The sequence below is a fragment of the Tenrec ecaudatus genome, chromosome 8 (assembly GCF_050624435.1).
Source record: "Tenrec ecaudatus isolate mTenEca1 chromosome 8, mTenEca1.hap1, whole genome shotgun sequence".
Taxonomy (NCBI): domain Eukaryota; kingdom Metazoa; phylum Chordata; class Mammalia; order Afrosoricida; family Tenrecidae; genus Tenrec; species Tenrec ecaudatus.
Window position 1 is genome coordinate 101,168,775 of NC_134537.1, and position 283,737 is coordinate 101,452,511.

Here is a 283,737-nt window from a genome sequence, read left to right on the forward strand (position 1 = left end):
CACAATCAGGTCTAGTACTCCCTCCCCCCTCCTGGATTTACTATTTCCTCTCCAATTCCTCTCCCCCTCCCCACTACCCGTCCTGATAAACCATTGCATCAGAAATTGTCTCTATGCACCCACTCCTCCTGGGCTTCATAAACTGGGAAACAATAAAAAACAAAATGAAACAGCAAATAATAATAATGTAAACATAAATATAAAGAGGAAGAAAGAAAAGACCACCAACAATATTTTCAAAGGGAGAGAAAAATGTCTGTGGTGGAACAAGTGAGAGATATTTGAGCCGAGAGCAAATTCAGGTTGGGTTAAGAGGGAGGTCAACTGAGTATCATACTATACAGTGGTTCGGTCCACCATAATCAGGATTATGGTAATCTGTCTGATGGTAAAGCTGTCTGAGTCCCTCGCCTATGGCTAGAGGGGGGCTGCCAGAGGCTTCCTCTAACCAGGCACTCTGCAGATGGGTTTTGGGCTCCCACTGTCCTCCATAGCCTTCTACAAATTGGGTGTTCTCATTTGAGCTCTGATGCTTTCCCCTTCATCATATTTGAATTTTGTCGTCTTTGGATCACACGGGCTGCTGTGCTTCTTCCATGTGGACTTCCTTGACGCCTCACTTAGATGGCTGCTTGTTTTAATACAAGGAGAGATAAAACCTTCTCTGTAGTCATTCCTCTCTCACTCTCCCATTGAATGGATTCTGACTTTTAGCAATGCTGGTGGTACAGTGGATTCAGGATTCGGCTGCTGAAGACAAGCGCTATAGTTCAAACCCACCAGCCAATCCTGGGGAGAAAGATGAGACTGTTTGATCCAATCAACACGAGCTGTCTCAGAAAGTATTACACAAGCATTTGTTGTACAAAAATGGTCAGCCCTTTACCTGAATCATCTAGACCTGGCCCTTCCCCTGTCTCACTGACTCCACAAGGCAAGCGTGTTTGCCATCCCAGTCTACAACTGGACCGTAGTCTTGCCCAAGCAAGTGAGCAGGTAGCTGAGGTATCAGGGCTTGGAGAAGCCAGATTACTATTTACCAAGTGCCCAGTTTGTGAATCATTGTGTGTGGACGTTTGTCACCACACCCCCAGAGTCTGAGGCAAAGGAGAAAGACCAGCTATTGCTGGTTCCTTTTTGTTCCTCTCTTGGGATAATGCATTATCCAGTGGGTGGTCTGGAGATTCCCACCCACCTGCCAGGGGAGGCTCACAGACTGAGCTGAGGAGCCCTGGGAGCATAGTGGGTTACCTGCTGGGCTGCTCAGTGAAAGGTCAGCAATCCACCCCACCGGCTGCTCCACACAGAGGGAAAGGTGAGGGTGTCTGAGCCTGTAAAAATATATCGTTTCAGAAACTCAGGTTCTACTCTAGCCTATAGGGTTGGAATGAACTCAGTGGCATGGGTAGGTCCAGGCTAAGATGGTTTACGAAGGCCTGGTGCTCTGTTTCCCAAAAGCAGCCGATGAAAGTCCTGTGGATGACAATGCTCAGATCAGCGATGGATCATGGGTCTGTTGTAGGACTGGGCAGAATTTATTGGATTCTCTTGTGCCTGGGATCACTGCGGGACCCACTGCCATACCTAGCAACAACCGCTGCCCAGAGACAAGGTTTGCCTTCTCGTTTCACAGTTGGGGGTGAGGAGGCTGTGGGAGGGGTGGTGGGCAATTGGTAGGCCATAAAAGACTCTCCCTCCTCCTCCCTCTCAGCCCCCTGCATGGCCTTCTAAGATCACTTACTGGGGAAAAGCCCACCTGAACACAAATCTGTGTTCCTTAAACCAGTGTCGGGCAACCCAGTAAACAAGGTAAACACAGACTTATTTGTGCTGTAGTGACCAAATTCACATTTTTCCATAACATCAAAGATTCTCTCTCGATCTCATAGCACCTTCCTACAGAATCAAAGCCTTTTTTCAAATACACAATCTCTGACAGGGACTGAGGAGCCCTAGTGGTATAGTAGGTGTGTTAGTCTGGGTACTTTAGAGAAACAAATCCACAGAAAGTCATGTATAAGAGAGAGTTTTATATAAAGGTTAAGTGTGCATCAAAAAACATCCCAACCCAGTGCTGCCCAAGCCTACAAGTCCAACATTAACCCAATTACCCATATGTCCAACACCAATCCACAAAGTCCTCCTCCATCTCACTAAACACACACAATGATGCTGACTGCAGGAGGAAAGCCGAGTCAATGAATGTGTAAACATCTCAGTGCTAGCAGGGGTCTCCACACGGCTGCTCCAGCACCCAGGGCTGCATCGGAGTATGTCCATGTGGCTTCTCCTCAGGGTTGTCTTGCAGGAAGTGAGCCTTGCCAGCTAAAGCAGGGAACTGTTAAGGCAGCTGCACCCTGGTCCGACCATTAGAAAGCAAGAGATCTGAGAACTCGAAAGGCAAGGCCACTGAGCCATTTATCCCTCCATCCTTCAATGAACCCCGCATGTGTTTTATCAGCCAGATTGGCACAATAAACTAACTACCTCAGTAGGGTACATTGGGTTGCTAACCCCAATGTTAGCAGTTCAAACCCACCAGCTGCTCCCGAGAGAGAGAAATGAGGCTGTGTACTCCCATGAAGATTTACAGCCTCCGAAACCCAAAGGTGCAGTTCTACTCTGTCCCCTGGGGTCGCTATGAGTTGGAATTGACTTGAAGGCAGTGAGTTTGGTTTTGGCTTTGGTAGTGACAGAGTACATAGGAAGTAAGGTAAGCATGGACTGACTTGTGCTTACTTACTAATCTGAACAACAAAGATGTGGTGAAAATCATGTGAAACTTCACTACAGTTTAGCAGGTGAGCATAAGCAAGCCAGTATTTAACATTAAAAATACCCCTCGAGCCAAACTCATTGGCTTCACTTCGAAGTTGACTCCCAGTGACCCTATAGGACATAGCAGAACTGCCCTCATAGGTTTTGGAGACTGTAACCCTTTAGGGGAGTAGAAAGTCTCATCTTTACACCTCTGCTCTCAAAGCACAGCTCAGGGTCCTGTGTGCCTAGCCTGCTGTGGGTAGAAAGGCCCAGGACGGATAATTCCTAGGCTGGGAGTCAGTGCTCTGTTTTGCTCTTGGAGAAAAACAGCTTTTCCTGTTAAACCTGCCAGGCACCTTGTCCTGTGTGCTCAGAGCTGCCTGAAACTCTTCCTCTTCCAGTCAGAGTGAGAGGCAGGGCAGCGTGGGAAGCAGGCTGTGGGAGGTGTTCACAAACACCCCCAGCATTCAGCAGCCTGCAGGGCTCAAGACAGACACTGGCAGAGAGGAGAGGGCAGGTGGGGGAGAGAGGGTCCCCAGTGGGCCATGGATGACGGCCTGTGTATTCCCCAGCCCAGACTGTGGGTCTGTAAACCTGGGAGACCACGGGCTCTTACCTGTGGGCGTGAATGAGCCAGGAGGGACAATGTGCTAAGTAGAATGCTACTCACAGTCACTCCGTTGGGTTTCCAAGACGAACTCTTTATGGGAGCAGACAGTCAGAGGACGACAGAAAAACAGGGAAGGAATTTAGAGGGCAATGAGCCAGCTCTGATCCATACGCTGTGTGTGCTCCAGGCTTCTTTGTGCTCTATTGTCCAATGACTGCTTCCACCAAGTCTGCCGTGCTTGGGCTGAATCCCGGCAGCCCAGGCCTAGGATGCCCACAAGGAGCTGGGTTTCTCTCTCTCCTGTAGTGAGACAGCCCTGCCCTCCCCCACCCTCTCACCTCTAGTCTCTCTGTGTAACAGAAACCCAAACACATGAGATCACACGGTGCTAATCATGTCTCCTTCCTCTCATGCCCCTCCTCTCTCCTGTCCTCTCATCCTTTCCATGCTTCATTTCAGACAGCCTGCCATGCCGTGTCATTCCTTGCTCTATTTCTTGTGAGAGCCACACTCAATACCAGTTGGGGAGGAGAGGAGACCAGAGCTGAAAAATCGAATCCTGCTGTCAGTTTTGACCGAAACTTTGATGTTTGCCCAGCTGGGACATAGCAGCAGCCAACGAGGAAATGGACAAGAGGAAATGGTCTTCATCTCTTACCGTTGCTGTGACAAAAAAATGACCTTAAGTTGGTTCCTTTAAGTAACAGAGAAGCTTCATTTCTCACAACTCAGGAGGCTGTGAAGGCAGGTACCAAGGAGTCGGTCCTGACTCAGAGACCCTGTGTACAAGAGAACAAAACCCCGCCCAGTCCTGTGCCATCTCCTGATGGGTCTTATGTTTGAGCCTATTGTCTGGTCACTGTGTCAGTCCGTCTTCCTGGGGCCTCTTCTTTGTCACTCTCCCTCTCCTGCACCATGCATGATGCTCTTTTCCAGGGACTGGTCATTCCTGGTAACATGGCCAAAGTCTTGCCATCCTTATCGCTAAGGAGCATTCTGGCTGTACTTCGTCTAAGGCAGTTTTTGTTGTTCTTTTGGCAGTCCATGGTATTTTTAATATTCTTCACCAGCACCATAATCCAAATGCATCGATTCTTCCTTGGTCTGCCTTATTCAATGTCTAACTTTCACACGCGTCTGAGGCGATTGAAATTACCATGACTTGGGCCAGGCACCCTTTAGTCTTCAAAGTAATGACATTCTTGCTTTTCAGCACTTCAAAGATGTTTGTGCAGCAGATTCACCCAATGCAACGCACCATTTGACCTTGTGACTGCTGCTTCCATGAGCATTGATTGTGACTACAAGCAAAACAAAAACCTTGACAACTTCATTCTTTTCTCCATTTGTCATGATTGGTCCAGTGGTGAGGATTTTTTGTTTTCTTTCCATTGAGTTGTGATCTATCCTGAAGGCCGCAATCCTTGATGTTCATCAGCAAGCGCTTCAAGTCCTCCTCACTGTCAGCCAGCAAGGTTGTGTCACCCGGTTAATGAGCCTTCCTCCAATCTGATGCTACAGTCTTCTTCATATAAACCAACTTCTCTGATTATCTGCTACATTCTTCTTCATATAAACCAACTTCTCTGATTATTTGCTCGGTTAGCAGTCTGAATTCAGGGCACAAGATGGGTAATCTTATTTTCTGGCAAGGGTCCTTTGGATATTTGGGGGTCATACTGGCAAACAATTAATTCACCCCTAAGTGTATATGGTCACTATGAGTTGGCATCGATTTGATGGCAGTGAGATTTTTTATTTTTTGAATGTGTTGCCAAAAGTGGTTATGAGATGGGATGCTAGCAGCAAGGTCGGAAGCTTGAAACTACCAGCCACTCCTTGGAAGAAAGATGAGGCTTTGAACTCGGAAACTCACAGGGGCAGTACCCTGTCCTATCGGGTCACCAAGAGTCAGAATTAACTCGATGACAGCAAGCCAATGTAATGGCTGGAACTGTTTCTCTCCGGTGAGGTGTACGATGATGATTTTGAATGCCCACAAACTGGACATTCTCTACCCCTGCTCTAGGGGTAAGGCTTTCCCTCTCTCTGTGGCTATGAGGGTAAACCCTTTTCTCAGCATTTCTCCTTTCCTTGGCAATCTTCAAATGGTAATTGCCTATCTCTGTGTCTATGTAGCTCCTCATTAAGTGATTACGTTTAGGACACACACTCAAGTGACATGACATCATTAACGCAGCCAAGGAAACCTTTCCAGACAGGATGACGTCCACAGATAGATGGCTCAGGATTCCAGCACACACTTCTGGGGAACACAATTCAATCACATACAAACGTACGCCGTGTTTAAGTTAGCGTCGGGTTAGACACCAAGGATGAGGAAGGGACAGGGCAGACTGGGTTGGAGGCAGGTAGCCCCCCGTGAACTGAGTGATAGTACCTGTGATCTGCCATGATGCTGACCGCTGGACTATGACTCTCAACTATTGCTCTCAACTTGCCTCACAGCCGACACTCAAAACCAGTTGTGTCGCTGCTCAAAGTCTTCTGAAGGCTTGGTCTAACTCGTTGCCTGATGCTCATGAGCTGCAGGATCTGAGTGCACATCTCTATAACCCAGTGTTCCCCTAAAGTAGCCTACACTCAGTGATGACTGAGTACTTGTTCCCAGGCGGCATAGTGGGTTAAGTGTCGGACTACTAACGGAAAGGTCAGAGATTCAAGCCCAGTGGTTCAGAGCCCATGGGCGCACCCATAAATATTTGTAGTCCTGGACACCCTAAAGCATAGTTTTACTGTGTCCTATCGGCTTGAGTTGGAGCTGACCCAATGGCAGGAGTTGAACCCCTACATATTCCATGAACTCTCTCGCTTCCATGCCTTTCCTTAGACTGGTCTTTTCTCTTCCCCTGAAATGCTCTTGCTCTATCGTCTCTTCTTTGCCTGGTAAGCCTTCACTCCATTTTGTCATATATGCGCACTTGTGTGCAACATTTGCCGTGCCAACCATTTTTATGTGTGCAATTGACACTAACGATAGTCGCCATGTTCTATAACCGTCACCATAGTCTGCTCCCATTTCCCCCATCATCCTTAATATAAACACAGTGCCCCTTAAGCCATTTCATTTTTCCACTCACCCTGGGAGACTATCAACTTTATGATCGTTTTCTTTTTATGCATGTATTTGCCCATTCTATGTATTTTATGTAAGTGTGATCATACAATATTTGACCTCTGTGGCTGAAGTACTCAGCCTAAAGTTTTCGATGCCCATCAGAAACGTATCAGAACTTCTTTCCTCTTTATGTCTGAACATTATTCCATTGTATGTGTACACTACATAGCTTAAATCTTTTTGTATCTCTTTTATGACCTAGCTCAATGTCATTTCCTTCATAAAAATCTGCCCCTTAGAACAATCGCTCTCTCCTCAAAACACCAAACCATTTTAGTTACATAGGACTTTTGCTTCCTTTATAGCAGTTAGCATGGAGGGCCTGGGTACTCAGCCTCATTAAGCTTGGTGCCCTTCAGCCCATGCCGGTCATTGTCGTTGCTAGGTGCTGTTCAGTAGGTTCGATTCATAGCAGCCCTGTGTGCCATAGAAGGCGACACTGCCAAGTGCTGAGCCATCTTCACCACTGTTGTGATGCTGGAGACCATCATTGTAGCCACCGTGTCAATCCATCTCCTTGACAGGCTTGCTCTTTTCCCCTGTCCCTCGACTTTACCAAAACAGATGCCCCTTTTCAGGGACTGGTCTCTCCTGACAACATGGCCACACTATGTGAGACCGAGTCTTGCCATCTTCATTTCTTTTCTTTTCTTTTTTTTTGCAGCCTGTGGTGGATCGATTTATTTATTTATTTATATTGTAATCATTTTATTGGGGGCTCATATAGCTCTTATCACAATACATGCATCCATCCATGGTGTCAAGCACATTTGTACATTTGTTGCTATCATCATTCTCAAAACATTTCCTTTCTACTTGAGCCCTTGGTATCAGCTCCTCATTTTTAGTCCCCTCCCTCCCCCAACCATCCTCATTTCTAAGGAGCATTCTAGATGCCCTTTTTTCATACCAGATTTGTTTGAATACCTAGGACGGTGTCATTTCTGAATAAATCTATGGAACTGGATTTATTCAACCATGAGGTTGAATGGCATCAATGGAACTTGAAACTCAGAAGCTCAACTCACTGTCATTGATTTGATTCTGACTCACAGTAACCCTACAGGACAGGGTAGAACTGCACCTGTGGGTTTCTGAGGCTGTACGTGTTCATTGGAGTACACCGCCTCATTTTCCTTCTGTGGATTGGCTAGTGGTTTTGAATTGCCAACCTTTGGTTAGCAGTTCAATATGTAACGCCTTATGCCACAAGGCTCATCAATGGAGCTTGAAGAGGGAAAAATAGTGCCCAAACAATAAAGTTCTGTTTGATTTTCCTGCCTCCTACACTTCTTCCGTTCTTCCTCTTTTTCTGCCGTTGAGTCAGAGGGAGAGCAGAACTGTCCCACTGAGCTTCCACGACAATAAATCTTTATGGAAACAAACTTCCTCATCTTTCTGCCTGGGAGTGGTTGGTGGGTTTGAACCACCAACCTTGCAATTAGCAACCCCACACTTAACCCACTATGTCACCAGGGCTCCTCTTCTTGACACCATTAAATATTTACAAGATGTTGAAAGGACCTTTCCTACACAGCAGTCGCCCTTGTTTGCAAACCTGAGGCATACTGTCTGCCCTCCAATGTTTATTTATTTATTAAAATTTTTTTTTACCCTCCAATGTTTTACATGATAAAGGAAACACTGCATGAGTCTATTCATGACTAGCTACAACAACCCATAAACTCCAGTAGCCATTCCTGAGTACATGTGTTCCCAGGTTTCTGCTGGGGCAGAGCTGCAGCTTCTAAGCCATAGGCGGCTCTTTCAGTCCGTACATGTGACTCGGAAGTAAAATGGACAAAATGTATAGGCTATCATTCAGATCATGGTGATTTCATTTGTTTGTAAACATATTTACAACTCTTGAATGATTTTTAAACTGTTGTGAGGGGCAAGATGGGTTCTTCTCTCTCAAAAATGTGCCCACCCCTGCGTGAGAGTATCATATAACGATGCCACTATATGTATGGCCCTCCTCTCAAAGGGGCTACAGGAAGTCAGTCCTTGGAAAAGTTTGAGTGAATCCTTGAAGAGGGTAGGACTTGGCAAGGACAGCCACAGGGACAACAGAGTTTGTAAAGGCCTAAAGGTGAGATCAACTGGGCTATAGGTTTGTTTGTTTGGGAGATAGAGGGGAGAGAGATAGGGTGGAGCTAAAATAGGAATTCCCTGAATGTTGTTAAGGCTGAGGCTGGTGCAGGTGGTGGTGAGGTAGCATTGCAGGATCCCCAGCAGGGTAGTGAAGCATTCATTGATTGGAGGAAGGAGAGCTTGGAAGTCAGCTGGGAGAATAAGAGCACTCCAAGGCTGGGATTCCAGGAATGTTGGAGAAGAAGCAAAGGTTGCAGTAGAAACATTGGATTGGGACCAGGAGAGCTGGCTTCCAGCTCTGGCCCCAAATCACCAAGATCTTGAATGAGTCACTAGGATTTTCCTGAACTGCAAAACCTAAAAGCCTTCTATGTGACCTTCCCAATCTGACAACTGACAGTTGAAATTTGAGCAAGGGCATTGGGAGAAGAGGAAAGAGGGGACTCAATCTAATGAGCATTTAGATTCTCATTAGATTGAGTTCCCTCTTTAGAACAAGAAAGTGATGAACCCAAGCCAGGAAATCAAGAGGAGGGAGTACAGGGCCCCAGGCAGGGAGAAATGGGGAACTGGCGGAGAACCTCTGGTTCAAAGATTGGTGTGGCAAGTCTATTTCAGTTCCCCCTTTCTTCCCTTTGCATCACCTTATTTGAGGAGGGCAGGGCCACATAGGACACTCCCACTCAGACCACATCTTCTGAAGGGCCGGTGGCAGCGGATGGCTTCTGACCTTCCCCTTTCGAGGATCATTCTTCTGTTTCCCCATCCACCTCGCACCACTCTGCCCCACCCTTCCTCCTGAGCACAGGGCTAGGGCAGAAGGCAAGAGAGCAGTGGCAGTTTAGAGAACTCTACATGTCGCACGCCCTGTGCTGAGAGCTACGATGTATCACTATCATTATCTTTATAATCATTCAAGGAGGCCATTGTTATCTCATTTAAAAATCATTTCATTTGGGGCTCACACAGCTCTTATCACAATCCATGCATCCATCCACTGTGTCAAGCACATTTGTACATTTGTTGCCATCATTTTCTTTCTACTTGAGTCCTTGGTATCAGCGTCTCATTTTTGTTCCCTTACTCACCAGCCCCCCTCCCTCACAAATCCTTGATAATTGATAGATTTTTTTTTCATGTCTCACACTGAGCGCTATCTGCCTTCACCCATTTTCTGTTGTTCAACACCCCTGAGGAGGGGGTTCTATGTAGATCATTATGATTGGTTCCCCTTTTCTCCCCCTACGTTCCTCTTCCCCTCCTGGTATTGCTACTCTGATTATTGGTCTTGAAGGATTTATCTGTCCTGGATTCCCTGTTTTTCCAGCTCTTCTCTGTACCAGTGTACATGCTCTGGTCTAGCAGGATATTTAAGGTAGAATTGGGGTCATGATGGTCAAGCGGGGAGTGGGGGGGAGCATTAAAGAACTAAAGGAAAGTTGCATGTTTCATCGGTGCTATTCCACACCCTGACTGACTCATCTCCTCCCTGAGACCTTTCTGTAAGGGATGTCCAATTGTCTATAGATGGGCTTAGGGTCTCTAGATAAGATAGGCGGGATAAACAATCTGGAGGAACAAACAACAGGACCATGGATCCAGGGACACATGGGAAAAGTGGGGGGTGAGGGTGGGCAGGGAAGGAAGTGGGTGTTAAACCCAAGGACAAGGGAACAACCAGTGATCTAAAATCAATGGCAAGTAGGGCATAGGATGCCTGGTGGGGCTTGATCAAGGACAGTGTAACAGAGAGGAATTACTGAAACCCAAATGAAGGCTGAGCATGATAGTAGGACAAGAGGAAAGTAAAAGGAAATAGAGTGCTCGCTTCAGCAGCACATATACTAAAATTGGAACGATACAGAGATTAACATGGCCCCTGCGCAAGGATGACACGCAAATTCGTGAAGCGTTCCATATTTAAAAAAAAAAAAGAAATAGAAGAAAGAACTAGGAGGCAAATGGGCATTTATAGAGGTCTAAATACAGACATGCACATATGTAAATTATATTTATATATAAGGATAGGGAAATAGGTGTATGTACATATATTTATATGATAAGTATTAAGGCAGATGGACCCTGGGCCTCTACTCAAGTACTCCCTCCATGCAAGAACACTTTGTTCAGATAACCTGACATTCCGTGATGCTCAGCTTCCCCACACAAAGACAGAAGACAGAATGGGTACATAAGCAAATATGAAGAAAGCTGATGGTGCCCGGCTATCATAAGATAGAGCGTCTGGGATCTTAAAGCCTTGAAGATAAACAAGCGGCCATCTAAATGAAAACAAAATTCCACATGGAAGAAGCACACCAGCCTGTGTGATCATGAGGAGTGATGGGAACAGGTAGCAGGCATCAAAGATGCAGAGCAAAAAATCCTATCAACGTGATATGTGCGGAGAGGAGACCAAAGCCCCTCTGTAGACAGTTGTTATCTCACTTAAACGAAGACGCTGTGACGGCGACTAATTACCATGCCCACGCTACCAAATGGGGTGGCGAAGTGAGGATGGGAAATTAGGTCGGACTCCAAATCATTGCAGCGCAAGCGTCCGTCGCTCACCTCCGGCCTCCCAGATCCCAATTCTGAAGTCCCCTGCCGCCCTCTCGCCGCGCCCCGCCCGACCCAGCGGCCCCGCCTCGGGCGCCCCGACGCCCGCGCGCCCGGTGAGGCGGGGGCGGGGCCGGCCGCGGCAGGTGGGGCGGGCCGGGGGCGGGGCGTGCCGGGAGCGGCGGCCCCGGCGGGGGCGTGGCCGGAAGCCTTAAAGTGGCCTGTGCGGCGGGGCGGGCCGTTGAGGCGGCGGCCGGCGGCGTTCTCCTCGCACCCGAGCGGACCGCGCCGCCCTCGCCATGTCCCTGGCGGCCTCGGCGGGCCGGGGGCCGGGGGCCGTGTGGTCCCCCACCCACGTGCAGGTGACGGTGTTGCAGGCACGGGGCCTGCGCGCCAAGGGTCCCGGCGGCACGAGCGACGCGTACGCGGTGATCCAGGTGGGCAAGGAGAAGTACGCCACCTCGGTGTCGGAGCGCAGCCTGGGCGCTCCCGTGTGGCGGGAGGAAGCCACCTTCGAGCTGCCGCCGCTGCTGTCGCCCGGCGCTGCCCCCGCCGCCGCCACCCTGCAGCTCACCGTGCTGCACCGCGCGCTGCTCGGCCTCGACAAGTTCCTGGGCCGCGCCGAGGTGGACCTGCGGGAGCTGCACCGGGACCAGGGCCGCCGCAAGACCCAGTGAGTGCCGCGCGGTGCAGCTGGGACAATGGGGGGAGGCGGGGTCCTCGGCGCTGGGGCCCTTTTAGGAGAGTACGGGGCGCTGTTGTGTTTCTAGGGGCGCAGGGCGAGAGCCCTGGGAGGGCGCCCTTTCACCTGCCTCACCTCCCTGCCCCTCCTCGCTCCGCGGCGTCTCTCGGCTTTCCCCAGCGTGGGAGCTTTCTCAAAGTCACATCTCTGGTCGCTACTAAACTCCTAGCACAAAGTAAACACTTAATTTTTGTTGAGGAATTGAATCGACGTGTGAGCATCGTGTACGCGACGCACTCCTTAGCCTATGTAGAAAGTCCTCTGGGTGCTTCACTGGCCTGGGCGCTTTGAGGGGAGACAGGATGTGCCAGGCGATGGGAATTGACTTCCACTGACACCTGGCCTTCCAGGGGGACAGAGTAGAGGCATTATTGTGCGGGTAGCAGTCGCCTCGCCCCCCCGCGGGGTTGGGGAGGAGAATTTGCCCTTCCAAAAAGAGTGTTAGACACACTTTGATCTTTCCTTCACGACTGAAAAAACATTCACCTGTTCGCCCCAGCCTCACCGCAGTAAGGATTTCCCGGTGATGGTGATGGCTGCAGCCAGGGTCAGCCCTTGGCCAAGAGGAAGTAGGCATTGTTGCTTTTTGGAGTGTGTCCGGCTCCTCTTTGGGGGGCTTACTGGTGATGGACAGCTGCTCTCTTGAATGTCCCTAGTCAAAGGATCTGTGTCGGCATTTGCCTCCCACACAGAATGCTGGGCAAAACCCAGTCCTCGCCAACGTGTGTCTACTTTGTTCTCATCCACAGGTGCGTGGAGAGCGGCGCTGACCCCAGTGGCCTCGTCTAGTATTCCCAAAGCTAGCCTTGCTGCACTCAGTTGGGTCACTCCCTCTCTTGAACCTTAAAAATAGAAACCAAGCGTGTTACTGTGTAAATCTATAGTTTACGAAGGACATTGATTCAATTTGTGTGACTTATGGGAAGGGGGCCTTCAAAAAGGTGGTGGAAACCTGAAATTAAAAATAAGAGTTCCCCCACAAACTTTTTGGAGCTCTCTCTTATAGACACCCAGGTTTCACCTTTCCCTTGAGAGAAAGAGAGAGCCGAAAGCTGGAAGGTTTGAAGTTACCAGGCCCCCTATTCTGTAAGGTGGGTCCAGTTTCAACATGCATGCTTAAAAATGCAACAACATATCTGCTAAAGTTGAAGGGACATTTCTGAACTGAAATCAGATAAAAAACCGAGAGCCTTGATGGGAGGCTGGATGAGGTATCACTTGGCATCAGTTTACAAGCCATAAGGTGAGCAGTATCTTCATTCAAGAGAGGCTGAAGCAATACTAATTTTCCATCTGATTAAGTGACATTGGGAACCTGGTGTTGGCTTCCTTTTCAATTTCAGCTGGGTGCTGTGGACCGTCCTTTGTCTTGTCCTGCCCCCAGGATGTGTGGATATTCATTCCATTACCGCCATCTGTTTCTTCTGTGAACATTTTATCCGCTGGAAAGCTGAATTGGATCTCCCAGCCAGAGATGGGGATTCCAGATTCCTGGGTCTGGTGCCAACCTTGGGCCTGACTCATTGTTGGGCTTCAGACAGCTTGTTCCCCAAGCACCCAAGTTTCCCTATTTGTAAATGGAGCTTGTTGCCAGCCTTAATTGATGTTTATAAGATGGCTCTGGATTAAAGGGACCAGTGTGTAGACTCAAAAGGTTCTGTGACTACTTAGCAAGAAATGAGAACCTTTGTAAGCTCCCCTTTTCTGGAAGGGTTCTGGCTTTGCATCTTCAATTTTCTCATTCTCTCCAATCTTTGGTAGTTACTCCAGTCTGTTATAAGAGCTAACTACAACGTAGGACATGGACTGACTTATGGAAAGTTGGTGCTTCCTTGATGCTTTTTGATAACTGCAAACCGTTTTTTCTTTGCCCCTTCACCAGTAGGCCAAACTCTATTTCTATTTCAAATTCTAAGCTTTCTATTCACCACTTCTTGGCACTTCCAAAGAGCTGGGACAAACCTGCTGCCCTGGATGCCTGAGATAGCTGAGATTCGGAGCATGTGATATGCAGCCTTTCTCTCAGAGCAGCACCAGCCAGGCGGAAGTTCAACAAAAAGAAACTGGTTGGGCTAGAAAAGTCATTTGAACTAGTTATTAATGGTTTGACTCCACCTTAGACAGTTAAAATAAGAAACAAAAGCTCAATTCTTGGTTTCGCACACACATGTTTTAATCTCTAGAAAATAAGAATTGCTGTTACAAAGACTGGCTTTTGTCAGAAGCTGAAACCCAAGAGCTAACTTTTAATATTTCTTTTTGCCCGCTTGATAAGCTCCTATCTGCCATACTTACTTGGATCAAGAGGCTATGCTTTGTATCATGATTCATGAAATCGTGGACCTCAGATTCATTGTGATGACACATACCCTTAGAACAAGATGCTGGTATTTTACAGGATATAGCTAGTTAATACAGATAGGTCCTTGAGTTAGAAGGAATTGGAATGGATTGGTTCTGCATTTATATATATTTTAAAAGACCTAGGCTAATGGGAATCAGCCTAAACTCACTGCCATCAGGTTGATGCTGACGAATAGCAACCCTGTAGGACAGGGTAGAGCTGCCCTGTGAGTTTCTGACACTATCACACTTTACAGGAGTAGAAAGCCCTGTCTTTCACCCGAGGAGTGGTTGGTGATTTTGAACAGCCGACCTTTTGGATCATAGCCCAATGTATAACCACGGGGCTACCATATGAGAGGTAAAATCAGGTGACCAACATGTAGGCATCTCTGTTCCGCTCACTAGGCTGTAGTTCCCTCAGAGCAATAAAATATGGGAAAATAATCATTACAGGCAGATTAAAACAAGTATTTGAATGGAAACTGAGTATTATAAATCTTTTAGATAATGAGTTATGGAGGGTTGTTTTTCTGTAATTATCAAAGATTCGTGAGATAATCTGCATGAGAAAGGAGTTGGAATATTATAAAGGTTAGCTATTTTGAAGGGTAGTGCTGAAATTTGTTGCCAAAGAAAATGTGGGCTATTGAAAGGAATCAAGGGCTGAAAAATTCAACACTCACTGCCACCAGGTGGATTTGGACTCATAGCAATCCTGTAGGTCAGAACAGAACTGCCCCTGGGGATTTCCAAGCAAGGCAGATATTTTTTTCTGGGAGAGCTGGGTGTAGAGAAATATATAGATAAGCACAGAGATCTGTGGTTCACCAATTGCAATCAATTGGTAGCTGTGCTTAAGCTTCAAAGCACATATAGGGTTTTGTAACAGTGGAAAATCCGAGCACTGTTGTTACTGGTTACATTTTTCTTTTCTTGGAATTCCCCTTAAAGAGTACGTTGGGCCTTCCTGGAAACCCTCCTACCGCTCACCGTGTCACCGTCCTCTACCACTCTAGTGTAGGAAACTGATCTGGTGTTGGTTCTGGGCTAAACAACCCTAGCTTGTACTCGGAGGAGCCCAGTGATGTCATGGGTTATGTGTTGGGCTAGTTGCAAGGTCAACAGTTTGGAACCATCGGCAGCTTCTCTACGGAAATTTGAGGCTTTCTCTGTCTGAAGATTTGCAGTCTCAGAAACCCACAGGGCCAGTTCTGCTCTGTCCTCCAGGCTTGCTGTGAGCCGGAACTGGTGCCATGGCAGTGAGTTTTGTGCACCCTACGTGGTGTAGCAGTGGAGTGGCATGACTAAGAAAGGGGAAGGTCCCCCACAGTCTCAGCGTGGGTGATCCGAAAATTGTGCCCTGGTGTTTGTTTCATGGTATTATTATTGGTAAGACAGCAGGGGCAGAGTTCTGCTTTTTTCCCTTCTCATTCTCTTTCAAGTCCATTGATTGTTCATTAAGGTTTTACAATCCCTCCTTGTATGCCAGAAGGAGTGCTGGTGGTCTTCAGTAAGTACTGGACTGCTCCCTGCAAGGTGGGCCATTTAAACCCAGCGTGGGAGAAGGATGAGGCTGTCTGCTCTCAGGAAGATTTGCCGCCTTGGGAACCCGAAGAAGCAGTTCTACTCTGTCCTGTAGGGTCACCATGAGCTGGAATTGAGTTGGTGGCAGTGAGTTATTCGCTAGTGTGTATCCATTGTAAACAATGGTGAGCACAACAAGCATGATCCCTGCTCTCAGGAAGCTCAGCCTTGTACAGGAGAGCTAGACATTAAACAAATGAACCTATAAACAAATGAGCATATATTGTGATAGGGGTATCATGGAGAAACAGCAGGAAGGATATGATTTAAGTAAAGAAGGAGACAGGCCTGAAGAATACAGAGGGCATTTTCTCCTGACGAGTGGAAGAGGGGGACTGGCGGAAGGAAAGCCATACCTGGGAAGCTAGAGTGGTCTAGAAAGAGACTGGAGAGGAAGGCAGAGCAGAGGGAGGCCTTCCAGGCGTGGCCAAGCAGAGGAATGGCGTGATCCCTTTTGTCAGCGACCACTGTGGTATGGGGCGGACGATGGACCTGAGCAGGCCAAGCCAAGCACAGGTGGGAGCCTGTGGCAATCTGGTGGCTCCATGACACAGTGCTTGGCTGCTCGCTGGTTCAGACCCACCCGGCAGCTCCATAGGAGGCGTGGCGATGTGTTTCTGTAAAGATGAAACCAAATCGAGCTTGGCCATGGAGTCGATGCTAATTCATAGCGGCTCTTTAGGGCAGAGTAGAGCTGCTGCTCTGGATTTCCGAGATTAACTCTGTATAGGAGTTAAAGCCTCCTCCCTCTCCCAGGGAGCGCCTGGTACTTTGGAACTGGCGCATGGAGCAGGGCTCCTCCCTGGGAAACACTGCGGGACAGTTCTACTCTCTCTCACGGGCACACGATGAGTTGAAATCGTCTAAGCTGCGTCCAGTGATGACCGTGGCTTGGTCTAGGGTGGTGCCTGTGCAGATGGACAGAAGTGGGTGGGCTTCAGACATATATTTTGGATGTTCAGTTGGCTGATTTGTGCCGGATTGGATGTAGGGGAGGGGGCAGTGGGAGGAAAGGATGGAAACAAGCAAACAAAATCAGCAGAGCTCCGTGTTGAAAGTGAACCAGGAAGTGGTGCCTGCTTTCTTTTCCCATTGTCACTGTGATACTAGAGTGAGGTCACCCTTACAAAGACAGATGTGGGCAGTGACACCAGCCAGCCGAGTCTTCTGTCGGAGCAGGAAATGCCATTGAAACCAGGGTGTGTATGTGTGTGTATTTACAGCCTTGGTACAGGTCACGTCTTTGTTTTGTGATATGATAGCTGTTGTGATTGCAAGGTGTGCATGAACACAGCTATGAGGTCAGTGCGCTGCTTAAGAGAAGGACCAAGTGTGTGTGTGTGTGTGTTTATGACATTAAGAACAACCCATCAATGCAAACCAGCACTCCGAGACAGGTGAAGGAAACACCCAAACATTTTTCACATCAAGAAGATAAGTGTAATATTGTTGAGAATGAGGGGAGCCAGAGCAGAGAGCCCAAACCCATCTGTAAACAACAGGACATCCCCTCGCAGAAGGGTCACAAGGAAGGGTTAAATCAACCAGGGCACAGTATCGCACTGATGAAACACACAATATTTCTTGCATAAACTTCCTTCTGGTTACAAAAATGCCTATTGTATTTTGACAGCTACCACCAAAGGGAAGGTTTTTATAAGTAGTGTCTGGTGTGTGATTTCAATTGTAGTTATTAACTAAAAAAAAGTTATAATTATATTAAAAGTACTAATACACGTGCTTATTAAAATACCATCAACTCCAACACATATTTGTTGACATCATTCTTCCCCTTAACTATAATCTTAGATATAAAATTAAAACATTATCGTTCCAACTGCCATATGTCCTAGAACATCAAGCTTCCTGCCCTGTGCTTTTGAAGGGACAGTGATTTGACCTTCTCTTCATGTCAGAGCAGTGCTTGGGAGGCCCTTAGTTCGGGGTCTCTTACAAATCCCAGCCCTCAGGACTTATGAATAACAACAGAATGAACACCCAGGTACTTGCATGTCAGCAACCCGAAGATTATCTCGATCTTGGATCAATTTGGCTAATAGGTCTTGTCCCCTCATTCTCCCCAACAGAAGTGGGTGGGCTTCAGACATTTTTTGGATGTTCAGTTGGCTGATTTGTGACGGATTGGATGTAGGGGAGGGGGCAGTGGGAGGAAAGGATGGAAACAAGCAAACAAAATCAGCAGAGCTCTGTGTTGAAAGTGAACCAGGAAGTGGTGCCTGCTTTCTTTTCCCATTGTCACTGTGATACTAGAGTGAGGTCACCCTTACAGATGTGGGCAGTGACACCAGCCAGCTAAAGTGCCTTGGATCAGACCTCATGCCCAGCTACTGGACACAGATTCTGACTCTTAGAGATGCTACAGGACAGGTAGAACTGCCCCAGTGGATTTTTAAGATTGTAACTTTTGGGGAGTAGAAAGCCTCATCTTTCTTTAGCAGATCTGCTGATGGTTTCGAAGTGCTGACCTGGTAGTTAGCAGCCCAATGCTTAACTGCTATGCCACCAGGGCTTCGAAACAGGCACTTGGCAAAGGTCTCTGAGTGAGCAAGAAAGGGGTGCAGATCCCATCGCTCAGGGCTGCAGTAATTTGAGTTGGACTTGGGGAAGCCCGTTGATTCTTACGTGTAGCCCAGGACCAGGACTGGCCCAAGTCTGAGGTACAAGCTGCCGTGTTCAGCCTCCCAGTCTCCCCGTTCTGAAGATGGTTTTTCCTTGTCAGCTCAGTCCTTTTTCTAAACACCTCTGGGAGCAGGGTCCCTTCCCCAGCTTGGTAGCTAATGATGTCTTTGGCAAAGGAGCCAGGTTTATCCGCTAATGAAATGAGAAATTCCTTCCCTGCAGGGAGAAGGCTATGGATAATCTGTTAGAAATCCAGGGCTTTAGTCTCCAGGGTGCCCCTGGGGGACACATTGAGGAATGTGCCCTCAGAGAGGGGAAAGGCCGCTGTGATTAAGTGTCTTTCCCTGAATGCTGGCACCTGCATGGGTAGAGTGGAGGCATTTAAAAGAATTCTCCGGAAAACATTTCTAGAGGAGAGTGACAGCCACACACTCCACTTCTTAAAGATTTTTTGAAGGGCGTGGCTAACCTCCAGGTAGAACAGTTAAGGCCCCAGAAATCCCTGTGTGATAAAGAAGGGGGGTCCTGTGGGAAGGGTGCTCAGCAGGCCATGCCCCGAGATGGTGTGTCTGTGCCAGGAACCCGTTCAGTGATTCAGGGGTGTCTGTGCCTGGAACCCGTTCAGTGATTGCGACCGAAGTTCTCCGTGACAAACGAACGCTTCCTCCTTACCAAGCCTTTGGATTGAGGCCATTGCCGTGGGTTTGGGGTGAGTCCTTGAGACTTAGCCCGGAGACCAAGGAGAGTTCACCCACCAAGCACTCTCCCAGCCCACGGGGCGGGACACGTTTATGGGCTAGGGAGTAGACTGGACATTCTTTGATGTCTGTCGTGCTGCAGTGTGTCTGTCTGTCATTCTCTCTTGTTTTGACAAGGGACAGTGATCTTCCTGTGCAGGTAATTTTCCATCCCTACAGCCTCTTGCCTGGGAAACAGTGACGGGAAGGTGCGCGTGGCTGCCAGGAACACCGTGAGACTTGGTATACATGCAGCATCAGTGGCATTTACACCGGGCAAAGGGCGGGGTACCTAATCTGAGGGTAGACTGTTTCCATCTGTGGCCCTCTGAGCTCTGTTCAAGTGTTGTAGAAAGTACTCAGAGGATGGCGGCAGGAGTGGTAGATTTAGCATTTTTCTTACTCTCTGAGAATTGTAAAGTACTGATGGTTGGCATTTCCTTTAGCCCAAGCTTGAAGGAGGGTGGTATCTCTTGCCATTTAGAACAGCGTATCGTATCTTGAACAGCATGCGCTTCAGTAAATTAGGCCGCCTTGGCACACTACCGAGATACTTGGGGAGCCCTCTCCTTCTGTGTAAACACTGATGGGTTCTAGCTGAGGATCATTACAAGAACGTTTTTTTGTTTTTTTTCCAATTCGTGTCTTTCAAGTTTTGAGAACCACCGTCTCGTGATCTCGTGGGCACATAACTGATGTTCGGTATACATTTTGCTCTGAGTTGGCATCAACTTGATGGCAGTGTGTTTGGTTTGGGCCCATACACACTTTGCAGAATACCATTTAGCTGTTTCAAATGAGTGGTGAAAATGCCTACCGTGCACACATATAACGCAGGGATGCATAATGTGTTACAGGTTAATTTGTGTGGATTCTGGTAGTAATGATAGCCGACACTTGCCACGACACTTGCCACGTGCTCACTGGGTGCTGGTTTCTAAGCACTTTACATACTTTACATAAGCCATTGATCTGTTTCAGAGGAGACTCCTGAGCCACAGGGGGATGACTGGCACCAAGTCTCTTAGCTAGTCCTTGTTAAATGTTAGGAGTGTTCTGCCCAGGAAAAGACTATAAGGAAATGCACGCACAAAAATAATGCCTAGATTAGCATGCATTTGAGTGATCCCCCACTCCCCAACATTTTTAATAACTGTTTTATTACTTTCCTATGGAATTTCTAGAAGATCAAATAATGTACTAAGGAATTTATTCCGTGTTATAGTGACCCTACAGGCTGAAGTAGAACTGCCCCTTTGGGTTTACAAGGCTGTAACTTTTTAAAAACAGTTTTTTCGGCACTTAATCCACATCACACAATTCAATAGTTTAATCATATCAAGGAGAATTGTACAATCATTATCACAATCAATTTAAGAACATTTTCTCCTCCCCCCCATGATTAAATCGCCTTTAAAATGAGTTGTGTAATCACCTTCCGTTCTAGTGCTCCCTCCCCCCCATATTTATTGTTTACTCCTGAAATCCCCTCTCCCTCCCCACCTCCCCCCACTCCCCCTGCATCCCCTTGCATCAGTTATTATCTCTGTGTGTCCACTCCTGAGCTTCACAAACTGGTAAACCCAACAGAAACAACAAAGAACAAAAATGAAATGAAGTGGTAAGAATAAAACAATAGTAATATAAAGATAAAAATATAAGCTTTGAGTAAGAAAAAAAAGACCACCATCAATATTTTAAAAGCTAGGGTAGAAGTTTTGTCATGGAGCAAGCAAGAGATCCCCTAGAACATAATCAGGATTACAGAGATCTGTGATCATAAGCCTGTACCTTTTCCTGTGGCTGGAGGGGATCTGCCAGTGGCTTAATCTAACTAGATACTCACAGATGGGTTTGGGGCTCCCGCTGCCCTCCACAGCCTTCTATAAATTGGGTGTTCACAATTTTAGCTCTGATACTTTGCCCTTTGTCATATTTGAATTTTGTAATTGTCATCTTTGGATTACACAAGCTGGTGTGCTTCTCTGTGGGCTTAGTTGACTCCTGGCTTAGATGGCTGCTTGTTTGAATCCAAGCTTTTAAGACCCAGGCACTATTCCGATTGGTAGCCGGACACCATCTGCTTTCTTCAGCACACTTTGCTGTAGCGCCCTTATCTTCAGTGATCATTCTCTGTAGGTGAGTATCAAGCAGGACCATGTTATCAGAACTAACTATTCTTGGATTGGGGCCAGAGTTCACTGGGGGCCCAGAATCCATCTGCTTGTCCCTGGGAGCTGCATGACTCGGGTTTACTGTGGCCGTCCAGGCTGTAAATCTTTACGAGAGCAGAAAGCTTCATCTGTCTCCCTTGGAGCAGCAGGGGCGGGTTCAAACTACAAACCTTGTGGTTTGTAGCCCAACGTGTAATCGACTAAACTACTGAGCTCCTTAGCAAATAATAAAGATCCCAAACCATTTTAACCTGCTTTTTCTGTGTTTCTGTTATGTTTCTTTCCCTGGCTCTCAGGGGTGACCCTGGTGGGACTGTAAATAAAAATCCTTCCAGTGCAGTGACAATGGCTGTGTTCAGGGTTAAAAAAGAAGGAAAGAAAAGCTGTTTGCTGCTCTGATGATTTATCAGATCTTTTAAGGAAAGCACAGTGAGCAGAGTGGTAGTTCTAGGAAGACGAGACGGGTTGGTTGGCAATTCTGTATTCAAAATTAGGTAATGAGGAACTCGTTCAATAACAAAACTTGTTAAACGGCGTAGCTTCTGCTGGGTGCACGCCCCGGCTTTCAACAGGTCCCGTGTGCTGTACCTTGCTTTCAGGCCACCAGGACAAGACCCTATAGAATGACCCTTTTCAGACGCTTCCTGGGCGTTCTCAGCTGCTAACCAAATGATTACTAGCCTTGTTCGTAATCCCGTAGGGAAAACAACTGGTGAACTACCTTTTAAAAATTCCTTCACCTGCGAAACCTCGCGTGTGTCTTCAGGTCCAAACACGACATTGGTCCTGCTCTGCCCTTCCTGCTTCTTTCCTCCCTGGAGGACACAGTCCCCGGTGTCATGCTGGGTTATGGTGAGGTGACTGATGCTGCAAGTCAGGGTTGGCATTTTGAACAGGAAGCAGGCAGTGATGCCATGCCGGACCCTTAGTCAGCGACCCCTGCAGCTGACCACCAGGACATCTCTCACCGGGGCCGATGGCCCTCCTCCTACAGCCTCCTGTGCGGAAGGCATCCCGTTGCCATCATGAGGACTCTGTGTGTGCCAGGGTGGGACTGGCCCTCTGGCTTCCCAAGAGCTGATTTTTCAGAAGCAGATGGCCAGCCTGTCTTCGGAGAGGTCTTTGGGTGGACTCCTTAAAAAACCAAACTCAATGGATGTGTGGATTGTTATAAGGGCTGTAAAAGGCCCCAATAAAATGATTTATTAAAATTTTTAAAAGGGGCATGGGGAGGAGACTAGCCAGTCAGGGTGCAGTGTAACAACAACGAAACATACAACTTTCCTCTAGTTCTTAAATGCTTCCTCACCCCCACTACCATGATCCCAATTCTACCTTACAAATCTGTCTAGACCAGAGCATGTACACTGGTACAGATAGCAACCAGAAACACAGGGAATCCAGGACAGATGACTCCTTCAGGACCAGTGGTGAGAGTGGTGATACCGGGAGGGTGGGGTGGAAAGAGGGAACCGATTATAGGGATCTATATAACCTCCTCTCTGGGGGACAGACAACAGAAAAGTGGGTGAAGGGAGACCTTGGGCAGTGTAAGACATGACAAGGTAATTTCTAAATTATCAAGGATTCCTGAGGAAGAAGGGAGCAGGGAGGGAGGGAGGGGGAAAATGAGGAGATGATACCAAGGGCTTAAGTGGAGAGTAAATGTTTTGAGAATGATGAGGAAACAAATGTACAAATGTGCTCGACACAATTGATATATGTATGCATTGTGATAAGAGTTGTATGAGCCCCTAATAAAATGATTTTTAAAAAATTTTAACCAGAATCACTGCCATTGAGTTGATGCTGACTCACAGAGACCCTATAGGACATGGTAGAACAACCCCAGTGAGTTTCCAAGACTGATTCTCATGGGAGTAGAAAGCCCTCTTTCTCCCTCGGAGCGCCTGGTGGTTTCAAACTGCTCACCTTGCAGTGAACAGCTCGGTGTGTAACCTCTCCCTCACCAGGGCTCCCTCTGCACTGGAAAGGATGTAGTATTCATTTTGTCCAAGTTCTTCCAGTCTCCTGAGAGTTCAAATTGGCCAAGAACCTCATTTCTTAAATATCCTTATTTGTGAAGAAACTATGTATGAGTTAGCTTCCAAAAGTGCATAGAAAGGGGGGATTTAAAAATCATGTCATTTTCCCATGGACTGTTTGAAGACCACTTAGATTTTAGCAGTAGTTTCTTTTTATGTTAAATTATATCCCCATGCTTCAAAGTTAAGGAAGAAGAGGCTACAGTTGACCCAGTCTTACAAATCCTTCATGATGCTTGCTGAGGGTAACCATTTCAGGGCAGGATCTGGCCTCTTTGTACTTCCTGTGTTTGGCAGGTGGTAGTTACTGGAAAATACTCTAAAAAACAAGAGGAAAATACTCTGCCGCTCTGAAGCCATCATTTCTCTGTCTGCCTTCTGGAATGCTTTCAAAGCAAACCACGTCTGCTTCAGCTGCAGAAAGATTACAGATTGGTTTTGAGACATAGCAGTCAGCCCTTCACAAGCACAGCCCTGCCTGTCTGCGGGGACGCACACCAGACTTGTCATTTTCCAGCAGCAGGAGCCACACTGCTCAGCCCAGGCCACATTCCAGCGAAGTGCCCACGAGGCTAGCTTTCCGTGTCTGAGGAACGGCACCCTCGGAGGCACACTGGCAGGGTTGCATGGCCTTAGCCATTTCCACGATGACTGAGGACTAAGAAACGTTGACAGGGCGGGTCCAGGCACGAGGCCCCCAGGCTGGTCACTTGGAAAGACAGCTTTGTGACCTGCAACCTGCTCCTGCACGTTTCTTCCCTACCTCTAGCAAGTCCATCTGTGTCAAAAACACCCGCCACCTCCTGTTGGTTCCGATTTAGCACTCTCTCTAGGACAGAGCACAACTGCACCATTGAGTTTCCAAGGCCGCGCTCTTGGTGGAAGCATGCTGTCCCGTTTCTCCTCCAGAGTGGCTGGTGGCTCCACCCCACAACCTTTCATTTAGCATCCGTGTGCTTAGTGCACTGTGTCACCAGGCCTCCACTCGCTTTTCCCCCCAATTGTTAATTGAGTGAAGATTTTCAGAGCAGAACAGTTTTCCACTTAGAGGTTCATACACATTTTGTTTCATGTCCTTGGTTGCAGGCTCCACAATGAAGTGGCTTAATTCACTTCCTGTGTTTCCTGTTTCCAAGCTCTCTCCTTTCCCAACCTTCTGAACTTTATCTTTGGGTAAATGCTTCCTTTTTTTAAATCTCAAATGGTTGATTATTCTAAGTCACTTTGCTATTCCCTTAATGGACCTGCCTTTTGTTTGGCTTACAATTGAGCCATGGGGTGGGTTCATTTCCGGACCTCAAGGGTAACTAAGGGCTATAGCCTAGGAGTTTCACCAGTCTCTAACCAGTGCGGTTTACATTCTTCTCCCACTCTAACTGCACCCCGTTCCTTTCAGGGCAGTTGGTAGTGGCAGCCAGGCACCATCTGGTTCTCCTCGTGTCCGGTTGGGATCCATTGGACAAGTTGCTCCCATGCCTTTGATTGTCTTCATTGTCTTCTCCTCCGGGCGCTTTAGGTCACTGAATCGCAGGCAAGCTTTTAACACCCCAGTTGCTGCTCACCAAATGTTTTTGTGGGCTGTTCCCTCAAGGTCCTCTCATTCTCGTCTGCTCAGTTGTATTTCTTTTAAGATGCCCTTTTGAAAAGTTAAATGACATCTGAGATATTTTTAGTTCTTGCCTGGACTATGGCCAGAACGAACAGATGGATAGGCTCTTTGGAGAATGCACATTTTTGCTGGTGTGTGCCCGGGTCACCCCTGGGAGGAGGCTGAGGCACAGTTTCAGGAGCAGGAAAGGTGAACTGCATTCTACACATTACATGAGTCCTGTTTTTACCCCGCGTTTATATCTGGCCATTGACTTCTGAAAATGTAGGCTTCCTATTCCTTTCTTCATATTCGGAAATTGTTTTGGTTTGAAGGGCTGCATTTTAACTGGTGATTTGCTCATGTATGGAATCATTTAATTTTGTAATAAACTGAAGCTTTTTTTGTTTTTTTCCCAAGTGTATTGGGGTTATGACTTTCTTTCTGTGCTCTGCCCTTTGGACCAGGAAGCCGGGCCCAGCCCTGATTCCTGAGGTAGCTCAGGCTTCCTGGGCCGCCCTGGAAGGTCATGTAGAACACAGGCCCGTCCTGCCATTACCGACAGTGGGGCCTGGGCTGGTCCTCTTTGAACTAATTCCAGGTGGTACAGGAATTAAGTGAACTAAAACAAGTGCCCGGGAACACTTGAAATCGAACAGATGCTTGCACGCTAAACCTCTAGAAGCGACCGGTTCTGGGTTTCTCAGGGTGAGCCCTGGCACCTCTCCTGGTTGTTATCAACCTAGGCCCATGTCACATATCCCTTGCTTCAGCAGTTTTGGAATTTAACGATAAGGAGAGTGTGATAATAGAGGACGCAGTTCCTGACCGTCCCCCAGGCGAACACTTGCGTGAGTGCATACCTGCCTGCAGGCCCGCCTGTGGTTAGTCTCGGCCACCTGGTGCTTAGTCTTTAGGTTAGCACAGGTGCTTGTGAAAATAAGCCGCAAGAACAGTTGGTGCAGTTTCTGTTCACACCTCCGAGTGGGGTGGAAGTTTCCAAAACAAATTCCACTTTGGTGCCCAGGGATTGGATTGTGAACATCAGGCAGTAATAGGCCCCCGGGGAGTGCTCTGGGGCTGGCTGCAGCTTCCCTCCATATGGACACCCTTTGGCACTGACTTGGGAAGCCAAGCCTGGTCCCAGGCACTGTTAGTGGCCTTGTTTGAGTCTTGTTGGCATAGTGGTTACAAATAGGGCTGCCAACTGCAGGGTCAGCAGTTCGAAACCACCAGCCATTCCACAGGAGAAAGACGGGGCTTTTATTCTCATCAAGAGTCACAGCCTTGGAAACTCACAGGAGGAGCTTTACCCTGTCCTATTGGGGGTGGAGGGAGTGTGGGTGTCTTTGAGTTGGAATTGTTGATGGCAATGAGCTTTTTTATTTTCAGAGTGGCTTCTCATCCCTGGCGGGGTGGTGTAGCGGAAGCAGCTGTGTAGACCAGCTGATGGGGTAGCCCCGGGCTGACCTTCCCACCCTGGAACAGGACAGCCGCGAGAGGTATAAGTGTGCGGGAAGCACTTTCCCCTCCTGCGGTGACCCAAGGCTGCTGTAGTCACCTGAGCCTTGGCATTCTGCTTTCAGCCACTTCCCCTTTTCAGGTGCCTACAATTGGTATTTACAAAAACTTTTCATCGCCTAGGCTACTGTTCAGCACATGACTGTAAGAAGAGAAAAATACAAATAATCCTCTCAACAGCAGAGGGACAGATATGCAAACGAGTCCAGACTGGGTCCTGGAAACTATATTGGATGGACATTAAGTGGGGAGAGAGGTAGGGGATGACGTTGTCCATAAGGAAACATCCCCCCCCCCCAAAAAATAAAAATGAAAGACAGCATCCAACTCATCTTCCCCCTCCAGCTAAAGATTGTGGTTTTGAGAACCATAAGTGATGTTTCCTACAGGTTTAAAATGGGTGTTTATTTCACAGTATCAGGTTGTGGGTGTACTGCGTTAATCCAGTTTGAGATCTTGATGGCCTTGCATACTGGGTTTATGTAATCTTGAGATTGACTGCTGGCGAGCTCTGTGGTTTCCTCCTTTCTGCTTTTATCTTGAGACATTTCCATTAGAAGCTTAAACTTAGCCCCCAGATGAATGTATCTCTCTGTTGCAAAAGATGACCGCTGGAAGGACAGTTGGGTAAGAAGATAGAGCGTGCGGGGAGGAGAGAGAACGTGAGCTCTGGAGGGGCCAAGCTGATTGAGAATCTTGGCTGTGCTCCTCAGACCATGCTACAAATTACCTACCTTCGAATACGACCTTCAGTTTCTTCATCTCTGAAGCAGGTAGACTATCCACTTCACCATTTTTATGAGACTTAAATGAGGATGTCTTAAGGGTGTCCAGAGCCACTCACACTTACTGCCATCGAGCCGATGCTGACTCCTAGTGACACTAGGGACGGCGTAGAAGGCCCCTGTGAGTGTGCACGACTAGCTGTTTATGGGAGAGAAAGCCCTGTCTTTCTCCTGCAACCCCATGTATAGCGGACGCCTTCTGCCCCTTTTCTGTACATGTAGAATAAGCTAAGATCATGGGGGCAGTGATCAAGAAGACTATGTACTCAAGGGAAAGAGGAAGATTTGGACAAAATCATTTCCTTAAAGTCCACATCCCTCAGCTCTTAACTAGGTGACTGGCAGGGACTCTGGAAAGCAGGTTTTCCGTTTGTGAGGCTCTGTGGGCTCTGTCTGTCTGTCTGTCCTGTCGTCGTGCTGCTGTTACTCGGGCGCACATTCTTGCAGTTTCCCAAAGGCATCAGATTCCCAATAGAAAATGTATGCCAGAGACGAACCCTGTTTTCTTCAAGTGCCTGGCATGTAGTGGGTACTCAAATAAAAAGATTTGCATCTTGGAAGTCATTTCTCCATCTGCCCCCTGGAGTGTTTTAAAGGAAAAGCAGGTTGCTCCCACTGCAGAAAGAGGTTCGAGACCGCAGTTAGCACTTACCTGGTCTAAAGCAAGCAGCGGCAATAATGCCATTTGCCACACCTTGAAGTAGCTTGCCAAATGGTCGAATGAAATACTTAAGCTTAAGCTCTCCCTCTCGCTCTCTTTCTCCCCTGATTGCTAAGCTAGGGAAGAATGCCTTCTTTCCCCATCTTTCTGTCTCTTAAATGTTCCTCTTACATATTTCATTGCTTCTAGAAGGGACCATACTGTAATACAAGCTCTTGATGTCTCAGCTTTTTTCTTTTTTTTCTCTCCAACCTGGGCAATATCTCAGCTTTTATGTATGGATTTGCACATTATTTTCTTGGTTTTGTGTGATCTTTGAATTTCTACTATTGAAGAAAAACACAGATCTTTGCAGAATATAGTTTTTATTAATTTTTTTGAGACCTAACTTTACTGAAACCAGATTATAGGTAATTTTGTAGTAAGTACATCAGACCAGATCTTTGATGTCTGGGTGTCTTCTCAAAACCTCTGTCTTCATCCCCGACCCCACCCCTGTAAAAACAGAGCAGGTGGGAATCCAGGACAGATGACTCCTTTAGGACCAGTGGTGAGAGTGGTGATGCCTGGAGGGTGGAGAGAGTGTGGGGTACAAAGGGGGAACTCATTATAAGAATCTACGTATAGCCTCCTCCCTGGGGGATGGACAGCAGAGAAAAAGGCGGGGAGAGACGTCAGTATAATGTATGACAAAATAATAGTTTATGAATGATGAAGGGGTCATGAGGTGGGGGAGTGGGGAGGGAGGGGGAAATGAGCAGCAGATATTAAGGGCTCAAGTAGAAGGCAAATGTTTTGAGAATGATGATGGCAACAAATGTACATGTGTTTTTGACACAATGGATGGATGTATGGATTGTGATAAGAATTGTACGAGCCCCCAATAAAATGATTTTTAAAAAATAGAGCAGTTTGCAAATAAAGTTGGTAGTGGCAGAGAAGAGAGTCCAGCTGGGGTTGCAGGTAATTTGTGAAAAAGGTTTTAATGCATCCATATTTACCATTATTCATTTCAGACTCTTCAGTTCAAAGATCACCTCTCAAGCTTTTTCCTTTTCACTTTGCAGGTGGTATGCGTTGAAATCCAAACCGGGAAAAAAGGAGAAGGAGCGAGGAGAAATTGAGGTTGATATCCAATTTATGAGAAACAACATGACCGCTAGCATGTTTGACCTTTCCATGAAAGATAAGTCTCGGAACCCATTTGGGAAACTGAAGGACAAGATCAAGGGGAAGAGTAAGGACGGTGCCTCAGATTCCGCCTCCGCCATCGTGCCCAGCCTGACGCCCTCGGTTGACAGCGATGATGAGTCCTCCACAAAAGACAAGAAGAAGAAATCCAAGATCAAGACCCTGTTTTCTAAGTCCAATCTGCATAAAACACCGCTCTCCCAGTCCATGTCCGTCCTGCCTACTTCCAAGTCAGACAAAGTGCTGCTGCGTCCTGGAGACTTTGAGTCCCGGTGGGACGACGATGACAATGAGGACTGTGAGTTTCTGCTCTTCCGACAGGGTCTTCCTTCCTTCACTTTGCCTACCTTGCTGTGGGAAGAAACAAGTGCATTTGTGTGTGTGTGTGTGTGTGTGTGTGTGTGTGTACACGCATGCCCACCGCAAGGGTGTCCATGGACACATAAAATACACACTTTAAGAGCAAGATTTAATTCCACTCTTAGTTACTAAAATGATGAAGGTGGTGGGCTATCGTAATCTTGGGAAGGAAGCCCTGCCTATCTTCTAAGCCCTCTGTTTCTAAGAGAGTTTACTTTATAAAAATAGTCTCTGACTTAACTGCCTCCATAAGCTACGGGCTCCTTTGTCATGAGACCATAAGAAGTGGTTGGTGCCCCATGAACCCTTTCTGTCCGTTTCAATCTTGAGTTGAATCAATGAATTTTGATCAAAATGGTAGAACTATACTCTCCCAATTATCATGACCCCAATTCTACCTTGCGGACCTGGTTATACCAGAGGATGTACAGCGGTGCAGTAGGGATCTGGAAGCACATGGAATCTAGGACGGATGAACCCCTCAACACCAGCGGTGGGAGTGGCAACACCAGGAGGGAAGGGGGTGTAGAAAGGGAGAACCGATCTTGGAGATCTATGTGTAACCTCCTCTCTGGGAGATGGGCAGTGGGGAGGTGGGTGAGGGGAGACGCCGGGCAGTGTAAGATAAGATAAAATAATTATTTATAAAATATTAAGGGACCAGGGGGAAGAGGGGAGCGGGGAGGGAGGGGGAAGGGGGGGGAAAGGGAAACCGAGCTGATTCCAGGAACCCAAGTGGAAGGCGAATTTTGAGAATGACAAGTACAACGAATGTATAAGGGTGCTTTGCTCAACTAATGTATGTATGGATTGTGATAAGAGTTGTATGAGCCCCAATAAAAAGATTTATTAAATAAAAAAAGTAGAAATGTAGAAGTTGCTGAATGGGTGTATATATGACACCCCCGACAGCACCCCTCAAAAAGAGGCCTGGTTCTATAACTAAGATGTATTACTGGCCTTTGAAGTTAACAGAAAGCGCTTCCGGTATTTATTGAATTCCCATCATATGTTAAGGGTCCTCAGTGGTGCTATGGGGGTAAGTATGGGGCTGCTAATTGCAAGGTTGGAGGTTCAAACCCATCAGCGTGTCCATGGGAAAGAGATGAGGCTATCTGTTCCATGAAGATTTATGGTTTCAGAAATGCTGTGGGGTATTCCTACTCTGCCCTATACGATCACTGTAAGTTGGAATCTACTGTATGGCAGTGGGCTTTTTTCTTACCGTGTGCTTTAGCCCTCAAAGGATATCTACCAAGAGTGCCGTCCTTCTTGGTTGTTTAATGCGGGCTTTCTCACCTGCGGCTCCAGGGGCATTTGGGCGGAATGAGTCTTTGGTACAGTGGGCTGTGCAGTGCAGTGTTGGATGTGTAACCGCCTCCCTGACCCTCACCCACTAGATGCCAGTAGCACTTTACTGGGGTGGCCAGATATTGACAAGTTAGCTCTCCACGGCCAGATGTTAACCGTTTGACTTCTTATGCCCTTTGATTTTCTGTTCTTCTCCCCGTAGTGATGACTCACAAGAGAACAGCAAGTGCAGACCCCAAGCAGCTGACCCAGATCAGCTTCACCCTGCCCAGAAAGGAAGGCCTCTCCTTCCTTGGTGGCCTTCGGTCCAAGAACGATACTCTTTCCCGCTCTAATGTCTGTATCAACGGGAACCATGTTTACCTGGAGCAGCCTGAATCCAAGAGCGAGACTAAGGACAGCACCCCATCCTCTTCCCCATCCCCCCAGGCCTTCGGGAGAAAGCATTTGTTTTCCTCCTCAGAAAACCTGTCTCCTCGTTCCTGGAAGGAGTCTGGGGAAGCAGGTGGAGCGGCTTCTGACCGGCAGTCCTCTGAGTCATCCACAAAAGACTCTTTAAAGTCCATGTCTCTACCATCCTACCGACCGCTGGCCAGTGGTGATGTGCAGGGCAACACAGCAGCGGGGAACGCAGAGGCTGCCAAAGAAACCAAGGAGAGCAAGAAGCAGGAAAGCAAGAAGCCCTCTCTGCTCTCTCTGGTGACGGGAAAGAAGGATGTGGCCAAGGGCAGTGAAGCCGAGAGCCCTCCCCTCAAGGGGAAGGAAGGCATGCTCCTGGAGAGCCACACAAGGGAGGACAGGCCAGAGCCTGTCAGAGACGTGGCGAAAAAATCCGAGAAACATCCTCCAGCCGCTGTCTCTGAACGGAGTAGATCACTGAACCCCTTTGAAGACATGCAGCTCACAGAACCAGAAGCTAAGCCAGAGCCCACACCTGACCCCGCACCCCCCGTCCCTGCGCCACGGGCCCCGCAGACCAAGGCCGTCAAACCTCGGTGAGTCCTGGCTCTTCTCCTGCAGGGCCTTCCACCTCATTTCCCAGCCCAAAGCTGCTAGCCCAGCAGGCATGACCTGGCCATCTCAGCCCTACAAGTAGAGCCCCGGGCAAGGTCTTGCCATGGTTGGTAGCAGGATCTGAGGGCTGCCGACCAAGGGTGCTAGGTTTGGGTTGTGATTCGTGCAGAATGTGTGCTTATTGGGCTCTTGTTGCAAACCTCCCTGTGCGGCAAACACCGCCTCTTCGCTTTGCTCACTGGCGCATGGGTGTGCTTGGATGAGTGGCCCGTGGCCCACTCCTGAGTGTGTTGTCCAAGTTCTCTGTGTGCTTACCCTGCCTCCTATGAGGAGAAGCCCAAGCAAGGCCTGAGGACCTTCTGCTTTGGGGCATGACTCACATTCATACCGACGAGCTCTCTGTGGCCTGGGGTGTGAAAGACTTATCCACCCACCCACCCTTTTTTTTTTTTTGGCGATTCTGCTTACTTTGATCACACACACACACACACACACACACTTCAGAACTACCATGCCTTTTCGGCTGTGATAGACACATTATCTTCTGCTTTGAACTTTCCCGATGTGCTCTGCCCTGTGCTCCTCGAAGGCTAGGGCTTCGCGTTTATCACCAAGAGGAGGCAGGCTGTGACTTTACTGGATTTCCCCGTTTCTGTTGCAACAGACCTCCCTCCGTGTGGCAGACGTGCTGGGCGGTACAAGTGTCCCTGTTGTGGGTCAAGGACTGGTGCTCCTTCCTTAGTTTCTTAAGGCTCTGTCCCAAATGTGAATGCGTTCCTTCTCCCCTCGCGAACGGCTAGAGTTTAATTTGTCTTTTGGGCTCTCGCGATGCATCTGCAACTGACCAGCAGATTTTATTTTGTCCTTTTTACAGACTGGAAGTGTCTCCAGAGGCTCAACCCAAAGCCAGGCTTCTGCCTCCCCCTGACTCACTTATCTTTTTCTCTGATCTCTCTGCTGGCTCTGGTCAGACCCTCCTCCCTTCTGAACTGGGGCTTGATTCAGAGCCGCAGTCCTCTGAAAGCTCTCCTGTCTCCTCCTCTTCCTCATCTCCCGTGGTAGCACCCCTCTCCACATCTACTCCTATTGACAGCCGGCCTCACGCAGACAAGGGCCAGGCCAGTTCTGAAGAACCATCTTCGCCTCCTAAGCCAGAGCTGCAAAAGGAGCCTGTGCCTGAAGTCCCAAATCCTGTGAGACCGCTTTTCCCACAGCCTGGCACTCCAGCACATCCAGGGGCAGAAGACAGTGCTGAGGAGAAGACCGCTGCACGAGACCCCAAGCACACCAGCACCGAGGAACCCCAGAACTCTCCCCCGCTGCAGCCTGACATGGAGCCGCAAGAAGAGGGGCTTCAGAGGTCGTCCCCCCCGAAGGAAGGCTACCCCCATTCCTCCGACGAGCCCCGAGTGTGCCCACTCATCCCTGCAGTCAGAAGTGGCAGAATTGGACGCTCAGCAGAAACACCCTGGGTCGGGGAGAAGGGAAACTGGGATGCTGCCGCTCAGTCTAGATCTTTGGTGGGGAACACAGTTAGAGGGGGTCAGGTGGCTACTGCGGTTCAAGAAGCGGCACCCCCTCTTCCAATGGTGGGCTTGGTCCCCCCAGTTGACCCGGTGACACAGAATCGTGAAGTGGGGGGTCTGCATGCCGGCAAAGACCAGAGGAAAGTCAAGAAGCGGGTATCTTTTTCTGAGCAGCTCTTAGCGGAAGAGGAGGCGGAGCAGTCCCCTGGACAGGCTGACGAGGGCAGCGGGAACCCCCAGGAGCTTCCCGGGGAAGGGGCTGCCACTGGCAGGGTGCAAATCAGGGAGCCCCCCGAGTCTCCCCACAGAGGAGAGCCAGAGTGGGAGGCTGACGCTGAAGACAAGCTGCTGAGCTGTGCAGCGCTGGCTCCCATGGCAGATACAGGGGCGACTTTCCCGGCGGGCCCCCAAGGTGACGCCAGTGGCTCCAAGAAAGACACTGCACTCCTCGGGGCAGAGGGAGATGACAAGGATTCCCTGGTGGACGAGCAATGTCAGAGCAGAGCCAGTGACCACGAAGGCCTATTGTCTGACCCCCTGAGTGATCTGGAGTCGGCTGCAGACGCCAGCTCCCCAGTCATGGCCGACCTGAACCTAACCCTGCCTTCCATTCCCGAAGTGACATCGGATGACGAAAGGGTGGAAGACCCCGTGGAAGTTGTCAGAGAGATAGCAAGGCCAGCCGCTTGGGAGGGAGGAGCTTCCTCCTTGAGCGTGTTTCTCCCCTCTCCCGAGAACAAAGGGGGACCGAGTGGCAGCAGGGGAGCCGGCCCCGGGCCTGCAGTGCCTGCAGAGAGCCTGCATGATCTCAGGCCGAAAGCACCCACGGCACCTGTCACAGCTTCTTCACAGCAGACCGCAGCTTTAGGAATTCACAAAGGACAGCTGGGCAAGAGCTTGAGCGTGGATAAACAGCTGCCAGGTGGTGGCAGCGGTGGCAGCAACAGTGAGGAAGAAGATGGGAGGCTAGGCCAGCCTCCTGGTGAGCCCCTGGACCGCCCTGTTTGCAGCCCCCCCTGTCCTGAGCCCTCTCCTGCCGCACACTCTTTCCCCAGCTCTCCACATGCCCACACGCACCACACACGTACCGCAGAATCTCAAAACAAAGCACCAGCAGAGGGCTCCGCTGCTAAGGTGGACCGTTCTGGCAAGAGGAAGCCGCTTCTTCAGGCCTGGGTCTCGCCCTCAGAGACACATCCAGTCTCAGCTCAGCCAGGCACTGGAACCTGGGCAGCCAAGCACAGGTGAGAGATGGGCACGATTGATTGTCTTCTTCCATGGGAGCCATGTTTCTCCCCTAGCTTTTTACCTGCCTGGCTTCTGGCTTTCTAACTGCACACATGTTCCCATGTTGGAGCCCGTCTGTTTTGCTAGCAGGGCCGATTTTGAAAGGACTGTTCCCGCGCGACACCCCTGAGTTGGTAGCAAGAATGCAGTCGTCGTCTTCAGAGAGCGTTCGGGACTTGTTCTGCAGTCAGATACCGTGGCTAGTATATTCATGGTCTCAGAAACCAACTGAGAGCTCAAGGGGCAGACGCTGGCAGCACGGAACTCCCAAAGCAGAGCCGGGGTCAGGCTGACATGTTTGTTTAGAGGTCTTCCCTCCTGAGGACCACGGGCCCTGCGGGGGCTTCCACTGTGGAGTTCTAGGTTAGCGTTACCTCCCAAAGTAGGAGACTTCCCGTTCATGTTCTCCCGAGGGCCGTGCAAGATAAAGGTCTTGTGAGAACATCTAGGTCCCTGCCCACAGGTGTGCTTTGCCAGCTTGTCTGTGGCTGCCTGGTTGTGACTTCTTTCGTTCCACAGGAGTGTGTGTAGCCACTGGGGCGTGTTGGACCAGAGATGCGAGCAGAGCTGCTCGCGGGTCGTGCTTCTTGTCCTGCGGGCTGCCTTCTTTCAGGTACACTGTTTTTCTCTTGTCACTGTGGAGCGGCCTAAGAGTCCCTGTTCTTCTCTGTAGACTTCATCCTGTGAAGCCAATGAACACAACAGCCACGAAGGTTGCTAACTCCAGTTTGGGAACTGCCACCATCATCAGTGAGAACTTGATCAATGACGCCACGATGAAGGTATGGCTCCTCTTAGAAGTTGGCATATAGTATGGTAGCTAGGAATCGACCCCCGAACACCTTCTAGAGTCACCACTACGCACAGCTGCTGGGCAGCAGGTCATGCCAGACCTAGTTTAAAATCGTACTTATGGTGCACTCTGGATACCCCTGGGAAGCCTCTAGGTTTTCTATTCGGTAGTTACTCTCTCCCTAGTCGTTACAACTCTTTCCAAATCATTTCAAACTCACCAAAAAATTGCCAGTGTAGTACAAAGAACTCCTGTGTGCCCTTCACCTTGATTCACTGGTTGGTAACATTTCACTGCATCTACTTCAACATTCCCTCCCTCGCTCTGTCTCCCTTTCTTGCTATGTATATGGATACATGTATCCATGTCTTAAAGATAATGACATGTTTTGAGATCAGGAAGTCTAACATTAACATGATGTGTTGTTTTATTTTTTTAATCGGCATTTCAGTTATTCCGGTTGTCCTAATAGTGTCTTGCTTCGTTTAAGTGTGTTTGTTTTCAGTCCCCCAGTCCAAGCCACTGTCACTCACTGCATTGAGCTGGCTTGGGCCGTGGGTTGTGGAGGCGCCGCTTTGTCGGTCAGACACTGAGGGCAGGGATCCAGAGGAAGAGCTGCTCCAGGGGCTTCTCCTGCCTGTGGCCTTTCAGAAACAATTCACCCAGCCTGGCTTCCAAGGTGCCTCTGTGTGGACTCGACCTGCCAGCCTCTGGGCTAGCCGAGCCCCTCATGGTTTCCGTGCCCAGCGTGCCCCGCGCCCCCGTGTTGCTGCTGCATGCTGTCCGCTGCCTCCATCCTCAGGGCCCTGTAGCACGCGGTAGAAGTGCCTGCCCCACAGACTTTGCTGGATGGGATTCTTCTGGGTGGCAGATCGCCACGTCCTTTCTCCTGCGGAGGGGCTGGTGAGGTCAGACTACAGTCAGCAGCTGGGCACTGAACCACTGCACCCCCACGGCTCCTCCTCGGCCCTTTACTGCCCTTTCTTCAGGAAAGGACTGACTGGCCATCTGTCTCCTAGGACAGCGACTCTGCAGAATGTGGACTTCGCTGTTGTTCTGTAGACATCCCCTCAGTCTGGGCTTGTCCGGTGTTTCTTCGTGAGGGCGCGCAGGGAATAGTCATTCTTGACAGGCGTTAGCTATGCAAATGCCTTTCCATTGTCGGCATGTCACTTAAGGGGCCCTGGTCTGGTTTTGTCCTGAGTGTTGGTAGTGCCATTCACCCTGATGACTTAGTTTAGGTGGTACCTGCCAGCTTCTCTCCGTTTACAACTAATAAGTAATTTGTGGCGGAAGAACTTGGGACTCTCGCTTCTTGGCCTCTTGGCCAAGGTCCAGTGTAGAATCTGGTACAGTGGAGATCCTGGTCCCTCCAGACGCACAGTGTCCGGTGACCAGTGCGGTGGTTACACAGTGACCCCGTTCAAGGACTCGGGGTCTCTCTCTTTCACTTAACAGTGTATCGAGCTTTTTCCCCTCTTTGTGACTCTTTTGGAATGGATGTGCCCCTATGTACTTCTTATTGGATAAGGAGCTTTGGTGCGGCTGTAACTGAAATACACGTCAGCTAACCAAGGAGGAAGAGGAGGCCGTCCGCCGTGTCAGTACTTACAGACTCGCTGGAAGTGGGTTGGGGTTGATTTGGGGCATTGAGGAGGGTTCTGTTTGCCCTGTGCATCCAGTTACAGTCGATGGTCAACAATTTCTCGCCTGGGACTTTTTTTTCCCTCTTCCTTTAGATTGCTTCATTAAAACTCGATTGCCAGGAAGAGTATTATTGGATTAGAGAGTTTCATCTCTCAAAAACATGAGCTAACGGTGAAAAAATCCTCCCCATAAAAGCAAATCCAGTCCCTAGATTATAGCTCTTGTGGTTTCTTCTTTGGAATGTGTCCTCATCCTTCCCTGTTGGTCCTCCAACCAGAAGGACCGCGAACACTGCCTGCTTGCAACCCCCTGGTCTCCCCTGACTCATCGTCACACAGAAAAGAATGATGTGCTGTGCTCGCTTCTAGTATCTGTGCAGCACAGATACTAGAAAAGAAGGATGTACTGAGGATTTGGTGACCTTGAAGTTTGGTAAGAATGGTGTTGTATCTCAGATTGGTGGAGAGGAACTTCTGGGGACTGTATCTACAAGCAACCTTCGGCTTTCAGTAATTGTGGATATTTACATTCCGCTGGAGCTAATTGGTACTGACACAAGTTGGCGTCCTCTTGCCCTTCCTTCTCTTTGGTGCTTACTTCCCAAAGCCAGCAGCTCTAGCCCGCTCCGAGCACTGGCTCTGCCTTAGGCCCAGTCCATAAACTGTGCTCTAAACCCGCCAGCTCAGCTTGGCCAGCTCTGTACTGTTGCAGGTGAAAAAGACAGGGACCATTTGCCTTCCTGGAGTTGATAATATTTACCAGGAAATTAGGCAAAAGAACAATACAAAGATAACATAAACGGCAGTAATGATAAAAACCAGGATCATTCAGTAGCTTCCCACTCCTTTTTCCTGGGAATGCAGCTTGGCTCCAAAGTGAGGCAAACACCTAGCTTTGGGGAAGTTTGCAGACCCTTGGCTCCAGTTTTATTTACCCTTCAAAATGCATTGAATCTGGTGCTTTTGTTCTGGCCCCGCTAGGGACAGATTGGGGCCCTACAGGACAGAGTAGAACTATCTCACAGGGTTTCCAAGACGAATCTTTCTGGAAGCAGGCGGCCACATCTTTCTCCCATGGCGCGAGTAGCTGGTAGGTTTGAACCCCCAGCTCTTTGGCTGCCTCCGGAACACTTACCCACTGCACTCTCCCCAAGGCACCTTCAGCAGGGAGACACACTTGCTTTCAGACAAAGGCAACTGCTGATTGGTTACTTCTGCCCATCAGCAGCAAAGCGATCTGTCCTGGACCACGCCTAGTAAATATTCTGGAGACTCTGATACTGGCCTACCAGGTAGACACTTGGTAACAACGCAGAAGTCAATATTTACTTTAAAGCAAAACAAAGCACCATTCTTTAGGATGTTGCAAAGTGCCAGAGGTTTCAGGGAAATGGAATTGCAAAAGCAAAGTTATGAGACATCAGCTGGGTCACGACCACAGTGGCTCCACCCCCTTTATTGTTGTTTCAGGGGCTCCACCCTTTCGAGATGACGTATAACTAGGAGGATATTATTTACTCAGGTGGCTTTAGCATTTCCCTTTAAAAATAGTGCATCCCAGGACCTCTAAGAACCATTGTAGGTGTATGGAAAGTGTTGGGACACATATTTGAATGTATCTCATTATCATTATACTATGTAAAACATCCAGTGTAAGAGCCTGGTGCAGGAAATGCATGATAGTAGGCCCCATTGTTTTCTGCATTAGCAGGTATCCTCTTCACAGCTGCTCCCTTTCTGTAAGGCTGGATTGTTTTGTAATTTTTAAAAACCAATACATAAGCAGGATTTTTAAATTTTTTCTATACTTACATACATATGTATCATGACACACACCCCCCCCCACCACCACCACTTGGAGAACAGAATGCACATTCAGTAATACAGGAGTGTTTTATGCTGGTTGTCTAGAGAAACAAAACTAGGACACTGCCATAGCTGGATAAGAAAGGACTTTATCGCAAGTAGTGACTGCACACAGGTAGCAAAGGCACCCAGTCCAAATGAAGCCCCCGGAACTGCAGGCGGATGCCGCAGAAAGGTGAAGCGCGCAGCAGCGAGATGGAGATGCGGTCTTGTGGTTCCGAGTTCCCAGTGTCTCTCTCATAAAGGCACACCCTCAAGGAAGCGTCCTCAAGGCTGAGTGCTGATTGAAAGGTTGGGCTCCAGCCCTACATCTTCCTCTAGGTACAAGTTGACACAGTCGAACCAATCACACATAGCTATTCGACAGCTTGTATAAAGCCCCTTCAGTGTGCATGCCTTTTCAATTCTAAGCACTCATCCTAAGGAAACTTTAGAGATGTGGGCAAAGATTTAAGACCTTCCTGCATTTTAATTGAAAACAACCTAAATATTCAGCAATAGAAGATGGAATTTTAAGCAGCCACTAGGGGGATAAAAACCCACACAATTTTGCTAAAATTCAGTGATGAGAAAATTCATAAATAAGTTTAAAATAAACCCCGAACTCGCTGGGTTTTTTTGATACGATGCTGGAGCTTTAAAACATCAACAAACTCGGGAAAAGTAAGAGCCCTAACCATGTGTCAGAATTTGTAGGCAATGATGGTCCCCCCATCTGTAGCTGAGATTGTCCTATGGTGAGCACATGTATCTTTTGTGTTTTCAAAAGAGAAATCCTATTCGGGAGTGGAAATCTATTTTAATTCATGCATCTTGGTTTAGGTCAGATGCCGCACACTCAGTGACGTCCGCCCTGTTGGCTTGCGTAATCGCTTGCCTGTGGGTCTCCTGAAGCTCTGCAGCCTCTCATCCAGGGAGCAAACCTGGCATTGTCCCCGGATGCTGCCAGGGCCTAAGGTCGCTGCCCCCGGGAGCCCTGCCAGGTCTCCTGTCTTGCTGTCAGCCTCTTTGTTTTTCTGTTTCACAAACTCCCTTGCTGAATCTCTCTCATTTTTCAAAGAGATAAAATCCTTAATTGTCAGAGAGAGAGCCCCAACCCTCTTGAGGACGGTCTTGGCTGTTGTGCACAGACTGCTGTTTTCCTTGATATGAAATGTAAACATGCCACTTTGGGGGTCAGTGTTGCCAGAAGTTCTCTGTGAATGTGTGCTTTCAGTGAGCTGAGGGGGTGGGGGAAGGGTTAAGGGAGCAGCCACTTTTCAAAAAGCTGCCTCGTACTATTAATGTGTAGTGTGCATTTCTGAGCTTTGCCTCCCAGCCAGGGTTCCACATCAGGGATGTCTCCCCTGGGTTCTGGGGTAGTGTAGGGTCCTGCCATGCTGCCACCAGAGAGTGAGTCAACTCCCTTCTCTATTTGATGGCTGCTTGTTTGTGGATGCCGCTTTCTTGTCCTTCCTGTGATCAGGCCTCAGAATTCTGTCTCACGACAGACAGTGTAAGACACGAGTAACAACAAGAACATAGAACTGATCAAGGATTTGGGAGGATGGGGGAGAGAGGGGCAAAAAGAGAAACTGATACCAAGGGCGCAAGTAGAAAGAATCTGTTTTGGAAACGTTGATGGCAACATAGGTTCAAGTGTGCTCAATACAATTGAATGATGGATTGCTCTAAGACTTGTAAAAGGCAACACCCCCCCCAGTAAAATGATTAATTTTTAAAAAGTGTTTTGAGGTTGCTCCCTGACTTTGCACTTGTACATTTGTAGACTCTTGAGCCACAGATCTCAGGGTGGGGGCTGGGTTCTGCGGGGAGGGGACAGCCCTGGGGACTGTCCCGCTCTGTCTTTGGGGACGCTGTGAGTTGGCATCTCCTGGATGGCAATGTGTGGGTGGGTGGAGGCAGCAGACTGGGTACAGCATGTTACTTTTTATTCAATCCTTATCTTGTATTGCCTCGTGGCTTGGGCCTGGTCAGATTGCAGTTGGACTTCAGTTGGCTCGGATAATAAATGCCGGCAAAGTGCAAGTAGCCCTGAGGAGAGTGCGTGCGCTTTGACTGGGAGGGGAACATTGCACTCAGCCGTTGCACGGGCTGCCGGGACTACCCAGAGGGTGCGCCATCGAAGTGAGTGTGGACACTGTGTGGCGGCGTTTTTCACTAGTACGCAGTGAGTGCAGGTGGGGTCCCTGAGTGGCCACTTCTCTCTAATCACGGAATTCTCAGAGATCCTGGGCTAGAGGCCCCCTGGGGCTGCAAGGAAAGAGCTCACCTGTCTGGCTGGGTCCGCTTGCTCATGGTGCTCATCTCTCAGAGCCGCACTGACCCTTGGCCCTGCGGGGTGTTCACAGAGGCACCAGTATCTCTTTGGAGTGGTCAGTGCTCCACAGCTAGATGTCTTCAATCCTGAGCCCAGAGCCCAGTCCAGGCAGCCACCACATGGGAGCTGAGTACGGCTAGAACCCCCTCACCCAGGGTGGTTCTTGCACTTGGCAGACTTGGCTATGAACCTGAAAGGTTAATGGTCAGTCCCACCCAGAGGCTCCTCGGAAGAAAGGCCTGGTGATCTATTCCTGGAAAATGGGCCATGAAGAGCTTTATGGAAAACACACAAAAATCTTTATGGAGCACAGTTTTGCTCTGACACACAGACCCCATTGTAACTGGTGAGATGAAAACACAACAGAAAGCGGAGGGTGCAACAGGGAACTTTAGGGACCAACAAAGCCCAGACTCTCCATCCTCGGGCTCTTTACGAAAGTGGGCCACTCCTGGTACCAACCGAAACCGAAAGCGCAGATGACTAATGCCATTTTCCTTTTTTGTACCTAGTGTGTTCAAGTGTTTATAAACTTCTATTGCGATTTAGGTGGCCGGTTACAGAGCAGGCGCTCAGTCTCACATTCAACAATTGATACCCATTTCACTTCAACTCATGTTTCAATCCCTGCATTGTACTATTACTTATCCCGCTGACTTCCCGAATTCCGTCCTGCTCCTCAACTAGCCCTCTGCCTTTGGGCGTCAATGCTGCCTGCTTTGATCTTAAGTGGTGGGTTTTTCTAACGGGAAGGTGAGGTCCATGGTCTGGGAGATCGAACCAGGTCCTCTCCCCACCGGAAGCCTGGGTTAGGCTCTGAGGATTTTGCATTCTGGTCCACATTTCCTTCCCACTCAATTCCGGACCTTCAAATTCGACCCTTTTCAGAGCAGTTGACGATTTGTGTTTCTCTTAAATCTTTGGTTTCTCTATTGACGTCCTAATTTTCTCTTCCCGTTTCCCCTCTCCAAAGAAATACAACCCCTCGGACCCTGCTTCCGCGTATGTGCAGCTGACCCACGATGAGCTGATCCAGCTCGTGCTCAAACAGAAGGAGACCATCAGCAAGAGGGAGTTCCAGGTCCGAGAGCTGGAAGACTACATTGACAACCTGCTGGTCAGGGTCATGGAAGAGACCCCCAACATCCTCCGCATCCCAGCTCAGGTCGGCAAAAAGGCAGGGAAGATGTGAGCCGCCTGAATAAAACACGGAAGCGTTTCTTGTGAGTGTGTCTCCACCTGCGCTCAAGGTCAAGAATTCCGGGTGCCTGCTCGCCAGCAAATAGGCTTCCCGGTCAGAGTGGAATCTACCGAGTGAAGCCTGGTTGATTCTCACAGTGACTCTCTTGCTGTACCTCCCCAGGGCTCTCTCTTGAATACCACTGTGCCTTTAACCATGCTACAGGGAGTTGATGCCCACCAGATACATGGCCGTGCTAGGCTATAAATAGTTCATGCCCACCAGATACATGGCCGTGCCAGCTAATCCTGGGCCAGCGATTCAGATGGCACAGGAGGTACTGATGTATTTTCACTCGGGGTTTTCTTTCGCTGAGACGGGGCGGGGGTGTAAAGTGACTGTCCTCCAGCCACCAACACTGAGGATGAACCGGGAGGGAGCCTGTTGGTGCTGTTACACGCACTCTCCTGACGTGTGAGTGCTTCGGCTGTGACTGCCGGGCTACAGAGGCTACATTTTGATATCACACGAACCTACGGGCTTTTCACACCTGGCTCGTGGCTTTTTGTTTGTTTTTGGCCCGAGCAGAGGAGTTTCTGGAAAGCCTGTGTGTGTGTGCCTTTCAGATTTTAAGCAAGTTGCCTTTCCAAAACTCCAGCTTTCGCTAAACCCTGGCTTTACACTAAACTGGGGGCCATGGCCCTCCCCCAGAGCCGGGGCGCTCAGACAAGGGAATGGAGTGTCCTTTCCCTCACGTAGGCGAAGTTGGTCTAAGTGTCCCCTGTGGAGATAGCACGGTTCCTGCTTCCCGTCTCCCAGGGCTTGGCTCCTCTAGGCACTCACGTAAACAATTCTGTCAGGTATGGGTAACTCCTTTGGCCATTTCCCCGTGTCTCTCGTTGGCCCCTTGATTTCCTTAGGATCTTCCAGAGGGGGTGGGGGGGAGACAAGCCCGTGTCGCAATGCCTCCCCTTGGTTGTCAGGGGGTGTGGTGTGTCAGGCCCTGAAGGGCTTGAGCCAGGTCTGCATGGCTGTCCTCTGGACACTGGTCAGCCCTGCTGGAACTGACGTCCATGACGTCCAGGACACAGGAAGGAAGCGGTGGGGGGCTGACAAGATGTGGACGCAGGTAGAAAGCAGATGTCTCGGCCTTCTGACTGCTGCTGCTTTTCCCTCATGAACAGACTCGCAGACATCTTTGCTATGAAACTGTGAAGAGCAAGAGGTTGAGACTTGGTTTTGCCCGGCTCTTTTGAAAACAAACAAACAAACAAACAACGAAATTGGTGTATCCCTCCCCCCTTTTATGGGGGCTGGGGTGGGGGAGACACCCGCCTCCTTAGATAATAACCCCAGTTGCGGTTTCCCAGCTAAGCTCATTGTTCGTAACCTAGCAGGGGAATCAGAATGCTTCCACACTGGTTCATTTTTCTCTCCTGGCTGTGATAGAACCTCATCCGATCTTGACATCTGCCCCGAGGGGAGAAGATCAGAGGTCAAGGGTGGCTGGGATGCTGAAGCTCAGCATAGAGGAGAGGGGGAGGCTGGGTAGGGGGTAGGCTTCAAGATGGCGTTTGCTGACATATTGGAGCACTTTAATCTGAAGGATAATATTGTAAAATTGATTAGCTTTTCATTATCTACAACCATTTTATTTAATACTCTCCTACAGTGCTAGGGGCTACTGTGGGCTTCTTAGATGGCCTATATTTTTATAGTGCTATGAAATATATATGCATCGCTTTCATGAAAATTTTGTATTCACGTGAATTCTGAACACGTGCATGTATATATTCTGTATTGCTTTAAAAAAAAAAACAAAAAACAAAACTTGATATAAATGTATTTTTACTGTGAGATCCCCAAGTGCCCTAGGGGGCAGCTGTACCGTGAGCCGCATGGAGACCTGCGTTGTTAATGCGCGGTGGTAGGGCTTGGAGGTGTCTGCTGCTGGACCCTGGGTATGTCATTTGGTCCAAGTTTGAGAGGGACGTCCCCGGGCAGGGGAGTGAATTCCTGTGTTCTGGAAATGCCACTTGGGAACTCTGGAGAATGAAGGACAACTGAGTAGCAGGACCTCTAGTTCCAACCACTGCGCGGAGAAACAGGCTGTGGGCAGCCTTCCTGTGCCTGCCTCACTGCGGAGAGCGCCAGGGGCCACTCAGTTAACCAGCGTCCCTGAAGACCTGACTTTGAGGAGGAGTTCAGGAAAAGGCAGAGCAGCTGCCCTGAGCCCACAGCTGTGGGGGTGGGGGTGGACCACTGCAGCACTGGTGACCGGTTGTCCCCGCCGGCCTGGGGTCTAGGAGAGCCACCTTCTGCCTCGAGCCACCATGGATGCCCGCAACAGGGGCGGGGGGAGGCGCATGCGCTGCAGGAGCTCCTTCCAGGAAGACCAATCCATACAGACACCCGATTCAGTACCAAGCACCAATGTGCTCTGTGACTTTGTTGCAGGCCAGCCTTTGCCCACTTGTTTGTCACCGCGTCCCTGGACCTTGTGACTGGTGCCCCGGTCCATCCCTGTGTGAGCCGCACTAGGGGAACAGTGGGCCATGCTGGCCGGGCGGCAGGATGAGGCATGAAGGAGATACATGCAGGCAGCTGCCAGCGTCGCTAACAGGAATATAAAAGGGCACAAAGCGGGGAGGGTCCGTGACACGAAGCCACTTGTGTCTTGAAGGCTAGGGACAATGTTACATTTTTGCAGCGCCTCCCTTCCCCTCCCTGGATCCCCTCTCCCAACCACCCTTTGGTTTCCCCATTTTTTAGCACAGCTCATTAATGACCCCTCTCAGCTGGAAGACCCAGGTCGAAAGTCTAACCTCCTAGTACCCACATCAAAGTCAGCTCTGTGGTTTCTGACTCCCTGCTATGTGAGCCAGCAAACAGCCCATCACCCCAACAGAAGGATCCCCTAGTGTTTGGGGATTATAGAATTGCCCATTTCTGGCTTTGTTACTTTGTGAACTTTGGATTTCTTGCATTTTGTTTTTAAGCAGTAACCTAAACTTTCCTAAGAACACTAAATAAAATGGTACATAACTACCTTTCAAAAATGTGTATCTGGCGTTTAGTATGGGTGCAATAGAAATTCCTGCTTCAGCCCTGGAAATGCTGCTTGGGAACTCCGGGTTTTCCCACCCCTTTCTCTGCAGAGGAGGAGACATCTGTGATCCCATCACCCTGGCATGTCCCTCAACCGCACCGGAAGGACCCAGGCTTTCCCAGCCATCCTTTGAGCTTGTGCCCCTGGTGGGCAGAGCGGGGCCTTTCCTCTCCCTCTGGCTGAGCTCAGGAGCCACAGGGCCTCCCACCACCACTCCTCACCACCACTTGCCAGAGGATGGAGTCTTGACTTGTGATTCTAATTGGTTTTAGATCTACTCCAGGCCTGCAACCAGGTCTCTGGTCATCTACTTAGTCTGCTCAATTCTGAGTGGAGGGCTATACAAGGAGTCTCCCGAGCCACCTTGCCCAGACTGCCTTCCTCACAGCGAGGGGTATGCCTGCCCCACAAGTCCAGACCAGGGGCAAGGGCTCCGCCTTCTTAGGGGAGGAGGGGGTAAGCCGGCTTCTTTCTTAGAAACAGCCACACTATAGAAGGACCAAGGCAGGTGGTGCGGGGGGCGGGGGGAGCTCCAGGAGAGGGGTGTCGGACCTCCCTGAAAGCAGCCCTGGTTTGGGTTGGAAAGGACCCCGTCAGTGTCACTGGTGAGGCACCATGTCATCGTATGAAAAAGTTCTCAATAAAACAGCCACCTCCAGGCTTGGGAGGGAGTGGGGAAGATAACTTCTGAGGAAGAAAAAGTAAATTATGCAAGTGACCGGCTTTTCCCTTCAAGATTGTTTCCCTTGCTTTGGAAGTTCTCAAGATTCAGTTTCTAGTGGCAACTGCCACCCAGCTTTGCCCTGTTCTGTCCTGGTGACCCCTCACACAATAGTATCCTGCCTCATCCTGCACCACCGTGATCCATTGGCTGACTTTCAGAAGTGGGTCATCAGGCCTGCCTTGTCTTAAGGAGTCATCCTGGCATCACTCACAGGTAGGGGGTAGCTATGAACGAAGTCCCTTGGCCAGAAATTGAACTCTGAGTCTGCCAACATGAAGGCAAGAATTCTACCCCACTTGATTCCTAAGGAGCCCTTGTGGTGTAGTGGTTATGCGTTGAGCTGCTAACCCCAAGGTGGGCAGTTCAAAACCACCAGCTACTGTGAGGGAGAAAGATGAGACTTTCTACCCCCCATAAAGAGTGACAGGCTTGGAAGCCCAAAGGGGCGGTTCTACCCTCCTACAGGGTCGCTATGTGTCAGAATTGACTGATGACTATGTTGTCATTCCTACCACTGCCATCAAACCCAGCCCTCGGGAACAGACAACGGCATCTTTAAACCCAGTCTGAGAGGGGCTGCCCACTTCTGAGTTTTCTCAGCTCAGCTGCTAATAAGAAGTTAGAGACCACCACCCAAACCAAAGCCATACAGGAAATGATTTTAGGGAATATGAACAACTGATTTCTGAGCAGAAGGATGGGAAACTCCAGAGGTCCGGGGCCTTGGTGTGCCCCTCGCCTGCCTGCCAGGTGGCCTTGGAGTCTTGTCCTGGCTGGTGCACAGGTCCCCTCCTAGGTCATCTCGGTGAGCAGTAGACCCTGCCCTCCACTCCCCAGTCTGTGCAGTCTAGGTTTTTCTAGTATTATATGTGTTTATTCTTAGACCAGGAAAAGCAGAATTTCTCCACCTTCAAGAGGCAACCAGCATTATTCATGTTTATCCTGTTCTCCCCATCCTACAAAAGGATATGCTTTAAAACAAAGACCGGGTCGCCCAGGACTTGCTGCCTTGTATGTTTCCCTTTCAATCGTCTTCAGGCTTGGAAGCCGAAAGGGACGGTTCTACCCTCCTACGGGCAGTGGTTTTGAGTGCGCCCCTATGGGACACCCTCAGCTACCTCGGGGGAGAAGGGGGTCTTGGAAAAGCTGAGGTCCGTGGTGCGGTTCCTGCCCTCACCACAACCAGACTGTTGGCAGGATCTGAAGCACAGCCCCGGCCACGCTGGGAACACAGTCCCTGAATCAATGCCCCCCTTCCTTAGGCTTCTCTGCAGGTGCCTTCTTGGGGCTGTCCGTCCTGGGGAGGCAGCAGGTACCCACCTCAGGCGCAAACCTGGCAGACCTAGCTGTGTTTGCCAGCACATCCCAGAGCTGCCTTAGGGAGGGTGTCCTTCCTCTCAGCCTTGCTGTTTTGTGATATTTCACACCAAGCTGGTGTTAGGAGTCCTGGGTGCCGTCGTCTTGCGGACACTGAGCCAGTCCCGAACAGAATGGAGAGAAGGCAGAGAGGGCAAAAGCCTTACCTATCAGGTGCTCAAGGTGCCCCAGTGGCACAGGGGCTTAAGCATCAGGCTGCTATTCTGGAGATCGGTATTTCAAACCTACCCACTGCTCCTCGGGAGGAAGATGCGGCTGGCTGCTTCTATAAAGATGGACAGCCTCAGAAACCTTAGAGAGCAGTTCGATTCCTTCCTATAGGGTCACTCACTGAGTCGGAATCAACCTGAGGGCAGTGGGTTTGGGTTTTTATATGAGGAGCTCCCTTCAGGTTAAATAAACCTTGACTACAAAAATAAGGTCCACTTATTGGGGTGGCATGGTTACGAGTTGGGCCGCTAACTGCAAAGTCAGCAGTTCAAAACCACCCGTGGAGCTGGGTATGACAGAGGAAGGGCGCTGGAAGGCCTGGTTGGGCTCCACGGTCCCGGCTTCACCGTGCGTGCTCGGAAAAGCTGCAGCGGTGGAGAGGAAGCCCAGCCAGGAAGGTTCCCAGCCCTGAGCCAATGCCAAGCTCACTGCCCTGATAGGAGCTGTACTCAGGACTCAGAGTGAAACTGGTTTAGGGTCACAGGCTCAGTAAACTGAGCCGAGCTGAGTGCAGGAATGAGGCCGAATTAAGGACATGGAGGACAGTCCTCCCCTCAGGGCTTGCTCTAGATTCGCTGACCCTGCCTCTGCAGACTGCCGTCCCATTTGGAGCACCTGACAGGCAGTCTTCTCTGGGTGCCAGCCCACCGGGTCCCCCCACCCCTGTGCCTCCCAGCCTGTCCGCCCAAGACACTTCTGAGGGATTTGAGTGAGGACTGAGCCCACCACACACACACCCCCTCCCCACTCCACCCCACACTCCCACCCGGCCACGGTATCTCCTTGTTAGCCTAACAAATGAAAACCGTTTTTATTTCTAGGCACAGGGACGGGGGCACACAGTCCTGTCCTTCCGCACCGTCCAGAAGCACGGTGTGTCCCAGCAGGAGCGCCCGCTTCCCCTCCGGCAGAGTGGGCGCCCTCCTCCCGGGGCTCCTGCCGGTCCCCGCGCCCGCCTCCGTCTCCTCCGAGACCCGAGGACCCTGTGAGGACCCTGTCCAGCCGCTCGCCACCTGCGGGGGTCGAACGACCCTTTCACGGGGCGAGACCATGGAAACACGTATTTCCGATGGCCCTAGGACCCGAGACAGAGACACCTCCTCTCTCCGTCTCCGGTCTCTGGGCGCCCCCGCCCGCCCACGTGCAGATGCATCCACAACCCGCCTGAAGACGGTACCTATGCCGCACCGTGCTTCAAGACAAAACTGCATTTATGTGTCATTAGAAATAAACACGTCACAATATAGAATAACATACTGTTTTTGTGATTAATCACTATGCTTTAATGATGTTCCATTTGTAACAATGAAAATACATGGGGGGGGGGGCGGAGAAGGGAGGGAATCAATCACAATGATTGACACCTAGCTACACACCCATCTCCAGGGGGAAAGAACAGAAAACACCGCATGGGGGGAGGGAAGAGGGAAAAATGAGGAGCTGATACCAAGGGCTCACTAGAAAGTAAATGTCTGCAACTGAATGAAGGCAACATATGTGCAAACATGCCTGATGCCATCAGTGGATTGTAGGGATTGTAACGAGATGTAAGAGTCCCCAGTAAGATAATTTTTAAAATGCAGCCTGCATATTATTTACATTACGATTCATAACAGTAGCAAAATTACAGTGATGAAGCAGCAATGACAATAATTCTATGGTGGGGGTCCCCACAGCACGAGGAACAATATTAAAGGGTAGGCTATGAGGAGATCATGCCCTGGTGGCTGGAAGAGTGACTCGCTTCTCTACCACTGATGGTTGCTAGTTAAAAGAACATAAAACCTTCTTCCATGTTACAATGAGTATTATTGGAGAAAGTGTAAGCTCAAGGCTTTTGCCATGGAGATATTGGTGGATGGCTCTGTAACAAAATCACTAAAAGAAAAAAAAATGGTTCTCAACTCACAGCCATCGATTCTGACTCGTAGCAACCCTGTAAGACAGGGCCGAACTGGCCCTGCGAGTTTCTGAGACTGTGACTGCATAGGGAGTAGAGAGGCCCGTCTTCCGCCTGTGAGGCAGGTGGTGGTTTCAGTCTGCTGACAGTTATCAGCCCAACCAAGAGCTGCACAAACCCGGAAAAGAGAGAGGTCTGAAATTGTTCAGTGGAACCATTAAGGAGCCACTCCCAATGCTGATTACAGTCCTTTTGGGGACACATTGCCCTCCACTCAGGATGTCTGGTTGCTAAGTGCTTTAAAATTGATGGACGGCTCAAAAATAGAGGCATGCACACACACACACACACACACACACACCACACACAAGTATGTCCTACTATCTGCCTGCTGGGCAACAAGAGAGAAATGCCACCTCATTCGGGACGTGATGGGGCAATCTAAGGGAGGGGCCTCAGGAGCCGAAACCTAGCACCTGGTGCTGTGCCGAAGCCCCTGTGGTGTGGGATTACAGTGGGTAGATCAAAGGTTAGGAAATGGATTTTGGGGGATTAATGTTTCTTGGTTCAGGAGTTTGGGCAGGAAGAAAGGAGGGGTAGTGTGATCCAGCCCTGTGTGTTGATGCTAAGTACCATCAAGTTGATCCCAAGGCACTGCTTTGGGGTGCAAGATGGAGCCTCCTCTCTAAAGGAGTAGGCTTCTCCCATGTTGAGATGGCAGTCTCTGGGCAGGGATGGTGCCCCTCCGTCTGAGAAGCAAGAGAACCAAGGGGAGGGAAAGGGGACTGAGACACTGTGTAAAAAGATTTCTGTCTTGTCACTGCTTTCTTTCGGAACGGTCAAGACTGCCTTCTGAAGGTGCCAGTCTTTAAACTATTCTTGTCGATATTCTAGAAGACATCGTGCTTGGAGAGGGTCAGTGAGACAGAGGCATGCCCTCAATAAGACAGATTGACACGGTGGGTGGCTGCAACATGGGCTCAAATGCAGCAGTGAAGATGCGGACAGGGCAGGACTGGACCACGTTTTGTTCTGTTGTATGTAATGGTGCTAAGAGTCCAAACCAACTCGAGGGCACTTAACCACCATCACAATCGATTGAAGTTCCACAACTCTCCATGAACGTCTGCTGACTGTCCCGTGGGGCTGGTGTGGAAGCTTGGGTCAACTGTCGGGGCCCAGCTGCAGGAGGATGAGGGAGGAGAGGCTTCGGAGCAGCTGTGAGCAGAAAGGACTTGTGAAGCTTTTTCCAAATTTTGGGGAAAGTGACATGTGATGCTTGTATTCTAAAGAAAATGAGGCATTTTTTGGTCAGAGATGATCACTGTTGTCTAGGGAATTCGCAATTCCATTGCTTCTGACTCTCCAAAGAGCTGACATCGGCCTGCCTGATCGGATTCGTTCTTTTTGAGCCTTGGGTCCTCTATTGGAGGAGCTACAGGGACTTGGTACTAGGGCCATCTAGTCACCTAGGTACTTGGTCTGCTCCTCTCTTCAGACTGGTAAGCACGGTTTATCTTTTTGAGGTTTTTTCCTCCCTCTTCTAGCTCTAGGTTTCATAATGGTGCATTGGTATCCTAACGAAGCCAGAAGAAACCTGTATCTTCAAGGGAGCATGCCTATTTGTTAATGGGCTGACAAAACACACTTCATTCTAGGGAGGAGCTGTCCACGTGCATTTACTCTTCTCAACGCAAAGTGCTGACCTCATTCTCCAACACCCCCCCCCCCCCCCCCCCGTTCCCAAATGCAAGGTTGAAAGTGAGGCCATGATAGCTTCCAAACTCGGTTTATGCCTGGGGCTTATCTGAAAATCTCCATTGTCGGCCTGAGAAACACAAATTCTCCACAAACACTTCCAGCCCTTGCTATGATTACTCCCACCTGCATCTGTGAATGCACCATAGACAGGCCTTTGTGCAGTAAAAAGCGTGGGGGCCGCCTCTGGCCTCCCTGTTGCCATAAGCCTCCACTCTCCACCCTTCTTTACCTGTCCTGACACTAATCTTCCTCGCACGTTACTCTACTTCTATGGTGGGCTCAGTAACTCTTTGCAATGACCACACAAAACTCAGGTCGTACTTGCACTTAAGACGGCTTGTTAAGGAAGTGAACAGATTACCACAAGATCAGTAAAAAGTAGTCTATAGTCACTGGTCCACAGCAATGCCTCTCCTCAGCCTGCAGCCAAGTTTCTCTTTGGGCCTTAGCTTCTCAGCCATGCAGTCCCCTAGCTTCCGTCTCTGTGGGCCAGGATGCCAGCCTATCTGATGCTCTGTCTCACAGTTCCACAGTCTTGGGCCCAAAGAGGAGAAAGTACCTTCTAGTCTTGGTGATGCCCCCCTGAGTCTCTGTGCCAGTCACTGCTACATCTGGTCTTGGAAGCCTCCGCCCCTTCAGACAGAGATCTTAGAGGTTGCCCTTCCAATGGTCCTCATATTTCCGTGTCTCAGGTGACTCTTACACACAAAGGAATGGCTTTGGATAGAGGTGAGCTTTTTGTTTTTCAGCCAACCACACGCCCAAAGAAAACGACGGATGCTGTTTTAAGTCACAGTCTCTAGTAGTTTTACAGATGCGCCCCCAGAAAGCAAAGGGTGTGATTTGGTTCACACCCTCTACGGAGGTCAAGACTTAACCCAAGCTTAATTCTGTAACACAGAACTCCCTCCAGAATGAGACCACAGCCATAAAGCACAGAGTCTGCAATGATATTATGTGTAGTACATATAACCGTAAGGGATTAAGACAAGAAGGGCTGTATTAACTGACTATCTCTCACTTGGCTTGTCATTGTCATTTAACTGAACCTTTTTATATTCTAGACACAACTAAAACAAAATTCCAAGCTTTAAGAGATTTTAAACGAGCATAAGTAAGATGTATTTACTTGCAAGAAGTACATTTCCTTTTTGGTGACTTTTAAGATATGACACCCCAGATTCTCATTTGTAAGCTTGGTTTTGTGATTCATGTTATTCTATTCATTTCTGTGATGACATAGCGAGGGACACAGTTTTGCTCAATTGTTTGATAGATCCTATTACAAGTCAGGAACTTTGGGGCCAGAATCAAATGTTGAGCCTCTTAAAGCTCGACTTTAAAAATACCTGCATTTGCTTGGACTCTGCAGTGTACCAAAAGGCCTCAATGCCTCCGCTCTCAGGGTGTTTTAATTAAACTCCCTTACTCTGAAGTTGACAAAAAGAGGTCTCAAAGAGGGGAAATAACCTGCTTGGGCAGGAAGCCCTGGGAAATTGGACACGTTTTCTTGCTCTCTTGTTACAATACCTTTGACATCCTTTCTACTGTCTATCATTCCCTGGCAATGGGAAACCAAGAATCTCCTATTTATGACCCTGGCGCTTTGTAAAGGAGGGTTGTTCAGGGCTTAGAATTTCTTGTCTGTTCTATTCGTCTGTAGAAAGTAAAAATTCACTTCCCAGCGATCCCTCCTTCGAAACAAACTATGGAAAGCCAGCGAACCCCGCGACACGGCGCAACCTCGGAACCTCCTCTCCGAGCGAAGGTTTCCGCACGGGTCAGCGGGGGAGCGGCCGGAAGTGACGCACCACCGCGGCGGGTGGGGCTTCACTCCTACCGGAAGAGGCAAGTGCAGGCCTTCGGCAGGTCCTCTCCATCTTGTTGCGTCGTCGGTGCCTCGGAGTCGGGGCCCCTGCGCGCCGGCGGGTCCCCAGGTCGGCCCCGGCAGGCTGCACGATGCCGGGAGGACGCCGCTGCCCCGACTGCAGCTCCGCGGCGCTCGTGGAGGACTCGCACTACTCGCAGAGCCAGCTGGTGTGCTCCGACTGCGGCTGCGTGGTCACCGAGGGCTTCCTCACCACCACCTTCGCAGACGAGGGCAACCTCCGAGGTACCCACCCGTGCGCTCGGAGGCGGGCAGCCGGGTGACTCGAAGGGTCGGTGCTTTTTAATCGCCCTGTTGCCTGCGCGCGCACCGAACCCTGCGAGAAAACAGCGCAGAGTAAACGGATCAACGGCCGGAGGCCCGGATGGCGCTTGGCCCTTCGCGTTCGGCCGGCACGTCATACCGAATCCGGACTACGTAGTAGGCCCGATTTAAGTGCTGGGTGGGTGCACCTTGCCTGCGCTGTGTCTGGTGAAGGCCTATGGGTTAAGTCGTTTGTAGCACTAATTGGCATCCTCCCCACCCCCATCCGCCGCGCGCGCAAATTCCTGCCCACGGCAGCCCTCAAAATCTGCAGCCAGGAAAATGGCCGGAGTTATAGGCCCCGAAAAGGCGACCGGAAAGTTTGAACCGTTGATCTGTTTTAGTGCTGGGCCCTAAAGGCTAAGTAGACTATTTGATGCCCCTTGCCTTTACAGAGGTAGCATACACCCGAAGCACCGGAGAAAATGAGCAAGTTAGCCGCAGCCAGCAACGAGGTAAGAGTTGTGACCAGTGTCTTTAAAGGACCTTAATGGACAAGTCCCTCGGCTGGCTTTTCCAGTTTGCCGCATTCCTGGGTTGGAGGGGGGGGGGGGTTGAATGCTGTGGAGCCAATACCAGCTCCTAACAACCTCACCTGACACTAGAACTTCCTCATACGGGTTTCAAGGCAGTAACCGGTTTAGAATGATACAGGTTGCTGTATCGTTCTCATGCAGAGCCACTGGCAGGGCTGACCAGTGCACCAACAGGGCTCCTGGGTGTTGAGCAGAGTAGAGAAGAATGGTATTTGGAAATGAAGGATGGGAGAGGATGGTTCTTAGGGGCAGCGATTCAGAATATGATTGGAGTCTGCTCAAGGGTATGTTTGAGGCACCTTCGAGAAGCCTGGATAAAACTGGTCTGGCCCTGATGAATCAGGCCTCCGAAAAGGGTGGGTTCAAATGTGATTTCTTTGCATAAATGTCATTGTGTCTTTGGGGGTGGGTAGGGGTGGGGGGAGAGACCACTGTCACTACTGTCATTGTGGATAGGTACATTATTTGTGACTGGCATCTGAGGCCACATTAGCAGAACTTTTTGGAAGCTGCACAGTTGCTCCTTTGACCTGCCCCACCCCCTACCTGCCCCTAACCAAAGCTCTGGGCTTTCTTAGGCCTTCGCCGAGTGAGAGACCTCTGTCGAGTTTTGCAGTTGCCATCGACATTCGAGGACACTGCAGTTGCTTACTACCAAAAAGCATACCGCCACCCTGGCATCCGGGCTGCCAGGCTGCAAAAGAAGGAGGTGTTGGTGGGCTGCTGTGTCTTGATCACCTGCCGGCAGCATAACTGGCCCCTAACCATGGGAACCCTTTGCACCATGATCTATGCCGACTTGGATGTGTTTTCTGGCGCCTACATGCAGATAGTGAAGCTTCTGGGCCTGGATGTGCCATCTCTGTGCTTGGCGGAGCTGGTGAAGACATACTGTAGCAGGTACCTGCTGAGTTGGGAATCACAGGGTTGGGATGGCAAGGGATTGGTGCCTGTTTTGTTTCTCTGACCATTGGCTGCATTTTTTTTCTCCTTTGTGTAAACCAAAGCCTAGCTAAAAGGATGCAGGAGAGAAACACTTCTTATTTGTATTGTCCAGTACTAATAAGTTCAGCCCCATTTTATATTTGTGATGTTATAGTAGGTGGCCTGATGGTCTGGTGGTTGCGTACTTGGCTGTTAGCTGACAGGTAGGTGATTGGACTCAGCAGCCTCTCCTCGGGAGGAAGATGAGGCGGTCTGCTTCAGAAACCCCGTGGGGCAGTTCTACTCTGTCCTGCTGGCTTGCTGTGAGGATCGTCATTGGTGTCAAAAGTGTTCAGTTTGAAGCTTGGTTTCTTACTAGCTAATGACTGTGGGCACGTTTTTCCCCCTAACTCTAAATTGTGGGTTCAGCTGTTCAAAACCAACAGGTGCTCCATGGGAGAAAGATATGGCTACTCCTGTAGTTACTGAACCCACAGGGACAGTTTGCTTCTGTCCTGTGGAGGGTCCTGGGAGGCAGAATTGCCTCGATGGCAGTGAGTCTGGTTTGGAATTGTAAATGGAGTTGAGAGAGGTAGTGGTGTGAATTGAGAGCATTTGTGAAGCTCTCAGAGTAATGGCTACCAGGGGGTGTTAATAGCTGCTAGCTGCTTTCTGTATTCCCTCTCCCTTCACCTAAGAAGCAGAAGGCTAGCCTGGTGGAAACTTGCTGCTCAGCAAGCTTGTGTGTTCTTGAGGGAAGAGCCTCTCCATCTTGAGTGCACTGTGTTTCCTTGGAAAAGAAATCCTTTCTGAGACCTGCCCTCATTTTGGTCGTTTCAGCTTCAAACTGTTCCAGCCCACCCCGTGTATGCCAGCCAAGTTTGTGGAAGACAAAGAGAGGATGCTGTCGCGAACATTGCAGTTAGTGGAGCTGGCGAATGACACGTGGCTGGTGACTGGGCGACACCCTTTGCCAGTCATTACTGCAGCTGCTTTCCTGGCCTGGCAGTCCCTACACCCATCAGGACGTCTGGCGTGTTCCCTTGCCCGGTTTTGTCAAGTGGCAAATGTGGATCTGCCCTACCCTGCTTCTGCCCGCCTGCAGGAGATGCTGGCTGTGCTGCTGAGGATGGCTGAGCAGTTAGTCTGGTTGCGGATCCTGAAACTCAACAAACGCTCTGTGGTGAAGCACATTGAGGACCTTCTGCAGCATCGCCACACTCTGATCCACAAGGCCTTTCTGGATGGAACAGGAGAGAGGGAGGCCCAAGCGAGGGGGTTGCAGCCAAGGATGGAAGAGGAGGTGGGGGGTAGTTCCTTAGGTTTGCCTCTCGGGAAGCGCCCAGCTGGTCCTGGCATTCTCCTCCCTCCTTGCATGCTGAAGCCCCCAAAGCAGCCCCGTCTCCCACCCACTGTTCGCACAGTCACTGGAGATGAGGATATTTCTGATAGTGAGATAGAGCAGTATCTGCGCAGCCCTGAGGAAGTTGAGGACTTTCAGAGAGCCCAAGCTGCTGGACTGGCCACCAAGGATGCTCCTAACCAGCCCTGATGCATACCCCACATGGGCTCTTCATCCCATTCTGACAGCAGCTTGATCATGGGTCCAATCGTTTCTAGATAAATCCATTATTTCTTGGGTTTTGTTTGTTTTAGTTATTTCTTGTGTGAAGGAACCCAGAGCGGCTGTAGGGAGTGACCGTGGGTACTCCCATGGTGGCCAAAAGCCACCTTGATGTCCGAGAGCAAGTTACATACATTCATTTGCAGGGGGGTGACTTTGTTCTTACACCACTGGGAAAGTATTAGGTGCGCTTCTGCTCCCACTTTGAATTAGACACGCTGCCGCCTCTGCAGGCCTGATGGGCTCCCTGCTATTGGCAGAACCTAGGGCATGCCCAGTGGTAGCACCCCTCATGAGCAGGCACAGTGTCCGTTCACAGGTGTTGGTCTTTGTGTGTGTGGTGGTGTGAGATACCTCATAATAAAAGAATCCTTGGTGTACTTTGGTTCTAGCTCCAAAGGTTTTGCAAAATTTTAATATATTAAAACAAGAGGCATCTGCTAGAAAACATTCCATTGTATAAAACCCGAGTTTTTAAAAACGTGTTTTCTTTGGCACTTTTCAGTCCCTCCCTCCCCTTTCCCCAGCATATTGCAAAAAGCTCTCCAGTGCTACGGCATTGGCAGGGTATGTAAACAGCAGCCAGCATATGTGGAAGAATAATACAAAGCTTTTTCTTTCCCCTAATGTCTGTGCAGCAAGCATAAATAACAGGATCCATGCTAAGAAGTGTGGGCTCCCCTCCTCTTCCCTGTGCTCTCTTACCTTATGATTTGTGCTGTGGCAGCCTTGAGCCTGGGAGGGGGCCTGGGCCAGGCCTGATCTGTTCAGGCCCAAGGTTCCCTCCACCTGCATTTGCCCTGTGACAAAAGGCACTGCGGTGCTTGCTTACAGGTGCTGGTGCTGCTAAGTGGAAGGCACAAGGACCCAGATGAGTTCAGGGGTTCCAGGCGCTACTTTGCAGTTTGACTTGGGTTGTGAGTCGGGAAACCAGTTTGATGTTTTGGGGGTTTCACTGGTTCTAAAGATTGTGTTATTGGGCACGATTCTTCCATGTGGCCTCAATGAGGCAGGGGCACATGGTTCCTCAATTCCTTGGGTCTGGTAATGGACATTGTTGCTGCCAATAACCACCTGCAGCCATTCACCAGAGCCCCTCTTCAGACCATGTTCACTACCATACACACGGAGGCCATGACTACAGTCTACCCCAGAGCCAAGGACCAGCACCCTCTACTTCCTGCAGATCAACAACTGGCAGTTTTAAGTCAAAGCTTTGCCCTAAAGTGTGCCTCTGAGCCCTGTGTAGGTTTGTGTGCTGCTCAGAATGTTTTTTTTCATCCCTTCCCACAACCTCACCCCTGGATAATTTCTGATGCTGTCTTGCCCCACCCTCCCTTGCATAGTTAACCTGAAAAGCAGCACCTTGTTACCACCCCCTATTCTTGTCACCTGGCTCATCACTAGGCTGGCCCCTTCCTTAGCCAAAACCTGGGTGGGTAGAGGCCCCAGGTCTAGGAAGGCAGTGAATGAGCAGAGAAGGCAGTTCGCAGACTCCTACTGGGGTATCCTGATGAGGCTGCTGGCGGCCATTGAGGGTGGGTGGGTGGGTGGTGGAGTACCTATGGAGGAGCCCACCTGGGCTGCGCAGCCCTTCTACCCTGGTTGTGGATAACTACGGGCTCTGTGAGGGCTTTCTCCCCAACACCAATGGGCACCAATACGGCGACCAGGATTAGCCAGGGCCGGACGGAAATGTATGATCACACACACGTCCAGCGATTGTCGCTACCCCGAGGGATTACCCTCTTGGGAAGTGGTAGCTTCTTGCCTCCAGGACTAGGGCAGGTGCGCTCACCCGCCCCGCCCCTCAAATTTGTTTGAGAGACACCTTAGAGGGGCTCGAGGCCAGAAGCCCAAGGCCAGCTTGCTCTCCAGTGTCCATCCCCATCCTAGACGGTGGTCTCGCTCTTCCAGAGGCCCGTCTTCATGCAGCCGCCGCCGGTGGCCTCCGCGCCCGTCATGCTGAGGTCGTCGTACTTGCCCACCTTAGGGACGCCGTTCAGACTGGCCGCGTTGAGCGGGTAGGAGCGGCGCTTGCTCTCCTTCTCCAGCGCCCCGCCGCCCTTGAGGCTGTCGCGGCTGGTGCAGCGCCGCTGGCCCGGCCGGCCCGCCTCGGGGAGCGGCGGGGCGCTGGTGTCGCTGCCCTCGGACGGCGTGAGCGTGGGCTCGCCCTCGTGCTGGCGCCCGGCGCCGGGGCTGTTGCGGCTGCTGCCCGGGTAGCTGTCGGACGGGCTGTGGTGCAGGCTGCCGCTCTCGCTGCTCAGCAGCTCCGAGGCCGCCGCGGCCGCCGCGCCCCCGCGCAGGGCCTTCAGCCGGTTCTTGCCGCCCGCTTCCCCCGCACGGTGTCCCTTGGCCCGACTCTTGTGCACTCGGCGCCCGTGGGGCAAGTTGTTGGCGTGGCGCGGCGCCAGGCTGCCCCGCGGGCCCGTGGGCTCCGGCTCCCCTTCCCCGCGGGGCGCCGCCGCGGCCTCGGCCCCCTGGCTCTGGGCCAGCTGCAGGTTGGTGAGCTTGCAGGGGCCCGGGCCCGGGCCCGGCGCGCGGCCGCTGCTGGCGCTCGGGGACGACTGCAGGGAGGCGGCGCCCTCCGCGAACCCTGGGCTCCCGTCCGCGGGGGCGGCGCCGGTGGCCGCGGGCGGCCGGGTCGCCGCGGCCGAGGCCGGCGGGCAGCAGGTGCGCCAGGAGGCCCGGACGTCCCTGCGCCTGGCGCAGTGGTGGGTGAAGACGAAGAGGCCCAGCGCCGAGGCGGCCAGCCCGTACAGACAGCTGCACACCACGCGCGGCAGCCAGCGCTGGGACACGGCCAGGGCGCCGCAGGCCCACATGGCCAGGTATAGGAAGTGCGTGGTCACCAGCGCCCCCAGCTGGGCTCCAGGAGAATAGAGGCCGTCACCGCTCTCCGGGGGCCCGGGCGTGGCCACCCCGGAGCTCCCCGCAGCCAGGAGGGACCCGGAGTCGCTCAGCAGGGGGCCGCTGCTCCTAAGCCTGGTGGAGGCCCTCAGCTCCTCCCCCGGCTCCAGAGAGACCCTGCTGTTGCGCCCCTTTGGACTCTGGGCCAGAGGGCCCCGTAAGCGCAGCCCCGCACACAAGAAGTAGATCCAGGTGACCAGCAGAATCAAAGCCACGGGGATGTAGAAGGCTCCGAGGCTTGGACGCCACACCAGCCAGCAGCTGAGGGAAGACAGAGGCAGCGGGGAAGCGGGGGGACCCGTCAGGCCAGAGTGGTGGAGGAGGCCGCGAGGACAGGTGAACAGAGAGCATGCGTGGGCGTGGTTTGGGGACTAGAAGTATCCGGTGCCCAGTGGGCTGGTTTAGAGGCAGGCAGGGCGGGAGGGTGTGCTCACTACGGGCTGCGGTCCTGGTAGTTGTGGATGTTGACGGCCGCTGTGATGCCGCAGATAATGAGTGGAATCCCGCCAGCAATCAGATAGAACCTGGGGGGGGGGGGGGAAGAACCAGCTGCTCAGAACCCTGGGACCTTCCAGCCCATCCAGTTGAAATCCTCTCAGATTTTGCCAGGGACGCAGGTCTGGTTGGTTCCTAGTAGCTCCAGCTAAGCTTGTTCCAATGCACAGAAGTCTGTCTCAGATGTCCTTTCTTGCCCTAACCAGTACAGGAGTGGCCCTTGGGAGTTACTGTCTCCCCCAGTGTTGGCAGGGCTGCAAAAGCCCTAAGATGAATCCCCTTTGTGAGCCAGCTCAGGCCTTGCTACGGCTTTCCTTAGAGAGAGAGAGAGATCTTCCAGAGCCCTTAGAAACACCAGGCACCCTGCCTCCCCCACCCCCTGCCCCTCGCCCCTGGGGCCCTCTCCCACTGCATGACTGGCAGGTGGACGTGGGTACCGGAGCATGGGCCGAGGAGCCGGCAGGGCAGAGTCCCCTTCTGGTGGAGGCGGCGCCCTCCAGGTGAGCTCCTTGTGCAGGACCCGGGCCTTCACCCCCATCCAGAGCAGTGTGGACAGTGAAGAGTAGTGCAGAGTGATGCCCACCTGGGGGGTGGAGGTACTGTGGTAAGGGACCATCCCAGAGCAAGCCTTTTCCACATCTCCTGTTTCTGGTCCCCAACTCCATACTTCTTTACTCAGCCCAGCCCGCTAAGCAGCCACCCTCAGGCTCTGACCCTTCCGCCCCCAACCCTCTCCACCCCCTGCCATGGGCTATCGGGCTAATCCCTGACCTCTCCACTGCTACCCACCAAACTCCACTTGAAGTCCCATCTCCTATTCCCTCTGACCCCCACCCAGGCCGGTCACACAGTAACAGAGCTGGGGCAATTAGCATAGCCTCCTCCTTCCTGCATAGCTGCCTAAGCTGATACTAATGATCACTAATGGGCACTAATCATCACTAATTGGGGAGCTGGAGCCGCCACCACTGCCCCTCCCCCACTGAAGCCCCTTTTGCTTACCGCCTGGCAGACCACCTGGTAGTTGGTGAGTGTGATGCCCCCCGCAAAGACGGCAGAGGTCATGGCCATGTGGAAGCAGAGGTTCAGCAGCATGTGCCAGCCTTTCCGGGAGACATGGATGGAGCTGCCCCAGAAACAGTCATTTGTTAATGCTGCGCACCTGATCCACAGTCAGGTCCACGGGGTCTCCAGGCCAGTGGGAGAACCAAAGGCCAGAGGCAGGGGTAGGGAAGAGAACAGAGGAGGTGGTGTGTGTGTGTGTGGGTTGTTAACCCCCAAAATATGGTTCCCAACCCCAGAACCTTCAGAGACCAGAGCCTGAGAAAATCATGCAGACCCACCTGAGAAAGAAACATGAGCCAAAGCTTAGCGAGACTCACTGCCTGCCCACCGGAGCCCACCCTTCCTGCAGGAGCGCCCACCTGTGGTTGAGGATGTAGGTGATGATGGTGGAGAAGAGGCAGAGCAGTAGCAGGGCTGTGCAGGGGTACACAACAGGATGCAGCCCTGCACCAGAGCCCCCGACCTCCCGCGGGAAGGCACTCAGCTCCTGGGAAGGGCGGGAGAGGAAGTGAGATTAGGAAGCCAGGAGGAGAGCCTGCCCCACAGAGACCTCACTAGCCCCCCTGGCCAGTTTTCCTTTCCCAAACCGTTCCACAAGGAAGCCTACATTGGGGTGCCCCCTCTCAGAAGATGTCTGAGGTCGTCTTGACAACTCACTGTCTCAGGTTAGATTTGTGAACAGTCTCACTTGGTCTGAGCAATCAGAAAGAAGAGAATGAGGGCTCTGTCATGAAGACGGCTGAGTCCTGCAAAGTTCCTGGGAAGGCTGTGCGGGCCATGTGATGAGGATGGGAGACCCAGTGAGTGTGGAGGGATAGAAAGTGTCCAATACCCGCCCCCCCCCATGGCCCCCCTGCTTTAAGGATCTGCCTCTCAGAAAGTGCAGGGTTTGAAGTCCCAGATCCACCTCTCCTGATGTGGGAGTGGAGGCAGGATCTCCCTGTCTCCTGCAAGGCAGAGATGTGGCGGGGCCCAGGGAAGCAGCCCTCAACCTGTCCTGATCGCAATGGGGCTGGATCTGGCTGCTGGCTTTCCTTTCTTTCTCAGGTGATCCCTGTACCTGTCCCCACCTCCTCTGCCCTCCCTTTTGCCTTGCCCTCTGCCTCTGCTTCACTTCACCCACCATGAGCACAGCCACATTGCCCAAGTGCTGGCAGCGCAGGTAGCTGACGTTGGGCTGGCTGGAACGCAGCTGGCAGCCCTCGGAGCTCCAGCCACCAGCTCCCCCGGGCCCTTCCGAACTCCATGACGCTGCCAAGGGTTTGGCCCCCTCAGCCCAGTGCCGTAGGGAAACTGCCACTGGCTCTGTCAGGTTTCCCACTCCACAGCCACCTACAGGGGAGAGGGACATTGAGACACACACCCAACCTGGCAGCGAGGTGGACCCAGGCAGGACTAAGATGCCATGGGCAGAGTCTGTGCACACCTGCTGGGGGCAGGGCACTGAGACAGGCCCATGGGATATGGCTGGGAGCAAGAGAAGGGCCAGGCTCAAAATTCATTGTTGCTGGGGAGACACCATGGGTGAAAACAAATGAGGGGCTTAGGAAAGTTTGTGACAAATTTTCATTATCTCAATTCCATTCCCCCCCCCCAAACTTTTATGATGGGGTGTGTGTGGTCGACTTCTAAGTGATAAATGATTGGTGCCAAATGAGTCGAGAAGACAGGACTTTGGGATTGGGGTGCCCAGTGAGAATGTCCCCCAGAAAGGAGAAACTATTCACAAGCTCAGTCTTAGTCCAGCATGAGAGGGATTATGGGCACTGGCTCAGAGAGATGGGGAGGAGGATCCCAAGTAAGGGAGACAAATTCCGTACCGGGGCTTCCAGGTGCCTGTGCCTGGCATGTGGGACACATACTCCCTACACCACTTCCTCCCCTGACATTGCTGCTCACGAGAAGCTTTGACTAGCTCTCTGGCAACTCTTCCTTAGCCTGCGGGGCTCCTTGGGAACCCTGTGCCACAGGCCCTCTTTAGGTTAGACCAGTCCCAGTGGGACTCCAAAGTGCTGGGCTTGGTCACAGAAGCTTCACGTCTAACTTGCTCCCATTGCCAAAGAACTGCATGTTGCTGAGCTGCACTGGGCACGGGACATGTCCAGCTTCCACACAGGGCCTGGCAAGGGGGGCGTGTCTCTGGAAGGATCCAGTGGACTGCAAACATATATACCTACACTCTGTCCTGGAGCCTGGGACATAGTGGTTACTTGTTAGGCTGGTTCAAAGCCACCAGCTGCTGCTTGGAAGAAAGGGCTCTTAACTCCTGCAAAGAGTTGCAGTCTCAGGAACCCACAGGGGAATTCTACCCCGTCCTGTAGGGTCAGTGAATGAGGTCAGTGAGTTTGAGATCCTGGGTTCTAGGACCAGGAGATGAACCCACTGTATACTGTAAAGATTCACAGCCTTTAGAGATGGTAGAGAGAGAAATATATATGTATATTTTATACATATAAATATATTCTTATGTGTTGGGGCAGGGTTAGCATATATTTCCTGAAAGGCCTTAGGAGCCTTGACACCCCAGTAGCCCCACCTAGCATCCAGGTCATTTTCCCAAAGGACACACAGAGCTCAGGATCCGGATCAAAGGCACCAGGGATCTTTGGGCGAGTGGTTGATTCCGGGGATGGGGAAGGAGGAGTGCATGCCTAGAGCATCTTGTGGTGCCAGGAAATCCTCAGAGCAGGATGGTGTGCGTTATCAGAGCCAGCTCTGAATGGCCAAAGCCAGGACCACGTGAGACCAAGTTGAGAAGTAATTGTGGATAGATCTAAATAAATGGCACTGCACATGTCCTCTGTAGGTGAAGGACCGCTGGGGGTGCTGTGGTTAAGTGCTTGCCGGCTAGCTGGAGGGTTGGGGGGGGGCGGGGGGGTTGTCCCTGCCAGCTGCTGCACGGAGACGGCTCTGGCATCTGATTTGTAACCGTGCTAGCTTTGGAGGAACACAGCCCCCAGGCCTACGCTCTGTGTCCTGCTTTGGTGAGGACTGGCTGGGGTCCTCACGAAAAGTTCACGAGCAGCATTGAAAGTGTAGCCTGTGGTCTCTCCAGGTCCAAAGAAGAGTGCAGCCCATCAAAGAGACAAGGGGACAGTGATTCCCCCCGTGGCCTACCGATCCCTACCGCGGCCTACCAATGATCCCCCCCCCCCCCGCCGCGGTCCCCCAATGGCTGTGAGAACCTCAGCCTTCAGGACGACCCCGAGAGCAGAGGGACACACTGCTGTCTGGAAACCACTCTCAAAGGGAACGCAGCAGAGGGGAGATGGTGGGGATAAAAATTCAAAATCCCCCAAAAGGCCAGGCTTACTGGTCAGACAAGAGACTGGTGGAAGCGCGGAGCCTATGGGCCTCAGTCCCGCTTCAGGACTGAATTCACCCCTGAACTCAATTCCAGCTCAGTCATCGACTGCGGGGCACAAACACACCAGGGACGTTTGCACTCCTTAGAAGACTTGACCTTTTGAGACCAAAAGGGCAGTGTTTGCCCAAGGACGACATTCGGAAAGGCTAGGAAGAGAAAAGAATGGGAGCAAGAAACACAGGAAGGAAGCGGGGAGGTGACAGTGCATTGTGGGGACTGCATTCAAGGAGATGAAATAAAAGTGTGTGTGAACTGTGCCGAGTGGAAAACCGACTTACTCTATAAGCCTTCTTCCAACTCAGAAGAAAAAGTGAAAAATCAAACCAAAAAAAGATCTGCAGGCTTGGAAACCCAGTGGGGAAATTCTGCTCTGTCCCACAGGGCTGCCGTTAGTCAAGATGGATTCAGTGACAATGCGTTTGGTTGTGATTAGCCTGGTAACCGGTCTGGGACAAGACATTGTGAGTTAGATGGAGCGTGGGTGATGGGGTAGCTGCGTATGGGTGCAGGTGCGTCTGCCCTGTTTCCTATATGTCAGGTGGTGAGGCGCAGGTGAATGCCTCCTCCCTGCCCAGCATGGCTTTCCAGGGCCCTTGGTAACCTTCACAATGTGGGCCGTCCTTCTAGGTCCATCCAGGGCAGTCCCACCTTTGGCCACAGAGGCCAGAGCCTTTTTGGAACATACCTTGCCTGGGTTGCCGGTTCAGAAGCCTCTTATAGCATCTGTAAGGCTGCCCTGGGTGATTATTTCATTGCTCAGTGGTCAGCTCTGCGGGGAGCAGGGGTCACATGCTGTATTTCTTTAATTCATTACAGCACCAAACACCAGGCTGGGTTTCCCTCAGGCCCCCAGAATCACGGTGCTGGTGAATTGACCCTGTGTATCAAAATCCACTGCCATGGAGTCGATGCTGAGAGCGAACTTCTAGGACAGGACAGGACAGAAGCAGCCCTGCGAGTTCCCGAGACTATCGCTCTTGGTGAGTCTTTCTCCCCAGGGGCCGTGTCTAGCGGGGTAGAATTGTGCTTCGTGGGGGCTTTACACAACTGACTTATGTGCATGCAGGGAGAACAGGAAGGGAGATGGTATGTTTGGGAGGCAGTGAGTCAAAGGTGTGTGCTTAGCACCCTCTTGAAATGTAACAAATCTGGAATGTCAAATCGACTGGCTTTGACCTTCTGACCACATCCCTGCTGGGCCCACACCCACACCACCTTGGGAAATGGTAAGGGCACCCATCTCCACTGCTAACTCCACCAGGACAGCAGGGCCTGCGGTGGTGAAGGAAGGGCAGGGGGAAGGGGCACAGGGCAGAGTCTTGGGCGAGGGGAGATGCTGGGTGGTAGAGGGAGGGAGTCCAGCCCCTTACTGGTTCCGGCAAAGATGACGGGGGTGGCCACGCCGCGCCTCTTGCCAGACCCAGCAGCTCCGGGGCGGGAGGTGTTACTGTGGCTGCGGAAGAGGCGGCCGTTGCGGAAGACGAGCAGTTGCAGGGTGCAGTCTGGGGGCGTCGGGGGCGCCAGGGCAGCCGGAAGGGATGAGAACAGACTTGGGGGCAGCTGGATGGAGGCCAGGGCCACGCTGTTCTGGGGGGACATCAGAGTTCCTCAGAGACACCCAGGAACCCTTAGGTCTCTGATGTCTTCCTGTCCCCGCCTTTCCCCACCCCGTGTCCCGCTTATCTGAATCCTGCTTCCTCTACACCACCAGGCATGCGGACTGGGCACCTCCCCTGGGAGCCCCACACCTCCTCCCCCAGTGCCCACCTTGATGTGGAAGGAGGACAGGGAGACGTTGGGCCTCCCGGTGGTGCAGCGGAAGCGGAGATGCTGGTCAGCCAGGGGCTCTGGCTCAGGCGGGGGATTCTGGCCAGGGCTGCCCAGCCGGGCTGCGGGTGCCCCCAGCTCCCTCCTCTGGAAGGCCGTGCAGGTCAGGCCCACGTAGCTGTGTGGCTTGATGAGGTAGGCCTCCAGTGCCACATTCCTTGAGTTCTAGGGACAAGAGCTTGTCACCCCCTATCTCAGTGAGAGATAGGACAGCCCTCTTGGTCTCCTCCTGAGATGGTGCATTCCCTGCCAGCATGTCTGTTCAGGTGGTATCCCCTCCCCTTTGTGTCTCACTGCCCAGGGCAGCCCTGTGTCTGCCGCAGGGCCTTACTACCTTCTGCTGCCCCCTCCCTCAGTATGTTCCCTCGCCCTGTCATTGATCCTGCTTCCCTAGGAGCCCGGGCTAGTGTCTGTGGCCAACTAAGCTCCCAAGCAGGGATCTCTCTTACCTGCTTATCTCCTGAGGGAGAGGGCACACTACATCTTGTTTGTAGGAGGTGCCGACTACCCGTGCCCACCGAACGTGTCCCACTCTTCTCACGGAACAAAAGACTCGACAAGCCCCTCAACCGCAAGGGCTGCCTGCCTGCCCTCTCACGAGCCTTCCTCTGATCCCGTGCCCCCTCTTGGCCATCGCTCTTATTTCTTTCCCTCAGGCTTTCCCTTCAACAAAGGAGCCCTGTGGACACAATGGTCAAGCTCTTGGCTGCCAGCCAAAATGCCCAGGCTCAAACCCAGCAGCAAGCCGCTGGGAGGAAAGATGTGGCGATCTGTCCCAGTAAGGACTGCAGCCTGGGGAGCAGTGCAGGGCGGTGCTGCTCTGTCTCTCAGGGCTGCCGCGACGAGTCGACCAGCATGCCCTCAGCTCCATTCCTCACCACAGAGTTGTCTGCAGCTCCCCGGTGGCACAGAGCCCCTCTCCTTGGCTCTGCCGCAGATAACTGAAAAGCTGATCATGCACGACTCAGGGTCTAGAGTGTACCGTCCTGCTTGGGCTCATGGCAGGGCATACTGGGAGGGAGGCCTTGACCACATAGAGAGGGCAGTGTTTCCTTCTCCTGGATGGCGAGGGCTGGCTCTGCTGGGCTCTGCGTTCCCTCCCAGGGTTACGCCTCTCAGAGCTACCTCCCACCAGGACCCAGGTTACCACAGAGATGTGCTGAGCATGGGGGCTGAGCACGGCCCCCCCAATGCGCTCCAGGGCGCTCACGATGCCGCTGCAGGCCTTGTCCTCGCGCTGGGCCAGCCACAGCAGGTGCTCGTCCACCAGCATCAGGTTGCTGGCCATGTCCACCATCACCTCCACCAGCTGAGAGGGACAAGGGAGCCACTGACGCAGCGGCAGGGTCTGCGACCCCGGGGTCTGGGCACGAGGAAGCTCGGTCAGGTCACGCGGCACTTTCTAGTGAGACCTCACCTCTTTGATCTGGTCCACGTAACCCAAGAACTTCTGGATCATCTGAGCCACATAGACTACATCCATCATGTCCGAGAAGCTGGCGGCCTCGGCCGTGTACACACGCAGCTGGTGGGCCAGGGTCAGCGCGTTGGAGGCGTTGATAGGCATCTGGGGGTGGGGAGGAGAGTACGGGTGTCATCGCCCCCAGCACCATCTCTAGGAAGCCTCTCTCCTGCGGGCTGCAGCCCTGGGTGGCAGTGCCTGGGGGAGGGGATGGCACCACCAGCTGGGGTGACTCAGTGTCCAGGGCACATATAAGACAGGGAGCACTTGGTACACAACTGTAGGCTGCCCAAGCTGGCACCACTGGTCCAAGGACAGCGGGCTGCCTACTTCACCCACAGCCCCGCCCATAGTTTGCCCTTGACACGAGGTTAAGAAGCCTGGGGTTGGGGGGATATCGGATGGAGAGGCCAGATTCACCATGCTTTGCGTGTATGGCTTTGTAGGATCTGAGCCCCCTGCAGTGTTTGGGAGTGTGTGTGTGAGTGGTTGGGGGGGCAGAGAGAAGCTGGAGGAAAACACCCAGAGATGAAGTGCGGTGCCCTCCCCCTGGGGGCACCCGGGAGCCGTGCAGAAGCCTGGCAACTGGAGGTCAGCAGCTTCTTCCTTCCTGGCCCTGCCCCCCCTCCCCCCCCCCCGCTGGGCTCTTCCGCTCCTCCCTCCTCACCAGCACGAAGGTGTAGAGCACCCGGGTGATGTCGTTGGTATACAGGCAGTGCGAGTAGTCCCCGGGCTCCCAGCGGCCAGCCCGGTCACACCGGCGGGAGGCTCGGGTCCCAGGGGCGCCCCCGCTCAGGGGCACCGAGGTGAAGGGGTACTGCAGGCAGGACTGGTAGGCTGTGATGCCAGCCAGAGTTCGAGGCCACCTGGGGGCAGAATCCGGGAGGAGGGAGCAGATGACCCAGGAGCCTGTGGTGCCAGACCCCCTTGTGTCAAGGAGAGCGGGGCTGGGGGGGGGGGAGCTTGGGGGCGGGTCTGAGCGCCACTTCTAATTATGTCTGTTCGGACAGTTACGCTGTCATTGGTCGGTGGTGGTATGAGGGCTAGATTCAAGTCACTTAACCTCTCTGGGCCTTGCTGTCTTGGGAGGGAGAATAAACGCTTGCCCCACTGAACTTAAAGAGCCACAGGGACACTCGTGCGGGGGAGCTTTTGACGAGTGCAAGGTACCAGTATAAACAGTGTGCGGAACAGAGAGCTTTTCTACAGAAAGAAGCTGCCGCAGGACTCGGCTGATGGGCAGGAGAGGTGGGGGACCTGTTGCAGGTGGTCTCGGATGCAGCAGTAAGGGGGCTGCTGTGGGCAGCACTGAGGACAGAGAGAGGGGTGGGTGTGGGGCTCTGGGGAAGCCCTCTGCAGAGCAGACCCAAACCTGAAGTCCCCGCGGTTGTTGGCGACACGCTCTGCGGGGCAGTAGGAGGCCGAGGTCTCCAGAACCACTATCTCCACCTTCTTGCTGGCGTTGCCCTGGGCGGTGGCCACGGCACACTCCCATTCCCCCGAGGCCCACACGCCGATGTGAGACAGGGTCAGCTCGCTGGGGACGGAGAGGCAGATCGGTGAGGCCCCCTCAGGTCCAGCCCCCTCACCCTCCCTGAGAACCCCCAGAGGCCCAGGGCCAGCCCACTGTCAGGGGTCCCCGCTCTGGGGCAGGCTGGCTCCTAGCTTCCAGGTCCTGGGTGGCGGTGGTTAGATTGAGGGAGGGGTACAGATACGTGCTCTTTTATTGTGATTATGAAACTTGTTTTCTGCACTCGAATGACCCTGTCTTTCTTTTGGAGGTGAAGGAAGCCCGGTGGTACCATAGCTAGATGCTTGGGTGGACACCCCACCATGCCTGGTGGTTGGAATTTATAGGCACTCTGCCCTGGGAGAGACGACCGTCTGGGAAACCCTATGGGGCAGGCCTACTCTGTCCCCCATTGTTGTTATGAGTCCATTTTGATTTGATGGACCTGATGGAGCCCTGGTGGGGTCGTGTTACATGTTGAGTTGCAACCCACATGGTGGGCAGTTCAAAACCACCAGCCACTCTGAGGAGGAATGACAGGCTTTCAACTCCTGCAGACAGTTACAGTCTCGGAAAGCAGCAGGGGGGTCGCTATGAGGCAGCACAGACTTGATGGCAGTGAGTTGGGTGTTATTTTTAATGGCGATAGGTGTGGCTTTTTGTTTTTGTTTTGGAATGATGACAACATCATGAAGAGCATACCTCTCCTGCAGCTATCGCAAAGGTGAAATCTGATCACAGAGGTGAGCCCCATTATGTGCATGGTAAAACCCCCTAACCAAACCCCCTGCCACCCAGTCGATTCCCTCTCACAGGGGTCCTATAAGGCGGAGTAGAACTGCCCTGGGGGTGCTGAGGCTGTAAATCCTACTGGAGCAGAAAGCCTCATCTTTCTCCTGAGGAGCAGCTTGTGGGCCTTGAACCACAGACTTGTGGGTTAGCAGTCCAACACTTACCTGACAGCGCCGCCAGGGCTCCTTGGACAATGTGAAAGCACTAGAGCAGTATCACGTAGGATCGTTCCCCCCACCCTCCAGAACTTTCTATTCTCTGTCAGACCATTGATGACTCCGTGCTGGACTCTCATAAACATGCATCCACATGAACACGTGTCCAGGGGCACGCGTGGGCACAGCTCCTTTGGTGGGTGGGTGATGGGTGCTGTGGCCTGGGAAGGCAGCAGGGTCTGTACCTGGTGATGAAGGTGCAGTCGTGGACGAGGCTCTCCCCCAGGAGGACACCCGCCTGCTCGTCACCTTCCACGGGGTCCCGGTTGTGGTACCAGTGGATGCGCGTGTCGTTGCCCAGGTAGCTGGCAGAGCACTGGAAGGGCAGCCGGTCCCCCTGGAACACCACTTGGCGCAAGGATGGGATCAGGTGGTGTGTGTGCAGCTCCAGTGCGCCCTCTGCCCAGGAGAAATGGAGCAGTGAGACTGGGGTGCTATCCATGCCAGTGAGGAGCCAGGGGGCAGGGGCTGGTCCCTTTTCCCTCCATCCTGCAGCAGCCAGGAGAAGGGAAGGAGTCTCCAGAAGTGAGAGGGAGGAGAGGAGCCCGGGTGGGGTGGGGGGTGGTGTTTGACCAAAGGAAGAAATTGTTCCTTCTACAGCAGGCGTGGCACCCCAAGAGGTGGGACCTGATAGGGACATTAGCAAGGAGGACCAAGAGGAGTTCAGAAGAACTGGCCGGGTCGCAGTGAAACCTGAGGGGGAGACGCTGCCCTGGAGAGTACAGGCCGGCCGGCCAGGAACACTGGAGGCCAAGGCAGTGCTGGCTTGCCCACAGGGAAGGTAAGCACGGGCTTCATGTGCTTCCTTACTAGTCTACATTGGACAACTTTCAATTTTTCCCCATCACATCAAAGATTCTGCTTCTAACCTGGCTGGCATCGACTCTGTCCCAACCCCACAACACCTTCCTGCAGACCCCACGCCAATCTTCAAAGTTCCAGGCCTGGACAGGGACGGTAAGCATGGGCTTACTTGTGCTTACTTACCAATCTGTAGTAAGTAGCCAGAGATGTGGTGAGCACCATATGAAACTGTTCACTACAAATGAGCAAGTAAGCACAGATAAGTCCGCGCTTCCCTTGCTTATTGGGTAGCCCACCCGGGCTGAGTACATCGTGAGCAGGTGGGGCTGTGGGCTGCAGGGAGAGGCGGGATTTCCTGTCCTGTTGTCTGGAAGGAGGCAGCGCTCGCTCACCGCAGCGGAGCTGTGCCTCCCGGAGGCCGCCCAGGGCTTGGGCGTGCAGGGCCCTGGGGTAGGAGCAGAGTGTGCGCCCCGACAGCTGCAGGGAGTGATTCCGGGCCCAGGACAGGAGCCAGCGCAGGCGGCAATCACAGGTCAGAAACTCGGTGCCAAAGTCCCTGCAGAGGGCCGTGGGGTAGAGCAGAGCAGGTGTGGGCCCTGGAGAGGGGGCGAACGCAGGGGCTGGGCCGGACAGGGCTAACCTGGGTGCGTGTGCCCTTCCCCCACACCCACCCAGCAGCTGTGGGAAGTTAAAGATGGCATCTTTTCAGACCCTGTCTGTTCTGCCTACTCCCATGGGTGGCCAGATGCCTGCGTGCTCCCTGCTGGGCTAAGAACGGGCCAAAGGGCTGAGCCTTGGACTGGGAAAGATACTCACACAATCTTGAGGGCTGGCAGCTCGTCAAAGACCCCTGGCTGTAGATGGGAGAAGATGTTCCCTGATATGTTCCTGCGGGCGGCCAGGAGCAGAGAGGCAGGCTCTTAGGTCAGACAGGAGAGGAGTGGAGGGGGAGACCTGCACGGGTTTGTGCTCCCTTCTTCCGCCCAAGCCCCCCTTCCTTCGAGGTGAGCCCCCTCCCCTCACTCACAGTCGGAGAAGCCTGGGGAGGCCTTGGAAGGTCTCAGAAGTAAGGCAGCCAATCCGGTTGTTGGAGAGGTCTCTAGAGAGAGACAACCTCAGCAAGTCGGCCACAGGGTGACATGTGGCCCTGCCTGGGCGAGGGACACGCAGGGGGCTGGGGCTTGTGAGGCAAGTTGGGTGCAGAAAGAGATGGGGCAGGGCGGGTGCTCTCCTCCCACCCCAGCCAGCATCCAACTTGGGAAGGAGAGGTGGGGTGTGAATATTGGCTGCTGGCTCCTGGGATGGGGGGTAGGGGTGGGGGTGGAGGGGTCTGTCTCCAGGGATGCCAGGAGGGGCTGGGGAAAGGCAGTGAGGGGTCAGACTGGCCACTCACAAGCGCTTCAGCTCCCCCAGGCCCAGGAAGGCCCCCGGCTCCACCTTGCTGATGACGTTGTTCCTCAGGTCTCTGCAGGAGGCACAGAAGGGAGCCTGCACACCTGTCCTCTCCTCTCAGCAGGCACACTGTGCCTGGGAGGCAGGCCTTCTCATGGCCACCAGGAACAGTGGTGTCTGTGTTTAGGACTCAGAACTTAATCTCCTTCCGCCTCTCTTCTCTCCTCTGCACTGGATGGGAGATGGGATAGGAACCCTCCTCTCAGATAAGAAGGTCCCTACGTGTTGAGAACGGTTTGTACTCTGCCTCTGACCAAAAGGTTGGTGGTTCGAACCCATCCACTGACACTGGGGAAGGAAACGCCTGGCCCCTTGCTTCCATAAAGATTGCAGCCAAGGCTACCACACAGAGCAGCTCTGGAACGCAGCCGGCCACAAGAATGCTTCCGACAGGTCTCCTCAGCCTCCCTGAGGACCAGAAAGGGGGACTGGTGGGTCAGAGAAAAGTGAGAGAGGAAGTGGGCACCAGATGCTGGGATGGAAGGGCCTTGGGGTGGAAGTAAGGAGTGGAGTGGGCCCTGAACCAGGAGCCAGAAGGTCCTTTTTCCCCGTGTCCTTCCCCTCTGCGCTGCCTGAGTCGCTCACAGGGCTGCTGTGAGCCTCGCTTGGAAAATAAGTGTGTCCATCTCTGGTGAATTGCAATTCACAGGTAACCTCTTTGAAAGCAGGCTGGCCACGGGGCAGCCTTTTAACAGCCACTGATCCCTGCACATGTTTCCATTTGACAAATAAGGAAAGCCGGCTCAGCTTGAGAGCCGAGTGGACTCTGTTTCCATTTGACAAATAAGGAAAGCCGGCTCGGCTTGAGAGCCGAGTGGACTCTGACCTGGCTCCCTCTTCCTGGGCAGGGCTGTAAATCACCTGGTTCAAGCCCCTTGTTCTTCAGACAGACCCAGGGAGGGTGAAGGCTTGTTTAACATCCTAGCATCCGCAGGCCCACCTTTCTCCCTAGGGTCTCCCTGGAGCCCAGAGTGCTGAGGGATGTGAGGCTCCGGCTGCTCAATGAAGTGGCCTCTCTTTAGGGCTGCAGGAGCAGAGCCACATCCCCCACCCCCTCCAGGGCCCAGTGTAGACAAGTCCTTGTCCTCAGGCAACTCCTGTCTCTTCACCTGCCAAGCTACCAGGGCCCACACCTGCAGGGGCAGTGCTGAAGGGACAGCTCCACCCACTGGGGACCTACTAGGGCCCCAACCAATACCTGAGCCCCAGCCAGCTCTCCCTCCAGGTTGTGAGGCAAGAAGCACCTCTGACCAAGCGCTGAAGGGGCCCCCCTCACCCGCTATGCTGATGACCTGAAGAATCACTTGTTCCCTAACTCAAGGGCAACCTAGGGTTAGGACTTGCTCCCCGTCCTCCCAGCTCGCACCCCAGTGCCAGGAGGTTACCAGGGAGTCAGGGGGTGGGGGTGGAGAGGGGAGATTCTTGGAATAACCAACATGCCCAAAGGATCTGAGGCCCCTGTTGGGAAATTGACAGATTTGTTCCGCATCCCCACCCAGTCCAGACTCTGCTATGCCTGGCAAAGCCTCAGGGACCTCTTGGGATGCGGGATTACAGGCAGGAGGGAGTTAACAGAGCAAGCTGGCTCCCTGCTGTGGGGAGAGGAAGTGGGTGTCCGGGTTGGGGAGGTGCTGTCTCCACAGGAGGCCTGTTTGCACATAGCTTCAGTCCGGGGCCATAAACACATACAGAGAGAGAAAGAGAGAGAGACCTTGCTCAGGCTTGCCCAGGGCCAACAGTCCTCTTAGCTCCCTCTCCTCCCAAGGACTACTACTCTCCCCACCTCTGAATCTTCTTTTGCAGAAAGGGGGAGCCTCCAGGAAGGCCAGCTTTCCAGGGAAGGGATGGCATCAGACCCAGGCATCCTGGGAGGTACCCGGCGCTGTTACATGCCCAGAGCGTGTGGGCCAGTCTGCAGACCCCAGAAGCACACTCATTACATGCAGAATACAGACAGGACACAGGACAAGGGTCTTGCCTGCTCAGGGTAGTGCTTCCTGTCAGTCACCTCCCCCTTGGCTAACCAGACCCTGTCTACACTGCCCCACCCCCGTGCTGGTCTAGCAAGTGCCCCCTGGCCCCTGTTGGGGTCTGGCCATTCTCAGGACTCTGCCTCCCACCCCCATGCGGGGGACGGACAGACGGCAGAAGGAAACACATTCCTCATTGTGTCACTTCCCTTCATGGGCTGCCAAGGGGCCGAGGCCGCAGCCCCCCACCCCTTCCCTCTCCGCTCACTTGTGTTTATTCTCATTTCCTCCCCATCCCCCTCTCGAGCCCCCACCCCGCCTGCCCCACTGATGCTTTGCAGATGGAAGCAAGGAGGCTGTTGGGCCCAGCCCCTCTCCCTCCCTGCCCTCCATTTCCTGCAGCCTGAAGCCAGGCGGGGCCGCTGTGCCTCTGAGAGGCATTTTCTCCATGGTTCACACCCAGAGTGGCTTCAGAGGTGCCCTGCGCATCGCCCTGCCCTCAGGAGCCAAGCTGCTTGCCGGTCCCAGCCAGACCTGGGTCATCTCCTGAGGCAGCTGACCTCGGAGGGAGGCTGCTTCCTGGGCTGAGCAGCCCAGTGGCATCCTGACTTTTGGCAAGTGATATCTCCTGGTCCTTCACGGAAAGGAAGGCAGTTTTTAGCTGCACCCTGCTTAGCCATGAGAGGAAATGCTCCCATGGAATTTGAATATTGTCTAGACTGGGAAAGCCCTCACAGATAGGGGGTTGAGTCCTTGAGTGCCAGAGTCGGTTCAGAGTCACAGCAAACCCTTGAACAACTGACGGGACATGAGACACGGCCACTCCTGCACCATCCTCACACACATCACCACGTTTGAGCCACTGATCGACCATCTGTTCCACGACCCAAGGCAGAGTCGGCATGTCACAGGTTGTTAACGAGTCTTCCTCCAGTCCGGATGTCCTGCTCTTTTTAGGCAGTCCAGCTTCATGGATTATCTATGGAATGAGTAAGGATGGTGAAAGGATCCAGCCCCGACGCACACCTTTCCTGACCTTAAACCAGGCCGCACCCCTTCTTTCTGCTTGAATGATGGCCTCACAGCCTCTACACAGATTCCACACGAGCACAAAGAACTGTTCCGGAATGCTCATTCTTTGAAATGTTATCCGTAACTTGTGATGATCTAGACAGTTGGATGCTTTTGCATACTCTGAAACACAGGTAAACATTTTTGCAGTAAAGACACATCCAAGGTCAGCAGTGGGCATGTCCCCTTCTGGATCCAGTTTGAATTTATGTCCAATCCTCTTGATAGCCTGTTGGATCACCAAATATGGATCTGTTCCAGTTGGTTGGCCAGATAAGTACCTTTTCAATTTCTTAGTTTCCAGTGGTAATGCATCCGTTTCTAGAGCCTTGTCTTGCTCCACAGCCCTCAGGGCCACTTGGAGTTCTTTGTGTGTGTGTGGTGGTGGTGGTGCCGGTTTGGGGGGGGGGGGGAGTTGCATGAATTTAGTTCCAGCATTAAAAGGGGTCTAACTAGGCATTAAGAAATTAACTTTTTATTGTGAATTAGGCGAAGGTTTATGAAGCACATCATCAATTGTACAGTCCACATTTTGGTTCAAGTCATCCATTACAATCTCCTCAATATTCCATCACTCGTCTCTCTCCTTTGTTACATGTTTCCGTACCGCTGCTGTCTGAACTTGGGTAAATACTGTCCTTTTGATGGTAAATGATTGATGATTCTAATGTGAGGCTGACTGCAGTCCCAGGGTTGAAGATGACACAGGGCTGTAGCCTGAGGTTCTCCCCAGTCTCTGTCTGACCAGTACGCCTGGTCTCTGGGATGGTGAGCTCTGTTCCACACGTCCTTCCCACTCTACCCAGGACCTCCAGGGTGATCCCATTGAGAGCAGTGAGCAGCGGTTCTGGTCTCGGCATGTGGAGCCGGATGTCCGTGTGCTCCATTAACCCATTGATCAGTGGTTTCCATATGCCTCTGAATTTTCCTCACTCTATCTCCTTTGGACGGGGAGAGACTAATAGTTCACCTGAGATAGCCACGGACAAGTTCTAAAGACCCCAGTAGGATGGCAAACATTGTCTTTTTGAACTATGATACACCAATTGACTTCAGTGCCCCTCAAAATTGTGGTCCTGACAACTTGGACTTTTTTCTTCCTTCATTGCATACATTCTTAATCACATGCCACCTCTGGAAATGGTTGGACACAGCCCGATTCTTCTTGGTACAATGAATCGGTACATCTCTTTGGCATTCTTTGGATGCTCCTACCTTGTTTAACATTTTTCTAACAGAATCCTTCAATAGTACAACTCAAAGCTTGAACATTTTCTTCAATTCCTGCAGCTTAAGAAATGCCGGCCGTGCTCTCATCTTTCGCTTTCCTAACCCCAGGCCCCTGCGTTCTTCGTAAGGCTTTAATTTCCATCACTCCTTCCAGTCACGCTAGCTGCTCTGCGGTCAGAGCAAGTTTCGGCATCTCCTCTGCCATCCATTTTCTCCTCTCCTTTCGCCAAGGAACCCTGGTGGCATAGTGGTTACACGATGGGCTGCAGTCCACAAGGTCCACAGCTCGAACCCACCAGTCCCTCCTCAGGAGAAAGGTGGGGTTTCCTACTCCTGTGAGTGGTTACAGTCTTGGAAACCCACAGGGACAGTTCTTCCCTGTCCTATGGGGTAGTGATGAGTTGGCATCGACTTCATGGCAGTGAGTTTGGTTTGGCCTTTGGTTTGCTTTCTTCATCTAGTGTATCCTTGACATCATCTAGCAACTCATCTGGTCTGAGGTCATTAGTGTTCACGTTTATTCTTGATATGGTCTCTAAATGCCGGTGGGATAGATTCTATGTTGTACTTTGTTTCTTACAGACTTGTTTTAATTTTCTTCAGGTTCAACTTGAACTTATATATAGGAGCAGCTGATGGTCTATTCCATAGTTGGCTGTTGACCCTGTTCTGTTTCCCAATTAGCACATCCTTTTGAAAATATGAAGGCGCCATGGTGGTCGTGTGATTATGCATTGGGCTGCAATCTGAAAGGTCAGCAGTTCAAAACCACCAGCTGCCCTATGGGCAAAAGACGAGGCTTTCTATTCCCATAAAGAGTTATAGTCTCAGCCCCAAATAAAATGGTTTTAAAAGAAAAAAGAAGTTAATTAGTAAAAGTTCAATATATTTTATGTTATAAAAATAATATAAGATGACCGTAAAAAAAAATTAAAGTCTTGGAAACTCCCAGGGGCCATTCTGCCCTGCCCTATAGAGTCGCCCGCCGTGAGTTTGTTTTGTTTTGGAAGATATACGGAGGCTATGGCTGCTTGTCTTAGAAAAATGCCCCGCACCCAGAGGGTCCGTGAACCCAAGGTGAGAAGCTGCAGTACAGACTCTCCAACCTGACCCTTCCTTCCCTCTGAGGTGAAGGCGCATAAGTGAAAGCAGTCTGGGGGGTGGGGGGTGGACACAAGGGCGCTGCCCTCCCTCTGTCCCCACAGAGCCTGTTTTGGGAACCTGGTGAGAGTGCAGGGTGGGGGTGGAGCCCCTCATAAGCAACCCAACAGGCCCCCCTCCCCCGGGGCTCCCCTCCTCCCAGCCCCACTCCATGACAATCTGGTGGGCCATGAGAAACTGGCAGGTGGTGGGAGTTCCCGAGAGCCAGGCTCTTGCCTTTCATATCGGGGCGCCCTGCGTCCTTCTCTGAAGAAACCCAGGAAGCTGCGTGCCTAGGCTCGTGTCAGGGCCGTGCCACAGTGAGCCCAGCACCCAGCTGGACCTCACAGCGATCTCAAGCGTTTGTGCTGGACGACAGCACCAGGAGAGTGAACAAAGACAACCTACCCAGTGACACAAAGCCCGAGAGGGCTTGAAGTCGTTCGGGGAAGCTGTGTAACGCCTTTGTTCCACACATTGCTTGAAGTCCCCTTGTCCACCCTAGAGAACGGTGTCCAGTAAGAAGCCGTCGTTGATGGTTCAGAGCAGCATGACTTCCTATAGCTAAAAGTCGAAGCAGCCCAAATGGCCATGAGCTGATGAGTGGGTAATCAAAATGGGCGATACTCCTGCCAACTGGCTATTATTTGGCCTCAAACAAGAATAAAGTGCTGAACTTTGCGACGGCATGGACGAACCTCAGAAACGACATGTGCAGTGAAAGATCCAGGTACCCTAAACGACAGATTGCACGTACCATTTATATGAAATACTCAGAATAAGCAAATCCGGAGAGACAGAAGTAAATTCGTGGTTGCTTAGGGCTGGGAGTGGGACAGAGGGATGGGGGGGAGTAACTGCTAATAAGCTAAATTTTCTTGTTGGGATGGTAAAAACGAATGTTCTAAAATTAGATTATGGCGATGGTTGCACAACTCGGTAAATCTACTGAAACCCACTGAATTGTACGCTTTAAGTGGGTAAGCCTTATGGTATGTAAATTATATTCAATAAAACTGTTTTAAAAAGAGTGGCTATCTGAGATGTAAGACAGCATGTGCCAGTGGGAGAGGGAGTTTTTGTATGTGTGTTTGAGAGAGACTGTGTGTGTGTGTGGGGAAGGGGGGTGTTTGGGGAAGAGGGTGTGTATGTGACAGTTTGTATGTGAGTGTGTGTGTGTATGTGAGGGTGAGAGAGGGACTGTGTGTGTCTGTGAGAGGGGGTGTTTGGGGAAGAGGGTATGCATGTGACAGTGTGTGTGTGTGTGTGTGTGTGTGAGAGAGAGAGAGAGAGCGCGTTTGTGTCACCGTGTTCTGATAGGGTGGGGTGACACAAAGTTGGCTGTCTCTGGCCCCCACAGACCTCCCTGCTTGTGGGTTTCAGGACCAAATGATAGGTTCTCAAGCCACAGAGCTGCTTTCCCTGGGCCCTCCAGGACCTTCCAGGGTTCACTAGAAAGTGGGGGCTGACTGAGAACCGGGCCAGAACACCACCCACCGCAGGTAGAGAAATGTTGGTGGCTGGGGGAGAGGGAGAGAGAGGTTCTGGCCGCAAGGGGAAAGCCCAGGGGAGGCCGAGCCTCCCTCTCCACCCTGCATGCCTCTTGTCTAGGACATCATCTGAACTCCAGCTGGCTGTCACCACGCCCATGCCAACTCAGGGGGCAGGGCAACTCCTCCTCACGGGAGGAGGAAGCCTCCCCTTGCTCCCAGATGGCATCCAACAGGTATTTACTGAGCACCTACACTGTACCTGACTGACACGGGGCCACACTGGCTGGTTCTATCAGCCTCCCTTCCCGGGGCCCTCAGCTGCGGGAGGCTTCTCGGCCACATTCCTCCTGAGTGTTGGAGGAGATGGAAGGAGGGGAGGGACGCAGCCCAGGGGCCCCGCCTCCAGATTAATGGAAACCACCTGGCCCTAGTGCCTACTCCACCCTAGGCCCCCACTTTGCCATCATTCCCAAGGGCATCTGCTTCTAATGAGTGCCCGGTACCCGCTGCATACCAGCCCCCGGGGCTCATTAATCTCATTAGGCAATGACAAATCATCCTGGGGCTGACCAGGTTCCCCTCCCCCAGCCTTTGCCTAGGCTATCCCACAGGGGGTGGGGGACCTCTACGCAGCAGATCCACATTCTCCCCTGCATGCTGAGCCAGGCGCTCTCTGCCTCTAGGAGGGGCTGCCCACCCTGCAGTCTGCTCCACCCCTTTCCAGCAGGGTCGGGGTGTTTGGAGTCCTGCTGAAGTCCCCTCTATGTGTGCAGTGGCATGGTGGACAGAGATGTGAGCAGGCCTACAGGGCCCAGAAGAATGAGGCCTTGAGCATTTTCAGCCCTTACATCTGGACGGACAACTGCCCGAGATGAGGCAACTCTTTGCCAATAAAGGGCAGCCAGGTGAACATCTTGGAGCGAGGGATGATTGCCCTTTGCTGAAAGCCCATGCCATCCCTCTGGCTCTCCATAGATGAGCTCATTCGGTCTCAGAACAGCCTGATTCCCCTTTTCAGGTGAGATACCTGAGGCTCGGTGAGGCACCCAGAAGGCCAACAGGGCTAAGTCAGGATGCAAAGCCAGGTCTCTTTGGACTCGAGCTCCTGGGCTCTTTCTTCCCAGCCCTGTCCTAACGGGAGTCTTTCTTCTGGGCAGAAGCAGGCTGTGCCATGCCAAGGGCGATGGGATACATGGGGGACAGTGGGGGGAGGAACGTGGTGGGGGCACTCTGAGACATGGTGCCACCTTGTCTGGGCCTTGCTGTGCACTCCCTTCTTTGGGTTAGCCGTGAACTAGATCAGATTTTCCAGCCCCCCTTCCTATGAGGCTGACCGAGCATCACCAAGTGTGTGCCTGCTCCAGGCCCTTCAGGAGCACGGCTGAGGCACTGCCCACTTGGCATCCACTCTGAGCGCCCCACCCCCGCCCCACCCCCATGCCCTAGTAGAAGTGCGTGTCCACCATTTTGCCCACCCTGCTGACCCCTCAGGACCCCCACACTGCAAAATGAGGACCCCGCAGACCCACTTCCCACCCTGGGTCAGTCAGTCCGCCCCTCCGTAGACACATTTGCACTGTACCAATTCTGAGAGGCCAAGGGAAGCAATGCAGGCTTCCTCCTGGAGCCCCCTACTCCAGACACACACGCACACACACACGAAGCCCTATCATTGCCCTTAATAGGGTAGGCCCCAACCCTCCCACGGGATTTGCTGCTTGTAGATCGTGGGATGTTAAGCTGCCATGGCCTCAGCTGCCCAAGTCTAGACATCTGATTCTGAGGAGACAGAGAGATCAGTGTTTCCTGAGCACCAACTACATGCCAGGCCGCGGCGTCTTATTTGGGATGAATAGACCCACAGTCTAAGGGTCATCTGGTCCACTGGCTCCCAACCCTCATGAGCCTGAGAACTGCCTGCATACCTTGTGAAAAAATTCCCGGGTGACCCAGGAACGACAGGACTTCAGAGCCCTCCAGCTGGGAGAGTGGTGAGCAGCCGCGTGGGACACCCTGTGCTCCTCCATACACAGGTGCCATCTCTGGCCAGCACAGCCCATGCCTCTGCCCTGCAGGTCTCCCCACCTTTGCAAGGCCACTCCCCATCTTTCTGGTTCTTGGTTTGCCTTCTCACAAGGCACACATCAAGGGCCATAGAATGCTAAATCTGAAGGCACCTTACAAATCCTCCACTTCACCTTCCTCCTGTTACAGATAGGGAGACAGAGGCCCCAGACCTGGGCACCTGGCCCTGGAATTTTACACGGCACATTCGATCCACAAGCAACAGGGTCTCCCCAGATGGTCCCATGCCATCAACCACGTCCTTCACTGCCCACCATTGTTCTCATTCATTGTCTGCTTGGGACACTTCCAGTTCTGTGGGGTTTGAAGGGCTGTGTTTGCGAAGTCGTTCCCTGAGCTTTCTTCCAAGGCACCTCTGGCTGAACTCAAATCCCTAACCTTTGGGTTAGGAGCCAGGCTGGCTAGCTGTTGGCACGGCCCAGCGATTCCCATCTCCAATTACTCTGATTGTTCTCCCAGCTTTGTCTGACGAGGAGTTGTGGGAAGGCAGCGCAGCGGTGGAAGCACTCGGCTTTCGACCCCACCAGCCGTTTGATGGGAAAAGTGATAGTTGGCATCCGTGAAGACTCAGTCTCAGGAAGCCCAGGGAGCAGTTAGCTCTGTCCTACAGGGTAGCAATGGGTTGGGGTCCGGGAGTACCGTGGGTCTGGTGGCAGCTATGGGGTCTCCCGTCACTCTCTGTGCTCGGGATGTAGCTGCTGTGGGGGTATGGTGGGGAGAGGAGCCGCTTCGAGATATTCGTGAGGGTCCGAAAGCTGGCTGGCTTGTGGCTGAGGAAGGAAGCAAGGAGGGCAGAGCCAGTAGGCCTTTGACAGATGGCAGCAAGTGGGTGCAGATGAGAAGGTGTTGGTGAGGTCCCCAGAGACTGGCCGCAGCCCACATGAAAGCAGGGAGAGCAACTGCGGGCGGTGACTGGGCCTCAGGGGCCAGGAAAGGCAGCTGTGGTTTGTCTTCCTTCAAAACAGCCCTGGAAGGAAGGAGCGCCTGGTTTTCTGCGGCTCCACACCCCACCAAGCCTGGGATCGAGCCCCGAATGCTGCCCTGCTCCTGGTAGGGGAAATCGGCCTCCCTACTTCTTCAAGTTTATGGTGGTGGAATAATTTGGCAAAAGATAGTGAGAATAGAATCAGTGTTTCGACATGATACATGTAGAAATGGCTGCATTATGGTATGGTGTATATTTTCACCACACACACCAAGCCAAACAAAACAAATGCTTCCCTATTTCTTGGCACTGGATGGACTTCTAAATAGCAGCTTGGAGGTGGCCCTTGTCTTCATTGAGGACCAGCTTCCAAGTAGCCAGTGAGAGGAAGCTGGTCACAGTGCGTGTCCAGCAGACCCAGAGCCCCTGGCTGCTGCACCCCAGAGACAGAGCAGCTCCTCTGCCCCACCTCTTGTTCCTTTGTCCTCCCCCGACTAAGCCAGTGAGGCCACCAAGCTCCCGTCATCATCCCAGAGGTCTGGGTGAGAAGATTTTCCTTCCACAGCTCTATGGGTATAACACAGGTCGCCTCATGAGATGGTTGAGAAGGCCAAAGAGCATGGAAAACGGATAATGCTTCCCTACTCCTCGAATGGGCCAGCCTGGAAACTTCCCGGCCGACTTCATAGTAATGCACCCACAGCATCGTGACAGGATGCTCTTGCTGGCCTCTACTGGCCATGAACTTCTGGCTCCTAAGAGCAGGTTTCACACCTTAGTCAAGTGCATTATTGAAATGAGTTTTTTGGGGGCCAAATGGCACTGGGGGCAGAGTGGGGGAGCAGTGGATCATAATTAGGGGCGGTTGGGATTGCTCATCAAGAAGTGAGTAGAGATGGGAAAGGGGTAGGGCCTGGGGGAGAGAGCGAGCATCAGACTCCTACGAGATAGGAAGCCTAGGCCTCTGTGGAGGGACAGAGCCTGGAAGCTAGTCCTAGAGGATGCAATCGGAGCTGGGAGCTTAGGGGTTGCCTTGCCCAGGGCCTGTGCACCCCGCCCTAGCCCTCTGTGCACAGGGCACTCTGGAGGAGAGCTGGGTGGCTGGGGGTTCCGTGTGCCCTTCACTGCCCAACACCACCAGGAGTTTCTCCTCCCTTACCTACCACACACTGGCCTCCACCCGACCTGGGGGCTCCCAAGGAGAAGACCCTTGAAGGCTGGCCAGGTGCTAGCACTTCCAAGTCCAAAAAGCTACTCTGTGCTGAGCCCCACGGAGACCTGGTGGGGAGACTTGGACTTGGTGGCTTTCCCCACCCGCAGGCCCCTCCTTTGGGCTCACACAGCTCTTTCATGTGGGCGCCCAGCTGGAAGGAGAAGAAAGCTCCAGCACAGCTAATTGCTCATTAAAGCGAGTTAATGAGCTGCCATTAGCCCCTTCCCTGCCTAAACCCTGCTTCAGCTCAGCTTAGCTGATGAAGGGTTGGTCTGGATGTCTGTCTGTGTGAGATCTCTCAGCCACCAGGGCTCCTCTTCATCCCGGATTGACCTTTCACCCAGGACGCCATCTCCCCACCTGCCTGAGTACTTACAACTTCTCCAGCTGCCACAGTCCCAGGAAGGATCCATTGCGGAGCCCTGTGATCTTGTTGTTGCTCAAGAGCCTGGAGGGATGGGGAGAACACAGGCCGGAGAAGGTGCCGTTATTCAAGGAGCCAGGCTCTTCCCAAGTGCCACCCTGCAGGCCAGGGAGTTGGGCGCTGTGTAAGAGGTGCCCCTGTCTGCTCCAGGAGATGGTAGGGAGGAGCCACAGAGCAGTCTAGGCAGACAGGTCACCTGCCTCAGTTTCCCCCAGCCTAGCTCTGAGCTGAGTAGGGAGTGAAATTGTGATGCTCCCTTTCTACCTGGGAACCACAGCGAAGACCCCACAGGGACCCCTTTATTCCCCCGCCCCAGCTCTGTCCTTGTACAGGCCCCCAGGCCTCTCCCAGAAAGTAGCAGAGAAGACAGATCTCTGGAGGGTGTGGTTGTGAGGTGCATTGGAGCTGGTTCCGGCCCATAGTGGCCTTCTACGCAGCAGAAGGAAACACTGGCTGGTCCTGCCTGGCCCTGCACCGTCCTCACAACTGTCCCTTCGCCTGAGCCCATTCTGGAAACACGGTGTCATTCCATCTCGGGCAGGGCCTTCTTTCTGACTGCCCCTCCACTTTCCCAGGCGCGTGTCCTTCTCCAGGGTGCTGGGGCACAGAGGTGGACACATCATTGGCTGAACTGCGTCAGGGCTCTGGCCGCAGATGGTACTGAAAGGCCTGCAGGTCTAGGGGCAGGTGGGAGGAGCTGCCCTTCTTTGGGGTCTCCATACTTTCTCCTTGGAGCCGAGGGCTTCGCTGGAAGGTGACCCCACATAGCTCCCCCAAGCCCCCAACTTAGTGGGCTACATCAGATCTTTGCTTCCTCAAGCCTGTCTACAGCTTTGGCAAGAAGCTGGTTGAACCTCGGCTCCCTCCCAGTTCTGTTGATTGATTTGTCTGTCTTTCAGGTAGGAGGGAAGAGGCCTCAAACCGACTAAGCCTCTCTGCCCACCCACTCAGCCTTTCGAGGTCCAACTCCCTGCTGGGAGGAGGGGAGGTCCAACCCCAAGGGGCTCATATCTCCAGTTAATTGCTTAGTCAAAGGCTTTAATGATTTTTTCAGTCCGAGCTGCCTGCCCTGAGCAGAGCAAAGGACTTCCCATCTTTTCTTGGCTTTGATGGGAGAATTGAGCTGGGAAGACCAGAAGTGCAGGCCCCTGGCCTGGCCCAGCCTGAGAAGAAGCTATGCAAAAGAGACCAGCCCCACCCCGCAATTCCACTCCGAAGCATGGTCCCCAAAGAGCTCAAAGTGGGCACTCAAACAGATACTTGTACACTGATGTTCATAACAGCCCTGCTCACGATGGGCCACGGACGGAGAGAAACCCAGTGTCCACCCAGAGATGAACAAATGGATACACAAGACGCAGAACGGAGACTGTATACAAGGGACTTCTCCTAGGCCACACAGAGAAATGAACTCCGGTTGCATGTTACAATTTGAATGAACGTTGAAAACATGAGGGTGCGTGAACTATGTCCGTCACAGAAGGACAAATTACTGTGTGCTCTCAATGATACAAATCACCTAGACGAGCGTGCCTAGAGACCCTTGGTTAGTAGTTACCAGGAGTGGAAGGCGGGAGCTAGGGGAGAGAATGTTTCAGCAGTGCCTTGTTCCTGTTTGGGCAGATGGAAACTATTGGGAGTGACTAGTCTTAGTGGGTGCCCAATATGGTGAATGGATTGGTGTTACTGAAGTGCACATTAAATGGAGTTAAAATGGCAAAATGTGTTACCACAAGAAGGGAAAAAAGACCTGTGCCAAGGCTTCCAGGGAGTGGGTGGGGCACCACCAAGACAGGCAGTAGGAGCACCAGGGATGCCAGACCTTCCAGCTCCTCCATCTTCAACACTCTTCAAGAGTCTTGTGGGAAACAGAGGGACCAGGATGGAGGCTGGAGTGGAAGGGGGACTCGGACTCTGGGTCAATGGGAAGAGGTAGAGACTTCACCTCCTTCCTCCCTTTCTCCCCCATTCAGTTAGACTCTTTCCTGTCCACTTTTCCTGCCTCTACCTAATGATCCCTTCAACAGTGGTATTTCACAGCGGGGCCGTGAGGGATTCAATGTGAGTGAGGGATTCAATGTGAGTTTCTATCATGCTACACACACACACACACACACACACACACACACACACATTTTCTTGAATCTCAACTATGTATCAGAGTCATCGTTGTAAAGGAGCAAGCTGCCACAGTGGTTAAACACACGACTGCGGCAGCTTGAACCCACCCGCGGGCCTGTGGCAGAAAGATGTGGCAGTGTGCTCACGTCAAAGACTGGAGACTCCGTGGGGCGGCTCTCTTTTGTCCCGTGGGCCACTGTGAGTCAGAATCCGTTCAATGGCAATGGGGTTTGTTTTTTAGTCACTGAGAAAAAGTAGAACCTTCATGAACTTGCTTATTCTCATTTTATGGCTTGAGGTGATTTTGTTTCACGGTATAAATGGCAAATCACCATCTTGTCAGCTTTTCGGGCCTGTAAAGCCTGTGATGGGCTGGGAAGACCACCTCAATGGCAATGACCTCTCAGTGATGTGTAGTACTTGACTTTAAGTTGACGTCCACTTTGTTCCGACCCCCATTTCATTCCATTCATCTCACATGGAGTTTGAGGCTTGGAGGCGGCTTTCGGAAGTCTGAGAAGGAGAGAAGACCTCCCCTCCCCCCAGTAGCCCTTGGATGGCCAGAGAGTATTCTCACATTGTAAGAGGAAGAAGGGGGGGTACTTGAACCCTCACTATCCAAGGGTCTCTCTCGGGAACTGATCTATCATGGGGGTTAGAAAAGGCTGGAAATGCTGATAAGGTAGGTGGGGTCCATTAGAGAAAAGACAGGGGTGTGGCCAGAGAAGAATGGGGCCCAGATTATCATAGCCCCGTTTATGAAGAGAGGAGGCTCAGAACATTAATTCGCAGGCTTAACTAATGTATGGACCCATGTCAGTGGATGAAGAAAGCAGTATCTTATTTTCTAGAAATAGGCCTGAAGTACAATATAGTCATATAATGAAATAATAATAATAAATATACTGAAACCATGATATGTGCCAAGACCTGGAAGAATATTAGTTGTTGTTTTTGTTGTTGTTTTTCTTTAATCATTTTATTAGGGGCTCACACAACTCTTATCACAACCCATACATACATCAATTGTGTAAAGCTCATTTGTACATTCATTGTCCTCATCATTCTCAAAACATTTGCTCTCCACTTAAGCACCTGGCATCAGTTCCTCATTTCCCCCTCCCTCCCCGCTCCCCCTCCCTCATGAGCCCTTGATAATTTATAAATTATTATTTTGTCATATCTTGCCCTGTCCAAGGTCTCCCTTCACCCACGTTTCTGTTGTCCGTCCCCAGGGAGGAGGTCACATGTAGATACTTGTAATCGGTTCCCCCTTTCCAACCCACCTTCCGTCTACACTCCCAGTATCGCCACTCACACCACTGGTGCTGAAGGGATCATCTGCCCTGGATTCCTTGTGTTTTCAGTTCCCATCTGTACCAGTGTACATCCTCTGGTCTAGCCAGATTTGTAAGATAGAATTGGGATCATGATTGTTGGCGGGGGAGGAAGCACTTAGGATCTAGAGGAAAGTTGTATGTTTCATTGTTGCTACATTGCACCTCGACTGGCTCATGACCCTTCCATAAGGGGATGTTCAATAGCTTACATATGGGCTTTGGGTCTCCACTCTGCACTCCCCCTCATTCACAAGGATATAATATTTTTGTTCTGATGATGCCTGATACCTGATCCCTTTGACACCTTGTGATCACACAGGCTGGTGTGCTTTTTCCATGTAGACTTTGTTGCTTCTGAAGGCTTGTTTACCTTCAAGCCTTTAAGACCCCAGATGCTATATCTCTTGATAGCCGGGCACCATCAGCTTTCTTCACCACATTTGCTTATGCAACCGCTTTGTCTTCAGTGATTGTGTAGGGAAGGTGAGCATCATGAAATGCCAGTTTAATAGAACAAATATTCTTGCATTGAGGGAGTACTTAAGTGGAGGCCCAATGTCCATTTGCTACCTTAATACTAAATCTATACATATATGCACATAGATCCATTTCCCCATCCTCATATATAAATATATTTACATATGTACATGCCTTTATTTAGACCTCTATAAATTCCCTGCTCATTAGTTCTTAATGAAAGCACTGAAGAAAAATGTCTGACCTCGGTTTGCAATATTTAAGGATTTGGGGGCAAAATAATGGAGCCCTGGTTGTATCTTGGTTGCATGTTGGGCTGATAACTTCAACAACAGCAGTTCAAAATCACCATCTGCTCCTCAGGAGAAAGAGGAGGCTTTCTACTCCTACCAGGAAAGACAGCCTCAGAGACTCACGGGGGGTCTACTCTGTCTTACAGGGTTGCTGTAATTTGGAAATGACTTGCTGGCAGTGAGTTTTTCCTTTTCTCCTTTTTATTTTTTAATGGGCAAAATATTAAATGATGCATGAAGCATAAAAAGAAGACAGCAGGAACATACAGACTCACTTTTCCAAAAGGAACTGGTCAACGTTATAGCATATGATCAAGAATGGATGGTATTGAAGGAAGAAAGCCCAGCTTTCCAGAAACTGATGGGAGACCAAGGGAAATGTTCTGGAAGCACTCACTTGTCTATGCCACGGTGATCCGACAGAATGCAGAACTGATCAAATAACACCAGTGTTACATGAAGGAAGATTATGCCAATGGTCATTTAAAAGTGGTGGCAGCAGTCCATCGACAAAGGGAGTGCCAGAAATCCAGAAGGATTTAGGAGAGAACTTAGAACAAGGGATATCATTGCTGACATTAGATGGGTCTATTTGAAAGCAGAAAATATCAGAAAGATGTTTACTTGTGTTCCAATGGCTATGCAAAGGCGTTTGCCTCTGTGGATTATAAAAAATTATGTTTAACATAGTGAAGCATGGGAATCACAGGATACTTAATTGTGCTCCTGAGGAAGCTGTACTTAAATAAGGGAAAGCTGCGTGGTTTAAATCCAGGGAAAGTCTGTGTCAGCGGGGTTGTCTCCGTTGACCACACTGATTCAGTCTGCATCTTGAACAAAGAATCCAAGAAGCTGGTATGCAGATGACCAACAGCCTGCGCTATGCAGATGAGACAAACTGGCTTGCTGCAAGTGAGGAGGACTTGAACTACTTACCTGTGAAGATCAAAAACTCCAGGCTTCAGTGGGGGTGGCTTCTCAACAAAAAACAAAACTCTCCCCAAATGGATCCGTAGACAACAATCAACAGAGAACATATTGAAATTGTCTAGGACTCCATTTTACTTGAATCCATAATCAACAACTAAGAAAGTAGCAGTCAAGAACTCAAAACAAGAGGAGGGGGGAGGGGAGTGAGGAGCTGATAACATTAATGACATGTAACCCCACTCGATGGGATCGACAGCAGAATTGTATGTGAATCGATTTATTGGATTGTGTAAGATGTGGCAAACAGACAAACAAAACAAAACTATTATAGAAAAACAGAATCAAAGACTAAGGGTTCCAGGGGGGTGGGGGAGGGAAGGGGTCCAGGAGAGCCGATCTCAAGGAGTTCAAGGAGAAAGAGAATGTTTTGAAACTGATGGTGGCAGCAATTGTACAATATGAGCCCCCAACAAAATGATTAAAATAAACTAAATCAAACAAGGTACTACACCAGGAAAATCTACTGAAAAAAAGTCATTTAAAAACAAAAAGTGATCTTGAGGACTCAGGTGCTGCTGACCCAACCATGGTGTTGTCAGTGGCCTCGTGTGCAGGTGAGAGCTGCACCAGGGACAAAGAAGACAGAGAAAGGAGTGATGCATTTCAGTGGTCGTGCTGGTGGGGAGTATTGATTACACGGACAACACTGTTTCGGAAGAAGTACAGCCAGAATGTTTGTGGGAGTTACATAATCTGGTGTCAATTTGGAACTGGAGAGGATGAAGAGTGAAAGGGTGGAGTCTAGTCTGTCAATTGGGTCATAGCCAATGAGGCCTCTGTGTGGGCGTGGCCTTCTCCTGAGAATTCTGGGAACGCCTGTAATTTCCTCCATGGAGGCAGGAGATACACTCTGTCTTGGCTCACAGAGACACTTAGAGACGCTTTACTGACAAGACACATGGCACTACGCCCTGGGAGCTGGAGAAGCCACATGACCTTCCCTGATGTAACCAGGCCTCTGGAGCTGGAGAAGCCATGTAGAGACTCTGTCAGCGCTGAGATGCTTACACCACTGGATCCATAAGACTTTCTACCCACTGGCCTGTGATGGTCCTGCATTCAGTGTCATTGCATGTGTTTCATGAGTCTGAAAAGGACTTTATAGATTGGTATCAGACATATGGGCTAATATCAGACTTATGGGCTTGGAGTGGACTGGGTTGGAATGCTTCAATTACTCTTTAAGTAAAACTTTCTTATACACATATGCGTTTCTATGGATTTGTTTCTCTAGTCTACCCAGACTAACACAATGTTCTTTAGAAGCCAGGATAGCAAGACTTTATCTCATGCGCTTTGGACATATCACTAACAAGGATCAGTCCCTGGAAAAGGACCATCCTTCTCGGTCAAGTAGAGGGTCAGTGAGCCAGAGGAAGACCCTCACAAGATGGGTTGAGTCAGTGACTTGCAGCAGTGACTCCGAGGGTGGCCCAAGACCAGGCAGTGTGCCATTCTGTTGTGTATTGGGTCACTATTAAATCAGCCCCGACTCGATCGCATCTAACAGCAGCAACAGCATAGCTGAGGACGTCAGTTGGAGAGACATCCACTAGAAACAAAAATATTACGTCATGAAAGTATCTGAAAAACAAGTTTATATAAAAAAACTTCCATCGTTGAACTACAGAGAAAGTTTTAAAAGGCTCCTAATTCCCAAGTCAGAGAAATTGAAACCTGGGATCCCAGCATGCTGCCCAAAGAGGTCCAGGGGTAGTGCTGGGTGCTTATGCCCTCGTCCCCAGTCTCTAATCGGGACTCCTGTCACCTCAGTCACTTACTCCAGGTGTTTCAAATCAGCGCTGCCCAATAGGAATACGTGGGCCACACATGTAATTTAACATTTTCTAGTCGCCATATTTTTAAAAAGTAAAATAATAAATAAATTTAACAATATACTTAATCCAATATATCCAAAAACACTATCATTTCTTCTTTTTCTTTCAAATGCTACCCATTTCAACACATATTCAACATATAAAAATTGAAAAATCTTTTTTTTTGCACTAAGGCACCCTGGTGGCATAGTGGTTACTCATTGGCTGCTAACTGCAAGGCCAGTGGTTTGAGACCACGAGTTGTTCTGTGGGAGACAGATGGGCTTCCACTTCCATCAAGAGTGACAATCTTGGAAACCACAGGGGCAGTTCCACCCAGTCCTACAGGGCCACCAGGAGTCAGCATCAACTCCATAGCAGTGAGTTCAGTTTGGGCAGTCTTTGAAATCCGGTTTGTATTTTACTCTTCTGAAGCCTAAAAACAAGCCTGTTACCAGGGAGCTGACTCAGACTTAGGGCAACCGCCATCGAGTCAATTCGGTCTCCAAGACTGTACAGCTTTACAGGAGCAGACAGTTTCATCCTTCTCCTCAGGAGTGGGTTTGAACCTCTGACCTTTCTGCTAGCAGTCAACACCTGACCCACAGAGCCAGCAGGGCTCCCTCACGGCAACCTTACTGTGGTCTTCACCTAATCTGGTGTCAAGTTAAGGATTAAGAGTGTAGTGGTGGAGTCTAGGCTGTCAGTCTGGAGATAGCCAATGAGACTTCTGTGTAGGCATGGTCTTCTCCTGAGAATTCTGGGAAATCTGGGACTTCCTTCTTGGGAAGCAGAAGACGCTTCTCTCTCTCTCTCTCTCTCTCTCTGCTACTCCCTGGGAGACATTGCAGAAGACACGCCACATGGACGCCACCAGACCTCGGAAGCCAGAGAAGTCACAGAGAGACCCCTGCCAGTGCTGAGATGCTTACAACGCCACTGGGCCCAAAGACTTTCTACCCACTGGCCTGTGATCGTCCTGCATTTGCCTTCATTGCATGTGTTTCGAGAGTCTGAAGAGGACTTTATAGATTGATATTGGACAAATGAGCTATTATCAGACTTAGGGACTTGATTTGGACTAGGCTGGTATGTTTTCTCCATGTTCAATTGCTCTTGTATATAAAACTGTCTTATACACATAAGCATCTTGATGAATTTGTTTTTCTAGTCTGCCCAGACTAACACACCTACCAAGCCATGGCCAGCAAGTAGAGTCCAATTTAGGGGGACCCTACATAGGCAACCCTAGCACATTTCAAATGGGGTCAGCGGGTTAGGAGGGCTCAGCAGCCACGGGTGACCCACAGCTGCCATAGCTGATGGGGCAGCTTTAGCCCTTATTCAGTTTCCTTCTAGCCAGCACATCCTCAGAAGTAAGTCTAGACTGCTTGAGAGATACTGAGACAATGAGTGAATGAGAGAGTGAGTGAGTGAGTGAGTGAGTGAGTGAGTGAGTGAGTGAGTGAGTGTGTGTGTGTGTGTGTGTGTGTGTGAGAGAGAGAGAGAGAGAGAGAGAGAGAGAGAGAGAGAGAGAGAGAGAGAGACATCAGGGGACTGGCCTCTGAACAGGCAGGCCAGAACCTCTGGTTCAGAACAATGTCTTTCTTGGTTTGGCTTTGTATCCAGCTTCCAGCCACGCCCCCTCCCCTCTGCCCTGAGCGCAGACCCCATAGAGGCCAGGACCTGTCTGAAGGCAGCCTCTATGTGTGTGCTGTGGAGGGGAGGACAGGGCACCGTGCGGGTCGGCCGAAGCCCACATTTCCGGCTTGCTAGCCTGGTGCAAACTCCAGCCTTGGTAGACGTGTGCCTGATATAGAGGACACGTCCCTGACCCCCCACCCTCCAGCCCACTCACAAAAGTATGGCCACCAGGCAGCTAGGTTTTTATCCCTCTCCTGACATGGGTCCCTTTCAGGAGAACACATTTCCAGTTCTTATTTTTTAATTAAAAATAATTTTATTATTTATTATAAGAGTTATTATGATAAGAATAGTGATACAACTCTTATCACAATCCATACATACATCAACTGTGTCAAGCACATTTGTACATTCATTGCCCTCATCATTCTCAAAACATTTGCTCTCCACCTAAGCCTCTGGCATCAGCTCCTCATTTTTTCCTCTCCCTCCTCGCTCCCACTTCCCTCACATTTCCAGTTCTTAGAGAGACTTTGGGCTGATAGTTATGTGACTCAAGTCCTCAATACCTGAAATTCAACCTTTTGGCTTTGCCTATGTGAATAGCTTTGAGGAAACGTACTTTAGACAGGGATTGGTCACAGATGGCTTTGCTGTGTTTGTTGGTTCGGGTTTTCCTGACGTGCTCTTGGTGGGGCTGGTTGGGGAGGGCCATGATTGGGGCGGAAAGTGCTTGGTTCCTCCCCCCTACATCCCCTTATGAGCAGGTAGGAAGCTTGCAGTTACAGGCTGCTAATGAGCTGGATAAACACACACACTCCGTCTTTCTAACCCAATGGGAAGAAAAATGTTCCCACTGACTCGAGGCTGTCTCGTGGGAGGAAAGCAGACAGGGCAGGGCAGCCACAAAAACGGAGCTGAGGAGGGAAACAGGCCCCAGCAGTTGTAGCCAGTCATGGATGCAGTGCCAGCTCTGGCTCTCTCTAACCCCAAACCCGCCAGACAGACACCACCTCAGCCTGCACCATCCTCTCGCCCGCTGGACAACCTCGGGGTCACCAGGTGGGCTTTCTTCTCAACCACACCAACCCTGCTCGGGTCCAGAATTTTGGGCGGCTTGCTCCCCTCCTCCCACTGGAGGAGTCTTCCTGCCTGTGCGACTGCAAGAGGGGCCAGTCCCTGGGGTCCCTTGTTCTCTAGAGTCTGAAATCTGGCCAAGGAGAAGGGGCATGCCGAGTCCATTCCAGAACTCTCCCCCGAGTGGGGTCCTATTTTAGGGTAAGAAGCAGGCAGTTACCACTAATGAGGCTCGAGGCCAAGGGAACGAGTGGCTGGCGTCTACAGAGAGGCCCTGTGGCCTCTGGGCAGCCGCAGGAACTTACCAGATACCACCCCGCCATCAAAGATGACCCTGTAGTAGTCACGTGGGCACCAGCCTGTGGGGCAAGGAGAAGCCAGCATATGCCTGAACCAAACGGTTCTCACACTGGCAGGAAGAAGCATACATGTTCGACCATTGCCTATTGCCCACCTATGTGTACACACACACACACACACACACACACACACACACACTCACACTCACAGATTCAAGTGCCCCAGCATCCCATCTGCTCAGGATCTTGGACCCTCAGGGAAGTCAGGAGGTCCCTGGACTCTCTGGTTTAGGAAGGTCTGTCTCCAGCCCTGTTTTGGGCAACTGAGAAGTGACTTAGGGAGACAACGGATGGTGAGGGGAAGGGTTATGCTGAAACCCACTAAAGGCTTGAAGCTCTTAACCAACCATCCAACCAAACCACCCCCAACACACACAATCCTGAATGGAGCTCCCAGCCCAGCCTGGTGAGAGCCCACCAGCATTTCCAGGGCCCACAAGGCACCTGAAATCTGGAACAGTAAAATTTACTAATGCATACTTATTCATATAAAGATTAAATTAATAGCTACCAAATGTCATGCTACGTTAATTCATCCAGCACCTCCGTTGTCACAGAGTGGATTCCGGCTCACAGTGACCCTGTGTGGGAGTCCCCAAATTGGGAATCTTTGTTGGCGTCAACAGCTCTTGGGTGGTGGGTTTGAAACCCCAGTCTTTCCAGGTGAGCCGGCCAACGGCCTCCCTGACAGTGCCAGCCGGCCTCCTGGGATTAGCAGCGATTCTACTTCGTGAAGAACATGAGTGCGTTTTAGGATATGAGTGCGGTTGCTATGACTCTAACCAGTCCAGTCCAGTGATCAGGGCTGCGGCCTTTTGGAAGCAGATCACCAGGCCTTACTTCTGAGGAACCTCTGGGTGAGTTTGCATCCCCAACCACGTGGTAAGTAGTCCAGTGCTCAACTCTTTGCTCAACTCAGGGACTCTGTCGTTGTCAAGTAGAGTCCAGCACCTGACAGTTCCCGAGTTTCCGAGGCTGTGACCTTTCATAAGCAGACCGTCAGCCTGTCCTTCGAGCTGCCCTTAGGGATACATCAATAATAGAGCCAAACTCACCACTATCGGGCCGGTCCCGTCTCAAGGTGGCCCTGGAGGGCAGGGCCGAGCTGCCCCTGTGGGTGTTGAGACGGTAACCCTTTACAGGAAGGAGTTGAACGTCCCGTCTTTCCCAGCAATAGTCCAATGTGTGACCGCACCAGCCAACCTCGTGGTGAGTGTTTGACCATCTGCTCCACCGCTGGGCTCCTGAGAAGATAAATGGCCTCCAAACTCGAGAATGGGGCCTTGCTGGGACACACCCCCCCCAGGCTGAAGGCTGCTGTTCCGTGACTTCCCCTCACTTCAAAGCTTCTCTCCTGTCCACTCATTAGGCCTGGGTTCAGGAAACCTCAGTGTGGAAGAGGGCATGCCTGTGTTTCCCTAAGGAGCCCTGGTCTGCTATTGCAAAGTCCACAGTTCAAAACCACCATCTGCTCCAAGGGAGATAGATGGGGCTTTCTTCTCCCATACAGAGTTCGTCTCAGGCAACCACAGGGGCAGTTCCTCCCTGTCCTCGAGGGCAGCTAGGAGCCCGAGTCTACGCCATGGCCGTGGGCTTGGATTTGGGATTTCCCTGTGGCTTCTCCTTGAACACCTCCTGGTTCTAAAAGGAAGCCCAGAGATGAGCTTCTTTGCTAGGCTGTGGAGGCTTACATCCTAGGATGGCCCCTGAATTCAACCCTGAAGCTGGACTGTCCAGGCAGGGCCTGAGGTCAAGGCCAAGAAGGAAAACAGCCGGTGGTGGTCTGCTATGGGGCTAGGGCAGATGGTGGGCACTAGCTGGTGCTGAGTATCTACAGAAGAATCTCAAGTAAGGCCAGTGGTGGTCAGGGGACAGAGAATCCACAGTGGAGAGCAGGGTGTCTTAAGTCAAGGGGCAGATTCCCCCTCCCTCCCCACTCTCCCCATCAGCCCTGGAAGCCGACTCCTGACACCCAGGACAGTACACCTTCCTGTTCTGCCTCACCTGACTCCATAGGAGAGTCTTTCCAGAACCCCTGTTACACAGGGGTCACCTAGCTCTGAGCTGCTGGTGGCTGAGGAGAGAGCAGAAACACTCGGAAGAGCGCTTTAGGGATCACAAGATCTCTCTGATTTCACCTCCTGGGTTGGTACAATGACTAAGCGCACCTGTGCTTGTTAGGCCGTGTTTTGGGGAGGTCCCTATTCACACTGGCGGCAGGTGTCACCTTGACTGGGGAAATGGATGAATGGAATAGGAGTGGTTTCTCAGACTGTGAAGAGGACTTGGATCTGCCTTGCCTGCTGAGAGCTGTGTTGTCTAGGGAGGGCTCTGTCCTGTGGGGCTGAGAGTGGGCCAGCCATACTTGCAGGGTCAGTCTGTCCCCGGCATGTCCAGCACCATGTATGCTTCCATTTGGGCTCTCGGAGCAGAATCTCCATAAGCAGAGTGGGCAGGTGAAGCCAACTGGGGGCTCTTGGGGCCTGGGGCAAGGGTATTGTTAGAACTCAGAGGGACTGGTTAGCAAGCCTCTAGGAGGCATGTCAGTCCCACATCCTAGTGTACCTCTCATTTTCTAAGGGATGGATCCTGCTGTGAATGTTGCCTCAGCAGGCTTCACACCTGCAAAATGGCAAGCATGACGCATGAAGGGAGTCTAGTAGTGGTTGGCTGACCAGGAGCTGTATGGTCTTCGGGAGGTCAGGACCCCTTCCCCAACCCCCACCTCTGCTTCCTTCTCAGTAAGGAGGGGCTGGCGTGGAGACTCCCTCCCCCTTCTTTTTCATGGCCTTTCCCAAGAAGTGACTATAGTCTAGTGAAGCCAGAAGTCATAGTTTCTGCCCCTACACACCAGTCCCAGCAAGGCAAGGAGCCCTTGGGGCCCGGTGAGGGGCTGGGGGTGGGGGGTGGGGGAGGCAGGGACCTTCCTTCCCTTTCCAGCTGGGAGATGTCGTCCTTCCAGTTGGGGGTGGGAGCTGCCTCCTGAAGCTGCACTCCCCCATCCTCAGTGACAGATGGGCTCCCCTGCCCCTCACCTGGCCCCATCCATCTTGCACACTCCCTTGCTCCCCCATCCTGACCTTCCCTGGGTGTGTGTGTGTGTGTGTGTGTGTGTGTGTGTGTGTGTGTGTGTAGGGGGCGGGGAGGAACACTGAAGGCAGGCCTGGGGAGACGGGTCCAGGGAGACTGGCCAAGTCAGCTACACTCTACCATTTCTCTCCTCCCCTCCCCCTTTCCTGCCCTCTCGACCCAGTCCTAAAAGCTGAGGAATGTTCTGGAGTTTGGGAAGGATGGGGGCCCATGAGAGGGAGGAAGGGGAGGAGGCAGCTCCGTCCTGTCGTCTCTGAGCTCCAAATAGAACAGAGCGAGCGGCTGGGCTGGGGAGTGAAAATAAACAGCCCCTCTGAGCAGCCCCTTCTTAGAAGTTACCGGATCTTCCCCCAACTCCGCAGCCTAGAGTGCCCCCCCCCCCCCAGCTTTCTGTTAGGGCTCAGGGCAGTCTCCTGCCTGCCTGGGGAATGAAGAGAAGCAGGGGCCTGTTCAGGCTACGTGGCATTTGGGGTCTCGATGCCCCTCGCTGGGTTGGGGTGAGAGCATCAGTGAGTAGGGCAGAGATCAACTTGGGCCTTTTTCTCTCTCAGAAAAGGGTTCTGATCCCAAAGTGTCCCACATGGGATAAGCTTAGAAATACTTTCTTTTTAAACACAGGACCCCATGAGGTACTGGTTCAAATGACACTGGCCTGCCTGTGCCTGCTGGGGACTTTTTCAGACTTTGCCTCTCTCTCCCTGGACCCCCTAATGAGACATGGTGATCTGTTGTGGCCAGCCAGCAGAGAAAGACTTCCTTGGGGGGTTCAGGAATGGCTGAACTCACACACACACAAACACACACACACTCTCTCTCTCTCTGAATTTAAAAATGTTGAGGTCTGGATCCACTTGGCAGTGAATGATATGTGCCTTCTTTTAGAGCCAAGGGAGTCCTGGTAGAGTAGCTGGCTACATTGTGGGGCTGCTGAGAGTAAGGTTGGCAGTTCAAACCCACCAGCTATCCGAGGGAGGAAGATGAGGCTTTGTGCCCTCAGAAAAATGTACAGTCTAAGACACCTGAGTGGGCAGTTCCTCAGCCACACTTGAGAGGGAATCCACAGGGTGCTCTTTTGAGTTTTCTTTTAGGGAGAGAGCTCAGCAGGGTGGCATTTCCAGTCTTCAGTGCAGTGAGGACTCACCCAATGAGCCTAGGAGGGCTCTGTGCTCTCTGCTCAGCCTGTGCCCTGAGACAGGCCCGGGGACCCACTACTCTACACACTCCTAAGCCCTACGCCCTACAGGTAGGGAGCTCCCAAGCCCCCCCAAGAAGGAACTAACTAAATCCTACCCCCTAAGCCTGAGCAGCTAGCCTCCAGCTCCTCCAGGAGGGGGGCAGGAGGGCACAGGGATGTCAGGGAGGCAGTGGGTTTCTTCTGAACTTCCTCATGCTCCACCTCCCTCAGGTCAGAAGGGGTCTGGGAGTCCACCCACATGGGGATGCCTTGCCCTGCATGGCGGGTGGGTCAGGGTGCTTGTCCAAGTCCCCAGCCTCTTTCCTCCTTTCTTTCCCGCTTTCTCTTGACCAGTTCTCCCCCTCCCCCTCCTCTCCCTCACAAAAGCTCTCTGTGCACAGCCACTTCCTCTGGCTGCTGTCTCTGAGCCCAGACATTATGAGAACCATATGGGGGAGAGAGGGTGGACTAGGAGGGGGTGGGGGCAGCCAGTGTGGGCCCGCCCCTTCAGCCAGCATCTCTCCACTCTCCTCAGGCCATGTGTATGGTGGTTGGCCCACTTTGTCCAAACTCCCCTGATTGGGCCCTGGTGGCTGGGGTGTGGGGCACTGGGGTGAGAAGCCAAGCTAGAACTTTAAGTCCAGTCCAGAAACAGGAGGGAGATCTGTGGTTCAAGGACCACTTCCCTGAGGCTGAAAGGCAGCACGGGTGGGTGGGGTAGGGTTGGGGGGAGGGGTGCAGATGAAGGGGCCTCCTGCTCCCTCCTGCCCATGCCTGACCTCCCATGTTCCTGAGGACCGCCAAATGCATAGCCAGAGAACCCAGCCAGCTGAAAGCGCATCTGTGACCCACAGCCCATTCTCCCCCAATGCAGGCAGTGAATGTGGCGGGCACCCCCCTGAGATGCTGGTAGCTGGGCAATTGGAGAGATCAGTCCCATGCCCACCCCCCTCTCTAACCAGCCTCGTAATGGTTCCTAATCCAAAGGGCCTGGGGCATGCTGGGAAGGAACCAGGTTTTTAACAGCAGCTTCCATGTGCACTGGGCCCCATGTCCAGCCAGGTGAAGGGCAAGTCCCTTGCACGGGAGGTGTGAGGAGAGAACCCAGCGAGCTCTGTGACTTGCAGTCAGGCAGCCTCAGTTTACTCAGCTGGAGGGCTTGCAAAACTTGGGTTTGCTGATCACTGAGGTGAAGCCATTCTAGGAATTTATGAGCCTGGTGTGTCCGTCCGGGCTGCTCAGATAACCTGGGAGGTCCTGGGAACAGATTTCCTCCTGGAGTTATTTAGTATCAGCCCTTTCCTGGAATTTACCCCGGGTCCCCTCCCCTCATTCTAGCTCCCAGAGCAGAGAACCAGAGGGCAGCAGGCCCCTTAGCGGCTGCCCTGGGGTGAGTGGAGGCACCCACTCACCTACCCAGGGGCCTTTCCCCTTCAGAGAGCCCATCATGGGCCCTGCTCTGTGGGCACATTGGAGACTGAGCTGCCCTGGCCACCTCAGCACAGATTGGGTTGTAAGACCTGGGGCGAGGGGGTGGGGGATAGGGGGTGGAGGTGGTTTGGGACAGATGGGAAGAAGCCAGGAGTTCTGTTTTTCTGGAAAACGGCAAATGAAAGAAACCAGGCAAGGGTGGAGAGTGTATGTAGTCTACAAACCCAGCGGTCAGAGGTTGAGGGAACAGGGTGGAGTGGACCGGTGGGGGGGGGGGTGGTTCAGTGAGGTACGCACACAGGAGGGTTCAAGGAATTGCCCCGCGAGAGCTCCTTCCAGACAGAGACCTGATCCCATTGAGTATGAGTATGGTCTTTTCCTGACAGATTCTCAGCCTTCAGGGGCTGGGAATCTCAGGGCCTGCAGTGGGGGTGGGGGTGGTGGTGGGATTGCCAGAAGGACATAGGGACCTGGTAGCCCATTCTCACTCACTGCTATCAAGTCCATGCCGACTCAGCAACCTTATCGGACAGGGCAGAACTGCCCCTGTGGGTTTCTGAGACAGTTGCTGTTTATGGGAGTAGAAAGCCTCCTCTCCCCCACCCCCCACCCCCGGAGCTGCCTGGTGATTTCCACCTTTTGACCTGGATCCCAGCCCAGTGTGTAACTCCCACTCTAGAGCCCGGAAAAAAGCAGGCCCCTCAGTGGGAATGTGGGGATGGAAAAGGGTAGAGCCATCCTGCACAAATCTACCGGCACAAAGTGACAAACTGAACAGTGATAAGCCGAATTTGTGCTTAAAAACTGAAGTGAGGAGAGTAAGCTGGGGCGGGGGACAGTTGGGGAGGGGAAGGCTGAACATTTTGTGTTCTTCTCTTCTGGCTGGGCTGCCAGCTCAGGCGGCAGCCCCTTCTGCGGCCCCTCGCCCTCAGGAAGCTGGTCAAGCAGGGGTAGGTGTGCCAGAGGGACGGGGCCCTGAGAGCGAAGCCCTTGACCTGCTGGCCCTGAAGAGATCTTTGAGATCTGTTGGTGCACTTTGGAGTCTAAGAAATATGCCTCCAGCTGGGCGGTCAGCGACAGCTCAGGCTGATAGGGAGGTGGACTTCCAGGAGCTTCCTGCTGTACCTTGTAGGGATGGATGCCAGGCTTGGGGAGTGGGGTGGGGTAGGGTGCTGTTCCTTTAGAACAGTGGTCCTCAACCTGTGGTCTATGACCCCTTTGGGAGTCAAACGACCCTTTCACAGGGGTCGTACAATTCATAAGAGTGGCAAAATTATAGTTATGAAGTAGCAACAAAAATAATTTCATGGGGGTAAAAAATTAAAAAATAATTTTATGGTTGGGGGGTCACCACAGCATGAGGAACTGTATGAAAGGGTCGCGGCATCAGGAAGATGCCTCATGTCAGCTGGGCCAGTGACTGGGGAGGACAGGGGGACCTTTTTAGGGTGAGCTGGGAGCTACATGTGCCACCATCCTGTCACAACCCATTCTCACCCACAGTTGGCCCCACTCGCTCCTTGGAATGGCCTGGATAGGAATTAGCCATGGCTGGAAAGCATTAGTTGCCAAATCATTCTAAGATGTACTGCAAAACCACCTTCCATCCCCCCTCACCCTCCCTTCCTTCACAATGTTAAGATTCCCTAATCCCAACACACAGATGTACAGAAAGCTTACCGCATCTGGGGGAGCATCGTACGCGAGTGAGAACAGTCACAGGGCACGCACACACGAACGCACACGCGTACACACAGCCCTCTCGGAGCCTGAGAACCACGGTGCAGTTGGGACTCAGACAGCCACTACCCCAGTTCTGCCCGACAGCGAGCATTTTTCTCCTCCAGAACTGAGTGGGCTGGGGAATGCCCATGCCTGCCTGGGCTGCTCGCACCAGTTGATACTGCAAGGGCCCTGGAATGAGCAGCTACAGACGCCTTCCCAATCTTCCCAGGCCATTTCTCTCCCTACTCTACAGCGAGGCAGGAGAGAGCAGATAAGACCGCCCCCACTCCCCCTCCCCGAAGGCAAACATGCAAACCTACACACACATTCAGCTGGGGAAAATGCAGGCCAGGCCCGCCAGAGTCAGAGGCTGACCATTCGCGTCCTGTCAGGAAGCGGGCCGCCCGTGAACTCACCCAACCAGAGGCGTTACTGTATTGTTCTGGACACAATCGGATAGCTATGCGCCAGCTCCGGCTCTGGGGGCACCGGCTCTGGGGGCACCGGGCAGTGGAGAAAGGTTGCCGCTAGGGTCAGGAGGACAGGGAAGGGGATGTTGTGGGTCGGCAGGATCCAGCTTGGGAGCGGAAGGGAGGGCTGCTAGGCCAGGACCCTCACTTCACAGTGTGTGCAGAGCTCTGAACACGTGGTTAGCTCAGGGCACACTGCTGCCCTGCCCAGGGGGGCTTGATTCCTGTTTCGGTTTGGGGACTTCAGGGCCTCAGTGAGGAGGCTTGTGGTCAGGTGATGGCCCAGCCACAGCAAGGCTGGACTACAGTAAGGCCCTGACAGGACAGGGAATCTCCATCGGCCTTAGAAGGAGGCCTGGAGGCATGCTGGGCCCTCAAATCCAGGTTTTTTTTCTTCACCATTCTTGCACAAAGTCAACTGAGAACCGTCCACAGCTTGTTTCAGGCCAGAGCTCACTTTGCCAATGAGCCTGTTGGACATGTCTCCGACTCCCTAAAGGAACCTAGGGATCCAACAACAAGCATGTGTGTGCATCCCTGACCCCTCCCAGGGTCAGGTGGGGCACCCCCAACTGGACGACCTCCACCTTCAGCGGGTCCTAGGAAGGCTTCAGCTTCAGCGGTGGTCAAGATCTGTTTCTTTCCCCTGTCCCCTTCCTACCCCAGCTCCGCCCCGAAGCCCACAACAATCGCTGGGGATGGGGACCTGGTGGGGCGTGGGCATCCTGGCGGCCGCATGCCTTCCACCTCACCTGTGCAGGTGAGGGGCTCCCACATCCTGACTCCTTCGGAGGAAGTCTTCTTCCACACCCCACCAGTCTACTCTCCCCAGCTCCCCCAAACCTCCCATGTGGGCGCCTGCACTCAGGGCTGTCCCGGTCGTCGTCCCCTGTTCCCTGCCCTCCCCCTCCGCCCCCCATCTCCCGCGCGCCCAGCGGCCGCAGAGGGTACTCACAGCGTAACGGTGCCGTTCGGCAGGAGGCCAGGTTCTGGGGGCTCCGGGAGGTCCCCGCCGCCACACACCACCCTCCTGCGCGCGAGGCTGGGGGCGCCACTACTGAGCCCTTTGGGTCGCTCCCCGGAGCACTTGCAGCTGAGGATGGGGACCGGGCAACCCGGAGCGCCCCGGCCCGCGGGCGCCAGAAGCAGGGGCAGGAGCCACGGCAGCAGCAGGCGCGCGGGCGCCCCCAGCATCCTGCGTCTCCCCGCGCCCATCAGCCCATCGCCCCACGGGCACCGACAGCGCTGGGGCCGGAGGGACCCGGGCGTGCGGGCGCGAGCTCAGTGGGGTCCCGGGGTGCCCGAGCACGGGGCGGGGGGCCCTGGGCGGAGGCAAGCCCTGGGGTCCCCGCCGCCGCGCCCCGGGGGCATGTCCGGCGAGTGCCCGGGGCGGGGAGCACTGGGATGGGGCTGTCAGCGCAGCCCCGGCCGTCCCCAGGCGCGCGGCCCGAGTCGCGACTCGCTGCTGCCGGGCCGCCGCGCGTCCTCGGCTCGCTCCGAGCCGCGCAGGGACCTAGCGGACGGGGCCGGGCTCCTGCCGCCGCCGCCGCTCCGTGCCATGGATGGAGGCGGCTCGGGCTCGCCTCTCCCGCCGCCGTCAGCCCCCGCCCGCCCCGGACGAGGGAGCCTCCCCTCGCCGCCCAGTCCATCCGCGAGGCCCTAGCGCCTCCCGATACGCCGCCGGGCTCCAAGCGGGAGCCCGCCAGTCCCCTGAACCCCATCTGAGCCTAACCGCCAGCTCCCTCCTGACCCCCTTTCCCTGGTCGGGCATTCCTCTCTCCGACCCATCTCAGACCTCTAGCCCAACCGCCTTCACCTTTCCCCAAATCCCACCTTGCTCCTCTGACTGGTCCCTAACCCTAGGGACCTGGCTTTCCTGGACCTGCGGGCCTAGCCGGAGGTGCCTTCACGCTTCAGGGTGAACTTGGATCACTGCTCTTGGCTTGCGGAGACTCCACCTGCTTGGCCCCTAGAAGGACGCGCCGGTCTGCAAGCCTTGCCCCGGCCCTCAAACTGGGAGTGAGCGCACCGCAGGCGGATGCAGCCAGGGACCAAGGGGTCAGCAGATCCTCCTCCACTTCGGGTGACCTTGCCCAGCAGGGTGTGCTTGTCATTCCGTCAAAGAGGGGTCAGAGGCCAAGGCAATCATGGCTAGATCTGGCCTCCCACCTTGTCCACATCCGTGTGCAGGCGTATGCTTGTGAAAGCGAGAGGGGGGCCAGCCGAGATCTGTGCCGCTGCCGCCATGGGGGAGAGCACTGTACTGTGTCAGGAGGCCCCCCTTTTGTAGAATCAGCTCGCTCTCTTCTCAGCTGCCTGGTCCACAACCCTAGCCTAACACTCTAATGCAGGTAATGTCTGGGCTCTCGGAGGGCTCTGCCTGCCTGCCTGCCGGCAGGGTGCATGAATGTAAATTGTAGCCTGGGGAGGGATGAGTGAGGGGGATTAGAGGGAGGATAGAGACACTAGTTGCTTTCAGGCAGCCCCATGGGATTGCTAAGGCTGTGACTACTAGCTGCACCTCCTCCCAGGGGGCTCCAGCTGCCCACCTTTGGTCAGTAGAGCACGTACCCATTTAGGTCACTCGGGAAACTCGCTTGTTAAAGACAGAGAGGACTGGAGGCTTTGGACTGGGCTTGACCCTGGCAGGTGGGGAGCAAGATGAAAATTGCTCATGGGATTTGAAGGGATTGTAATGCCCATTAAAGTTAAGGAGCCGGGTGGCACAGTGGCTAGACATGCAGCTGCTAATGGAAAGGGTGCAGTATGGCGCCTACGCACTGGCCCTATGGGCGAAAAGGCCTGGGATTCTGTTTCTATATGGTCCAGGGGCTGTCTGAGACACAAGGAAAAGAGAAGGGAGTCCCAGCCCAGCGCATTTGCTCCTCAGTGTCTCAGCAGAGACTGGCCTTTCTGCCAGCTGACAGCCTTTGCTGCTGAAGGAGGGCGCTGCCAGGGTGGCAGTCCTCTGTCCTTTATGGGACCACCATGGTCCCGCAGGTGGCCACCCCTTTTCCTCTGATGGCAGTGTTTTCAGCCCAGTCCCCTGCCCCACTCTGCAGAGAAGTAGCCTCTCTCCCTTGCCTGGTGGTGACAGACAGTGGGCCCAGACACTGGCCCCTTCACTTTCCTTCCCTAGCTCCAGGGGTCTCTCCCAGTTGCAGGCTCTGGTTCCTTGAACTTCCCAAGATAAATAAATAGTGATTGCAAACGGAGGGAGGGAGAGAGCCAGAACGGACTCCCTCGGCAGGGGCCCGAGGCACGTTTGCTAGCAGGCTGGCGGCTGAGATTACATTCCTCTGGAAAGCTCCGAGCAAGGGAGCAGTCCTCGAGCAGCGAGCAGCGAGCAGAGGAGTCTCATGCTGAAGGCACAGCTCTGCCTGCCAGCCCCGGGTTCACCGGCTGGGATCACTCCACTTCCCAGAGAGACCAAGCCTTTAGCCTGGGTCACACAGCTTCACTTGCTGAAGGAAGTGTAGACACTGCAGGTCTAGAAAGAAATTCCATGGTATTACCTAATCGGTGGGGAACCCTGATAGTGGAATGGCTTATGTGTCACTTTGATGTGGCAGTCATCTCCCCGAAAGATTTACCACCTCAGAATCCCTGGGGAGCCGTTTTCCTCTGTCCTACAGGATTCCTGAGTCTGGCTCAGCTCCAGGAAGTTGGTTTGGGTTGGGTTTACTCAGTCTGATGCCAGATGACCTTTAATGAAGCTAATGTTTCCCCTCAGGTGGGAATGCATGATTGATAGATATGCTTGGTGGAGGCGTTTAGAGCACTCTGTCACTGCGTGTGGCTGCCATGCTCACCAGCAGGTCGTGGGACAGAGGTTTCAGTCCCATTGTATAGCTCTGGATGAGGAAGCCACATTTCAGAGGAGAGGTCTCTCTCTCTCTCTCTCTCTCTCTCTCTCTCTCTCTCTCTCTCTCTCTCTCTCTCTCTCTCTCTCTCTCTCTCTCTCTCTGTCTCTCCTCCTTCCAAGCCCTTACAGAGGAAGCTTCCTGATCTTCTGCCCTGGGAGCACTGGAAGTGGGGAGAGGGGAGAGAGAGAGTGAATGAGTTACCTAGGTGCTGGGAATCCGAAAGCTGGTTTGAGATAGTGAAATGACTCAATTGTTCCTGCCCTGGGCCCTTGAGCTATATGGACTGACAAGCATAGGCTGATACTGGGAGATAAGCTCTTTATGGACTTGGGGATGAGCAAGCACTGTGATAGAAGATGCTGATTTAATTCTGACTGGAACAACGGAGAAAATGAGGCTTTCCACCCCTGTAAAGTTATATCGTTCTCCTGAGCAGCAGTGGTTGGTGGACTCCAATCACTGCTATGTGCTACCTAGACTCCTTCCCCGCATCCGCCTCCTTCTGATTTTTAAATTTTCCTTATGCCATAGTTAACTGATGGCATTTAACTCTTGTACTAGATTGTAAAGTCTCAGCAAAGGATGCTTTGTTACTTGACTTATTCCTGTGATTCCCAGCCTGCTACAGAGTCCACTCGAAAGACATTTATGTAATGCATGTGGCCAAATGTTAACGGAGCTTCATCATTTCTTTCAACAAGATTTAGCGAGCATCCACTGGGGGCCCAAAACTGTTCCAGGCATGGGAGAAATCGCAGGACCAAAAGAAAGTCTGGAGCTTCTATATAGCAGAGGGAGCCAGACAACATACAAACAATAAGTATTCACACTATGGTCAGTGGGGCTAAGATTAGTGAAGCAAGATTATGGAGGGTGAGGGATAGTGACCAGGAAAGCACCTCTCCCCCCAGGTCCTTGGAAAAGAGTGCGGAATGTGGCAGAGGAAAGGTTTTAGGGGACAGAGCATCCCTTGCCTAAGGAGCAGCAGCAAGGAGGGAGAGGGCTTGGGTATTTAGGGACAAAGAATGAGGCTCATATGGTTGCAGTGGAGTGAATAAGAGGGGGAGAAATGGGTGGGTGCTGAATCACTGTGCTCTTTGACCTCTTGACCAGGTCGCGTAGGGTCTTGAAGATCCTGGGAAGGACTTAAGATTTTACTCAGATCAAGAAGAGAAGTCATGAGAAGGTGTGGACAGAGGAATCTAGGATGTGCGTGTATCTGATGGGGCAGGCGGGGAAGCAGGAAGAGAGCCGAGCCAGAGGCCAGGGCAAGCATCCTGTCTAGGAGGTTTGGCGTCCTGGACTAAGGAATGAAGGGGGGAAAGTGGTAAAGAGAGGTTAGATCTGGCATGTTTTAAAAGTAGAGGTACCCGGTTTGGGTAGGAGAGAAACGTGTCAAGATGGACCCTTGGTGAGTTCCAGAAAGAAGAAAATGTCTTGAAACTGACTGTGGTAGCAACTATACCATACTGCTTGATGTGATTGAACTGTGGAATGTTATGATAGCTGTAAGAGCTCCCCATAAAATGATTTAACACGATAACGCCGAAATTTTTAATTTCAGGAAAAAATTTGTTTTTGCTTTTATTCTTTACTTTCATAGTTACCAATATATAACAACCAAAATATATTTTAAAAATATAAAATTTGCAATGCTTTTTAAATGTAACCAAATTGTCAGATTCACCCATGGATATATAATACAAGAATAAAAATGCACCTTCATTCCTATATTATTTTTCATCTTATTTTATTATTAAATAAAAAAACAAAAAAACCCTTATTTTATTTATAAAATATAATACAAAATTTATTTGTTTATAATTTTAGTGTGAAATTGAACAAAACAATTTTTTTCTTTTGTGATACAAAGATGAACTTTGCATTTGCTGCAGGAAAATAACTGGTGCATTCTTGCAATGCACATTTTTGCATCTTCCTCTGTGACCTCAGGGTAATGGTGAAGACCATCCAAACGGGCATCTCTTCCAGGGATACTTTTGGTGGCAGGACCTCTTTTCTTTTATTAGCAAACTCAATGTCAGTAAAGCGAGTAGAATGTCTGCCTCTTTTTGTTGGTCTATTACTTTTTCCTTCAAGAAGAAGAGCTTCGATGATGCTCATTTTAAACTCTTGCAGACTTTGGGAATTTGTGAATTATCATTGAAGTGAATCTTGGACTTTATATCTTCCCATCTATCTCTACTTATCACTTCTGATACAATAGGACAGTTTAGTTTGCTCTTCCAATATAAACGTGAATTTGAGAGCTTCACCATCGACATAGCAAGCAGTATACCCCAGAATTGCTCAAGTTCTTGGCTACTCAGTGCAACAAGTTTATTAGTATTTTGCGGGATTGCATAAATATTTGATTGTTCGACAATATTAGTAATGATATCCTTCGAGAAAAAAAATGTCTAAAATATTCAACAGGACATTTTACTACCCCAGAAGAATCTATTTGTCCTAACCATTCAGGCATGGGTCTAGTTGTACCTTCTCCAGAAATGTGCCGCCAAAGAGAAATTCTTTGATTTCTTGATGTAGATGGCTTCAAACTTGGAGTTATTGGAACTGATTCTTCAACTTCAACAATTGAAGTTTCTAACTCATCTTCTCTAGTATTATTACTAACTATGAGGTCTTCTAATTCATCCAAATCAGAATAATTGGGCATATATTCATTTCTTATCATGGGAAAATAAATATTGTTATCAAAATAGTTCGAATAGCAATATAATTAAAATTTATATTGTAAAATCAAAAATTTAAAATATAATATACATTTTATTTACCAATTTCATCCATGTTAGCATCTAGTTCCTTGTCTGAGTCTGTACCACTTCCATCTAGGTCATAAATTTGTTGTTTTCCATAAAACAAATCACAATCCATGTTGTAATTTTTGTCATAGTCGATTTAAAAGACAAACATAATGAGTTAGTTACATTTTGAAAAAGCAGAAATAGGGTGAATAAGCAAATGTGGTGAAGAAAGCTGATGGTGCCCGGCTATCAAAAGATATAGCATCTTGGGTCTTAATGGCTTGAAGATAAACAAATGGCCATCCAGTTCAGAAGCAGCAAAGCCCACATGGAAGAAGCACACCAGCCTGTGTGATCACAGGTGCCGAAGGGACCAGTTATCAGGCATCAAAGAACAAAAAATCATATCATTGTGTACTCACCTCCCTGATACGGTCGCTGAAGACTAATGGGTACATAAGCAAATGTGGTGAAAAAAGCTGATGGTGTCTGGCTATCAAAAGATATAGCATCTGGGGTCTTAAAGGCTTGAAGGTAAACAAGCGGCCATCTAGCTCAGAAGCAACAAAGCCCACATGGAAGAAGCACACCAGCCTGCATAATCATGAGGTGTCAAAGAGATGAGATATCAGGCTTCATCAGAACAAAAAAAATCAGTGTGGAGTGGAGACCCAGAGCCCTTTTGTAGGCCACTGGACATCCCCTTACAGAAGGGTCTCGGGGAGGAGACGAGCCAGTCAGGGTGTAGTGTAGCAACGATGAAACATACAACTTTCCTCTAGTTTCTAAATGCTTCCTCCCCTCCTCCCCCCCCCCCCACTGTCATGATCCCAATTCTACCTTACAAATCTGGCCAGACCAGAGGATGTACACTGGTACAGATAGGAACTGGAAACACAGGGAGTCCAGGCGGATGATCCCTTCAGGGCCAGGGGTGAGAGTGGCGATACTGGGAGAGTAGAAGGAGAGTGGGCTGGAAAGGGCGAACTGATTACAAGGATCTACATGTAACCTCTTCCCTGGGGGATAGAAACTGGGTAAAGGGAGACGTCGGACAAAAAAGTGGGTGAAGGGAGACGTCGGACAGGGAAAGATATGTCAAAATAATAATTTATAAATTATCAAGGGTTCATGAGGGAGGGGGAATGGGGAGGGAGGGGGAAAATGAGGAGTTGATGCCAGGGGCTTAGGTGGAGAGCAAATGTTTTGAGAATGATGGGGGCAATGAATGTACAAATGTGCTTTACACAATTGATGTATGTATGGATTGTGATAAGAGTTGTATGAGCCCCTAATAAAACGATAAAAAAGAAAAAGCGGAAATATATGATAAATACAATGTTTTTTTATGAGTATTATACCGTTGACATAAAAGCTAGTTTTATGAACATATACAAAAAATATCAACATTAAAACATCAGTAGATTGAAATTATTGTAAAATGCACTGAACGCAAATGACTACTTAACCTCAAACGCATAATCGGTCAAAACAGGTGCCACTAGTCAAGCATTTTGCACTAAAATGTGTGACTAGTGGTGTGCATCTGTACTGAGAAAGTGGCGATGATTTTGTTGACATCTTCATTGGTCCAAAAGCTTTATAACTTCAGTACCAGATACGTTTTAATGAAATGTTATGAAAACATCATGCTCAGTGTTATAGGGTTAAAGAAAAGAGATGGCCCCATTGCAGTTTAGTTGACACTGTGAGAAAAAAAAATGGAACTGCCATTTCCTGAGAAGACCCAGGGAGGATGAGGTTTGGGAAGGCAACCAGGAGTTTGGCCAGTCACTCTGCTGGGTCTGGGTATGCAGCGATTTGAGTCGTGGCCCTTGTTCTCATGGGGCGTGTAGCCAGGAGGGAAGGCAAGCATTGAACACATGAGCACACGTAACTCTATAATGCATATGTGGTGAGTTCTATGGAGGGAAAAGGCCATTAGACAGAATCATGGGATAGATCAAAACCCCAAACCAAACTCACTGCCATTCAGGTAAGTTCGCCTCCTAGGTGCCTAGTTTCCACTGAGGGGTCAGGAAAGGCCTCGCTGAGGAGACCAGAGGGCTAATTAGGAATGAGTCCCAAGAGGAGATGGGGTGGTGCTTGTGGTCAATTCTCACCTTCTGTGAAGGAGGTCCTGCTAAAGCACTTCAAGAGCAGCCACCGCTGTCTGTCCCTGAGGCTTGAGTGTTGCTATGATGCTCCATAGGCTTCTGTGGCGTTTCCAGGCTAAGACGGACTAGGAAGAAAGGCCTGGAGATCTCCTGCTGAAAACTAGCCAAGGAAATCCTATGGATCACCACAGTCTGGTGTTGCAGTTCACAGAGTTGCCATGAGTTAGAGGCTGGGTCAGCAGTCACTGACGACAGCAACATCATGGGTGGCTGCTCTTCCCTTACAGCTGAGGACACTGGGACTCAAGTAGCTTGGGCTGGGTCACTCAGTGGGAAAGCTGGGTCCCCCGCTCTCCTGATACCATGTCCCCTGCTACTTGCCACTGCTGTGTATGGATGTGAACAGAGGTCAATGTGTTCTCCTCTTTGTTTTTAGGAAATGGACTGTTTGGGTTTTGGTATCTGGTTTCTGAAAATAATCCAAGCAACGATGATGCACTGTCTTTCTAAAATCAATCAATCAATCAATCAATCAATCAATCAATCAATCAATCAATCAATCATGGTGATTATGGGCTGAGCTGCAAACCGCAAGGTTGGCAGTTTGAAACCACCAGCTGCTCTGAGGGAGGAAGACAGGGTTTCTGCTCCCTTGAAGAGTGACAGTCTCAGAGACTCACAGGGACAGTTCTACCTGCCCTATTAGGTCACTAGGAGTTGGTATTGGCTTGATGGCAGGGAGTTTGAGGTTCTGAGTCTTTCTAAAATATCCAGGCATGTTGGGGTTGCAGACGCCCCACACCTGTGAAACTGATTTCAGAAAGGGGTGGGGCATGATGCCAAGGTGCACAGCCACTGATTGGATCAGCCATCATTATGCATTAAACCTCCAGTCATGCATATTCATTGAGGCCCTTGATCTCCGTGTGTGGGAGCCAATACGGTATGTCACTAGGGACAATAGAACCTCCTCTAGACCTCATCTCAAGTACGTCTTCCTCCGTAAGCTTTCTGAAAGTGGAAACTATAAATATAGGTAATATTGGTTTTGTGTGCTATGGAGTCTGTTCCAACCCATGGGGACCTATGGGACAGGGTAGAACTGCCCTGTGGGATTCCAAGGCCGTAAACTTGATACAGGTCTTTTCTGTTATGAAGCCATTGCTGGCTTGGAACAGCCTAAGATTCAGTTAGCATCTAAGGACTAACCCATTGTGCCAACCATGGCTCCCTAAACCTGAAGTTTGCGGTCGTCCCAAGGGTGCTGGGCCAGCCAGGTGGAGGCTGATGAGAGTAAGGGCTGAGTTCTCCCTTTGCAAGGCATGCAGCAGGAAATCTGAGAGTGAGGCAGACACCAAACGTTCATCCAGAGCTAAGCCTACTTCTAGTCTTTGCCACTAGTAAAAAAAAAAGATTTTAAAATCAAAAGAATCCGTGCATATGCTTAAAAAATGAAATTTTGTGCACGAGTGTATAATACAAAACAACAGTCCCTCCCCACCCCTCTGCACCCCTACCCACCCAGCTCCCCAGAGGTGGAACTGCTGCTGTGAGTTCCTTTCTGCTCTTTGTTGAAGCAGCCACTAAACACACTGAACATGGCCTCCCGCCCTGAGAGCTGTTTTGTGGGATAGGGGTTTCTAAACCCAGTTTTCAGGAGCTCCCTAAGAGGGCCAGGCAGCTTTCGGAGCTGGGGCTGGCCATTGATTTCCAAGCCAGATTCTTGAGGTCACTGGTCCTCTCTCTCAGCACCTCTGCCTCTTCTCCATGGGCCACTCCACCTGACTGGGAGCGAGTGGAAAGCCCCTCCAGCCAGGCCAGAGTCCATTCACCATCCTCATGAACCCACAGCTCAGGCGGATTAGCAGCCTGCCACATTGGACTTTTCCTTGAATTTACTGGACAGGGCCCCTTTGCCTGGGACTCTGATCCCCTTGGGCAGCTGTTTTCCTGGTAACTACTCTGGTGGTGTTGTGGTTACACATTGGGCCGTGATCTGAGTGGTTAGCAGTTCAAAATCATCTGCAGCTACACAGGAGAAAGACAGGGCTTTCTACTTCCATCACTTGATAGAGGTGGGTTTGGTCTTTGATTTTAACTGGTCCATGGGGTGCAGGGGGTTTGCTTCTCCCCCTTTCTTCGCTCTGTCTCTTGCCCACTCCTGTTCTTTCTGTCTCCTCCTCATAACCTCCTCTGGCATCAAGGTGCTGTGCTCAGTTTTCAATGTGAAGGCCATGCTCTTTACAGGCAGGCTGTGGGGCTCTTCAAAAATCTGAAGGGAAAATGGAATTACAAAGTAATGGACAATGTCCCCCCGCATGTGGAAGCCCCTGGTATCTCCTAAGGCTTGTGGTGGTAGAGGGGAGGCTGAGAGAAAGGTGGTAAAAGGAGCCCTCTCTTGGGGCCCTGTGGCCGGGGACTGGCCGGGGCCGAGGGGCGTCATGCTAGAATCATGGGGTCCTGCAGGGTATGTGAGCTAGAACATTTTGTTTGGTTTCCCTCTCCGTTACCTTTGCTGTTTGTAAGCCTCGCTCTTCCGTTCAGTCTTGTTTAAAGCTCCGGGAAGCTGAAGGTAAGACTTGCGTGTCCATGTTTGGGCGTGCATGTGAACGGTCCGCAGGGCTTTGCAGTTCCCGGTTCACCTCGTTCTGTCAGCTGTAATCAGGAAGACACTCAAGCCAGGGGGGTCCTCAAACTGTTTAAACAGGGGGCCAGTTCACTGTCCCTCAGACCCGTCAGAGGGCCGGACTATAGTTTAAAAAAAACCCAACTATGAACAAATTCCTATGCACACTGCACATATCTTATTTTGAAGTAAAAAAACCAAACGGGGCAAAAACACCCAGCGGGCTGGATAAATGTCCTCAGAGGGCTGCATGTGGCCCGCGGGCCGTAGTTTGAGGGCGCCTGGTCCAAGGAGCTGCGTGCTGCGGAACTGTGGCCTGCTTGTCCCGCTCTTCCTGCACACCAGCTTCCAAGTTCTGCAGCTGCATGGTCGCACCTCCTCTTCACAGCAAGGCCATCGGGCAGTTGCTCTTCATGTGCTTTTATTTTTACAGATAAAGGAAATGGAGGTTGCTAAGATGGTTTCGTTCTCAGGCCCAAGGTCATTCGGGTGCTGCGGAACGGATTTGGGGTTCCAATCCAGACAGCTCTGAGTCTGGATCCTACATGCTTTACTTGGAGCAGCCGCTGTGTATGTGCGTGTGCGTGCGCGTACGCACGTGTGCAAAGGCGCGCACGCTGGAATCGTGGAGTCCTGCGGGCTGTGTGAGCGAGACATCTCACCTTGGTTTCACTCTGGGTTGCTGCTGCTGTTTTTAAGCCTCGGGCTTCAGTTAAGCCTTGTTTAAGGCTACGGGAAGCTGAAGGCAGCGCTTGCGGTCCATGCTTGGGTCTCACGGGGTCCGTGCTACGGCAGCCAGCACGCGCAGACGTTCCCTCTGGCAGTCCATCTCTAAGATGTCAGAGTGACTGCATCGTGTCCTTCGGATGACTGGGTTCCGACGTGGATGCAGCGAAAGCCCTATTGCCTGGTCCCCAGCTCCTGCCCCAGCCTCTGGGCATTGGCTCAGAAGGTCAAAGAGGACATGGGCCGCACAGAGTGCCCGGGCCCCACTGGCGAGCAGGGAGGGCAAACGCACCACTCTGGGGGCACATACTCAGTCTCCAGTCTCCCTGAGTGGCCCGGAGGGGCTCACACAGAGCCGCCAGTGAGGATGTGTCCAGAGAGGGAAAGGAGGTGGCATTCAGAGAGACCTGCGACCTTCTGTAAAGGCAGGTGCTGTGAAGAGAACCACGGGGCAGAGAGAACCATCTCTTGGCCCGTGTCCCACGAAGAGGCTGCTGGGGAGACTGAGCTCAGGCCCCAAGGTCCCCGGGTCTTCCCAGTAACCTGGCTGCTGACCGCATCCAGGGGGCTGGTCAGAAGAGAAAAGTGGGAAGAGCAGCAGGGAAAGATCAGAGGGAAAGAGGAAGAGAGGGAAGAGAAAGGGAGACAGACAGTTGGGTCCATGCAGGGTCTCGCTGATGGGGGCCCTCCTTTTCGTCCCTCCCCAGTGCATGGCTTGTTACCCTGTGGCTAGTCGCAGGAGGCAAGGATGGCCAGGCTGAGCCTTTCTGCCCGCAGGTGTTACAGGGCTGGCATGAGTTCCAGGCCACAAAAAGTGGCTCGCTCTGCATGGAGGTGTCCGTGGGGAGCCCTTGGGGATCAGCAGCTGGTGATCATCACCGCCCCCCTCCCCCCCCCCACACACATTCTCATTCTCTCTCTCCCTCCCTCCCTCCCTCCCAGAGCGGCCCAGCTGAGGGCTGTTGGCAGAGGTTGCCTCATGCAAAGCTTTGGCTTTATCTTCCTCACACATTGAAACCATCAGGCCCGAGGCTGCCTCACTGTCTGTAAGTTAGAGACCAGTCTCAGAACACTGTGCCTTCATCTAAAGCAGGCCAGTCCCTCGCTGGGCTCGCCCTGCTGGAGCAGGGAAGGGGGCAGGGAGGCAGGGAGACTGCCCTGACACATCGTGCTCCCTGGGAGCCCAGCTCAGGAACCTTGCCCCTTCCTTCCCCCCTTTTGGTTCCTCCTCTGAGCTGTCTTCCAGGCCGCCTTCCACTCAGGTCCGCTGACTGCACCCTGACCCCAAGAGAACATTAGTTGGTGCTGCAGAAACTGGGACTGCTGGGAGCCCCCACAGCACCGAGTTGTTCCATCCAAGCAGCGTGCACTCTCCGGTGCCTCATGTTCTGGGGAGGCCAAATCAAAGGCAAACCCTGAATTCCTCTTGCTCACGGCCAATAAAAACCTTGCTGCAGCGCCGGCTTCCTCTGCTGAAATCAGATCTCCTAGTAATAAACAAGTCCGAAAGGCAGGGAGGGGAAGCCTCTAGCTTCTTTCTTCTGATTAGTTTTTCTTCCCTGGAAAAATAAAACGTTCTCCCCTGAAACCGAACAGAGAGACCTGCTGCCCTCTCTGGCCCTGCAACACCGCCCCCCACCCCTCCAATCTGCTAGAATTCAGCCCTCTCTGCTCCTGCAGGCTGGGTGGGGCCTGGGGCCTGAATACTGGACTGCTGAACTCCAAGGCCGGGCCACCAATAAATAAATAGGTCTTTGCTGCCAGGGGAGCTCACTGCCAGCTTAGGAGGCAGAGTGGGGTTTTCTCCCAGCTCTGGGGGCTGGAGGTGGTCAGAATGGGGAAGTGGAGTCAGGACACACTGGGGCCCTTTGTTCTCATGCAGTCCGTCTAGTCCGTCCGGTGTACCGTGGAGCTGTAAAAAGCCCGCATCATAGGTTTTGGTGTTGAGGCCACAACTCAGAAAGCCATACAAGGCAGGTCTGGAGATACCAAGGGCTGGAAGGGCAGAAGGATTTGGAGCTGTGCTTCCAGGCCTGGCCTGGTCCTTGCTCATCAACCTCTTCCCGCCCTTCCTTGGGTCCCAGGATAAACTTTTCCCCACACATGGCCTGCTGTGAGGGAGTGCCCGCCCCTGCCCCTGGCCGGCTGACATCTCTCCTCTTCTCCACTGCCCACCCCCTTCCCCAAATAGGTTTTTAAGTGACTTTGCTGTCAGAAGATGGTATTCTGTTTGTTTTTCCTTATGACACTATCTCTCTGGAGAGTTTCTGGCCAGAAGAATTATGTCGAGGCTGCAGATTGCTGGAGAATTGTGCCTAATGGGGAACAGACAGACAAGACACCTTTCAAGTCCAGCCAAGTCCCCCCACCCCCACCTCCTCTTTCTCTCTCCCCCACTTCTCATCTTCCCTTTTTGGCTTCAAAGTTGGCCCTGGTTCGTGCTTGTTTCTTCGATGCATCTGGTGAAGAAGGTCACACATTGATTCTATTTCGGAGACTGACAGCTGGGTCAAGCTTAGCTCTTCCTGAGGACTGGGCGGGGTGCGCGCCTGCAGGGACTGTGTCCAACTCTCCTGGCGTGCATGTGCGCGCAGCAGTCCACGAAAGGTGCTCTAGCACGCACAGGGCGGCCCCTGCTCCTTGGTGAGCTCAGAACTCAGGAACTTGAGCTTGTTAAAATGTACTTTAAATTCAAGAACAGTACCATCAATGCTCTCCAGCCAGCTCATCTGTGCTGAGCTCTCAGGTTGCTTGGTACCTCGATATGATTAAATGGGAGGAGCAAGGCTAAGAGCCCTCTCATTTGTAAATGGAGATCCTACATGACACATGACTTAGGAGCCCTGGTGGCGTGGTGGCTTATACATCGGACTGCTACCCCCAAGGTGAGTTCAAAACCACCAATCCTCTCCGCAAGAGAAAGATGAGGTTTTCTACTCCCATAACTGTGTAAGATATGACAAAATAATAATCTTTTATAAATCATCAAGGGTTCATGAGGGAGGAAGGGGGGGGGGAAAGAGGCCCTGATACCAAGGGCTCGAGTAGAAAGCAAATGTTTTCGGAATGATGATGGCAACAAGTGTACAAATGTGCTCGACACAATGGATGATGTATGGATTGTGATGAGTTGTACGAGTCAGAGCGACAGTCTCGTGAACCACCCTGAGCGAGAGGGTCACTATGAGCTGACATCCATTCAGTGGCAGTGGGTGAGTGAAAGGGTGCAAATCGGTTAAGCACTCGGTTGACTTAAAGGTTGGTGGTTTGAATTCACCCAGATACCCCTTGGGAAAAACATCTGGAGATGTGCTTTCAAAAGGACACAGCCATGAAAACTCTCTGGGAGAGAGTTTTGACTAGGAGACACACGAGTCACCATGTGTTGGAATCAACTGGTTTATCTAGTAAAAAGCTGCCTGAGCAGAGTCATAGGACATACTGTTGATGCAAGCTTGCTGGGAGAGAAAGCCCCTTTCTTATCTGGGCCAGCTGAGGGAAGGGAAAATTAGTAAAACATGTGGGTGGATGCTTTGGATTCTTCTGCCCCAAATGATGAGGCTGATGTAATAGCATTCAACTGATTTCATGGTAAAGACGGCCACCGTGCGTACCCAGAGCACACAGACGACATCCCACTGTGTGAGCTCTTCAGGAACGGCACAGCGAGTCCTGCTCCACAGCTTTGGTAGAAAGTGCAAAGCCGCTGCTTTTCTGAAGGCCGGCACAGAGGACTGACCCCCATGTCCTACAATGGCCCGTTCTCCCTCACTCTTTCCAAACAGGGATGCGTTGCCCGTCTGGCAGTCAGTCAGGGGGGCTTACGTTCCCACACTGACTCCCCCAGTGGCTTTCACTCTGGAGGAGTGTGAGTGCACGTGTGGAAATGGGACAGCTGGAGTGCAGGGAGGCCGGGAAGGCTGAGTCCACTCATTGCTGGACTTGATTCTGTCCTTCCTTCTCACTCCCACTGCTTGTGACTTCCAAGTTTGTCTTGCATTCAGATGTGTTGATTCTCAACTATCACAATAAACTTAAAAAAAAAAAAGAATTCTTATGGTACGTGAAGTTCTCTTAAGTGAAAGTTACAATTTTCAGAATGTGCTGCATATCAATGATGAAAGCCCGAGTTGAGAGAAGATACAGATCGGTGTGGTCACCAAGCTCTGGAGCAGGTAAATAATCGTGTATTTATCCCGGGCTGGGCCTCCAGCTTCCTTTGACTTCAGACAAGAAGGGTTCTGGCCCTCCCGTGGGCTTCAGTGCCCCAACCACTAAGGGGTCCTGCTCTACGGTCTGATAGGGAGGCTCGAAGAGCTTCCCAAGATGACAAACCTGGATGAATTACTGGGAAGCCTGCCGAGGCTGGTACCGGAGCAGATAAGAGCCCAGTGCCCGAGGGGTTCATCACAGACGATGTGGGGTCTGGCGCAGGGGAGCAATGCTGCCTGGTTCTGGAAACTTGCTATGGGATGTTCTTGCTGTCTTGATAAAAGGCATCCCCCCACCCCTCGCCCACTGGCCTGCTGCCACCCTGTCCCTGCCTCCCAAACCCACCCTAAACCAAGTAAGTTGTCAATTCCTTTGGGAGCACACTGGCAGGCCTTCTTTCTGATAGTACCCAGCATTTAACTGCTTGCATCGCACAGGAAGTGCGTAGCTCAGCCTGCTGCCGAGGTTAAGCAGTATGAGTCATTCCATGTTCCTGCTGAAAAGGTCTGGCCTGCTGGGCCAGCACACTCATTTCTCTCCCCATCGGAATGTGACTCAGGTTTCCCCAGCTCGGCCTCCTCTCTCTGGTTCTCGATCGCCAAGCCTGAGAAAGCTTTATAGTTCGACACACTCCCCCTCTGCAGCCACCTCAGAACCCTTAGCCAAGTTAGCTGAGAGGGCTGTGCCCAAGCGCCAGATGTATCCCAGGAGGAGGCCCAACCTCCCCCACCGCCCCCTCCCTCCTCCACCTTCCTAATGCCGCCACCCTTTCTTGCATACAGTTCCTCATGTGGTGGTGACCCCAAACATAAAATTATTTCCGTTGCTACTTAATAACAGTAATTTTGCTACTCTTATGAACCGGGAGGCCCCTGTGAAAGGGTTGTTCGACCCCCAAGGGATCGCAACCCACAGGTCCAAAACCGCGATGTGAAGGGACAGGAAGCAACCAAAGGAACGCCTTCCAGGCGCCGCGGACGGGGTCCCGGGCTAACCAATGTCGCCATCTAGAGGCATCTTAAAGGAGCTCCTCTCTGAAAGAGGTAACCTGACTTCTGTAACGGTTTCATTTTCATGCTCTTAGAAGTCCACATCTTGGTGTTTGGCTGCACCTGAGACCCCTTTAGGAAGATCTCAAGGCAAGTTGGCAGGCTGCCCCTCGTGGCACACTCACTCACTACACCAGATCATAAAAAAAATTAAAACAAAAATTGCTTTGCTAATTGGCACAGATGGAATAATTCAAAAGCATATTTTTACTTCATGAGTCAAATACCACACTACAGCTTTAAAACACTACAGGAATCACAAGGGTATGTTTTACAAAATTACATTCAGCAGCAGCAGCAGCATGTTCTGAAAGTCCTTTCAAAGCTAGAGACAGGCTTACAGATGCATGAGGAAAAGCAGTCATTTAGAAAATTCAACCCCCACCCCCACCCCCGGAGTCATCTGGCCCAGCTGAGTGTGCTTTCTGGTCATTGAAGGTCTTGCTACTTTCTTGACAATCAAAACTTGCATATTCTGGCTTACCAAGTAGTGGAGAAGCGGTCAACATGGCTGGTGCTTGCTCCTCAGGGATAGGAACCCAAAGGTAGGCCTCTCTGAAATGAGACCCGGGGCTCCCATTTCTGGGGAACAGTAAGTTTCTCGGGTTTGTTGATGATACAGAATCACCACAGGATCATGGTGGAGAAGAAATCATGCTATTAAATTCCCGTGACTGCAGATGTTAGGGCAAACGAGCAGTCTTGCCTCTTCAAGTCCTTGTGGATACCCCTTGTGATGCTCCATGTCAGTACCACCAGGTGGGCAATGACAAGCGCTTAGCAACCACCAACTGGAGCCATTCCCCGAGGCCCCGATGCTGCCAGAGCTAGATTCTCAAACTCGCTGCCGGCACCACTGGCAGACATGGCCTGCTCCGGAGCCGCAGAGGTGACCTCACCAGCAGGTGCGGTGTGAAGCTGGTGACTAGGAGGGGTGGTGGCAAATGGGACCCCCTCTGATTACAGGCATCAGTAATGACCTTGTAAGCTGGAAAAGGCATGTATGACTGGTGCTCCTGGGCAGGATTCCAGGTTACACACGTTCTGCAGAAAGGTCTGGACATCTCGAACCCAATCCAAGCTGCTGCTTGAAGCGAGCGCCCACATACGAGGTTAACCACAGACGACTTCCATCAACACCAGCAGTCTTGGTGCGCTCTGCCCAGGCCTGTAAGGAGACCACGGTGCTGCTCTACCATGGGGCGTATCAAGTTGAAAATCTAAGTGGGTGCACAGGTTAGTCTGTCTGGGCAGAGCCCACAGGTGGTGCCTGGGTTCAGTGTTCCGGAGCCACCTCAACTGGGGCCTTCAGGTCCACTGTGGATCTGTCCAAAGCAGGTTTCTTTGAGTAGTCCCGTTCTCCGAAAATGGTGCTGCCAATTCGGACATTTGTGGACCCCACCTCAATCTGTGGTAAGGAAGAGAAAGCACTGAGAACACCGTCGAGAATGATGAGCTGCAGCAGATGCTGAAGCGGCACCCTTGAGGGGCCTTGGGGAAGAACAATGATGATGTGGCTGATGACTACCGGGCAGGGTGGCTCCTTCGGGACACACTTCCACTTGGGGTGCTTAAGCAGGAAGGACTGCTTTGGTGTCCAGTGACTGGAAGACTCCTGGCAGTTGGCCAGGTGGGAACCAGGGATGTCAGCTGCCTGGCAGTGCGTGGAACAGCGATGGCTCACAGCCTCATGCTTTCCTGACTTGTATAACTAGCTGGGGATAGGATCCAATTTCATTTCGCTTCTAAAAGCAAAGTATGTTTACGTTGTATAAAATATACAGAGAATTTTCCAGGAATGCAACTACAGCATAAACAGAGGGACGTTTATACACTCTGCTTCTGGAACTTTATCAAATTACTCACAGTTCCAGAGAATCACCTAACGGGGTTGCCAACACAGCACACCCCGTCACTCTGCATCCCCAGCTGAGGCGCAGGAGTCAGCATCTGACGGCTTCGTTATGACTGTCACGCAGCCATGCCCAAGCAGCCCCAAAATGCCTTTACTGAGGAGCCCGACTGCAGAGGCCCCCACCCCCGCAGCCCCCGGGCCTGCTCCTGCGGTGGGTTCTGACCGCCCCGGCCACTCACCGCGTGCTGGAAGTCCACAGACATGCCCATGCTCAGCTCCACCTGGTCGGCGGGGAGGCTCAGCTTTTCGCACAGTGTCTTCCGGAGGGACACCAGCACCTGCCAGGAGAGACACGGGGACACGTCCTTGTCTGCTCGAAGTGTGGCCGAGAGTGGCTGAATCGAACATCTCTGACAAAGGCTTTCTTCCCCATGGGTTTCAGGCCTGTCATATTTGCCCGAAGTTACTAAAGGGCTTTGAGGAAATGCTTCCCTTTTTGAGAAAGCTGTCAATCACTGGAGAGGGAAAAGGGCTAATTTTCTCTAGGGTGGTATTCTAGTACGGTTCGAATGGAGCTGAGAAAGGTCTGTGGGCTTTGGGAACCTGTGCTGCCCCCTTCCTCATGGGCAACCTTCAGAAGAGGGGCATTCTGACAGGCGACATCTCGGAGGTCTTTGAAGTTTACACTGCAGCAAGCCCAGCAGTCTCTTACAAACAGGCCTCTTTAGCCTGCGAACAATCGGCCCTGCCGCGCCTCCTGGGCAACCGGCCCCTCAGTACCTGGAAGTCTGGGTTTGGTCCTTGACTAAGATCATGCCCAAAGCTTCCGATGGTCATCAGCCCCACAAATTCCAGACTGGGGCACTTGGCGTTGATGTGTTCCACCACAGCGATCGTCTCTGAAGGCGGGAGGCCATGTTTACCTTCGCAAAGGCAAGGAGAAGAGACACACAGCAGACGTTTTCACCTGCCAGAGGCTGCGTTTTCACTCCTTAGGGCAGCGGAACCCCCCACCATAGCACCCCTTAAATGAACATTTACTCAAACTCTAAAGAATAACTTCCTATGTGGGATCTTTTTCTGTATAGCTTCCATTCACATCAGTTTTTGATTAGAACAAATTATAGCGGATTATCAAGATATGATGTCACACACATGGGATCTGCAGTTCAGTTACCTAGAGTGATAATGCCATGCAGCTAGAATCTGGGTGCTGACATTTGCCACAATGTGTGGGACAGTGCAGAACTTAATATGGCCCTTCTGGCCATAGGCTTCCATCGTGCGATGTGCTGTAAATCCTAGCCTCTATCTTGGTGCAGTATGCTCCCCCTTTGGAACGAGTCAGTTCTCTAAGCAAAGAGGTAGGATGGAGGTTAGAGTGGGTGTACCCTGAGTCCCCACCCTTAGGTTCCTGCTGGTACAGTTGCCAGCCAATGCTGGTGGAGGCACTGGCAAGTTCTCCGTTGCTCTGAAGCCTGCACCTGCTTGGTTGGCCCCTGCAGCCAAGCGAGTCAGGAAATCCTCTAGACTGACTCCTGGCCCTATGGATTTGCAACTTGCCAGCCTCCACGAGCCTGCGAGTCATTTCCTGGATGGTTCTTGAGTTGTGTGAGGCGTTGTAACCTTCAGGTGGGAGGAGCAGCTGATGTTAGAGATGCTGGGTGAGGCACAGCAGCTTGGTGGCTTGAACCTCTGCCTCCTAGGAACCAGCCCTGTGCTGACCCTCCTGAGAGAGATTATTCATGCACAGTGGTAAATATTAAACTGCACCCCATACTCATGTGCCAGGCACGTGGACCCAGTAGTCTGGTCTTTTCACTTCCAACAACAATGGGCACATCCATGCACTTCCAACACTCTACAGATGAGGAACCGGAGGCACAGGGAGGCTAGGTGTCTTTTATAAGGCCACACAAGTAAGGACTGTGGAACTGGGATCTGAGCATCAGGGCCTCTCTGGAAAAGATGCCAAGTCTGTTCCCTCTTCCTAGGATATGGTGGATACTGGTACTGTGATGCTAAGCAAATGACTGCCCTGTCAGTACACAGCCAACAGGTGACAGGTTCTATGCAAGCACCTTACCTGCAATGCCACATTCAGTCCTCACAATACCCTTTCAGATTGGCACTCTACGACAGATACATTGCCAGCCAAGGAAATTAATGTACAGAGAGGTTAAGTAGCTTGTCCAAGGTCACAAACCAGGAAAGTGGTGGAGCCCAGACTCAAGGCCTGTCTGATTTCAAAGTACATTCTGTTATACTGTTAACAGAAGCCCTATCCAGAAATTAATCAGCTGTACTCAATGATTTCTCTTTAGTCTGCCTTGATGTAACACTAATTCATTACCCCTGAGCACCAATAACGAGAGCAGCCATACCAGGAGGAGAAAGGGGAGGTGGGGAGAGGGGGAGCCAATCACAATGACCTACCTACAACTCCCTCCCAGGGGGATGGGCAACAGAAAAGTGGGTGAAGGGAGACATCGGTCACTGTAAGACTTGAAAAAACAAATTTATAAGCTATCAAGGGTTCATGAGGGAGGGAAAGAAAATGTGAGAAGCTGATACCAAGGACTCAAGTAGAAAGAAAATGTTTTGAACATGATGATGGCAACAAATGTACAAATGTGCTTGACACAATGGATGGATGTATGGATTGTGATGAGTTGTATGAGCCCCCAATAAAATGATTTTAAAAGATACTAAATCATTTTTAAAATTTTATTTTGTTGAGAATATACTTGGCAAAACACATACTCTTTAGCAACATTTATTATATTTGATTTGCACAAAAAATGTCACACTCCTTTTCCAAGAGTTGTTCCTCCCCGGCTAACACAAACTCACGTCCTTCTTAAGGTTTCCATCTAATCTTGCAGTGGCTGCTGTCAGTCTGATCCTACGCATAGTTCTTTAAAGAACATGGTGTTCAGCAGGTAGTTGTTTAGAGTTAAGCTAATCTGTTGTTGGCTTTTAGTAAGACTTCAAGGGATATTTTGTTTCAGAGAAATAGTTTCAGGGGCTCATCTAAGTTTCATGGCTACAGAAAATCTAGCGTTCATGAGAATCTAAAATTCTGCTCTGCATTCCTGGCCTGCCCTCCTGCCCCGGTCAGAATTCTTCTGCAGAATCTTTGATCAATGGTAGCCAGGCACCATCTAGTTCTACTGGTCTCATGGCAAAGGAGGCAGCTAGCTATTTATAGAAGGTGATTAGGCACACACTCAACATATTCCTGCTAGTCCTGACTTTCTTGCTCTGTGGCTCCAGATGAACAGAGACCAATTGTGTCTTGGCAGCTGCTTGCAAGCTTTTAGGACCCGAGGCACTATGTGACAAAGCAGCACATAGAACAGAAACACCAAACGGTGTCTCATGAACTAAAACACTGTCTAAGATCTGACAAGTATTATACGTATAACTTTGCAATCCCTTTTAGGAGGGATGGTGACTTTTAGGAATTTCCAGGTCAAAGTCACTTATCTTATCCACGATGGGCTTGCTGTACAAGAAAGCTTCAACAAGTGTATGGGAAAATCTTCCTATCATTTAATTCTAATTCTAATTCCCTACAAACTCTCTGAAGGCTTCTCACATGTACAATGAAGGCTGTGTGGGCTGGCAGCACGTGCTATCTAGATCACATAAAGAGCTCACCCGAGGGGGACCGGCCAGCCAGGGAAGGAAACCCCTTGAAACCCTTCCACCGAAGTCTGGTTACTTACTCTCCTCTCCGCTGGTGTTGACCTGCACCATAACCTTCAGCTTTTCTGGAGAACCCTTTTTCTGCCAGGAGCTGTTCACTTTGTCTGCCAGCTTCGCCGAATCCACGGTCTCCAGCATGAAGAGATGGGGGACGGCTGTAAGGAGGCGGCGGCAAGGTAAGATGCAGTGACGACTGTGCAGGAAACCTTCCCTGCCAGAGGGGGAGTCACTTCCCAGCAAGAGCAAAAGACAGTCCACCCCAGTTCTGCTGAGAAGAGGAGTGTTTGCAGCACGTTACACTGTCAGGCCAGCCTCGTCTAGTGAGGACAGATGACGAGAAAGGAAACACGGGCAACCAGAGGCAGGCTGCTGCACATGCATCCAAGGTGAGCTCGCCTAGCTTCAGGCAGCTACCTACTGGGGAATTCCTCAGGGTCGGACGGAGCCGGAGGGCACCCTGCGGTAAGCAGCTCAAGATGTGGAATAGGCACCCAAGAGAAGCTGAGGGCGGCCCTCGTGTGAGTGCACTGTGTTCTTAACTCGCCCCAGGATGGGCGTGTTTCTATTCAACAAGGATACAGAGGGACCCAAATCAAACCAGGCCGGCTGGATTTGATTCTGACTTACAGTGACCCTGCAGGACAGGGTCCCTAGGGTGTCTGAGGCTGCAACTTTCTCCTGTGGAGCAGCTGGTTTGAAATGCTGACTTTGCAGGTAGTAACTGACTGTAACCCACTCCCAGCCGACCTCGGCCAAGACCTAGACCATTTACCAGAGCTTCCATGTGTCAGACATTTGAAATCCACCAGACAATGTGTGTTGATTATTTATATGTAATATCATTTTTCTTCAAAGTTCAAGAAGCACCATTACCTTTTAGATAAAGGGGAAACTGAAATTCAGAGAAGACTAGTTTTAAAACTTCTTACGATTAACAGGCTGTGATGTGAACAAAGTTGCCTTGATTCCATGCTCTTAAAACTGAATTCGAGCTCAGGCTACGTTGCTAAAAACAAACCCAATGACAGAGATTATAAAGGGGATGCATACTTGTGGGAAAAAAAGGATGTGCAGTAAAAAGAGCCTGGCCCTACAGATCTGTTTTAGAATCTCTTGATCCATCAACACACACACACACACACACATACACACACACACACACACCCCACCCCACCCTGGTTTTTCATTACTGTTTTGTTTTCTGTTAACTCATGTATCAGATCACATTCACACCATGTTTACTTTCTTCCAGTTAGCAATCAATACAGAGTGACTTTCCAGATGAGAACCCAAGATCCACTAGTACTATTCCCCCGCCCCCTTACAACTATAGGATCCACAGAACGGATGACCACAATTAAGGAACTTAAAGATTCCTCCTAATGGACATTGTTTATTTTTAAATATGAAAGCAATGCCTAGACATAGATATCTGTACACGGTACACATATCTCTGCTGCACAGAGCCCAGGGTTGTAACTAGTATGCTTTCACTGTGAAAAGTACATAACAAAGTACTGGACATGCCAACATTCTTCACAGGTGCATTTCAGTGACGCTAAGTTATTTTCACCATGTGCTTCCCCAACCACCATTATTGGTTGCTAATGTTTTCCAGCACTCTTAAAAAGCTTGGTGTCCCCGAAAGCAATGGGTCTCCTTCCCCCGGCTGCAGGGGTAGCTACTGGCCCACTCTGGTAACACTAATAAAGTGTGCTCTGTAGACCCTTGTCTGTCCAGTGTTTCACATACTTGGGATCATATACGATTTGTCCTGTTGTGACTGACCTGTTTCACTCAGAATGTTTTCAAGGCTCATCCATGCTGTGGAATGTATCAGGACTTCATTTCTAATGTACATCTTAACATATTTCATCACTGATGGGCATTGTTATGGATTGAACTGATTGTGTCCCTATAAATAAATGCTTCGAATCCTAATCTCTAGCAGTTATAATCCCAGCTCGGAATGAATCTGCTGGCATTGCTATGCTAATGAGGCAGGATTAATGTATCCTGTACTTTGAGGCGGTATTTCAAGATCTGAAAGAGATTAAACAAGCAGGCAGAGCTGGTGGAAGAGAAATGCTAACCCACATGAAGACTGCCCAGGACAGAAGCTCCCTCAGCAAGACCCTTCCTCCAGAGCTGACACAGAGAAAGGCTTAGCCAGCTCCCTAAATTCTGACTTCCATCTCCAACTGTGAGAGACTCCATCTCTAGTTGTCAAAGCCACCCACCTGTGGTCTTTCAGATACAGCGAGGGAACCCACAGACACTTAGGTTACGCCCAGCTTCCGGCTTTCGCAAAGGGCTGCAGGCAGCGGCCCGTGTACAAGTATCTCTGTGCTCTCGTTCTCAATGCTTTTGAGAATATACCTAATAAAGGAGTTGCTGGATAATATGACAATTCTACGTTTAACTTTTTTGAGAAACGGGCAGTAAAATTCATAAGCTACACTGACTTAGTCTGTGTAATCTAGCTATAATGATTCAAAACAGAAGCAAACAAAAACAAGACAAAGGACACAAATGACCAACCTCAGGAGAGCTGACATCCCTACAGATTCACAGTTATTAAAAAGAAGATGATGTTACAATGAACTTAGATGAAATGGGCAAAGGCCTTGTCTCTGTCATCAAGTACTTTTTTCTATGGCTCTTATTTTATTTATTTAAAGGGAAATAGGAGAAAAATGTTACTTTCACAAGTTGAAAATTTTTACAGGATCTCATTCTCCACAATATGTTTGAAAAATCACCAAATAATTGTGAGTACAAGATAGGCAAGGTATACAGGTACATGCGAGAGGACTTCAGAAAACTTAGGGGAACATTCCATTTTCACCAACTCTCTGAAACTGCCTCATTTAACACAGGTAATTGGAGTTCAGGGCATTGGTCTGAGGTCTTCTCTTTTTGTTAAGAACTAAGACAATTTTTCCAAAAGGAACTAAACTGAACCGTGTGCATGTTAAAAACGATCCTGTCACAAAAGGAGTACACAAGGAATGAAACCATGCAGCAGTTTGTCCTTACGTCCTGATTTCTGTCTTACCCATCAGTTTGTTGACGTTTTGTTTCTGCAGGTGGCCAATGAAGTGCCATTTGATCTCTGGACACGAAGACAGAATCTGAGGGAAAGAAGCAGCTACTGGTATGTCTGACTCAGGCTCTGCTGGTCATTCTTGCACATTCTCCTCTGGCCTTTCATCTCTATGCTGCTTCTTAAACACAATGAAAAATTATCCTATCTTCGGGGAGCCTCCTAATGATGGTGAAAGGATGCTTGAGAAAAACCTTACTGTTTCTGATCTTTTGTCCCCGTGTCCCCCTCCCCCCACCTAACCTCCAATACCACCCATTACATACGACCGGAAGTCAAAAGCACCTAAGATTATAGCCCATACCAAATGGACGACTTCTAAAATGCCACCAATAAGAGAGAAAACTCTAAGGCGCAGGGCCCCATTCTGATGTGGCCTACAGTTCCCTTTTCCGAAAACAAACAAACAAACAAACAAACAAACCAAAAAACAACGCAAAAAATTCCGTGTCCCCCTGGTAAAGCTTGTGTCCATACCTAATTCAGGATAAAGTATAAGTGTCTACTTTTACAGCCCCCTGTGGATTCCCCAGCCCCCCTCCCCTTATACTCATTGTGGGAAACCCTGTTATAAGGTCCGAACAAGGAATGAAAATCTAGATGAGAAAAACTAAGGGCTCAAAGTTAAAGTAAACATTTCTCTCTTCAGGTCCCACTAACACGGGTGTAACTTTCAACTGAAGAGCCAACATTCCACATACACTGAAGAAGCCAGACGCCCACTTACTTTAGGATTCGATGCTTTTTCTAGCAGTTCTTGAACCTGAGAGGTCAAAACAGAACATATCAGAAGCATGGCAATCATTAACTCTTTCAAAGGCACGTTGGCAAAGGGCTCTTACATAGTTCTCCCCAAAAGTGCGCTGGCCGTGGCTGTAAGCCTCGATCACCATGTCTGCAGGCTTGGTTTTGCTGACGGCCACGAGCCGGGGCTGGATGGCTGGGAGATCCTGCCAAGAAGGAAAGAGTCACATGAAGGGATTTTTGAGAATATTATCTCGCTATGTCTGGTACAACAGATCGGCCTAGAGCTCATCTTGGTATTTGGTAAGATTAATTTTTCTGATGTTGTCAAGGTCAGTTGATCAAATATCTTCCACATGCATGGCATGCCAGTCATTTAGTTCCACATCTAGTAAAAGACATTTCTCTGAGCAGAGCTGAGCGGCTAGGTGAAAGCAGCATTTCCGTAAAGTACAGTATCATAAGAAGTGCGCCTGCATCACCCGGCTCCCCCAGGCCTGCGTCACTGGGACTGGGGTGCAAGAGAGAATCTCTATTTTAGCCCTTTTGTGACCTATGGGACATGTTAGTAGCAGACTGGTATCCTACTCTTACTACGTACTGCCATCTGGTGGGGCCTGTATAACTGTGGACATCTGAAGAAACTGGCCTCATCAGCCAACCCTAGCCCCAGTGACTCGCTCGGGACATACATGTCCTAACTGTATCAAAACCAGTACCCAAACCAAATCCAGCCCAGGGCTGCAGAGTGAAGTTCAACTCCTAAGCACTCTGCAGTGCAGAGGAGGGCTGCCCCGAGGGTCTAAGGCTGTGAACCTCTATGGAGCCGCCCTGCCACGTTCTTCTCCAAGCAGCAGTTGGCGGGATGGGCAACCTTTTGATTCACAGCCAAGCGCTTTAACCACTGCACCACTGACTCCCAGCTCCTATTTCATTCCAAATGCTCTGTTACTGAAAACCGTTTCAATGACAATAATCAAAGTAGAACATAATTTGGTCTTGAAAGGGCTCTCAACCTTCCAAAAGCAGCGACCCTTTCATACAGTTCCTCATGTTGTGGTGACCCCCAACCATAACATTATTTTCATTGCTATCTCATAACTGTCATTTTGCCACTGTTATGAATAGTCATGCAAATATCTGATATGCTGGATGTATTTTCATTGTTACTAATTGAACATAATTAAAACATAGTGTACTCAAGTACTCCCTCAATGCAAGAATACTATGTTCTATTAAAGTGGTATTCCATGATGCTCACCTTCCCAACACAATCACTGAAGACAAAGTGGGTGCATACGCAAATGTGGCAAAGAAAGCTGATGGTGCCTGGCTATTAAAAGATACAGCATTTAGGGTCTTAAAGACTTGAAGGTAAACAAGTGGCCATCTAGCTCAGAAGCAATAAAGCCCACATGGAAGAAGCACACCAGCCTGTGTGATCATGAGGTGTCAAGGGGCCAAGGAATCAGGCATGAAAGAACAAAAAATCATATTGTGAATGAGGGGGAGTGGAGTGTGGACCCAAAGCACATCTGTAGGCAACTGGAAGGCAACCCTTATGGAAGGGTTGCGGGGAGGAGATGAATCAGTCAGAGTGCACTGTAGCAACAATTAAACATACAACTTTCCTTTAGTTCCTAAATGCTTCCTCCCCACACCCCCACTATCATGATCCCAATTCTACCTTACAAATCTGGCTAGAACAGAGCATGTACACTGGTACAGATAGGAACTGGAAACACAGGGAACCCAGGACGGATGATCTCTTCAGGACCAGTGGTGAGAGTGGCAATATATGGGAGGGTGGGATAGAAAGGGGGAACTGATTACAGGGATCTACATATAACCTCCTCCCTGGGGGATGGACAATAGGAAAATGAGTGAAGGGAGCCGTTGGACATTGTAAGATATGACAAAATAATAATTTGTAAATTATCAAGGGTTGATGAAGGAGTGGGGAGTGAGGGGGAAAATGAGAAACTGATGCCAGGAGCTTACGTGGAGAGCAAATGTTTTGAGCATGATGCAACGAATGCAAAAATGTGCTTTACACGATTGATGTATGTATGGATTGTGATGAGTTGTATGAGCCCCCAATAAAATGATTTAAAAAATTTAAAGCACAGTGATTCATCACAAAACAATATGTAATTATATATTTTGAAATACTTATTTCTAATGACAAATGAATGAAATTTTGTCTTGAAGCATGGTGTAGCATGGGTAACAGTCTTCATGCCAGGTACTCGTTTGTGGGTGTATCTGCATGTGGGCGGACCCGTCTGGATATGGATAGAGGAGCAGTGTCTCGGTTCCTAAGACCATCGGAAATAAGTGTTTTCCGATGGTCTTAGGTGACCCCTTAAAAGGGTTGTTAGACCCCCAAAGGGGTCGAGACCCACAGGTTGAGAACTGCTGCTCTAGATGATCCTCTTGGCTGCCTACTAGGGTTGAAGGTTAAGAATCACTTCAGTAAGAGACGGCGCTCTGACTAGTGCGACCACTAGTTTCGGAAACCTATTCTGTGACGGACCATGTCTCAGTGTGGCTCCTTGTGCGTTTAACTCACTAAAATTTAAATGTGTGTGGGGAGAGAGAAAAGAACCTTCTGTTACTTACGTCCAAGTGCTCAGAAGAGGAATACATTCTCTCTCAGCATATTAAACTGCACCCTACGAGAGTCAGAATTCAGACTGCCTTGTTTTCCTGGGTCTTGCTGGTTTGAGACCTATGACAGGGCACAGCCATAACACTTTATTGCTCTCCTACTTAAAAATAATTTTATTGGGGGCTGTACAACTCTTTTTTTTAACAGTTTCTTTTTAAAAAAAATCATTTTATTAGGGGCTCATACAACTCCTATTAAAATCCATACATGCATCTATTGTGTAAAGCACATTTGTAAATTCATTGCCCTCATCATTCTCAAACCATTTGCTCTTCACCCAAGCCCCTGGCATCAGGTCCTCATTTTTTCCCTCCCTGCCCTCCCTTTCATGAACCCTTGATAATTTATAAATTATTATTTTGTCATATCTTGCTCTGTCCCATGTCTCCCTCCCCTCACTTTTCTGTTGTATGTCCCCCAGGGAGGAGGTCCCATGTAGATCCTTGAAATCGGTTCCCCCTTTCCAACCCACCCTCCCTATGCCCTTCCAGTATTGCCACTCACACCACTGGTCCTGAGAGGATCATCCGCCCTGGATTCCCTGTGTTTCCAGTTCCCATCTGTACCAGTGTACCTCCTCTGGTCTAGTCAGACTTGCAAGGTAGTATTCAGATCATGACGGGGGGAGGGAGGGGGTGAAGGAAGCTTTTAGGAACCAGAGGAAAGTTGTATTTTTCATCGTTGCTACTTTGCACCCTGTCTCGTCTCCTCCCCAATACCCTTCTGTAAGAAGATGTCCAGTGGCCTACAAATGGGCTTTGGGTCTCCACTCTTCACTTCCCCGCTTTTGTTCTGATGATGCCTGATACCTGATCCTTTGACACCTTGTGACCGCACAGGCTGGTGTGCTTCTTCCATGTGGGCTTTGTTGCTTCTGAGCTAAATGGCCGCTTGTTTACCTGCAAGCCTTTAAGACCCTAGACGCTGTATCTTTTGATAGCCAGGCACCATCAGCTTTCTTTGCCACATTTGCTTATGCATCTATTTGTCTTCAGCAATCTTATCATGGAGATGAGCATGCAATGTAATAATATTTTGCTCTTTGGTGCCTGATAACTGATCCCTTCAGCACCTCGTGGTCACACAGGCAGGTGTGCTTTTTCCATGTGGGCTTTATTGCTTCTGAGCCAGATGACCGCTTATTTACCCTCAAGCCTTTAAGACCCCAGATGCTAACTCTTTTGATAAGCGGGCACCATCAACTTTCTTCACATTTAGTTGTTCACCCACTTTGTCTTCAGCGATTGTGTCGGGAAGGTGAGCATCATAGAATGTCAATGTAATAGAAAAAAGTGTTCTTGCATTGAGGGAGTACTTGAGTGGAGGTCCAATGTCCCTCTGCTACCTTAATACTAACTTTATAAATATATGCACATAGATCTATTTCCCCATCCTCGTGTATAAATATATTTGCATATGTACATGTCTATCTAGACCTCTATAAATGCCCTCTGCCTCCAAACTCTTTCCTCTATTTCCTTTGACTTTTCTCCTGTCCCACTATCATGCTCAGTCCCCACCAGGATTTCAGAAATTCCTCTTAGTTACATTACCCTAGGTCATGCCCAACAAGGCCTCCCACACTCTCCTCACCACCGATTTGGATCGCTTGTTGTTCCCTTGTCCCTGGGTTTATTAACACTACTACCTTTCCTCCCACCTCCCCATCTCCCATGTCCCCACGGAACTATCGGTCCCATTGTTTTCTCCTCCAATTGTTCATCCAGCCTATCTTATTTAGACAGACCTGCGGAGATAATAATATGCACAAAAACAAGACAAAGCATAACCAAGCAACAATATACAACAAAACAATGACAAAAACAAAACACAACAAGAAAGAAAAGCTTGTAGTTAGTTCAAGGATTGTTTGTTGGCCTTTAGGAGTGTTTTCCAGTCCAGTCTGTTGGGGCACCACACCCTGGCCCCAAAGTACACCTTCAGCATTTCCTGGGGACCTTGCCGCTCCATTCCCTTGCTGTTGTTGCACCCCCATAATGTTTTGCCTCGGTGTGGCGGGATCCGATCGGGTGCAATTCCCTTACCGAGTCTCCGGTATTGTCGCCTGTAGGGCTATGGGTCAGTGAGGGATGTCATGTCTCATAGTGGGGCCAGCCATGTTGTCCTCTCTGTGGACTGGCTGCTCTAATCAGGAACATCATCCTCATGGCCTGGTGGACCAGGCTGTGCTCCACTCTCTCCTTCTCCCCCTTCATCTGCTCCCATGTGCTCCGATCAGATATGTCTCTCTTCCAGAGCTGTAGATTTAGTGCGGTCCTTTGAAACAAATTCTTCTGTGGTGGGGGGAAGGTGTCCCCTTAGTAGTTGGGGTTGGGGCCGGCCCCCGGGAGCTCCTACAAGTCTTATCACAATCCATACATATATCCATTGTGTCATTTATTGTTCTCTTAAACTGAAAGAACTGAAGAAAAACTTCACGTTGAAAGCTGCCAAATTGAAAGATTCTATGGGCAAAATATTGAATGCAGGAAGCATCAAATGAAGATGGAAAGAACACAGTCAATGTTCCAAAAAGAACTGATCAAAAGCCAATGATGCTGAAGGAAGAAGTTCAAGGTGCACTGAAAGCATTTGCTGGAACACCAAGTGAAACGTTTCCTCAAGTTGTGAAGCCTTACTAGTTGTCCATGCCAGAAAATGAAGAAGACTGCTACTACCCGTTCCAAAGAAAGGAGACCCAACAGAATGCTCAACCCCATAGAACACTGTCATTGATGTCACATGCAAGTAAAATTTTGTTGAAGATCATCTAGCAATGGTTGCAGTAGTACATTGACAGGGAGCTGCCAGAGGTTCAGGTTGGATTCAGAGCAGGACATAGAATAGCATTGCTGATTCTCGTGGCTCAAAGCAGAGAATCCCAGAAAGATGTTTCCTAGTGTCTCATGGACTATGCCATGGCATTTGACTGTGTGGATCATAACAAACTATGGGTAGTCTTGAGAAGAATGGGAATTCCGGACCACTTCATTGTGCTCATGTGGAACTTGTACATGGATCAAGAAGCAGCTGCGCACACAGAACAAGAGAATATGGTTTAAGGTCAGGAAAGGTGTGAGCTAGGGTTGTAGGCTCTCACTGTACCTATTCAATCTGTATGTTGAGCAAATCATCACAGAAGCCGGATTACAGAATAATACAACATCAAGGTTGGAGGAAGGCTTATTAACCTGAGATATTCAGATGACACAACCTGGCTTGCTGAAAGTGAGGACTTTGAGGTACTTGCTGATGAAGATCAAGAATTTCAGCCTTCAGTGTGGATTACAACTCAATGTATTGAAAACCAAAGTCCTCACAACTGGACCAGTAGCAAACACATGATAAACAGAGAAAAGGTTGAAGTTGTCAAAAATTTGTCTTGCTTGGATCCACTATCAATGCTCATGGAAGCAGCAGTCAAGCGATCACAAGACGAGTTGTATTCGGTCAATCTGCTGCACAAGACCTCTTTAGAGTGTTGAAAAGCAAGGATGTTACCGCCTGACCCAAGCCAGTGTTTTCAACTGCCTCAGAGGTAAGCGAAGGCTGGCCAGTGAAGAAGGAAGACTGAAGAAGAATCGGAATTGTGGTGCTGGTGAAGGATTTGGAAAGCACCATGGGTTTCTAAAAGGGCACCTCTGTCTTAGAAGAAGTAAGGCCAGAGTGCGTGATCCTGAGAGGCAAGGATGGCGAGACTTCATCTTATATGCTTCGGGCATGCTGTCAGACCAGTCTCTAGTGAGGGCATCGTGCTTGGTAAAGCGGAGGGGCAGCGAAAAGAGGAAGGTCCTTAAGAAAATGGCGAGACACGAGGCCGCCACAATGAGCTCAAGCATAAGGCTAGTGCAGGGCTGTGCAGTGTTTCATTCGGTTGTGCACAGGGTTGGAACGGACTTGATAGCAAGCACCTACCACTAGACTTGCTTCCTTCTTAGCTCTTGGCTGGCGAGGGCTCATGAATCATTAAACACAGAGGGAGAAAAAAAAAATCCCTTCTACTACCCCAGTAGCAGACGAGAAGGATGTGCTCTTAAAACCCAAAGGCCGGGGGCTGCTTCCAGCGGCAGGAGGGGGCGAAAAAAACAAAACAAAAACCCAAAGGCCTACCAACTTAAGACCCATGCTGCTGCTGAATCTGCCTCAGGGACTGAAGACCTTGACCTCTTGGGCATCTTGTAATATCCACCAGCCAAACATCATCCACTGAGGCTGAGGGCATTAAGAGGGAGTGCACTGATTTGGTCTCTTTTGGTACCTCAGCTTCAAACAGCTTAGAAGTTGTGTACAAAGTGTTCTCTTGCTTATTGTACAATGCAACCGAGAAAAGCTGGCGCAATGGAGCTAAAAGAACAGGAGAGAATTCCACATCAGGCATTCCCATCAACTAATAGGCACTTCAAAGCCTATAGACCATCATGGAAAAAGTAGCAAGCAGCTTACTATCAGGATACAAAATACATACCATTGTGTTACACATACATTTCACCATAAACTCATAGCCCCTCCTGCAATTCTCAGCCACGCTCAGTCCTGAAGCAAGGACATAACCCATCTGTGGAGTGGGTGGCCACACATCTTGGTTTGCTGCCAACAGTACTGCTTAACCTCCCTGGCGGTCTAATTATGTCAGTAATTTTGTACCCAAAGAGGTACATTGTTTTGCATAAAATTTGTTGTTTTATAGTGTAGTCCTGTAATTCTTTTTTGTTGTTGTTGTTGTTGCCTTTTCATTTTATTCTTACCCGCCACTCCCGGCCTGTAATTCTTAAGAAATTACTCATTTTAATCCCTCTAGTAGACATTCCAGGTATGATAAACTTCAACTTCCCTGGCGGTCTCATTATGTCAGTAATTTTGTTAAGGGACTTCTCTGCAGTATAATACCCAGTGTGGCTCGGGTTTACAGTTTCTGACAGTTACCATTTACCCTGAGCCACACTCGGGATTACCGCCAGGGAGGTTAAGGTCCTGGTGTAATTATTAAACACTGTCCCCATTCACGCAAAAGTTGCCTACTTAGGGTAACTATATAATGTATTGTCTAATCTGTGAATCAAGAACCAGTGGTAGAACTGAATCACGACTGGAAAAGTGCTGACTTGTGACTAGGGCCTCCTTGGGCCACAGCATAAGGCTAGGGTCCCCTGGCCGTCTGCTGCAACCAAGTCACAGAGGCAACACGAGAAGAGCTGCATAGTCTTCCTGTACACGGGCCCCCTGCGCCCACACTGCAAGGAAGGGTGCGCTGCAGTCCCGAAGGCGTCAGGTAGCTGACGGGTGCGAATGACAACATTAATACCAGAAGAGAGGGCACTGTGAGCCAGAGTTAAGTGATTTGTTCAAGGTGACAGTTAAGGAGGGGCCAAGGAAGGAGGAGGATACGGGTCTTCTGCCTCCAGGGCAGCAGTCTGAGTTTGGACACCACTGATGCTTGATGGGAGGAAAAACACCTTTTCCTGCTCCGTTCAGACTTCACACCGTCCAGCTTAAACTTGCACGGAGGAGGGTATTTCCAAGAGGAGGGAAAAAGATATGGGGGGCGGGTTGGGGATATCTTTCCTTAAACGGAGGGGTTGGGATGTCCCCCAGGGCTTACTGCTCCAGAGTGCAGCCCCCCAAGTCCAGCCAATCCGCTGGCTCCCCGGCACGCTCACTGCTGCTGTCGGCGCGTCCACCGGCACACGTGACTTCGGGCGGCCGGCGTCCTGGCCGGCCACTGCACGCGGCCGCCCAGCCGGTCCACTCCGAGCCTTGGCACACGGCCGAGCCGCCTGCAGACAGTCATTTCCCGCAGGTGGCGGTCCTTTCTGCATGGCAGAGGCCCTGCGAGGGCACCGAGGGCACCCCGAGGCTGGCTTGGGGGGCGGTGCAGCCCCCCCACCAACGCCGTGGCGTCGTCCGGGTCCCGCCCCTCGGGGGGACCCCCCTGCGTCACTGTGACGGCCCACTCCCACGCAGGGGTCCCCCTCCTCACGGCGGCCGCCCACCGCCCGACGCGGACCCCGTCCTCACCCGCGGCCGACGCGCCACCGCTTGCTGCACGCGATCATTCACCGTCCGCAGCGCGAACCCCACGCCCAGCTCGGCCGACATGCCGCCCGCGCGCCACATCCCCCGGGACCGGCTCCCAGGCCCCGGCGCGCGGCCCTCCCAGCCGGCCACCAACTTCCGGTCCCGCCCACGCCACCGTATAGCCCAATCACCGCCCACCACCCACGCGCCTCACCCAATCGACACCCGGAATTGTGGGGCGACCAGGGAGGCGCGGCCGCGCGGCCCCGCCCCCTGCCGGCGACCATCTCGCACCTCCCGGAACCCCGCCGGCCGCCTCCGTGCCGGGGATTTCTTGGAGCAAACTGCCTTCCTTGTTCGGGGTTCTGCTCGCTTTCAAAATGGCTTTCCACGGATGCAGTGGAGATTTCGGTACCGGAGGGACCAGGGTGGGAAGCGTCGAGAGTAGAGACTGTGTCCAGTAGTCACATGACTGTGGCCGCAGGTGTGCAGTGCTGCCTGACGTGCAATTGCGCAACACTATGGAATGCTATGCGTATGAACACGCATGAAATGGCTTTGAAAAAAAAAAGATGTCAAACTCAACTGGAAAACAAGGCGTGCTTCAAATGTAGGGTTATTTTAATGTTGCCTTCCTTTGATCCAGTGCTATCCAATAGAAGCACGTGAACCACATAAATGAGAGTCTTCTAGTAATTGTTTTGTTTCGTATTTGAGCTTAAATTCTTTGTTACCTATTTTGCAAAAGGCTTTGATAAACAGTGCACACCTAAAATCCATGTAGAGACTCCGTATGGATTCCCAAACCCAGTCGCTGTTAGTGCGTAGATGCCCACTCAGTGACCGTGTAGGACAGGGCACCTTTCCGAGAGGGTAACTCTTGATGGGAGTAGAAAGCCTCATTTTCCTCTTGGAGTAGGTGGTGGTTTCGAACTGCTGGCTTCATGGTTAAGCAGCTCTATGAATAACCACCTCCGCACCCCATGGATTAAGCCTCCTTAGGTGGCGCCAGGGTTACCCACAGGGCTGCTAATCACAAACTCTGCAGTCCAAAACCTCCAGGATGGAGGAAGAAGAGGTGGGGGTGGGATGGCTTTCTACTCCCATAAACAGTGACAGTTTTGGAAACTCACAGGGGCAGTTCGACCCTGCCCTATTGGGTTGCTATAGTTGGTCATCGACTGGATGACAGTGAGTTGTTTCTCTTAATTCCTTCTGACCTTGAATCAGGGTTGTAAACAGTATTGCCCTCAGGTAGAAGGCCCTGGGAAGTAGATTACCTCCATAGCCCTGAGCAGCCCAGGGAGAAGCAGCCTCCCTGAGGGACTTGCTGGGATGTGTCCTTTTTGGGGACTGCTATTCAAGGGCCCCCTGCAAGGAGTCAAGCCTAGGCTGCCTTGACTGGAAGCACCTGGACTGATTTTGTAGGCTCTTCTAAGGTATGTTTATGTTTCCCAATCTTTGTCCCACTCCCACTTCTGTCATCCCACATGTAACTGTGACATATTCATCTGCCACCAATCATGCTTTTGTGAGTTTCCCTTGCCCTTCCAGGCCCTTTTTAAGTCTCCAAGTCTCAGCAGATCCTTGGGTACCAGTAAGACCTTATGCGCGTGATCTCCCTCATTTGGATAATGTATCTTAGCCCTTGTCTTTGTACTGTTTTAAACTTAATAAATTACACCTGAGATTTGGGGCCCTCTCTGTGCCCTAAAACATTTAAAAGAGGTGAAAATGTAATACCGCTTTAATTAACCCAATAGAACCAAAATAACATTTCGATAGGTAATGAGTAGAAAATTAAAAAAAATAATTTTATTGGGGGCTCATATAACTCTTTTTTCTTGCTCGATAAGCATTTTATTGACTCTATCTGGATGAGAGAGTTATCTCAGTATCCAAATGGTTCATCAGATTAGAAATCCTAGGTTGTCCCAGAGGCAGGGGACTGGTTGAAAAAGTTAAATTATGGATCAGTATCCGAACCAATATGACAGCCTACACTCCTAGAGACTAAATGAAGAAGAGTGCATACATTAGCCAAGAGAAATGGAAGCTGAGTGTAGTAAGAGGGAAGGAGCCCTAATGGCTCTGTCAGATAAGCACTGGACTGCTAACTGCAAGGTTAGTAGTTCAAACCTACCAGCTATTTCAAGACAGAAAGATGAGGCTTTCTTCTCCAAGAATCGACTCTGTGGCTGCAGCTTTTGGGTGGGATGGGACATAAAGAGGAAGGATAATATATTCTTATGTCTCAGGCACAGTGTTAGGCACTAATCCATATCTCTCCTGCTCATACAAATCTTTACCATCCATCCATCCATCCATCCATCCATCCATTGATCCATTGTGTCAAGCACATTTGTACATTTGTTGCCCTCATCATTCTCAAAACATTTGCTTTCTGCTTGAGCCCTTGGTATCAGCTCATTTTTTCTCCTCCTCACTCCCCCCTCCCTCATGAACCCTTGATAATTTATAAGTTATTATTTTGTCAAAAAATTTAATGTGACTAGTTCACCTTCTTTTTGAATTGTACTTAGTCTCTGAAATCTGGTTGTGTTTCATTTACTCACTGCCATCGAGTAGTATCCAACTCAGACTGTACATCTTTATGGGAGCAAGACAGTCTCACCTGTCTCTTTTGGAGGCTGGTGGTTTGGCCTGTCCCTACCCCACCCCCACCCCCCCGCCGACCCCAAGTTCAGCAGCCCGACCCCTAACTCACAGCACGACCAGAGCCTTTTGCGCTTACAGTATGCCTCCATTTGACCGCCTCCTGTTTCCAGTGGTCAGAGGCCGACTGTGGCCGGTGCTGCCTTATCTGAGAGCACAGTCCAATTCTCGATACTCCCCTATGTGTCCATGTGGCAATAGGAAGGCCATAAACTTGCTAAGACAAGCAATATAAAAGCTGGCACTTTGCCCCCCAACAGTTTTATTGGCACATAATTTACATATAATCGAATAGTTCACTCGCTTAATCATATCAAGGGGAATTGTGCAACCCCCACCACATCTCTCTTAGAGCATTCCCCCTCCCCACCACGGGTGAACCGCCTTTACAATGAGCTGTGCAATCTCGATCAGTTCTAGCGGTCCCTCCCGCTCCCGCCATCCTGATTCTCTCCTGACATGAAATAGCAGCTGCTCTGAGCCCAGGTGGAAAGATGGGCTGCTTGCCACAAGGCTAGCTGTCCCCAACCCCTAAGGGCAGCGATTCGACACCCCACCTGCTCTGTGGGAGAGAGAAGAGGCATCTACGCCTGGAAAGTGTGACCATCTCAGAAGGGTTGCTGTGAGTCAGAATCCACTTGCTGTCAGTGAGTTTGGTTTTGCAGTTACAGTTGTATTGAGGTATGGCCATGTAAGAACTCACACTCATAGCAGAGATTTAAAAAAAAAATTTAATTAGGGGCTCATACAACTCTTATCACAATCCATACATATACATACATCAATTGTATAAAGCACATCCGCACATTCTTTGTTCTAATCATTTTCAAAGCATTTGCTCTCCACTTAAGCCCTTTGTATCAGGTCCTCTTTTTCCCCCCTCCCTCCCCGCTCCCCTCTCCCTCATGAGCCCTTGATAATTTTAGATGATTATTTTGTCATATCTTGCCCTATCCGGCGTCTCCCTTCACCCCCTTCTCTGTTGTCCGTCCCCCAGGGAGGAGGTCACATGTAGATCCTTGTAATCAGTTCCCCCTTTCCAACACACTTACCCTCTACTCTCCTAGTATCACTCCTCATGCCCTTGGTCCTGAAGGTATCATCCACCCTGGATTCCCTGTGCCTCCATCTCCTATATGCACCAGTGTACAACCTCTGCTCTATCTAGTCTTGCAAGGTAGAATTCGGATCATGGTAGTTGGCGGGGAGGAAGCGTCCAAGATCTGGGGGAAAGCTGTATTCTTCATCAGTGCTATATCGGACCCTGGCTGACTCAACTCCTCCCCTAGACCCCTCTGTGAGGGGATCTCCAGTGGCTGACAAATGGGCTTTGGGTTTCCACTCTGCACTTTCCCCTTCATTCACTATGGTATTTTTTTTTTTTTTTGGATGATGCCTTATACCTGATCCCTTTGGCACCTCGTGATCGCACAGGCTGGTGTGCTTCTTCCATGTGGGCTTTATTGCTTCTGAGCTAGATGGCCGCTTGTTCACCTTCAAGCCTTTAAGACCCCAGACACATCTCTTTTGATAGCCGGCACCATCCGCTTTCTTCGCCACATTTGCTTATGCACCTGTTTGTCCTCAGCGATCCTATCATGGAGGTGTGCAGCCAATGATATGATTTTTTGTTCTTTGATGCCTGATAACTGATCCCTTCGGGACCATGTGATCACACAGGCTGGTGTGTTCTTCCATGTGGGCTTTGTTGCTTCTGAGCTAGATGGCCGCTTGTTTATCTTCAAGCCTTTAAGACCCCAGACACTATCTCTTTTGATAGCCGGGCACCATCAGCTTTTTTCACCACATTTACTTGTTCACCTGCTTTGGCTTCAGCAGTTGTGTCAGGAGGGTGAGCATCGTAGAGTGCCAATTTAATAGAAGAAAGTATTCGTGCATTGAGTGAGTGCTTGAGTAGAGGCCCAAGGTCCTTCCATAGCAGAGATTTACTGACGGTTCCAAACCGCCCCATCGGGGACACATCGGGCCTCACAGAGTGAAATCAAACAGTCCGTGGGGGTGGTGCGCGCCACAGAGGCGTGTTTATGAGGTAACGTCAAGAACAGACGACCCCACCTTCTGATTGAAGCTTGCAAGAGCAGGGTAGTGCAGGGGAGGAAATGTGCGAGAGGAGCTTTATCGTCTCTGACTGGGAACATGGATGTGGGCTACATGGCTCATTTAAAGGCGCGACTCATGGAGGGGTGTGGACAGACTCGTCTTAAGGAAATTATCTCGCAGGATTTCCAGACTGCTGCGGAGAGTGCCTCTGATGAGGGCACACTGTTTGCCGGTTTCAAGGGAAGTAAGCAAATGATGAGCTGCAGTTGGACTGCTACGCACAAGGCCCCGCTTCCAACCCGCCAGCTGCACGGGAGAAGGAAGGGCCACTCTGCCCTCACGAAGGTTCACGGCCTCACGCCCCGTGCGGGCGATCACAGCTTGGAACGGACTGGAGGACAGTCGGTCTGGTGTTTTGGGACCATACCAAGTGCATGCTGCATGGCTGAGGATCTTCTGAAAAGCAGGAATGTGTGCCTCAGGCTTGTATCCTTCCAGTCTTCTCCATCAGTCTGTATGAGGAGCAGCTCATCCAAGGAGCTGGGTGATAAGCAGCATGTAGCGTTAGGAGAGGAGTGGAGAAGACTCATTCACAACCTGCAGTAGGCACATGGCACACTTGTGCTTGCTGAAAGAGGACTGGAAACGAGGAAGAGCAAAGCCGGCCCCTCAACAGAAATAAAACAAACATCCTCACAACTGACCCAAGCATGATAAAACGGAGAGCATATTGAAGTTGTTGAAGATTTCATTTTATCTGGAGTCTCAGTAAACGCCCACACACGCAGTAATCAAGGTGTCACAAGATGCACAGCATCGGATAACTCCGCTGCAAAAGAACAGAAAGGTGTCGCCTTGAAGACTAAGGCGCGCCTGATCCAAGCCATGTCCTGTTTAATCCTCTGGTAATCACGGGAAGGCTGAACACTGAATAAGGACAGCTGGAGAATTGGTGCCTTTGAATTATGGTGGTGGCAAGAGACTGCCAGAGGAGCAAGCAGATCAGCCAGGATAGTCCTCGGGAGAGAGGAGGGTGAGACTTCGTTTCACGTTCTTTAGACATGCTACCGGGAGGACTTGACCCCTGGAAGGTCATCATGCTTGGTAAAGCGAAGTGTTGGTGCAGGAGGAAGAACCTCAAGGAGGTGGGTTGGCATGGTGGAGTCAACAATGGGCTGACTGTGAGGATGGTGCAGGACCAGGCAGTGTTCCATTCTGTTGCATATACTCGCTGCCATCTTGCTGAGGTCGACTCAGGGTGACCCTGTAGGACAGGGTGGAACTGCCCCTGTGGGTTTCTGAGACTGTAACTCTTGACAGGAGTAGAAAGCCTCATCTTTCTCCCAAGGAGCCACTGTTGGTTCCAAACGGCTGCCAGCAGCCCAATGCTTAACTACTATGCCACCAGGGCCCCTTCTGTTGTCAGTCAGAGCTGACTGCCCTACCTAACCACAACATCAATGAAAATCTTACACATTCGATTTAATGAGTGGAAATTATCACACAGGAGAGAGAAGGCTAATGCTTGTTCTCTAGGTGAACGTATCTTGAGGGTGACTGGACTGCTTAGAACCTTCTGGAACAATGGGGAAATATTTTCTCTTTCCTCACATCTTCCCAGACCCTAGGAATTGAGATGGCATGTCACATAACTCTGCCCTGTAAAAATAATTTAAACATCAGTAGGGCCCTTGTCACAATAAATAAGCTAAAACTAAACTCACTGCCGCTGAGTTGGTTCTGACTCATGACAGCCCTGTCAGAGGAGAACTGCCCTTGTGGGTTTCTGAGACGGAAACTCTTTCCAGGAGTAGAAAGCCTCTTCTTTCTCCTGTAGAGCAGAGCACCTGGTGGTTCCGAACTGCTGACCTCGAGGTCATAACCACTACTGGTAATTTACCACAGTATGCTAAACTGGGTTGTCTATAAACTAGGCTTACCGAAGATGTAAGGATTGCATTGTTCAAATTGAAATTCTCTGGACTCGATATATTTCTCTTGTTGTGAGATGTCATGTTGGTTCTGAGTCATAGGGCCTCTGGGTACAAAAGAATGAAACCCTGCCTGGTCCCGTGCCATCCCCACAATGATTGCCCTTTGAGCCATTGTGGAAATTGCTGTGCCAATCCATCTCAGGAGGGTCTCCCTCGACTGGACCCAGTTTCTCATAACACGTCTAAAGTATGAGAGACAGCGTCTCACCAGCCTCAGTTCGAAGAAGTATTCTGGTTGTACTTCTTCCAAGACATGTGGGCTTGTTCCTCTCGCATTCTGTGGTGTGTGTAATAGCTTTTGCCAACACCAAAATCCAGGGCTGTCAATTGTGTGGTCTTCCTTATTCAGTGTACAGCTTTCACGGGCCTATGAGGTGACTGAAAATACCATGACTTGCGTCAGGTGCATCTTAGTCTTCAGGGTGACATCTTTGCTCCTTAACGCTTTGATTGTGGATCCAAGTAAAATGAAATCCTTCACAGCTTCGGGATTCTCTTCTTCATCATGATTGGTACAGTGATGAGGATCTTTGCGTTTCTGTGTTTGAGGTGTAACCCAGGTTGAAGGCTGTCGTCTTTGAGCTTCACTGTGTGAAGTCCTCTTCGCTCGCAGCGAGGTCGCGTCCTCCACACGTGGCAGGTTATTAAGGAGGTCTCCTCCCTCCAGTCCTCGTGCTGCCTTCTTCACGTGGTCCAGCTTCTTGGCTGAGACTGACTCAGCATACAGATTGAATAAGAATCACGAATGGACACTACCCTGTGGCACAGAGTTTCTGGGTTTTAATGAATACAGCATCTCCTTGCTCTGTTCGAATGATTGCCTCTTGCTCCATGTACAAGCATGAGCACAGCTCAACACGTTACATTCCTACCAAAGTGACGGAAATATAATAAGAACCACCGTAACGCTTCCTAGCGTGAGCATGATAGACGTTCGGCAGTAGGTCATTCCTACAAAATGGGTAGAGTGGTGATGGAGCAAAAGGGACTATGGTGAGAGAGATCACGGTGAAGGGATGTGTGGAGGAAGGGCGGGGTGAACAACACAAAATATTAAATGGCAGGGTACTTGGACAACATTTTAAAGACTACCTACCTCATAGAACTAGGGACTATTTATCCTCGGGTGATTGGTCATTATGACATGTAGTAGTATCTTCCTTGAGGTACAAGAGCCTCTTCTTCCTCCCTCCAGAATATGTATGGTATGCGTGTGGTTCTCAAAAAACAAGTGGAAGAGTGATTTCAACTTTCCAGTCCTGCTGAAAAACCAAACCCAAGCAAAAACCCACTGGAGTGCTCCATTCAAAGCAAGTGTGCTCAACGGATGTGGGTAACATCCGGGCTCGCCCCCCCAAACCTGTCACTCCATCGGAGACTTATCCATTCAGGGAGCATTGGATGCGGTTTCGCTCTGTAACGGTACCCCGAGGGAGGAGATGAGTACAGAATTTAGCGAGGAATCTAGCCTTGTTCTCTATAGACAGTTACACAGTGCAGACGGCAGTGGGCACCGCATGATACACACAGGATGCCCAGACCTCAGGAAAGATCACTGTGGCTGGGGGACCAGGGCGGGCATCTTTTAGGGGCAGCACTTGAGGTGGCCCCTGAAGGATGGCCGTGGCGACAGGATCCTGTTCTCAGCGATAGCTATTAAATAGCGATAGTTCTCAGCGACAGTTGGGGTTCTTCTCCCTAACTACTTGGGTTCCAGGTCCTCATCTTTACAGAGTTTGAACTTCATTTCCAAGAAGGCCTGCAGGTCTCACATTCGATGTCTTTTGAAACTGGAATTAGAGGCAAAAAGATCAGGGTGACCCAAGTTCCATTTTCTGATTTCATTACTTCTTAGTTGTGTTTATGGGTGAATTTTTCACTTTCTGTTTTTTGCTCTTAATTTTCTTTTCTAGTTTTTTCTCTCCATCTTCCTGGGACAATAACAATCCAGTTTACCCTTTTATCCTCCCTTTACCTAAGCCTTGAAAAGTGCAAGTACAAAATCACCTATTACTAGTAATTGTCTTTAAATTGCTTCAATAATATGCAAGGACAAAGGGGAACCAAGAAGGATTAAAAAGCCAAATACCCCAAGAAATAGGTTTCATAAACAGTCAGGACCTGGCATATGCATTCACCAGAAATGCCATCAAGCTTTTACAATACCTACCTCTGAATTATGAGGAGAGAGGGGTTTTAAAATTGCTTCCGCCTGATCCGACTATGATTCTTTTGGGCCGGTGAAAAAGGATAAAATAATAGAAAATGACTGTTGCCTGGTTACTTGGCTCAGAGAAATGGAGAAATAAAGCCATGTCCCAGTTTAAATGATTTCAGGTGGAGCAGCCGTGACAGCGATCACTCAGCAAACACACTGGCACCTTTGGTTTTGAAATGTCCATATGGGTTCTAGACCCTAGACCTGGGGAGGACCTTTAGGGATCACGTGATCTCTCCTACAGCAAGAACGGCATTTAAACCAGCCGAACAGCAGAGCTTCCCCAATGTCCGACGACATTGATTTATTTATGACAATGATTTATTCTCTAATTGTAGATAAATGTCTTCCCCAAATTAAATTTTAGCCAGTCTTAAAGCTATCCTTTGAAATACTCTATCCTCTTCTTTGTTCCCAGAGGAGCTAGAGTACAGCTGACCGTCACACACTTGTTAGAATTCCTTTGTGGGGTCCACCCCTGAGTTTTATTTGTCTTTTGAGTTTGATTTTTAAGCTATTTTCTTTTGGGTTTCAATTTTTTGCTTTCACTCCAGCCTCATCCAAAGGCTTTTAAAACAGGAACCCAGGACTGGACAGTACCTTTCAATAGGCTCGATCCATGCCCACAGGGCTGCAGCCTGTTTACGCGCGCTCTGTCTGGAGAGGTATGCAGTCTCTGCTGCGCTGTAAAGCTACGCCCTGTGGCTCTGCCGTCACCTTTCTGCACTCTTACTCTGTTTGCTTACATCCTTTAGGCGTTTCACTTAACGGTGCCCACTTCATAGCTGTGGTTTTTCTATTTTCCCAGTTGATTGAAGATGTAACTTTTGTATTGGTTCCCGGAGAGAACGGGAGTGAAGTGGGGGAGGGAGGGAGGGGGAGCTGAAAGCGTTGAGGACTGTGAGCCCCACTCGAGGGTGCGGATGCATACACTGAGGGTGCGCGCTGTGCCATAAATAAACAAGGGCTCCTGGGAGTGGGCAGAGGGTGGGGAGAACGGACGAGATATCGGGGAGCTGAGCCCAAGAAGAATGAAAATGTTTGGAAACTGACTGTGGAAGCAATTGTACAATACTGCTTGTTGTGATTGAACTATGGAATGTTACATCTGTAAGAGCTCCCAATAAAATAACAAAACTTAAAAAAAAAAGGACAGTTACTTTTGAACTCTGATACATGCGAGGCTTCGTGCTAGACCCTTGTCACGCACTGTTTCCTTGGGCCCACACAGCCCATTTTACTGACGAAGCAGGCTTGGAGCGGGTGAAGCATTCCTTCAAGGCCGCACAGTTAGACGGTGGCACGGCAGGGATTTGAACCTTGCACTCCTCACCTGTCTGCATCATTGTAAGGCCCTCTTATTTGCACAGCAGCCTCTCAAACTAATTCAGAAGTTTGAAATCACCAGGAAAAATGCTGAGAAAGGGCTGGCCATGGTTGCCAGATTTAGCCAATAAAAATCCAGGACACCCATTTAAACTTGAATTTCAGATAAGCAATAGCCTTTTTCGAGTAAGCATGTCATCTGTAGTATTTGGGGCGGGCCTGGAGGGCCAGAGACAAAGAGGTGGAGCATCCAGGAGATGGATTAGCCCAGTGGCTGCAACAGTGGGCTCAAACCGAATGACTGTGGGGGTGGCATGCTTGTTCCGTGGTTCACAGGGTCTCTGTGAGTTGGAAGTGATTCCATTGGCCCCTAACAGCCCTACCACATACACTGAGTACCACTCATAGTTTAGCTGGTCTGCAAATTTCACAGGCATCTTAGATTTTATCTGGTAACCCTAGGCTGGGTTTTTTTTTTTTAATTCAGGACAGAGACTGGGGTCTTTAATCCCACTGATATCAATGGGATTGATATCAAAGTGAGTTTTGGGTCAATTGAACATCACCGTACTCTTTGGAGTAGAACCGCACAGGTGCATGGATTCTTTAAAATGATCTTTATAACATCTACCAACAATTATGCTATGTTCGCAAATTAGTTGCTCATTGTTACTCTGTTATTAATGGGGAAAGGTTTTCATCTGCACCACTTTTTAGGTAGCCTTGATTTAGATTACTATCATATATCCTAATATTGGCTGTCGCTAACTTTCACTTTAGTACAAAAATAAGCACAGAGACTCATTAAGCAAGAGTGAAAGTAACACTAAGAAATCAATTCACATGAGATCTTTGCTGGTGTCCAAAACCACCCCTCCAGGTATCAACACACGGCGATGACTCTTGAGTATCATTTATAGACGGACTAATCAAACACGAATCATCTCTCAGGTCGGGGTGGGGTGTTGATGGCAGTCATTAAGCCCTCGGGGCTCTGTGAAGCCCGTACAAAAGCAGGAAGGGCAGGGAATGGCAAGACTAACAGAAAGAAACAACAGGCACAGTGAGTACACTTCTGTCCGTTGGTTCTAAGAGTCAGTGGCTACGTTCATAGGCAGAGCAGCCACGAGCCAAGCTGGAGTTTACCCTAAGTAAAACGAAATACACAACTCAGGCTGCGCAGTATGATCATCTTTAGTTCACTGCTTACTCTCGATACATGGTAAAGCGATCGCGATGGAAGGATACAGACTCACAGAAATGACTACAGATCATTTAGAAAAATTTCTTTTAATCAATATAATGCTAAGATGCTTTCAGTGACTGTCTACCCTCCACCTCCCATCCCGCAACAGCTTAATAAGATCACTGGATTCCTCAAACTCTGTTGTCCTGGAGTCATATAAAACCATTAACAAGCTTTGGCTTCCTTGCAAGCATGTGGCCCTCATATTTAAAAAGTGATTAAAAACAGTACTGGAGATACATTGCTCTGTAGAGTTTAGTTAATGAGAAACATTTAACCAAGGTGATATTTCCTTGGAAAATCCTACAAAAATGAGATTTTAAAAACAGTTCTTTATTTGCCAGGAGTAACTTCCATTTATAAATAGCAGCCATGACTTCAGGGCCCACAGGATGGCAGGTTGTCACAGTTTACATGTTAAGAATTCAAATGTTTTCAGATTAGATTTTCTAGCAAGTGTTAAAATAAAATAAACCCAACAAAAAGCAAAGGCAAACAGAGGAGTTAGTTACCTCATGCTAAAGAAATACTAAATTCCATGATTTCATACTCTCGGGCAGGGACAGAAGAAAGACAACCACTGGGTTTAAGACAGTGGGCACAATTATGGTTTGCTTGAAGACGTGACGGTGACAGTGACGGTGATGCAGCAGGAGTTTACTCTGTGGAGGTTCTTATGTGGTCGAAGTGTATCTAGGACAAAGGACAAGCTATCTCAGGTGTGAGGACTGGCTAGATAGTCAAGTCAAGGACCTGAGCCAGGCGTGCAGTGACTGAGGGGGAGCGAGCCCTGCTCCCGCTCCTACCACTGTGCTGGCGCTTTCTGAGGTCCAGGCAGCAAGAGCTCACAGTCATGTAAGCCAGGGAGGCTGGACCGGAAGGGAGGAAACGAGTGGGTCTTAGGCATGGATATGCTGCACTGGTCTTGGGAGATGGGCCACCTCCTGCAAGAACTCCAGAGCACCTTGGAATCTGTCACTCCTCAGACTTTTGACGCCTGCACTAAATGTGACCAGGACCAGTGGGCTGAGAGTTCCCAGTTCCAGGAATTGCAATGGAGAGAAGGGCAGTTTGGGGAGTGAGCAGTGTACCTTCCTAGGTTAGGTGGATGAGCTTGGCACTCCGTAGGAGCACGCTTGCCCAAGAAGAGTCCATTCCATGCGCCAGAAATCTGGGTACAGGACCAAATATGAGGTGGGGATCTGCGACAGAAAGTGTCACTTGTAGTACCCACGCGGAGCGTGTCAGGAGGCAGCTAACAACCAGGCAGCGTTGGAAGCCAGAGTTTGTCGTGGACAGTAGCAATATGCTTGCAAGTCAGCCTCACACTAATGCAGGTCACAACTCAAGGGCCAGATCAGCTCCCTCCACTTCAGCATAGAAAGACTCGTCTTTCCTCCCCACCCCAAACCTCCCCGTGCGGCTCAAATTTTCCCCAGTAGTCCGGACAAACAGACATTTTAGACTGATTCTGATGCAAACATCTCAACCCAGGGACTTGGGGGCACGAACCAGGAGTCGCATTACTGTCGCTAGAGATGCAGCCCTCACTGCGACCCCTGTGGGGCTTCCTAGAGCCCTGGGTTAAACATGAGATGCTCCTTAGGGAGGTCAGGGAAGTCGTCTAACTCCCAGAACGAGCCCCAGGCATAAGGTGAGCAAGTCTCTTCCAAACAAGCTATCTATCGGGGCTCTTCAAGGTTGAATCCCTATGACAACTAGAAGACACTAGAGCTCAAGGTACCGACATAATCGGCCAAGCAGGTCAGATCACCAGGTAAAGCCCTTTCCCATCAGCCGCTGTGCAGACACTCAGCGTTTGTGCGCATCTTCTTGATGCCGACTGGCACTAGCAAACAGACTGAGAGGGAAGACACGTCACGGAGCAGAGGAATATCTTCCAGAGGAATTGTGTGGTGGTGCCCCAACACTGACTCTGGAGACCGAGCCAGAAACCAGCATCGTCTGAAAGCCCTGGCGTGAGAACAGTAGTGTAGAGGAAGCCTTGCAAAACCCGGCACCAGTTCTTCCTTTCTAGGGTTTGAGGAGCTAGCCCTAAGATACGTTGACCGTGGACGGGACGGACACAGATGGCAGGCCAGTCCAACGTTCTCCGCAGCTCTCCTGGCAGACATACACGCACGTGTTTGCTCAGTGGCTGCGCCTCACCCACAAACACCTTCCACTGTGGGCGGGGGTGAGGACACTGGACCACGTTTTCCCACAGAGGGGAAATCAAGTCACCTGCGGGCACAGCCTACAGTTCCTCCACTCCCGAGAGAGCCTCCCTATGGAAACCAGCTTCTAAGGGTCACCATGAGTGCGTGGAGCGCCAAGGTCACAGCTACGGTTAATAAGTCTCATCAGGAGTTACCTAACCTGCTCACTGGAATGAAATCCCACGTCCTCAATTGCCCACCCTCCCCGTACCAGGGAGGGGAGCAGAGTTCAGTCAGTCAGTCCCTTTCTTTTTTCCCACCACTGTCCCTTGAAGAGAGTCAAAGAAGGTAGTGTGGGAGGGAGGGGGGGTCTTGTGGTTCATTGTTCAAAAATAAAGGTGTTTTCAAGTGTCATCCGAGGTGTACAAAAACATTTCAGTTGCCCTCCGTGGCTGCCTCCCCAGCCTCCTCCTCTAAGCCAAGATCCAGCTTGTCAGCCAGCCCCTCCAACTGCTTGCCCAGGCCGCCTGCAGAGTCTACAAACATGTCCGGGATGTCTTTGCCAAAGTAAATCTTGCTGTTGGAAGCAATCGCCTTGTACTTCATCAGCTGCAGATATTCAGGGGTCAACTTCAGCTGTGGCAAATAAAGAAATACAGAGAGCTCACGGGGAGCCAGCATCAAGCAAACTTTGGGTGGCCCCCTTCAGACGCCACAGGGAGAGGGTCTCTGTCAGAGCCACCGAGCGCTCACCTCGTCCCAGCCTCACGGGGGCGTGAGAGCGGAGCTACCGCCTCTCTGAGAGGGTGGCTTCAGCCCTAAGAGTTTTCGGTTTCTGTGTTCACAAAAATAAAACTGCGATCAAGGTGCTGCTTGGGCAAAGAGAGGTGGTACCTGTGCCAGCAGTCACAGACACCCATCAGTCGGGCCACTCCCACCCACTGGGCACCCTTAAGCAATATTATCTGGGCCTTTGAACTGGTTCAGTCATGGCCCTGACCATGTCAAACTCGGGTGGTCCAGAACACGCCGCAACGGGAACAGTGACAGGGCAAAGCCCTGCTGTGGGCCACGGCGTGCTGACGGGGCGGTGGGGAGGGACACGCACTCCGGTAGCCAGGTCGGCCGCCAACTTTGCGTTGAGCACGCTGTTTCCACGAGTGGTCCAGGGAAGAGGCTGTTATGCAGCCCTTTAATAGGGGGCCACACGGCGAGCGGGGCTGCAGGCCCGGGTTCTCTCCTTCCAGTTAGTATTCTGGTTTACCCACATTTTAAAAACCTGGGTCCATTCCAGCGTGGCTTCTGTGGTCACGACGGAACAGCACTGTATAACCCCAGCCCGAACACCCCTTCCCTTCAGCAGGCAGGCCTGAGCCTTTACCTTGTTGGCCTCGGCTATTTTCATCGCAGTGTAGCATTCGGCATCGGCCCTGGCCTTCTCCCGGGCCAGAAAGGCGGCGTCTGGGGGGACAGAGAAAGCAAGGGAGCCCGGGAAGTGCTCTGCAGGGAGTGTATGTGTGTGGAGGGCATGCTTGGTCTCCAGATAGCCTTTGTAACCTTGAGGAGCCCCCACTCCAGGGTTTGGGGTTTCCTCATCAATGGAACTGAGGGGGGGGGGGCAGGAAACAACAACAACAAAAACCCAACCCTTCCCCTGTCTGCTAACTGTGAGCCTCAACCAGGCCTAAAAAGGGTGTGGGGAGCATCTCCCCCACTGCGGACTAGTGCGCAGCAAGTCTGCGGCCGTGCCCCACACATACACTTTGACAACACTATTTAAAGCAAAGCAAGACGACAAAACGAAATGAAACAAAGCCAAGCAAAGCACAGCACTCTTGGCCCACCAGCCTGCTGCTTTTACCGGAGCTTTGGGACGCAAACGGTAGGACAAGGCTGTCTTGACCTCTCCAGTTCCCGGCTCCCCACAGCGCAGTCCTCCATGTTCCGGCTAATGTTACACAGCCAAGTGCGAGAGACCCTAAACCAAAAAGCTGACTCCCTGCCATGGGTCAGGCTGACTTGACTCAGGACTGGGGAGAACTTGCCTGGTGGGGTGGGAGGAGGATGGGGGTTCCCCGACTGCAAAGCTTTACCGAGTAGACAGCTCCATCTTTTTTTCTCCCGTGGATTGGCAGATGGTTTTGAACTGCTGACCTTGCAGTTAGCAGCCCGTAACTACTATGCCGCCAGGGCTCCTGCAGGGAGGCCCTAACTATGGCCAGGGGTCACAGATAAGCAAACAGAAATGGGGCAGTCCCCCTCCATCGGCTTCCCTTTTATTTCCACTAATGCAAAGTTCCTAACCAACAGTGGGGCCCTGGTGTAACTGACAGAGAACTACACGCACTGGGCCAGACCAAATCCCGCCTGCGGGAAAGTCTACCCCCTCCTCCCCCGTGTACGCCATCTGCTCAGAAACTAGCTTTCCGCCCAGCGGAGACATTTTTGATATTTCCTTCTTTGCCTTGGGAATGTGGCCAGTCTCACTCATGGGAGTAACATTTGTAGAAACAAGTCTGGGAAGAAAGAGCTACCCCTGGGGGGGGGGGGTTCTCATGCGGGTCCCTCCCCATGATCCTGGGACTGAGGGAGAGGGAGTGTGGCCAACAGTCTGGCTGGGGCGTTCTGTCACGCAGCTGACTCAATCGGCCTGACCACCTGGTGACTCGGATTTGAAGGAAACAGAAACATGCCAATGGGCCCCAAGCTCTCCAATGAGGAGCTGATGACCTTTGAAACCCTCACCGGCTCCTAATGACTATACACCCACTCCTCACTGCACTCCACTTCTACAAAGTTCACCCCTCTGCCTGCCGTCACCCACCACCTGTTGGGCCCGCCTTCCCCACCACTTCTTGTCCCCCCAGTGGAAGCCACAGGGGTGGAGAGTAGTGGTGTGTGGGTAGTTGCCTACCACCCACCCCATCCTGGGTAGGACCCTGTTCATCCTCCTCCAACCCACCCTACTTGCCCTTTGTCCCCAGTCTTATCCAGTACCCTCTCTTTGCCCCTTTTTACCCCACCAACTTCCCCAGACCCTTGCCAGGCCTCTCCTTGGCTCCCCGTGACATGGGGTCACCCCCGCTGGTTGGACACAGACATTGTGGACGAGCAGGAGAGGGCAGCCCATGGCCCATCACCCACCACTCCTCGTGTGCCTGCATGGTCTGCGGGCTGCTGGTCTGGCTGCCACATGGGGGGTGGCACATGGAGGCTGCCCTGAGTCCGCTGTGAACCACTGGAGGCGCCTGGCGATGTTTTCCTAAGTTGTCACACGTGAAACGTGGGGTAAGGAGACAGTCCATAGCAAGCAAGAGGGGCACTGGAACCTGGCCCTTTGGAGCTGGGCCCCAGGTCCCGTGCTGTCTTGGAGTTTACTGGCATGGGAGCCACGTCAAGGGAGAGGTGGGTGCTGAGAACGAGGGGCAGGCTACAGAAGCAGCACGGTATTCCGAAAAGCAGACAATGCTTCCCAGGCTAGACATCTACCTGGACTAAGAGAGAAGATGACGATGTCAAAAACATGCCGTCTGATGGGGCGGGGTAGGCATGAGGAGGAGAGGGCTGCTGCTGTGGCCCAGCTCCTCAGTTTACGTCCAGTGCACTGGGGCCAAGGCTGGACGGACTATGAGCACCCAGGCAGCCGGGCCCAGCGGGCTTGCGTCCTCTCGTGCCTAACAAAATACCTTGCGCAGAATGGCTGGCACACAATTAGCATTTGTGGAATGAAATGGAAGCGCTCTCAAGTGGAACACCGATGCTAGGCTGGCCCAGACTTTCTCAGAACGCAAGTCTACACAGAGGGGACAAGGGCTGTTTCCAAAGGAAGCCTAACATTCTAGAACACACTAAAGGGCCGCGGACACAATGCTCCCATCAATCACTGCAGAAACGGACACATTCATTCCACTTCAGCTCACCTTCAATTTCTGAAATCTTCTTTTCAGTCTCCTTCTCCATCACCTTCTGCCCATAAGTGATTTCTGCCACTTGAGCCACTTTTTCTGCCTCTGCATAAAGGAGGCGGAGAAAAGACTGAGAGCCTGGGTATCTTGCGTTTGACGTAACTTCATCTTTCCCCCAGTGAGTCCCCGATGCAAGCAACAGTAGGTAAGCTCAGACGGACGGCAGCCTGGACAGCACACATGGGCAGACATGGAACACACCAGCACAGACAGAGACCAGGGCGCGAGGGAGGAGAGGCCTTCAGCCTCGCAGAAGGCAGAGAGTAAGCTTACCCTATCTCTCTGCTAAGCCACAAGGCAGGGAATTTCTCCTAAAGACTCTGATAAGGAATAAAGTTTTCTCTAAGAAGGTTGTGGGACTCACATGCAGTGTTTGGGGGGGGGGGGCGCGGATCCTGGGCAGTACATAAACATTGACAGCAGTTCCGGGGGGTGGGGGGATGGCCTGGCCACCTGCTTCTATCAGTACTGTGAGGACTACAGCGAAGACAATCTCTCGTGGTCATCATGGGTCCAAGTTGACTTGGGGGCATGTGTTGGGGGTACTGAGTTTGGGCCTGCTACTTCACTTGAGGAAGCAGTCAGGCTCCTGGTTGCAAGGCGGGGCTGTGTCGGGGCGAAGAACACAGGTTCTTCAGGGAGCTTTTCTGGATGTGAACCCACCCCAGCCCTATCTGCTTGCCATCTGACCACTGACAGGTTACCTAACCTCTCAATGTGGTGCACTGATGCCCTCTTACGGCAAACGAGGCTGAGTATTGTAACTACCTCACGTGGTGGCTGAGTCGAGTTCCTTTATAGCTTGGGTGCTAAGAAAGACTCAGTCGGGGCTCAGGAAGTGTTAACCATTATTATAAGTGAAGAATCAACAGAACCATTCCTTTCCCGCTATGTGACAACTCTAAACTTGGGCTCCTGGCTCTGCCCCAACCAGGTCAGCTTTCTTCTTGGAGTGTGAGCAGGCTGGGGAGGACCGAGTGGCTGTGCCTGGCCTTCCTTGCATCCCCCCTAAACCCCACCCCAGCCCTGCTGCCCGAGGAGAGGAACCACAGAACCACATTCAGACCAATGAGGGCCTTCTTCCGCTCTGTCTCGGCTTCCTTCTCCACCACCTTCTGTTTCTGGGCTGCAATGAGCAGCTTTGTCTTCTCGCTTTCCCTGAGGGGAAAAGGGTGCCGCGTGAGACCGCCAGGCACACACTCCTGCAGGACCCCCACGGTTCCCGGAGAAATCAAACCCAGCTGCCCAGGAGAGGCAAGCGGCCATGCCCGCCTCTCTTCTGGAAGGCTGCTCAACGTCCCAGGCAAAGGCTGATCTGTTGCGGGCATTCACATGGCTTTTCTCCACCCCGGAATAACCCACGCGTGGGAAATAAAGCATAATTTACTGTAGTGACATACACCTGCCCGTCCACTCATCCTCTTCTTGCGCCTATCTCTGCCTCTGCCATGAGCCATTAAACACAAACAAGGCCCGCCGGCCCCTTTTAGAGCATCGCTGCTCTCCACCTGCGTCTCCCGCGGTCCTCAATCACAACGAGGGCCCCCAGGCGGCTGGCCTGGTGTGCCCATCCATTTCAGAGCGCAATAGGCTGTAGCAAATCCTCCAGAAAGGGGATGCGAGCCCGGCACAGCTTTGGTGGCCTCTGGGATGGGGTGGGGGATCTGAGCGGGTGGGCAAACTTACATCAGCTCGTAGTTTCTGCGGATCGCCTCCGGTATGTTGGGCTTTGTCACCCGCACGGCCTGGAGGAGGGTACAGAGAACATGGGGTGGGCAGGTGAGGGGGTGAGGGGACGAAAGCGGCTCCCACTGGTCGGTGACGTCCTGCACGAGAGGGGCATCTGTGCCAGAGGGGTTCGGTGTCATCAGGGACCTCGCCCGGGTGGCAATGCTTACTTGGATGACAAGCCCAGGAGCCATGGAGGTTAGGTCCTGCTGCAAAGCTAGTTTGAGATTTTCATCAATCTGATCTGGAATCAGGGAGGACACAGAAAAAGGAGCAGTTACACTTTCCAGGGGTAGAGAGCAGGCTAGAGTGCAGCTCAGGGAGGAGTGTGGACAGGCAACAGGTCTCTCCAGAGTGGAGGGCTGGTCGCCGCGCGGGACGCTCGGCGCCCTGACAGACATTCGGAGGGGCAGGCCCCTGCGTTCCTCTACGTACGCAGGCTCGGAGTGGGAAGATCCTTGTCCTGGAGCCTCAGGATAAAGACACCCTTGTTATTTTAAAAAAGCAATCGCAACTCTGCCCTGTAGAGGACCTGAGCTTTCAAATAATAACAGTTCCCGCACATTTCCAGGGTTGGGTCGCATCTAGACGACAGCAGCTAAAGAAAGGGAAGCTGCCAGTCTTCAGGGGAGGAGGAAGGAGGAATCGCTGTGCTAGGTGTTTTGAAAAGAGCCGAGCACACGGAATCTAGTAATTTTAGAAGCTTCTGAAAGAAAAACAGACTCTGACGTCGAAAGCCCCAAGGAAGATTGTTTCCATTAGGAATGTCACCAAACAACACAAGGAGAAAATTAAAATTTACAGCGCTGGAAGCAAGCCCAACTCTTTTGATGTGCGATTTGCTTTGGTCCTGATTCCTCTGTCTGGAATTCACATGCGAGCTGGTGCAGAGACAAGTGTAGAGGCAACCTAGCTGGTGGCCATTCCCCTTCTGGCTGTGACCCAAAACACAGAACCTGGCTGCCTTCTCGGAACAGTCCTTCTCAGGGATGTAGCGCCCCCGTCTTGTCCCCTGGAGGCCCAAACACTCTCAATCACATACTGGCAAGGCGCTGAGGAAGGCACCAGGCCACCAACCTGGGACTTTCCAATCCAGCTGCCATTGACTTTAAGTGGGCGTTCTTGGTCACCTATGCCCAACTGAGTGCCTCCGGGGGATGGCAGATCTGACTCTTTCCCATACTAGATGCCTACACTGAGGCCCACAGAGCTAAATACGGAACTTCTTTAATGACTGTGGTTTGTTAGGATTTAAAACTGAATTTCCTCCAACTTTCATGTTAGTAAGCCAGGCATTTTGATGTTTCTACTGACTGGATTCTGATGACTTCTGTATCTTAAATATAAAGCAAATGGCTGCTTAATCAGCTAAGCTCATTAGACATGTCTACAAGTTCTCCTACTTACTAGAAGAAACGCTCCCACTTGGGTCCTCTTTATGAAGATTCCTAGGGGAAATTCCTGCGCAGCCCTAACAGGAAGAACCATTGTTATTTGGACGGTGCCAGGCTGCCACTGCTGGATGTTTTCTTTCTTTTTTTTTTTTTAAAACAAGCTCTCGCCAGTTTTATTAAAGAAAAATATTGCAGGATTTATTTTTCACCAGTCTGTTCTGGCCTGCTTCTAATGATCTCAGAATCACCGGGGTCAATGATGGCCAGCGTGCACACCGTCATACTTGCTGCACGCCGTGCCCAACTCAATGTTGTGGCCACTGGAGTGATGGGCATCGGTTTTGGCCAACATGGTGCAGTACTCGATTTCTGATTTCCTCCAGGCCGGGCAGTTGTTGGCCAGGATGACCAGTTTGGCTTTGCCTTGCCTGATCACCTTCCGCGTCTGCTTGTAGTCCAGCACGTACTTCCCACTTTTCATAACGAGTTGGAGCCTCGAGTTGATGGACTCCAGCGACTTTTTCGTCTTCTTTGCGGCCACCATCTTCCAGTCTTAGGTGCGGGACGGTCCCCAACCAAGAACAGCCACCAAGATGGCCGGGAAGGGAGAAAGGGTGCTGGGTGTTTTCTACAGAAGATTCCTGACCAAAGGGGGATGGAAATATAGGCCATCATTTCACATTCTCATGGAATCCAGCCTCTCTGGAGCCACGCAGGTGATTGAACTGCTGGGACCACTGCCCTAAGGCAATCTTTGAACCTCACACCAAACTCTGAAGTAAGTGCATGGGGTTGGTCCTGATTCGCAGCAACCCTATGCAGCGGGACACAACTCCCGGCTCTGCCCAGCCTCCAAAGTGTTGCAGCCGCCATGTCATTCCGTCTCTGAGGGCCTTCTCGGGTTTTTTGCTGCTCAAACAATAGTTTAGGGAGTCGGCCTTGAGCATCATGCTCTTTCACGCTCCACCTGCAGGGGATCAGAACCCTGGTGGCACAACGTCAGCAGTTTGAAACCACCAGTCACTTACTGGGAGAGAGACAGGGCTGTCTACTCCCCAGAGTTAGAGCCAGGGCAGTTCTACTCTGTCTTGAACACTTGTCGTGAGGTGGCACCACCAACTCGATGGCAGTGAACTTGATTTTTGAGTTTTAGATGGAATCGAACTGACAGTAGCAACTCGGATGGAAAAGGGTCTATACTTCAAAGGGTGTCACCAGGGTCGCTGAACTGCACACAGAGAAATCCGGTGCGTGCTTTTGCTGCGCATAGTTTCAACCACAATTAAAACACAGGAAACCAGTTGTAATTTTGGTTGAGAGCTTCATGTCCTTTTAACGTTGGCTATTATAAAACTTCTAACAGCAAGTTTAAACAGAACAATTTAGGACAAAAAGCGGCGTGTCAGCTGACTGGCATGTTTCCTTCCAGTGCCGCGGTCAGGCTGTAAAGGGCGGGGGCGGGGGTGGGGGGTTGCACAGAGCCTGTGGATCCTTTTGGTTCCACGGGTTCTACTACTTATTTAGAAATTTTATTTATTACTTATTTATCTTATTTTATTTCTTAAAGATGCTCCTACTCATCTTTACCGAGCAGCAAGTCCTTGTCCCAGGCTGGAATGAACGGTGAGCCACACTGCTCTCACCCCCGCGCCTTCTTTCCGCAGGGGGAGGGCAGAAGAATACAGCAGCGAGCACTGGGAGACAGAGGCTCCAGCCCCAGCCCTGCCACCAACTCATGCAAACCACGCTTTCTCGATGGCCTTGGTCCCCTGGCCGAGGAGGCGGGGCTGGGCCACCCCTGAGGGGCTCCTAGAAGGAAACTACATCAACGACAGTGGAGACACATTTCCACTCCAGTCCTCGACTTGGACCACTGTCCTCCGGGCCCAGTTTGACCAAAGAGCCCACCGCTCTAACGCATCTCCTGCCCTGGGCATGCACATCTCCTAGGCATTCCCTTTGCGCCCGTGCCGGAGCGCAGGGTCCTTTCGTAAGTGACCATCCTGCAATATGCCTCCTACCCCACAGCTCAGGAGTCGGGAAAGTGGCGACACAGAGCCTGGGGTGGTCAGAAAGGACGTTCTCACCAAACAGCTCAATGTAGACCTCTTGAAGGGTGTGAACACTGCAGAACTGGTTGAGCTCGTGGTGGATCTTGTTGAAGATGAGGGCCTTGTCATAGTCGGCGGTGTAGTTCTTCACGATGTCATACACTGGGAGGGAAGGAGAGACGTCGGAATCAGAGGAGCCAGACAGGATGATCCCCTTCCTGGGGACTGCCGGGAGAGGGTAAGCTGGAAAGCGTTACCTGCGTTCGGGACTAGGAAGTTTACCACTTCGATTCTGTCAAAGTAGATCATCACACCACCGCTAGGGGAGAGAGAACGGACAAGCGAATCATGAAAAGGCGGTGGATGACGAGCCTGGCACCACGTACCCGCCCTGGCAGGAAAGCGCTCAGGGGAGTTAGATGGCAATGGCAATTTCCAAAGTGGAAGCGCTTCAGAGCTCAAAAGGAGAACACGAGGCCCTGAGAAATCACACCTCTTGAAAACATCTCCACAGAGGAAAAGGGAGACCTTGGGAATGGCAGTCAGAAGGGACACATAATGCCTTTTCACGAAGGCGATCAGCTGTGGGGAAAGCAAACAGGAAGACCGGAAGGCAGGTGGGTAGTGGTTCCTAGAATCTAAAAGCTGTGGGCGTTCATGACCTCATTTCCCACTTAGTTTTCAATACTACCTTCCACCCAAGTTTTCATCATATAGAAAAAGGTCAAAGATACATATATAAAACCTAGGACACTGTATTCAACAATAATTGACATTTTGCCCGACTTTTGGTCTACCTTTGCTTTGCCGAACTTATCTCAGTAAGTGGCAGTTCTCTTATTGCACACCATGATACGTTAGCGGACGTCACTTAATGATAATGACGTTCTCCTGCTTACCCACGCCGTTCTCAAATGGCAGAACATCAACACGTTATTAGCATCATCTCATATGCAATTCAACTTAGAGCCCCAGCTGTTCCCACTTCTCTTCTCTTTTGAACCCAACCCAGCCCAGGCACATCAAGTCAGTTCCCACTCAGAGCACCCTGTGTGGGGGTTCCCAGCCTGTCGATCTTCCTGGGAGCTGACAGTCTCATCTCGCGCCCAAGGGCTGGGCAGCAGCCCAGTGCTACTCCTCAAAGCGCCACCTTGAGACCAGGTTCGTCATTGTTGCTAAGTCTCTTCGTCCACAAAATTCTTTCGAATGCAAATCTGGCATAGCAAGTCTCGTAATTTGAGAACACTACAATTACTTTTCTAAAGCATTGTTGTCACGTCCTTTATCTGTTTCAAACCTTTAATGGATCTGCACTCCCCAGAGTGGCGAGTCCATGTTTGTATGATGGTGTCCAAGGCCCTCCTGCTATTTTCTCTACCGTATGCCACCACTGAGTTGAGTGAGCCTATAGGGAACTAGAGGGCAGGGGATTTGAGAAGACAACCAAGAAGCATTGCCTTCCTTCCTCAAGGTCTCTTAGTGTAGCCAGGCAAATGTCCCCTCCGACTTATTGGTCTTGGTTCCTTACCTAGTCCCACAAGGTACATTCTTCACCTCATCTGTCTGGAGTGTGGTCTGGAAAGAGAGGAGGTACACAATACTATAAAGCAGGCAGCCAGGAACAGTCACATTCTCTTCCAGAACTCCAGATGGCCTTGTCCTTCAACACCTTTGGGGGCTGGGCTTAGGAACTCTACTTGGGTCCATGTCTGGGAACCACTGAGCTGGGCCTTTAGTGGGAAAAACAAACAAACCCTCTACTAGGATTCCTAAGAGCTGTGTTTGCGTTCCCTCTCCCTTGTGTTGCCCCTCAGTGCCCCTCTCTGCCTTGTTGGTGAGACTCCTGTGAGACGATACCACTGAAAGCACTTTGCAGATGGCCGTCGTTGCTGGGAGCCATGGGGTCCATTCTGACTCACAGCAACCTCCGGGACAGGACAGGAGTGAGCATGAGATGGGGCTGGTGTCTTCTTTACAGTAGCAGATTGCCAGGCCTTTCCCACAGACCATTGGCTGGGTTAGACCTGTCAACCTTTTGGTGAACAGCTGACCTCTTAACCTCTGGGTCACCATGCTCCCATTTGAAGACCATGAAGTACAGTAAATGGCAAGGGAAACATACAAAGAAAATATGAATGAGCCCAGGATTCTTTTCCTGGGTCAGTTTCAAAGCCATCTTCTAACTCTTCTTGTTCCTCTGGCTGAACACGCAGGAATTGCTTCAAAGACAGCTACTCTCACTTAGCCAGCCTTCAGATCTGTCAGAATGGAGTCTACCTCTATTTTAGATGTCATTTTCCTCAGCAAGTTCAACTCCCTGCTCCCCACAGCCCTGAAGTTTAAATAAAAACCACACAAACTACCAGGGAAGACTTCCATTTATCATGGGAGCATAGGGTTTCAAATGCCTCCTTCCTTCTGCCCCTTCTCCCCACACTCTCCCTCCCTACAATTCAGAACACAGCCTTCTCCGGTTCTGTGGTGACGCGAACAGCTGGCCAAGGCAATGGCCCCATTCTAGTACTTAGCAAAAGTAAAGTTCCAAAGTAAATGGAACCTCCTTATTTAAAAATGAATAATAATGCAAACAACAACAACAAATCTACCTTGGAATCGCTCCTGGGATTTTAGGCACGCATGACTCGGCAATTCCTAATCATGCATTAGTTAGCACCGAGAGTCTGCAGTCAGCCAAGCCAAGAAAATGTACCTGCACAGACTTATATGAGGTGATGAAGGGGAGCATGAGATGGAAGCCAGGGCCGCTGGTGGAAGTCAGCAGGGCGCCACCTCTGCAGGGGAGACACAGGCTGTTAGCAAGGAGGCTCTCTTGGCTGCTTAAACCAGCAATACCATTTGACCCACAGATCTTCAGCCCCATAAACATTTAATATACAGTGGCATGTGGCAGAACGATATCTACAGATCCCTTATCTGTTTCTCATTGCTACCCGAATGTTCTAGGGAGCCTGATGGTACAACATAAAACCATTCGTGCTTTTGCAAGGGTTAACTAGGCATCCAGGCGAAATGGAACACAGAGCGAAGAACCACTGGCTATACTCAGCCTAGGAGAGGCAGTCTGGTTTACTTTGTCATACCCACCCAACTTTGGGTAATTCAGTAGGGCAATTAAGTGCAGTAATGTCAGTATCAATTAACTAAACCAATGTTGGAATCCAGTGGCCTGAGAAGCCAAAGAATAGTTGTACTACTCTCTATAAGTCATTAATTTTTTAAAGGTGACTGCAGGGTTTCCTTTCTAAAAAAGTTGTACTTAAATGAAGAATGAAATTAAAGCTTTTTTGTGTGTGGCTTATGTCAGCAGATGGAGATGGGGAAATATTGGCAATACAGAAGTAGACAATGCAGGATACATGTAAGGAGTGCACCCAGTGGTGTCACCTGGAAAGGTTCTCTCTGGTCACGGTGAATTTTTTTGTAAAAGCAGTTTCGCTTGAACTTTGTTTATTTGTGATGGCCAATTTAAGAGAATTATAAGATTTTGTCTCCTGCTCTGGAAAAATGCTGCAGAAACCGTTGTGATGTTGAACACAGCTTACAAGGACAGTGCTATGGGAAAAACTCAAATGTCTGAGTGGTTTTCTTGTTTCAAAAAAGGTGAAATGTCGATTGACGACTATCTTGTTCTGGGAGTCCGTCAATTTCCTAAATGTATAAAATGTCGAATTGTAGTGCATTTAGAGTTTGTTCCACCAGGTCAGACTTAATCAAGCTTTCTATTTAGAGATTCTGAAAAGATTCCAAACAGTGTGGGACAAAAAAGGCCTGGTTTGTGGCAGGCGGGGGACTGATTTTGCCACCACGACAACACACCTGTTCATGCAGCCATCCCAGTGTGCCAGTTTTCGTTTTTGGCAAAAAACAAGATGCCTCTCTTGCCCCATGCACTTTACTCATCTGACCTTGCTCGGTGTGACTTGTTTCTGAGAAAGCAGAGAGACATCAAAGGACAGCAATTTGATGACGTACAAGAAGTGATGAAAAAAATGAAGAGTTGCCAGCCATCCAAACCATGAGCTTGAAAAATGTTTCCAAGAATGGAATTGTAGATTTGACAAATGTATTAAGTGTAATGGAGAGTACTTTGCGGGTGAAAAGGTTGTTTTGTAATTATATATATATATGGGGAGATTCAGTGTTTTTTGGGTGTATACCCTCATATATTTTCCTCTCCTAGTCACTGGCAAGAAAACTTTAATCAGCAAACCTCTTTCTTCAACAAAATACAAACACAGATATTCAGTAGAATTTGCCAGACAGTGACTAGGAAAGACAGCCATCTAACAGGAAGTGAAGCCATCGACCTGCCTGTCTTACCTGTAATACACCCCGATGTGCCCCTCTTCTATCTTGTGCACGGCCGAGAAGAGAGAAGAGCATAAGAAACCGGCGGCCACAGCCACAACTGCTCCCAATTGAGCCATCAGTGACCTTTGCTCCTGGGGAAGAGGAGGGAACTTATGTGTGGGCTGAGATTCAAAGTGGTCCATACCCGACCCTGTGGTCGGCCACCATTCCCATTCCTTAACCAGAGGACTATATTCCACGTCTCTCTGAAGAGGCGCTGCCTCCAGCATGCGTCCTGCCCGCGAGAACCAGTGCCAAGTGGGCCGCGCTCAGCACACAGCCTGCTCTTCGGGTGGACACCAGCGTGCTGCAGATGGAGCCGCCCAGGCTAGCATAGGGGAGAGGCCGCTGCGCGACATTGGGCCAAATTACACAGGATGTCAAAAGTTGTGGCTGTGTCATTCTGGTCGGAGCCAACCGATCCGAACTGCCTGCCATTTCAAAGACAGCCATTATTTCCTCCTTCAGCTGCTGGCGTGACAGACAGCAGGCCAGCAGAGTGGCAAGGTAGGATTCTTGGGCCTTTCCTTCGCCTTCCCAGTGTTTCGGCCTTCAGCGGGATAAGGCTCCCAATGAGCCTGGAGCCACACTCCCTCCCATATATACTCGACTGGCACGTGGCACCTGACAGGTCCCCAAACTCCTGGTTAAAGAAGAAAAGGGGGACGGGGGCGGGGGGAGGATTCTCTTGTTTAATGGACTCTGGGCTCCCGGATCCAGCCGGGTCGTGAAAGAGTTAGCAGCTAGAAGCACGTTTCCGGAACAATGAAAGATCTGGAAAACTCGACGGGCACGGGCAGCCAAGTGCCCTGGCAGGTGAGCCTGCGAGCACTTGCGCAGGCCCCTGGTTGCGCGGCGCTGGGTTTACCGTAGCGGTCCCGGCCGCGTCCTTGGGCAAACGCTCCCCTCCCCCAAGTCTTCCCGGGGTCGCCCGCACCACGTCAAGCCCCGGCCATCCCCGCGCTCTTCCGAGAGGCTCGCGGGCCCCTCGCGCGCTGGATCGGGCCTGGGCACAAAGTGCATCTCTGCAGTCCCGCCGGCACGCTAACCGGGAAGGAACAGCGGAAAGGAGGAAGGCGCTGGGCCCAGAGCCCCTAAAGACCGTAGATGAGCCCCAGGTCGGGGGCAGCAAGTAGGCCCTGGGCGCGCAGTAGGAAGGGGCGGGGGCGGCGTACCCGGCTGTCCCTCCAGGCGCTCCGTACTCGCTCGAACCCCCGTGCAACCGCAGAAAACCGCCACACCCCTCCGCACACCACTTCCTTCCGGGCCCGTCGCTCCGATGACGCCATCACTTCACGCGAGAGGGCCCCGCCCCCTGCCTCGCCCCCTACTTGCCCCGCCCCGCCCCGCCCACCGGGCTCCCGGTGGTCAGTGTTCACGGACGGCCACCAGGGGGCGCCCGCACCCCGGCCCGGGCAGTTCCGGGGCTTCTGCCAAAGCTTTGAGCGGTAGGACGCGCGGGGGGAGGAGGGCGGAGCGAGCCCGCGGGCCGACGCGCGAGACCAGGGGTGTTGGGTCCGCACGCGTGGGTGTTGCTCCCTGAGATTTTGACTTCGGAGAGTTCTCCGGGTTCCGTTCCACCTAAGGACAAGCCTGCTTTTCGGGGACTTGCCGCAAAGGGCCCTTTGTCTCCCCCCTCCCCTGTCTCCCTGCCCCCCCCTAGCTAAAAGAAACGCTGTTTAATGTATGCACCTTACGTTGCCGATCAACCGTTTCTGTTTCGAATAAGCCCTTTATGTTTTACGAAGAGCTTTGGGTTCTTTGACCCTCAAAAGCCCACCTGGTGGCACAGCGGATTAAGCGTTGGCGGGCTAACCCCCGAGGTCGGTGGTTCTGCGGAAGAAAGATGAGGCGGTCTGCTCGCCTAAATCAACCTTTAGGGCAGTTCTAGCCTGTCATGTGGCTGACTTTGAGTGGGAATTGATCCCAGGACAGTGGCAGGCACATTCCCTTTTCTTTAGCATTTCCTGTGCTTATGAAGATAAAGTGGAGCAGGACCAGAATCTGGACTGCAGGTCTTCAGTCTCAACAAGGCCCTGCTAAAGGCGTGATCCCCGCCCTTCCCTGTTCAGTAAACATCACATAGGAGCACTTGGACCGCAGCTAGAAAGCGAGTTCATTTCGCAAGAGAAGGCTGGGTCCCATCATCATCGCTGCCTCAGTGAATGAGTTTTTCTGGGGAGGAGGCAAACTGGTGGTGGTGGCAGGCAGATTTAAAGACCAGTTACCATCAAGCCAATTCTAGTCACGCTGCTCCAGGCCCGCCTTGCAAGCAGATCACCAGCCCTTTCAAGGCACCTTTGAGTGGACTGGAAGCCCCAACCTTTTGGTTATCTGCCAAGTGTGTTAAGCATTCCCAGCACCCCCAACTCCTAGGCACATTAAGGCCCAGCGGAAGGAACCTGTAAGGTTGGCAGGAATCGTGGCTGTTGGAATTGACCCATTTTCTCCCGGAGTTTGCTCTGGGGGAACTTGTGTTGGAGCATTATATGAATAAGTAATCCTACAAGTCACCCAGATGGTGTCGTCTGTACCTGCCTCCTTCACCGCTGCCTTTTCCACTCTCCTTTCGACACCCTTCGTGTCCCTGCTAAACATACAGTTCACAGTCTATTACCTAGCCACCCTAGCAAACCCTATTCGAATTCGAGAGCTTTTTCTATTATCTAGCTAATTGGTATGCTTAGGAGCCCTGGTGGCATAGTGGTTGCATGTTGGGCTGTGAACCTCAAGGTCAGCAGTTCGAAGCCACTAGCTGCCCTCAGGAGAAAGACAGGACTTTTTACTCCCTTAAAGAGTTAAATCAAAACCAAGGTTAATATCATCAAGCCAATGGTGATGCATAGTGACCTTATTGGACAGTAGAATTGCCCCTGTGGGTTTCCAGGGCTGTAACCCTTTTTACTGGGAGTGCTTACAGATATTATAACAATTCATACTTCAGTTAGATAAAGCTTAATTGTACAATTGCTGTCTCCATCAGCTTCAACACATTTTCTTTCTTCTTGAACTCTTTGATATCAGCTCCCTTTGTCCCCTCCCTCCCGCACCCTACCCTTCAGGAAGCCTTACTGTTATATATTATTATTATCATTATTTTTGCTGTATCTTATACCATCCAATGTATCTGTTTACCCACAACTGTTATTCGTTCCTCTTGAGCCCACTCGAGTTATACAGTCATCTTTGCTTTCAGTTCCCCTTCCCCTCTTTCTTCCCCTCTCTCCCTGAACCCTCAGGGAATCATTACTCCCATTACTCTCTCTGAAGCGTTTATCTATCTTGGGTTTCATGCACTAAGCTATCTTAATTATACACACGAACATGCACAGGTCTAACAAGATTAATGAGGTAAAACTAAGACCATAATAGCAGGGGGAGGAAATATTAAAGAACTAGAGGACAGTGATGTGTTTCATCAGTGCTGTGCTGCACCCTGGATACATCATCCCTTCTCTGTGGCCCTGTGAAGGACCGTCCAGATATCTTATAGGTGGGTTTTGGGTCCCCACTTTGTCTATGCTCCTTCACCTCAGTTTGATTGCTTGTTTTTGAACTTCTGATACCTATTCCTGTCAACCTCATGATCACACAGCTGGTGTGTTTCTTCCATGTGGGCTTTGTTGCTTCCCTGCTAGATGGTCACTTGTTTAATCTCAGACCTTTAAGACCTCAGATGCTATGTCATTTACTTTTTATTTAAAAAAATAATTTGATTGGGGGTTTGCACAACTCTTATCACAATCCATACATCCATCCATTGTGTCAAGCACATTTGTACATATGTTGCCATCATTCTCAAAACATTTTCTTTCTATTTGAGCCCTTAGTATCAGCTCCTCATTTTCCCCCCTCCCTTCCCCACCCTTCCTCCTTCACAGACCCTTGATAATTTATAAATTATTATTATTTTTTTAATGTCTTACACTGTCCGGTGTTTCCCATCATCCACTTTTCTGTTGGCTGTCCCCCAGGGAATGGGTTATATGTAGATCGTTGTGATTTGTTCCACCTTTCCTTACCCCCCTGGGGTACTCTCTACTATCATTATTGGTCGTCTGTCCTGGATTCCCTGTGTTTCAGCTCCTATCTGTACCAGTGTACATCTTCTGGTCTAGCCTGATTTGTAAGGTTGAATTGGGATCATGATAGTGGGGGAGAGGGGAGGAAGCATTTAGGAACTAGAGGAAAGTTGTATGTTTCATTGTTGCTACACTGCACCCTGACTGGCTCATCTCCTCCCTGTGACCCTTCTGTAAGGGGATGTCCAGTTGCCTACAGATGGGCTTTGGGACCCCACTCTTCACTCCCCCTTATTCAAAATGATACGATTTTTTTGTTCTTTGATGCCAGATACTTAATCCTATCAACACCTTGTGATCACACAGGCTGGTGTGCTTCTTCCCTGTGGGCTTTGTTGCTTCTGAGCTAGATGGCCGCTTGTTTACCTTCAAGCCTTTAAGACCCCAGATGCTATATCTTTCGTTAGCTGGGCATCATCAGCTTTCTTCCCCACATTTGCTTATGCACCTGCTTTGTCTTCAGCAATCGTGTTGGGAAGGTTAGCATCACAGAATGCCTGTTTAATAGAACAAAGTGTTTTTGCATTGAAGGAGTACTTGAGTAGAGGCCCAATGTCCATCTGTTGCCTTAATAGTAAACCTATAAATATATGCACATAGGTCTATTTACCCATCATCATCATATATATATATATATATTTACATTTGCACATGTCTTTATTTAGACTTCTATAAATGCCTTTTAAATAATTTTATTGGGGGTATAAATGCCCTTTGCTTCCTAGTTCCTTCCTCTATTTCCTTTTAATTTCCTCTCGTCCCACTATCATGCTTAGCCTTCATTTGGGTTTCAGTAATTCCTCTCAGTTACATTGCCCTTGATCAAGCCCTGCCAGGCCTCCTACATCCTCCTTGCCATCAATTTTGGATCACTTGTTGTTCCCTTGTCCTTGGGGTTGTTACCACGCCCCCCTTCCCCTCTCCCATATCCATTGTTTTCTCCTCCAGATTGTATATCCCACCTATCTTAGCTAGATAGACCTGCAGCGATAATAATATGCACAAAAAAAAACAAGACAGAGCAAAACAAAGCAACAAGAGATAGCCGGGCACCATCAGCTTTCTTCACTACATTTGCTTATGTACCCATTTTGTCTTCAGCGATTGTGTTGGGAAGGTATCATACATTGCCACATTATTAGAACCAACCATTCTTGTACCGAGATAAGATTTAAGTAGAGGCCCAAAGTTCCAAGGCTGTAATTCTTACAGCCTTGGGAAGTCTCTCATCTCTGTAAACAGTTACAGTGTCAGAAACTCACAGGGGTAGTCACTATGAGTTGCCATCAACTTCATAGCAGTGAGTCTGGTTGGTTTGGGTATTCTTAATGGATGTTTAAGTAGTTGAATGAATAAGAGAAATGGGAACTTTGGGATTTGTCAACACAAGGAGTGCCACATACCCGGCAGCATAAAGGTACAGTTTAAGAATTTTCTGACTACTAAGCTTTGGAATGAACGTTGAGAGGAAGCACTGGGGCTTTGTTTTCTGAGGCTTTTCTAGGGCCTGAGTTGACTCAGGGTGGCCCTGCCGAGAGGCAGGGAGTATATGTGTGTCTCTGGATGTTGAGCTAATGCCCCCTTCTTACGAGACCTGTGATACCAAGCAGCTAAATCTATGGTGATTAGTGTAACAGAAATGTTCAGAAATTCCCTTTCTAAAAGCTTGCAGTGTAAACTAGTGGTTAAGTACAGGGACTATGAAACCAGGGTGCTTGGGACAAAAATGAATCTATCTGCGTGTCCATTTCTTCATCTGTGAAAGGGATGACCTAAAGTGACAAAACTGGTAAACAGCAAAGATGGAAGTCAAATGATCCCTAGTTGATTTATTTTCCATTGAAAACAGATTCAGCTCAAACACACATGTGCCACATTTGTTTTCCCTGGAACTTTTCAGGAATGTAGCGCCAAGCAACACCAAACACAGTGCCCTCGAGTCGACTCTGACTCACAGCATCCCCATAAAGTGGCTCCATCGGCTTTCCGAGGCAGTAACTCTTTAATGGAGCAGAAAGCCTCATCTTTCTCCCAAGGAGCCACTGGTAGGCTTGAACCACTTACCTTACGGTTAGCACCCCAATGTGTAACCCTTCATACCACCAGAGTTCTTTTGGAATCTAGACTAGTGCTAGGAAATCGGGAAACTTCAAATTGGGCCAGCGGATTTTGCAGTGGTAGGTTGAAGCCAGGCGAAACATCCTCCCATCCAGTCACCTCATCTCTTTCTCCGGATTGTCATTTTGGTTTTCTTATCAGGCTAATTGTTCGAGAGTCACCCCAGAGAGGGGAGCGACCCCTTCCTTCATAGTCACAGCCCTTTTTATTAGCACCCAGGTGACCCCCAAAGGAACCAGACACCTTTAAGGCTCTTGGGCATCAGTCAGTTCTTCATAGCACAAGAGTGAACGTTGCTGGGGGGGGGAAAGTTTTTGAGTTTCCCTCTTTCTACTTTGGGTCCTAAAGGAGGCGGAGCGGGGTGGAAGAGGTCACTTTCAGGTCATCTGGTCCCAGAAAGATACCAGTGAGCTGGGGGAAAGCGTGAAGAGCTTCGTCCGTAACTAACAGGATGCCGACTTCCCCGCCTACTTTGATGGCAAACCTGGCTTGCACGGAAGGATAGATGCTTGAGGCAGTGGCTGTTCCTTTCAGGAAGTTAGGCAAAGGGACTAGAGAAGACTCATGGGGGAAAAAGAAGAAGAAACCAGTTGAAGTCAGTTGGAAGCCATGTGAAGGTCATTTAAAAAAAATCATTTTATTGGGGGCTGGTACAACTCTTATCACCATCCATCCATCCATCCATTGTGTCAAGTACATTTGTACATGTGTTGCCATCATCATTCTCAAAACATTTGCTTTCTACTTGAGCCCTTGGCATCAGCTCCTCATTTTTCCCCCTCCTTCCCGGCTCCCCCCTCCCTCTCGAATCCTTGATCATTTATAAGTGATGATTTTGTCATGTCTTACACTGTCCGACGTCTCCCTCATGCGAAGGTCATTTTGCGATTCGATTTTTCTTACAGCTTTGTTGAGGCATACTTGCCGTGTCGTACACTGCACGTAGAGTGCCTCATTTATTCAGCTCAGGCGGATGCATATGCCTGGGAACGAACTTCACCACCAGGGAAGCACATCCTCCTGGTGCCCCTGTGACCGCCCCTATTCTGATACGAACTCTCAGCCTGCTCTCTCCTCGGAGCACTTGGCATTTGTGGAGTCTTATATAAATGGAATGGAATTCAGCAGGACAAGGGGGCTCCAAAAAGTTCGTAGAAAATTTCCATTATTGTTTCATTCATTTTTCCACACCCCGTCGAAGGCCCCGCGTGTGCTCTCTGCCTCTCTCCAGTTTCTCGCCATCGATGCAGTATAAGCCCCTGCCCTCACCTGATCTGTCTCCTTCCTTAGAAAAGATGAAAAAAAAAAGTCTAGGGTTACTGTCTTTATTTCCTTACTTTCCGTCTCCTTGTTTTTCATCCGCATCTCCAGTCCCTTTCTTTCTACACTTGGTAACATTGACCTGCGAGTGTTAGGCCTCCCCTCAGTCTCCCCAATGACGCTGTGCTTTCTGGCTTTCCTGTTTGTCTGGACATTTCCTAGTCTCCACCACCAGCTCCCCCGCAAAGGTCCCTCAGAGCTCCGCCCGGGACCTGCCCGTCTCCTGCCTCTACCTTGGATATTTGGAGAGGTTCTTGAGTTCTTCGTGTCGTGTAATCAAGTGGTCACTGGTGAGTCTCCCCAATCCATTATCGACAGGCATGGGCTACAGGCCAAAATACTTAGCATCTAGTGCTATGGGTGGCTTTACAACCAGACATTTATTTCCTCACAAATTTGTAGGCTAGAAGTCTAAGTCAGGGATGGGCCACGCCAACCCCTTTCCGTGTGGGTAGTTCCAGTTGCTCCTCTGTTTGTAGGCAATCCTCACATGGCGTCTATCTGCTCTTTTTAACATTCAGAATTGATTAGATTCAGAACCCACCCGCTTTGGGGATGATCTAGTTAACATAGTAAAGAAAACCCTATGTCCGGGTAGCATCGCATCCGTGAGTATGCACAGGGTAGGATTCTAACATATATCTTGGGGACAAGGACACAATTTAATCCAGGACAAAGCCCATCCTTTTGGATGGGGCCAACTCAATCCTGTCTAAAACTCAACTGGAACCCCTGAAGCCTTCTCTTCCCATTGGAGACATCACATCACTCAGCCTCGAACTCAGCCATTCTCAACCCTTTGGGGTTGAACGACCCTTTCACAGGGGTCGCCCGATTCAGCACTAGCAAAATGACAGTGAAGAAGTAGCAGCGAACATAATTTTATGTTGGGGGGTCCCCACCACAGAGGAGCTGCCTAAAAGGGTCGCGGCATTCAGAAGGTTGAGGACCACTGCTCTATCAGCTTCTGCCACATCCATTTAGTCAAGAAGTTGTAATTATTCACTGATTCTGTGCAAATGCCTGTATTCCTTCTCACTTGGGTTATAACAATGGAATATTATTGATCTCCTTGCTCCACCCTTAAACCACTCCGTCATCCTCCCTGGATGCCTTTGTGTGCATTTTCTGCTTAAAAACCCAATCATAGTTTCCTGACAGGAAAAGAAAAAAAAATCTGACATTGCTGATGTCAGATGGATCTTGGCAGAAGACAGCGAATAAGAGAAAGATGGCTACCTGTGTTTTATTGACTATTCAAAGGCCCTCCACAGCGTGGATCACAATAATCTATGGATAACATTGTGAGGACTAGGAATTCCATTGCACATAGACCACGAGGCAGCCGTTCAAACAGAACCAAGGGGACACCGTGTGGCTTCAAATTCACTGAAGGCACGTGTCAGGGTTTGTCCTTTCCCCATGCTTCTGTGTCTCCATACTAAGCGACGAACCACAGAAGCTGGATTGTATGAAGAACACAGGGCCAGGATGGGAGGAAACGGTGTGACCAATCTGCAACATGCAGATCACAACCTTGCTTTCTGGAGGGAGAACTTATTGCTACAGATCAGAGAGGCCAGGCTTCAATGTGGATTACATCTCCACACAAAGACAATGGAAATCTTTGTGAGCTGTGAGCACGACCACAGCCATTTTGATTTTGAGTCAACTGGGTTTTATAAGTCATGTTTGCTGGGTGTTTTCTATAGTTTATCATCGTACGCTTGAACTGCTTCCTCTCGAGAGTGTGGCATGTTCATTACTACTTGCTTCCCGCCTGGGGTCCTGTCGACCCTTCCGTTTCTCCAGCCATTGCCTTAGATTGATAAGGGGCAGTCATCTGGAAGGGGAATGTCCAGATAATGAATTATAGGATTCCTTTTATGTATCCTTAGGTATCGTGGATTGTTGTGACCTGTCATGTAGCCTAAGAATTATAGTCCAGCTGTAATTAATACATGATTAATATTTCTAGCAAAATTAGTGTAAATGTTGTTAGGAATTGACGTGAGTCGAGCACCCAGTAAACAGCTTATGTCGCTGTTGGATACACCACTAGTCTAAAAACCAAACTCACTGCCATCAAGTCGATGCCAACTCATATCTACCTTCTAGGACAGGGTAGAACTGCCCCCGCCCCTGTGAGTTTCTGAGACGGCAACTCTTAATGGGAGTAGAAAGCTCCATCCTTCTCCTGTAGAAGGGCTGGTGGTTTCGAACTGCTGACTCTGCAGTTATCACTCTCACTTGGAACCCCTACAGCAGCAGGGCTCCTCCATTAGCCCAGCTTCCTAATGCCCCACTTGGAGGCATTAATTGGGCTCAGTTGCTCCAGGGCACAAACCTGATAATTGGGGTAACATCTTCACAACCGGATCAATAAGCAATGCACGAGAAACAGAAGACTGACTTTGCCAAGTGTTTCGTTTGACCTGGATCCCCAGTCGTTGCCCACGGAAGCGGCAGCCAGGAAGCCAGAGGGCGCGTACACTGCACAACGCTGCTGCCAAAGATGGCTTTCAAAGTGTTAAAAGCGAAGGTGTCCCCTTGAGCACTAAGACGTGCCTGACCCAAGCCATTGCATTTCCAGTCATCTCCAATGCATTGGACGGTGGGTCAGTGAATAAGGACGATTGAAGAAGAGTTGATGCCTTTGAGCGATGGTGTTGCTAAGGTTAACAGCCAGGATGCTCCGTGTCAGGGAGGCTGATGCAATTTCGCCTCATGTACTTTGAGCACATCGTCAGGAGGGGACAGTCCCTGGCATAGGACATCATGTGCCTTAAGGGTCAAAAAAAAAAAAAAAAGGAAGCACCTCAAAGAGATAGATTGACACAGTGTCTGCAGCCACAGGCTCGACCTTGGAACTGACTGTGAGGGATACAGGGCGGCCAGGGCTTCCCCAGGTGTACTGAGTTCCTCTGAGTCAGACTGACGATGGCACCAGACAGCCACACAGAAGTCCACATCTCTTTGCTTGTGATGTGAGATCTTTAATGAAGTGATCCTCTACAATCTACCTGCAGCCTTTATGATACTGGTTTGTGTGTGTGTGTGTGTGTGTGTGTTTACTAGACTCTTATTCATCCTTCAAGACCCTTCTAAATGCTTCCTCTCTGTCTCCACAATGTACTGAGTATTTTTCTTACATAGTACCCAGGGACTCCTATTGGAAAGGTGGAAAAAGGAGGCGGAAGACTGTCTAAAAGCAAGAAGACACGCTTTTCCAGCATGTGACAGATGTGTCGCTGCGGTTCTGTGTGCGCTCCAAGAGCTGGAAGTAGAAGGTAGACTGCTCCTATGGGTGCAGAGAGAGAGAAACAGAATCCAGGAGCGGTTCTGGAGCAAGATGGGAGATGGGGTGTTGCTAGGTGGAGAAGAAAGAAACTGGGGTCCTGGAGCAACGAGGAGGATAAAAACCATTGGCTATGGCCAATGGGGGTAGGAGGCAGGGTGGAAACATTTATGTCCGCATTTGAAATATAGATCTCAGTTCATCCTCCTGAGCCGAATTCTAAAGAGGAGAATCACTTATTCTTCTGAAGAGGAGAGCTGGAGAGAGGCCGGGCTATAAATCTTAACGGGGAGGACTTTGGATACCACTTAGGAACCAGGCCTGAAGCACCCCTAATGTGTGTCAGTCCACATTGTAGAGTTCTTAAGTAAGTGTGCAGGGTGCGGGGGATGAAAGATGGCAGGTATTTGATTTAAAAAGCCTGCACAGATTTAATGTCCTGATAAAATGTATTAAATCTTTTAAGGTTTTAATGAATCTAATATGTGTTTCATAAATCAGGAGCTCTGCTAAGCCGTCTCCTGGTTTAATAAGAGTAAACTCGGAAATTGCTCTGAGCAGAAGCAAAATACATTTATATCACATTGAAAAGTAATAGATTTTTAAGCTGAGGGGGTCTTTCTGGGCCTTTTAAGCTGTTTGCTTATTACATTGCTCCAACTCCTTCAGATATTAAACCACAGGCAAACACGTGCTTAACTGTATCAAGATGTGCACAAGCACAAAGGTAAATATTTTTTGTAGGAGAGCAGAAAACAAAGCCAGCATCCCCCTTACTCCCACATGGAGCCTCAGCTTAGTTTCTGTCTGAAGAACTGGCGTTGGCCAGGGTGAACCAAGGTGGCTGGTTACAAAGCACCATTAACTCTTCTTAAAATCTCTTTCTGAAACTCTCAAGCCCCGCCATCTTCACCCCCTCAACACATTTGCTGGCTTGAAGGGGCAAATGTGCGAAACGCTTCTTGAATGTTATAGCTGCTTTGGAATGGCTTGTTAAGGTTCCTGGTCAGACAGCCCAGAGCCAGCATGCAGATGCTTCTTCCTGGTGGGAAACCCAAAGGGCTGGGCTGTTGTCTCTGCTCTCTTCCTTTAGGACCTGCCCAGTCCCTCTGGTCAACCTCCAGGGGGGTAAAAATCCACAGGACATAGGGATACATTTTGGGGGTGGGGTGTGTGCACAGGTCTAGCAGATGGGCTCTCTGAGTGGGCTGAGGCTCTGAAAGTTCTGGTCCTCAGCGTCCTTTGTGGACAGGGTAAGGTTCTGGGGTGAGTTGGTGACTTGAGGAGTTCTGGGGGGAGGTGGAAGTGATGGAGGAATGGAAGGGGGCTGGGCCTTGAACATTCCTCTGCACAAAAGCTGGCAGGCCTTGTGAGCTCTGCAGGGGAGGGAGTGGGGCCCCATAAAGCTCTGTGTGGAGAAGCCTGTCCAACCTCATTAGCTGTCACGGGCAACAATACTGATCTGGCAATAAAGGCGATTCCAAACCTGTTGGTCATTAATCACCCGCCTGACAGTTGCGAATGGAAGTGGAAAAACCTCTCCCCTGTACCCCAGCCCTCCTCCCCTGGCCCAGCTCCGGGGTCTCCAGTTACCTCCGCTCTACACGTCTGTGGTTCGTGGCTGTGCCCTCGCTGCTGCTTGGATTTTCAGAGCGCTGTTTTTCCGCGTGGAAAAGGCACAGTGCTGGCTGGAGTCTGGCCCGCAGTGACCGCCCAGAGCGGCTCTGGGAAGGAGGCGCCCCCAAGAGGTTGCACCGAGGCTTTGGCCCCTCAGGGATCTAGGGCTGGGTCTTGGCAAGCCTGTGGAATGGGGGAAGTTTGCCTTCAGTTCAGCCTCCTCTCTCCACACCCTCCCCCTCATTCCCTGGCACACCTCCCTCTCCCTCCCCCAGGCACTAAGTGCCAACATCCTTCCCTTTAAGTTCCTTTTTCTCTGTCCTTACACTCCCACCCTCTACTCCCAAATAAGTCCATCTTGCTCTCGGGACGGCCTGTCCCCTCAATCCTGTCCATCTGACTCCAAACATACACTTGGTTTCCTTTCCCAAAGGTGTGTAGTTTTGGCCACATCCCTGAGAGTGGCCTTTGGTGAACAGGTGGGTGACAGTGAGATTTGACGTGTGGGAGGTGTGGACAAGGGGCGTGCTAGGAGAAGAGGTCTGCTGTACACAGATGCGCCGAGATCAACTCTCAGCAAACGTGGTTTGGTCGTGTGCTCTCTGAGTTTTGTACCTAGAGAAAGGAGAAGTGTCTGGACCCGGCTAGGCGGAGCCTCACACACAGGGCCCTTGATGCCTCTTGATGCTCTTGAGAGACAGGAGGAGCCCCTGCTCCGCTGAGAGAGACGTGGAGAAGGGAGCATGATGGGGAAGAGCCGGCCCTTCTGAAACAGTAACCTGAATACAATTACAGGTACCTTGGGGGCTCGTGGCGTGGGCAGGCACAAGAGAGTGAGCGGAGTTGTGGCAACCTGGGAAGGGGAGAAAGAGCCATCTACATTTTCAGGTGATGTACAATCATCCTCTAATCCCCGGACGTTTCTGCAGTCGCTGGGGGCAGAGCGAGTGTTGGCTGATCAGGGGTAGAATTATTACCTTCCACGTGGGAGATCTGGATGTGATTTTGGTCAGAGTATCTCATCTGTCAGCACTCACCTGTTAGTCGATGCTTGGGTGGGGCCCTGATGCCCAACAGGTTTCAGCAGAGCTTCCAGACCAAGAAGGGCTAGAAAGCAGTCCTGGTCACGGAGATAGCATGGACTGGGCATCATCTCTCTCCATTGTGTGTGGGGCCACCCGGAGGTGAGTTCCATGCAACCAACAGTCACCACTACGTGCCCACATTAGGTGCTGCGCCCCCAGCCCCCCACGGCTTCTTTGGCTTCGTGCTATTCACCAGGGTAGGCAGCAAAGGGCAAGAGGCAAATCCCCACAGCTGATCCTCCCAGGATACGCTGAGTGGGACAGCCCCGATGACAAACTGATTACGGCAAACTGGAAAAGGAGGACAAACGCAAATATATTTTTTAAAGCCCAAGTTCCTTTATCTGTCCATTTCTGCTCACCTTTCGTTCATGTCTTCTGATGCGGAGTGCTTGTAACCGGATACCCATTGGCACCAGCCAGGCACTTGTAAGAAACCGTTACGGTCGGGTCACACTTCTTTACACGTGACCCTTGGACAGCATGGGTGTGAACAGTGGTCATCTCTGTGCCTCACACAGCATTTTAAACCGACACTCCCAGCAATCGTTGCCCACAGGGGCAGCAGGAAAGCAAAACAAGCACAGATGAGCGGCGTCTGCACAGTTCGAGCCCGTGTTGTTCAAGAGTCAACTGTAAATGCCATGCAGATTTGGGGACGTCGGTGGCCCTAACCTCCACCTGTTCAAGGGCCAGCTGTTAGATCCTGGCACGATTGGTCTGGGAAGGGACCGCCACATCGAGCACCTTTGGAACCTCTCGCCAGGTGAGGCAAACGTGCCGCTAGCGCCAAGAGTCAAATGGCGTCATCTATTTGACACATCCCCTCAACTCACACCATGGTATCTTTGCATTTGCGGTCTCCCTTGCCTGAAGTGCCCTGGTATATCCTATTAACTGATCAACAGGTGCCACCTATATCAAGGGTGTGTTAGCCTGGGTTGACTAGAGAAGCAAATTCAATTCAACCCTCATGCATATGTGAGAGAGCTGTATGTCAAAGAGCAATTGGATGTCAAGAAAAACATCCCAGCCCCATCCAGATCAAGTCCATGCGACCGATATTAGTCCATGAATTCCTCTGAAGACTCACGCAGCACGTGCAGTGATGCTGAACGCAGGAAAAGCATGGGCCGGTGGGTAGATCGAAGGGCAGTGGATGCAGCTCCAGGGCCCTGGCTGCCATCAGCGTGGCTCCACGTGGCTTGTCAACAGGAGTGTCAAGCAGAGAGAGAGAGTGCATCCCGCTCCAGTGGGGAAGAGAGGGACAGGCTGGAATCTACCTCTTCATTCCTTTATCAAGTTGACGTGAAGGTGTGTAACTTCCACAAGGTGCATTACTTGCACCGTGCATGGCATCTATCAAGAGAGAGCAGCAGCAAAGATGCAGCTCCTCGTCTCAAAGAGCCTGTAAATCTAGCTGGGGAAAAAGCTCTCTCTCCACACTTAAAGTCTAAATGGCCTGGGACCAACAATCAGTTTTCCAGAAGCTCAGCAGAGGGAGAAATCACTGAGGGCTAGAGAAATCAAAGAAAGCTGTATGGGGGAAAGGGCTCGGGCTCATGAGCATGGCGAATGGGCAAGTGGGGAGAAAGCAGAGAATTTCAGGCCAAGGAAGCGTAGCAAACAAAGCTGGAATGAGTGGGGCCATCTGCTAGGACGAGGAGAAGATTTGCTTTCCAAGAGACAGTCCAAGCCCCCCTTTCCTCTTTCAGCTTACACTAACCTCTCCCTGGGTTCCTACAGCATTTATGGTCAACTCCACTTAGTCATGGATAATTGCATATTTAGATTTTATGTCAGCTCCTACCGCAATGAAAGTGTGGGGGTGGAGTCTAACCTATCAATTAGATCACAGCTTGTTGATACCTCTTTAGGGGTGTGTTCTTTTTCTGAGAGAGCTACTGGGACCCTCTCTTCCTCTCTTGCCTTTACCTTCCTCCTTCCTTAGATTCAGTGTCTGCCTCCAGGGATGGCCCCATTGGGAGCTGTCGGCACCCTGCCATGCTCCACTGAACTTGGATCCACACAGCTCCGCACCCACCAGCCTGTGATCTCCCTGCTTCCCTCTTCACTGTTCTGCAGCTACATGAGTCTGAAGGGGGTTCCGGCTAGTATCGGACTCATGCACTTGAGCTGCACTGGGCTGGCATCCATCCTTGAGATAAAATTATTTCTCGATATAAAGTTGGTTCTTAGACATAGATGGGTGTCACTGGTTTTGTTTCTGGAGACAACCCAGCCTAACCCACCAACATATATGGATTGAGAGCCAGCTATGTGCCAGTCCAGGCTTTGGGGATTCAGTGAAACACCAAGATACCGGCCTTCCCGAGCTTTGAGTCTAGTAGACATTTACAGACAACAGTCAATGCTCTCAAAAAAATTATAGATTCTGCTTGGAGGTTGTAAACCTGCTGCTGTTGAGATGATTCCCACTCACCATGGCCCTCTTGGACAGAGTAGAGCTGCCTCGTAAGGTTTCTGAGGTTGTAGATCTGTATGGGATCAGTGTCATCTTTGTCCCTAGGAGTGGCTAGTGGATTCAAACTGCTGACCTTTACAGTAGCAGTCTGATGCCTAATTGACCACACCACCAGGCTCTTTAGATGGTTGTAAATACTGTGGAAAAAAAGAAGAGGAGGCTCAGGGGAGTATGAATACGTGAGTGTGCTCACTATGTCTCCCTGTTATTAAGTGAAAGGTATTAAGTGGGAGGCATTATTATTCATTTGAAGAAAGAATTAATATAGGTCTCAAATAGAAGGTCAGGCTACGTCTCATAGAGAATAGGAGAACGGATCCAAGACTTGAAGGCAGTGAGAGTGTCGGTCAAGTGTACATCAGCTGAACAGTTACAGGGACCAGCTGGAGCAAAGGCCTTTCGTGGAGCATGCCTGGTGGATTGGAGGAATGGCCAGGCTGTGTGGCTGGCTGGAGGACAGTGATGGGAGAGGAGGGTGGAAAGGTCATAGCAGGGAGGCAGATCATGTAAGGTCTTCAAAGCCCTTCTGTGGACGTGAACCTCTATTCCAAATGAGGTGGGGGCCTTTCAGGGAGGGTCTGGAGCAGGATCTGATTTATGTTTCTACAAAAAGGTCCCTTGAGATTCTGGGTTGAAAAGAGATGATGGGACAGGGAGGGCAAAGGTGGCAGCAAGAACCTCCATGAGACGGGTGTTTGCAGGTAGAACCGAACATAGGCAACGAAGTCCTCAAAGCATCCACCTGGGAAAGGTGCACATCCCCCTGTGCTCATGACGAGCTTTTTTTAAATTTTTATTTTAACAATTTATTGGGGCTGATACATTTCTTTTCACAGTTCATACATATACATACATCAATTGTATAAAGCACATCTGTACAGTCTTTGCCCTAATCATTTTTTTCTCTTTTCTTCTTTTACATTTTATTAGGGACTCAAACAACTCTTACCACAATCCATACATATACATACATCAATTGTATAAAGCACATCCATACATTCCCTGCCCCAATCATTCTCAAGGCATTTGCTCTCCACTTAAGCCCCTTGCATCAGGTCCTCTTTTTTTTCCCCCCTCCCTCCCCATTCCCCCCTCCCTCATATGCCCTTGGTAATTTATACATCGTTATTTTGTCATATCTTGCCCTATCTGGAGTCTCCCTTCCCCCCTTCTCTGCTGTCCCTCTCCCAGGGAAGAGGTCACATGTGGATCCTTGTAATCAGTTCCCCCTTTCCAATCCACTCACCCTCCACTCTCCCAGCATCGTCCCTCACACCCTTGGTCCTGAAGGTATCATCCACCCTGGATTCCCTGTACCTCCAACCCTCATATGTACCAGTGTACAGCCTCTGTCCTATCCAGCCCTGCAAGGTAGAATTCGGATCATGGTAGTTGGGGGGAGGAAGCATCCAGGATCTGGGGGAAAGCTGTGTTCTTCATCGATACTACCTCACACCCTAATTAACCCATCTCCTCTCCTAAACCCCTCTATGAGGGGATCTCCATTGGCCGACACTTGGGCCTTGGGTCTCCACTCTGCACTTCCCCCTTCATTTAATATGATATATATATACATATATACACATACATATATACATATACACATATATACACATACATACACACATATCTTTTTTTTTTTTTTTGCATGATGCCTTATACCTGGTCCCTTGGGCACCTCGTGATCGCACTGGCCGGTGTGCTTCTTCCATGTGGGCTTATTTGCTTCTGAGCTAGATGGCCGCTTGTTCACCCTCAAGCCTTTAAGACCCCAGACACTATCTCTTTTGATAGCCGGGCACCATCAGCTTTCTTCACCACATTTGCTTATGCACCCATTTGTCTTCAGCGATCCTATCATGGAGGTATGCAGTCAATGATATGATTTTTTGTTCTTTGATGCCTGGTAACTGATCCCTTTGGGACCACTCGATCACACAGGCTGGTGTGTTCTTCCATGTGGACTTTGTTGCTTCTGAGCTAGATGGCCGCTTGTTTAGCTTCAAGCCTTTAAGACCCCAGTCACTATCTCTTTTGATAGCCGGGCACCATCAGCTTTCTTCACCACATTTACTTGTTCACCCACTTTGGCTCCAGCCGTTGTGTTGGGAGAGTGAGCATCATAGAGTTCCAATTTAATAAAAGAAGGTATTCATGCATTGAGGGAGTGTTTGAGTAGAGGCCCAAGACAAGCTTCTTTAAGAGACACACCCTTGACTGAAGAAACCGGATCACTCAGCTTATTCCCTTGGCTTGGCTTCCAGAGACACCCATACTAATTCCCAGCCCCCGTCCACTCATAACGGTTTGTCATTGTCCATAAAGAACGTGGCGGGCTTTGACGATGGGTTTAAAAGACCCAAAAGTTCCGAGTTTGGAGCAAGGCACCATTATTAGAAGAAGTGCAAATCCGTCCACACTGGCCGTTTGAGTGGGACGAGACTTTGAAATCTAAATCCTGCCACACACAAAAAGAGAATCCTGTTCTTCTGTATCCACCTTATGACTGAGCGGGGGCGTGGCACTCAGCACACATCCTCCTCAGTCTGTACTTGGGGAATGCAGTTAAGCCTCGGGCATGTTGGTATGTGCCAATTTGCTAGGCAGTATTAAAAATGCCATTTGAATTTCCCAATCTTACTACTTTTGAGGGGCAAACTATTTTTATTTTTTCTCAAGAGGAGTGAGACCTGTGTATTTAAAAGCAGGCCTTTTATTATCCCCTCAGGCGAAGCGAAGGTGACCACTTTTCTTAAAAAGTTCATGGAAATGAATGCGCTGCCAGGAGAGGCATCAGACTGTCGCCCAGTAAACAATCCTGTTGAGTGGCTTCTGTGACCATCAGTCACTAGGGGAGGACACGAAAGAAATAGGAACCTCCATCTTTGCCCTCACGCTGCTCCCCGTGTGGCGAGGGACACAGAACCCTGAACACCGGAGGGCGCGTTCTGAGAGACGCACTGGTGCGTGAGGAAGCCCGATGTTTCTTGCTTGCATATTATAACCTGTAAGCTTTTCACTGTGACTTTGTAACCTGCGACTTCAACGAGACTGCCTAACTCTTCTCTGACATCAAGTCGCAAGGTGTGTCAGCTGAACTAGACCTTAAAGGGCATCTGCTTTACCCAGTTTCCCCAGCCTCCAGGGAGGAAACTGAGGCATGAGTGTGTGAAGTGACTCACACCAGGTCATTGCAGAAACAGAGGCGCTCTGATCCGAACCGGAACCCAGGTCCCTTGGTCCCAATCTAGTCTTTTCAGAGTGGGTCAGGGTTACAAGAGCATCCCATGAGGCTGGGAAAAGCTGAATTTGACAGGGGGAGAGGCATGGGCAGCTGATGGGAAGCACCCCCAATGTACAATCCGTCATTTGGAAGTGAAGAGGCGTTGGCCCGGAAGATGTGATGGTTCACTGAAAGGGCTTGGAAGGTTGGGGCACCCCTCGGCCCAGACTCACCAGAGGAAACATTAGCTTTTAATTATTATTTCCTGAGGCCGACCCTCCCACAGCCAGTGTGGCCAGAGCAGGGCACCCGCCCGCTCAGGGCCGTTAGGAATGCCTCTTGGAATGAAGGTAATTACAAGAGGGCCTGAGTAATGAGCTGAATTCCTCAGCGTGGGATGGCCAGCCTCCAACCTCCAACCGCTGGGCTGGAGCCAAGGCCTGAAGCCTGGGGTACCCTCAGGGGAAAGTGGCCTGCTTTTGTCAGGGACAGGAACCCCTTAGAGTACAGGGGCGGTGTGTGCACGCAAGGGGATGCTCCTCACGAAGCCACCCAAGGCCTTTCCCTTGCATCAAGGCCCAAGATGGAGGGCTGGCCTGCTCTACCTGCGCTCTGAGTGGAGTAAGGCAACAGGGCATACCTTGAGGATTCTCTGAGGTGTCCCACGGTGGCTCAGAGGATCATGGGATGTGACACAAGGCAGCAGTAGGGAGCTCTGGTCTCCTTTGATGGCTCTGTGGGGTATGCAGGAGGTGAGCGATCTGCTCCTGTGACCCCATGACCGAGTGGCTTCTGTGACCCACTAGCCACTAGGAGTGGTATGGAAGAAATAGGAACCTCCATCTTTGCCCTCATGATGCTCCCAGTGTGGCGAGGGACACAGAACCCTGAAAACCCCATGCAGGGCCACCGAGTTGGAAACGACTCGATGACAGCAGGTGTGGTTTGGTAGGTCCCCTTCGGTTTTAAGGAGCCCCGGTGGCACAAGGGACTAAGGGTTGGTTGGCCGTTCAAGCCCTTGTCATCCAGGGTAGGACGGTGTGGCGGTCTGCTCTTGCGAAGGTTGAAAGTTTCAGAACCCCGACGGGGCCAGTTCTACTCTGTTCTGTTGGGTTGCTTTGAGTTGGAATGGACCAGACAGCAGTGGGTTTGGGGACTCGTTGGAGGAGTGGAGATCCAGCAGGCTTTTCTTGAGGTTGGCACAGTAAGGGGACAGGGGATCTTCAGACCTGTGCCCCTGGGACAGGCTGGCTTGTGCGTGGCTCCCTAACTCCAGGGCACTCAGAGCAGGCCTTCTCTGGCTTGCCGGGGTGGGGATGCTGAGGATCTTGTTAGAATACAGACTTAGAGTCACCGGTCTGGGGTGGGGTCCTATTTCTGCATTTCTAAAAGACTCCCAGGTGATTCTGTTGGTTCTGGAACCATACTTTTGAGAAGCAAAGCTTTCAGGGGTAATTAGCAGGAATTACTCTTCCCAACCCCCTACCTGGTTACCAGCCTTCCCAGCTCTTTCTACCTGAGGGCTGGTGGGCCCTCAGGCTCTCCCAGACCACTGTGCGCGCTCCCCGCCTTTCCTGGACATCACCAGTCCTGGGGACCAGCCAGAACCCCCGAGTGCACAGGGCGGGGCCTGCACAGCTCACTTGCTTCTCAAAGCCTCCATCTGTTTTTGAATGCCCATTAGCTATTTCTCCAACCAGACTGCAGAATACCTGTGTCTCCCTTACTTCCCCCTGTCCTCGGAAGGCCGAGAGCAACATGGTGGGTGTACAGCATTCCATGAATACTGATTTCTTGAATTAATCTGCCCGCTGGGAGCCAACATCTCCTTTCCTGGGCCCTTTGTCACCTGGCTCATTGGCCCAGAGAACTCTTGCTGGGCCTGTCTCTCTGCCCCTATTGCCTGGGACTTTGGTTTTAGAACAATACGATGGATTCCATTCATCTCCTAAGAGAGTGTTGAGTTCCGGAATGGGGTAACATAGTTCTTTCTTGGAAGAGGAGGAACTGCCCAGTCAAGTGGACCAAGGGACCATTGATCTGAGTCCAGTGAAAAGTGGCTTCTCAGGAGCCCTGGATCTTAGCCCACTTCCAGACAACTTCTTCTTTCAACTTCCTTTCATGTGTTTTAACTTCACAAACATGCCAGCTCCCAGCTGCTCCTCAGAGACAGTGGCAGTGGTGGGGAGCCCACAGCAGGGGTCAGATGAGGGGTTGGGCTGGGGAAGGTTATAGTGGGAGGACCCCCTGTAGCCCTGATTTAGCTGGTGGGGCTGAAGCGCTAGGGCTGATCTACAGGCAGACCCACAGGGGCTCACACCGGTTACCAGCTCCCCTCCCATGTAAATGTCCATCCCCCCAGATGGCAAATTCACACCCAGACATCTTGCCCCTTTCTTCTGCCCTTTATACCTCTTGTCTCTCTCTCTCTCTCTCTCTCTCTCTCTCTCTCTCTCTCTCTCTCTCTCTCTCTCTCTCTCTCTCTCTCACACACACACACACACACACAAATACTTAACCAATTAAGTTCGTCGAACACTATTTGCGGATGGTGGTGTGGAATTGTGCTGGAGTTGTGTCCGGCCTCATTAAATGTCAGGATTAACAATACGGCACTTGGCAATCAAGGCTGCTCTTGTGGCTGTGAGTCATTAATCACCATCTGACAGTCCTGAATTGGAAACGAGGAGCCTGCTCACATGTGCTCTGTGTACCTAGTTACCTTCTTGGTAATCAGTCTCGTGAAAGTTTTCTTTGACTCGCTGCCTGCGAGGCCGTGTCCTGGCAAGGGGGCGAAGGTCATGAGGCTTTGCTCCCTCTCCTCCTGCACACTGTGAAAAGACGCTGAGGTCCTAAAACAACAGGGGAGAGAGGAGCATATTGTGTTTGGCTTCCTCTCTCTTGTGTATGCCTGTTTTTTGTAGCCTTGTTTTTCTATTCGGGGACCAGTGGCCAGGGAAATTCTTTTTCTCCCCGGAGAAATTCCCACCAACAACAGGGAGCTCAGCTCTGTTCCAAGAGCTGGTGGTGGTGGTGTCTGTAGAGTACAGTTCTTCCCAGGCTGTTCAGGTATGGACTGAGGCCTGCTTGGTGGTGGTGGTGGTGGTGGGGCACTGATGGGGGGTTGGGGGGGTGGAGTGCGTGACTGACTGGAAGGATCATTTCCAGTAACTTGGTCTTGAATTTCTGCTAGTCCTTTTCCTGGATCCCTTTGCAGGATTGAGAGGAAAGACTGACATCTCTCTGGGGTCAAGCTCCAGCCCTTGAGGGACCAATGCATTTTATAAATATCTACTGAGTGCCAACCCCAGGCTGGGCAGACGGACAATCACGAGGGTCAAGTCCCCAGCCATTTGTGGTGGCCTTTAGTGGGGGAGATAAGCACTCAACAGAGAAGCCCCAGTTGGAGTCTGATTCCTCTTTGGAGGCAAGATTGCCCTGATATATTCTTGGTGGTCCACATGCTCTACCACCAAGTCCTCCTGGGGTGCTGTCCCTGGGAAAACATTCATGTGCTGGAGTGCTTCTAGGCTGGCTCTTTCCCACCGGCAACAGCCTTACATCCTGTCTTTTTCAAAGCCCCCGGTTTGCCTGCAAGCTGCCTCAAACATTGCTTCCGTCTGCTGTGCAGAGTCACTGTGGATGGGAAGCAGTTCGATGGCACCTAATAACAGTGACAAGACCAATCATTGTCAGGAGCCTTGGTGGCATGGTGGTTAAGGTGTTAGGTTTCTAATCAAAAGGTTGGTGGTTTGATTCCACTAGCTACTCCATGTGAGAAAGATGCATCAGCCTACTGCAAAGATTTGCAGCCTCGGGAACCCCCCGGGGCAGTTCTACACTGTCCTATAGGGTCCGAATGAGTCACAGTCCACAAGATGGCAGGGGTTTGGTTTGGTTTGGGTCAATGACAGATCGTGTGGCATCCATGCCCCTACCCCATCCTTCTTCTCTTTCCTGAACATACTTTTTCTTGTCCCCCCTTGAGTTTCACCCTTGCTCAACTGATGGTTTCAGTTCAAAGACAGATGTTGTGGCCGGTTCACTGGTTTCAGTAGAATGGAACGCAGTGCGTGAATGTCGAAGATCCACTCTATGTCCACCACTCTCTTTGGCACAAAGGACAGTGCGATGAACAAGGCCCGGCCTTGCCTTTGAAGAACTTAGAGTCCAGGTGGGGAGATGAAGGGCTCTCACCCAGTGAAGAGTGGCAAAGACTAGACAAGAGGCGTAGAGAAGGAGACGCTCCCACGTTCAGAGCCAGGGAAAGCCCCAGCTGGTGGGAATAACAGAACAGTGAGTCTGTGAGGAACAATCCCAGGGTTTAAAAAAACACATTTTACTGGGGACTCGTATGACTCTTATCCCAATCCATATATCCATTCATTGTGTCAAGCACATTTGTACATTTGTTGCCCTCACCATTCTCAAAACATTTGCTTTCTACTTGAGCCTTGGTATCAGCTCATTTTTCCCCTCCCCCCTGACCCCCCATGAACCCTTGATAATTTAGAAATTATTATTTTGTCATGTCTTACATTGTCTGATGTCTCCCCTTACCACGTTTCTGTTATCCATCTGCCAGGGAGGAGGTTATATGTAGATCCTTGTGATCAGGTCCCCCTTTCTACCCCACCTTCCCTCCTCCCTCCAGCTATCGCCACTCTCACCACTGGTCCTGAAGGGATCATCTGTCCTGGATTCCCTGTGTTTCCAGTTCCTATCTGTACTAGTGTACATCCTCTGGTCTAGCCTGATTTGTAAGGTAGAATTGGGATCATGATAGTGGGGGTGGTGTTGTTGGAAGCATTAAAGAACTAGAGGAAAGTTGTATGTTTCATCATTGCTACACTGCACCCTGACTGGTTTGTCTCCTTCTTGTGACCTTTCCATAAGGGGATATCCAGTTGCCTACAGATGGACTTTGGGTCCCCACTCCACACTCACCCTCATTCACAATGATACGATCTTTTGTTCTTTGATGCCTGATTCCGGATCCCATTGACACCTCATGATCACACAGGCTGGGACTCTTCCTCCATGTGGGCTTTGCTGCTTCTCAACCCCAGGCTTTTTAGGAAGCTGAAACAAGTCACTGGAAGGGCTTGGTACCCAGGATGCCGGCTGTTGGGATTTGGGCTCCGTGAAGGCTGGGGTCCTGGTGCCGAGGACTTGGGTGCTTGGTCTACTGTGGATGCTCATTGCCTTTGGGCTGAGACCCACTCTTGGCGACCTCTCCCTTAAGGTCTTCAAGGGGCGGGCCAATCGAACCACCCACCTTTGCTCTTTTAACCATTTGCATCCCCAGGGACTCTTACGCCAGGTTAAAGGTTATTAAATAGGCAGTAGGGAGCCAACGCACATCCATGAGTTTCCAAAAGTAAGAACCACCCACTTCTATTTTTCACTGAAAAGTTAGCTTCCTGGACAAGAGGAAGCCGAGTTTCCCTCAGGCGCCACACTCCCCGCCAAAAGCCTGGGGGTAGTAAACCTCAGAGCTCTCCTGGGGCCTCTCCGCAACTCACCTGCAAGCTTCTCTTTGGCACAGATTCTACCTGTGCCGTCTCTCCTTGCTTTGTGTCCCCAGGTTTTGCCTGGCTGAGGCCCTGCGGTGCCCTGGAGCTGTGGGATGACTGGGCAGCTAGTGATGCCTCTGGGCACCCCTCCTCCCTTCTGGTTCTTCCAGGCTTTGGTCTGAGGTGCCCAGTTTTCACCTCACAGCTAACAGGGAAAGCGCCTTCAGGGCAGGATAATGCAGTGGATTTCTTGTCTCTCTTCACCTAACCCACTCATCCTCCAGGCCTCCGTTTAATCGACCTGTTTTCTGCCCTAAGTTCTACATGCGGATTCCTTGTTTATACCTACTCTGTACCACAGCGCATGCTACACTTCTCGCTCACGACTACTACCCCTACTTAGCGTTACTATCGGTGTAATCGCGTTTCTGTTTGCTTCACTAGTCTGGAAGCTCCATGAAGGCAGGACCTGGGGAGCTTTTTGCTCAGTGTCAAATTCAGTGTCTGGCTCGTAGTAGGTAGGTAAATGAATTGATGGTGAACCGGATGACCTCAGAGCTGGTTGGACATTAACCCAGTGGCCTGGGAGTGAGTAAATTACGGGATTACTTTCTCTCTCCTGTGGGAAGAGAGAAGAAACTGGTGAGAGTAAGGAGCGTAGGTCTGGCTTGGAGTTCTCGGAGACACCCCCTGTGGCATGTATTTAGCCAGCCCTGTAAGAATGGATGAGTCAGCATCGGCTCAATGACAGTGAGTTTGTTTGTTTTTAATAAGAAGTGATGTGTTTGAATTGTGGTGCTGGATATTGAAAGTGCCATGGACTTCTAAGAATATTGAAAGTACCACGGACTTCGAAAAGAACCAACAAATCTGTGTTGGAAGAAGTACAGCCAGAATGCTCCTTAGAGGCAAGGCCGGTGAGACTTCACCGTCTAGAACACGTTATCAAGAGAGACCAGTCCCAGAGAAGGACAGCGGAGAAGAGGAAGGTCCTCGGCAGGGTGGGTAGAGACTGCGGCTGCAGCAAGGGGCTCAGACATGGGGACAGTTGCGAGGACGGCTCTGGACCGGGCAGTGTTTTGTCCTGGGGTTACTTAGGGCAGCTATGGGTCATTACAAGGACATTACAAGGACAACATTACAAGGACAACAGCGGTGATACAGGAGTCCTGGTGGCATAGTAGGTTATGTGCTGTGCTGATAACCACAGGTGAGCAGTTCAATACCAAGACCCACTCCACAGGAGAAAGATGAGGCTTTCTACTCCCATAGAGAGTGACAGTCATGTCTGGACTGTGATAAGAGTTGTATGAGCCCCTAATAAATTGTTAAGAAAAAAAAGAGTGACAGTCTTGCACAACTCATTTTAAAGGTGATTTAACCATGGGTGGGGTGGTGGTGGTGGTCTAATTATCGATGTGGTAGTGATTGTATAATTCTCCATGATAGGATTGAGCAATTGAACAGTTGAATTGTATGATATGTCAACTAGGTGCCAGAAAAACTGTTGTGGGGGCGGGGGAGAGTTCCAGTTTCAGAACCCCGCAGTTATACCCTGTCCCATGGGGTCACTAGGAATGGGAATGGACTCCATGGCAGGGAGTGGATTGAATTTATGAGAGACGATGAATGATCCTCCTGGCTACAGGGACCCAGCGTCTTCTCTGGCCAGCACCCTCAAACAGAATCACCTGGAAAGGAAACTGATGGATGTTTCCATAAGACCGACACGTTCCTGACCTGATTGCCTTTCCCTGATCTTATCCGGGGAGAATCTTGAACTTGAAAATCTCAAAGAAGCGCTGGGTTCCATTATCCCAGTGTGCTAGGATGGGGCAGGGGGCAGTGCCAAGGTAGGGTTTAGAGCAGGGTTGGGCTGAACAACCAGCAGCAGAGGAGACAAGTTATTATTGGGCACGGGGGGGGGGGGGGGGGGGAGGGGGCACCCTTTTTTCCTCTTTCTAGGTGTTCTCCCCACGGAAGGCCCTTGAAGCCCAGGAGTGAGTGCTGAGGGAGGGGAGGGGAAGAGGAGAGTGGGGGTTGATGTGGATTGATGCCTCAGTGGTGGCCCTCAGCAGGGAGAGGGTGCAGGTACCATCCCGAGGGCCTTTGGAAACAGCGGAGACATTTTTGGTTGTCTCTGTATTGGGGGTTGCTACTAGTGGTCCCTAAACCTACCACGCATAGGATAGTTCTACCCTTAAAAAAAAAGACCTGCCCCAAAGGCAGAACAGAAAAACAGCCTGGGATGCATCAGCCCCCACCCCCCCACTGCTCCCCCCACTCCCCACCCGCAGAGCCCCTGAGATCAGAGGGGAGAAAGCGGGCACGTGACACAGAACCAGACCACAGGCCTTTCTCAGCTCTCCTTCGCTGCCCCTCAAACCCGCAGAGCCGCCTGCCCGCCCAGCGGGCCTCTCTTCCCCAACCAGGCCTCGCTCAGCCGGGCGGGCGTTAATGCGTTCCATATGCTGGTGGCCCTCGCACACCAGCAAGGCAGAGCGGGGCAGGCCAAGTGCCCTGGAGGTGGCTGTGGTGAGGAGGGCTGGTGGGGCGGGGAGGGGGATGTCCGGGGTGCTTGGTGGGAAAGGCGTTTTGGGGGGTTCTGCAGTGAGGGGAAGTGTTGGGGAAGTCAACGGCAACACGTTCCGGCCTGTTGGGAGGACGGCTGTTGGCACCAGGAGAAATCCATCCAGCGGAGCCAACCCTCATTAATCATCCGGGCGGCTGAACTGCCAGCTCCTTTCAAGATCTTTCAAGAAGGGTTTTCACCCAAAATAGAGTTGAAAATGTGCTGGGCCCTACTCCGAATCTCATCAGTCTGGGCATTATGGGAAGTGTCAGGCGGGCTGTGACAGACAAGGCCCACTCTGTTCAAGGGGTCCCGACTCCCACAGCCTGTCATATCAAGCGCCTGATCGAATTTGACAGCTGCATTGGTACCTACAGAAGAGATAAAAGGGCTGTTCATTGAAACAAATGGAGGGGAAGGGGTGGGGGAGGGGAGGGCGAGAGGGAGGGTGTGTGTGTGTGTGTGTGTGTGTGTTGGGGAGAGGCACAGCCTTGGGGAAAGGACAGAGAGGAGGGAGGATTATGGTTAGGAGTCAGGAGTGCAAAGGACATTCTCTTAAGAACGCTTTCTTCTCTAACCCTGCCAGGGAAGAGAGAGGTCAAGGGGCAGACAGGTAAGTACCAAGAAGTGGGAGAAGAGCAGAAGACATGTGAGGGCTCCCCCCATCTGTCAGTGTGACCAGGACAAGGCCTTCAAGGCCCCCCTCCTTCCCTGAGCAGTGCTGAGGGTGCCCTGGGCCCTGAACTTGCCCCTGGCAGGCGGGGCCTGGGAGAAGGAGCGCCCAGGCTGGGCCAGTGCGTGGGTAGGTTTCCATTTCCAGCCAGAACAGTGCAAATGACCTCCCCTTGGAAGCAGCCCGAGTGGACTGCTGCTCTCTGCCTAGGCGCTCCTCTTCTGGCTGGGCTTCTGCGAGCCCGGGACTAGCTCGCTTCCACTACACCAATGGATGCTGGTTGGACGGGGGCAGGGGGCGTCGCCAACACACCCTGCGCATGCCCACTTCGGGCCTTGATTAGGCTTCCCTTCCCTCCATACCACACCCCCTGCACCTCAAAGATCTCCCCCTCCTCCCCGGCCTCCAGTCCACGTTTGAACAGATCATGGGCACTGAGTGAATGAATGGGTCTTTCCAGCAGACGTGTTGCTCGAGCTCCTGGCCCCTCTATCGGCCCTCTGCTTCATCAGCATTGCACTTTGCATTACTCGCCTGCGCTTGCGTTTCCCCTACTAGCTTATAAGCACATCTTCTATTGCGCAAAAGCATTTAGCACACAGAGTAGGTTTTCAAAAATTATTTGTTGATGGATAATTCATATCCCACGGTGTGTGCGCATAGGGAACCCTGACTGTGACCCTTAGGAGGTGAGGCTGGGACCGCGGACTGTGGGCTCCTCTGACTGGGGGTTCTCCCAAGAGCCAGAGGCGAGAGAGGCTCCCCACCTTCTTCAGGTGATATGAAGCCTCTGCGATTTACAAAGAGGCCCCCTTCCAGGCTGATATAGCCTCAGGTGAGGTCTCATGGGGCGCAGACAGCAGAGCCCCTGTGTCGCCCTGCTGGAAGGACCGTAGCTGTTGAGAATCAGACCCACTTGGTCTTGTATCCCTTTCTGGCTTTGAGACCTTGGGCAGACTGTGTTCAATCACTGGTTCATCCCACAGAATGGCCAAGGGGATTGTACGAACTCGTCTTGCGTGTAAAATGCGCAGCACAGTGCCTTACCTATAGTACGTGTCAGAGGAGAGAGGCCCATCCATATCTGGTCCCTATTGCCTAGAACCTTTGCATTGTCTATTGATGGCACTTGCTTGTCTGTACCCATTGCTCTTTACGGCTTATTTTGGTCTACAGATTTTTGTATGTTTCACAGGTAAAACATTGTTAGAATCCAACCCGTCAAAGGTCCCTCTCCTTGTTGGTAGGACAAAGCGGTTGCCATAGTCCCTTGTGCGTCTGCATGTGTCCGTGTGGAATTGCACTCTGCAGAGTTTGAAAAAGCTGGTTGTTCAGAAGCAGATTGACAAGACTTTATTCTGAGGCCCCTCAGGGTGGGCTTGAACCACCTACCATTTGGTTAGCAACTGACGGTGTTAACCATCCCAGGACTCCTTGTTAAGAAGGGTTATCTGTATGCTAGGAGGCCTGGTGGCATAGTAGCTTACAGTTTGGACGGCTAACGACATGTTGGCAGTTCAAAACCACCAGCCATTGAGCTGGAGAAAGACAGGCTTTCTACTGCCATAGGACTATACGCTCAGAAACCCGCCAGGGCACTGCTACTCTGTCCTCTGGGGTCACTATGACTCGGAGTTGACTCGATGGCAGTGAGTTTGAGTTTTGCTTCTGGTCATTATGCTGCCTCAGCGCTCAAATAGTGGCTTCTTTGCAAGCCATGGGGTGGGAGCTGGGGGTTGGAACCTTAATGCCAACGGAATCTCTTAGAACTTCCTATCTCTGAGCCTTCTGCCCTCATGGTATAGCAGTCAGCCTGGTCTGGCCTTCCGAAGGCACCCGTGCTTCCTACATGCTCACATGTAAGCTGTCTCCAGGGATATCGGGCTTCAGTGGGTTTGGAAGGAGCTGCTCGTTGGTAAGACATGCTGAGGCAGGATGAAGGTGAGCCGGGGTGAAGGGGGAAGGTGAGCCCATATCCTGGCTCCTCATCACGGTGTGATCCGTCGCAGCAGTGGGTACCCTCGCCATACCTGTGTATGACGAACATGGTGGATGACATCCCATTGGCGGACCCACAGTACTCTCCTTGGCATGAGGGCCAATGAACATCCCTGTCCCTACAGCTCTGGCCAGTGGCTTATGGGCAGAAGTGACCTGTGTCACTTGGGCCTGAAACATGACTGCTGGTGCAAGAGCCTCTAGCTCTTTCCTCTCCACCAGCTGGGGGTGCTTTTCAGTCAGTCGGTCGGTCTCGCTGCCATCCCGTGGATTCCGACTCATAGCGACCCTGTGGGACGGAGTAGGGCTTCCCCTTTTGGGTTTCCATGGCTAAATCTCGATGGAGTAGAAAAAGCCTTCTCTATCTCCCACAGAGCAGCTAGTGGTTTTGAACTGCTGACATTGTGTTAAGCAACCAAATTCGGAACCACTACATTACCAGGGCAGATAGTCAGCAAGCAGTGTGGCTCATTATATGAAACTGTATGATGCTTTCTGATGCGTCAACTAGGCTAGGCTGCACCACAGTCCTCAGATATTTTCATTGAACATTTATCTACAGTCATTTTTCAGATAAGATTCAAGACCCTCAGTAGTGGGCTTGACATTGATTAAAAGGGAGATTATCCAGGGTGGGCCAGACCTAAGCAGATTTTAGGAAAAGGGCTCTGTCCTTCACTGAGCTCAGAGATCCCAAACGCGGCGGACCAGTAGATTCATCCTGCTTATGGTTACCTCCTTCTCAACCCCCTACTTAGGTTGTCGACCAGGGACTTGCTTGGCTCGCACGTCTACAGGAGCGTGAGCAGTGACTTACTATACCATGGATTCTTTTACTCTGGTGGAGCCCTCCCAGGAAGGGTGCTTGTAGACCTGTAGCTTCTAAGTGTGAAATAAGCTGTTTGTTGTGCGAAAGCACTAAGATTTGGGGTTAAGTTGTTACCAAAACAGACCCTAGCCCATACGGACCAATGCAATGGGGAAGGCCAGGTCTTGCTTGTTCTTTCAATTCCTGGAGCATCAGCACCCTGTAGTACATCCTGGGCCCTCTGAGTATTGACTGACCTAATGGAACCCACCGCACTGCTGGCTCCTGGGAAGCTAGGGCAGGGGTGATGTTAACGATGTTACTTGACTGGCATGGTATCCACTATAGAACCAACACATATAGACACTTAGCCCAAGCTTTCTGAGGGCTCTACCCCAAGTCTGTGCTGGAGCAAGCCTGACACGACCTGACGTATTAGAGTCAGAACCTGGTTGCTTTGTGGTCTCTTAGTCCCGTTACTTCCTTAGCTATCCAAATTTTAATTTCTCCTCAAAAGGGAGGCTGGTTGTAAGAATTAAAGACCTAGCACACATGAGAGGGCTTAAACATGTCTGGTTATCTTTCAGTCCCATCTTTTCCACCAACTTCCTGGAGTGCCCCATCACGCTACACTTAACGCGGGCATGGCCTGGTCAGAATGGTGGGGCGGAGAAGGCCAAGTGCGGGCCTGGCCAGTCACTTCTGAATGGGTGTTTGATGGGATTTACATGGGCAGATGTGAAAAGTCCCATGGAAGAGGTGAGTCACCGTATTTAGGAACTCGCCCTGGCTGTGCTGTTGGGTAAACACTGGACAGCTAACCACAAAGTTGGGGGTTGAAGCCCACCAGCCTTTCTGTGGGCAAAAGATGAGGCTGTCTGCTCTCATAAAGATTTCCAGCCCTGGGAAACGCTTATTAGGTCCTATGAGAACTGACTGAACGGCACCTGACAACATGAGTCAGGATCAACTTTTTGGCACCTGGAGGTACAAATTCATAACACACACACACACACACACACACACACACACACACACACACACGGCATGCACCCCCACCCCCCGGAGAGCAAATAGGATAAGAGGGAATGTGCAGTGATGTTTTTCAAATAGCTGTTTCCACTCTAAATTCTGGTTCTGGCTTAAATTCCAAAGAGATTCTTTTATTTTGCCTTTCCCAGGGCTGTGGAGATGCCGCTGCCCATGTAGAGCAAGGTCCTCCCCTGGGGTTTGGTTTTTATCTGCTTTCCATTTCTTCTCTTGCCAGTCCCATTTTCCAAAAGCCACGGGGCCGGCGCAAACTAAGGAAAAAAAAAACCAAAACATTCTGCTTTGCAGACCTTGTAACCTCACGGGATTTCCAAAATTATTTTAAACAAAAATTGGAACCCACTTAATCATCCCAAGCCATTTCTGAAATAGTTCACCATCCCACACCCAGCATTTCATTAAAAAACCGAAAACCTAATCACTCGTTTGGCTGGGGTCTGTTCCTGGGCTGAAAACGTCCGCATTACACCAGTCTTCCTTGCACTCGCTCTTCCTCTTTATGCAGTGAACTTCTGAGAGTTTCCTTTTTTGGACCTTCCACCACTCACTTCCCTGACAGAAATGCCAGGCCTTTATTTGACTGGGGGCTGGGATGTAGGGACAATGACAGGGCATCCTAGTCAACTCGGACCATCCCAACACTTCACCCCGTAAACATTTTATAAGTGCACAGGACATTCCAGTGAGGAGGCGCCTTAAAGATGATTCTGGGCCTCCATGTTCTTATTTGAGCAATAAGATGGCCATTTGAAGCCTCCCGCCCTCTACTCCTTCTGTGTTCGGATGGAGTCTCTTAAGAAAGGCTTACCATCCTTCTGAAGGAATCACCCCATCTTCAGTCTGGGGACCAAATTCAAAACCAAGCCCACCACCATCCAGTCAATTCCGACTTGTAGTGATCCTTACAGTACAGGGTAGAACTGGCCTGTGTTCGGAGACTGCGACTCCTGCTGGGAAGAAAATTCTCTGCCCTTGTCCCTTTGAGTGGCTGCTGGTTTTGAACTGTTAACCTTGCAGTTAGGAGCCCAATACATAACAACTAAGCCACCAGGGCTCCTAAATCTGGAGACGCGAGCTCCACACCAAGAAGTAGGCCGTTGCTTTTTTAGCTGTGCCTAGATGCTTCCAGCCCTTCAATGCGAGGAGAGATGTTCACTCAGGACACTGCCAACCTATGGGACTCCTCTCTAACCCCGAGGTTGTAAAAACATAGAAAGATTATATGGCCCAGGTTCTTAAAATGTGGCCCAAATTATATGGCTTTGTTTCAGAAACAGGATCGTTCTGGAGTGACCTGTTCAATTAAGTTTTAGAACCAGAACAAAACCCAGGTTTTCTGACCCCCATCTCAGCGCTCTCTACATTACCCACAGGACTAAATATGACTTCCTATTTCCAAGGCACACTTGGACTGCATGTCTTCATGGGGCAGTTTGTAAAACACGGTCGCTTCAGCCTCTTTCAAGAGAGCCTGCGGAACCCCAGCGTTTCTGGGAAAACTTGGAAAGGCCCTTTCTGTAGGGAGAAGCACAAACCATCCCCCCCCCATCCCTGGAATGCTCTGCTAACAGGGCAAGCCCATGGGGGTGAAAGGGAGCAGGGCACAGGAGGGAGGGACTGCAGATGCTACACAGCATCAGTGAAGCCTGTTCCTTGATCTGCTTGTGAACCGAAAATTACTGGCTCTGAGGCTCAAGTCCCAGCCCGCTCACTACTGTGGAATGAGGGACCCATCCATCTCCTGCCCTCAAAGAGAAGATGGGCCTTGGAGGATTTGGGGAGCCTTTCCAGAGACTGGAGCTCCCTGGGGAAGTCCCTAAACCACCTCCAGGGAGCTCTTCCTCCCCCAGCCAGCAGCCTGCAGCTCTGACCATGTGACCCACTCAATTAACACCTGATTATATCCTGTCCTAGTCTCTCCCCCATCACGGTGTGATTTAGCACTTTATTAGATGAGCATAAATGGAGTTATATATAATGTGGGGTAGCTCCCTGCCTCAGGGGCCGGAGTTGGGCCTGCATTTTTTTCAGCATTCCAGGGCTCCCCTTGTGCTGGGTACCAGCTCCCTGGGTTTCTGGAAGTGGCAAGTGCTGTTTTGATCTGGATCACTGCAATGTGGACATAATCCCCATAGACCTATGGGGACCTTATTTCTCTCCATTGCTCGCTAGATACAGCATTTGTCCAAACGTGCAAGGTACACGTGGCAGGAAGTCGACAGTGTTTTGGGGTGGCCCCAACTCTTGAAAAAGTTTAAACAGAGAGTGGGTCACTACTCATTGATCACAGCACCCGTCCTTGTTCCTTTCTTGCCCCTGACCTCCGGAGGGACAGTTTGCTTTGTTTCTCTCCTCCCCACGCCCCCTGCTTTGCGTGGCCAACCCCATTCCCTCCGCTTTCTCCCCCTCTGCTGGGTGTCTTTCCTGCACTTGGACCCAGCGGCTGACAGCTGGTTTGGGGGGACTGCTGAGGCAATGGTGGGCATGCTGAACTTTACAATAGGGCAGGCTTTGTCCAGGGCCATGGTGCCATCTCCACTGACCTTGGAAGTGAGGGCCTGGGGATGACCTAGGGGAGGCAGTTTCCTTCCCTCTGTGGGCTGCAGGTTTTTAATGTCTTCTTTGTTGGTCCAGGGGCCCCCTGGAGACGAAGCTGCAGGGAGAGACTTCAGGCCAGTCCCTCCGCCCGGACAAAATGGTGCATGCTTTTCCTGTTTAAACAGGGCGCAGTTGTGAAGTGCCCTGACTTCGCACACACCAAGGCCCGGCAACGGCTGCAATAAATCAATAGGAACATAGAAGCTGCCAGTTAGACTAAACAAGTGCATTTGCAAAGACGGCTAGCCCTCATTAATCACTCTGACAGTCCTAAAAACACATTTCCCCTTTAATGACTGTATTTGGATAATCAGTGCTTTTTCCTCCTCAGTCAGTTTGAGTAACAGACAGCTGGTGTTATTAAGCCATCGGGGAGGGGTGCTGGGATTAGGGTCGAGGGAGAGCCATCCACTGGAGGTCCTGGAAAGCTCGAACCCGGTTGGCTGCAACGCTGTCGTTCTGCAATCATGAGGGGAAGCTTTGTACTGCCTCTGACGGCTTGGGCAGCCATGTACGAGTTCCCCCAAACCTCGACACCCACCTGCATTATGTGACTACAAAAGCCCCACGTTGGGCTAGGGCCGGCAGGAGTTGCTCTGGCAGGGAGGTAGGAAGATGGGTTGATGTGATTTGGCTTTGTTTCCTTGAGGGGACTTTGGCTTTCAGGGGAAAGTTTGAAACCCAGCACATTCCTCTTTATAAATGATGTAACACATTAATGCACAGCACATTATGAAAATGGTAATTCAAACCCATAGTGCTCCAAATTAAACCATACATTATCGGATGCACTCAACCATCTATTTTGCAAAAAGACAGGATGAAATCAAATCAAACAGAAAACCGGAGTGCAGCTTCCCCCACAGAATGATTAATAAAGTGCAGAGGCACGGGATTATTGCAAGACGGATTCCACCGCAGCCGAGACATACATCAGGAGGGAGTCAGTTCATATTTTGAGCGGAGCAAGCAATCATAGCACACTGGGTAGGGGCAAGGCTATCACAGCGGTGTGAAGATGATGAGGGACCCCATAGGCCGCCCACTTGGGCCGTCGGTTCCTCAGGTAAAGGGTTTGTGGGTGCAAGGTTGGGAAGTTAAAGCCCTGACCACCCCACACTGCTCTGGAGTCAAACCTACATAGGAATGCATCGTTCCCCTCCCTCGCCTCCCTTCCTCCCACTGCTGCCCACAAGGCCACAAAAATAAGCAGGCAAGAGGTGTGAAAATAGGACCTGGAGCCAGGAACCCCCCAGTGTCTCAGGTTCCAGCTCTGTGGCTTCCCCTCTTCCTGGTGCCTTGGGAACACAGGCCCCACTTCTGGCGCCTGAGAGAGATTAGGAGGAAGTGGGGGAGGCAGGCTAGGAAGAAAAGGCACAAGAAAAGGTAAAGTCCATGCTCCAAGAAAGAGTGGCTGAATGCCTTAATTATGCAAGTGCACAGTTGGTGGGGACCTCTACTGTCTCTAAGAAAACGGCAACTTTGTTTCACGAGACTTCCTCTAAGCAACTTTGTTTCACGAGACTTCCTCTAAGCAACTTTGTTTCATGAGACTTAAGGAACTGAAAGTAGCTAACTCCCCTTTCAGCTAATTAAAGTGGCCCACACAGCTACGGACTTCACCCATTTACTCATGGGGAGAGCTGCCATTGCAGGCGAAGAAGCGGAACACTGCAGAGCACATTACCTGCCCTTCGGTGTCACTGACGGGAACCATCTGTCCAAGCGGGGCCCAGCACCATCCTTCTCAGCTTCAAATGAATACACTGCCTGGAGGAACTCCACCATGTAAGTAAGGAGTCTCTAGCCCCCGTGCTCTCTTTGGTGTAGAGAGACTTAGCTAGTCGTGGGCCAGTTGGATCTCTCCCTTTCTCGGAACTCCTTCGTAGGTGCCATGGAGCTGGTTCAGACTCATGGGGTGCTCTGGGCACCGCGGAATGAAGGACATACTGGCTGGGCCTCCACCATCCTCACAGTCGTTGCTGTTTGAATCTGCTGTTGCAGTCAATCCATCTCCTTGAGGGTCTGTCCCAACTGGAAGCACCATTTGGTCCCCCGGTGGTGGTGGTGGTGGCTGTTAGGAGCTGTGGAGTCTGTTTAGACTCACAGCGACCATAAATACTGCTGAACCAGGTAGGAAGTGGAAGAAACAGTAAAGTTAAGTCTTCCGACAGAGGGGGCACTTTCCAGCAGTTTCAACAGGGCTTAAGAGGAAGGCAGCAAAGGAAGCCCCTGAGAGAGGTGGGGTGGGGAATGAACCAAGTCATTGCACTTCAGGTCAACTTGAATTGAGAAATGGTATGTTGCCTACGGCTCAGGGACACAGACACACGCGCGCACACACACACACACACACACACACACGAGTCTTCTGGTGGTTAGCATCGGCAATATTTTTGCTCAAGAATCCCAGTGTTCTACTGAACTAATGACTAATGACATTACTATGTTTGCCTGGGAACAACGACTTGAGGACCAACCCCAAACGGACCCCCAAGCCCACTGCATTGCATTCTACCATGACTCCTAGCAATCCGAGCCAAGGTTTCCAAACCCCATCTCTTTCCCATCTGAGAGACTGGTGGGTTTGAACCACCGATCTTGCCGTTAGCAGCCCTCTGCTTGACCCACAGCGCCACCAGAGCTCCTTTACAAGGTTCGAAGGGGGAGGATAGCGAGTGAGACGAGGTTGCCCACCGCCCCCGAACGATGGTATGGGCAACTGAAAGGGCACAGGCATTGAGGGCATTCCTTTGCCCACTTGACCTTGGCCTACAGACGCCTTGGAAGCACAATTACCTTGGGCCTAGCACTCCTCCAGGAGCCAAACAAAGCACACCATCACCAACATACCGCCCAACCATCCGACTCCCACGTGGTGGAGGCGAGTGGCCAGGAGGGGCGAGGGGGGCCACCGGGGACGTGCCCAACAGGTGGCCCGCGCGTCTCCAGCCTCCCACAGCGGGAGCACAAGCTCGAGCCGGCCCCTCCAGCTTTGCATCTCCCGTCGCCCTGGACCCACCGCCGGGCCACCCAGCACCCCCCAGTCAGCGACGCCTTCACTCCCGCCTGCCCGCCCCGAAGACGACTGAAGCCAGCGCCCGCCCCAGGAAGCAGGCAGGTCCGCGCGAGGAGCCCGGCGGCTGGGGGCCACGCGTGCTTTTCAGGCCTGAGTGCCGTCGGGCGCCTTCTCAGCAGAACCCTGACCTCGAGCCCACGTGTCTGCAGGGGCCGGGTCGACCATCCAGCGCCCCGAACTGTGAGAAGCTCCCCTGTCGGCAGGTTCGGCAGGTGTCTGGGGCCTTTGGTTTCACGATGGCTAGCCAGCAGACCAGGAAGGGAGGGGAAGCTTTAAGAGGCGCAGGAAGCTCCGGAGGTGCTCTGGAGGTGCCGTCGGGGCTGGCGCCTGTCGCTCGTCTTCCTGCCGCCAGGTGGCGCCCAAGGCCCGTGTCTCTGCGCGCCCGGCCGACTCGGGGCGGGCTTGCAGCGAGTCTCAGCTTGAGCCCGGGCCGCGGTTCCTTTCTCAGCCCCTTGCACCTTGGACCTGGGCCCAGAGGAAAATCCACATTCACACACGCCCTTCACTCTGGCCCCAGGAAATGTCAAAGCCTTTGAAGTGAGGCTGGGAGCTAAATAACTAAGTGGAAAAAATAATAAAGGTGGTTTTTATGTTATTTGTAATGCGTTGGCAGAAGCTTTGTTTTTTTTTCTCCCCCTTCCTTGAGGAAAGCAGTAAACTTGTCCTTGAACGGAAATTTCTGAAGGAGACCATAAGGCATTTTAAACAAGAATAAAAGAGGGCATCTGCTGGGGTGTCTGGAAGCGGGATGGGGGGTGAGGCACGAGAGAAACACACCACGGTGTGAATATAGCCAAGTATTCCATTTATTAACAAAATAAGTCTTACCAAGGAGAGCTCTATTCATCCCAAGCAGGTCCAGCAGCCTCCGTGCTGCCTGAGACCGGGCCAGGCGGCGGGCAGGAGGGCGTGGGGGTGGGGGAGAGGACCCACGAGGGCTGAGAGTCTTGGAGCCCAGTCACTGTGGGAGCCCACGGCCAACTTTGGGACTGTTGGGTCAGCCTGGAAAGTGGCAAGGGGAACTGCTGTGATCCCTGTGCTCCCTGACTTCTCAACTGTCAAGATTACATCGTCTGTCCTCTGACATTGCCACTGGTCTGCTTTGGGGGGAGTTCAAGAGAATCATCCACCCGCCCCTACCAACAGGGGAAGGGGCACTGCCCCAATAACGGAGAGAAGAACAATGACTATAAAGCACTTCGCAAACTATAAAGAGCAAAGTTTTCACGCCAGGGGGGCTTACCAGGGCTTTTAGTTGAATAAGACTAGCCCTCAGTGGTGCCTCCACCAGTGACCACAGGGGCTTGGAGGGAGCCTGGAGGGGTTCAAGTGGAGAACCGGCTCTGTCCGAGTCCACTGGGTCCCTCTATCTGGGGAGCCAGGCCTCTTGATGCTCAGAGTAAGGACGGGGACAGGGTTTTAATCTGGGGTCCAGGGCCCAGACAAGGACCCTGGGAGGAGAAGGTTGCACGATTGGAGACCTAGGCCAACAGAGCCCTCAGGACCTCTGCGCAATGCCACCCTCTCCTCAAATGCGTTACCAAAAAATATCGCCTCTCTGTCACTTGTACAAAGGAAAAACACAACCCAGAATGGAAGGAAACAAGAGGGAATGAAGAGGGTGAGGATCAGGGGGACATGTCGTTTCAATGGTTAAGACTCATGCAAGGAACTCCCCAGGAAGAGAAAAACAAAAACAGAAGAACCCCTAGCCCCAGACCGACTCTCCCTCCTCCCTTAAAAGCAAACCAATCAAAAACAAAAAGGAAAAGAAAGCAATTACAATGCATACCTACAAAAAAGGAAAGAAAAGGGAGAGGGGCAGGACCATGTAGTTATCCGTGATTAATATTATTATCTGGAGAGTGGGGGGGGGGACACAGACTTTTTGCATACCATTGACTCGTGTGGGCTGTTAATGCACTTATATTCCCAGCTTGTAAGCTAACATTAGAGTAAATAAATACACAGTCCGGTGGGGCGAGTCTGGGCAGGGAATCCCGGGAGGGACAAGCAGTAATGGAGGTTGCAGCGGCCAACGAAGGTAAAGAAGGGCCGGAAGGGGAAGGCGGGCGGAGGGGGTGGGGGTGGGAGGAAAAGCTGTAGTTACTGGTACCCGAGCGCAGAGGCGGAGGCTAGTCTCTGTCCATAGAGCGCATATGGCGAGTAGTAGGGTCCGGCTGTGGGCAGGGATGGCACCGCCAGGCCCCCAGCTGTGGATAAGTGGCTCTTGCCGTAGGGGTGGTACCGGCTTAGCCCCAAAGTGTGTGGACTCCGCAATGACAGTGACCCGGGGCTGCCGGGGGCGGCAGGCGGAGGGAGGTGCAGGTGGCAGGAGGCAGCGGCTGCGGCCGCGGCGGCAGCACTGCCCAGGCTGGAGGCCCCGGGATAGGCGGCCAGAAGTTTCTCGGCTCCGGGCAGGGCGGTGTGAGTCCGTAGGTGGCTGAGCAGCTCCTCCGAGGTGGCGAAGCGCTTGTCGCAGGGCCCACTGGCCGCCACCCAGTTGCAGCTGTGCGGCAGCGGTTCGTTCTGTAGCATGAAGCCGTAGGTGTAGAGCGGGTGGCCGGGGAGCGCGGCCTGGGCGGCGCTGGACGAGAGGGCAGCGGGCTGCAGCGGGTGCCCGGGGTACACCAGGGGGTAGCCCCCCGCCTTGAGGCTGGGCCCGGCTGGGTCGTGCGCGCTGCAAGTGGAGCAGCTGGAGCCACCAAGGTGCGAGGCGCTGTGGTAACCTCCCAGGCAGTAGGGGTCGCGGCATAATCCCTGCAGGAAGGAGGGCGGCGAGGCTCCGGTGAGCGGGCTGGAGCTGGGGGGCTTGCCGGGCGGCAGGCCCAGGCCCCCCGACAGCTGGCCCCCCACGAGGCCAGATTTGCTAGGATCCAGGCCAGGCACAAACTGAGACGGGTAGCCGGCGTAGGCACCTACGATGGAACCATGGTAGCCAATGCTGGAGGGTGGCAGCGGGAACACGGAGTGGCCCGGCTTGTAGGGCGACACCGGCGCCACGTGGCCGGCCCCCACCAGCGCCGCGGAGGGCGGCTCCGACTTGCGCCCGGAGGTTCCGGCCTCGGCGCCGCCGTGGGCGCCCGGCTCTCCAGCGCCGCCCCGGCTCCCCGCCGCCGGCTCGGGGCTGGGCTTGGGCTCCTGGTCTTTCTTGTCCAGCTCGCCGCAGCCGCCGCCGCCGCTCTTGCAGTCAGGGTGGTGCGGGGAGCCGCCCCGGGAGCCGCCGGGGGAGGAGGAGGTGGACGAGGCAGAGACGGGCGCTCCATGCGGAGGAAAGGGCGGGCAGGCGGCACTGGGCACCCTGAAGCCCGCCTTGTCACCCGGAGAGGACGCCGACGACGAGGACGACGAGGAGGTGGAGGACACGGACGAGGAGCCGCCGTCTTTGCGGGAGTCACTGCCGCCCGAACCCTTGGAGTAGGGCTTGAAGCTGGACTTGTCCTCGGCCGGGGAGTCCCCGAGCTGCTTGAGGGCCGCAGACGCAGAGGCGACGCCCGTGGCGGAGCGCCCGGGGTCCTTCTCGGTGCCCAGTCCGTTGGCTGCCGCGGCGACCGAGTTGAGCTTGGAGGAGGGCGGCGGGTCTGGCTTGCCGATCTGCGAGCAGGTCTGCGCCAGCAGCGCCAAAGGACTTTTCTTGGCGTCCAGCTGTGGGAGACAGCGGCGAGGAGAGGGAGGAAGGGGTGAGCTGGGAGACCGAGACAAGGAAGGGCCCCTGGCCGGGGGCGGTGGGGGGCTCCGGAGGCCCCGGGAGGACGGGGCGCACGCAGGAGCCTGGGGGCGAAAGCCTGACTGCGGGGGCGGCGGCCGACGGGGCAGCGGGGCGCTCTCGCCGCCTGGTCCGCAGCCAGAGGCCCTGGGGTGTAGGGCAGGGGCAGGGACTCACTAAGGGGGCGCCCCTGGAGAGGCTTCCTTTAGAGTCGTGTCGCCGCCTCTCCTCCAGGCCCAAGAAAAAAACTTATCCCTGCACTTTGGGCAACTTCGCTTGGGACGGGTTTCTGGCGGTGGCGCCGGGAGGAGGGAGAGGGCCGCGGCGGCGCAATCTGGAGGAAGGGCTGCCTTTGGCGCCCTCTTGGTAGCCCCTCCCTCCCGGGGAGGGCACCCAGGGAAGTGGGAGGGAGAAAGACCCGGGATCCGAGAGCTGGGGCGTAAGGCGCCCTACCCGGCCGAGGCAGGGGCGGAGTAGGAGCGGGCAGTCGGGGCTTCAAAGGAAATGGAGTAGGGTGGTGGTGGTGGGGAGGGAGGACGGGACCGGAGGGCCCCAGGAGAGATCACCTCTGGCTGGAAACTGGGTGCCGGAGGAAAAGTAAAGGGCCCGGTGGGGAATTTAAGAGCGAACACAATCCGGGAGAAAGCACGTAGCTGCGGAAGGGAAGCTTCCATGGGGGAAGCCCGGGGAGAACGGGGTGGGCTCCCATCCTGCTGTTCTCCGACACCACCCCCTAGCCCCCCACCCATCCCCGTCGTCGGCGCGCATAAGCGAACCTGGGCGTCGGTCGCAGGGCCGTGGGCCCGGCAGTGTGGGCGGAATGGGGACAGCGCCGGGCAAGCCGCGATCGTGAGACTGACCTCGATGGGGCTGACGGGGGTGGAGGAGAGCGGCTGCAGGTACTCCGGGTGCAGGAGGTGGCCGGTGTGAGCGCTCAGCATCTTCAGGACCCGGATAGGGAGCCGGTTCGCCTGGCGCAGGGGGTCCGCCGGGGGCAAGAGGGACACCGCCGCCGGCACTGCCGGCCTCTTCCCGCCGCCGCCGCTGCCGCTGCCGCTGCTTTCGGGTGTCCTTGGGTTAGATCCAGCGGGCGAATCGCTCATTTGGAGGAGGCAGCGCCACTGGGGGGGCGGGGAGGGAGGGGGAGCACCGGGGAGTCGAGCTCCCGGGGCGGGTGGGCTCGCTCCGCAACGACGAGCGCGGTGCAGCAGCTGCTGCGCCTCCTCCCCTCCTCCACCGATGTCGCCGCCGCCGCCGCCGCTAGCCCGGGCAAGCAACACAAAAACCTTCGCCTTCCGCGAGCCGCACGTCAAATAGCCGCGATCGGCAGCCACACTTCAAAGGGATCGCCGCGCCCGCCCAATCGCTGCTCTCGCCCGGACCCGGGGCGGAGAGAGCGGCGGGCGGAGGCCGGCGCGCTGGTGGGAGGGGAGAGCCTTAAAGGGGCCTCGCGCGCGAGCCGCCGCCGCCGCCGCCGCCGCCGCCGCGGCCTTTCCCCGCCGCGGAGCTCCTCCCTCCGCCCAACTCGGCGGCCCTCGCCCCGGGGTCCCTGGAAACGGGACTTTGCCGCGATCCTGGCCGTGGTGTCCTCTTCTCCGGGGCTCTCCAGTCCCTCCTCTCTCTCTTTTTCCCACCTTTGGGGGTTGGTCCTGGCGGAGCTGACCCCTTGCTGGCTGTGTGTGTGTGTGTGTGTGTGTGTGTGTATGTGTGTGTGTAGGGGAACTGCCGTGGGGGTTCAGGGCGTCGGCTCCGAGTCCGGGGTTCCCAAACCTCTCCCAGGGGCCGCCTGGGGGCGGGCTGCGCCCTTAGGAGCGCCGGCTGGGCTCCGGCTCGGCCCCAGCCCCGGCCCCGCTCTCCAGCCCCGATCTGGCTTCTCCCAGGCTGCTTACTTAGAAGCGTCGAGCCTCGGGGCCATCCTAGGTGTTCGGGTCGCTGCGCTAGACCGTCCGCTCCAACTACTTTAAGGCTGTTCTAGCCGAAGCCACGCGGGCAAGTTTGAGGACTCCGGTCTCCGGGACTAGTCGGCGGTGGCCGAGCGCGGGGCGTGCGCACCGATTTATAGATTTATAGGTTTGGTGTTGGGCGCGTTCCACGTTTCTTGCCCTGCCCAGCTTATGAAGCGTAAACATCCCTCCACTGCACCACGCCTACCTGCCCTTTTGGGGGTACCCAGGATCGTGCGAGAGGCGGGTGTCCCAGAACAGGGGTGAGTCGTTCTCCGACTCAGGCAGGGCAACACAAACTTCTGGGATGCCCCTCGCTCTTACAAACTTTAAAATAAAACATATCACCCCCCCCCCGCAGTTCTGCCTTAAAGTGGGCATGCCCAGATCTCCTCCGGGCAGAGGATGGCTGTAGTCACAGCGCTGGCAGCTCCCCATGCCCGCCCGCCGCCCATCAGAAGGCGAATCTGGCCCTTTGTGCTCCGTCCTCCGAGGAGGCCGCGTCGCGGTGCTTGGGGCCGCCAGTGGAGGCGCGCTGGTGACACTGCTGGACTTGGAGAACCACTTTCCCGGCCCTAATCCATCACTCGATGGTCAGGCCTGTCACTCGGGCAGACTGCTCAGGACTACCCGTCCTTGGCTCTGCTGCGGTAACCCACGCCTTAAGACAACATGAGAACCCAAATTGGGGATTTCAAAGGGGTTCTTCATGCAGAAAGAAATAACTTTCAGAGAATTAACACTCGTGAACCTTCACCGTGCTCAGTCAAGAAGAGAGCAGCCAGTGGTCGCAGGCCACATCCACCATGCCCTAAAGAAAATGTTCCCCGGATGTGCGCTGATGTGTGGGTCGGGTAGATCTTTTCTCAAATGGAGTCCCGGAGTGACCCAAACGGTTAAATGTGGGAACACTAGCTGATCCCCCCTCCCCCCAGAGCGCACCTCTGAAGACAGGCTTGGTGATTTGGGACTTGCAAAACCCATGAAGCAGTGCCCCTCTGCCCTGATGGGGCTGCCCGGAGTGGAAGGGACGTGGGCTTAGACCCACAGACTTTTTAGAACCTACACAGGCTTTAATTCTACAAAACCAAGGCTAAAACTCATGTCAAGGGATGCTCTTGGCTGGCATGATTTATTATAGGACTGACCCCACGTATATGAGATTCTAGGCGTCTTAGTAGCCACTACCACATTGTAGGAGCTTTGTGGCACAGAGGTTAAAGTGCTTAGCTATCATCCCCAAAGTCAGTGGTTCAAACCACCAGTCTTTCTTTTACAGATACTGACTGAGTGTGTCTGTATTTGTAAAGATTTACAGCCTTGGGAAAAACCCTGCAGGGCAATACTCCTCTCTCCTATGAGTGGAAACAGGTTCATTGGCAACAGGCTTAATTTTTGGCCGTGTCCAGCCTCCCTTCTGAAGGGACAGTCTGGGATAACAAAAGACAGAGAGAGGGGCACTCCACCCGGAAGGACAGCTGGCTCCTGCTAGCCTTGGGGTATTCTGAAATGACAGCCACTGTCCTGAACAGCACCTTTAAAATCTTGCTCCAGGGTTGCTTCTGCTACAAGGCCGGTCCACTTTGGGGAGACCACTATGCAGAGAGAGAGAGAGAGAGAGAGAGAGAGAGAACAGCAGAAGAAAGCTATGCAGAGTGGAAAGGCTGTTGTTGTTGTTGTTTTGAGGCATGTTGGAGGAGGGAAGAGGATCCAGGAGACAGTAAAAGATGAAGGAGCTCCTTCTTGATTATTGTAGCCAGCCCAGCTGTGAGAGTGCACCAAGAAATCCTTCTAGGACCCAAGCAGATGCGTTAAGATTGATTAATGGGAAATAAGTTGAGTGCAAAGAGGAGGGGAGAGAGAGAGACAGACACAGAGACAGAGGAAGAGACAGAGAAGGCACTCAGGAATTTGGGAGGAAAAGATGGGTGGGGGCAGCAGGTAGAAGAAAGGAGGGAGGGAGAAGGAATGGGCACCAGGACTGGGTGACCAGGTGGGACAGGGGTAGGAGGTGTACCTAGGCAGGTAATGGCATGTTGTCCTTGTTTAAGGAAACTCTAGTCCTTTGGGTGCCAGAGAGCACGGAGGTGGAGACCTGGCCTGCTTGCCTTCCTTCTGAAAAATAAAATAAAAGGGGTGGGGGTGGGGGTGGGTTCTGGTGAGGTATATAGGGCTCCTTTGGCTGGATCCTTCCAGTTGCCATAGGAGAGAAATGGAAAAGCATACTTAGCCAGGCCAGAGGCCTAATTAAAATACTACCAGATGATTATTACAAGCGGTATTTGACATTCACTTAGCTGAAACGCTAACCTACACAGAGCCCCAAATGGGGCCCTAGCGGCCTGAAAGCAAAAGCAGTGTTCAAAGGAATGGCTTGTTACTTGGCAGAGAATCTGGCTCCGTGCTCAGTTGGAGGGTCAGCTGCTGGCAGAGCATTGTGTTAGGGGTGTGGTGGAGAAGACCCCTTAAGACATGGTATAGGGCATATGGCACAAGCCCTTCTCTTGCAGAAACGTGGCCAATGTATGATCAAGGGGCCTTCTTACAGTCCAGGCCTTCTCAGGTTGCCCTGGGAAGGAGCATCCACCGTTGGAATAGGGCAGGGGTGAGGGCTAGCTCCCTGAGAATGTCCCATGACAAGACGGTGAAGAATAACAGCTCCATCACTTGCTAAGCTTCAGATACTATTGTTGTCATTCCCACTTACCTCTGGAGAGTAAGGTCAGAAGAAGTTAGCCACTTACCCAAAGTCATGAGACAGGAGAGTGGCAGAACAGGCTCTTAGAATGGGGGATCCGGGAGCCAGCTGGCTCCTCTGAACCCTGCTGTGGCTCCTTATGGAAGAGAGTTCAGGAGCCATGAAGCCAACCTTAGAATCCCTGCTCCATCACATGCTAGTGAGGTGACACTGGCAAGGTCATCTCCTGAAGCTTCCATCTCCCCAGCTAGAAAATGAAAGAGCTTCCGAGCTGAGAGACCACTTCCGAGCTGAGAGACCAAGGTGGGACCATGTATGCCACACCCATAGCACTGGCCTCGAAGAGAGTCCCAGGTAGATGGTGGTCGGCCTGGTGGATTGTGGGAGTATTTCTACAAGGACCAGCTCGGTCAGCATTGAACCCACATAATCTCAGATTTCAGAACAGGCAGCTGACTGTTCTGAAAAAGCCCAGAATTCCACAGAAGCGTAGTCCCCGCCCCCACCCCAGCCGCTAGTCAAATGTCACCCCCCCCCTTCCAAATGCCATCAAGAAAACCCTTTAGGAAATTCTGAATATTTATAGATTTTTTTCCCCCTCACTACTTCCATTTACATAAAATTCACCACCCAGGAAAAAAATGCCTGAGTCAGGTTGAGAGCTAGAGGTGGTAGATTTGTTGTGTTGGGTTAATGTGTAGTTTTCAGACCTCGCTGAGGAAGAATTGCCTGAATGATCGCCTCTCTCTGCAGAACACTCAAACCCTAATGGCAACAACATGAAATAATATCTCACTGGGTAACTATTTACATTTTTTCTTTCTTTTTTTTTTTTTACAAGCTGTAAGAACTCTGAAAAGTCTGCCTCATCGAGAACTTGGTTTTCCTCCCTGGCGCTTAATATCTTTCAGCGGCTGGCAATTACTGCCTTGGCCACGAGCCCTGCTTTAGAGAACTGCTCAGGGCACTTGGAGGCACGTCCTCCGTCTGCCCCATCCCCAGGCTTCAGACACCGCCTGGGGCATTGGAGGGACACAGGAGCCCCAAGGAGCAGGAGGAGCAAAGTGGGACAGCAGCAAGGACAGTCAGCCTTGCCCCTCCACCGATGGCTCACTTTCCCAAGGCAGGAGTCGCTCCCCCTTCTACGTTCTCACTTATCACATGGCATCTGCATTATTTGTTTACTTTTGTCCAGTCTCTCCCTGGACTGTGACTGCTTCTGTGTTTCCCTCACCCTCTGCCCAGCAGAGTGTTCAACCCGCATCATCACAGTAGCCAGAGCGGAGTGCCAAGCACTCTTCTAAGTACTTTCCAAGCGTTATCGCATTCATTCATCTTCACGGGAAGCCTGTGAGGTGAGCCCCATGCCTGCTGACATTGCTCTGAGGAGGAGGAGCCGGGGCGGCAGGCAGCCCAGAGAGGTTAAGTCGCTGGCTCAAAGTTCGAGCCGGGGCAGGGCTCCTTAGGAATCCAGACAATCTGAAGGCAGTCATGAATAAACTCTTTTCATAGGCTGGGCAATCGATCGATAATAGTGTCCTTCATCTTCTTTTCAAGATGGATGGCAGTGGAACTTCATCAGCATGTGAAAGTACAGTTGGCGTCTCCCAAATACAGTTTCACGCTCCTTAGCTCACCACAGTGTTTGGAGTTGTTTGGGACAGCAAGCAAACAGCCCTGAGAATCTAGAGGCCAGCCTGAAGGCTCCCAGCAACCTTGGGGGCAGCGGGGAGCACAGGGCTCCAGTCAGGGCTGCCTGTATCACTGCTGGATGCTGTGTTCATGAGGAGGTACCTCCTTTTGATAAAAGAAGAAGGCATTAGCTCCCTTTCCTCCCCAGAGACCCTCCTCTAGAGATGTGGTGGGAAGTCAAGCAATGGACCAAAAGAAACAGACTGAAGCTTATTTTCAGCCTCTTTTGATCCTGGTCCTGGAGTAGCCAGCCTGCTTTGAAGAAGTAGTTTCATTTATCTCCTATCAGCCCCGGGGCGATAAGCAGGGCTGGCCTCTGAGAGGGGGATTCGAGTAGGTGTGCTTTTGAAGTTCTCCTGCCCTGATGCTGGGCAGTGGGCCCTGACCGCTTTGTTCCCTTGGGCCTGCAAGTTTCCGTGGAGAGCCTTCTTTTGAGATGCAAATGGTCCTGGGAGGAATCCCACCTGAGTTCTCAGTCTGCACTGGGCTTTGCTGAGCAGACATGCCACTCATCTAGTGTGAGAACAGCCTCCACTGAGCACCTACTGGGTGCCAGATATGGACCTTACACACAATGAGCATTTCTTTCTCATATAAAACTGATGAGATGGACACTTTTGTGCCTGGTTCATAGGTGCGGCCCCGAGGTGAAGAGGCTGGGTCAGGGTCTCTCCTTACACAGCTAGCAAGCAGCAGAGTTGGCATTGAGTGAGGTAGTTGGTTCCTAAGTTGCTCTACAGAGTGTGCAGGACTGAAGAAGCCCACTCACTGCCATCTAGCGCTATTCTGACCAGCGCAGGCCTGTGGGGGTGCAGTAGAACAGCCCCTTTGGGTTTCCTGAGGGTATAAATCTTTTTGCAACTTTATTTTAAATCATTTTATTGGGGATTCATACAACTCTTATATCCATCCATCCATCCATCCATTGTGTCAAGCACCTTTGTACATTTGTTGCCATCATCATTTTCAAAACATTTTCTTTCTACTTGAGCCCTTGGTAGCAGAGGCTATAAATCTTTCTGGGAGTAGACGGCCTTATTTTTCACCAGCTGAACAGTTGGTGGGCTCGAACCACCAACCCTTTTGGTTAGCAGCCCAACACTTACCTCACTGTGCCATTAGGGCTCTTTAGGACAGAGGGAGAGGGAGGCCTAAATCTGAGAGAGAGAGAGAGAGAGAGAGAGAGAGAGAGAGAGAGAGAGAGAGAGAGAGAGAGAGAGAGAGAGAGGTGGGAAAGACGGATGATAAACTGCTTTAATCACTTTCCAGAGGGCTGGTCTTGTAGATCAGGATCTGCCTTCCAGTTGAGGAAGAATATGACAGGTGGAAGAGGAAGAGAGAGGCAGGAACATTCATTCGTGCAGTTACTGTAATTGACTGCTTGGTAGGTGCCAGGCTAGAGGTGTACCCACTTTGGGTTCCGATCACAACAAGCCGCAGAGCCCAGGCCTCTTATCTCTTTGTCTGTACATTCAGTTTCTGCAGAGCAGGTAGTTCTTTCCCTTGGGCATCTGCGTGCTTTTAAATTTGTCGATTTTTAAAAGGCCATAGGTTCTAACTTCTTGTGGGCTTCTGTAGAGTTGCTGGGAGTCAGGTTGACCTCCTTCACCACAGGATGGGACTGTTGTGATCTTGGATAATTCCACTGGTGGATTTCTCAGAAGTAGATCACCAGGCCTTTCTTCCTAGCTACCTGGAAGTTCCAGGGAAACTTGCTTAGCATGGTAGCACACTGCAAGCCTCCACAGACAGATGGATAGTGACTGTGATAAAGGGCATTGACTGAGAATTGACCCTGACTTTCCTGTATGGAGGGCATGGACTCTCTACCACTGAATTACCACCACTCTCTTAAACCCAGCTTAAAACACAACAGTTGCAAAAATTCCAAACTAGTTCCTGTCAACTTTGACTTATGGTGACCCCATGGGTGTCATAAGGACTGCATACTCGATAATAGGGGTTTCAAAGGGGTAGACCATTTGCAAGTAGATTGCCAGGCTTTTCTTCTAAGACTCTTCTGAGAGTACCTGAACCACCAATCTTTTGGTTGGCAGTCACAGGCATTAAGCATCGGCACTCCATACAAACCTAAATCCTGAATAGTTACCCTTGACTGTTAAGGACATTTACTCAAAGGTAAATTCAGATGCCACTATTATTTATCGAGTACCATTTGGATGCTCCAGGAGAAAGACAAGGCTTTCTATTCCAGTAAACAGTTACAGTCTTGGAAACCCACAGGGGCAGTTCTATCTTGTCCTATAGGGTCGCTATGAGTCAGAATTGACTCTGTGATGGTGAGTTTTCTGTTTTGGGTGCTAGGTAACTTTCTTCATGCATCTTTTCACAAACCTGGAAATGGGGAGCAGAGACCATGCTTACCTGGTGGGGTGCCATTCCCAAGCATCCTACTTTAAGCACTGAACCACGACCCAGGGGAACAGACTGGAGCCCCAGCCCCTGCAGAGGATCTTGGTGGGGAGCAAACTGAGTCGTTCAGTTCATAGGGCCCGTGTCTCCCCTGCTTTTGACCCTACCCTTGGGTTTCAACCCGAGATGATGCCATTTCTCTGCTCAGCCCCTACCCCACTTCAGGTGGCGGGGTCTCCAGGTTTTCTCAGAGTGTGCTTTTCAGAGGCTGGACTCTGAATTAGCTGGGCTGTGAACTTTCCAAGTGCATTTCAAGAAACGCAGAGAAAAAGAGCTGCTTAGCTAGTGCCCCGAAAGTTACAAGCTGGATTTGATCAAACAGATTCCAAGTTGTCAGGAAAATGTCCAGGAGTGTGTGGTTCAGCGGCCCTCTGCCAGCCTCTGCACCAAGAAGGGGATCTGCAACAAGGTGTCCTGAAAGAGACTGGATCACTCACAGCGGGGGCGACATGCGAAGTCTCCTTAGTAAAGCGATTTACACGGATTTGTTGCTTCATTGGGAAAGATCTGTCTATATTTCGTATGAAATGCATTCTTCTGGTCCCGAATTCCATAGCCATGCGAGGTACAACAGAAAAAAAAAAAAAAAACTCCTTCTGGTTGTCTCGCCTCTCTTCCCAGTGCAGCAATGCTGTGAGTTTATTTTTCCAAATGTTCAGAGATATTTTATTCACATATTGGAGACTGCATCTATATATTTCTTCCCTCCTTTTATGTACAAATGGCAATATGCTCTACTCTCAATTGCTTAAAACAAGCAAACAACTATTTTGGAGGTTGCAGCAAGAACTTTGGTGTCATATGATGATTTTTTTTTTTCCAGTTCCATTGCTCTCTCTGACCTGCATGTACTACAGGCTATTTAACCAGCTCCTCATGGATGGACACTTGGCTTGTTTGCTCCTGCGATGGGTAGTCTTAGAGACGCATATGTCATTCTCCAGTGTGCCAGGATGACTAGAGGATCAATTCCTAGGAGGAGGATTGCTGGCGCCCAGGTTCTATGTCGTTAAGGAAGCGAGGGGGGTAGCTGCTGAGTGGGTTTGGTGTCTAGTAGGGATGAAGCAGGCGGGAACACCTGGGCTGCGTCTCAGGGACTTTTGGGGACATTCATTTGGAAAAGCATGAAAGCATCCTGAAGAAGGGACTCCATTTCTTGGTTCTGTTTATTTGTTTTTTAATTTCAGAGAGTTTGCTTACTTTTCCTGCTCCCCTCCTTCTGTCTTTCTGACTTCTCCCTCATTCGGCAGGAAAGGGACAGGGAGATGAATCATCATGGCTGGCCTAAAAGCATCCTGGATATTTCCACACGCACATGCGTACGTGGGCACACACACACACACACACACACACACACAACTTTAACACTGCAGAGTTCCCAATAAGTGAATTCTAACAGGAACTCTGGATTATTTAGAAATCTCTGACATTCTTGCTCATGAGAAAGATAAAGTACCTAAAGGACTTCTGTGGAGTCAGCAGAGGTGCATCTCCAGGCCTAACCAGGCCTTCCAGAAGGACCCCTGGGACACATTAGAGGACCTTAACTGAGGAGATGCGTTATTAGGAGAGTGAGTTATTAGGGGACTCACAGGGCAGGAAAGTTGTCTTCCTTTGGATGGCGTTTGTATTTGTTTTTGAATGGACATTACCTGCAAAATTTACAAATCCAAAGGGGCACACGCAAGAATGAGGGCGCTTCAGAAAGATAATTCCATTTTCCCACAAACTTTTCAGAAACATGTAAGTTTTTTCATTGTGACTTCGGTCAAGGTTTTACATTCAACCATCCATGCTCATTCTGTCTGAAGCAGTCCTTGAAATCCCCTCAAGGTCCCCTTGCCTATCCCCGCAGTCCCTGCTCAGTTCCTGTTCCCAATCTTCTCTCCTAGCCCTCTGAACTGGCCTTTGGGCACACCCTGCCCTTTTGATCTTCAATGGTTGGTTAGTCTAACATGGGGGTGAGTTCAGCTCCAGACGGAAAAGTTGGTAAGGGGCATCCTCTGGGGGATCCCATCAGTCTCTGTGGACCGGTAGGCCTGGTCTCCGTGATGATGGTGTTTTCTCTCCCGCTCTACCCAGGACCTTCCGATGTGATCCTTCTCAGAGCAGTTCACTCCTACAGCTGGCTGCAGTGTGGTGGAGGCTGCTGTTGGTGCGACTCCCTGGTCCCCTGGGTGAACTCACCGTGTTCACCTGCCTTTTGTCTTCCATCACTCTTTGTACCTTTGCCTGGGGAGAGGCGGACTGTTACACCTTTCCCGACAACGCCAGGCGGCACTCACCGAATTATTGTCCGTGAACTTTTTGAAGCCCTTTGGTATCTATGCGTAGGGATTCTCAAAGTTGAGACAATGAGAGTTTTCTGTTTTATTACTCATTGCCGCCCCCCCCCTCAAAAAAAAAAGAAAGAAAAGAAAAAGGCAAAGAACAGAGAAAGCAGCATCCTATTCCTTAGGCCTTTGGCATCTGCAGCTTTTTCTTGCAAAACTCAGAGCATGCGTCCAACCACTTGCTTCCCCTCCTGGGCCCCAAGCACCGCCCCTGATCTGGGAAGAACCATGGGGACTCGCCAACGTGGGGGCAGCATCTGGATAAATTTAAATTCCAGGAGGCTGAAAGTAAAAACCCTAACAGTGATTCCTGCCGAGTATCTGCTTTTCCTCAATTGTGCTCTCTCTCTCAGCCCACCCCCACCCCCACCCATGTAACTTGAACTTTGGTCAGACATCCCAAAGCACGCCTCTGGAATCGATATATCAGTATGTTCAAAACAACTGCTTTCTGCTACACCGTCCCCCACTTCCAATAATTTTCTTAAATAAGTGAATCAATGAACAAGCAATTCATCAAAAACCAAAAATCCAAATGACATGAAGCCAGCAAAGCAACAAGGAACTGAACACCTGGGTGGGGTGTGCCCTTCATCGTGGACTCCCCCACTTCTGCTGGGAGGGTCCCCCCAGGAGTCTCCTGCTCACTCCTAGCCGGGTGCGTGCTCACCACTGTAGTCAAAAACGCATACTGACGATTTTATTTATGACAGGAGGCATGTTTTAAAACAGTTGTTTTAAAACAACCGACAGAGCTGCAAGATGGGAAACGACAAGAAAGTGCGATTTTGGGGGGAGGGGGTAGGAGGCTGGCACAGGAAAACAGTGTTTTCCTTACTAAAAGTTGGAATCCATCCTTTACTCCTGGAGCAAAAAAACCCCCGTACCCCCACCCCCAAATCAATACCCTTAGGAAGACAGTCTTCATTTTGGGGTTTCCCTTGAATTGCTTCTTAGATAGGGCTCTTTCAGAACAGAATGCAGTGTGAAAGCTCACAGACAGTAGAAACCAAAGCCCAAACCAAATCCCCCCAGATGCCATGCAGTTGACTTTGATGCATGTCCGTCAGAGCAGAGCTGCTTACCAACAGTCAGTGTATCAGAAGTAGATCACCAGGCCCATCTTCCAGGACAACTCGGAGTGGAAGCGAACCTCCAACCTTTCAGTTAGCTGCTGAGTGTGTGCATGAACTGTTTGCACCACCCGCAAGCCAAACTCACTGCCATTGAGTCGAGTCAACCTCACAGTGACCCTCTAGCACTACTCTGTGCGTTTCAGAGCCTGTAAGTCTTCACAGGAGCAGAGAGCCCCGTCTTTTTCCTGTGGGGTGGCTGCAGGGTTTGAACTGCTGACCTTGCGGTTAGCAGCCCAACACGTGAGACATGATATCAGAGATATCAGAGTCAACCGAACCAACTGCCCTCATGTCAAGCCAGTTCACAAGGGCCCCATGTGTGTCTGAGCAGAACCATGTGCTATCAGGATTTCAGTGGCTGGCTTTTTGGAAGTAGGTTTCAGGTTTTACTTCGGAGAACCCTTGAACCACTAGCTAACCTTTCAGTTAGCTTCTCAGAGCCACCACTTGCCCCACCCGGGGGCTAAAGCTAGCGGAGAGGCCAGGAAGAAGGTGAGCTCAGCCCGTGTTCCATTTCTCCCCATGCCATGTCTCTGGTGAACCGAACAGGTACAAGGAGGCCAGTAAATCTCTACCCTTGACGCGCTGTTTCCCAGTCTAGTCAGGGAATGCGAGATGGACGCCCGCAGAGCAGCCAGAGGATCGTCAAGGCTGCTGTACAGATGGCTCGCCAAGGCCCCTGTGGGTGCAGGGAAGTAAAAGTTCATGTTCCCAGCCTGTGATCGAGGAGAAATCCCTTTCTCATGTCCGACAACTGGAAAATGTAATCTTCTCCTTAGAGCTGTTCTCTCCGGGAAGTCGGGAGGCAAATGACAGAAGATGAGTCCTCACCAGAACTGACTCTGACACGGCGAGGGGAGATGAGAAACAAAACCCCCAATCAAGAACCAGTCAGGGAAGTAGGGAAAAGAAAGCGTACACGGGACTTAGATCAGAAAGAACCAATGGTCTCAACTCTGATGGTGAATTAAAACCCAAACCAAAGCAGACCCCCAAACCTCTGGAGGTGGTGACAGGACCCACAGCAGGGAGAGGAATTGGAATATTCCTGGCAGATGTTTTCAGAACCACCCCCCGCCCCCCACCCCTCCTCAAGCCTGGGGGCTTAGGTGTGGTGGGAGATGGATCAGGAAAGGCCAGCCAGGCTGAAGGATCTTTGTTTCTCTTCTTCGTTTCTGGATATCATCATGTTGACGTGGGGGTTTGGCAACTAATCCAACCAGCTCCTCTCTTCCCAATTTGGCAGTGAAGCAGCCCTGCGCCCCGCAGCTTGCCTATGTCCATGGCAGGACTGGGCTGCTGCCTTGAACCGATCGGCTCAGAGCCTCTCCGGCAGTCGGTCCAATTCTTCCTTGGGGACACAATGTCAGACCTCCTTAGAACAGACCCGCCCCCTCACCAGCCCTGCGAGCAAAGCAGGAAATTGGTTTCTTAAACCCCAATATGTTGTGCCAAATAAGAGCCTTAATATTCCACAGCCCCCGCCCCCCCATGTGAATTGGATTACTGAAAGCATCTTTTTCTGAGACGTCAGCAGTTTAATAGAGGCAATAAGTCAGGGCTGCCCTTGTGTTTTATTTTTCTGCCAGTATTTAGTTAATTAAAGAATGCAAATTAAAACACCTTAATTTATATAATATCAATACCAACGCCTTGAAACATTTGGCGTGGCTGCTCTGGCAGCCCTTCCATACACTCTTCAGAGCAGCGCTAATAAAAATGAAAAAGGTTGTGAATCAAGTTTAATTTATTCATTTCCGGCTTGGTATGAAAGCGTGTGCCAAAATCAAGTTATTTATGAGTGCATCAGAACAATAGGTGTTTTGATTGGTTGCAAAGTCTAAAAAAAAAAAAGGTTTTCAGAGAGGTGTATGTTTTCATTTTGCAATGTCTCCAGGTACACCTGTTGTCAGGACTCTCCACTCAATATTTATATCTATTTGCGCACCCATGTCTCCAGAAGAAAATAGCTTTCGAGATTGAAAAACACATCGGGCTTAAAAAGATGGCAAAATCGTCTCCAAGAGGCACCTGCAACCATCTCTCGGTAGCCAGATGTATGCCCTGTACCCATATGGTCTATGAACCTGCAGGTAAGATAAAAGGTTGGTGATTTATATCCTATTTCCTAAATATTCCATTAAGAGGATTATCTCACAGGAGGCTCGGCTATAGACAGCGTCGGAAGGGATTTGGTGTACGGCTGCCTTCTCGGAAGCCTTAGAGATGACTACATGTATGTGAGTGACGGGCCCAACACCCGTTTTCATTGTTCCCCTCCTTTGCGGCTCTCTCTCTGTCTGGTGGATCTGGGCCGAGTGCATTTCATTCAGCGCTAGAGGAAGAACAGTGGGTCCATTCAGGGGTACTGAGGGATGGCGTGCTCTCCCTGCTTCCCGTGGCAAAATCTCCCTTGGTGCATTTGTTCTCGTTAAGCCCCGGGTTTACGGGAGCAGGTCTCCGGGCATGTGGGAGGTTGAGAGCAGGTTTGAAAACACCCTGTCTCCTCGCCATCACCCTGATTCCTGCCTGACAAACCCAAGCAGATTCACAAATGCCACCCTCTGGCAGGCCCAGAGGGACCCTGGGTGGTGGCCCCGAGGTTCTGCGCTGGAGCCTGTGAGACAGCTGGTGGTCCACGCCCACCCAGAGGGGCTTCGGAAGAGTGATGCAGGGACCCGATTGAGACATCCAGTGGAGGGCGCAGTTCCACACTGGTCACGGGTCGGGCGGCTCCTGGCCTCTTGACTTGTTGTCGTTGCTAAGGCCCTCGAGGCCGTTCTGACTCCCAGCGGCCCTATGGACAACAGAGTGAGACACCGCCCAGTCCGAAACTGTCCTCACAGCTGTTGCCGTCCATATGTCCGTCCATCTCCTTGAGGGCCTTCCTCGTTTTCACCTTCCCTCTACTTTACCAAGCCTGGTAGCCTTCTCCAGGGACCGATCTCCCCTGAGAGCAAGAGTCTGTTCACTTGGGAGGGGAAAGGGGACAATGTGGTACAACAGGGTATCCATGAGTGATGTGGGGGGACCACTCCCAATCCCAACGGGATACAGCCTGGCGGCTCCAACCATCCCTAGACCTTTTACATGGATTCCCTCCCGCCTCGGCCTCTTGGCAACAGGAAGCCGGAAACCTTCATTTCTGGGGGTCATTCGAGATGCGTCTTTGCAGTGAGAGCCAGAGAGGGTCCTGGAGGAGCTAACTGCCCTCCCCACTGGTGAGGAAAATGCCAGTCTGGTGTGGCAGACAACCCAAGCCAGAGGGCTAGCTGAGTGTCCTCCATTTGGATTGGACAGGGCAGCATCAGCAGTGTCCCCAGCCTCGGTGCTAGCCAATGAGCAGGCTGTCGCTGTGGCCACTTGCTGGGCAGTTTCTAGGACTTGTCTAAGCGGGAAGCTACAACATGTCCATGAAGGGCAGTGGACACGTTCTCTCATTTTCTTCTCGGTCCAGGTCACTTTTGAATGCTAATTTTCAGTTTTAAATTTATTTATCCCCCTTCTAGTCCCATAAAGGCTTTGGGGTCGCTTACAATTCAAAACACAGATACAGTAGAACCTGAAGCTGTTTGCAGAAAAATGAAAAGATCTGAGCTGCACAAAGACGAGGGGGAGGACAGAGGCGAGTCATTAAACCAGAGAGGAAGAGAACACTTAGATCAAGGAAAGCTAATGCTTTTGAGAACAAAACCCAGCTCCTCACTCCCAGGTGGCTTGGTGGGCGGCTGCCAGCTATGGTGATATCTATAGATTCTTGCACCTCAGAGGCAGGTTTAAATGCCTGCTGCGGCCTTAGTGGCTCCATGAGCTTGGTCAAGTTCCTTCATCTCGCTGAACCTCTGTTTCCTCATCTGTAAAATGAGGATTAAGCCACTCACTGCAGGGTTGTTGGCAGAATGAAATTCAGCAGCAGCAGTGAGAGCCGCTCTCCCTTACGCAGCGTGCCCTCCACCAGCCACAGTCCCAGGTGTCTCACAGAGACACATCGACGAGCCTCCTCCTTTCTGGCTTGCTTTTACTGGTGGCAGCAGGAAGTGAGCCAAGGGGGCTAAGACAGCTACTGCTTCTGAGACAGTATTTGGAGTCGAAGTGGCCGCCCTTGGAAAACCATCTCTCCTTCCTTCTAAGATCTATTTCCCCACATCTCTGACATTGTCGGAAAAGAGGGAGACCCCTGACAAGACAGACTGACACAGTGGCTGTTACAGTGGGCTCAAACCTAACAATCCCCGTGAAGACGGCACAGGACTGGGAAGCGGCGTTTTCTTCTGTTGCACACGGGTCCCTGGGAGTCGGAACCGACCCAGCAGCACCTAGCAACAGCAGCAGCCGACCTTGATTAGAAAGCACTTGGCTTTAGTTATTTGACAGCCTTCCCCCCCTTTCATAATAAGGGCTGAAAATAGTGGTGCACTGTAGACATGATGAAAGATGTTATTGACTCATTCAATCCTCAGGACAACCTTATGATGCAGGGAGCATTTTTATCCCATTTTTACAGACGAGGAGACTGAGGTGCAGGCAATTTAATGCACTTGACAAAGGGCCACCGATGATAAGCCGTGCAAGTGGGATTGCAGTCCTAGCTGACTTGATTCCCCTCTAGTAGCCCATACAAGACTGCTTTTCAACAAAGATTTCAGCAACAAACACATCAATTCAACTGTCACCCTTGGTCACTAGGGACACCACCGTGACATGATATGTATCTGCCCTAAAGGATCTGCCTCTAGTCTCTAGTGGGGGTCCCAACATGCAAACCAGTCATTAAATCACAGTGTGTTAAGTGTATCAATGGACATATGTGGAAGGTGGAAGACAGAGAACGGAGAGGTGATTAATTGCTTGAAAGTCTCTGTCCTCAGCCTCAGCTCTGTAGTAGACAGTGCCTTTTAGGTAGGTTAAGAGAACCCATGTTTTATTTTGGTTCTGAGAAGAGTCTGTCAGGCAGCTCTTACAGTGATAACCAGAGAGCGGCTCTAGTGGACATGTTCCCAATAGCAGAGGACCAAAGGCCGGGATGGTTCACACCTTGCCATTTCGGATGCACAAGAGCTGGGGCAGCAGGTCTTAGGGGAGGACAGAACTGTCAGGCAAGGGTTGAAAGTGGCCTTCAGGGAAGTGACAAAGGGAGAGGTCTGGCTTCCAGGAGCGAGAGCTGACAGGCTTTGTCCCTGAACATGTAAGGCAGGAGGGTGAGGACTTGGGGAAGGAGGCGGAGAGGAGGAAAAAGAGGAAGGGAAAACACCTGTTTCAGAATGGAACAAAGGCCATTGGGAAGCAGAAAGGGGCGGTGGAAGAAGGATCAGAGTGGAAGGAAGGATCCATGAGTGGGGGCCTGATTTGGGCCTCGTAGGTTCCAGCACAGCAACGATGGTGCGGGTGGTGCACGACGTGGCAGTATCTCATTCTCTTGTGCGTCAGATCACCGTGAGTTGGAACGGACTTGATGACACCTAACAATGTCACCACCCACAGGAATATGCTCTCCTTTGGCTCTCAAATGGTATCATCTGTCCGAAGGGCACAGACAAATCTTATTCACCTAGCTCACACCGTTGCTAAAGGATCAGTTAGGCTAATATACGTGAACGTACTTTCGGCATTAAAGAATCCGATGTAAAGGTGAGTTTTTATTGCCTTCTTTGCCAGATACGTGCCTTCCCTTTCACCTCCCGCTGTGTGAGCATGAGCAGGTTACAGCAGGGGAAAAAGAGGACAGCTAGGACAGGGCTTACCCAGCACATCAGACCTTCACTGACGGCGACTTGACTTCTGAGGTAGTTGATTGTGCCAACCTGGCCGATAAACACAGGTGGGATTAGTTGAAGGGCGGAGGGATAAATGGCTCAGTGAGCCTCGCCTTTCTAGTTCTCGGGTCTCTTGCTTTGTGATGGTTGGACCAGGGTGAAGCTACCTTGGCCAGTCTCCTGCTTCAGCTGGCAAGGCTCACTTCCTGCAAGTCATCCCCAAGGAGAAGCCACATGGACCTACCCCTGTGCAGCCCTGGGTGCTGGAGCACCCGTGTGGAGACCCCTGCCAGCACTGACATGCTTACACACTCACTGATTCTGCTTTCCTCCTGCAGTCGGCGTCATTGCATCTGTTTTGTGAGATACAGGAGGACTTTGTGGATTGGTGTTGGACATATGGGTTCATGTTGGACTTGTGGGCTTGGGCAGCACTGGGTTGGGATGTGTTCTTGATGTGTACTTACCCTTTATATAAAACTCTCTCTTATATATATGAGTTTCTGTGGATTTGCTTCTCTAAAGCACCCAGACTAACACAACTTCCATCTCGCATCTCCTCTTGGCCAGGCATGTCACCTTCTTAAGACCTAGTGAGGAAGCTTGGGGACTGCAGGGGTCTCCCTCCTAGAGTTCAGGGACTCTGCACTACGGGGGCGATGAGGTCATATTCTTTATTCTGTTGCTCAATGACCCTGCTCACTGATGACTCCCCCTCCCCCTCCCACCAATCCTGTAGAAAGTGGACTCACCTTTTGGGAAAACTTTGGGTGTATCTTCGTTGGAGAATTAGAATTTAAACAACCCAACCCGACCAATCCGAACTCAACAATGAAACTCATTGCCATCAAGTTGAACCTGATACCCGCTGACCCGACAGGCCAGGGTAGGAGAGCCCCCGGGTTTCCAAGAGGGTCACTCTTTCCACGAGTAGAAAGCCTCCTCTTTGTCCCCAGCGGGGCTTGGTGGTTTTCAACTCCTGACCTTGTGTGCCGGCAGGGAAACGCACAACCTCCTGCTCCAGCAACCAAATCCCAAGCTTATTCCTTCTGACAGAACGATCTGATAGTGAATGTTTTATGAAATTTCAGAAAGAATCGCCCCTATGTGTCATGAAAACATTTTTTTTTCTAAGCAAACGAGGAAGGAAGGAAAATGCCACTAAACTTGAGACCTTGGCCTTAGCTTCAGAGGTCCGCAACGCCCTCCCTGTGCGAGGGAGGGGGACGGGGAGGCCTGGCTTCCCAAGTCCAAGGGAGTGCCCTAATCCGACGGCGGCACAGCCCCCTGGGGGGCGGTGAGCGTGCGCGCTCCGGGGCCTGGTGTTAAGAGGGAAGGGAGTTTCGAAGGGGACGCCAATTTCCGAGGCCTTTCCTGGGAGGGATCGAGCAGGAGGAAGTGGGAGGAGAGAGGGGGTGCGGGCTGGAGAGGGTGAAGCCCCAAAGAAGGGTCTAAAAGGAGGGGGTCGTGGAGAGGCCGTGCCGGGAGAGCGAGGCTGGGCCCGCGAAGAGGGGCGGAGCGGGGCCGCCCGCCGCGCGTCGCGGCCCAGGGCCCGGAGCGTCCCCGCGGCTGCAGCCCCGTCGGGGCGGCCCCGCTCCTCGGGGAGACGCGGGCCTTCCGCGCAGCGCCGGCCTCCGCGGGCAGCGGACAAAAGGCCGTTTCGGAGGCGGAGAGCGCGGGCCAATCCGGGGCCGCGCGGGGCGGGGCGTCGGCCGAGGGGGCCTGTCCGTCACCGGGAGGCCTCGTGAAAGGGGCCCCTTGTCAACTTCCCCTGCCTTTGAAGTGCCTGGGATGGAGGTGCTCAATTAAAAGCCCATCAGTCTGTAAGTAAATCAACGCCTATCAGGCTTGTCACATCAAACAAACGATTATTACCCCAGCCCGCCCACCCCATTAATCTGCCTGTTCCTTCTTGACGGCTCAGGGTCAGGGCACCGTAAATCCTGTACTGGATTGTCGCCACCTGGATCGGGATGAAAGCGGTGGTGCAACAGGCCCTGCTGCACGCAGGCTTCTCCCGAGGCCTCCGGAGGGTGGGCGCTGGGCGGACAGAGGCACGAAGGAAGGGGTAGAGACAGGAGGAAGCGGCTGGAGAGGCAGAGAGGACCTGAGCAGACAGAGGTCCCTGGAACCAAAGTGCGACAGGTGCCCTTTGAAAGTTGTGCATGAAGAAATGCTCCTAGAAGATGTGACCCGTCTCAGAGGCCAGCTTTGAGGGGAGAGACTGAGGCCTCACTGTGGGCTAGGCGTACAGCTTCCTCAGCCCCCTCCCCTCCCTCAGGTCACTCACTATCAACCGATGGACCCCCAGGTCACTTAGCTCAGGGCAGGTGGTGAGGAGGAGATGGAGCACTCAGGCCTTTGCTAAGCCCTCCCTCAGACACATGTGGCAAAACCAGGAGACTAAGAGACAAATCTGCAGGTTCTGATGCTCTGCTGGGTGAGTCACCAAGAGGTGCTTTGTTCCCGCGCCTGCTCCCTAGATCTAGCTGCTGCCTCTTCCCACTGTGGGCCAGAAAGCACGGTGGGCTCTGGGAGAAGAGGCCACCCGACAGCTGTCTCTGGGCTCCAATGGCTTGCAGAGCGGAAAGAGTGAAGGGCTGGGCAGGAGGTCAAACATCCCCTTTGGAAGAATAAGGCATGCTTTTGAAGAGAAGGGAAGAAAAGGCTTCCCCCAAAAGGCTGTTCTAGAGGTGCCCCCGGCAGAGCTCGCTGACTCCCCGTGCTCCTTATTTGAAAGGGGCCATCCCATGCCTCCCCCCATGCGAGAGGAATAATTCCCACATGGAAACAAGAGATGGGAGTGGGAGGCCCAGGGAGGGAACTTCCTCTTCCCATCCCACCTCGGAGCTCTACTCCTGTCTTGGCAGTCTGTGGGGCACGCTACTTGGGCAGAAAGAAGACGAACACTCCTCCCTAGTTCCCTGAGAGTCCATGGTAAGACCTTCGGACTGTCAGCTCCACGGACAGGCGTCCACGCAGATGGGGCACACGGTTTCCTCTCCATTCAGCTGCCGACATCACACGTCTAAACTGCGTGTGTCTCTAAGGGCCAGCACCACAGTAGACCCACTGTGAGTGTCAGCAGAGGGTACCGGTGGCATTCAGACACTTTCAACGCGGGAGAATTAGCAGTTGTAGATGCTTTTATTTATTTAACGCACATTTAGTATGAGGTAAGCAGGAAAACTTGTATCAGCGCCCATCTGTCTGTTGTACTGTGGCGGCTTGCAGATTATTGTCATGCTGGAAGCGGTGCCAGGAGTCTTTCCGATAGACCAAGACAGACTATGAACAAAGGGCATGGCAACCTGTTTCTGCAAATGAGCCACTCAACCCCCCACGATGACAATGTCATCCAAGCTGATCCAGTGCTGGAAGGTGCTCAGAATACACAGTGGCTGCAAACGTGGATTGGAACATGCTGACAATTGTGAAGCTGGTAAGGGATCAGCAGCGTTTTGGTCTGCCGAACCTGAGATCGCCGGGAGTCAGTCACATTGATGGCAGCTAATGACGTCCAACCTACAGGCTCTTTTCTAAACTGGGGATGCAATGTGATAGGCAAGATCTAGGGATGTGTGGATGCTTTTACAAAGAACCTGGAAAGTCGACCTCCTCCTTATTTAGTTGTAGCAGTGGGTTATCCATTGGACTGCTAACCACAAGGTTAGTCATTCGAATCCACCAGTCACTCCGTGGGACAAAGATGAGGCTATCTGTTCCCGTAATGATTTTCAGCCTCAGGATTGTGCAGGCGCAGTTCTACTCTGTCCTGTAGAGTCCGTATGGGTTGGACTTGACTCTATGGCAAGGGGGAGGGGCTATTTATTTGCCATTTATGCACACACTGTACAGATGGTTACTAAGTATCTGCTGTGCCTACTTTCCGTCACCTCATATATATGCGAAAGTTGGACATGGAATAAGGAAGACTGAAGAAGAGTCAACACTTCTGAATTATGGTGCTATCAAAGAATATTGAAACTTCTACAAGAATAAATCAAACTGTCTTGGAACCAGTACAGCCAAAACACTCTTATGTACTTTGGACACACACACTGGCAGGAGAGATTAGTCCCTGGAGAAGGGCATCATGCTTGCCACAGGAGAGGGGCAGTGTAAGAGAGGACGACCCGTGACAGGATGGAGTGACACAGTGACGCGGCAATGGGCTCAACATAAACACAACTGTGAGGACAGTGCGGGACCAGGGGATGTTTCCTTCTGTTGACCACAGGGAACTGACTGGACAGCACCTAGCATGCCTAAGGCACATGTGTACACCACAAGGATACCATGACGTCAGGAACAAATATTATTCTTAGACGATAGAGAAGATACAGATCAAAGCTAACTCAATTGCCTCCTACAAAAAGTGGTAGATGCCATAAACCTGCTACCTATGGGAGGGAGCTTCAAGAGGAGGTAATTTATCCAGGTTACTTCTTAGCAAAAGCCTGGGATTATGAAACATGTTACCTGGTCAATCACAGCACTTTTTAATCTCCTCAGTGATATACAGTGTGGGCTTAATGATTATTGTTATTGGCAGCAGTGACAGTGTGGGCCATTGTCATCTTAATATGGACATATCACAGAGCCCCTTTATATGAGGCTGATGTTCCTACAGCTCTGGAATTCCATTTCGGGTCTTGTCAGGAGTCAGGGGTATGGCTGAGAACTCCCAGACCTTGGTCCTTGGCCTTCTTACAAAAGGCAGATTGGTGCAGAGGTTAAGTTAGGTCCTGAAATCAGACAGCCAGGCTTCAACTGCTGGCTGGCTTTCCGGCGTACCTGCTGTGAGACCACAGGGAAATCACTTGAACTCCATGTGTGTGTTTCCCCATCTGTTAAATTGGGGTGGTGACAGCCCCTGCCTCATAGGGTTATATAACAATTAAATGCATGTAAGCCATTCTAAAGAGTGCCCAGCAGATAGTGCTCCTGCCATAATGCCCCCCATTATCATTGTTCTGCTTCATACAAAAGTGGTCTCTGGAATGTACACTCAGCATGCGGCAAGGAGGGTGCTTATTAAATTAATGAAAATATCTACTATATTTAAAAGTTGGTGAGATTAATTTGTATTAATTTTACTTTAAAAAATTCTTCCTGAGTTTGGCATGTGGGCTTGAAATGTTTGACTATTGGTTTAATGGGTTTATTAGCATGTACATGTAGATGTGTCATGTATGTAATTTGAAATATCACTATGCACCTCTTCTGTCCCATACCCCTGCCTCTCCTCCAGAATCACCCTTGTCACGAGTTTGTGTTTAATATCACTTTCTAAAAACATTTACATTAAATACATAAGTAAAATGCACACATCATAAGTGTAAGGCTTAGTTACTTAAAAACAAGAAAGCAGCAGCAACAACAACAACAACAACAAAAATCCCAAAGAAACAAAAACAAACAAAAAACAACTGTAAACTTAGGTTACCAAACCCAGATCAAGATATGGAATATTACCGTGGAAGCCTATCTCATACCTTTTCTAGGCATTGTTCCCTAACTCTAAAGGTAAATCTACTCTTTTAGTTGGTCACCGTCAACTACTTTGGAATTATTCAATATGTACTCTTTTGTTCTCCATTCAGTCACAATTGGTGTGTTAGTGTGGGTATTTTGGAGAAACAAATCCACAGAAACTCATGTATAAGAGAGAGTTTTATATAAAGGCTAAGTGCACATCAAGAAAACATCCCAACCCAGTGCTGCCCAAGCTCACAAGTCCAACATGAACCCATATGTCCGACACCAATCCACAAAGTCCTCCTGTATCTCACAAAAACAGACGCAATGACGCCGACTGCAGGAGGAAAGCGGAATCAGTGAATGTGTAAGCATGTCAGTGCTGGCAGGGGTCTCCACATGGGTACTCCAGCACCCAGGGCTACATCGGGGTAGGTCCATGTGGCTTCTCCTTGGGGATGTCTTGCAGGAAGTGAGCCTTGCCAGCTAAAGCAGGGAGCACCCTGGTCTGACCATCACAAAGCAAGAGACCTGAGAACTAGAAAGGTGGGGCTTACCGAGTCATTTAACCCTCCGCCTTTCAATTAAGCCCACGTGTTTATCGGCCAGGTTGGCACAATAAACCAACTCCCTCAGTGCGATTAACCACAGCATAGCTTGCAAATAAATCATGCTGCACCCTGGTTTGACCATCACAAAGCAAGAGGCCTGAGAACTAGAAAGGCGAGGCTCATGGAGCCATTTATCTGTCTGCCCTTCAATTAACCCCACATGTGTTTATCGGCCAGGTTGTCACAATAAACTTTATCTCAATTTGCAATATTTATCCATGTTGTTATTATGCATCAATATTATTTTTCATAGCTGCATGATATGCTATTGTGTTAACACACCACACAATTCATTATCCTGTTAATGGACATTTGCAAACTCCTGTTCCTTCCTGTTTGTTTCCGACTTTTGCATTCCAATTGCCGATATTCATGCATCTTGATTCATGCTCGATCAATTTCAGACTGAAGATGTTAGTAAACTCTTCAGTTTCTTCATCACTAGCTTTAGTGGTTGGTGGATACATTTGAATAGAGGTTGTTGTATTGACTGGCTTTTCTTCTATGAGAATAGATATCATCCTGTCACAGGTGGCATGTGATAGCTAGCTATATCCAGTTAGATCTTGAAATGTCCTTTTTGGTGATGAATATACTATTCTTGAGTTGCTCATTCCTGGCCTAGAAAACCATATGACTGCCTGACCCCAAATGGCCAATACCGGTCCATTTCAGCTCACGAATGCCTACAATATCCATCTTGATGTGTCCATTTTATTTTTGGCGACTTCCAAATTTCCTAGATTTGTTCCAAGGTTCAATTATTAATAGATGTTTGCAGTTATTTCTTCTCATTTTGAATTGTATCCCATCGGTGTGGTCGACTCTTCTCTGGGAAGATGGCTCTTCCAGCAGAGTTTGAGTGCCTTCTGATCCCGTCTGGCACTTTCTCTGACAATGTTCCACTGCAATTCATGAGGCTTTCAGTGGTGAATTCTTCAGAGGTGGAGATCTTATTCCTTCTTTGTTGTTTGTCCTTAGTCTGGAAGCTCTGTGGAAACCTGTTCACTTTGGATGACCCTGCTGGTAATTAAAATCCTGGTGATGTAGCTTCCAGCATCACAGCAACACACGAGCTTCCACAGTGGGACACACTGACAGACAAGGGGTGGATCTTATCATTAATAACATGCGTTACATATAATGTTTCAGCATACAGTTTGCTGATGTTATCATTTTCATGTCAATCTTCAGGGACAAATGAAGCTTGGATTTATAAAGATACTGACAACAAAATAAATTAATGAAGGTTTAAAAAAAGGGAATTTGGCTCATATCAGAAGCAACTTACAACAGAATTGTCAGAATGCAACAACATCATACATTCGGGACTACCTGCATTTAAAAGTCCTTCTTTGATAAGTCCAATACACACACACACACACACACACACACACACACACACACACCCTCTATCATTGTGTTTTCTATTATTTGTTAATTTTGTCTCTTGTTTTCTTTCTTGTCTTCTGATTGCTTTTCTTGCATGTCTGATAAGTTTAGATGGAATTCCAAATATCGTATATGAACAATGTAGTCTTTTTTTTGCTGTTGTTACAAGATGATTCTGTTTTCCTTTGGAGATGATTTAATGTCCTTATGACAGGGAAATAACGTGTGGTCAGAGCACCATGATACATTGAGGACGGGCTTAGGGACATGGTTTGACTTTCCTATTTCTCATGTTACCTTTTCCCTACAGTCTTGGAGGATAGTGTTTACTTCTAGAACTTACCTCATTGCTTGGTGCTACCAGCCCTCCCGGGATCTCAACTAAATCTTGACATCTTTACCAGACACTATGTCTGTCTGAGCTCCGCCCTCTGACCCCTCAGCCCGAGGAGACTTCTGTAAGCCCCAGACTGCTGATGCACCCTATGCCCGCATTGCTCCATGTCATGAAATAGCAAGTGACCTGAGGGCAAAATCAGGTTGTATGTTCACCTTCTTCCCTTCTGTATGTACTCTTGGCCTCATCAGTCCTGCCAACCTAAATTGCTCTCTGATGCTTTCAAACAACTTTTTTTTGTATATTTAATCCAGGTATCATCATTTGTTTTTCTTATTTATTTACTTTTTGTTGCTAAGTGGAAGGATTTGTCTGCTATCCCCTTACTTTATCACTTGTGTAAGTTTATTTAATGAATTTGCTTTTGAAATTTTGGGAATGAGATCGCGTCGATTGTTTACTATGCAGCATAAGAAATGACCTCAAAACTCAGTGGCTCAAAACAGCGGCCGTTTCTTGTCATGCTTTTTTCATCATTAATTTGTGGCTTAGGCATTTGTTTCTGGATTGAGGTCTTTCAGGAAGCGGAAGTCCAGAGGTTAACTGGGGCTGCAGCGATGTGAACGCTTGCCTGGGGCTGGCGGAGCTTCTTCTCAGGGGCTCCCTCACATGTGTGGCAAGTCGGTGTGGAATATTGGCAGAAGGGCTCCTCCTGATGTGGCTTCTCTAGAGGCTCAAATGTCTTCTTGACATGACTATTATCTCCTACACCAAGTGATAGAAGAGGTAAGTCAGAGATGTCAATACGTTTTTTGGATGTACCCTTGGAAGGCACACACCATGACTTCTTTATTTTAAAATCGTTTTATTGGGGGCTCATACAGTTCTTATCACAATCCATCCATCCATCCATTGTGTCGAGCACATTTGTACATTAGTTGCCGTCATCATTCTCAAAACATCTGCTTTCTACTTGATCCCTTATTATCAGCTCCTTGATAAAACAATAATTTATAAATTATCAAGGGTTCACAAGGGAAGGGGGAGCGGGGAGGGAGGGGAAACAACAAAGGAAAATGTGGAGCTGATTCCAAGAGCCCAAGCACAAAGCGAGAGTTTTGAGAATGATGAGGGCAATGAATGTATGAGTGTGCTTGACACAATTGATGTATGTGTGGATTGTGATAAGAGTTGTATGAGCCCCAATAAAATGATTAAAAAATCAGCTTCTCATTTTCCCCCTCCCTCCCTGCTCCCCCTCCTTCATGAACCCTTCATAATTCATAAATTATGATTATTTTGTCATATTTTACACTGTCCAATGTCTCCCTTCACCCGCTTTTCTGTTGTCCACCCCCCAGGGAGGAAGTTATATGTAGATCCTTGTAATCGGTTCCTCCTTTCTACCCCACCTTCCCTCCACCCCCAGGCATCGCCACTCTCACGACTGGTCCTGACAAGAACATCTGTCCTGGATCCCCTGTGTTTCTAGTTCCTATCTGTACCAATGTACATCCTCTGGTCTAGCTAGATTTGTAAGGTAGACTTGGGATCATGATAGTGTGTGTGTGTGTGTGTGTGTGGGGGGAAGCATTTAGGAACTAGAGGAAAGTTGTATGTTTCAACATTGCTACCCTGCACTCTGATTGGCTCATATCCTCCCTGCGACCCTTTAGTAAGGGGTTGTCCAGTTGCCTACAGATGGACTTTGGGTCTCAACTCTGCACTCACTCTCATTCACAATGATATGGTTTTTTTCTTTGCTGCCTGATACCTGATCCCTTCAACACCTCGTGGTCACACAGGCTGGTGTGCTTCTTCCATGTGGGCTTTGATGCTTCTCAGCTAGGTTGCCACTTGTTTACCTTCAAGCCTTTAAGACCCCAGACACTATATCTTTTGATAGCCGGGCACCATCAGCTTTCTTCCCCACATTTGCTTATGCATACATTTGTCTTCAGTGATTATATTGGGAAGGGGGCACCCACTGATATGATTTTTTGTTCTTTGATGTTTGATACCTGGTCCCTTCTACACCTCGTGATCACACAGGCTGGTGTGCTTCTTCCATGTGGGCTTTGTTGCTTCTGAGCTAGATGGCTGCTTGTTTACATGCAAGCCTTTAAACAATTCATTTTATTAGGGGCTCATACACTTTTATCACAATCCATACATACATCAGTTGTGTAAAGTACATTTGCATATTCTTTGTAAAATTCTCAAAACATTTGCTCTCTAAGTAAGCCCCTGGCATAAGCTCCTTATTTCCCCCTCCCTCCCTATTGCCCCCTCTCTCATGAACCCTTGATAATTTATAAATTATTATTTTGTCATATCTTGTCCTGTCTGACGTCTTCCTTCACCCACTTTCCTGTTGTCCATCCCCCAGTTAGGGGGTTATATGTAAATCCCTGTAATTGGTTCCCCCTTTCCACCTCACCCACCTTCCACCCTCCCAGTATCTCCACTCTCACCACTGGTCCTGAAGGGATCATCCGCCCTGGATTCCCTGTGTTTCCAGTTCCTATCTGTACCAGTGTACATCCTCTGGTCTAGCCAGACTTGCAAGGTAGAATTGGGATCATGATAGTGGGGGGAGGGGAGGAAGCATTTAGGAACTAAAAGAAAGTTGTATGTATCTTTGTTGCTACACTGCACCCTGACTGGCTTGTCTCCTCCCAGCGACCATTCTATAAGGGGATGTCCAATTGCCTACAGATGAGTTTTGGGTTTCTACTTCATACTCCCTCTCATTCACAATGATATGATTTTTTGTTCTGATGATGCCTGATACCTGATCCCTTTGACACCTTGTGATCGCACAGGCTGGTGTGCTTCTTCCCTGTGGGCTTTGTTGCTTCTGAGCTAGATGGCCTCTTGTTTACCTTCAAGCCTTTAAACCCCAGACACTCTATCTTTTGATACCTGGGCACCATCAGCTTTCTTCCCCACATTTGCTTATGCACCGGTTTGTCTTTAGTGATTGTGTCGGAAGGACATGCTATTACTTCTGTGGTATTTCTCAGAAGAAAGTTACCAAGTCTAGCCTACACTCAATGGACAGAAAATTTGTGTCTACATTTGGAAGGGTGGAATGTTAAAGAATTTACAAAACTATTTTTAGAATCCCCATACGATAATGTAAATGGACTGCTGTTTACTTTTCTTGTTGATGGTCATTGTTTGTAGAATTATTTGCTTAAAAAAATCTCTCCCCTTTAGCTTCTTGAAAGCATATCGAATAATTAACTCTATAGATACTATGAGCTTCCAAAATAAGCCAGTACATTGTGTTTGGACCATGTTGACACTGAACTGTTTCAATGGTAACTCTTAGAATGTAGTATAAATACCACTTCTCAATTATGGTCTGATTTTGCATTCCTAAGGGGCTTGGAGCTATGTATTTGCAGTTGCTTTAGCCATGTGGGCGAATGGTTGGTCTTACGTTGGCGACCCCCAAATTTAGGAGCTCAAAAATTTATCCCCTGTGCAGTGAAATGGAAGCAGAATGATAAAACCAGATTTATTTAATTTTTCTCTTGAAATGGTGGATGTGATTGACTTAAAAGTTCAGGAAGCTGGCTCCTGGGTATGCTTCCAGTCTCCTGGGAAGCGATTCAAGCTTTAAAATTCATATGCATGAGCTAAGTTCCTTGAGTCAATGACCCAAAGTGGCTGGTTGCTGCTGGTTGCTTTGTTTAGCTTAAGCTTTCCCAGTGGAAGTGGTGTAGACAATTGGAAAGAACACAAAATGCATCAGATTGACAGACTTGAAATTAGGTTTTCAATTTATTTAGCTTTTCAAATTTCAACTGTATTATCTTTAAAATGGGCACACCTAGTACCTTTTAAAGCTAGGTTTTTATGAAGGTTATATACCAAATTAAATTCAAGATACCTAGCATAATGCCTGGTGGTCCTAGGTGCTCAATAAAAGATAGCTTCTGTTCACACCATGTAAGAAAGCTTTGGCGACGAGAGCAGATTCTGAAATCCTTGCCCTCTGCTGTTTGACGTGGCAGGCTTGTTCACCGTGACTATTATGGAGTTGATGCTTTTCCCCAGGCTTGGTCATGGAAGTGGGAAGGGAGAAGGGCTTCAGTAGTTAAGAACGGAAGTAGTCAGATGGACTGACAATCAATTTGAAGAGGAAGACAGGTTGTATAGTAATCTTCACTAGGAATTCCATACGCAGCCGAAGATTTTCAACAGTACGACAGGCCTGAAAGCTACCACTGAACTCAGCTGACTTTTAAACACACTGACAGATGATGTACAAGGAGGCTGTTTGGTGAGCCTATCAAGTCCTAGGGAGAGGGACTAATGACGGGCCAGCAGCTCAGTTTTGGGTGCCAGTCTGAGTTATGGGCCACCAGGACAAGGCTCTGAGCCATCAGCTTTTTACGTGACTCTTGTTCACTTGCAGGGGAAAGAGGGGGCTTTCTACTCCCATAGAGCTGCCCTCTTGGAAACTCATAGGGCCAGTTCGACCCTGCCTTGTGGGGTGGCCATGAATCGGAATGGACTCAATGGCCATTTGTGACTCTGATTTTGGTTTTCTTGTTCATTTGTTGTTTCATTTACTTCTGAAATATTGGTACACACACACACACACATGTCTATATGAGGGGACTTCAAAAAGTTGGTGGAAAAGAATTGTAGATCCACTATGGAAAACAGTGTGGCCATTCCTTAAACAAATGTGACTAGAAATACCATGTGACCCTGAAATTTCTCAACTTGGCATAGACCCCAAAGAACAAAATTTCAAATAGATATATGCACACTCATGTTTATTGCAGCATCTTCTATAGTAGCAAAAATATGGAAACAACCAAAAAGCCTATCTGTGGAGGAATGGATAAATAAGCGCCAGTACATACATACCATAGAGTATTATGCATCTCAAAAAAAATCAGTAATGAAACCGTCAAACATCTCAGGACATGGATGAATTTGGAAGACATGCCCAGAAAATTTCATCAATCTCATAAATATTTCATGGTATCATTATAAAGGGGAAAAAAAACCCAAGAAAAGTTGTTTCCACACCAAAAGAAGCAGACTTTGAAGACTATGACCAGTAGGGAGGAGGGACGAGAAGAAACTGAGAGAGAAGGAGGGAGGATAGGAGAGGTTAAAAACAAACAAACAAACAAACAAGAAAGGGCCCATGCATTGGGGCGTTTACTGGGATACTGTCCCTACTCTGAGGAGATGGGTTGTACAGCTGTGTTTTGAATGTTTTCTTTGTGTGTGTTACACTCCATGTAAGAGAGGAGAGGAGAGGAGAGGAGAGGAGAGGAGAGAGAGAGAGAGAGAGAGAGAGAGAGAGATCTCAACCATTAAATCCCTCCATTTTCCTCACCTGTCAATCTAAACACTGGACGGTTGGTTACAAAAGGAAGAAGAGTAAATGGAAATGGATCTCAGTGCTTCCGTGGTACAGGGGTTCGTTTCAAACAAACAATAAAAACAAAAAGAAAAAGGTTGTGGAACTGTGGAAGTTTTCTGGGAACTTCTTAAAGCACCCTGGAAAGTGTGTGTGTGTGTGTGTGTGTGTGTAGCTATAAATAGAGCTGTACACAAGGGGCTGGAGCGCAGTGAGTTCCTTTAGATGGTGTAGCTATCTGAAAGGCGTTATAAAACATGGAATAAAGTCGTGAGGCCATAAAATGTGCCCATGAAGTTTTATGGGTGTTGAGAAGAGGGAGAGGACATCACCTGTATGTGCTGTGGAGGCTTGATCCTCCTGCCTCCCTCCCTCCACTGAACTCTGCCTCTCATCGTCTTTCTTCTTCTAATCATTCTAATCCATCAATTTCAGCCTGCCCTGCTGTTTCTCAAAACTTTTAAGTGACTTTTTCTTTTTTCACTGCTCTAATTTCAAAGCCCCTTTCAGATTTCTCTGTTATCTCTAGCTCCACAGATGCAATTTCTTCCCTTTTTTGGGTAGGAGTTGGGGTTTGGGGTTCTTGGTTGCCTAGCCTAGTTTGGGACTCCGTCACATGCTCTTTGATTTCTGTCTGGGTGCATTTACCCCTCTTTTTGTCCTGGGCTGAGAAACTTGCCTGTGGAGCAATCCATGCCACCTTGACCTGGGACCTGTGGGTTTCTGCAGGTGGGGATAACCTGAATCTCCAGATAAACCTGGGGGTCTGCTCACAAAAGGTCGCACAGCCTTGGAAACGTCACCAACCTGTTCTACTTGGCAGACATGGGGCCACCCTGAGTTGGAATTGACTCCATGGCAACAAATGACAGCAACAATGACAATGACAACCTTAAGTAGCAAAAAGAAATCCTCATATGGGGTTTGAGCTGGAACCTGTGCCGGTGAGCCAAGGACGCTAACTTCTGTTGGTGGACATACACAGAATCTTTATAGTCTAATCTCTCAAAGGTCCTGCGTTCATGTAGGCCATGGGGTCTGTGGTCTTGACGGGACCTCAAGACTGCAGCTTTCGTGGCTTGTGCTTTAGCGATGCCCCAGAAGCATCAGTGATTTTCTAAACCTATGTCTCTATCCCTAGTCCGACTCCTGATCTAGCCCCAGAACGATCAACACCTCCTGTTTGATATATATTTGGTTAGTTATGACTGTCTCATTGTTAACATGATTAAAACAGGGCTACTAGTGTGTTGTGTGTGTGTATGTCTACACAGGCAGCCGTGTGCATATGTAATACATAGGACACAGCATCCACACCAGTGTAGTGTCCATATGAATAAGCAGCTGTTGGCTTCTTGATGTGTACTAGCCACTTCAATTGCTGTTATCTGACTGAGTCACCACTCAGCTGTCAGTTGATTGTACGGTGATGGTTTACGCGTTGCTGTGATAGTTGAAGTTATGCCACCGACACTTAAAACAGCAGCAGGGTCACCATGGTGAATAGGTTTCCATGGCACTTATAGACTAAGACAGAGTAGGAGAGAGGACCTGGCGATCTACTTGTAAAACAAGTGGCTATTGAGAACTTCTGAACAGCAGCTGAGCACTGCGGACGCAATGCGGGAAGATGAGTCCCTCTGTGTGGGGTAAAGCTTTGGGATGTTTATTGGCTTCAGATGAGACGAAACAGCTGTAAAACCTACCAATAAACTGGAATTCAACTACGTGGACCATAATAGACCGTGGATAGGGATTTCTAGAATACTTTATTGTGCTCACCCGGAACTTGCCCATGGCTCAAGAGACAGTTGTGCAAACAGAACAAGGGATTACTGCATGGCTTAACATCAAGAAAGATGAGGGCCAGAGTTGTATCTTCTCACCATACTTATTCCATCTGTATGCTGGGCAAATAATCAGAGAAGCTAGATTATATGAAACATAATGTGAAGTCAAGGTTGGGGAAGGCTTATTAACAGATGGCACGACCTTGGTTGCTGAGAGTGTGGAGGACTTGAAGCTCTTGCTGATGAAGATCAAGGACTGCAGCCTTAAGTGTGGATTCCAACTCGATGTAAAGAAGACCAAAATCCTCACAACTTGACCAATAGAGAACATCATGATAAGTGGATTAAAGATGGACTTGTCAAGGCCTGGATCCACAGTCAATGCCTACAGGAACAGTAGTCAAGAGATCACATTACACATTGAACTGGGTAAATCTGCTGCCCAAGACCTCTTTATAACGTTGAAAAGCAAAGATGTTACTTTGGGGACTGACTAGTTGTGGTACTTTCCATCATCTCATATGTATGTGAAAGTTGGATGAATAAGGAAGACCAAAGAAGAATTGATGCATTTGAATTATGGTGCTGGAGAAGAATACTCAAAGTTCCATGGACTACCAAAAAACCCAACAACTCTGTCAAGGTAGAGGTATGACTGGGCTGCTTCCTAGAGGCAAATATGGTGAAATTTCATGTCAGGTGTTTGGACATGTTGTCAGGCGAGACCAGTGCCTGGAGAACGCCATCACGTTTGGTAAACCAGAGGAGGGCGAACAAGAGAAGGCCCCAGGAGATGGATTGACACAATGGCTGCCACGATGGGCTCATCATGAAGAGACTCCTGAGGCTGGTGCAGGGCCCAGTGGTGTTCCGTTCTGTTGTGCACAGGGTCGCCATGACTTGGAACGGACTCAATGGCCCCCAACAGCCATAACAACTGTCCCAGAAACGATAGAGCGAAGAGAAATGGTGCCACATTTATCATCAAAAAGAGCAGTTGAGGGGCTGCCCCAATCCCAACTATGTGGACACCTGCCCCTCCCCCAGAAGAATTTATTTCAGAGGACGGCACTGAATCTGCAGGGACATATCTGATTGGAGCACAAGGGAGCAGATGAAGGGGGAGGAGGAGAGAGTGGAGCACATCCTGGCCCACCAGGCCTTGAGGACGATGTTCCTGCTCAGAGAAGCCACTCCACAGAGAGGACCACATGACCGGCCCCACTATGAGACACCATGTCCCTCACTGACCCCTAACCCTACAAGGGACTACAATGGAGACACAGTGTGGGAATTGCGCTTGATCGGATCCTGCCACACTGAGGAAAAACATTAAGGGGTGCAACAGAACAGCAAGGGAATAGAGCAGCGAGGTCCCCAGGGAATGCCAAAGGGGCACTTTGGCTCTAGGGCTTGGTGCCCCAACAGACTAGACTGGAAAATACTCCAAAAGGCCAACAAACAGTCCTTGAACTAACTACAAGCTCTTCTTTCTTATTGTGTTTTTTTTGGTCATTGCTTTGTTGTTATTATTTTGTTGTATATTGTTGCTTGGTTTTGCTCTGTCTTGTTTTTGTGCATGTTATCTCCACAGGTCTGTCTAAATAAGATAGGCTGGATGAGCAATCTGGAAGAGAAAACAATGGGACTGACAGTTCCAGGGGGACATTGGAGAGGAGAAGGTGGGGGGAAAGGTAGTGGTTAACAAACCCAGGGACAAGAGAACAAGAAGTGATTCAAATCGGTGGTGAGGAGGGTGTAGGAGGCCTGGTAGGTCGTGATCAAGGGTAATGTAACCGAGAGGAATTACTGAAACCCAAATGAAGACTGAACATGATAGTGGGACAAGAGGAAAGTCAAAGGAAATAGACAAAAGAGCTAGGAGGCAAAGGGCATTTATAGAGGTCTAAATAAAGGCATGTACATATGTAAATATATTTATATATGAGGATGGGTAAGTAGATCTATGTGCATATATTTAGAAGGGTAGGGGGAGGGGAGGATGCGGAGCTGGCACCAAGGGCTCAAAGTTTAGTATAAAGGTAGCAGATGGACATTGGGCCTCCACTCAAGTACTCCTCAATGCAAGAATACTTGCTTCTATTAAATTGGCATTGTATGATGCTCACCTTCCTGAGACAACAGCTGAAGACAATGTGGGTGAATAAGCAAATGTGGTGAAGAAAGCTGATGGTGCCCAGCTATCAAAAGAGATAGCATCTGGGGTCTTAAAGGCTTGAAGGTAAACAAGCGGCCATCTAGCTCAGAAGCAACAAAGCCCACATGGAAGAAGCACACCAGCCTGTGTGATCACGAGGTGTCGAAGGGATCAGGTATCAGGCATCAAAGGAAAAAAAAATCATATCATTTAGAATGAGGGGTAGTGCGGAGTGCGGACCCAAAGTCCATTTGTACGCAACTGGACACCCCCTTACATAAGGGTTTTGGGGAGGAGATGAGCCAGTCAGGTGCAGTATAGCAACGATGAAACACACAACTTTCCTCTAGTTTTTCATGGTGTCAGAAGAGTAAACAAATCTATCTTGGAAGAAGTGCAAGCGGAATGTCCCTTAGAAGGAACAATGGCCCGGTTTTGTCCCCCGTATTTCAGTCATGGTATCAGGAGGGCCAGTCCTTTCAGTAGGACATCATTCATAGGGTAGAGGGGCAGCTCAAAGAGGACGCCCCACATGCGATGAACTGACACAGTGGCCGCAACAATGAGCTCAGACATAACAATGGATGTGGTGTTTGGGCAGTGTTTCATTCTGCTATACATCGGGTCACTATGAGTCGGAAGTGACTTGTGGGCATCTAATCACATCTGATTTCTGCACTGTCTATGCTTATGTTATAGCTGTGTGGGTGAGCGTGTGCAGGGCAGAGTTAACTTGATTACCTCAGATATACTGTGTTTTCGATATTTCAGCAGTCTAAGCTTTGCAAGAAAGCACTTTGAAGATAGCAGTAGTCTATCATGAAGCCCCTCTCTTCATTCTGCATCCTCTCATTGTCCTGTAAACTCCGGTCCAGCGGGAAGCAATGCTCACCGCTTCCTTTGGGTTGCGGATAGAATTGTGTCACTGCCAGAGAAAGTGTTGGAATTCCAACCCCGATCCCATTTGTGAAGAGGGCTTCATTTGCTACTTAATGAAAGCATATCAGATACCTTCATAGGTCGTATCTTAAACGGAATCACTTTGAGACATAAAGAGCAGATTAGACAGAGACAGGCAGTGCAAACAGGGAAAAGTTACCATGTGCAGGTCTCCCAGGGTCGGGGGAACGCTCGTGCTAGGGAAACTGAGGCACGGATCCTCTCCCAGAGCCGACAGACGGAGCCTTCCCCTAGGGCAGGTGTCCTGAATTTGGCCTTTTGTCCTCAACCGTGAGAAAGTCAGTTTCTGTCTATTAAAGCCACCTACTCCTGGTGCTTCTGCGGTGGAAGCACTGACACGTAGACACCCCGTCATCCAGAGTTTTGAAAAGTTGGTCCTTCAGAAGCTCATGCCGTCAGGATCATCTGAGAGTCTTCTTCAAAAGAGCGGACCCTCTCATATGAAACTTTCTGGGGATACGGCCCAGAAATGCATATTTTTAACCAGTTCTTCAGGTTATTCTTAAGTGCTCTGTGGTTGGAGAACCACTGCCCGAATTCCTTTTCTCCTTTGGCAATTCATCTAAAATATTTATGGAAGAGACCATTCCAAGGAGCCCAGAAAAGAGGGAGCTGACTCATGGGCATTCCTTTCCATGCTGAAGTTGCTCAAGGAGCCAAGGGGACCTGGTTTGGCCACGTTTAATGCCCACGCACATCTTGCTGAGCTGTAGCATTGGATCCTACTTGAACTTTCTAAAACTATAATTGCTACTTTAAAAAAATCTCAGTGTTTTCATCTTCTTGGTCTAACCACACAAAGTTCAATAGAGGATGATGAAGTTTACATATGATGACAGGGTGACTCACCATCCCAGCTTACCCGGGGCTGAGGGGTTTTCTAGGCGAGATTTTTCAGTCATAGAAAGTCCTGGGGAAACTGGGGTGAGTTGGTCATTCTAGCAAATGTGTATCGGCACCAAGAGGTAACTTATGTGTGTTCTACATAGGTTATGAAACATACTGTTGCTATCTCTAACCATGGCAACTCATGCACACATGGATTACACCCTTGGGAACCACAGGGAGAGCAAGAGCCCCCACTAATCCAGGTAGGAAAGACTTTGGAATGAAAGGTATTTGGGGATTACTAAGATTTGTGGTGCCAGGTTGAATAGTTCGTGATGTTGAAGAGTGGGCAGTTTCCCAAGTCCTTTAAGAAAGATTCCACATTCACCCTATTGTTTTGGGCCCTCTCTCTACTCTCAAGTCATGTTGTGCTTGGCAGTAGTGGTGGGGTCCCAACAAGGCTGGGGTGTGGGAGTAGGCTGCCTTTCCTGACCTAACAACAAGTGATGGGGGCCTCTCAGCGTGTTTCTCTGTCGCAGCACAGGAAAGCACATCATAAGGTTAGTGGCTGGGGGGAGGTGATGGCCAACATTCTTCATCAGATTTGGGGGTTGCTGCTCTTTTTCTTGTCCTTTGTAGTGTCCTCCCCAGCACGATCAACGGAACCACTAGGCCCAACGGAACAGTGCCCGGTGTCCAGTGCCCAAAATACTGTTCAAGAGCATGCACCCATTTTTATTTCTCTAAACTGATAAGAACAATATGATCTTTTAGGCTGAAGAAAATGCTTTCACACAATTTTAATCTATTCCTCTTTAGATCAATGAGGCATACTTTTAATAGAGATATTTTAAATAATTAAAATGGCTTTTTGTAAACGGAAAAAAGGGCCCATGATGGCCACGTGCCCTTTAAACGCGCTCTGTATCAAGTCAGTGCCGACTCATGGCGACCCTACAGGACAGCGTAGACCTGCCCTGTGGGTGCCTGAGATCGTCACTCTTTACCGGAGTCGAAAGCCCCGTCTTTCTCCCAGGCAAAGTGCCTAGAACCCAGAAAAGTTACCTTGACCCTGCTTCCTAGGGTGGCCGCGGTCAGCCACGGAGGGCTGTGGCAGAGGAGTCTGACAGGGCGAGGCCGAGCTGGAGGGAGGTCATCACAAGGACAGGATCCGTGGGAGTAGAAAAGAGGAGTCTGGGGGACCCACGAAGTTTGGCCCGACTAGAAGATAGGAGGTTGGGGTCACTTCTAGACAGACGAGAATGACGATGTGTACTCTGCCATGACAGTCCGTGTTCCCTGATGCCACTTCCTGCTCTCCAGAGGGCAGGCCGGCTCCCATGGCCATTCTTCTCTCCTTCCTTTGTCCCCTCCCTCCTCCACTAGAGCTAAGGACACAGCCGTTCAGAAGAAGGAGGACATTTCCCAGCTTCCTTTGCGCGAGACCTTTAAATTCCTGTGATGGGGTTCTGACTTTTGCAGAGTGAACCCAAGCAATGTGTACGGTTTTCTCATTCTTCCTCTGGTTCAGAAAGGAAGAAGGATCCCCTGGCCCGGTTCTTTCTACCTCTCTTTGGACGGCGATGGAGCACCAGTAGTCTCCTTCGATGGCCAGGTGGAGGCCACGGTTGAGCTTTGCAGGCCCTTTGCTAGAAGCAGCCTGGGTTCTGACATTGCAGGGCTGCTTTGTCGCTCCTGTCTGTTCACACTTGAAAATTTACATGAGAGAGAAATACTCTTCTATTATGTTTAAACCACTATTCTTTGGAGCGTTTTAGAGTAGCTGAATATTTTCCCTAAATAATAAGACTCTCTTATCTCTCCTAGAACTCTGCTTCTTTGTAGCTCCTCTCAAGTACTGATATTTGAAGAGGACATTTGGTCTGATGGTTTATAAAAACAAGCAAACAAAAACAAACAGAACTCACTGCCATTGAGTTGATTAATGACCCTATCAGTACCAGTCAGTCAATTCTGACTCACCGTCACTATGAGTGACCGTAGAGGACAGAGTGACACTGCCTGGTTGGTTTTTTTAAGCTTTAAATCTTTACAGGAGCAGAGACCCCAGCTTTCTCTCTAGGAGTGGCTTGTTGTTGTTGTTTGGTGGTTCCAACCCCTACAGACCACAACAGGAAGCAGCGCTACCTGGTGCTGTGCCATCCTCCCAATGGTTCCTGTGCTTGAGCCCGTTGTTGAAGCCACTGTGCCAGTCCATCTCATTGAAGGCCTTCCTCTCTGAGGTAGTTTATTGTGCCAACCTGTCCAAAGAACAAGAAATCATTCATGTGTACTCACCTCCCTTTCTTGATGTATATTCACACACCATACACTTCTATGGCTAAATCACTTTTAAAATGAGTTGTACGAGCATCAGCACAATCAGTTCTAGTGCCCCCCCCACATCCCGCATTCATTGTTTGCTCCCCAATTCCCCTCCCCCTCCCTCTCGCCCACCCGTGATTTTGGATTTTATGTGTTGGCATTTCCCGTAACCACCTAATCTTTCCTGAAAACAGAGCTGCCCTTTGCAAGCCTTACTCATGTGTGCAGTTGGGTGATTTCTTCTGGAAGTGGTTTCTTCTTTTCTTTCTCCCATGGGAAATATATCGGCAAAGCTTCTTAGAGTAAAAGGTGTTCGGGGTGTGTGTTTGGTTAGCGGACAGTGGATGACCCATAGAACGGGACGGAAGAGACCTGCCATTACTGGGTGACCTCTGTTTGGCAAATGCTTCGCCAGGCTTTACGCCATTTTGTTCTGGAGGCAACCCCAAGAGGAGGAGTCGCTCCCCAAACCGGCTACACACAGATGGACACAGCCCGGGGACGGCAGAGTCAACCACGTTTCTAGATTTGTCTTCAATGAATTTCTTCCACACAAATGAGTTAGACGCTTTGGTATTTAAGCCTCTAAAGGATAATGGAAAAGTAGAAATTCTAGAAATATTTTGCTAATCTGATTATGGAACTAGCCACTCTGGAAATACAAGCAAAGGAATTATCTTGGGGTCTGCATTATTTAGGTTTCCTGCTGTAGAGAGAAGCTAACTCCTGCCTGCTCAGCGTTCCTCATTCTCTTGCATAGAGAATGACACCAGCGCCGCTACCTGCTCTAATTGGGCAAAAAGCTTGGATTTCCAAACCAATGAAGCTAGTGAGAGCTTTGTATTACCCCATGAAAGTGTTTTTAACTTATTCCCTTGCTTCCTAATATCAGGTTTGATAGCACTGCAGAATTTAAAATGAATTTTCCAAATGACTTTTTACTCTTTTAAAACCTTATTTGTTAAAAGGAAATAGAGGAAAGAACTAGGAGGCAAAGGGCATTTATAGAGGTCTAACTACAGACATGTACATATGTAAACATATTTATATATGACAATGGGGAAATAGATCTATGTGCATATATTTATGGGCTTAGTATTAAGATAGCAGATGGACACTGGGCCTCTATTCAAGTACTCCCTCAATGCAAGAATACTTTGTTCTCCTAACCTGGCATTCTATGATGCTCACCTTCCCAATATAATCGCTGAAGACAAATGGGTGCATAAGCAAATGTGGCGAAGAAAGCTGATGGTGCCTCCCTATCGAAAGAGATAGTGTCTGGGGTCTTAAAGGCTTGAAGGTAAACAAGCGGCCATCTAGCTCAGAAGCAACAAAGCCCACATGGAAGAAGCACACCAGTCTGTGTGATTATGAGGTATTGATAGGATCAGGTATCAGGCATCAAAGACCCAGAATGAAGAATCATATCATTGTAAGTGAGGGGGAGTGCAGAGTGGAGACCCAAAGCACATCTGTAGGTGATGGACATCCCCTTTCAGAAGGGTCGTGGGGAGGAGACGAGCCAGTTAGGGTTCAGTATAGCACCGATGAAATATACAACTTTCATCTAATTCTTTAATGATTCCCCCCACTATCATGACCCCAATTCTACCTCACAAATCTGTCTAGACCAGAGCATGCACACAGGTATAGATAAGAGCTGGAAACACAGGGAATGCAGGACAGATTAAACCCCTCAGGACCAATAATGAGAGTAGCCATTCCAGGAGGGTAAGGGGAAGGTGGAGGTAGTTAGGGAGAACCAATCACAAAGATCTACCTATAACCCCCTACCAGGGGGATGGACAACAGAGAAGGGAGATGTTGGTCAGTGTAAGACATGAAAAAATAATAATTTATAAATTATCGAGGGTTCATGAGGGAGGGGGAAACCGGAAGGGAGGGGAAAAATGAGGAGCTGATACCAAGGGCCCAAGTAGAAAGAAAATATTTTGAGAATGATGATGGCAACAAATGTACAAATGTGCTTGACACAATGGATGGATGGATGGTTTGTGGTAAGAGTTGTATGAGCCCCCAGTAGAATGATTAAAAAATAATTTAATTACATAAAATCTTGGATTCAGCATTTCTCTTTACTCGCACAGGGCACGGGGCAAGCCATGCAAAACAATTTTTTTTCTTTTCAATAACATTAATTTTGCAGTTTGTAGGAGCCCTGGTGGTGTAATAGTTGGACTTTGGGCTGGGATATGGATAGTAGGCAGTTTGAAACCACCGGCAGCTTCTCAGGAGAAAGACTGGGCTTTGTACCCCGATAAACAGTTACATTCTCAGAAACCAACAGGGGTGGCTGTGAGTCAGCATTGACTTGATGTGAGTGATTAAGAATTCACATCTGAAAAAAAAAAAAGAATTCACATCTGATAGGTTAAAATTCAGCACCCCCATTATTTGATCTTCCTTATGGCCTATTTTAACTTGCTCTAGTTTTTAATATTTTCTGCTTAATTTTCAGTTGAAGTTTTTATTATTGTTCATTTTTTTGAAAAAAGAACAGTTTTTTCCTTCTGCATATGAAATCCAGGATAGATAAATCTATAGAGACAGTAGCTGGATTTTTTTTTAACATTTTATTAGGGGCTCATACAACTCTTATCACAATCCATACATATACATACATCAATTGTATAAAGCACATCCGCTCATTCCCTGCCCCAATCATTCTCAAAGCATTTGCTCTCCACTTAAACCCTTTGCATCAGGTCCTCTTTTTTTCCCCCTCCCTCCCCATTTCCCCCTCCCTCATGAGCCCTTGATAATTTATAGATTGTTATTTTGTCAGGCGTCTCCCTTCACCGCCTTCTCTGCCGTCCATCTCCCAGGGAGGAGGTCACATGTGGATCCTTGTAATCAGTTCCCCCTTTCCAAACCACTCACCCTCCACTCTCCCAACATCACCCCTCACACCCCTGGTCCTTGAAGGTATCATCCACCCTGGATTCCCTGTGCCTCCAGCTCCCATATGCACCAGTGTACAACCTCTGCCCTATCCAGTCCTGCAAGGTAGAATTCGGATCATGGTAGTTTGGGGGAGGAAGCATCCAGGATCTGGGGGAAAGCTGTGTTCTTCATCGGTACTACCTCGCACCCTGACTGACCCATCTCTTCTCCTCAACCCCTCTATGAGGGGATCTCCAGTGGCCGACAAATGGGCCTTGGGTCTCCACTCTGCACTTCCCCCTTCATTCACTATGATACACACACACACACACACACACACACACACACACACACACTCTTTTTTTTTTGCATGATGCCTTATACCTGGTCCCTTTGGCACCTCGTGATCGCACAGGCTGGTGTGCTTCTTCCATGTGGGCTTTGTTGCTTCTGAGCTAGATGGCCGCTTGTTCACCTTCAAGCCTTTAAGACCCCAGACACTATCTCTTTCGATAGCCGGGCACCATCAGCTTTCTTCGCCACATTTACTTATGCACCCGCTTGTCTTCGGTGATCGTATCATGGAGGTGTGCAGCCAATGATATGATTTTTTTTGTTCTTTGATGCCTGATAACTGATCCCTTCGGGACTACGCGATCACACAGGCTGGTGTATTCTTCCATGTGGGCTTTGTTGCTTCTGAGCTAGATGGCTGTTTGTTTATCTTCAAGCCTTTAAGACCCCAGATACTATCTCTTTTGATAGCCGGGCACCATCAGCTTTCTTCACCACATTTACTTATTTACCCACTTTGACTTCAGCAGTTGTGTCGGGAGGGTGAGCATCGTAGAGTGCCAATTTAATAAAAGAAAGTATTCATGCATTGAGGGAGTGCTTGAGTAGAGGCCCAAGGTCCTTCCGCCACCTTAATACTAAACCTATAAATGTAGACACATAGATCTATTTCCCCATCCTCATATATATATTTGCATGTACATGTCTTTGTCTATACCTCCATAAATGACCCTTGACTCCTAGCTCTTTCCTCCATCTCCCTTGACTTTTCTCCTGCCCTACTACCATGCTCCATCCCCACCTGGGCTACAGCTATCCCTCTTCTTTAGGAAACCTTACCCTTGATCATTCCCCACCAGGCCTGCCACTCCCCCTTCACTACCATTTTGGGTCCCATGTTGTTCCCTTGTCCCTGTGTTTGTTAACACCACTTCCTTACCCCTCTTTATCTCCCCCCACTCCAAGTCCCCCCGGACTCCGTTATTTTTCCTCCAGATAGTTCATCCAGCCTGTCCTATTCAGACAGACCTGTGGAGACATTAACATGCACGAAAACAAGACAGAGGAAACAGTATACAACAGTATACAACCAGACAACAAAACAACAAAAACAAACCACTGACAAAGAACAAAACAAAACACATCATGAAAGAAAAGCTTGTAGTTAGTTCAAGGATTGTTTGTTGTCCTTTAGAAGTGTTTCCCAGTCCAGTCTGTTGGGGTACCATGCCCTGGCCCCAAAGTCCACTTTCAGCTTTCCCTGGGGACCTTGCCACTCCATTCCCTTGCTGTTCCGCTGCACTCCCCCAGTGCTTTGCCTCGGTGTGGTGGGATCAGCTCAGGTGCAATTCGCACACTGTGTCTCCGGTGCTGTCCCCTGTAGCGCCATTGGTCACTGAGGGGCATCATGTCTCATAGTGGGGCCAGCCATGTTGTCCTCTCTGTGGACTGGCTGCTCTAATCAGGAACATCATCCTCATGGCCTGGTGGGCCAGGCTGTGTTCCCGAGACAGGAACTGGATTAATGATTCCTTGGGGGTGTGCCAGGGGAGGTTGAGGAGAAATGCGGAACTAAGAACAATGAGTACAAGAATGAAGAAAATGCTCTAAAATGATCTGATGATGATTGTATAATTCCTCTTGATGTGACTGAACTATTGAATAGTATGATATGTGAATTATATGCCAATAAAACTTAAAAAATTTAACAACTGACCAAGAATAACATGAGTATATTGCCTTCGTGTTTGTTCCCCTTCAATTAGAGAGTCTGTAGTGTAATTGTAATAGAATTTCATATTTTGTATCATTTATCAATTCCCTTACTCACAAAGAGCTCACTTTCAAAATTCCAGAACAAAGGCATTTAGGCAATATAGTATGTCTTGGGAAGGATAACTGATTTGAGCCATTTTTGTTTTTTAACAGCTTTATTGAGGTATAATTTACATACCATAAAATTGACCCATTTTAAGTGTACAGTTTGATGAGTTTAGTAAATTTATACATTCGTGCAGCCATCACTACAGCCCAGTTTTAGAACACTCCATCCCACCTAAGGACTCCCTGGGGCCCACTTCCAGGCAGTGCCACTCCCGCTCCCAGGCCAGGCAGCCGCTGATCTGCTTTCTATCTCTATGGATTCGCCTCTTCTGGAAACAGTATCCAAATGGACTCAAGCGGCAATCTTTCGTGCCTGGCTGCTTTCAGGTAGAATAATTGTTTTGAGATTCATCCATATTGTTGCAGGTAGGCGGCGCTTGTTCCATGTTGGGCTGATTACTACTCCATTGTAAGGCTAGGCTGTGTTTTGCTTACCCATTCACCACTTGCTGGACATGTGCATTGTTTCCCTGTTTGGGCTATGATGAATCATACTGCTATGAACTTTCACGTACAAACCTTTGTGTGGGCAAATGGTTTTCATTCTCCTGGACAATTGAATGCCTACTTGTGGCAAGGTTGGGTTCTATGGCAAGGGTATGTTTAACTCTGATAAACTGGTAAACTGTTTTCCCAGCGTGGCGGTATCACTTTACGCTCTTCCCAGAAATGCACGCAAGTCCCAGTTTCTCTGCGTCTTTAGTCACACCCGGGGTGCCAGTCTTTGGAGGACAGCCATTCTGCTGTGTGTGGAGTGGTATCACAGTTGTAGTTGGACGTCCCTGATGACAAAGGATGCTATTCATCTTCTCATGTGGTTGCTTTTCACAGGTATGTACTCTTGGGTGAAGGGGTCATTTCAAATCATTTCCCCATTAGAGAAATTGAGCAATTTGTCTTACTGACATCGAGTTTTAAAAGTTCCTTCTACCTTCTAGATGTAGATCTTTGTTAGATGTATGTTTGCAGATTCCCACCCCAGTTTGTGACTTACCATATTTTCTTTTTTTTTTTGAAGAGTACATTTATAAATTTTGGTAAAGTCCACTTGGTCATTTTCAAATATAGATTGTGCTTTGGGTACCATATCTAAGAAATCTTTGAGCAGTCAAGCGACATTTTGCTTACAAGAGCTTCTTTTCCCTTCCCTTGTTTAAGAGGGAGTTCTCTTAATAAAAAGGGGAAAACAATCCTAACCATTAGCTATAAAATGACAGCTATCGAGTCTTTGGCATGCGCCACTCTTGTGGAATGAAATGATGCAAATGTTAGTGCTGTGAGGAGGCTGGAAGATAAGGTAATCAAGCCCCTTATTTTTCTTAGGTGAAAATCCTTAGGCTCAAAGGTGGGCAGGGACGCCAGCAGTAACACCGTCTTCTGCATCCATCGCTCAGCGTTAGAGGGCACAGGGTGTGGCTTTGGTCCATCATCTCACTAGTTCAGAAACGCCACACTGAGCACGTGGCTTCATATGGTGATTGAGGAAATCAAATTTGGGGAGCAACTGCCCCCTTCCCTGCTCTACCTGCATAGCCTTCCATCCTCCTTCTGTAGTTTAGAGAAGATTGCAACTAATTGGACTTCGGAGTCTTTCTTCACTGGCTCCTGTCCCTTTTCATGACTAAATTCCTCCTTTTATTGAAGCTCATCCTTCCATAGCCGGCTTCTAAGGATAGATAACTGGCGAGTGGGGCAAGGTGGGAGGTGCTGGGTTAGTAAAGTTTCTGCGTTCTTGCATGTGTGAACATGACTGTATTCTACCCTCACATGTGTTTAATGCTTTTTGCCCCCTGGGTTTAATTCTCCTTTCTTCCCTCTTCCTGATCTTGAAGACATTGATCCACCATCATTTGATACCTCGATACTTTTTGAGATGTTTGACTCTGATTTCATTGTGTTGTACAAACCTGACCCCTCCAGACCTGTCCCACGGAGGTTTTAGGGATCACCACTTTGTTGTTGATGGCCTCACATGTCAGTCATGGTCCTGGATATGCATCTTTTTTCTTATGCACTCTGTCTGTCATTTGGAGTCTCGTTTTGCCTTTTAGTTTTGGGAAATATTATTTACTCCTCCCCCCATTCAATAATTCTTCTCTATGATTTTTTTCTCTTCTATCTTCATGAAACTCTTGTGATTTGTATCTGCATCCTTTGAGTTCATACCAGAATTTTCTTATCTTTTCCACTTCTATTTTATTGTCATTCAGTCCTAATTTATGGGAGATTCGCTTAACTTCCTCTTTTGATCTTTTTGAATGATGTTATTTTGATGATCAATTTTCATTTCTAAGAGCCCTTTCTTGTTTTCAAGTGGGCTTTTAAAACAGACGTTGCCGGTTGGCTTTATGGATGATAAATCTTATCTCCCTGAGATATTACTGCTTTGCCTCCTCTCCTTCCAAATTCCTTCCTCCTGCCCTGTTTGCTTTTGAAGATATCTCCTGTATGACAGATTTCTTAAAAGGGCCTGATGATCCTTGGCCTTCTGCCCACGTGTAAGGGAAAGCTGTGTGTGTCCCACTGTCTGTCTGTCAGTGTGTGATACTGTGGAGGCTGGCATGTTACTGTGATGCTGGATCTATGCAGCGGGTATCTCACATACCAGCAGGCTCACCCTTGGTGAACAGGCTACAATGGAAGTTCCAGATTAAGAAGGACTAGGAAGAAAGGCCGAGTGATCCACTTCCCTAAGACAGCCAATGAAACACTCTGGATCATGACAGAATACTGTCTGCTACAGAACTGGAGGATCCCCCGGATTGAAAGGTACTCAAAATACAAAGTCATGGAAGCAATGGGGTTAAGCATGCCAATGACAGCGAGGCTGCGGTAGGACCAAGCATTGTTTTGTTCGTGGGGTTGCTATGGATGGGAGCTGACTCTGTGGAAAGCGATAACGGTGTCATTATGTGGAGCTCTCCTCCCCGTTCACCCCACTCTTCTAGAGATAGTTCATTTCTTCAGGGAAAGGTGGCACTGTCTTCTGCTTCAGCATTCTGGTGATGTATGTGTATTTGGCTGCTCATTGCAAGGTCAGCAGTTTGAAACCTCCAGCTGGTCCTTAAGAGAAAGATGGGGTTTTCTAATGGACTGACGGGTTACAGCCTTGGAAAAATCACAGGGTGGGGTGGGGGTGGTTCTACCCTGTCCCAGAGGGTCACGGCGAGTCAGCACTGCTGGAAGCAGTGAGTATGAGGGTACAGATGGATACGCTGTTGCTTGTATTATGGCTGCTGAGTTGGAGGAGGCTGGGTAGTTTCATGCTTTCATGTAGAGCATTGCTTATCACAGCCGCTACTTTGCTCTACCCCACTGCCATTCCAACGCTCCAGAATTCAGAAATCCTTTGGTTGCAATGTTTCAGAAAACGAAAATAAAAAACAAAACACAAGCATCAATCTCTGTCTTTGAGTTGCAGGGGGAGTTGGCCGCTTGGGTGGAAGAGGACGCTGGGGAAGGGTCTCTGCTCCGCATTCAGACTTGCAATTCTTCCATTTTCTTTCAATTTAGATGTCTACCTCCACAGGGTTGTTGGATGGAAGTCGGTATATAAGCGTGTCAACACCCCACTCTTTGCAATACATTGGCCTTTAATATTACGGGAGGTCAATCCATACTCATAATTATTTTGTTGTCTTCTAAATTTTACTTATTTTGTTGTTTTGATTGGGAGCATACACAGCAAGTCACACACCGATTCAAGTTTCTAGCCCTTTAGGGACACTGTCGCATGCTTTCAGTTGTCTCACCAGTCTTGCCCTTTTTGACCAGTAGCATCAACTCACGGCCCCGAAGGTCCCCATCTCACCTTGTGCGTGGCTCTTGTCCTCTTGGCCTCCTACAGTTCGTAAAAAACCATCGCGCTCAAAGCAGACCCTTTGAACTAGTTAAGCTCACCCTCGGTTTGGGTTTATTATGACTTCAGGGAATAGTTATGGTTTAAGGTATAAAGATTATTTCAGGGACTCACCCACTCTCTATGGCCACAGGAATTCCGGAGCCGGTGGGATTTGAACTTCCAGTCTTCATTTGGCCTCTTTTGATTCAGATTCTTCTGTGTAATCCTTGCCAAAAGTGCCCAGTAATGGGAGAGAGGTCTCAGGGCAAAGAAGGCAGTTTGTTCATGGAGGCGACATAGCTTACCCAGTCCATATCCTCCATCTATCCCAGACTCTTCCTCTTCCTGTGTGGCTCCAGGTGAATACAGACCGATTGTTTTGCATTGGATGGCTGCTTGCAAGCTTAAGCCCCCAGGCACTGTGCAGTGAACCAGGGGGTAGACTAGAAGCACCCAACACCTGAGTAGGTCAATGTACTGGGAAGGCCCATGACACCATGACCCTAAACCTTCAAACTAAGGAACCAAATTCCACGAGGTGTTTGGTTGCATACCAACAGCCTCCTCTTTTGTTGTCGTAAACACACCTATATCTACCATGCAGCGATTCAACTTACTGACTGCAATCATAAGAATCATAGGAACAACAATACCCTTAGCTGATACGATTTTCCCATCACCGTTAACCCCCTTTCCCTCCCACCCTCGGCAATCACGCATAAATGTTGGTCGCTGTACACTTGATTTTTCTTGGGGTTTTATATCCGCGAGATCATATCAGATTTGTCGTGTGGGATGAACCTCTTTTGCTCAGCGTGTCTTTGAATTCCATTCATACTGTGGTGTGCAGCGCCGCGTCATTTCTTCTATCGGCTCAGTACCATCCTGATGTGTGGATGGACCTATTTGGTCCTCATTCTAATTTTTCTTAATTTTCTTGGCTAGCTTCAGACATTTATTTTTCATATGAGATTTAAAAAGTAATCACAAAGCCTTTCAAGTCTGTGGCACGGACTAGATCTGGACATATTTTTAAACGATCTCCTGCGATGGATGCCCTGACTAACTCTGCTAGGGTTCTGACGGCGCTCCCTTCACTGTGGCCCCTCTAGCTCCGTGCGCAGCGTCCGGATCGTGTTTGGCTCTCAAAGCGCATCTTGTTAGATGGAAACAAACTTCCAACCCCTGCTCTTTCCATAGCACCACCCTGCCAGCTCTGTGCGCGGGTCCCAAGAGCCAGCTGACAGCCAAATCGGAGGAACTCAGGCCTCCTAACTCAAAGCCAGTACGTTCCACACCCGCACTGGTTCCTGCAACCCAAGCCTCAGCAGTTCCATACAGGCGAGCACAAAGTGACTGCCAATGAGAATGGAAGGCGATAACGCCACGAAGTCAAAACAAAACCTTTTAAAATCCAGAGAAATAGCTCTGCCTGCGGCAAACCTTCCCACTCTCCTATCAAGCTTTGTGCAAGAGAGCAGAATTGGCAGGGGATGGCTTCAGCCCAGACGGGTATGGAGGGGCAGCGGGAATGTTATCAAGCTTATTTATGTTTTCCCAGAGGAGGGGCCGTATTTCAATGATAGGAATATGAGCGCAAAAGTAGGATGGTTTATCTGCCACGTCTGATCCATGTGGAGTTTAAGTAATAAAGTTTATTAGTGTCCCTAATTTAATATGACACATTTCCAGCGCAAATTACTCTGAGATCATCATGTTCATAAAATATGACAGAAATCTTTTAAGTGTGAGCATAAGTTCTGAATTAATTTAATAACCCAGTCTGGAAAAAGGCATGTGCTTTAAAACATAGCATTTATGCATGAGGGGGCCTACATTTCCCACCCACCCCCAGCCGCCTACTTCCCATGCCACTTTTAAAAAGTTCTTCATCGTGTCTGGAAGCTACTGGCTCCTTCTCAGAACTTGGGGCGTCCCTTTCCCAAGGAGAAGATGTCTTGGGGGTGGTCTGTCCTTCAGTAACTTGGGGCCCCCAAACTCAGCTGGTATAAGTTTGTCACGGTGCCCGATCCAAGGGGACAAGGACTGACAGGAGCACGGTGCTCACCTCCTGTGATTTCCTGTCCTTTCGTGGGGCCCGGGGGCAGGTGGGAGCCGGAGAGTGACATGACAACTTTAGAGGCCCATGGTTGCAGGGGGCACAGACAGACAGACACAACCTCCCTCCAATGTTCCAGATGGGAAGAAAATTACAGCAGCAGGAATCATGGCCCAACTGTCAGAGGCACATGAAATCACGGTGTAAATTGTGAAACATAAGTCATGCTTCTATTTATCCTGTGGCAGTGTAAAAATATAAATCACAAAATTTCATCTAGATAGAAAATAAGAAGAAAAAGTGTGAGCGCTTTAGTGTAACTCAATCAACGTGACATCCGGCCTTCCATCTTGTGGCCAGATTCATGAGCTCCACGTCAACCCTGGCCGAGTGTGCAGGGCCCACATCAGACTCCTTGCTCCCTCCCCAACTCACTTCCTGGGCAACCTTATCGTGTGTGTGTGTCCATCCTGCTTAGTCCTACTGCTGCCTGCCTGGTGTAGTCCTCTGTTTTGGTCTCTATTGCGGCATCCAGGAGAGACTGAAAGGGCAACTTGAGTGCCCAATGATACTACCTTTTCCCTGAACCTTGCATTTTTTCCACGAAGACGTGGCGACGTGGCAACATGCCGTGCATGGATGTCCTCCTGCGGCTCTCACACATCTCTCACCGCCAGCTCAAGGTGCCACCAAGGTATTTCCATCGTAGGCACTCCCCATCACCTCCGCACACCGTGAACAGCAAGAGCTCAAACGGGGTCTTAGCAAGGGACTCCAGCTCTGTTAGGGACCAGGAAAGACAGCACAGCCTTTTCAGTAAGGAGAAGCTGTGGGGAGTACTTTCATGGCCCAGGAAACTACTCTTGCCGCCGTCCTCCGCAACACCCAGCCGAAGAGACAGAATGACTTCCCCCTCGGTGGCGCTGTCCGTATGAATCCCCTGCCGGAGCCGGTCTCTGCCCTTTTCCTAAGGAGTCCTTCCCTGCAGAGTGCTGGTCTGGTCTCACCTCCTCCAGAAAACGTTCTGGGAATAAATAGCCAACAATGGTGTCTTTCTTTATTGGCCTCCAGTTGCATTTAATACCTGAAGCACACGTTGGCACTCCCCATCGTCAAGCTAGCTCTCAGGCTGTGGATTGTCTCGTTTTGTTCTCTAATTGTTTCCTCTGGGCAAATCCTGTCTGACCAGCCAGACTATAAATGCCAGCCCCTCTCCAGGGTTCCACAATGTCAGGGAGGAAGTTTCTCAAGAAGTTGTACCTATTTCAGTTAGGGAGGAAACATCAGAGTCTGGTGTGTGGGATGTGAGTCGCTGGTGGGAATGCACCAACCCTCCTGAAGAATGTGGTGTCCTTTCAGCCTGTAAGTCTGGGGAGCCCCGCAGAAGGACGTGAGTCTGGGCTGGCTTTCTACCCTTCCCCTTGTGACGTCTACACTGGAGAGAAACTGACTGCCCTCCTCCTGCTCTTTTACTATGCTAGCTTCAGTGTGTTTCTCCTGGCCTTGGCCGCCAGTGACATCCCTTGAACCTCTTGTTTCCTTGTGGTGCGGTGGGTTATGCACTGGGCTGCAGACCATAAGGTCAGCTGTTCGGAACCACCAGCCACTGAGGGGAAAAAGATGAGGCTTTCTACTCCCCAAAGGGTTCGTCTCAAACCCACAGGGCAGTTCTGCCCTGTCCCAGAGGGTTGCTATGAGTTGGAATCAACTCTTTGGCACTGGGTTGGCTTTGGCATATTTAGATCAATGTTTTCCAAAGTGGGTGATACCACCCCTGGTGGGGGCTGGATCGACCCAGGGGGCCTGAAAAAGTCGACACTTACAATTTATACTGGGTTACTATAGTCCACTAGTTTTAATGACGAGGCGGCTCTGAGTCCTTCTCTATCTCACAGGGCGCTGGTAGGCTAAATAGTTCTGGGAACCTATGATCTTCAGCAGCGGTGCTCAACCTTCCTGATGCCAACGCCCTTTCATACAGCTCCTCAGGTTGTGCTGACCCCCAACCATAACATTATTTTCGTTGCTACTTCATCACTGTCATTTTGCCACTATTATGAATTGGGCGACCCCCAGGTTGAGCACCGCCGCTCTAGATTCTTGATGGAGATGGCACGGGGCACGCCAATGGTTATCCTGACTCGGGGTGACTTGACAGCACCTCACAACAGCAAACCTTCATTCTTCAAAAATACCTTTGGCACCTGTTCCGGTAATTGTCGCCCCTCCTCTCAGCTGCAGTCTTCCCTTCCCTTCCTCCTGGAACCCCAGTGCCATCTTGCTCCCTCCATTCCATGCCGCTGATCCCTTTTCTCGTTATTGTATTTTTTTGCATCAACTTCCTTGGATTCATTTTCGATTGCAAGTGTAACAAATCGCCATGGTCACAGTGGCTTTATACAGCACATATTTGTGACCTTGTAGTTCTTCAGGTCAGATGTTCAATGCAGTCACCGGACTAGAATTGAGGTGTTTCAGGACTGTGCTGACTCTGGTGGCCTCAGGGGAGAATCGGTTACCTTACTTTCGCTGCCATTTAGAAGCTTCCGACATTGCTTTGCTTGTAGCCTCCTTCCTCTCTATCTTCTCTAGCACACCTTTTTGACCTTTCTGCCATTGTTCTTTCTCTTTCACTCCAGTTTGAGCTTGTTCTCCACCGTTAAGGCTTTGCGTGGTTACTTTGGGCCCTCCTGGATCATCCAGACTCATCTCCTCAGTTCAAAATCCTTAACTTTAACCACCGCCACAGTCTTAATTCCTTTACGCCAAGCAATATAACACATGCACACGGTCTGGAGATTGGGATGTGGACATCTTTGTGGGTGGCACAATTCTGCCTGTCACATCCTTATATATGACAGTCACCTAGACCAGTGGCTCACTGTCATTTTGCTACTGTTATGAATCGGGCGACCCCTGTGAAAGGGTCGTTCAACTCTCAAAGGGGTCGCCACCCACAGGTTGAGAACCTCTGACCGAGAGGTTGTTTTCAATGAAATGCCAGTCACTGTTCAGGGAGCTGCGAGACATAGCCTCTGCCCTTCTGAAGTTTAGCACCTGGTGAGTCAGTCAGACCCTTAGGCAGTTACTGTCCAATTCGATCGCGTCATCTGAGAAAGAGTGTCAACAGTAGAGTCAGCTCAGAGGAAAGGCAAGGGGTACCCAAGGTCGGAAGTAGTGAGGGCAAGCCTCTCCAAGCACATAGCGATTGATAGGCTCTGAGGAATGGCCCAGGTTCCCCAGGTGCGTCTGCAGTGGAGATGGAGGGGGGAGAAGTGCTCCAGGGAGGATCCCGCCTAGGGCCTGCATTGGGAACCAGCCCGTGTCTTAGAGGGAGATACGCTTTCAGAATGCTGCAGCATTCGGTTTGGGGGAGGGATGGAGTCAGGAGAAATGAGTCTGAAGAGGTTGGTAGGAGCCGCATCATACAAGGCCTTTTAGCTGAGAAGCCTGAGTGAGGCAACGGGGAAGCCTTTGAGGGGGTAAAGCTGAAATAATGCCGAGAAGATTGTAGGAAAACCACAAGAGAGTCCCGATGCACAAGATAAGGGAGGAAAGAGTTAAAAGGAAAAAGAAAAAAAAAAGGAGCGTTAGCACAGGAAGAAAGTCAGGTAACAAGCAGAATGGGTCCAGGCATTGGGTCTGGCAATGAGGGGAGATGCTCCGTGGCCAGGGGGTGGCAGAAACCAATCTCTTTGAGAGTTTGAGAGGTGAGGGCATCTGGTAGAGTCAACCTGGCTGTGGCAGGGAGGAGGGCTATCTGGTGGTGGCTAGAGACTGCCGTGGGTTGGGGACCATTTAGTAGGTTGGGTCTACATCTGCTCTAGCTTTGCAGGCCAGTCTGTCCCTCGGGTGGAGCGCACTCAGACACCTCGTGGACAGTCAGTAACAGTGAGAAGAAGGACTGATTGGATCACGCAGATTTCCCAGAGGAGGGAAGAGATAACACTGTGAATCTGCTCACTGAGGATTCTTCACCATCCAGGGGAGTTTTGGGAAGTCTGGTGGAGTCCTGAGCTCTGTTCCCAATCACGTGCTTTCCTGAAGCTTGGAAGGCAGAGGGCCAGGGTGTCAACACTACAGGCCACGCCACATAACGCAGAGCCCAACCTGACTCTCAGGCTGATGTCAACATTGTGTTACCTTGCTGAGGAGCTCAGCCTGAAGACTACATTAATTTACATTTGCTTGCATTCCAATTATGCACTCCAGATCAGAGCCAGGAACTTCTCTAAGGTAGTGGCTGGTGCTTCCCGAATGGAAAACAACAACAAACGCTTCCTGTATCTAGGAGAAAGAGACAGCATGTTGTATTTGCTTTCAGGGCCCTGCTTGGCAAAAGTTCCACTGTCTCACCAAGTAGAGTGATCCCATTTTAAACCAAGGAACCAACCCTGAAGGGACCCCGCCTCCCCCCCCCCTCCACTTCCCTCCTCTGGTTGTCACCATCAGGTGGTCAGTGGTGCTGGCTGGCATTGTTGGCATGGCTACGCGCTCCATGAGAAGAGTCTCTTCTCAAGGTGAGATGGTTCCCCAGGGGAAGCTGGAACAGGCACCGAGCCCAGAAGACAGGGGACAAGGAGTCCTTGGCACGTAGGCGGATGGCACGAGCCATGGGCAGGTCTGCCGAGCCCATTTGCTGAGATACAATGGCAGCTCCAGGGGCGTGGATGAACCCTCTAGAGAAGGGGTGTGTTCGCTTTAGTTCCCCTTCCTGAGGATTCAGTGGGGAAGCAGTTAGTGGGAACGCTGTTTCCCGGGCCCACCTCTCTCCCTACCACATCCTGCCCTTTGCTACCACTATTCTCCCCTCGCTGGCATATTCTCTCATCGTCTGCTCTCTAGCATCACTAGAATGAGTAGCTTCATCCTTTGTGGTCCGTGTTCGAGCTCTATTATTCTATTTTCATCATTTTCTACACGTACCTGTCTCCATCCCTGGCAGGGGGGCGCTCTTTGTAGCATGGCTCTGGGCCATATTTAGCTCAGATTCTTCAGTGTCTAGCATTGTGTTCAGGACCTAGCAAGCACTAGGTAACTATTTACAGAATAAACAAATGGATTTATAACTATTACCTGCTACCGCAGGAGACCTGGTGGTGTAGTGGGTATGAGTTGGGCTGCTGCTGACTGCATGGTCAGCAGTTCAAAGCCACTAGATGCGGTGCCAGAGGAAGATGCAGCTTTCTACTCCTGTAAAGAGTTACAGTCTCAGGAACCCACAGGGTAGTTCTGTCCTGAGTTCTAGGTCACTCTGAGTGAGAGTCGACTCAAAGGCAGTCGGTTTGGATTTTTTTGACCCGGCTATTGAGCCTTCAGAGCTCACCTCCCTTTCTGCCACTTCACGCCCAATTTCTTCAAAGAATTCTTACTATTTATTCAACCAACACGTATTGAGTGTCTGTTATGGCACTTGGTGCTCTGAAGAGATTCCACTGGATCTCTGTCCTCAAAGGATCTGCAGTATAATTGCGACTACAGAGAGGTTAATGAATGATTAAGAGACAGAGAGATCGGTTCTGTTGTATTCTAGTCTACAGTCACAGAAGATGAATGGTTATTTTTAATAACCTCTGAAATTTATTTTAGTGGTTTTATCATTTTGATGCTAAAATAAAATTTCCATGGAGCTGGATATAAAACTCTGAACTTACTTTTGCGTTGTAGCTTAGATTAAATGTATTTTTTTCTAAATGATAAAATTCAGAAAAAAATACGAAGGAAAAATAAAATGATTAATCCATGCCCCTGTTAACTTCTCTGTGTATAACCTTCTAGGATTTTTGTGTATTTGTTGGTTAGTTTTTACCTATTTATCATGTATGTATATCTGTCTTTAAAAAAATAAGACTTAAATCATGTAAGTTTTAATTCTGTTTTCTGCCTTTGCTATGAACCCTTTCTTTAGTTATTCAATATGATGATTGTGGGCTATGTAAATCTGATGACATCACAATTAAAATAAAAACATGTCCCCTGTTAAACTGGATTTAGACCATTTTCAGTTTTCTTCATTTTAATTTGGTAGTTAGATTAAAAAAAATTATTGGGGGCTCGTACAACTCTTATCACAATCCATACATCCATCCATTGTGTCAAGCACATGTGTACATTTGTTGCCATCATCATTCTCAAAACATTTGCTTTCTACTTGAGCCCTTGATATCAGCACCTCATTTTCACCCTCTCTCCCTGTTCCCCCTCCCTCATGAACCTTTGATAATTTATAAATTGTTATTAATTTGTCATATCTTCCACTGTCTGAGATCTCCCTTCACCCACTTTTCTGTTGTCTATCCCCCAGGGAGGAGGTTATATTTAGATCCTTGTAATTGGTTCCTCCTTTCTACCCCACCTTCCCTCCACCCTCCCGGTATTGCCACTCTCACCACTGATCCTGAAGGGATCATCTGCCCTGGATTCCCTGTGTTTCCAGTTCCTAGCTGTACCAGTGTACATCCTCTGGTCTTGCCAGATTTGTAATGTATAATGGTAATCATGATAGTGGGGGGAAAACATTCAAGAGCTAGAGGAAAGTTGTATGTTTCATAGTTGCTACCCTGAACCCTGACTGGCTCTTCTCCCCCCTGCGATCCATCAGTAAGGGGATGTCCAGTTGCCTAGAGATGGTCTTTGGGTCTCAACTCTGCACTCACCCTCATTTACACTGATATGTTATTTTTTTTCTTTGATACCTGATACCTGATCCCTTCGACACCTCGTGGTCATGCAAGCTGGTGTGCTTCTTCCATGTGGGCTTAGTTGCTTCTGAGCTAGATGGCCACTTGTTTATCTTCAAGCCTTTAAGACCCCCAATGTTGTATCTTTTGATAGGCGGGCACCATCAGCTTTCTTCACCACATTTGCTTATGCACACTTTTGTCTTCAGCGATCATGGTGGGAAGGTGTGCATCATAGAATGCCAATTTAACAGAACAAAGTGTTCTTGCCTTGAGTAAGTATGTGAGTGGAGGTCCCATGATGGCCGTTAGATTTTATGTCAACTTGATGGTACCTGAGTGGAAATAGGGGTGGAGTCCAGCTCGTCAATTAAGTGGTAGATTTGGGAGTGTGGCCTTTTGTATAAAAGTGAGATTAAGCAGAGATTATTCCTCTTTTGTCTTTCATTGTCACCCTTGCTGGAAATCTTTATCTGCCTTCAGGGGCAGCCCTATGTGGGCCACTGAGCCTGGGAGCCCACCTTTGAACTCTCTGGGCCCTGCCATGTTTCCATGACCTTGGATCCATGGGGCTCTGCCCCTGCCAGCCTGTCATCTCCCTGCATCCCACTTCAGCTCTCTGTGTCATCAGCCTGTAGCTATGGGAGTCTGGAGAGGGCCTTGGCTAGCATTGGATCCATGGAATTGAGTTGGACTGGGCTGGGCTGCCTTCTTGATAACTAAGTTACTTCTTCATAGGAAGTTTCCTTTTATGTGTATATTCGTTTCCCTGGCGTTGTTTTTCTAGACAACTCAGCCTAATACATAGAATCGGTGAAAACAATGTTCCTACGATTTTTTTGTGCCTGCTTCCGACCCCTGCTCACCCCCCCACCAACTTCATGTATTTATCTTTTTTCTACTGATTTTTTTTAAAAAACCCTTTCACATATTAAGGGCATCAATCTTCTGAGTTGTGTTAAAAATACATTTCCTAGTTCTTATTTTGCCTTTTAACTTTGCTTGGTATTATTAGCCTTTTAAAGCTAGGAAAAAAAAATCTTTGGGGACCTTCTGTCACACAAACAAACCTTTATTGGATACAATCTTATCAGCATTAGGCATAAAAATAGTTATGTAACCCACAAGCTTAATAGAATTCTTTGGGGACTATTAATCTAATGCTCTCATCTTGAAAAATGAGGAAACAATGGCCAAAATATTTAAGCGACTCCAAAATTGCTATGGAAGCGATAGCAGAGAATAACTAAAACTCAGGTTCCAGGGTTCTCAGGCTAGTGCTCTTTGGACATTCTGTGCCATACATTTGTAGAACTCTCAATATTTTCTCCCCAGCATTCTATCAGTGGGAGCCTTGGTGGTATAGTGGTTACGCATTGGGCTGGTAACAACAAGGTCAGTAGTTCAAAACCACCAGCTGTTCTTTACTACTGTAAAGAGTTACAACCTTGGAAACTCACTGGGGTATTTCCATCCTATAGGGTCACTCTGAGTACGAATCAACCTGATGGTAGTGCGTTTATTTGTTTTTTTGAGTTCTACAAATACAAACTATCCACCAGCATATTACTGTTTATTGCTTTCTAATTAATACACGTGTCTTACTTTTGTCTTCCTAAGAGAAAGAAGAGGCAGTTCACTTCTGAGGAACTGGCCACTGAAAGCCTTGTGAATGGCAGCAGAACACTGTCCCGTGTAGTGCTAGACGGTGAGCCTCTCAGGTTAGAGGGCCATTAAAATAGGACTGAGGAAGAGCTGCTTCCTCAAAGTGGGGTTGGCCTCACTGATGTGGATGGAGCAAAGCTTTGGGGACTTTCATGTGCTGATGGCGCATGACTCAAAATGAGAAGAAACCATTGAAAATGTTCATTAATGATGGAAATGTGAAATGTATGAATCTAGGAAAATTGGAAGTAATAAAGAGTGAAATGGAAAAAAAGAGTGAAATGGAATACATAATGACAGGTATTCTAGGTGCCAGTGCACTGAAATGACTGAATTTTGAATTTGATGCTCATATAGTTGACAGATTCAAGAGGAATGACATCACATTCATTGTCAAAAAGAGCATTTCAAGATCTCTTTGGAAGGAAACAGAGGAAAGAACTAGGAGGCAAAAGACTTTTATAGAGGTATAAGCATATGTATGTACATGTGTAAATATATTAATATATAATGATAGGGATATATATGTACATTTATTTATAGGTTATGTATTAAGGTAGCAGACAGACATTGGGCCTCTACTTAAGTCTTCCCTCAATGAACAAACACTTTGTTCTAAATATCCGGCATTCTGTGATGCTCACCTTCCTGACATGATCCTTGAAGACATACACAAATGTGATGAAGAAAGCTGATGGTGCCTGGCTATTACATCTGGGGTCTTAAAGGCTTGAAATTAAACATGTGGCCATCTAGCAAGGAAGCAACAAAGCCCACATGGAAGAAACACACCAACCTATGTGATCAAGAGGTTTCCATGGGATCAGGTATCAGGCATCAGAAGACCCAAAACAAATAACCATTTCAATGCAAATGAGGGGGGTTGGAATAGAAACCCAAAGCCCATCTGTAGACAATTGGACATCCCTTACAAAAGGGTCACCAGGAAGGGATGAGCCAGCCAATGTAGCACAAATGAAACACACAACATTCCTCTAATGTTTTAATGCTCCCCCCTCCCCCACTATCATGACCCCAGTTCTACCTTACAAATCTGGCTAGACCAGAGCAGGTCCACTGGTACAGATAAGAGCTCCTGACACACAGACTCCAGGACAGATAAACCTCTCAGGACCAGTAATGAGAGTAGCGATACCTTTAAGGTAGGGAGAAGGGGGAGAGAGAGGGAAGCAATCACAATGATTGATATACAACCTGCCCCCACCCCACCCCAGGGGGACGAGCAACAGAAACATGAGTGAAGGGAGACAGCGGACAGTGTAAAATATGGAAATAAAATTAATTAAAAAATTATCAAGGGTTCACAAGGGTGGGAGGGTGGGGAGGGAGGGAATAAAGAGGAGCTGATACTAAGGGTCCAAGGAGAAAGAAAATGTTTTTGATGATGGCAACATATGTTCAAATGAGCTGGATACAAATGATGTATGGATTGTGATAAGAGCTGTAAGAGTCCCCCAATAAAATGAGTTATTAGAAAAAGCGATCTCTTTTGTTGTACAAAGCTGTCTGTGATAGGATAAAATCTATACACCTACAAAGAAGACCAGTTAATACAATTCTTGTTCATATTACATACTAAACATGAAAGTCAATGATGAAGAAATTGAAGAACTGTGTCAACTTCTTCAGTCTGAAGTTGGCCAAACGTGTAATCTAGATGCGTTGATAATTATTGGCAATTGGAATGCATATGTTGGAGATGAAGAGGATCAGTTGTTGGGAAATATAGGCTTGGTGGTAGAAAAAGGAGCTAAGGATTACATGATAGAAGTTTTTCAATACCAATCACTTCTTCATTTCAACAACATAAAATGGTGACTATACAATACGTAGAATTCACCACATGGGATACACAGGAATCACATTTACTATGTCTGTGGGAAAATAACAATGGAGAAGTTCAATGTCATCAACAACACAAGGCCGGGGAAACTGTGGAACAGGCCATCAATTACTCATATGCAAGTATAGGTGGAAGATGATGAAAATGAAAAAAGATCTACCAGATTCAAAATATGACTTTGCATATATCCTACTTGAATTTAGAGACTATCTCAAGAACATATTTGATGCGTTGATTACTAATGACTGAAGGCCAGAGGCGTTATGGGGTGGCATCAAGCACACATACTTCAATTAAAGCAAAACATCATTACAAAGACTGGAAAGGAAGAAGAGATTGAAGTAGATGTCAGAAGAGATACTGAAACTTGGTCTTGAACATAGAGTAGCTAATGTGAAAGGACAAAATGATGAAGTAAAAAGATTGGGCAAAAATTCAAATGCCAGCCTGAGAAAACAAAGTAAAGTATTCTCATGAAATGTGCCAAGACTATGATATATGTATTAGCTCCCAACTAAAAACCAAAAAAAGAACAAAACCCAAAAAGCATGCTTAGCATACCTGAATCTGAAAGAACTGAAGAAAAATATTCAAGCCTCAAGTTACCATATTGAAGAATTCAATGGGCAAAATCTTGAAAGGTGCAGGAAGTATCAAAGGAAGGTAGAAGGAATACAGAGTCACTGCACCCAAAAGAACTGGTTGGCATTAACCATGTTAAGAGGTAGCACGTAATCAAGAGCCTAGGGCAGTGCAGGGAGAAGTCCTAGCCACACTGAAGGCATTGGAGAAAAAGAAGGCTCCAGGAAGTGATGAAATGGAAATGCTTCAGCAAACTCTGGGAGCATTCATTCATCTATGTCAAGAGATTTTGAAGCTTGCTAGCTGGCCAACTGACTGGACGAGATCCATATTTGTGCCCATTCCAAAGAAAGGGGATCCAACTCCAACAGTTTGTGGAAGTTACAAAAAAAAATCATAAATATCACATGTAACCAATGCTTGCTGAAGATAAAAGTTGTTGCAGCAGGGCATTAACAGTGAGTTGTCAGATAGTTAAGGCCAATTCAGAAGAGGCCGTGCTGCTGTTCTTGTTAGGCTGCCATCAAGTCTGTTCCTACCCACAGAGACCCTCTGAGCAACAGAACACACTGCCTGCTCCTGCCTGTCCTCACAAGCCCACTGTTGCCACCACGGTGTCCACCCATGTCCTTGAGTGCCTTCCTCTTCACAGAATGCAGGTTGTCATTGTTGATTTTTGTCAGATGGATCTTTGCTGAAAACAGGGAATATCAGAAAGATGTTCGCTTGTGTTTTATTGCCTATGCAAAGCATTCAACTCTGTGGATCCCAATGAGCTACAGATAACATTGTGAAGAGGAGAAATTTCAGAACCTTTGTGCTCACGTGGAACCTGTACAGAGACAAAGAGGCAATTATTCAAACAGAACACGGGCGTGCTAGGTGGTTTAAAATCAGGAACAGTGTGGATCAGGTTGTGTCCTCTCACTGCATTTACACATTTGTATGTTAGGCAAATAATCTGAGAATCTGGATTATATGCCGGAGAACATATATGGGATTAGGATCAGAGGAAGGCTTATTAAGGACGTTCAATATGCGGATGCTACACGCGTGCTTGCTGCCAGTGAAGAGGACTTGAAGCCTGTACTACATACAGCCTTCAGTGTGGGACTGCAGGTCCATGTAAAAGAAAACTGAAGTCCTCACTACTGGACCAATATGAGAGATGACATCATGGTCAATGGTGAAGTTGAAAATGATCGAAGTTGTCAAGAATTTCCTTTTCCTGGGATCTACCATCAACATTCATGGGAACAACAGTCAAGAAATCAAAGGATGTGTTGCACTGGGCAAATCTGCGGTGCAAGATCTTTAACGTCAAGGAGCAGAGATACCACAGTGGGGACTCTGTTGTTCCTCACATCGAGGATTGATGTGCACCTGGCCCCAGCCGCGGTGTTTTCAGTGGCCTCGTGTGCACATGAGAGCTGAACAAGGATAAGGAAGATGGGAGAAGAATGGGTACATTTGAATTACGACATTGGCCAATGCTGTGAAAAAAATCATTGCGTTCCAGAAGAATCAACACATGTTGTAGTGAAAGTACAGTCACATCGAAGTGAGCTTGGTGAGACTTTGTCTTAGATAGTTTGGACGCGTTATCAGCAGATACCAGTCCCTGGACAAGGACATCCTGCTGAGTAAATTAGAGGGGCAGCCCTGGTGGTGTAGCGGTTACACGTCGGGCTGCGACCTGCATGGTCGGCAGTTTGAAACCACCAGCAGCTCCACGGGAGAAAGTGTGGACATTCTACTCACGTGAACAGTTCCGGTTTCAGAACTCCTCAGGGGGTTCCGACTGTGAGTCCGCATCGCCTCGATGGCAGGGAGAGGAAGAGGAAGACTTTCTGAGGGACGAACAGACACAGCGGCTGCCAACAATGGGGTCAAACATAACAACGATGGTGAGGACTGTGCAGTGTTTCCTTCTGTCGCACATGGGGTCGCTGTGAGTGGACACCGGCTCATAGCACCGAGCAACATCCACCAGCGAAGGACAGGAGACTCATATCTTATTCTCTGTCTACCCAGTCTCGCTCCTACTTTACCCACCTCACATCCTGCACTTTACCTGGCACAGGGCTAGCAATTTGGTGTGGTTGTTCGCTGCTGCGTGGTTGGCCCGTGGCTCCTGGCCACCCAGGCACAGCACGACCAACGCTGCCCGCTTCGGCGCCATCCCCACAATCTGTGGCAGAGTAGTGATCCACAGGGTCTGCACCCGCTGATTTTCAAAAGTAAATCACCAAGCCTTTCTTCCTCGTTAGACTTAGTCTTAGAAACAAACGTGAGGATGGTGTGGGCTTATGTAGTGTTTTGTTCTGTTGCGAACAGGGTTGTTATGGGTCGGAACCAACTTGGTGGCACCCAACAGCAACAAGAAAACCAACAAGTCGTGCACTGGAAGCGCTGTTGAAACCGATTTAGCATCATAGCCCCACACACCTACTTGGATGTGCGGGTAAGATGGGAGTGAAGCCTAGTTCTTCAGCATGGAAGGCATTTCGTTTTAAAATAAATATTTGTGTTACACACTGGTTTTTTTTTTTAAGTGACGGGCAATGGTAATACAATCTCATTCGACTCTTAAATCCATGAAAAAGCTAGGCCAATATTACTCTCCCTGTTGTACAGAGGAGGACACTGAGGGTCAGAGGGGATAAAGGCATAACGCCAACAGCTAGACGATCGCAGAACCAGGGTTGCAACACAGCTCTTTCGAGTCCAAGCTCCCTGTTCTCTGCAATACCACGGGACTCCCACAGACATCTGTGCTCCTCCAGTTGGGGCAAAAGGCTGGAAGAGATTTCTGACGCTTGGATGGGCTGAAGAGTGCAGAGTTAGAGGCTTTGGCTGAATACCGCTTTCCCATACAGGGATCCAGGATCACAGAGCTAGGACTAAGTCCTGATCAGGAGTCCAGCTTCACAAACGTGGCTACGAGGTTAAACTCAACCTGGGTCTTGAGGAGAAAGGTTTTGGAAGACCAGAATCCCCCGGTTGGCTTAGCACCAATGCTACCTAGACCTCTCTCCCTCTCAGTTTGAAAATGCATCTCTCTAGGTGATGGACGGAGAGGGACTTTTAGTTCTTCATGTGGGCTGTAGACGGAACTGGATTGAGGAGGATCGGTGAGCGCAGCAAAGCTCCTCCGTCTTTGGGTAGCTGGGCCCTGGTAGAGGGGGCCGCAGTGTCAAGGCAGAGATTTCAGGTGCCTTCTCAGGGCAGAGCAGAGCAGAGCAGATCTGGCCTTGGTCACAGGCAGGGGGAAGCCAGCCCAGTCATCTCGCTCCTCCACTTTGTTAACAATCTCAATTAGGCCAAGAGCAGGAGATGCTTCCTCAGCTGCTGGGTCAGCAGCAAAATTAAGCCATCACGTTTATGAACTTGCCTGCAAGATCTGGGAGGAACTTTGCATATTTTACATTTAATAACTTGCTTTCGTTTTTATTTAAAATGTTAATGATGATTTGGGGAGGGGTGCTCTGGGAAAGCATGGGGAGGGAGAGAGAGAGAGAGAGAGATCTCTCTGGGCACAGGGAGAGGGAGAGATGGGCAGGACAGATGACAAAGGATTGCTACCCTTCCTCCGTTTTAGCTGCCCCTGGTCCACTTTCCCCGACAGAGCCCACCACTCACGAAGCACTGCCAACCTTTTTGGCCTTGCAGGCAGCTTTGTCTATGGAGTCTGAAGGAAAGAGAGCGGGGGAGGGTCAGCTGCTCACTTGCTGTTCATGTCGAAGCGCTTTGCCTTGGCTTGCTGGAGCCCAGGGGCACTTGGTAGGCCGACGAGAAGCAGCTTGCTCAGCACCCTTCCCCTCCAAAGGTCCGCCACCCTCACCAATGTCGCCTGTGGGCCATGCATAGGAGGAGTGGAAGGCCCGAGTTCCTGCCCAGGAAATCGTTCACAGGATGCTTGGGGAAAGGGCGTTGCTTGGAGAGCCCTGTAGCATCAGATGTCACGAGGTCCTTGTGGCGACTCTAGTCTGCTTCATTTTGGATGTGAACAAACTGAGGCCCAGAGATGCACGATGACTCTCCCAAGGGCACTCGCTGCTAAGTCAGCAGCGCCGCCGGAGGGAAAACCAGAGCTTTCCCTTGTAGGGAGGCGTAGTGAACACTCTGACTCTCGGATTGCTTAAGAACATACACGAACCAAAGGACAAACCGGCTATTGTGAAATGGCCTCTGATTCCCAGAGGCCCCCGGGTGTCAGAGGAAGCCAGTCCTCAGAGTTGTCCATAGCTAGGATTTTGGGAGTGCTTGTAGATCAGCAGGCTTTCCTTGCGAGGCGGCTCTGGGTGGATTTGAATGACCAACCTTCAGGTTCCTAGCCACACTCTTACTGTGCCCGCAGGGACTCACTGGGACCACCTACCCGGGGCTCCGTTTTCAGCTCTGTCCCTGACTTGTGTGATCTTGGACTGAATAGGTTCCTCTGTAAAGCAGGAACCATCCCCATCTCTGCCTCCCAGGCTTGCTGGGGTATTGACCCAAGACGGTGTTTGCGAAAGCACTTGATAAAGAATGAGCCTCCGTTCACATCGTCGTCATTGCTGCTTATTGCTTTCTTCTGAGAAACCTTTGCTGGCATCTGGAAGTGTCAGGTGGAGCCAAGAGCAGGGCTCTGCCAGCGTGTTGGGTGAAGGGTCAGTCCTGCTCAGTGTGTCAGAAGGCACCCACAGACAATGCGTCGCGGCGGGAGCGGCCGCGCTCTGGGAAACTTCCCTTACCCGAACAGGTGGAGCGCCTGGTTTGGGCTGTGGGTCTTCATTTGTTGAGCTGCTCCAGAGGGTTGCAAACGTTTTAAAAAAATTAGTTTTATTGGGGTGTACTCCACGTCGGCAATTGAATCATTCAATCCGATGAAGCAGAGCTGGGCCGTCTTCACCACAATCCTGCGCAGTTCTGCTCTGGCCTGTAGGGTCACTGTGCGTTGGCAGCAGCGAGTTTGACTTTTGGAGGTGCTGTTGAGCGGGTTCGGACTCACACCGACCCCGTGTTCACCTGCCCGCCCTCACAACTGTTGTTATGCCCGTGGACATTGAGCCCGTTGCTGCAGCCACTGAGTCCATCTCGTCGGGGCACCTCGTGTTTTTCACTGATCCTCCATTTTACCCAGCGTGAAGTCTGTCTCCAGGGCCGCGTGCTCCCTGGTAAGCCTCTCACTGCCATCAGATCGTTTGTGACTCACAGTGACCCTCTAGGACAGGGGAGAACGATCCCCGTGGGTTTCCAAGACTGACTCTGAGGGAGTAGAAAGCCTCATTCTTCTTTTGCAGAGAGGCTGGGAGTTTTGAACTGCTAACCTCATGGTGATCAGCCCACCATATGACCACCATGCCACTAGGGCTCCTGGTGTCTCCTGACAGCGTGTTCAACATCTGTGAGGCAGGCTCCCCATCCCAGGTTTTAAGGAGCCTCCTGACTGTACTTTATGCTTCTCAAAACCCACGGCCATGAAGTTGATTCCAAGTCATAGGGCATCTGAAGGACAGAGTAGAAACGCACCGCGTGGCTGTCTGAGACTGCAGATCTTTACAGGGGGAGGAAGCCTCCGTTTCTCCTGCAGAGTGGCTGGGAGTTTCGAATCACTGACGCGGTGGTTAGCAGCCCAGTGCACAGCCCATGATTCCCTTCAGCTGCTTTCATCTGTGACAACCAAGGAGAGGCCACTGCACCAGGGATTTTGTGATTGGAAAGGTTCTCCTGAGGCTGGCTACCTCCTGGAAGGTTCCATCACTATCATCCTGGTGGATAAGCACGGGGAACGGGAGAGGTAGGAGAATCCAGAAAATGCAGAGGATGGAAGGAGGCCGCATGGGGTCCAACAGCAGCTGGGTATTTTTACTGTTCATTACCACCTGCTGGGCTTTGAGTTAGATGCTTCACTTGGTAGTTGCCATCAAGCCAGTGCCAACTCAAGGCCGCCCAGGCATGGCCGAGGGCAGCGCCGCCTGGTCTTGTGGCCTCTCCAGGCTCACTGGTCAGCTGGAGTCCACTGTTGCAGCTTGGCGTCCATCTAGGGTTTCCATTCTACTTTCCCACCCAGGACGGCCTTTTCTACCAATTGCTCTTTCTTGATGACATGTGCAAAGCAGGTAAGCACGCACAGACAGGAGACGGCGAACGTTCTTCCTACCTGTCAGCGTAGAGGACAATGGCCATTCTCCCGGGGGAGGAGCAGGGACCGAGAGATGTTAGTAACCTGCCCAAGGGAGGAAGCGGATTCAAGCCTGGGCCTATCTGATTCCCCCAGCTCATTATCTTTCCACTCTACCTCACTGCCAGGTCGCTGCATTGGCTCCGTAGCAACATGTCCACCTGCCCCATCTGCACGCTCTTCCTTTGGGGACAGACTTGAGAAGTGGGGTGGTAGAAACCCACTTCAAGCTGTGCTCTGAAGTTGCTAGGCGACCTCAGATCAGCCGCATCAGTATGTTGGGCCTCGGGTTCCTCGTCTGCACACTGTGATTGTGTTCAAGGTGTTTTCCAGCTCTGGGATTCTCAGGCTTTTCTTCCACTAGCTGGTGGAGGCCAAGGCATTCTGCTTTCCCCTGGCTGACTCTCCACAGCAGGGAGGGAGGGAGGGAGGGAGGCAGCCGGAACGCAAGGTCAATCAATTCTGAGCCAAGACGAAGCTTAAGAGACAGGGCGTGGCGTGCTGAAAGATGATGGCTGGCAAAAATCATTAGAAGCATCTTTCAACAATCTATATGCTGTTATCGATCTTGCTATAGATCATCTTCTCCCATTCCTCCCCCTGCCTTTCTCCCCCACCCCCCAAGATCTTCTGGATCAATACAGCAAGTGCACTGAGACTGTAGCAACACATTTAAAACCTTATAAAAGGTTATTTAGTTGCTAACAGTGCAGTGGTTTCTGCGAAGCCTGCCAAAAGGTTACAGCTTTTTGGGGATCATAAATTACAGACGACAGGAAAAAAGTAAGTGCGGTTTTCTTTATTGTCTCGATGATGGATGGACTCCTGAACAGGGCAGAAAATACATCATATCACCTTTAATGGGTGTGCATTTCTGCAGCCATAACTCACAATTTTAAAATAGAAAATGGTGAAATATGGCGTTGTATATTCCACTTGTGACATATTTATGAGTCCTTGCCTTCTTATAAATACAGTGATTGCTATTTCAAAGCGCCATGTCAGGTATGAGCTGAGCACAAACAGCTGGCGCGGCTGAAAAATTATAGCCAGAGTGGACGTTTTCAAAAACTCTCTCTCGCAGCAGTAAATTTACAGTGTTTGCACTAACTGTTATTAAAACCAAATCCATATCTTGGCAACAGGAATCCATTGCTCAGTAACAGCTGGAGTGACAGTGTGCCCCGACAGCTGGGGTGAGCTGGAAACTTGGCCGCGTGGTGCACATCCGAGGAGACAAGGTCAGGGGGCCCCCAGCCCAGCCCAGTGGGCTCCCAGACTCCTGGGTTTGGAGCCTCGGCCCCGGCCCCACCGGGCACGCTCTCTCCTGTCCGCCCACCTCGTCTACCAGTCTTGCTGCGTCTAGTCCCCTCCTTCGCCTGGCCCCGGCCCTCTCCTGATGGCTTTCTGTCCAGACTGAGGAGCCGAGCAGCCTCACTCGTTCCTAGCTCCCTTCTCTGCATCCCAGTGAGTCAGTCTAGCATCTGGAGATGGGCTAAATGGGATGGCCAGCGTGGCAAAGTCCAGAGAAAAGGACAAAAGATGGAGATTGTGTTGAGGCGAGGGGTAGGCGGAGGCCTCAAAGGCCAGATGGTCTATGAAAGAATCATCATTTCCAATGCGCCCAGAATTGACTGAGTTAGGCATAATTGTCAGGGATGTAAATACAAAAATCAATGAGATGTGATTTTTACTCTCAAGGAGGTTACAATCCACTGACTGTTGGAGACCCGGATAAATGACCCGAGTACCTTGCATGCCTCTGCATCCTAGGTTTTGGGCATCCGTGTCTTTCCCTTTATGTCATCTGGCGTCTGCAACAGCTCTGCGAACCTCAAGATCTCACCTTGGAAGAAAGAAACCAGAGACAGAGAGCACGGACTCTAGGAACGGATCCATGGGGAGCTTCAAACGAAGCCCAACGCCTCCATGGGGAAAGCTACCAGAGAGGGTATCCCTGGGGTGTGTCCGTGTGAGGTGGATGGGGTGTTGGCAATGGTGGTTGATCTTGCTGTAGGTGAGGGAGGTCTACAAGGACTGGCTCTGGTGGTGCAGTAGGTTACAATCTGGGCTGCTAATTGCAAGGTTAGCAGATGAAAACCATCAATTGTCCCATGGGAGAAAGAAAAGGCTTTCTGTTCCCTTATAGGTTTCCAGCCTCAGAGATTCCAAGGGGGCAGTTCCACCCTGCCCTATAGGATCTTGAAGAGCCTGAATTAATTGGATGATTGAGTGAGTTTTGTTTTGGTGATACAAAGTATCTGTAAATTAAAGTCATCCAAGGGGCGCATTTAAAATGGGTGCACTTGACAAACCTTACTGTACATTTGTTCTACCTTAACTTCCCTCCACCACCACCCCCATCCCTACCCCCAGGCACACCCCGAGGGCAGGCAGCGTAGCCTCAGACTGAGGCACAAGTTTGCCCCGGGCCTCACAGCTGGTTTCTCCCACCGCATTCTCACGCCAGCACTGCCTAGTTCCAGAATATCCCCAGGTCACAGGTGGCACCTGAACTGATTACAGTTGCGTTCAAACTGGCAGTAGACATCCCCCCTGCCCTCCATCACCAGCACAATGCTCCCCAGAATCTGCATGCTCTGACCTGAGAGAGTGAGAAGGGAGGGTCCTCTGCTTCTCCCGGCACCCACAGAGTCCCTTGGTCTCTACCTTGAACTTGCAGGTCTGGAGCAGGAGATTTGAAAACAGATGACTTGACGGTTTCCAGCTCTGGCTTTAGGAGCTATTCAGGCAATTGCTATTAACTTCAAGGTGGATGTAGACTTCACATATGGAAACATCGCGACTAATTATAGACACTTATTTATTTATGCAAGGAGCCCTGATGGCCGGGGGTTAAGCGCTAGGCAATTGAGAGAAAGACCAGCTGTTGTGACCGAGGAGACGTCTATTTCTGCCACGACTTAGAGCTTTGGTGATCCTGTCACTCTGAGTCAGAATTGACTCCATCGCGGTTGTTTTCTTGGGGGTGGTTTCATTCATCCACTCTTTTTTTTTTTTAAATCATTTTATTGGGGGCTCGTACAATTCTTATCACAATCCATCAATACATCCATTGTGTCAAGAACATATGTACATTTGTTGCCATCATCATTCTCAAAACATTTTGCCTTCTACTTGAGTCCTTAATATCTGCTGCTCATTTTCCCCCTCCCTCCCCACTCCCTCCACCCCGTGAACCCTTCATCATTCATATATTATTATTATTTTGTCATATATTACACTGTCTGATGTCTCCCCCTGCCCTCTTCTCTGCTGTCCCTCCCCCAGGGAGGAGACTATATGTAGATTCCTATAATCAGTTCCCCCTTTCTACTCCACATTGTCTCCACCCTCCAGCCATTGCCACTCTCACCACTGGTTCTGGAGGAGTCATCTGTCCTGGATTCCCTGTGTTTCCAGTTGCTATCTGTACCAATGTACATCCTCTGGTCTAGCCAGATTTGCAAGGTAGTATTGGGATCATGATAGTGGGGGTTGGGGGAGGAAACCTTCAAGAATTAGAGGAAAGTTATATGTTTCATCGTTGCTACCCTGCACCCTGCCTGGTTCATCTCCTTCCCACAGCCCCTCAGCAAGGAGTGTCCGGTTGGCTACCATTGGGCTTTGAGTCTCCATTCTGCACTCACCCACATTTTCAATGATATGATTTTTGTTCCTTGATGCTTGATATCTGATCCCTTCGACAGCTCGTGGTCACACAGGCTGGTGAGCTTCTTCCATGTGGGCTTTGTTGCTTCTGAGCTACATGGCCACTTGCTTATCTTTGAGCCTTTCAGACTCCAGACGCTCTATCTTTTATCCACTCTTTCTTCCAACATTTGTTGAGATCCTTCTGTTTGCTGCCAGAAAGCTCTTTGCTAGAACTGTGCATGACGAGGCTGAGGACTAAGGTGGGCAAGATGCCGTCCCTGCTTTCAGGAATTGGAAGTTTAGTGAGGGAAGCAAATCTGTCTATACCGTCTACAGGGAGTAGGGACTTCAGGGATGTGGATGTGATGATGTGATGCTGATGCTGATGGCCAAACATGAGTTCACCAGGAAGGGCAGTGTGGGTGAAGGAAACAGGATGCAGAGAAGTCTGGCTACTTCCTAATCCAGGGTGCTGGAAGCATGGTTTACTAGGGAGAGGTGCTTAAGATGAGACTGAAAAATTAGGGTGGGTCTACATTACATGCCATGCCAAGGAGAAAAAGATGAGGCTTTCTACTCCTGTAAAGGGTTACCGCCTTGGAAACCCACAGGGGCAGTTCTACCCTGTCCTATAGAGTTGCCATGATTCAGAATGGACTCAATGGCATTGTGTTTGGCTTGGGTTTTGAATAAGACCAAGTCTACGCAGACTTTATCCTGCATAGAAAGTGTTTGCACAGGGGCTACATCCACTCAGACATGGGGTCAAGCCAGCTCTCTCAGGCAGCACATTGGAGCATGATTTGAGTGAGGGGAGACTGAGGTCAGGGAGGCGCTGATTCCACAGTGAGCTTCTCAGTGGCAGGCATAATTGTCTTGTGGATCAAATGGACTTGAAGTTCTTGGATGATGTGACCCATAATCAAATCACGATCCAGCACGACCACTCTTCAAAAGGGTGGGAACATGCAGAAATCCAACTCAGTTTTTCTACTCATAAATCTCTTCCCTGTCCCTAGGGAAGGAGGAGGTTGGTAGGTTTTGTGTGTGTGTGTGCGCGCGCGAGTAATTTTAATAGAGATATCTTTAAAAATCATAAAGAGATACAAGCTTCCTGTAAAACTTTTCTTTTTAAAGATTTTAATTTTATTTTTCTTGTAAAAATTTTCAAACAGCACAAAGACAAGTTAGAGATGCACCAAAGGTCAGCTTCGGCCTTAGCATTCAAGGTAGATCTGATCTTTGGCTTTCAGTTTGGCTTGGCCTTTGGCAGGCTGGGTGGTTGAAGCTAATCTCACTGTCATTTTTTGACATCTCTGGACTGGTGTGTGATCAATGATTGCACGATCACATCTCTTCATTAGGACGATGGCAGTACCATGATCAAGGCATGCATGATGTTTAGACTCATTAATAACTAAGCACCTGTTTTGAAAGCTAGGCAAAGTCTACATGTAAATGTAGCTTAGACTGTGCTCTGTGTGTTGCGATTCTATCCATTAGTGGGAGTAAGAGCGTGCACTGGTTATAAGAGTGAAGTACTGCAACAAAGCAGGAAAGTGATTACATTTTTGTACAAACCGATGAACATTCAGATAATTAAACACATTTAATGTGAGTGGCAGGAGAGCATATGTTAGCTAGATGACTTTAGGGGGAGAAACATATTCTTTATTTGAAAAAAACTATTGGATTTTTTAAAGAGCAATTTTAGGTTTACAAAAATATCAAGCAGAAACTGCGAAGTTCTTATAAAGCCCCGCCTTTAGCTTTATTATTAGCATCTTCCATGCGTGTGTTACATTTGTGATACAGCTGATGAATGTATATCGATACATTTTATTTAACGCACGTTCATGTTTGCATTAGGGTCCATGCTTTGTCTTGCACAACCCTAGGTTATTACGGGTCATACAGTACCTAAGACAGTATCAATGCCCCGAACTTCTGCACTCGGGCCGAGAACTCTATAGTCACCTTTGACCCCTCTCGTTCTGTCATTCCCAGATCGGCTCGGTCAGAAACCCTGTCAACTCCACCTTCAAAGTACATCTTGACCATCACGCTGGTCTAGAAGAGTCCTCTCCCATGTGGATTATTGCAATGGTCCTCTAACCGACCTCCTGGTTTACAGTGTACTGGCCTTTGCTGTTGTTGTGCACAGGTGTCAGGTGACACAGGAAAACATTTGGAATATTTTGAGCGAACGACTAACAGATACCTTAACAGGTTGTGGAAGACCTCTTTAAAAAGCAAGGATGTTACTTGAGGACCATGATGCACCTGACCCACGCCCTGGTATTTTCATTCCAAATGTTTTCCTGTGTCACCTGAGTCAAAGCCAAAGCTTTTGCAATGGTTTCAGACCATCTCGAAGTACCTCCCCCATCCCTGCCCCACACTGACCTCATCTCCCGTGACACCTAGCTCGGTCCACGCCAAGCACTCTGGTTTCTTTTTCCACTCCACTCCTAGGCATGGTCTCGTTATTTCATCTTCCATCGAGCGTTTATTCTCCAAATTTCCCCTTGGCCCCTTCCCTTTGCTACCTCCACGTATTTACTCATGGGTTGGTGGTGCTTGTCCCAGAAGCCCACTCCTCCACGCAGGTACCATTGGCCAATGACTCCAGCTTCCCATGAAAATGGAAGTCTTGGCCTGAAGCAGGAGCTCTGAATTAGGACACTTGGGGGTCTAGACCTGCCTTGGTGCCTGTCAAGCAGAGTCAAGTGTCTGGACAGACGGATTCACTTCTCTTTGGAAAGAAAGCCTAGAGTCCACAGTCTCTTGACCTCGAAAGTTTCCGGAGAAGTAAGAGCGAGAATCACTGGAGAATTTGCTGCCAAGGTAACGCAGCAGGGCTTGGTGTTCCTCTGAGTTGAATTCTCGGTAACTCCCAGTGGTCCCGATGCCGCCTCTGTCTGCAGACAAGTCAATACATGTCAATACAGGCTCTTGACAAATGCCCGCCTTCTATGCCGGCCTCTAACCCACCGCAATCGCTTTTCCAGGCCCAGATATCTTTCTTCTTTTGAATGCGGATCGGCAGCAGCAGGCAGGGAAGTCACCAACCCGTGGCCATGTTGCTATAGGGCAGGGCTCTCGAAGGGATGAACGAAGGCTGCCGCTTGGATCCTTCCTCTTGGGCGTGGGAGCAGGCCCGCTGAGCCAGCCCGCCTGTGGCATGCCCAGGGCTGCTGTGTGAACCCAAGCTGCAGTCAGGAAGAACGGAGGCCTCTGGGGGGCAATCCGCAGGCCTCCAGGAAACGTTGGGGGAAAGTGGCAATGCATGCTACTTGGGGTTTGGCTCCTGGCCTGCGACTGCCTGAGGCCGGCCAGCCATACCTGCCAAAGGGGCTCTGGAGGGCGGAATGCTGAAAGCAGCAACATTGAAACCGGTCCTTGTTTTCATGGTGCAAGAGGCTTTGTTCTAGGTGCAAGCAGAACAGTACTGCAAGCCCCTGGAAAAGAACCCGGTGATTCTGAAAACCGCTGGTTCTTCACAAGCAGTTAGATCGCTGACACCGAGAGTGTGTTCTTTCTTCATGTAAACAGACGGCTACTTCACCTTTGTTGTTGTTTAGGGCTCGGTTCCGAGCAACGGGCTTTAATGGTCACGCACAGCAGCTCCTACCCTAGAGGGTGGGTGGTGTTGAGAGGCGGAGGGGCCGCTTGGTAGGTTTAACTCTCCTCCTGGGAGAAACTGGGCAGGGAATTTTCTATTCTAAGAGATGCGCGGCTAACTACAAGGTCAGCAGTTCGAAACCACCAGCCACTCCTTGGGTGAAAGATGGCGCTTTCTACTCCCATAAATAGTTACAACCTTGTACTCTCACAGGGGCAGTTCTCCCCTGTCTGAACGGGCCATTGTGTGTTGGAAGGGACCCCATGGCAGCGAGTTTGCTTTGGTTTCGGTAAGCGCGGGAACTCTGGCTCCCAGTGAACTTCTCACCCAGTGGCCTGTGGGAGGCGAGTCGAGTCGCAGAGCTCTGAGGGAGGAATGGGTGATTCCTGGGACAGGCCTATTCCTCCATCCTGTGTGCTCACCGCCCTCCTCTGGTCCTGAACACACTCCTTCCAGTGGAGGTGGAGGGTCAATGCAGGCGCACACTTGTCCTGTGTTAACGTAAGATACTGGTAAGATGGGGGTACCTTCGCATCAAGGGAGAGAAAGCACAGGGGACTAGCCTTGCACCTTTTACTCTATTTCTCGCTGGATAGAAGCGAGCTTCCCTCTGTTAGCTTCGTGGTGCCTTGTACAGATCTGGGCTACAACCAGACTGGATAAGCAGTCCCTGAAGTGATAACACTTTGCAGATGGAGGGAGTTGGCGGGGGAGAGTGCGCTCTATAAATGCAGAGTGCTATGGACCCATGGGCTTCTCTGTAACAGTCCCACATGGAACCAGCTAGCCTCCTGTGCTAATCTATCCATTCATTGGATTTCCTTTAAAAAAAAAACATTTCATTGTGAATTGGATGAAGGTTTACAGGGCAGACCAGTTTTCCGTTCAATGAAGTCACATCACTTACCCCACGTCTTCCCTGTGCTTCTGGTCTCCGTCCCTGCTTCTTCTTTAATGCTGCTGAACTTGGCCTTTGAGTACATGCCGCCCTTTGGCTTTCACATGGTCGATTAGTCTCCAGTGTGTGCACCTCGCTTGCGTTATTGCGTCCCTTAAAGACCTGACTCTTGTTGGACTGAAACTCGAGTCCCAGGGGCTGAGCTCATTTCTACAGCTGAAGGGTTTCTTGGAATCCTGTCCTGAACTTCCTTGTCTCTGCCTTTAAGGCCTCTTGAGAAGTGGTGATGATAAATTTTAGATGTCCCTTAGAGCTGGGCTGCTAACTTCAAGGTCAGCAGTTTGAAACCACCAGCAGCTCTTGCTCCTCGGGAGACAGACGAGGCTATCTACATACAGAGTCACAGGCGCTGACACTCACGAGGCAATTCGCTCCACTCTGTCCGACGGGGCACGCAGAGTTGGCATTGACTGCCTGCCAGGGAGGATTTGTAATTTTTGAAATTTTAACCTGTGATCAGTGGTGGGAGACCACTCCTTAGTCATTTTACAAAATGCCTGAATAAATTTTTTTTTTCTTGTCTTGAAGAGGAAGTTCATAATACTATCTCATCCGAGACAATTGCCTTAAGGATCAATTAATAAAAAAGTGAACTACTTTAGGAAACCAATGCTGTTTTTCTTCTTCTCTGCTCTTAGAAGTTGAACCTTCAAGTCCCTGTCAGCTTTAAAGATGCCGTGAGGCTGCGTTCTTCCGGGGACAGATCTCTCTAATCTTTCCCCCTGAGGCACCCATGATCTCAAGGGGGGCATGACGTCCAGGTGCAAGTCAGTGCGTTGACTCTCTGTTCTGTTTTAATTGAGTACAGCCTCCTATTCCAGCCCCTCCCAAGGTTTGGTTTATGTCCACCCGAATCTTCTTAAAGCGACAGTGGCCCAGGGAGGAGCAATGGGTCTTTGGGGCCGCTGCTGTGCTGTGTTCTCAGACGTGAGGTCAGCCACACCGCCGCCTCCAGTCCGGGGAAGGCGAGCTGCAGGGGGCACCGTGGTCTGGTGCCTTCTAGATGAGGTGTTCCTGCCGGAATGACTAACAGACGCCAGGAAAAAGAATTGAGTGCTGCGTTTGGCAAATGCCCACTCGAGGGCTGTCATTGCATTAGGTAGTCCATGACTCAAGACACATCTCAAATATCAATCTTTTCTTTTTTTTTCTGGGAGGGGGGATGCGGAGGGGGCGCCTATGTGATCATCCTTGCCTGGAGGAAGGGTTCTGGGTGAGACTTTGATATGTAAATGGAAGCATCAGAGTATAGTGGAAAGAACACTAAATCCTGGGTGGAGTCTTGGCAAGGACTTGAAGGAAATCAAGTGCCTCCCATTGGGGCCCTGCAGGATGCATTGCTGTACATGGGCTGTAGAATCGCCGCAGGAGATGACTTGGTGAACCCGCTAGCCACATCACGAGAGAAAGACGTGCCCCCCTGCTTCTATAGACATGACACCTTTGGAAGGCCTCAAGAGCAGCTCTCCTCTGCCCAGAGGTCTCTCTGGGCCAGGAGGGACCCCAGGCAAGCAGGGCGTGTGTCACAGAGGAGTCCCCTGTGGTGCAAACTGCGTAGCTCTTGTCTACTAGCGCAGAGGTTGCAACTCAGGAGACAGGCCTTATGATTTGCTTCCAAACGATCTCAAGTGGAACGCCCTAGGGATCACCCGTGCGCAGCACACACAGGGTCTCCTGCACGTGCGTGGTGGGGTCCTCTCCAGGCAGATCATGGCAGCAGCATATACATGGCAGAGTAGAGTAATGACCACTATAGAAAGCAAACGCTTAGAACTCGATCCATGACGCACATTCAGGAAATTGCTCAGATAATAAGTGTACAGATTGAAAACATGCCTCACAGATAACTGACCCAAATCAGGCGCTATCACATTATCAGAGTCCTAGAATCTGTTCCCTGCCCTCGTGTAGCAGTTGTTCCTCGCCCTTTCCCATCAGCGTGACCATACTCTAGCTCCTCACACTGTAGATGAGTTTTTGCTGCTTGTGAATGTGAAATAAATGTGATCATACAGTGTGCACTTAAAATATTTTTTGGGGGGGTATCTGGTTGGTTTAACTTAGCATTATGCCTAATATTCACTTATTTATTTTTGTTGCTCTATCATTTCCCTACT

At 50.3% G+C, this 283,737-nt stretch overlaps 6 protein-coding genes, 1 non-coding gene and 1 pseudogene across 12 annotated transcripts; 3 read left to right on the forward strand and 5 right to left on the reverse strand.

The window, feature by feature from the left end:
* Nucleotides 1-10,423: 10,423 nt before the first annotated feature.
* On the forward strand, nucleotides 10,424-10,527 carry LOC142455707 (U6 spliceosomal RNA). Its single transcript, XR_012785855.1, has one exon. It is a non-coding gene; the product is annotated as a U6 spliceosomal RNA (small nuclear RNA).
* Nucleotides 10,528-11,414: 887 nt separating this feature from the next.
* Nucleotides 11,415-45,497, forward strand: RAB11FIP1 (RAB11 family interacting protein 1). 2 transcript variants are annotated; one of them, XM_075556697.1, is made up of 6 exons: nucleotides 11,415-11,835; nucleotides 29,053-29,474; nucleotides 31,050-31,842; nucleotides 32,736-34,631; nucleotides 35,348-35,456; nucleotides 42,273-45,497. In XM_075556697.1, the coding sequence occupies exons 1-6, from the start codon at nucleotides 11,462-11,464 to the stop codon at nucleotides 42,489-42,491; spliced, it is 3,813 nt and encodes a 1,270-aa protein (XP_075412812.1). In that variant the 5' UTR covers nucleotides 11,415-11,461; the 3' UTR covers nucleotides 42,492-45,497. The 2 variants fall into 2 exon arrangements, with proteins under 2 accessions (XP_075412812.1, XP_075412813.1); XM_075556698.1 differs by lacking the exon at nucleotides 32,736-34,631.
* Nucleotides 45,498-53,392: 7,895 nt separating this feature from the next.
* BRF2 (BRF2 general transcription factor IIIB subunit) lies at nucleotides 53,393-57,215 on the forward strand. Its single transcript, XM_075556700.1, has 4 exons — nucleotides 53,393-53,673; nucleotides 54,147-54,206; nucleotides 54,866-55,187; nucleotides 56,052-57,215. The coding sequence occupies exons 1-4, from the start codon at nucleotides 53,520-53,522 to the stop codon at nucleotides 56,761-56,763; spliced, it is 1,248 nt and encodes a 415-aa protein (XP_075412815.1). The 5' UTR covers nucleotides 53,393-53,519; the 3' UTR covers nucleotides 56,764-57,215.
* Nucleotides 57,216-57,236: 21 nt separating this feature from the next.
* On the reverse strand, nucleotides 57,237-103,877 carry ADGRA2 (adhesion G protein-coupled receptor A2). The gene is made up of 19 exons (XM_075556699.1): nucleotides 103,249-103,877; nucleotides 84,238-84,309; nucleotides 72,676-72,747; nucleotides 72,310-72,381; nucleotides 72,099-72,170; nucleotides 71,675-71,838; nucleotides 70,664-70,877; nucleotides 69,334-69,498; nucleotides 68,629-68,827; nucleotides 67,917-68,066; nucleotides 67,647-67,808; nucleotides 66,440-66,664; nucleotides 66,043-66,259; nucleotides 62,429-62,637; nucleotides 61,665-61,792; nucleotides 61,243-61,366; nucleotides 60,678-60,823; nucleotides 60,180-60,269; nucleotides 57,237-60,006 (listed from the first exon to the last, which is right to left on the reverse strand). Exons 1-19 carry the CDS (start codon nucleotides 103,506-103,508, stop codon nucleotides 58,728-58,730), a joined length of 4,020 nt encoding a protein of 1,339 aa, XP_075412814.1. The 5' UTR covers nucleotides 103,509-103,877; the 3' UTR covers nucleotides 57,237-58,727.
* Nucleotides 103,878-119,843: 15,966 nt separating this feature from the next.
* Nucleotides 119,844-137,908, reverse strand: PLPBP (pyridoxal phosphate binding protein). 2 transcript variants are annotated; one of them, XM_075556701.1, is made up of 8 exons: nucleotides 137,760-137,908; nucleotides 129,172-129,279; nucleotides 129,057-129,092; nucleotides 128,282-128,357; nucleotides 125,244-125,378; nucleotides 122,293-122,435; nucleotides 121,752-121,850; nucleotides 119,844-121,065 (listed from the first exon to the last, which is right to left on the reverse strand). In XM_075556701.1, the coding sequence occupies exons 1-8, from the start codon at nucleotides 137,856-137,858 to the stop codon at nucleotides 120,934-120,936; spliced, it is 828 nt and encodes a 275-aa protein (XP_075412816.1). In that variant the 5' UTR covers nucleotides 137,859-137,908; the 3' UTR covers nucleotides 119,844-120,933. The 2 variants fall into 2 exon arrangements, with proteins under 2 accessions (XP_075412816.1, XP_075412817.1); XM_075556702.1 differs by lacking the exon at nucleotides 119,844-121,065 and adding an exon at nucleotides 121,132-121,402.
* Nucleotides 137,909-149,305: 11,397 nt separating this feature from the next.
* On the reverse strand, nucleotides 149,306-166,231 carry ERLIN2 (ER lipid raft associated 2). Of its 4 annotated transcripts, none has more exons than XM_075556705.1 (12): nucleotides 166,124-166,231; nucleotides 164,919-165,040; nucleotides 163,288-163,369; nucleotides 162,106-162,152; nucleotides 160,835-160,896; nucleotides 160,614-160,739; nucleotides 157,303-157,376; nucleotides 157,091-157,149; nucleotides 156,471-156,562; nucleotides 155,360-155,449; nucleotides 152,821-152,900; nucleotides 149,306-149,973 (listed from the first exon to the last, which is right to left on the reverse strand). In XM_075556705.1, the coding sequence occupies exons 2-12, from the start codon at nucleotides 165,023-165,025 to the stop codon at nucleotides 149,938-149,940; spliced, it is 855 nt and encodes a 284-aa protein (XP_075412820.1). In that variant the 5' UTR covers nucleotides 165,026-165,040; nucleotides 166,124-166,231; the 3' UTR covers nucleotides 149,306-149,937. The 4 variants fall into 4 exon arrangements, 3 of the variants coding, with proteins under 3 accessions (XP_075412820.1, XP_075412818.1, XP_075412819.1); XM_075556703.1 differs by having other exon boundaries at nucleotides 149,306-152,075; XM_075556704.1 differs by lacking the exon at nucleotides 166,124-166,231 and adding an exon at nucleotides 165,817-165,994 and having other exon boundaries at nucleotides 149,306-152,075.
* On the reverse strand, nucleotides 158,658-160,607 carry LOC142455110 (large ribosomal subunit protein eL30 pseudogene; annotated as a pseudogene).
* A 37,021-nt stretch (nucleotides 166,232-203,252) lies between the features above and the next one.
* On the reverse strand, nucleotides 203,253-208,251 carry ZNF703 (zinc finger protein 703). The gene is made up of 2 exons (XM_075556707.1): nucleotides 207,037-208,251; nucleotides 203,253-206,115 (listed from the first exon to the last, which is right to left on the reverse strand). Exons 1-2 carry the CDS (start codon nucleotides 207,277-207,279, stop codon nucleotides 204,577-204,579), a joined length of 1,782 nt encoding a protein of 593 aa, XP_075412822.1. The 5' UTR covers nucleotides 207,280-208,251; the 3' UTR covers nucleotides 203,253-204,576.
* Between the last annotated feature and the right edge of the window lie 75,486 nt (nucleotides 208,252-283,737).

What these genes read in the sequence shown, in the direction of transcription:
- ZNF703 (XM_075556707.1), bottom strand. Translation starts at nt 207,279, where the DNA reads ATGAGCGATTCGCCCGCTGGATCTAACCCAAGGACACCCGAAAGCAGC. An exon ending in CCCCCGTCAGCCCCATCGAG is followed by an intron (nt 206,116 to 207,036) that starts GTCAGTCTCACG and finishes TGTCTCCCACAG; the next exon opens with CTGGACGCCAAGAAAAGTCC.
- PLPBP (XM_075556701.1), bottom strand. Translation starts at nt 137,858, where the DNA reads ATGTGGCGCGCGGGCGGCATGTCGGCCGAGCTGGGCGTGGGGTTCGCG. An exon ending in CGGTGGCGCGTCGGCCGCGG is followed by an intron (nt 129,280 to 137,759) that starts GTGAGGACGGGG and finishes CCTTCTTGGCAG; the next exon opens with GATCTCCCAGCCATCCAGCC. An exon ending in CAACACCAGCGGAGAGGAGA is followed by an intron (nt 122,436 to 125,243) that starts GTAAGTAACCAG and finishes GCCTTTGCGAAG; the next exon opens with GTAAACATGGCCTCCCGCCT.
- ERLIN2 (XM_075556703.1), bottom strand. Translation starts at nt 165,025, where the DNA reads ATGGCTCAATTGGGAGCAGTTGTGGCTGTGGCCGCCGGTTTCTTATGC. An exon ending in CCTCATATAAGTCTGTGCAG is followed by an intron (nt 162,153 to 163,287) that starts GTACATTTTCTT and finishes CTCTCTTTCCAG; the next exon opens with ACCACACTCCAGACAGATGA. An exon ending in CTCCTGGGCTTGTCATCCAA is followed by an intron (nt 157,150 to 157,302) that starts GTAAGCATTGCC and finishes ACCCTCCTCCAG; the next exon opens with GCCGTGCGGGTGACAAAGCC.
- ADGRA2 (XM_075556699.1), bottom strand. Translation starts at nt 103,508, where the DNA reads ATGGGCGCGGGGAGACGCAGGATGCTGGGGGCGCCCGCGCGCCTGCTG. An exon ending in CTGCCAGCCCTCAAGATTGT is followed by an intron (nt 71,839 to 72,098) that starts GTGAGTATCTTT and finishes GGCCCTCTGCAG; the next exon opens with GGACTTTGGCACCGAGTTTC. An exon ending in CGTCATCTTTGCCGGAACCA is followed by an intron (nt 62,638 to 66,042) that starts GTAAGGGGCTGG and finishes TCTCCCCTGTAG; the next exon opens with GTGGCTGTGGAGTGGGAAAC.
- BRF2 (XM_075556700.1), top strand. Translation starts at nt 53,520, where the DNA reads ATGCCGGGAGGACGCCGCTGCCCCGACTGCAGCTCCGCGGCGCTCGTG. An exon ending in AGACGAGGGCAACCTCCGAG is followed by an intron (nt 53,674 to 54,146) that starts GTACCCACCCGT and finishes TTGCCTTTACAG; the next exon opens with AGGTAGCATACACCCGAAGC. An exon ending in GTGAAGACATACTGTAGCAG is followed by an intron (nt 55,188 to 56,051) that starts GTACCTGCTGAG and finishes TGGTCGTTTCAG; the next exon opens with CTTCAAACTGTTCCAGCCCA.
- RAB11FIP1 (XM_075556697.1), top strand. Translation starts at nt 11,462, where the DNA reads ATGTCCCTGGCGGCCTCGGCGGGCCGGGGGCCGGGGGCCGTGTGGTCC. An exon ending in CAGGGCCGCCGCAAGACCCA is followed by an intron (nt 11,836 to 29,052) that starts GTGAGTGCCGCG and finishes TTCACTTTGCAG; the next exon opens with GTGGTATGCGTTGAAATCCA. An exon ending in CGACGATGACAATGAGGACT is followed by an intron (nt 29,475 to 31,049) that starts GTGAGTTTCTGC and finishes TTCTCCCCGTAG; the next exon opens with TGATGACTCACAAGAGAACA.